The following is a 269195-nucleotide window of genomic DNA, read 5'->3' as shown; positions in this document are numbered from 1 at the left end:
CCCAAGGCAGGGGAAGGCTAGAGAATTACTGACAAGTGGTACCAAAAATACTATGAAATGGCATTTTTCCCAGGAAAGCCACAGCATGCTCCCAAAGTGGCATCTCTTTTCTTTTCCCCCCTCCTTTGCTTTTATACACACCCAGCTTCATTGACCTTCATGGTAATAGTCATGGCTTGCAGCTGGGTAAACGACAGAAGCATCAGCTGTGTAATTTGTCTTAATTTATTCCTCTTTTACACTCTTTCATAATCAATGTCAAGAACCTAGTTGTAGAACTTAGGCTCTGGGCTCCCAAGGGTGAGGCCCTGCAGAGCCACCCTCCAGCCCTGTCCCTCGGAGCTCCCCTCCCAGGACGTAAATCACAGAAACCAGGAGAAATGAAAGGAAAAAACGGGCCCGGTGTGACACAGCCCAGGAGCCTGGGAACAACCCAGATCCTTTGATTCCTGCGGTGCCTTAACCAGACTTTGAAAAATACCTCCAGAAAGTTGGAAAAGGTTCAGAGCCGTGAACGTTTCGGGGTGTGGAGAACCTGCCCGTGGCGCCAGACTAAAGCAGCGCCAGCTCTCCCACCAGCTAAAGGCAGTGCTGCGAGGAGGCGGCCTGGGGGGAGCTTTCTATACATGAAGGCTCTTTTATCTGATAAAAAAAAAAAGAAAGAAAAAGGTGAAGCTGGAGTCCACAGTGTGGACTGGAAGTCGGAAAAATTCTGGTTAGAATTAGGCCCTGTTTTTCCCTCGGGGGAGGATAATCAGAGTGTGAAACCACCCGGCTGGAGGCACGGTGCCTCCGCTGCTTGGCACAGTTAACTCGGAGCCAGGAGCCCTTCCCAAAGAGGCATCCAGGCCCCTCCAGAATTACAGTGCAGTCAAGGAAACTGCTGTGCAATGCAGGAGAGCAGATTACAATGCTTCTGGATCAATAAGTCACAATTTTGGCCAGTGCTCTGCTCCCTGGAGCCTGCTGCCCCCCTGCCCTGGGTGCTGGCATGGTGTGGGCAGGGGACGGCCGTGGTCCTGGGCTCTGCAGGAGGGCTGAGCTGGCAGCAACATCTGGAGGGGAAAAACACACATTTCCCTCTTCCAGTCTTGACTTGAGGCTGCTGAAACTGCCCCGGTGTCCCACTGAGCTCCTGCCTGCCCCTGGGAGCTGGGTTTGGGCTGCTTCGGTCCCTTTGCAGGCGTAGCAGAGCCATGTCCGTGGCTTTCTCTGCAGAGGGCTCTTCATTCGCGTGGCCTACTTCTCTCTGCCCTTTGCTGGGATCTGGATCTAAAGCACAGAACTTTCTATTTTCTCCTGAAAGAGCGGCGGTGTCCCTTGCTGTGAGCTTTCCTGGTCCTGCCATCTCCTCTCGCCTGCTGTTACGGCTCTTTTTAAAACCTCTCGTGCAGCCAAGTGCCTCTCGCACGCTAGGATCCGGCTTTTCCTCCCCGCTGGGATGAAGGCTATTCCAGGTGGGGTGAAAATAGCTTCTGCGATGCTTTGTTACCTACAGAACGGCACATTTCAGACAATTTTTTTCAAAAGACCTAATTTCACACTCATTTGTCACATCCCCTGTGTATATTCACTGAAGGCACCTCCCCATCTTTTTTTTTGGGCCCTTTCCCTTGAAATATTGGTGTCAGGAGTGCCAGGGGGAACGTTTAGTGCAGGTGTGGCTGCCAAAATGCTCCTTAAGGACAAGCCAGCTGCGTGCTGCTCCCTGAAAGGGCCTTTCCTGCAGAAAGTCACAGGGAAACGAATATTTTCCACACTGTGGGTGCCTGCTCCACACCTGCACATTTCTCTGTGTGGATACCAAGGGACATCCCGTGCAGAGGGGGGCTGCCCCAGGGTCACCAGCCTGGGGGGCTTTAGAGGATTCGCAAAACCAGGGTGGGGGGGGAAGAGCTCTGGTAGCCCTGATACAGCCAGAGGACAAAAGAAAGTGAACTCAGTGGAACAGGAGACATCTTCAGTTTGGGATGGTTTGGATGAAGCTCTGGAGACTCTCAGCAGCCCCAGGCTGGCTGTGATGGCCCCAGCAGCCTTTCACCCCTTGTCGTTATCTCCCCCCCGCCGTGTGTGTGACACCAAGGAGGGATGGAGAGCAATGAGCGATTCTGGGAGCAGCCACAAATAATTTGCACAGCCAAAATCCCCCTGAGGAGGAAGCAGGCCACCACGTTCACAGGACAGATGTAGTAGTAATGGCTCTAAGGGAGATGGCATGACTTGGATGGGCACCAGGCAGGGCCAGCTGCCCTTTCTCCCTGCAAATAAAGCAGGCAGGAGAGGCTGTGCTACCTGGTGATAAATACCCCCACTGAGCCATGCAATCAAACTACGCTCGACAACAGCTCCAAACGACACAAAACCCAAGGAGACTGCTCCACGGACACATTTAGGTAGGTACATTTGTAAAACATTCCCATCTCCTCTCCTGCTCACCACTCGCACCCTCAGGGAGTCTGGATTTTTCTTGTCCCTTCCCAAGGCTCTGGCTCGGCTGACGTTTTGTTGGTGGTCTACAAGGGCTGCCAGTGAGAAAATTGACTTCCAAAAGAGACCCGAAGTATCGATCCCTTTGTCAGAAAGCTGCCAGGGGATAGAGGAGAGATGCCTGGCACGAGCATCACTGTCATGGGGCTTCAGCATGTGTGACGGGTGGACTCGCTGCAAGGACCCCTCGGGGAGCACTCAGTCAGCAGGCAGTGAGGGCTCCGTAGCATCTGATACTCGAGGAGCAGGCAATCTATCCTCAGAGGAAATCATACACGTGTGATCCTCCTGAACAGCCCATTTCATGCAGACAAACTCAATGATGAACGCGGGATGTTTTCTTCTGGCAGCCGGGATGCCACCGTGACTGCCTGCGTGATGGATTTCTCCTCCTCTTCCCTTAGGAATTGCCTTGGGATCCCAGCTACACAGTCTGGGGGGGAATTTCTCTGGTGGTGTTTTTCACTGACATCAATAAAAAAGAAACAAAACCTGTTGTTTCTTGGAAAATTGGCCCTCTCTTGTAGGGGATGTTAATAAGGACAGTACAGGTGGAGATGCTGGATGAAGCTGTTCCATGCTGCGCATCCAGCCTGCCTGTGGCCACCTGCTGCCCTGTTCCTTCTTTTTACAAAGTTGAACCATCTGGGGGAAAATAACCCCCTTTTGCTGCAACTTTATACAGCATGTAGTCCAAAGTGACTCCGGGCCATGACCAGACAGTGCTGTGGTCCAAGCAGTAAACCTAAATTAACGCATTTCCTCCTGCTCCATCACCGCCTTCTGTGGTTTCCCTGGCGAGGGTGCTGGCTCAGCCGGGCTCCCTTTCTGTGGGGAGAGGCACCAGGAAAGACGGATGTGCTCCTTTAAGGCAGGGCTCCATGTACCTTGGGCAGAGCATCACCATAACGTGATGCGGCAGTTGCTAAGGTAACAGCACCAACATATTTTTTCATGAATAGCAAAGCAAATTGTCATGAAACAGTAAAACCCACATACATTGCCAGGATATATGTTCCATTGCCCCAGGGTTACAGGTATTTACAGGTTGTTTATTCTTTTTTTCCCCATCTTGAGAAATGATCCTACACGTGCCCATGTGCTACTGATGTCCAGAAACATCTTGCCTGCCCCTGTCCTTGTGTGCTGCCAACAGAGGCACCAAACTGATGCTGTGCATTCGGTTCGGTCAATGCATGGGAGGAGAATTCATCTGGGTCTTCCAAACCCCTCCTAGGTGTGAGTTTGCTCTTTGCTTCGCTCCTTGGCTGAACACATGTTCAAAAAGCGGCCCTGTAGTGCCTCCTGATTCTCCCTGGGAGGTTTTGCATTCAGACCCCAGGTGCAGAGCTGAGGGACCCCGATGAGCAGCAGCTGTACCCATTCCCAGCTCTTGGATGAGGACAGCTCTGGGGCCAGGCGCACGCCACCTTGCAGATCCAGCTGGGCTGTGCTGGGTCTGAGCTCTCGGGGGCTGGTTTTGGGGGCCCAGCTCCTCCTGGGATGTCCCCTCCTCACCTTCACCAGCTGAGAACAACCTGCTGCGGATGCACAGAGTGCACCGGTCATGAAGGAGACCTGGCAAAAGCAGTTGTTGAGCTCAGAGCCGTGATAACACCCCCAGGTCCCACATAGGCTCAGTCAGAAGGACCACGAACAGGAACAGGGCTCCTGCCTCCCCCTGTTGCAGCTGGAGATGTGAGGCTTCAGCAAAAGCCTTCCTGCATGCCCCACAGCCGCAGCCTGCTCACAGCACGGCTGCAAAGTGTGTGTCCACACTGACACTGGCAAAGCTGCCTTGGTATCTGCCCATACCCTGAAGTGCCGTAAGCAACCTTGGGCCAACTTCTGCTGGTTTCAGGCAAATAGCATGGATTTACCTCCTTCTCTGAGGACCTGATCTCGTGGGCTGCTGATCTGAGGTCAGGCAAGGCCACATCCCATGTCTTTTCACTTGTTGTCTCAGCACCAGCGATTCCAAATGCACCCAAAGGACAGAGGGGATAGGAAAGAAATGCCAGTTACGCATACGTATCTGAAAAAATGGCTTTCTTCTTCTTCTTCTTCTTCTTCTTCTTATTATTATTATTTTTATTTTATTTTATTTTTTTTTATTTTTTTTTTTTCAGGAAACAACTCTCATTCTGTGCAGCTCTTCACCTTCCTGCTCAGAAGCGGGTAGAGGAGCAGACACTGCCAGACTTCAATCCATCCACTAATGCTTCAGGGAGACCAGGCGAGAACAGGTCAGAAAGCAGCAGTGTGCATCAGGAATGGTAAGAACCAGCCTTTTACATCAGAGACAAGAAACAATCCAGCAGCTGAAGAACCGGGGAGGTGCAGGAGACAAAGAGTAGGAAGGGAAGTGGAAAAGAGCTCGGTGCTTGGTTGTACCGGGCACTTTCAGCAGCCAACCTAGCAGCAGGGAGGGTCTCGTGTGTCTGTGTGGGATCTGCCTCAGCCTGGGGGGCTTCCTAATTAAACTAATAACTATGATCTTCCTCAGCCCTACTCCTCCCATCTCGGTGAGGGGCCGACTCCTGTCCCCTTGCTGCACCAGGTCTCGGATGGTCCCGAGGCAAAGCCTGCTGCTGGCTGCATTGCCCCAGGCAGGATCAGGCTGGTTGCAGTCCTGTAATTGGTCCTGAATTCCCTTTTCCTGGTGCAAACTGCATGCAGATATTTCGCCTTTGTGGCCTGGTGGTTTCCTGGAGCTTTTACAGGTGTAGCCAAAGTTTCCAGGTGGTTGCACAGCTAGTTCCCTTAGAAGCACTGCCTTTTCCTTTGTTTTCCTTTACAGTTGTATTTTTTCCTCATCAGACAATTCGGTCCAAAGCTCACAGTTGGAAATTTTGTTTCACTGCTTTTCAAGAGTAGAGCAATGCCTCTCCCGGCCTCTTCATTATGGAAATAATTCAAGGACTTGAGCGAGGAAGATAAAACCCCATGGCAGGCAAAGCAGGCTCTGAAGGGCACAATTTTCTGAGCCAGCTGGCCACAACTGCTGGGCATCACCTTCCTTCCCAGCACCATAAAGGGCTTTGTGTTTTCTTCTTTTGTACCCAATACAATCTCGTGGAAAGAAAACAAAATCCATATTAGCAGCCTTTGAAGGGCTCGTGAGCTTCCCTGCAGCCTCGAACCCACACGAGGACCAGCACTTGGTGACAACAGACTTGTCTGCCATCCCAGCCAGGCCAAACCTCTGGTGTTCTTAGGGTTTCTGACACCTGGAGAGAATCAGCACTTTCTGCCCTGGTTTTGTATCAACAGGCAGGGTCAAGGAGGATAATAGCTGGCGTCAGAGGCTCGGTGAGCTCAATTCATACCGGGAAGATAGCCTCGTGCAGCTTAGCAGCCAGCTCACTTCTGAAATAGCACTAAATTGTGCGTGCTTTCTTGAGGAGCCACTTGCTCTCTGAGAGGCTCCTCTAAAAGGTGGCAGTGAAGTCATTTTGCAGTTTGGCTCTTTCCATTTATTGGTGACACACAGATAACAGATAACAGGCTGAGGACTTCATGGGGCTGGCAGGTGCATGCCCTCCTGCAGCTCCGTGGTGTCCTTGGGTGCAGCCCCCAGTCAGATGCTGCTGCTCAGGGCTCTGCTTGCTCAGGTAATTCACAGCTCCTGCAAAGCAGCAAGAAACCTCATGAAAGAAGCCCAGATGAATCAAATGGGGGAAAAAAAAAAACAAACAATGCACTCCTGAATTTCCAGAAGTGATATTGGCTCACTGGGAGGGAAGTGCAGACAACAGCTTATGTTGCTAAAAAAACAAGTTTGCACTGTTTTGGGTTCAGCGTTTTAGCCAACTGCTAAGAACTTTAGAGTAAATCTCAGCATTTCCCAGGGCCCAGATTGCATATTGGACCATATACCCTGAAATGTTTTTATTTAATTTGAGTCCACATTATGCTGCCTACATATGGTGACACACACATTTCATTTTATGTAGCAGATGCTGCTTTGCTATTGAGAATGTAATATACTGAGTACATTATAGTATCATTTGGTTTAGGGTAACTGCAGTGTTTTTCAACTCTGATTAGCCTTAATTTTAAACCTGATTTCCTAAGGAAATGAAGCTTATGAGATCCTGCTCTGTATGCATGCTCATGCGTGCCCATCATCCATCCACTTGTCCATCATTCCCCTGCTTCTTTGGAGCTCGCAGGCCAGTCTCAAAGCAGGACGGGAAAACCTGGTGAGCTCCCCCTAGCTCTGCACAAAATGACTTCACGTGGGAGATGAAGGTCACGATACAGGTTCACGAGTCCTGGGAAACGGAGCTGACACAGCGCTTTCCCCTGAATTGTAAGGACTTCTGAAAATTAGAGGGCTAAGGGTAATAAGGCCACTCTCCAATAGCATCCAGAAGGAGGTATCAGTCAGGCTGAACTGTGCAGCTCTGCACAGAGCCAAAAGCCCATCTCAATCTTCATTAGAAGCAGATTAAGTCTCCAAGCGATTTCCGCTTTGCTGACCTCCCTGCTGGACCCACGGGCCCTGAGTTTGAGCTGCAGAGACTGGATTCCCATTCTGGTGGCGATCGCATCGCATCAGGGCAGTCCCAGACACCAAGACAGGTGCTATATGGCCACAACTCTGGCTGGTCTGTTAATTGCATCCAACTCTTATTTGCAGATGTTTTCCTCACAATTAACACTTGGGTTTACTGAGAGCTTTTAAGAGGCAGCAGGGCACAGCTGTGATCGAAACGAACTGCAGCGTGAAAATGCAATATTTTTAATGGAGCTGACGTAGGCAGTGTTTTGCAATTCTCTGGCACTTTTCAGCAAAATATCATGTTTAGCATGTTGAGATAACACCCGTTTGCTGCACCTGCTGCAGCAGAAGTGCTGCATGGCCCTGCATGCGTGAACTCTGTCTTGTTACAGCACAGGCTCCACTGAATGTGGCCATAAACAGCACTTAGTGATGCATAATATATGAAAATGGCTCACGCTGAGCTTTTAGATACAGAAGGATTTTTTTTTATTTTTTTTTTTTACAATACTATTACAACATTCTCCTGCAGCCATGGAAGCAGTATCATAAATATTTAAAAGGAGGTTTAAAAGACCCAATCTGTGCAGACTGAATATTTACAGCCCCCAGAACCCTGACCTTTAGATTTAGGGTAAGGCACACATAAACCAGCCTTATTAAGCCGTACACTGTGGGTCAGCCCAGGGATCAGGTCAGAACTGAAAGCTCCTCCTGGGTACTTAGCATTTTTCAAGTTCCCAGTGGCAAACAAGCAGAGTGCAATGAAGAATGACTGTATTTGAAGCCTGACGAGGTGCCTGCTGTTGGGGAAGAGACGGGGCACACAAAGCCCAGCAGGGCACAGGGATACCTGGTGCCAGCCCAAGCTGTCCCAAGAGAGAATATAATTAGCGTTGGGGTAAATCAAAAAATATTGGCCATGGTGTTGGATGCAGAAAGAAAACGCAACACTGGCTGCTCCCAGAGGAATCGCTTGTAATTTCAGAGTTCGTCTGGACTTTTCTTTCTTGGATTTGTCCCTCTATAGCGCTAAATCCCCGGTTACACAGAGCCGGGTGTGTTCAGCTGAATGAGGACCTCTTTGCCTTCATTCAGGTTTTTCTAGCAGACCCGCTGCAGCTAAATACTTCAATCAGAGCCAATCAGAGATTTTCAAAACCACCATGCCTCCCAGCTGGCACATCTTTTTTTTTTTTCCTTCTTTTTTTGTTCTGTTTCTCGAGAATTATGACTCACGCTCCATGTTTTCAAGTTAAAGCCTTGCATTCCCTCTACACCCTCAGCCTGGTGCCTTCCTCCTGCAAATCCCTGCCTGAGATGGAGCCAAGTGGGGGGCAGGAGCTGCAGGCACGCAGGGTTTGGAGGGGGGTGCAGCCGAGGGAGCGCACAGCATCCCTGTGTTTTTTGGAGCCAGGCCTTCAGGAGCTCAAAGGCCCTTCAGATCTGTGCCTAGTCAGGAGTTTGAAATGCTCCTCTGATGTATTTGCATATTTAAAAATAAGGGAGAAGGCAAGAAGATAAAAGGGAAGAGTTTGCGCACGGCAGGCAGTGACCTGCTCACAGGGAACACAGAAAGCTGCTGAAAGCCCAGACAAGGTACTGGAAAACAAAAACTCCATGAATTTTATATCAATATTTTTTGTTTGTTCTCGGCCGGCTTCTTCCCTCTCCTTTTCCTGATTTTGTGCCCTTCCTCCCCTGGGAGATGCAGCCCACCTCTGGGGCAGCAATCTGCAGGCAGAGGGGCTGTGCTGCCTCAGGGATGGGCATGGGGGGCTGCAGGTACCCAGCAGAAGGCTGCGGTGGGCTGCCTGGGGTCCTGCCCTACAACCCCAAACTGCAAACCCACAGGGTCCAGAGCCCAGCGTGGGGTGTGCTGGGCAGCCCCGAACCAGCACTGGCTGTTGGCTCATGTGTACGTGGGGCCAAAAAGATGTGACCAACAGAGAGTCACCAGAAATTTGACATCCGTAATTCTCCTGGTGAGTCCATCGTGGCGGAGGTGAGGGAAAACTGGCCGAGGCAGCGGGAAGGATGCACAGGTTTCTGGCAGTTTGTGCTCCAGCTGGACCACGTGCAACGCAGCCCATGTGTTAAATAACCCAAGCCCAGCGTGGATGAGCAAGGAGCAAAGCTAAAGTGCCACTTAGAGCGTAATGGGGTTGGTAACAAGTGCTGGTTGCTCGGGTTGGACGGTCGCGTTTTGAACTCATTTGCAGCGCGATGCCAGATGAGCACCATTCAGGCACCACTTAGAGTCCTGCGGGAAGAGTTACTGCAGGGAGCGTTTGTGGCTGGGTTTTTATGTGCGCTGCCTTGTTTCCAAGCACAATTTTCCCCGTCTAGTCAGTGGCTGGTAATAATCAACAGGGCAAACATGCTCCTCTTGCTTTGCCGGTGACGGGCTTTTTGTGATTTGTGTTCATTTCTGCGAGACGTTCCTAGCCCTCTACCATATCACTGCATTAATCCTGCTGCTGCTAATAACCACCTACAAGGTGTACGCTACAAGTTCTCCACGGGAATTGCACATCATTTTTCTGATATTCCCAGATTTGTTAGCTGGAATTGATCCTGCTGCTCCATTAGCTGGAAAATAAACAAACCCTCAGCCAAGCTGGCTGCGTGCTTATTGCTAGGAACCTGCTAGAAAAGACGAAAGATCCAATATTGCGATTAATAGGTCCACAGGGGCATTTTGAGAAGAACTTCCATGTCCTCACTTCACTCTGAACCTTCACAAAGCCTTCTGTGCTTCCTTCCAGCCCGAGCCAAAAGCTGCTGCAGACAATCCCTGCACTCCCCAGGCTTGCTCCCCATGGGGACCCACCAGGATCTGCTTTTCTCCTCCTGTTAGTGTCCTCCCAGGACTGCTGACAGCTTGGAGAGTTGCAGGGGGAAGCGGGGACATCTCTCTGTCTCAGCTCCTTGCACAGACATCGGGTCAGAGAAGCCTTTCACCATCCCAGGCTCCAACCAGTCCCTTCATACTGGCAGCAAAGGAGCGAGCCTGGGGGCTTTAACATGGGTCTTTCTCTACCCAACCCATTATTGTTATTTTTTGCAATCCCAATGAAATATCCTTAAAATCTCTCTTCCTCTCCACCTCGGATGGTGCCAGAGATCCTGGGGGCGTTGCTGGCACAGAGGCTTCGGGGCTGCTTTGCCTGCTTCCCCAGGAAGCGCTGCCGCCTGCCAACCCGGCCAGAGATGGTTCCTGTAGCCTGGGGAGCCAGAAAGAGGAACTGCAATAATTCCTTTTGTATGTAAATACTTGGAAGGCGTTCAGCTGGGCAGAGCTGCGTGGAGCACAGAAGGCCTTGGCAGGTGTAGGAAGGATCCGTCAGTGGGGGCGGCCATCGGACGGGCAGAAAGGGGTGCTGGCTTTTGGGGGGTTCACTCCTGCTGGGGTCCAGCTCTCATCTGGTGTGGCAAAAGCAAGGATGAAATCTGCATCCCTGGAATCAGACCTGTTTGTGGTCCTGGGAGGATCTGTCCCCATCCTGTTGCCTTTGGAAGCCTCTTTGCAAAGGGAAAGGTTTTCTCACAGACATCCAGAGGGTACCCCAGGGAATTTTTGTCACCTGAGAATTCAGGAGCAGTCTCACTGCCTTGTTCCCTGGTGTGTTCAGCAAGCTTGTCTCCTGCTGGAGTTGTTCTCACAGGCTTCCTTTCACCACGGGTCACCTCTGAGCCTGGTGGTCCCAGTGGCAGGAGGGGACCTCAGGGACTTGCCTTGTCCCCAGAGGGCCCTCCTGGGCTTGTGCCCTCCGTGCTCCAGCTCCTGGGATTTCAGCACCTGCCTGGGAATGAGCAAGGAGCCGATGGAGTTAAGCCATTTGCAGAAGGCAGGAGGTTATATACATCAGCAGAGCAAACCTTTATGGGTGTTTGACTAGCAGCTCTTTGTAGGCACTCAGCACATTAGCAGGAACACTGCCATTTAGTGTGTAATCGTCAGCTTAAACCCTCTCCTTTTATTCCCCTCACTCTGCAATACCCAAAATAGAGCAATAAAAACCTCACCCAAGGGCGACCAATAATCACCGTTACCATTTGCCCCTGATCCTTATGTGTTTGCTGCTGGAAAACTAGCTGGGAGCACACCGAGGGCTTGTCTGTGCTGCCAGGGGGTGAGCAGCACAGGGACACCCCATATTGTCAGTGCCCCCATTTGGGATGGCAACACCCCAAGGGGGTAAAGGGGAAGGGGACTGTTTGGAGCAAACCCATCCAGGCCACCTGAAAAAAAACTTTCTGGTTTGAAACTGGTCCCTCTTTGCTTTTCTGTCTGCAGGGGTGAGGCAGAGGCTGTGAAGGGAGCTGGGCTGGTGCTGTCCCTGGCTCAAAGGCTCTCTCATAGCAGCGGTTTTTAAAAATTAAATGCTGGCATCCACTTGTATTTGCATTGTGTAACGTCCTTACCCGATGCAATCACTTCAAATCACTGTTCTTCAAATCCTCTGGGGCAGCTGCAGCGAGCAGAGGGCCCAGGTCAAGTATAAACCTTCTGGTTTATTTGGGAATGCCTGTGCCGGTGTTACCGCTGCATTAATGAGCTGTGTAAATCACGGCCAGTTGTTAAATAACGAGGGGGGGAGGAGGGGAAGGCAGGAGGGGCTCTGCACCTTTTGCAGGCAGAGCTTTGCAGCTGCAGGAACGAGCTGTGTCGGTGTTACAACTTGCCAGCTTGGAGGACATAAGTTTCCCATCCAAATATTGCTTCTTCAGAGGCTTTTGCTGCTCCCAAGGGATCCTGCAGAAATTTGTAAAGCCCGACTTCAGCATGTCCTTAGAAGGGTTTTACCGAAGGCTAATATGAATGCAAATTTTGGTTATTAATAACAAGGCAGGGGGAGGCAGGCTGCTTGTCTTCCTTTTGAGGCTCTCCGTGCAAGGCTGGGATGCAGAGGTTGGATGCCTGTCCCTGGCTCCCAGACACATCGCAACATTTCTGCTTTGCCCATCACCCTTTGGTCTGCACATGGAAAAAGCCCAGTCCTGAGAAGCATCTCTCACTTCTGCATAACACACTGTTATTGCTTTAATATTAAAGCGAAAGACAGGGGGGAAGTGGGAAAACAGACATATGGCTTGGCTGCAATCGCATTTCTTTTCTGGCTGCCTCCCTTCTGTCTCCGGCTGTCCCTAAAGCCAGCATCCTCTCCAACCTCAGAGCCTCACCAGAGTCCTGCAATGCAGACGGGCAGGATGGGTTTGCCACTGGATAGGATATTTTGGAAAGATATTTGGAAGAATAGGATGCTGTTTGCCAGCCGGGTGGCACAAAGTATTGCAGCCAGACCCACAGTGTAAACCTGGACCAGGAAACATCCACAAACACACACACCCCATGGTAAACAGCTGCTGGATGGATGGGGAGCATGGGGCTGGCACTCCGTTTTTGCCTAAGAGGCTGCTCATGACACCTGTAAATAGTTTATATTTCCTATCCATTTTATCAAGGAGACTTTATTTCCTCTGTGTTTTCCCTTGGCAAGATTGACATTCACATTTCTGGTGGAAGCGCTTCTTCACTTGCTGCAGATGTGCTGAAATCTTAATATAGCTTAAATCCTCTCCGCTCCCTTTCCTGAGAATACAAACCGGGATGCTATAAGGCAGAATTGTTATTTTAGTTACCACTCTCCTAAGTCACCTTCACAAATCCATCATAATATTCCTGCATACAGTTCGCATTGGATTACTGTTGGCAATGGTGTTTTGGGAGCTTTGAGTTTTGATGTGACAAATCAGGTGCGATAAAAAAAAATAGTTCATAACAACACCATCTATTGCAAAAACAACAATAATAATATATATAAATATGGTTTATTTCTATAATGAGCTTTAAGTATTTCAGTATTATGCAGATTACTGGAAAAAAGCTGGTACGTACCATCAGCTGCATCCCTCCTGCAGAACCTGACATCCTCACTTCCCTCCAGGCTGTGGACACAGCCTAACGAAGGCACTGGTAAATGAACACATCACGCTGGGAGACTGTTTGGTTATGGGTCTGGGTTGGCTGAACTCAAATATACTCAAAAAACTTCGGAAAAAATGGGGTCAAAAAGATGTGGGTCAGGCCCACTGCTGATAAAAGGGATCCAGGTGTGGCAGTGAATCATCCCAAGGTACAAACCTGGTTTATTGGTAACAAAACACCTGCTAGAGAGATGTCACCTGTGCATTGATCTGCAGCATTCCCCAGTCTGACCTGGAACACCCTGCTGAAAACAAGAAGAAAAATGTTAGGTGCACCCAGCAACACTGGGAGAGAGTTTTCCCTCTCTCCTTTTTCTCGGTGTCAGATCATTTGGATCATTCACCAGATCATTTAGATGGAGATGTGCTTGTTTGCACTTGGTCAGGTCCAGAATCAGTCATCCACAGGGTATAGAGTGACAACATTTCCTGCCCACATAGTCTGCCACGTGAAAGAAATGAAGCTTACGTGGTGCTTGGGCTGAGCTGATCTTTGTTTCCTGGAAAGATGCATTTCCTGAGCGCATCATAATTATTGACATGAAGGTTCAGAACCTTGTAGTGCAGCAGGGAGGGCTTCAAAGCAGCTACAAAGTGATGACCCTCCAGTTTATGGCTGTGCCAGGGTTATGGGGTGCGTGTTGATGATAAGGCAGGGATGTGGGTGGACGTATGGCCAAGGTGTGGCTGCTCAGTCAAAAAAGGGGTTGGGAAAATGCTGCTTACTCCAGACAGCTCAGAGCCAGGCAGGGAAAAGCAGCTGCAAATAAAAACCCTACCCAAGTGTTTTGCCCTAGTTCCTGACCAAACCAGCCTGCTGCTGCATCCCTGGATCCCTTTCCCCCAACAGCTCCCGAGCAAGGTAAATCAGTGTCTTGGGAAGGAGGGGGAAAGAAAACACAGGAACTGCAAAAGAAATTGGTTTCACCAGTTTGCCCCTTGATTACTTAACACTGCTCGCATGCCAAATTTCTGCAGAGAAGCCATCAGCACAAGAGCCGTGGGTTGTGCTCCCCTGATTGCCTCCATCACGCCTGCACCCAGAGCAGAGCCCCCACTTGTTTCACTTGGCAGCCCCCTGTGAAACCCAATCCATTTCCACCTCCGCTGGCCCACAGCCCCGCTGCACGTTTTCCTCCCTATTTCAAAGCTGACATTTGCAAATAGATGTATTTATACATAATCCCTTCTTCTGCTGAGTTTTTTTTTTTTTTTTTTTAAACAGGGCTAGAACGAGACAGACGCTCATTTTTTTATTTAATAGCGAGATTCCATCAATGCCTCGAGCTGCACATTTTGCACCCGCAGGAGCCGGGTGTTTACGTGCTGGCATAATGAACCATCAGCTGCGGGGCTGCGGAGTGATGGGGACGTTCTGTGTGTTACGGCCTTTAGTGAAAACAGTCCCCAGTCAATAACTACTGATTTTCTCAGGAGGAGAAGACCCTATTTGCAGTTGATATTTTCAGGGAAACCGTATACTCAGAGCAGGGCAGTGGCACGGGGTGTGATGTCGCTGTCGGAAATAGCCAACGATCAGGCATTGATCTTCACCTAGATGTGGCTGTGTGGGACCAAAAGAGCTGGAGAAACATAATAACAATGTGATTTTCTATTTTCTCTGCTGAGATGAGTAGCTTTGGAGCTCCATTATCGCACCCTTCATCTGTGATTTAGTTTTAGGGGGATTCGCAACGTTTGATGCCAAATGCTGCTCCAGATGCCCGGCAGGGAGCATCCTCAGCCCTGGAGCACACTGGTGGCAGAGGGACATCACCCTGAGGGCTCCCCTGCTCTGGACCCAACCTACCAGACATGAACAACATGTCTGGATGAGACCCAAAATCTTCACCATATGAGCAATCCCAACAACTGCAATGGAGCAACAGGAAGGGAACTTTCCCCAACCAAGCTGCTGATAACATTCTCCTCTGCTACCACCATCCTCGGGCAGCTCAGCCCCACATTTCAGTGGGAGCAGGGCCAGGCACTGAATTCGTTTGTACCAAAAAAACTGTATTTGCTGATGTGCTCTTCCCAGAAGCGCAGAGCAAAGTTCAGCGTAATGCAGGGCTTAAAAACTCCAGCAGCTGTAAGCAGGAGATGTTTTGAAGTGTTTGATAAAAAAACTAGTCCTTGCTTCCAGGCTGGCAAAGTTTCACTTTATATTTCTCCCTCTACGGAAGATTTTAGAGTAGTAAGGATTTTAAATACATCCACATAATGCAGCTTCAGACAGCAAACAGGATTAAAACCCGACTCCAGAAAAGGAAAGGAAGTCAGATTACTTGTCAAAATTAAATTTGCCTTTGGATGCCATTACTTTCTACATTAAAAAGCTCTGGGGATTAGGAGATAAAAGAGCTAAATCCAATCTGGAGACAGGCTCAGAGGAAAATGTCAGCCAGCCGGTAATCCAGGCTCTTTTCTTTAATAGGATCCTCCCGAAGTCAAAGAAAGTGAGAATAATTATTTAATTCCATTTGGAAGCCGGGCTTCCTTATCGACCTGGCTCAGCACCACCGTCCCCGTGGTGAATCACCCGGTGGCCCAGCCCTTGCTGCTCCACGTGGTGTTGGCTTCGCCCTCCGTGCAAAACGAGCCCTGCAGCTGCCCCGTGCCCTCAGCACCAGCTTCCCAGCAGGACAGGGCCACCCCTGGCAGGTTCCCCTTTGTGTTTTGAAGCACAGAGCCAACCCTACAGCCTGCCCCAGCCTTCCTCGCCCCCAAAAGACTGTAACCATGGTTGCAGAGTGATCTGCAGGCACGGATATCTGCATGGACACACGTGCACCGACACGGGGGATGATTTAATTCTTTGGTGGGGTACAAGAGCCACAAGGAGCCCCATGCCATCTGACGTGCTGGTAGATTCATGCCGAAGTTTTCTTTAATCCAAGCACCAGACAAAGCTCCTCGGCCACCACCATGGATGAAAATCAGCGATCAATAAACATCAAAATGCCTTAGGGCTTCGGGAGAGACCTGAGGCGAGCTGCGGCGGCGTGCTCCGGTTGCCAAAGCCGGGGAGAGCAGGAGATGAGCTGTGCTATGGGGGCTCATTTAATGAGGGCCCGGGTGACCCTGGGAGCTCAATAGGTGGGTGAGAAGCAAAAGCTTGCTATGAGAGTGCTATTTTTAATAGGAGAAGGAGAGCAGGAGTCTCTGGAGCTAGAGAGATCAGGCGCTGGAGTTCAGCTGGATGCGTGTCAAACTGCAGGTCAAGAATTGTTTATCCACAGACACTGGCTGCTCTGAAAAGGAAACAAAAAGCAGCCGTGGAAAGAGGCGGTGGGGCTCTACCAGCAAGTAGGGAGAACAAAGGCTCCACCAGCCCCTGGTGACTTTGGGTCTGGAAAATGCACCTGCTTGCACAGGGAGGGCAGCGGGGGGCTGCTGGGTGGTGCAGAGGGTACGAGACATCTACTGCTTCCTACTGGGATGTTGTAGGGTCTGTGCAGGAGTAGGGCTGAAAACTCCACCTCACCTCACTCACCAGCACAGCCAGACCCAGGGGACCCCCCCTCACCTCCCATCCAAAATTAAAGACTTGCCGCTAGCCTTCAGCTCATCAAAATCATGCCCATGCAAATGGAAAGGACAGCGGGGCCAACCACAGCATCTTCAGAGGTCATTTGCTTAAACCAACGCTCCCCCAGGCTCGAATAAAGGGGCAGTGAGGGAAAAAATGCAGCAAGGCTGGTCAAGTGGATGCACTGGAGGGGAACCAAGCTGTCAATGAGGGTTTAATAACACAGGGACTGGTTTGGGTGATGTGACCCCCCTGGGGTGTCACTGCCAGTTGTATCCGTGCCAGCCCTGCCTGTGCCACTTTTGACAAAGCAAACGTGGCCCGTCATGCCTGATGCCTTTTTTTTTTTTTTTTTAATTAAACTAGCTGTAGGGAAATATAACATTTTCCTTCAGTAATTCATCCCCACGGCTCCCCTATTTTGTCATTTTAATTAAAGCCAGCCCCAGCCACAGTTTGGATGTTTGCAGCGATTAGTATTAAATCAAGCTCAGGCCTCGGGGACTGGTCCCTCGTCTGCTTTTGGATGGGTTTTTACAGCAAAAACCACCAGGATCTGGGGCTGAGCACCTGAAAAGGGCAGCACAGCCACAAAGGCAGAGACCTAGAGCTCGGCTGGGGCAGGATTTTGCCCCGTTGGTGGTGCTGCCCCTGCCTCTGCTCACCATGGCCAGGCGCAACCGAGCTGGAGTTTCACCCCAGTACCCCAGCTGGATTCTCCTCTGGAGGAAGCACTCCGTTTTAATTGTTTCTCATTAAACACACCCTGACTGCTCACCTTGCATACACAGAGGGATAGAGAGTTGTTAGGGTTTAATATAAGGGAGGTGAAAGGGCTGGGAGCTTGGCTGCCACCCCAGCCCTGCCCATCCTTCCCTCCCCTGCAATCCCTGCCAGCACCTGCGCCTCTTTCAGCCGGAATTCTCCTTAATGCCCAGCCCAAACCTGCCTTTCCTTGAGGTTAAATAATTTGCCCCCAGCTGCTTTGATCACTGTTGCTCTGTTAATCGTGAGTTATACGATATTCAGAGATTTTGTTAAGCCCACAGCTTCAGGGAGAGGTAGGTACTCGGGTCTCACATATTTCACTTTTTTAAAAGCTCTCATGTTAGCCTTGGCGGTGTCAGAGCAAAGGTGGGGAAGCGTGACCCATGAATCAGCTAATGGCTCAGAAACAAAGAGAGGAACAAAAGAGTAAAACACCCAGCATGGATTTGTTAAATCTAATTTCTTCTTGATTGCTTTGCCTGGGCCCAGTTCAGAGGATTTCTGAGCAGCAGCATGGCAGTGCTCGGTGTTTTGGGTGACCAGCAGAGCCCAGGAATTGCTGTGCTGCCAGGGCACTGCTCCAGCACTGCCACAATCTGAGTTTCACCCCCACCAGGGAGCAGCTGCTGGAGGTGCCCAGGGACAGATTCAGGTGCAAGCCCCTCTGGCTGCTTTCTGACCCCCAGCAGATCCCCCTGTGGCCGGCACCCATCCCCACAACCCCTCAGGGGCTCAGCTCCTTTCAACAACCCAGCTGCTTGGGGGGAGAAGGCAGCTGAGCCCCACACCTGCCCCAGAGCCTGAAGCCAAAGGGGAACCCAGACTGGCAGCACACCGTTACCCCAGCAATAAAACCCTAAACAAACCCCAAATCCCTTGGCTGAAAGCATGTAGGGCTCTGTGTGTGTACAAAGGTGAGAAAACTCCCCCAGGACGTCGGGTACCTTTGCTTGACCTTGCAGATGGGCACAGGAGGACGCTCGGCGCTCGCTGCGGCACGGGGGTGAGCGGTGGCCAAGGGGGGAAGCAAAAGGCAGGCAGCGCTGCCAGCTCTGCCCAAGCACGAGCAGATGGAAGAAACAGGAGGAAGCATGGCAGAGTGAGTCAAGACTGTGATTTTGCACAAGGGAAAACTGTTCCTCCCCACAGCAAAAGAAAATTAAAAAAAAAAAATGGTTATCTTGTCAACAAGTCTTCAGGATTGTGCAGAACACGAGCGGGCGATGAGCCCTCGCAGGGACACCTGAAACAGCACCAGCTTTTTCTAGCTGGAATTACGCTGGTTTGGTAAAAACATACACAGAATTAAAAGCTATGGAAAGCAAGGGCTTCACAGCCAGAAGCAGGAGTAGTGCATTGGTTTCGCATCCCCTGTGCTGTCGGAGGAGGAGAGCAGCTGCTGCCGCCCCCTGCTTCCCCCCACGGCGCTCAGCACCACCAGCGAGCACCGACCCATCTTCCCTACCAGAGCCACATCCAGCACATCTGCCTCACCTTGACCCCTAGAAAATGAGATTGCGTGTACAAAGAAGTCAAAGTCTGGATACAGGGACCCCAGAGAAGTGGCAACCTTCTCTAAATGCCAAGCAAAAAATAAAAATACTTTGGTAACAACCCTAGCCTTAGAGGGGAAGGACCAAAATGCTTGCACTAACCTAAAGGTGCAGGAAGATCCTAAACCTCCTCTCTTCCACCAGACTTCTGCAGCCTCCTTGGTAATGACTTGGTACTTAATTAAGAGTGGTTAAAGTTATTCATCACACCTGACTCAGGCTTGTCTATGAGGAGAAAAGCTGCGGAGGCTTTGCACAGAGGAAGGTGGTTTAACCCCCTCCCTCCCCAGCATCTCCGAGCTGCTCCCTGGTCTCTTGGGGCTCTGCACATCATCAGCAGCCAGTTTCCAGGTGTTGGGAAGGCTGGGTCTGATCCAGGTCCCAGTCCATGTAGCACAAGCCAGATCAAAGGACTGCAAAGCAAAATGTTCATCCGCAGGAGTGCTGGGGCTGGGGAGCAGCAGATGCACCCCCAGACCTGGAGTGCAGAGCTGGGCACGTTGTGGGTTTGCAGTAAATACCCTGTAACCTGCTTACTGACCTCCCTGTCCTGGGGTTTTGGGGTGAAGGGATGTATTGCACACATCCACACAGCTTTATGTAAGTGCTACAGAGATGCTTAAGAATAAATTAAATGCATCCAACTCCCCTCAGAACGATGAATCAATCTCATTTGCATGTCTCACCCACAGCTCCCGAAGTGCTGATGCTGGGAGAAAGTTCCTCCAGTTTTCTTTTTTCTCCTTGTCTGTCCTCACACGCATTTCTCCAACCTCCCTCGTGTCTTGGACATGCCAACGCCACGCTGCGAGGATGAGATGAGTCAAACCCCCTGGACGAGGGTGGGCATCTGCCCACATTTTATCACTTTCCAGAGTGTGTTTTACAAGCCCACAGCATGCTCAGGCTCGTCTGCTCTGCTCATCCCTCCACGCTGCCATCCCCAGAGATTAAAGGCTCGTGGTTCTGGCTTGGGCTGCCCTGTGGGGTCATCCCCTTGCTGCTCCCCTCCCACCCCACTCTAGCCAAGAGCTCACAAATTTCCAGTGGGCAAAGTGGGTTCAGTGATAGCCAAAGAGCTCATGGTTGCTAAATGTGGGTGTTCTTGCAATGTCCTGAAGGAATCAGCAATCCTGGTTAAATTAGCACTGGGGCATCATTCCACTCTGGTGCTGCAGCCTGCAGCTACCTCCGACCAGAAAGGAGCTTCCATTGCCAGATATTTCACTGTCTTCCTACCTACCACATCGCCAGTGGGACCTGACCCCCCCATCAGCTACTAAAACAAATTCTGCAGAGATTTCAGGTGCAGAGACTCTGGGCTCCTGCGTTTTATCACAAAGGAATCAGTTTTGCATTACAAAGGCCAGCAAGGAAACCTTTCAGTGCTGGGTCTGCACTTCTCCTCTTGATGCTAAGACAAGCTATAAACTGAGCTCACTGAAAGCCTAAAATATTTACTGATCATCCTCCTTCTGCTGGCCACGTGGAAGTAATTGCCATGGAGTAAAACAGAGAAATGATCTCTTTATAGCTCTCAGGGAACATTTTTCCCTGAAGGAAGCTACCACCTCTCCCCCAGATGTATGAGTTTTGGTCTCCCAAAGTACACGTGACACTTTTATTCTCCTTATCTCTCCCCAAATCAGCACACCTGCTGGCAGCCAGGATGGAGGAGAAATGCTGAGGACCAGGAGGAGATGTGCATCGCAGGCACTGGTGAAGCTCTTGGGGTGATGTGGCTTTCCCCTTACCCACCGGTAGAAATCCAGAGGTGTAAATGTGTGCACCTAAGGAAGCAATGGGAAGGTAAAGCTGAGCCTTCTCTATTTAGGACAAGTACATCTCCAGGGTGGGATTCTCACCACTGAGCCTCAGCGAGCAGCCAAGATGCCCACTGGAGGCACAGAGTGAGGAGCTGCTTGTGCCTGCGTGTGCCAGCAAGGAAACTTGACACGAAGCCAACTGCTGGACGGGAAGGAGAGAAAAGAGTTATGGAAGGGATGCTGTCAGTGCTAATAGCCAGTTCAATGCAATTATAACCCTCGGGCATACAGCCTTTGGCCTACCAGGAGGTAGCGCATTTCTGGGATTTCATCCTAATCCCTAACGTTTATTATCACCCGCTTCCAAGCTGAGATCTGGGTATTGCAGGTGGTCCTCCTGGAGGGGCTGGCTGCACAGTAAGGGGGCTGTGACACGAGGTGGCAGCCCCCAGGGCTGTGTCCCTGCCCCATCAGAGCCCAAGTGGGGTCTGCCCGGGGCTCACATCGTGCTCGTCCATGGGCACAGCCCAGCACCCTACAACTCCACGGCTCTTTCCACAGAAAAACTGTTCACAGAGAGTGAATAAAAAAAAAGATGTAGTACCAGCTTTACAGGGTTGGTTTGCTGGCACAGAGTAGGAGGAAGCCTTCAAACCCCAGCACTCATTACGAGCCATACATCCGCGGCTGTTGTGCGTAATAGTCTGTTCCTAATGAAGCTTGAACTGGAGCCAGTGAAATCGTACAAATGTAAGGGAGAGGGGGGGAAAAAAACAGGCCTGGTGCTTTAAGTCTGCATTAAATCTTGCCTGCTAAATGGCTGTTAAATATTACAGGTCAGTTTGCACGTGTGGGTGATGAGAGGCAACAACGCTGCACCTGCCGCGTTTCATGGTCAGGCCCAGCACGCCGGGCATCTAAGAGGCACGGGCTGCAAAATATATATCTAGACGTGTTGTTAGACATGATCAGCACTGTATGAAATTCTTCAATGGTTTTGCACAGCCCGTTGAGCCCCTGTAATGAGGAGGAGGAGGAGGAGCATTTACACAAACCTGCAGTTTATGAATGTGCTGTTTGTACGCTAAACTTGCCTGCTATTTATTGGGCTGGATCTGGCAGCTCAGAGTGAGTTGGAAACAGCAAATCACTTAGTACATTGCCTCTGAAACTAAGCTAAATAAGACTCTAGGGAACAAGGCAGTCCATGGTCATTGCCTCCATCGTATTCTTTACTCTCAACATGTTTTTTCCCTTGGTTTACATTACAGTGGGGCTACAGAAACGTCTGCTCCAGACTTTAACTGTATCAGCTTCCTAACAGAGATGCTCCGGTTTTATTCTCTTTTAATTTTTCAAAATTTTCAAATCTCAAATTTTTCAAAATTTTAATTTTTCTTCTCTGAACATAAGTGGAAAGAAAGATGCAATGCTGTCAGAGGTTTGAGTGGAGAGAGAATATTTTATAGGGCTGCTCGCCTAGTCCTGTACAGGCTCTGCCTGCACAGCTTTTTCAGTGACTTTGTCAGGCACTTTATCCAACTCCCAGGTAATCAGTGGCCTTACTCTTAGTAATTACCAACCCTCATTAAGCACCACCTCACACTTGAAGGGTCTGGAGGGGGCTCAGAGAAATTCCCTGCAGTTGTACCCACAAACAGCAGAATTTGGGGGAACGGAGCTGCACGGGGTCTGCACTGCCATCAGCTTCTGATAACAGCAGCACTGTGAGGGTGAGGTGCACAAGCCCCGTGTTTGCTCACATCCGTGTGCTCATCAGGTGAGGAGCAGTGCAGTGCATAATCTTCTGTGACAAACAGATTTTCCCCAGGAATCTCATAAAGGACTTGGAAAGGACATTTATGGCTTCATAAAGCACTTTGCTAACGACTTGCTTTACCACTGCTAAATCAACTGAAATCATTTAGCACTGTCCTCTTGTAACTTTCCACATTTGGTCTACAGGGGAAAAAAAAAAAAAAAAGAAAAAAAAAGAGTGCTGACATTTGCAAAATACATCTCAACCCATATTAGATGGTGTTAATTAAAATGACTTGCCGGGTAATGAGCTACAAGGAAAAAAAAGAAATCAATCAGAGGCTTAGCACAATTAAAGCCAGCTAGCCCAGCTCTGTGCCGGTGTGGTAGCACCAGTGCTCCTGGCATGGGGCAGCTTGGAGCTGAGCCTGCACAGCTTCCTTCATCGTGGGCATCCCATCCAGAACTCCTGCATCCCTGCAGCACGATGGGCTACGATGGGGCTTGTCATGCAACTGAAAGCTCTGGTGGGTGCTCCCACCCATGCCAAGGGGCAGCAAAGGCTTCTGCAGCCCTCCCCTTCCAGCATTCCTCACCCTGTCCCCGAAAACAGAGCATTTCCATCGTTGCTGGAGACTGAACACCATGCACAGAGGCTGCACATGGTGCTGAGCCTGGTGCTGCCCTTCCTCACCTGCCTTCACCCACAGCCAGCGTCTCAAGACCTGCCTTCAATCAATAATACCAGTGGATAAGTCTAAGAACAAGAAAAAAGGCAAGGGGAATCGGGAGAAAAATCCAACAATATGAAGGAAATGGGCTATTTCTTCCTGAAAAAGGTGCCTTTCAGGTGGTTGGGTCATGGTGCAAATTAATAGTGTGCTGGGACATTGTTGCAGGCACTCTGTGTATTCGGAAACTGAATTACCAAATGAAATGTGACCTGTCCCCAAAGAGGGGAATTTCAGTGCTGTGCTGTGGAGGGAAGCTTCGCTGTATTGTCTCTAAGTATTTTGCAGCTTCTGCTCCCAAATTCACGTAAACATCTGCCTTAGCTTAAGTGCTTCCTTAACACCGGCGTTCGCAGAGCAGGGGCCGATTGCAGCAAGTTCAATACAAGGCTTCTGCTGCTACAGCTCTTATTAAGTGTCAGAACTAAATGGGCAAAACTTGTTCTTAAAAGGAGCCCAGCTGACAGCAGTGTGAAGAGTGCTTTTTATTCATCTTCCAAACAGGTACTTTCAGGCGAGCAGCAATAAAACCTCTCTGCTTGGCCCAGCCCAGGTGCTGCTGTCCTAGAGGATGATATGCCAAGACAGGGAGGAAGTTGAGTCCTGCAGGCGTGCCACCACGTCCATATAGCAAGCAATAAATAACCATTAAGGGCCCTCTTCACTGCTTCTCTCTTGAGGCTGTCACCCAAGTCACCAAACTGTGGAATTGCATTTACCATTTTAACCGTTTCTACAAGAAGTGAGGAAGGAGTTAAAATTGAACAGAAGAAGCAGTTTTCTCCCCTCTCTAGCTCTCCTCACCCCCTGTGTGTTCAGTCACAGCCCAGAACCATAAAATCACAGAATGGCTTGGGACGGGAGGAACCTTAGATATCCTCTACTTTCACCCCCCTGCCACGGACAGGAACCAACACATTTCCAATTTTTAAATAAAGAAGTTATCACTGCACAAGCGTCTGGGTACTTTCCTGCTCTTACCCCTTGTTCTATCCTCCCTGGTCATTTTTCACCCACACAATAGGAGCCAGGGCAGAGCAGACCTTGACCAGAGCAGGAGGAGCATCTTCTGCTGCAGGGCCAGAGCAGAGCTCTCCCATCTTGCTCCTGCTCCCATTACTCTGCCTCTAAAAATGAGGCACAGCTGGGATGGCTCTGCCAGAGGAGAAGCCCTGGGTGAGCCTTGATCAGGAAGCCTTTCTCCTGCTCACACACGTGGCAAAGGGGAGTAGAAAATTCCTACTTGTCACCAGCAGCAAGGAAGGCGCAATCAAGAGGAGCCAGGATTTCAGCTGTCAGCAACAAATGGCATCATGGCACAGATCCTTCGCTTCATAACCTGGACCCAGATAAATGGTAAGCACTGCCAGAAAGATCTGAGCAAAGGCTACTCTTTGGCCAGCCAGACCAGAAGAGAACTTTATTTATTCCAGCAAAGCCCCTGGTGACCATCAGAAGGACGGTCACATATGCACTTCAGATTTAATTTCCCTACATGATACATTGTTAGGAGGGATGGGAGCTGTGGAAGCGCTCTGGCAAGTCTGTTTGTAGTGATACACTGAAGGCAGCTCTGAGATGTCATAGCTGTGATACGGCACTTCAGAGGACAGGGCGGATCATCGATCCAGATTTAGACCCGTGTAAAAAGCAGATCATGTGCACGCAGTTATGAAAACCCCTCCACCTTCCTGCCAACAGCGATGAATTACCCTGCATGTCCCCAGCGAGGGACTGGAGTGCCAGCCATCACCCCAGGGAAGGCAGAGCCAGGGAGACAAGTTGGATACAGATCAGGGGCAAAGCAGAGGGGGTTGTATAAATCAAGGGGGATGTAGCTGAGCTGGGATGAATTGTTTAGATGAAGCTGAGTACCCCACAGGGCTGAGAGAGCACCAAGTGCCTCCATCACAGACAGCCCGGGAGGGATGCGCCCCCCCTGCAGCATCACAGTGCTGTGCTTGCTCTTCACACCTCGGGAAGACTGAAGCATCTCCCCCACACGTTCACAGCCAGCAAAAAATGTTCACATTCTCTTAAAGGAAGACTCCAAGCAAACAAATGGGAGTATAAGCGATTCATCACTGTCTGAAAATGATTCTCTTTGATTTGTGAAGCTCTCAAAGGGTAAAACACAGAAACAGGCATGCTTGGTCACACCTGAGGTGCCTTCAGAATAGCTCTCTCCTTGGGGATGTGTGTTCATTTTTAATTATCTGTGCTGAGAGGGTACATTTGGGTAACTGCAAGAGAGATGGGAGGATATATATAAACCCCTTCTTTTCAGAATGAATTTTTACAGAAACCGGGCCAAGTGCACACCATCACCCTTGTATCCAGACTTGAAAGACTCCAGATCCAGCACAGGGACATTTCCTAAGGGAAGATGGGAGCTCCTGGCTCACAGCAGCCACTGCAAGAGGCACCAGGCAGTCTCCATCATGGTCTCTTCCTCACCATCAACTAATTCTGTCCAGGAGGGCGATGCAGCTCTCCATCCCTCTGTAGCACTGGGCACCAGTGTTGGGAGCAGCATGCAACCAGCACTGCGAGAGGGGTGGAAAAAAAAAGAAATCATTTTCTTTTTTGTAAACTTAGCAGGACTCTCTTTAGGATAAAGTAAATATAAAATTGCCCATGTCATTAAAAAAAGATGTATGGCTTAAAGAAATCATCAGGGGTACAGACACCAGAGAAGCCTGTTGCCTTCTGAAAACACTTAACAGCATCTTTGTCAGAAGGAAACCTTTATTCTCTTCCTTGATAAACTACCATGGCTGATGGAATGCAGAAATAAATGATGAATGAAATGCCTTAATTAAATACAAACTGAGAGCAACTTGGGGCATTGTATTTTAATTCAGTCCTTTGACAGCATTTCATAAGCCTTAGGACAACATCTCATATTTAGTAATGCAGATGAGCTGCTGCACTGGCAACCTTCACTCCCCAACAGGAAAGATGGGAGAGCTGAAAGCTATGGAAAAAAACACTTCGTAGGGCCAAGTGGAATTAGCCTTTTTTTTTTTTTAATTGAAAAAAAAAAAAAAATACGTTGGGGTAAGCAGTTTCCCCAGGACTCAAGAGGCAAAGTCCTGCAAGCTGCGAGCACCCTGGGATTCCCAAGGAGCTGCTGGAGCAGCCCACTGAGACCATGGCAGAGGCAACTCCATCACCGTGGGAGGAAGCATTCCCATGGTCTGTGAGGAAAAAAAAACAAAACAAAAAACACTGCAGTGCATAAGGTGCTGCCAGAGGAGGGACTTGCCTGAGCATCACGGACCTGGCTGAAAGGCAGGAGTATGAGCAGAAAGATGTCACAAAGGCTTAGGGTGACAAAGCCCATTACAATTCTAGGAAGTGTCTTTTTAAACAATTTCAGAGCCTTGCTATGTTCCACCCCAAGCACCAAACCTGTACTTCTGGGATTAACTTGGAGAATAGCTTCTCAACCAGTGCTGGCATTGCCTACTATTAACACATAGGGGCCAATTAAATGATCGGTGCAGTCAGATTGCAAATGCCTCTCACAAAGCAATATTTCACCTTCAGTCCCCATCATCATACAGTGCAAAAAAAAAAAAAAAAAAAGAACAGAAAAAGCATTCCCTCTGTGGGCTTCTTCTTCTTTTCTCTCTCTGCTAGTCCTTCCAGATCTAATAAACAGGGCTAATAGACAGCTACATCCAAAGATTTACTGCATTTAAGCCCGACACGAGGATCCGGAGATGTAGCCCTTAAGCACTGATTTGTATTCAGCACAAGACGTTAGCTCAGGGAGCAGTGCCAAACTCAGTGCTGAAATTCCTGCTTTCACAGTGGAAGACTTAAAAGGCTACGAGCACAATGTCATCAGAGAAGGTTTGAACTCGTTCACGAGTTTTTTAATAAGACTCTCAAGCTCCCCATTTGGGTTACGGGAGGATTTATGGGTTTAGAGAAGAGTGCTTCTCAAGATGTTTTATCAGAAGTTCCAACAGGAAGGGAATAACTCCAGGGGAGACAAACGACAGCACCAGGGCTGGTGACAGGAGCTGGCTCCCACAGCTGGGTGTGCTCCCACCACAGTCCCCTCTGGGGGCCTGAACAAGACCCCTCTTTCCCAGAAAGGTTAAAGGATCAGGAGGCTTATCTACAACCCATGTTGTGTTCGTTTGCCTCCAATATTTCAAGCCTATAGGCACTACAAGGAGCCTAGAAACATTCCCAAGCCTTTTTTTCTCCTCGAAGATGTTTGGAAAAAGAGCCTCCAGGATCTCACTGATTTGGGGCTGATACAAAAAGCAGGATCTGATGCCCTGCAGAAGGGCAGATCCATTCACATCCTGATGTGAGCACATCTCCTGCATCCTCTGCGGAGGCATCGCTGTGCCCATCACTGTTGGCAGCCAGGGCAGCCTCACTGCTCATCTCTGGTGGACAAAATGACAGCTCCATTGTCACTATTAATCAGCTCGTTAATGAAGGCTTGGAAAACCAGTCCTGGAGATGGGGGGGAAGGGAAAGGCAGGGGGGGAAAAAAAGGGATGAGATCAGCAAAGTAATCCATCTTTAAGTTTTTTTTTTTTTTTAAAGCTTTTGACTATAGATTTCTTCCTTCCACAGAGTCTGCCAGAGCAGGGAGGGGGGACCTGTGCAGTTAAACAAATCAATTGATGAATTTTCTCCATGACATTCAAGGGCTGAGTCCTGGGCTAATCGTAAAAAGGCACTGCCAGAGGATTTTAATAAATCCCCTTAATTAAGTGATATGTTTTAGAATTAAATTATGATGAAAACTATAAATCCTTTCCCAATGAATGGAGCTCAGTGTGTACAGAAGGAGCAGGGCATCCCTCTTCTTTTATCTTCCTGTTTTCCCCCTCCTTAATACAACAGGATTCAAACAATTAATTATCAAACAATACAGGAAGCCATGTCATTTATCACCCTGCAATCCAGCCTTTTAAGAAGTGAGATTTAACCTTGCACTAACTAATCCTGCGCTGGCAGAACAGTTTAAGGCTTTTTTTTTCCCCTCCTTCCCTTCCTTGCTGAAGGACTCCAGGGCTAATGCCCTCAGCTTGCCAATGCCCCTTTGGGAATTTTGTCCCTGTGCTTCATCTGCAATGTGGTGCTCAGCCAGCCAGCCCCAAGGAGACGTAAGCAGAGGCAGAATTTTCTCCACTTGGTGCTCACAGAAAGCACAGGGAGCTGCCTTTGTGCATAAGGAGTTAATACAAGGAGAGCTACAATAAGATGGGATACAATAAGAAGGTACATGGGTCACTTGTCCCTGACCCCAAGGGACTGTGCCTGTACACCTCATTGATAGTCACAGCCAGCAATGGCACCAAGCCCAGCTCCAGCAGAACCAGCTTGGTGTCCTCCTGCCCTCGCAGGGACCCCTGGTCACACAGATGGTGCTTGCCTGCAGCTCTGCAGCACATGGCTTCAAAAAACGAGAAGCATCCCTGTGGGACTGAGCCCAGCATCTTGCAGCATCACACAGGGCAGGTGAGCTGCTGTTGGGCAGGAATGTGAAGGTAGAGCAAGAGAGATCCCAGTCTGACCCCCCTGATCAGGGCCAAGGCATTTATAGCTGTAGATTGGCATTAAGGGATAGGAGGATGCATTAAGAAGGGGCTGGTGGGCAGAGGAGAATTACAGCAGGACCCAGAGGAGGAAAGGGATGGTCACAGCACCCTCCCCATGCTTCTGTGCTGATGACTGCTGGGGCTGTTTCTTAAAAGCTGGTTTGTCTCCTGCACTGAGCACAACACTCATACAATTCAGTACAGGGACACCTTGACCCAGGACAGCTGGGAGCAGAGAAGAATAGAGAGAAGCAAAGGAAAACAGTTCTGGAGAGGGGAAAAAAGCACATATAGCACCAAGCACAAAGCTTTACCTGCACAATGGGTTGCTTTATCTGTAGCAGTTCTGTTATACAATGCAAGAGCTGCCATAATGCAGTGCAGGGAGAGTCAATATGAACTGGAGAGAAACTTAACAAGAGAGATTGCTCCCCAAGACACAGCCTTGTCACAGCTGATGCAAACAGAGGCTCTTTGTTAGCATATTTACCTTGCTCCACAATCATTTACTTGCTGCATAAATAGAACTGTTCATTTTCTTCTCCCAGCCAGCTCTTCTCCTCCGTGGGGATATCAGTGCAAATAGCTCAGGGTATCAGGCCAATGTAATATCCTTTTCCAACAAGGCTGCTGGTAATTGCAGGAAGAAAAGGAGAAGACAAAAAAAATCAGTTGTAATAACTGCTGAAAAGTTGCAATTAAAGCAAAGAAAATATGCAGAAAGAATAATACAGTGCTAAGGAAATAAAGTAACTAAAAATAGGAACTTCCTTGATATTAGCTTATCTGTGGGTGTAGTAGGAGCAGTGCCCTGCTGCTATTTCTGTAACCTACAGGAGCTACACCAAGAACAACAGCAGCACTCAGCACACAGCCATTGCTTTCTCTTTTCAATACTGCTCCATTGCTGAGCAATTTACCTCCAAACCAAGCAGCACAGCAGCCAGTTGAATTTTTGTGATTAATCTCCTTCAGAAAGAGAAATATCTCAGGGTCAATAAATTCACAACAGTTCTCCGCGTTCATCTGAAAATATCTGTTGTTCAATAAAAACCTGAATATCAACAGGATTTATCAGTTTCCAAATGCTACCAGCACTAAACCTTTTAGCTTACCTCTACTTCAAAGCATCCACAGAGAACTTCTCACCCCCTCAGTCTGCAAAGAATAAGGAGGGAGCAGCTGCTGGCATTTTATGGGGCAAAAGCAATCAGGAGCTTCACCTGGTGAAGGCCTTCATTTACTATCACCTGTCTCTGGATCTACCCTCTCAAATCCTGGTAAATACAGCAAGTCTGAGTACTTTCTACGGTCTCCTACCCTGAAAACATTTTCTGGGGGCTTTTCATTAACTTCGCCACAAACACCACAGGTTACAGAGCAGAGGTCCCATGCACAGGGACATTCAAAAGTGTCACCTTGAGTGGCATGCACACACATTACCTCTGCATTGCCAAGCACCCCTTTGGGCCCGTGTTTCTGGCAGATGCAAAAATCCCCTTTAATCATGAGAAATGTTAAAGTGAGAGAAAGAAGAACAATATCTGCTGTTCATCCATCCCCTAGCGAAACAGAGAATCAAAAATTTCCCGACTCAAACTCTCTTGAAAGATGGCAGCTGGTGAATTGTAACTTGCTGCTGGTAAAACACAATCATTTTCAATAATTAATACACAAGATGCCTTTAAGAAAAGCAGAGGTCTCGTGGAGTGGAAGGTGCAATTATGGTTTCATTAAAGATTGATTGCGTGTGTGGCCATTCATTTGAATAATGGCTCTGCTGACACCTTAAATGGAATGATAAATGAGGGTTGGTGTACTGCTGTGACTTGATACACAAGTTGGCTCATGGCTGCTGGTGAGGAACAGCAGCATCTCTCCAGCCCCAAAGGTCACCTGAAATATTAAAGAGCTGAAGATCAAGTAACAATGAATAAGGTTGAACAGAATGTTACGGTGACAGGAGTGGAATTAATTGGGTGATAATTGTCCTACATTTTGGCCTTTATTTTTAGTTTATTTTTCTTATGAAAAGAACCCAAAGGCACGGCCCCGCTTGGCAGCGAAAAGCAGCAAGCTCGCCACCAGCTGCAGCAGAACAGTTTCTCTGCTCAGGGGGAAAGCAAGGTGCCCCCGGCGAGTGGCAGGGGCCATCTGGGAGAGGGGCTTCCTAAATCCCAGCAGTGGGCTTGGTGGGATGCTCATCATTCCCATCCCAGCCCCAAAAGAAGCCTGGAGTGCAATGCTTGCTGAGAGTACCCCTACTGTCACCCATAGTGTTTGTGCTTGAGATAAGAGTGTGGTTCCCACGAAGTTTTTCTCCAGCTGCTTGGCTGGGGAGAGCAGAGGGGGTGGGAGTGTTCCCCTCTTTTCCTTGGCAGGGCAGGGGCAGACCGAGGCCACCGTCCCTCTGCAGGCAGCGATGCTTGCAGGGCAGGAGTTACAGGAAAAGCAAACACATGTTGGAAGCAAATGCCTTAATTATATTCATGATCGGTTTTGCCCTAGTCTGCAGCACTGAGGAGACCCCCTTCTATCAAAGTCAATTAAATGGATGCTATTCTACTAAAACCTAGCAATAAAACAAGGGCTGTACATATCCATTAAACTGCAGTACATATCCATTAAACTTGCTTTTGCTGCTGCAGTTCATTTACTGCCAGGTTTTGGACTTGATTCTGATCTCTTTTACGTGGGTTTTACCCTGGTGTAATAGCAGAGACTTCTCAAAGTCAGTCTGGCTGATTTACTCCAGCCTGGTAGAGATATTGACACAGTTACAAAGGGATGAGGCAGATACTTTCATTTCAAAGACCTGCAAATAATCTTTGAGCATCAATAAACCCCAGAGATTAATGGTCTGCTAAGCAGCCAGGTTGCCCTACACACACTCACAAACACACACACACATCTAAATGCAACTCCTAAAACAAATTTATCCTGGAGACAGGAAAGCTTTCTCCGTGACCATCCCAGCAGGATCTGTGCCAACGATGCCCGCTGACTTCATGTCCCTTCTGTCCCCTCGGGCCCTAGGGACAAAAGCAGGGGGCTGCCCTGGTGCTGGGTGGGCTCTGAGGGCCCAGCCAACCCAAAGCAGGTCGTGATTCCATGTTTCTAACCATTTTTTTTTTTTCTCTTTTATATGAAAAGTAGCTGGATGCCTGCTTGTGTCAGGGGGTGTAATGCCCTTATGGCCAGGACTGACTTTCTGTTTTAACAGACACCAAGAGCATCCTTGGATTTTAAACCCTGCTGTCATTTTCTATAAATTTATCTTTTATATTCTTGCTGGTCCTTTTAAAATAAACCTTCAGAGAAGCATCTTCAGCTCCTTCCCTTAAATCTCCGTCCACCCCGGCCTCTCGTGGTGCCCCTGCACAGGGATGATGTGCTCCTGTCTTATCCCCAGGACCCCTCACGCTGACAACACTGGGGGGGGGCACCTGCACCTCCGCCAGGCATAGCACTCTGCATCCAGAATAAAGCAGTGTGATCAGGGTGAAATTTAACATTTCATGGCCGCTTTTTGTATTTCAAAGAGCTTGCAGGCAATCTGCTCATGCAGTGCAGCCCAGAAGCTGAAGATGTGGTGGTGAAGTTATCAGCACTTTAAAGACACCTTTGCTTTCTTAAGGTTTCCTTAAGAAGTCTCATGGTCGTTTTCTTACAGGGGGCTGAAGATAACAGGGAAGTGGCAGCACGTGTAGAAAAAGGAAAGGAGAAATCTGTGTTTGCCTGTAGGCAGAGCAGCAGGGAGGTCAGGCAGGCAGGGTGGCTCCTTCGCAGACATCCACTCATGTTAAAAGCTTGAGTCCCGGTGACTTTAGCACAAAGTCAGGAAGATGCCTTTGAAAATACGAGGCACGCATCCCAGAGCATCAGCAGCTCTGTCCCCACCTGCCTTTAGCCTCTGTGGTTCTCACTGCCCTGCTCTGAGCAGCCAGAGATGCACAAAGGACATGCACAAAGGGAGACAGAAAACCAAGGACGTCCTGGTTTGGGATGAGGTGCTGGGTGCACCTTTGGGGTGACCCCCACTTATGGCTTTCATCTTGCCTTAGAAGCAGCTGCAAGCACAAAGCTATAAAGCTTCATGGCAATAAGCAGGGATGTAATGAACTTGACAAAAAAAAGGAAAAGGTCACCACGTCCTTGTCTATTAACGTGGCCCTGCAGAAAGACCCAGTGACTAATTAAAACTGTGGGCTTCGCAGCCAGGAATACTAATCTTTATATCTGCACCGGCCTTAATTATCTGCCTCTGCGTGCTTCTTCATGAAGAGGGAAAACAAGCCATATTCAATCTAATTGGCTTAATTTTTATAACTGTGTTCCCCCCTGAGATCCATTTCTAAAACAATTTGGACCATTCTTTCAATACCCTTTCCTTATCTCCTTATGATCGTCTCATTCACTCTAATTTGGAAAGAGGCCCATGAAAGACAGAAAGAAAAAAAAAAAAAAAAGCCCTTTTTGCTTTACAGAGTGCCCAATGTGAATTTTCTGACAGCAAAACTTTGAGTTACTTTGGGCTCTGTTAAAGACAAAAGGAAAATAAAGAAGGTGAGAGCTCTGAGATTTATGGCATCCAATGAAGGCTCTGCACATCGTGATTTACACAGCCACAGCAGTGGGTTGAGTCTGGAGAGAAAAATGTGTGGGACTCTATGATTTACGAACACCCACCTGGCATTTTCAAAACTCTCAGGCAGCAAACTATCAGGTCAATAATTCTATAAGCGATCAGCACTGGGCACTAGGTCAGCCACCAGACCCATTACAAACACCTTTGTGCCCATTTATTTGCTTGTTTAAACCTCCTTAACACCAGTACTCAGCGAGGACACGCTCCGGGCCATCAGCATCTGGATGCTCCTGCAGGTTTTCAGGCATGGCTTAAATCCTGCTGATGTGGCCAGCTGCACTGGGCCATCAGGCCAAGGCTTTATTTTGGTCCTTTCACCTTTTGGGGTTGAAGACTTCGTGGCCCCAGCCCTGGGATTCGCCAGGTGCCCCAGCGGGCACGAGGCAGGGATATAGATATGGATAAATAGCAGATAAACAGCAGAGGGAAAGAATAATTTGGTGTGCCAGGCATGGGAGCTGGGGAAGGTTCCCAGTGGTGGCAGGCAGTGGGGAGCTGATGAAGAGGAGCAGGGAGGAAGGCTGACTCAGATGATGGAGACAGGTGAGATGCTGAAGGACAGGGAGGGAGAAGAGCCTCTGGTGGCTGTTCCCCTCTGTTGTGGCTCTTGTGCAGCACTTGTTAGCACAAGTTTCCGGACTGTTAGCACACTAATGAAGTTTTTAGTAATGTGTTAACCTTTCCTCAGCCCTCCACTCTGGCAAATCACACCGCTTCTTTGGGTGGGTGGAAAGGGCTGCCCTGGGGCGATGCGGTGCTTCCAGCTGGTGCAGCCACACCTGCAGCAGAGGAAGGAGATTTGGCTCCAAAACCAAACCTGCCTGAACCCCCCCCGAGCTCCCCGCAGCTCCTGGCACCGCTCCCTCCGCAGGAGAATCTGCTTTGCTACTTGTGCTATTTTACGGCTGGCATTTATTTGTTGTTTGGCGGATTTGAGTTTTCCATAAGCAGTCATGGCTGCTTAGAAATTCAGCAGGGATAAGAGATGCCTCGTAGGTGCCAAAAAGGAAATATCAGCAGATGCTACGCACAGACTGAAGGTGCCACCGAGCTTCCTTTGGCTCCCGTGCTGCTCAGGAAGCACATCGCCTTCCCTCGCTCCCAAACTCTGTTTAGTGAATGAAACTCATTTTCTCGTACAATATTTCACAGAGCTTCCACCACTTACTGCCCGAGGATGGGCACTAAGACAAAAAACTCTCTCCCTCCATCTCTGGGAAAAATAGCTTTGGATAAAATTGATTCCTCCACTCCTCAAATTATTTCACTTTAATGTCACACAGGTGGCTCCTCCAGCCTCATCTGACACACCCTCAGTTCAGACACACAGAGCAGATGATTACATGTGATTTCCTCAATCCTGGTGTTGCTGCACCAATCCTGGTTTGGAGACATCTGCTGCAAAGGGCCGAGCTGCCACCTGAATGCTGGCCATGCTATGGGACCGGGGAATGCAGCAGTGGCCCTGGCTTGGTGCCTCTCCTAAGCTCCCCTAATTTCATTTTTCTTGCTGTGATTTATGACACGAGGAGAAAGGCGCTGCTCGAGCTATTTCTGAGGAAGGCACTGGGGGGTTGCCGGCAGCTTCGCACTTTGCACTGAGTGGAAAGAGAAAAGCAAAGCTGAAAGGGGAAAACGGCTGCAGCAAACGGAGAGCTCCACGGAAAGCATGGGCATGGAAACTTCGCACCCAGGGGCTGAGAGCTGTGGATGGCAAAGAAAGTGCTCCTCTTTCCCTGCCTGCCTGCCTGCCAGCCAAAATTATTCATCACAAACGAGCAGGCAGTCACAAGGCTGCGTTTCTTTGGTATTTAAGCATATGGGCAGAGGCTCCATCACATAAATGAACCTCAGCAGATTCAGGAGAACAGCTAAAGCCCAGGTCTGGACAGGGACAGGAAACTTCCCCATCTCTGGGGAGCCTGGAGCCCTCTCCCCTCTGCATGACCCACAGTGATGGGCATGAAGCAGAGCTCATCACACACAGGGGCACAGCCCGGGCTTGCTGCTGGCCCAGCTGAGGGATGCTGGGCACCACGGGGACCCGGCGTTCTGGACATCAGCAAAAGCATTCACAAGTAAAGCCGACACAAATTGAAAGAGATGTTTATCCCCTGTGGCATCCCACACAAGCCCCATCACAGCCAGGCCTCCTGAACATCCTCCTGATTGATGAATATCGACCAGGAGGTGATTCGCCTCCCAACGCTCTGATTTTTGAAGCCTGCCTCTAAAAACAGAGGGATGCACGTGCACGAGCCTGTGCTGCTTGCCTCCTCGTGCATCACCCGTGTCCCAGAGACGAGCCCGGTACAAAGGCAGTGCCAGAAATGGGGCTGATCCTGCACTCAGGATTCGAGCCTCGCCTGGTGCAATGGGACCCGGCACCGCAGCAGGCAGTAGGGCATCGGGGTTCTGCAGCAGCTGGGGAGAGGGCTCAGACTTTGGTTTTACTGAGTGCAGTCAAGAAAGCTTCTTCACGTGATCCTCTCTATAAATCATCCATACAGCACCTATAAATCTCATCAGTCAAAGGCGGCAATACTCGATGATTTATTTTTACAGCTGGCTGAAAAATTTCCTCCAAAGTACCCCTTCTAGGAGAAAATGGCTTTTTAACAACATGGAGATCTGCTGAAGTTTCTCACTTTGAAAAGTTTCCCATCCAGAAACGAGCAGTTTCTAGAGATTTCTGGAATTTTGAATGATGGAAGGGAAATTGAATATTTTGTTTTAGGTGTTCTGCCCCTTCCCTACAAGAAAAGGGATGAATATTTTTCAATCCTGTGTCAATTTACATTAGTGGTTCTATTTAGGCTCTACCATGTAGGGGATGCATTACAGGGCTTCTGTAGCTTTATGAGACACAGGAAGATCGCTGACCCGGGGAGAGTACAGCCAGGCCTGAAATAAAATGGATGAATTGGGAGAAAACGAGACAAAGGGAACAGGGTGCAAAAGCTGCAGACTTAGAGAGGGTGAAAGACTGGGACATGAACCTGTGCTGAGTCCCTTTACCCACCCGAACCTCCTTGTGCCCTTGACCCCATCACTTAACCCACGCTCTTTGCAGGTGCTGTGAGCAGAGTTAAGGCTGCTGCTCCCACCTGCCCCCAGTTCTTTTTTGCTCTTGTAGCTTTGGTTTTTGGCTCCTTGCCCCTGCCCTGGCCCCTGCCCTCAGCCAAACCTTTAGGGCTGCCGTGATGTACGATACCAGTCACCACATCACGAGATCGCTGCTGCTTCCCACCTTCATTTGATTTTCAGACTTGATTACCAAACTCATATTTCATCTAGAGAATTTACGGTGCCTTGGCTGCGAGCAAATGGGCAGTTTATTATCTGCAATTGGCCTTTGCAGCAGGGTGGTGTCTGTTCTTGTACCGCTGGGCTTAAGCTCGGGGCTTTTTACCTCGGAATGGTATTTCTAAGCCCTTTCCCAGGCGAGGCGAGATAGTGAGTTTGTTATTGATAGAATTTCCATTTAAATTGAGGACGTTGCTCAGCGCAACACGTGTACCAGTTAAACGAGACTCCTCCAGCAAAAAGCAGAAAATTATATGATGAGGAAAAAAAAATGTCAGGAAGGGGAGGGAGGAAGGGAGAAATCACAAAACCTAATGTGAAATCCAGCCGGATATATGCCTGCAATAAAGCATCTAGATCTTAATAAGGCTGTGGGCAAAGCTCGGATTACACTCCCAGCTCTCTATGCTATCTGCTAGTCAGCAGCTGCTTCTCTTGAAAGCTCCTTTCTCTGCTTGCCAATCCGATTAGCTCTCTAGAAAATTAGAAACAAAACAGCACAAAATCTTTCGCTTTTAGAAAATAAATAGAAAGGCAGCCATGAGAAGGGGGGTGGATCGGCCCCTGAAAAGTCTTTTCAAGTGGGTAATGACATGGGACAGACATTTCAGGTGGTTTTCTTTTTCATCTCAGATTTTAATTTACTCTGTAATTAAAGGGAGGGATGCAGGGAAGAAGAGGAAAATGCTTTCCAAGGGGCTCTGCCCGTCCTTTCCAGCCGCTTCCCCAGGCACCCAGGGCTGCAGCTCCTCCTGCATGGCCCCACAGCAGCAGCTCTGAGCCTCTTACCAGCAGGTTAGGGGGCTCCTGGTGCCCCTCACTTGGTCAGAGCCACAAGGGCTCTGCTCCTAAGCTAAAATGCACAAAGCCCTGGCTAACAGACGGGTTTCTAGCCAGGAGGACTGGGCATTTCCCTCTCTGATTGCTCTTCTCCCCCAGTCCTCAGCTGCTTTCTACCGCTAATCAGAAGAAAAATGCTGTGCAATGAACCCCTGCAAGCAGCATTAATCCCTGCAAAAAGGGGAAACCATCCTGCACTGGCTCAGGAAATGCACCCAGGCTCAGGCTCCATGCATGGTGCAGGCAAAGCTGTGCCCTCTCTGAGTGCTGGGGATGGAGAGGTGACACCGGGGCCGTAAGCTGCTCTCCAGGACTGATGTGCTGAGCCCTGCTCCTGGCTGCTCTGCTCCTCCCCGCAGCACAGGATCCACATGATGAGCTCCTTTTTTTTTTTTTTTTTTTTTTTTTTTGCCATTTGCAGGGTCACCTCCAAGTCTAAACCACAGGTGTGAAGTAATCAGCTCCATATTGTACGTTGGCGGTTGCTAAGGGGGAAGAAATGATTAATTTATCACCCATTCCAAGATCTGAAGAAAGAAAGATAGGAAGGGAAAGAGAGAAAGAAGGAAAAGAGAAAAAAAAAAAAAAAAAGAAACAGCCCCAAATAATTCTGCCTGAGCTGCACGGCAACATTATTTATGGTCCAAAACTTCTACAACACTCTGAATGTAAAGCAGGATCCCCAGCATTGATAAGATTGTGCCCTGATCGGAGGGAAGAGGCATCTGAGGGAGGGAAATAATGGCATATTTTCAAGTAGCCAGGAAGATTGCAAAAGGATTTTAATTCCAGAGATGCTGAACAAATTGCAGGTGAGACTCCATGAGAATAAATAGTGTCGGGTCATAGATCAGCACAACTTGATTTTCTCCCCCTTTTCGGCAAAGCGCTATCAATCTTTAGAGGGGAGGGAGGGAAAAAATCAAGGTGGCAAATGAATTATTCCTCAGACCTTTCTCCTCACGCGGGAGGAACGGGAAAACCTTGTGCTCTGCCACGTGTGACCCCGAGGAGATGGGGATGCTCCACGGCACAAACCCCGGGGCAGCAAACGGCTTCGTACAGCCACGTGGCGTGCCGGCTGGAAAGGGCGATGCTGCAGTGGGTGGTGTGTGTGGGCTCCCCGTTACCTCATCTACAGCACTTAACACAAATATTTTGTTCCCGGAGCGTCGTTGACCTTATTAACAAGATCTAATAGCAAATAGCTGGCTTTCAACCAAGGGTCTCAAATCCTTGTGGAAACATTTATTTAATTAGACACCACACCACGCAGCAATAAGGATGGCTGCGTGTTGCCATTCACCAAATGGAAAAATTAGAGGAAAAAGGGAGAAAAATCTGGGGAGGTGAGTTGTACACCTCCCTCGGTCGTACTTCTTGGAATTCTCCAGGCCCTGGGGAAACACTCATTAGTCCTTGGTGGGTTTCTATGTGGCAGGTGGAAGAAAGGCCGGGAGTGTTTCTGGACCCTTTTTTGACCTGTTTCAGGGTGTACATTTGAGCCCCATTTTTATTCCCCCAGCAAACCGGTGTCCCTTGCAGCAATCCAGCATCTCGGGGCAGGAGGTAGCAGCACCAGGGCTGTTCTGCATGGGCTCAGAGATGCCATCCATTACCCACAGGGGTTTCTGTAGGGCCGCTGTTGTGAGCAGGCGATGGGGAGCACCAGCAGAGCCATCTCAGGCCGATGTGACCCTGCGGGGGCCCTGCCTGGTGAAATCCCTCCTGGCACATAATAAACGTGGCAGTAGCGCTGCTGATAGAAGAGCGATTAGCTCAGCGTAAAACCCATAAGGATCGGAGATGAGAGAGGCTATTTGGGACTGAATGGCTTTTCCAAAGGCATATTTCATCCCCAGAGCACTGAGGCTGCGGGTTACATCGTGCATTTTCTTTGCTCCTCGGACATCAGCAAAGGGCGACCGTGAGGCTCCCAGAGCTCCGAAGCACCCGGGGCTGCAGGAGCAAGGGATGGGGGCTGCTGCAGCAGGCTGTGCTCGGGGACAGACCTTCCTGCTCAAAACCACATTAATGCTCATTAGCAATAATGGACTGATTAGCAGCTACGTTGTGCAAAACCGCTCGTGGTCCAGGTGTGCTGCTTTGCTGGGCAGGCAGGCTTCGGCAGGTGAAGCAGCCAAAATGTAGACCTGGAGAGAAGCAGGGAGGGAGGGGAAGAAGAGAGATTTACATACAACTTGCATTTGTCTCTCCTTGGTGTTTCCTCCTGAAGAAACTTGGAGCGGGGATTAAGTTTTACACATTCTGCCTGCTCTGCTAATGCCCTTCAGCAAGGTTAATCTTTGCACGGTGCAGGTTTGAAAATTAAATCCACGGCGGTGTACAAACTTCCCGGGTCGTTTGATTCAGTTTCTTTCATTTGCCACCAAAATGATCTATGTGTGTCGAATTCACAAACGCTTCCTTTCAGAGCAAATAATTCACAAACAGGCGCTCCCCTCCGTGCTTCTCCCCATCTCTCCCTGTTGTGTGTCTTAATTAATGCTGCAGGTCCGGCAACTTTTTGATTTCTGTTTCAACAGGGTCTCTGATCAGCCTGCCTGAAAGGCAAACCACAAGAGAGGACGTTTGGTTTTTGGGTGGCTGCTCCCACTTTCTCCTGAAACTCAGCGTCACCCCCATGGCGAGGATCTGTCCTGCAGACAGGGACTCTCCACCTCTCGGTCAGATGGGGCCTCAGGAGCAGCCCAGCACCTGGGACCATGACTTGGCCACTCTACGGGATGTCCCCATGGTCACACAGGCTGTTAGGACCAGCACAATGCTCGACCAGCACAGTTACACCATCACCCACCCTGGGGTGTTAGGGAAGGGTCCCCTCGGGTGCAGCCCCCGGCTTTGCCCCAGAGGAACAGAGACAACACAAAATCCACAGAGCCAAGGAGCAGCTGGAGAAAAAGCCCAGCCCAGTGCTGAAAATTTCCTGCGAAGAGGAACGTCTCATTGTCAAATTAACATACTAATAATTAGCCAGCACCAGAACGCAGTGTCCCAGCGCAGGGCCCGATGATGGCACATTTGCTCTCCGCTTTCGGCTGCGATGAGCCGTGATTCAGGGGTGCCTCTGAGTGTGACAGCCTGTGCTGTACAAGATGTAATTTTAGCGCTTCAGAGCCCTCTTAGTTATGCATCTCCTAAAAAAAAAAAAGAAAAAAGTGTGTTGGCTTCTCTCTGAATAAGAAAAAACAGCTCCTTCTTTGGGGTTTTCATGCGTTTGATTTCTTTGGGGTGTTTAGTTTTGCTCTGGGCTATTTGAGAAAACCCATTAAATACAAGCATATATTGCTAAGTTTTGTTTGCTGGGAAGGTAGAAGCGCACAGGGCCTGTCTGAACTATTGAGTTTGTGCCTCTGGAGAACATCACTTCACTGCCACAATGCCCCAGGATGAAAAAATCTGCAGCCAGAAGTTACGAGGAATAAATGAAACAGCGATAGGTGCCATAAATAAAACCACAGCGCATTAACACTCCCCCCACTTTGGGGATCAAAAGCAAAATAGCTCTCAGTGTTGTGACACGGGGAAAATCCAGCGAGAGCCCCAAACCCAGCAGCTTGATTACAAGCCCAGCAAAGGCACTGGTACTGGAGCTCTCCTTGCATTTACACACTTACAAGGGTTGTATTCAAGGGGGCTGCAATCCCCCCCAGCTGGAAGCACTGGTGGAGGGATGGGTCAAGAATAAATTCCTTCCAAGGCTGCTCTGTGGTCTCTAATGCCAGGAGTGCTTCCTGATTGGATTCAGACCTTGGATCAATCCTTGAAAGGCTCCAAAGCTCGGTTGTTTTGTGCCACTGTAACAGCAGGAGAGCAGCACCGGTGGAACAGCTGCTGCAGATGCTGAGAGCAGCAGCCCAGGCTGGCTTCAAAGGCTGCCAAGCAGTGAAGTCACTCGTGCCTTAAAGTAAGAAAAATAGATGGGAAGGACAGAAGAAAGGAAAACGAAGCAGAAGGCCCCACTGCAGTGATGATTTATGGATAGTTACACGTTGAGGCTCTGCTGCCCGCCTGCTGCTCCTGCACCACGTGGTGGGGCAGAAAGGAAGCAAAGTGGGAGCAGGAAAGGAGAGCAGAGGAGGTGGCTGTGCCTGAGGGGCTCAGCTCCAGCCCTCAGCACCAGCAGGGGGCTGAGGGGACAGATCCTGCCCTGCCACCAGCACAGCACCAGGCAGAGCAGAGGACGTGGTGCCACGAACGTGGAGGCACAGATTAAGGATAACCAATAACTGCTCCCTGATTCCAAGGCACAAAACTGTTGGAAAAAAAGTCTAGAGGACTTTCTGGACATCTGAAACCCCCAAGGGTCTGTCCTGCTCAGGTCACCTGCATGAAAACTAAGATAATTGGGAAGCTGCACGTCTGGTGGAGTGCTTGCTGGAAGGAAAACCAGCAGTGAGCTTGCAGCGGCACAGTTCCCATGCCAGGTGTGAAAGGGGAGGGCAGACCTTCAACCTGCACTGAATCGGCTTCGCTGGAGACTGCAGCTTAATTTACAGGTAGCAGAGAACTGCCAGGAGGCCTCTCCAGCTCTCTTGCCCCTTCTCACAGCAAGCCATGGAGAGACTTTTATATATATATATATATTATTATTATTATTATTTTTTCCCCTGGAGCTGTGAGTCAGATCAGTTCAATTCATTTGATTGAGATGTTAATAAAAAAGCAGCCAAACCAGGCCTAGCTGGGGAGAAGATGCTGGACAAAAAGCAGCTGAGCACTGAAAATAATCCTAGTTTGCCTTTTACAGCACTAAAGCCACACTCTAGCCAACACTTTGCATTCGCTTCGTGCTAGAGCTTATTCCTCTCTCCTTCTAGTGACTGCCTCCCACTTCCCTTGCTGTTTCGCTCTTTCCAGGAGAGCTTTAGTCGCACTAAGGAAGCCCAACACTTCGTATAAAGCACACATTCACAGGTTTTCTTCTGGGTTGGTTGCCCAAACTCACTCAGACCACAGGGAATAAATCCCCAGGATCTGCTCTCTAAATTTAACCCTAGCCAACGCTTCTGTTTTAGCCATTTTTATTTTTACCAGTCTCATGCAGACGTGGTATTTAGGGAGCTGGGAGGAGCATCGCTTCCAGAGATAATAATAGAGCATGGCACATTGCACCCAAAAGCTGTCACGTCGTGCAACGAGCAAATGGGCCGTGAGTATGGGGTGAACATGGAGTGAGCACGGCGTGTCCCAGCACCACGCAGACGGGACCGACACGAGCACCCGGTGTGCTGCAGCACCTGCCTCGTGCCACCACCCCCGTCCCTGTCCCCATCCCATTCACGCTTTACCTTAGGAAGCAGCCTGGGAGCAAACGCACACATCCTCGCTCCTGGGTCAGCCTGGGTAGCTGAAAGGGAAAGCTCTTCAGGTCTCACGCAGAGTTAAGCCCCAGCTCTCTGGGGACAGTGAGGGCACAAAGCAGCCCCCAGCAGTGCTGGTTTTTGTTTGCACTGATGGGATCAAATGTGCATAGCAGGGAGAGGAAAACCTAAGCACAGAGAAAAACTGAACTGTCTCAGTGTTCCAACAACCTGCTGCTTTCTGTTGCGGATTGTCCCAAAATTACCTCCATATTGCACTTGGCAGAGTTACTGCCCTGTAGCTCTCACTCCAAATCACGGGCTCTTTGTTGTAAGAAAAGAGGTGAAAACCTGCTGTGCCTTCCAGCACTGGCAGCTCCAGGAACAGTCAATCCTTCGCTCAGATCTCTGTTTTCTCCTAATAGCAGATCAAAGCTCCTCTCGGCAGCGAGACCCCAAGGCATTCATGAGAAATGTTTGCTGCAACCACAACAACCTGCTGCAAACCTCAACTAGCAATCAGACAAGGTGAGCGTCTCCTTGAAACACCATCAGGATTAAGTTAAATCTTTCTAGCCAGGTCTAAGCAATTCAAGCTCTTTTTTTTTTTTTTTTTTTTTTTTTTTTTTTTTTTTTTTATTATTATTACTTTTATTCATATATATTTTTTATATATTTACCCTAGCTGTGGTACCTCTGCATTTCTGGGGTCCGTTTGGATGGAGATTCGGCCGTAACATCCCAGGGTTACCCAGACTCCTACAAGCTAATTTACAGGTAGGATAAAGAACTGCTGCTTATCTGAGCAGCTCTCTTAATCTGAGATTCACCACTAATTACAGCCAAGGATGAAGGGGGGGGTGGCTGACAGGACACAGGTTGCCTGTGGGACACATTTCTCCTGTACGTACCTGCTGCACTGCAAACACCAAGCTTTTAAGGTGCTGTCTCCTGAACCTGAGAACCAGCAGTACCAGCAAATGGTGTCTGCAGGAAGCACTTGAGAAGCAGAGTAACACAAATCCAGAATCGTGGTGTTGACATATGGACATGCCATTTCTTACACTGGTTTCCAGAGGAGCCGTCATCTTCATGTGCATCCCAGGAGCGAAACGCGGAGAGGCAGGGCAAGGAGTGCCCCGTCCCATGTCCCCCAGCAGCACCTGGAGGTGGAGGCAGGAATTTGGGGTTGAGAAGCTCCCCAGAAAGCTGCAGAAGTGGGGTTTGTTTCCTGAATTAACCTCGATGCACAGTCAGGCTCCTTGGATGTTGCTCCTGGGGTGGAGAACTGAAGAGTGGTGGCCTGGGGCCCTCGTCCTGATCCCAGCAGCTGAAGTCCCTGGGTGATGTCTTTGCACAGCTGGGTTGATCCGAGTTTGTCACTGGGATATAGGATTCCTGGAAGGTCTCTCTCGGATGCCTTTGCTTTCATGTTTTATGGTGCGTAACCTTTAGGTGCTTTCACCGCTTCTCTGATGAACTCTTCACGTGCCACCGTGCAGAGGGGTCGTGGGGAAATCCCGCTGCAACCAACTCCAAGAAGACATTCACATCATGTTGGTTTAGGTGGAAACAGTAAACTTGATTTATTGAAAAAATCTATTACATTTATTCCTTTATTACACAGGTTTAAAATATTTAAAAATAGCTCTTATGGGCATTACACTTAAATTTTATGACACGTTTATTGGACTTTGAAGAAATGTACAATATGTCATTTGACAGTATATTTTAAAAAGGGCCTTATGTACTAAATTTTTTTTTTCCATAGGTTTTATTTTTCTTATCAACATTTGTTCAAGTCATATATTAAGGGAAGAGGGAAATAAAATTACACAAAAAGAATGTCTGCAAATACAAGTAGTAATTTTATTGCAATATACCGTAGCTAAGTGGTCTGGGGAAATCGGAACAGTTTGGAGCTCAGTACAATTACAACACTGTGGAATTCAACAGAGGATTTTTTTTTTCTTAAAGCAAGGAAATAAAAGGAAAAAAAAAAAAAAAAAGAAGAAAAAAGCTCCCTTGATGAAAATTCATCGTAACAGAATCACATGACCTAGACAGACGCACACGTGTGTACATACATTGATATATGGCTTATCTGTTGCAGAGAGGAACATGCAACCTTTCCTGACCTTCCCACTGTTCCCGGACAAGGCTCTCGCCAAGGTGAGCAGCTGAATTCTGCGATACACCATCATATGCTCAACTGCACTGCTTTGCTGCTGGAGTCTGCAGTTTTTAGGATAGCACCTTTTTCTTTTTTTTTTTTTTCCCCCCCAGCGGGAAAAAAAAAAATAGACAGAACACAACACAAGAAGGGAGACGGATGGACACGGCTCTTGCAGACCCAAAAGCACCACGCAGCGTCGCAGCTCCCGCCGCCGCCTCGAGCCAACACCATGGGCTCGGGTTCGGCATCGCTCCCTCCTCTGCTAGGGAAGGAGGGGGGAAAAGACATCATATATAGGCTCTTCTTCACAGTAAATGTGATGTCCTTTCCTTTACGGTGGCAGACCCCCCTTGGCTCAACCGTCGCTGTAATACTCCAGGCCAAATAATAATAATAATAATAATAAAAACCCTGCAACGTCTATTTGCCAGCCAAGAGATCTAAACAAGGAAATGGCCAGGGAGAAAACAAACAAACAAACGGAGAAGGAAGGTGGTGTCAGCTGGTTGCGATCCAAAAATGCTGCATGGAAAAAAAAAGAAAAAAGAAAAAAGAAAAAAAAAAAAGCCATCCTGGCAGCAACCACGGGCAGACAAAGAGAATTGCACACGCAGCTTCGTCCTCGCATCCGGACAGCAAACAAATACATAAATTAGCACCACAAACATTCAGCAACTGAGTACAATCTGGTGTGATTACCACCATATAAAATGCATGAATATTTTTTTTTTGGAAAAAAAAAAAGGCGTAAGCACATTTAATACTTTCTACATGGGCTGTAAAAGCTACTGTAATACAATTAGAGAGAGGAGCAGACCTTCTACATAACGAATACGAAGGTGGCATGCATTTATAATCAAAGACTGTAGCAAAAGCGTGCAGTCTGCGTTGGAAGTGGCTAAAGCAAAGGCCAGTGGGAGACTGGCCACTGGCAGGGTATAACCAGTGTTGTGTAAATGTTACTCGAATAGATAGCACCACAGAAAAACATTTAAAATAAAAAGCACCTTTTTTTTTTTCTCCTTTTTTTTGTGTGTTATGTTTTACACTTGGTATTCAGAGAGGACAAATGGATTTCCCCTGCCAGTGCAATCTGCCGCTGGGAATAGATTTTTTTTTTTTTAAACATTTTAAAAGAATGCTGAAGGAAAAAAGGAGGCGAGAAGAATTAACTTAAAACACGCACATTAAGGTAAGCAGGGGTATAAAAGGCAGAGATGCAAATGGGATTCTGCTTTTAGGTCGGCGTTTTGTAGGAATCTTAGCAAAAAGTGGCTTTATTTTCCTTATTTTGGAGCGAATCCTTCCAAAGGCAGCAGTGGCCGGGAGGCTTGGGGGGTCCTCACCCCACAGAGCCTCGTGCCTGGGCACAGCCCCTGGGCATGGGGCAGTGCCAGGGAGGGCGCGCGTGGCGGGGCTGTCATCGTACGGACAGGGTCACATGCATGTTATGAAGCCAGGAACGTTTAACCACTTAAAATAATATACAATACACATATTTACTTACAAACATACAAAAATATAAGCACCTTTAAGACACGGGGAAGAAGACGCCCGGCGTGGCTTTTAGCAACCGAATTGGGTGGGTGAAAATTTTGTAAAAAGTGGAATCAGGCGATTCAAGGGAGATAGTACGAATGCTGGAAACGGCCATTACATCTGCTTGCTAGACCCGATCCAAATCTCACAGAAGCCAACGAGATGACCATGAAGAACTTCAGCAGGGTTTGGATTAGAGCCAGGACTGCCCCGGTTTCAACGTCAAGCCGAACGCAGGAGTTTCAAGTTTGTTTTTTTCCCCATTATTATTATTTTTTTTTCTTAGAAACAAACGATAACCTCCAGCCAAGCTCTTGGTATCATCTCATGGCGAGAAGAAGTCTTTCATGTGTTTCCATCTCCGGACCCCCAGGTGGCTGTGCAGAGGTGGCTGCGGGAGGGAGGTGACACGGGGACAGGTCTTGGGGCCACGCGTGCGGCCTCAGGTCATGCGATTCTGGTCTGTCGCGGGAACGGTCCTCGCGGTTGGGTTCGTGTGGGTGCAGCGGCACAGAGGAACTCGGGCAAGACGAGGAACAAAACAAAAGGAAAAAAAAAAATAACCCATCGCTGTCCAGTTTCAGAACGTGCATGTGACAAGGAATTCTTTTTTTCTTTTTTTTTTCTTTTCTTTTCTTTTTTTCTTTTTAATTAATTAAATGGCGCAATGAGGTTACGAGGTTGCTCATTTGGAGACTAGTTTTCAGGTGGCTCTTAGCCCATGAAGCAAGCCGGTCCCACCTCGAATCCAAATTTCTGTGACGCTTCTCCGAAGTCATTGAACATGATGTCGACTATGGGTACTTGCTCGACCTTGGGCGTGTTGATTTCCAGGACAGTCTTCTGATAACCCTTCTTTGCCTGGAGGGGAAAAGGAGGAGAGAGAGGAGCTCTGGTGATGCCTCCAACCCCACACCAGCCAGTTATCATGAATGAGCATTCACTGGTCAGCTGGGAACATGGAGATGGTATCACCCAGGTATTTCCTGAGACAATTCAGAAGCATCCAGCACCAAAAAAAAACCCACAAACATTTATCCTGCAAACGCACTAGATATGCTCTCAAGCAGGATGGTTGGGGATCACTGAGCAAACCCTGAGGGGGACAAGTGGCCCGAGCACGGACTTTGGAGCAGAACAGCTGTTGCCATGCAGACAGCAAGCACAAATGCTGCCTTCAGCACATCTCAGAGCTGGAACGGGAGCCTGGTAAAACTGTTGTGGCTGTGCTATAGCTGTGTTGCCTCCCCGAGGACACGCATGGGTTGTTGAGCAAATGTGAGCGATTTAATTTGAATATATTAGTTTGACTATTATCCGAGCGCTACCGAAAAGCCCACGTTTAAAGTTTGATGGAATTCACAAGGTGATGTTGTCTTTTTATCGTGCCTGCTAGCCATACAGTTATTTCTGAAATATAAATAATTATTGGAGGAGCAGAAGTGCACCCGGGGGCATACAAAGCTGCACAAACAAGTGAATTTATGGAGCAGCTTTTGGCTCTACCTTACCCTCTGATTTGTGTGTCTCAAAAGAATAGGTTATAGCACAGCTACTGAGAAAGGGCTGTAAGATCAGGAAAAACACATCCAAATAATGGCCCAGACATTAGCCCTGGAGTTCCTCCAGTGTGGGCTGCGGCAACCTCAATCATGGTGAATGCACAGGTCCTGCCGGGACCTCTGGCAGTGCTGTGTTGGGTAGGCAGGCCTAATTTTTCACTTGGCAGGGCTCAATCTTATCAAATCTTGCCTGTGTTTCACGAAGGATGACCTGCTGAGGTCACGGAGATGGTGGAGGAGTGCAGGAGATGCAGAGCATCTTTCTACAAGGCTCTCTGAGCATCTCACGGGGACGTGGCTCTGCACTAAATTGATCCCTTAATGATGCAATGAGCTCCCCTGGCATTTTTTACCTCCTTTTCAGAGTCTGCAGGAACTTCTCCTGCAGAAGGGGGCAGGAAGGAAGGGGCTGAGACCCAGCAGCTCCAAAGTGATGCCCAAGGAGCCAGGACACAGCTCCATGCCCCCGGGGGCACCAACTCCAGGGCTCATCCAGCCTCCCACCACAGTCCTTGCTGCTCCCTGCCCAATTCTTGCCCCAGCCTTTGATTTTTGGAGACTGGTCATGCTGACAGCAACCTGTGCTACAGCCTTCATTGTGAAGCGACCAAGCGAATAAAACCAAAAGGAGCGGCAGACCTGTTTCCATGCAAATATCCCTCATTAGAGAACAGGGAGAGGAATGTAGGGCACCTGAGCGGCACCGCTTAAGCTGAAAGGATTTTCATCAGACACATCTGCCTTAAAATTTGCAACGTGTGATCTCGCAGCTTCCCCGAGTCTTAAGAAAGAAAAGGGAGGGGAAGGCTTTTTTTTTTTTTTTTTTTTTTTGCTGAGGACAAGATGTGTTAGCAGGAGACCTGAAGTACTTGAGGATAAACTTCCCCATGTGACTTCTGAGTGTTTTCAGCAGAGGGATGAATGCCCTTTCCCTCTCTGCGTGAGTGTCAAAAGAAGTGATTCTAATTTGATTTTCCTCATTGCTCCTACAGTAAAAAATGTGTGTGCGCCAGAACAGAATCACTTTCATCTCAAATTATGTGGAGGGCTTTTGCTGTCAAACATCTCTATCTTTCAGTCCCATGGGCTTCAAGCACTGCAGTTGCAGAGGGTGAGAATTATGCAGGCTTTTGCACCAGCAAACTGGATCTCAAAATAAATACAAGCGGCACCTGCTTTGCCAAATTTTCAGCTCCTGAGGGTAGATTGCTCAGAGCTCAGTCCCATATCAGGTGCCCAACAGGAGGAGGAAGAAGCAAAGGCAAGATGTTGGGCCCCTATGGAAGATCTGGCCGTTGCTCATTGCAAAGGCAAAGAGCACTGGGGGCTGCTTTGGCTCATCCTTCGCCAAGGGCACGGGCAGCTTTCATGTAGAGCAGGCACAGAGCAAACCAAGTGCTGTGCTGGACTCCTCTGGCAGCCCAGGGACACCCACCAGGAGCTGAGGAGCAGCTGCACCCAGCACAACCCAGAGCCTTCCTGAGGCTGCACTCAGCAGCGTGCCACCAGCAGCAGCACCACCACCCCAACATAATGCTTTGCCTCTAAGATTTCCTGAAAGCACTTGCAAAATTATTATCAAAGCCTGCAGAATTCCCCTGCACCTGGATGTCATCACTCACACCTCCCCTTGTGAGTCAACAGTAAGAGCAAAGGCAAGAGGGAACGTTTAAAAGCAAGCAGTGATTTTAGACAGGTCCCTTCTGTATGCAGAGCCAGCAACAGACCCAATAAATGCGGTTTCTAGAGGTGCTGCAGCTTCCCCTGGCCTTGAGCTGAGCTGTGGCACAGGGAATAGCAAGCTGGAGGTCTCCCACCCTGGGAATAACCCTCAAGGCCACCCCATGGCATGGAAAATTTGGAAGCGATTTGCTCAGAGATCCCTTCTGCGGGGGCTTCTCACGTACCGCGCAGCCGTCGAAGGCGGCTCGGATGTAGGGGTTGTTGTCGTAGGACATCTCCTCGTCGTTGGAGCCCAGGAAGCGGATGGCCTTGTCGTAGCTGTCGGTGGTGGCGTCGTGCCAGGCTACGGACTGGTAGCAGTTGTAGGTGATGTTCTGGTGGGCCGAGGCGCTCAGGAGCCGGAGGAAAGTCATCTGCACCACTCCGATGGGGTTCCCATCCGAATCCACGTAGGAGAGCTGTGGGAAGTGGAGAAGGGGAAACACTGGGCAGTGAGAGGCAAGGCAACCCGCCTGGGGGGCTCCAAGGACCACCAGTCTCACCCATCCTTATCCCCATGTTCACGGGCATCCTGCCCTCTGCTCCTGGACCTCCCCACCCCAGCGGGGCACGGATCCTGCTCCTGCCATGCTGCACGGCACAAGGATGTTCTGGTCCTTCTGCTGCCAGGGCAGGTTATTTCTTTTGCCGTTTGGGATCTGTTCATGAGCTGAACTAACAAGGCTAACACGGGGCAGGAGGAGAAAGGAAAGGGGATTTTGGCCCTGGTTGCAAAAGGGTGCAGTGCTGAACAAATCTGGGGATATATGTCCAATGGTTATTAAAGCCAATACTGAGCATATTTCTCCAGCTTTTGAAGAGAGAAGAATGAGAAGAAGAAGACTTACTGAGGAGCTTAGGGTTTTATTTTCCTGCCCCATTTGACACAAGTTTTGACCTCTGTAGGTATTTTGCTCTGCACACACAGGGGCATTTCCCATTCATCTTTCCTAGATACCAGTACAATGGCTTTTAAACAATCTTTGCAACCTTTATATAGAAATCCTGTTCCTGCCAACAGGGGCTGGAGAGGCTGCATCAGCCACGGGGAGCTCTGCTTGCTGCCCTTGGGGCATGGCGTGAAACACAGAGCCACACAGCTGTGCCTGCACAGGGATTTGCTCCGATCTGCACATCAGGCTCCTTTTCTCCCCCAAGGGAGAACAGCTTCTGGAAATACGTTTCTGCAAAACAAGTTACTGAAATCCCCTCCAGCCCCATAGGATTCGGGCCTTTCCAGGACTCTCTCTTGTGCCCCACCAAGGAAGCAAACGCTCAGTGGGCCAGCCAGACCACAAGTACAGACCGACTGTACTCAGGGTGGTGTCTCCAGCCATGGCCAAGCTGCCAGAGCTGCTGCTGGAAACTGTCTACAGGCAGCTGACTTCTTTAGTAACAACTGGGGGAAAAACACAGCACAGAAACAACGCAGAGTTCTTCAAGGTACCACGAAACATCAAATTATGGCGCGAGCTGCAAACAGTAGAACAAATTTGTAACCACATGACAAAATCACGAGTAAAAAGATCATAAAAGTAAAGAAATGTATACCAACCGGTTGTCAGGATACCGTTGCGCTGTCCTTCTGAGAGTTAAATATGACTGACCATGAGAGAGCCACGCATGCCAGGTGGAGAGAGACCAGAAAACCACCAGGACATGGAAGGAGAGGGACACAAAATGCCAGCTACTTGGCATGCACTCAACGTCTCAGCTACCCATCGACCTGCAAGATTTGTTTTTCCTTGCGCTCTTATTTCAAATCAGTGCTTGGCCTGGGAGCCTGGTTGCGTGCTAAGGGGTCTCAGTTGCTGTTCTGCCTCTGCAGGCTGCACGAGATTTGCAACTGGAGCCACTGGGAACCGGCTGCACGCACAAGGCTTGGCTGGTTCTGCAAAAATCAATCTTTTCCTTTTTTTCCTGTGTGACAGTATTTGCCTGTGGCAGATGCCATATGGCATTGAAGGATAACAGGATGGGATAGATGGCAGGTCTCGTTAGAGCTACTGGGAATTACGGGTGTGCATGAGTAATGCACACGGGAGGAAAGCAGAGTCCAAAAGAAAACATCTGCAACCCTCTTATCCCTCTAAATGCAGGTTGGCTGCCTCATGAGAAATCCTGGGAAATTAACTCCAGGTACTCTGTGTCATTGATTAATGACAGTGGGGAAGCATCAAAACGAGATGGTTTCTTTGTATTTCATGTTTACTCTGTCCATCTTACTTCAGGTGCTCTCAGAAGAAAGGCACAACTTGGCCTTGGCACAACTGCACGCCTTGTGTGAGCAGAGATTCCTTTGGGGTGCCCCATAAACAGTCCCATGGAAATCCTCCCCAAATTTGTGGGATCCCCTGGGTTCAGCCCCAGAAAGGCTGGGGCTGGGCTGGGCACAAAAGCTCTAGGGGTGAGCAGAGCACTCCAAGGGGCACTGACACCCATCCTGCCAGCCTGTACAGACTTCAATTGATCCAGGCAAACATCTTCCCCGTTTACTGATCTCATAGCTCCAAATACCAATTGGTGTGAAATGGAGCTACTTTTTTTGTTTTAAACAAACTCCATATTTATGGCCGGTGTGTTCAACAGTTCTGTGATTTGCTTAGGAATGTCTTCTATGTGCTGGTGGCTTTTTTCCAAATGGAAAACATGAAACAGGTAAAAAGCAAGAAAACGGCAACATGGAAAGATGGAACAAAGGGCTCCAAGTGGCACTGAAATTCCTATTTAGAAAAAGGGCCCTGAGCTCTAGACTGGCCATTCAGCCTCTAAAGTAGCTGACAAACAGACTGGAAAGAAATAAACAGAAGCAGAGAAAATGGAGAGATGAAGGCACTTGTAACATTAATTGATGAAGTGCTCTGTGACTAAGCTAGGAGCAGTTGCCCTCCAAGGAGCGATGAGGCTGAAGCCTTGGCTTTGCGGCCTTGCCGGATGGTGCAGAAAAGCTGCAGAAGCCATATCCTTCTTGTGGGCAGAATCAGAGCATACACGTTTAGTGGCGATGAAATGGGGCTTAGGAAAACAAGGCAGTGTTTTCCTTCGTTTGCTCTTTAAGGTGGAAGTTTGCACGTTCTGCAGGAAACCTCTGCCCTGGGCAGCAGGGCCATCAGCACCTCCACCTGCTTCTCTCTGCTGAGTATTTCCTCCTTCCCTAATCTTCCTGATTTGATTGAGCTCATTACATGCATCCTGCTAATCCTACAAGAATTGATACAGACGCGGGAGATTTCTGTTTCCGAAGGAGAGCTGGATCGTGCTAATCACTTGCTGATGGGCTCTGTGGGAGAGCAATCCATCCACCACAAACCTGCTACAGGACAAAACCCTTTTACGTGTTGCTGTCTTGGCTGCTTGCTGACATCAAGCATTGTTTGACCTCACAATAGCCACAATTAAGGATTTTTTTAAAGGAGAAAACAAAAAATCAGTAAAATTCCAAGCTACCAAGCTTGGCACACACTCACGGCTTGAAATCTTCGTTTGACTCAATGACTTCACCTCTCCCAGGCTCTGCTGGTGCTGTGGGAGCCCCCCTTTCTTCCCCTGGGGACAACCTGACCCAGTCCAGCCTGGAGCCACACAAGGGTTCTCTGAAGATAGAGCTACTCTCCCTGGGGACCGCAGCATGGGGACACCCAGTTTGCCCTTGTCACAGTGGGAATGGCTCAGGAGGCAGCAACACCCTCCTGCAGGGTACAGCCTGCTCGGGGCAAAACCCATATTGGGTTTTGCTTCTTTTTTGCTTCAATTATTCCACCTTAAATGTTTTAACTGCAGCTTGTGATGGCGATTAGTCCAGCATGCAGAGTGCAACAGGTCTGGCCATACCAAAGCAGGTAACGTGCTCTGATTCAGACGAGAGGGCCAGGGTTAGCCACTTACCAAAGACCCCCGCTTGTATTGACTATACCATGTGGAAGGCTGTTCTTTGGGCCAACGAGCCATTTTACTCTGTAAAATATGACACGGGTTAAAGAAAACAGAAAGCACTGAGATGCATCTTACCAGTTTACCGCGCTTGAATTCACTGAACCAGGAGCCTGGGTTTTCCTTTGGCCAAGAAGTAATTCTAGCCTAGTTTGCGGACGGCAAGGAGGGAAGAGAGAAAGAAAAGAAAAAAAAAAAGAAAGAAAAAAAGTTACATTCAGTTCCATGAGTAGAGTCTGCAAGTCTTATTGAAAATGTCCGACTTCTTTTAAAGAGAATGTTTCCTTAATCCTTATAAATCAGTAACAAGACCAGCCGGCAGAGCCCTAAGGTGCCAGCAGCCTCTCGAGCAGAAGGAGATGCCACTGCTTGGCACCAGCCTCCTTCACTAAGGGCTAATGATCACTAACTCCGGATACTTTGGATGCCAAACCGGCAGTGCAGTCTGTTGGCAGGAGAGCTGAAAGGAAAGACATAGGGGAAAAAAAAAGGAAATATGAATAGTAGAAGTGCTGGTAACAGACAAGGCTGCTGTCACTCCAATGTCAAATCCAGATGCTGTGGGGCTAGGAAAGGCAAAGAGCACGCTTAAGGAAAAGCGTCCATCTGCCTCCTGCAGTTGTACAGCAACAAGGGGCAGCACAGGCTGCACATCCTCCTCCATCGGTGCCGGGCCATTGCACGTGATGGAGCTCCAGCCACCTGGAGCAGTGCAGGGGGTGACCTTGACAAGAAACGTGCTGTCAGAGCATCCTTTATGGCTGACCATCCGAGCAGCTGAAGCACTTTTCGCAGTCAGAGCACAAGGAAGGAGTGCAGCTGCCGTGTGCTCTCCTGGTTTTCTGAAACCTCCCTCGCTTCTGCCGTAAATCTCTCCAAAAACAATGGGCAAACTTTATGCAGGTGTCTCAGGATTATCCCTTCCTTTCCAGTCTGTGAACCATAAAGCTGGTCAGTGTGCTGCCACTGTGCTAGGGGTGGACTGAAAGGGGAGATGTCAAGCCCTGCAAGGACTTACAGTAAAACCACTCAGCCAACACTTCATGCTTGTGTGGTAGCAGTTCTCATCCCTCTCCATGGAAAACCAGCAGGCTGAGCCTTTTTCTCATTACGGCATTACTGCAATAGTGTAGCACAGTTTGCATTTGGGGAGCATCACAGCCTGTGTCCAGAAGAGCAGTTGGCAGGGGATGAAGTGGGGCCCAACAGCCACTGGCCGAGCCAGTGGGGCATGAATCTGCTATAAGATCATGGGCAGAATCCACTTTTTTTTTTTGCTGTCAACACTTTGAGGAGATCCATGGCAAGGTAATGCAAAGGAGAATAAATCTATCTCCTATTTAAACAGCCCTAACAAAAAAATCAGGGAATATTTATGCTCTATGTTATTTGCCCTGCACTGGCACATATTTCTGGTGGATAAAATTCAGCAGGCGAACGGCTTCCACTGGAGTGAACAGCTTCATCTGCACCTCGTGCCAGCTGCAGCACAACTGTGACATTGGGAGCGCTCCCCCAGGCTGCTATACAAAGACTTTCAGCTTGGCCAGCGCTAGAGCTGGTCCCCAGGGAGCAGGGAGAGCTGCTCCACAGAATAAGGTGCATGGCTATGGGGCAAAAAACATGAGTATGGGTGAGCTAAGCACATCAGTACATGTTAACTTAATCAATCTTGTGTTTCAGTGCCTGGAACAGTGCTGAGACTGGCTGAAGCCATTTAGGAAACCAGATACCCCCGAGAAGCAGCAGGGAAAGTTACAGGAGGTGAACATTTATCTGCTCTGCCTGAAGGCACAGCCAGGACGGAGGAGGCAGTGGTGCTTGCGCACACCAGCGGCAGAGAGGCAGCCCCACTGCAGGAGGGAAGACAAGGAATGAATTAAATGTGGGGAGCCACAGCTCCTGCACCAACACAGTTCTGCCTTTGCAAAGGAAAAAAATAAGGTTTTAGCATTTATCATGCCTGAAAACATCTTCAAAGTTTAAAACTGACTTACTCAAAGAAATTCTCTTTGTAAACATATTCCTTAGTACTTTAAAAGCCAGCATTGTACAACAAAAGAACTGCTCTGGATTTTTACTTGCTACTGTTCAAATCACCTGATATGGATTCTCTGGGAATATTCGCATTAGGAAACAACCTCTTACCATCATGATATAGGAGAAAAATAAAGTTGTATGGACTTACTCCTTCAGACTTCTTATCCGGGAAGATGCAAGTCTCTCCACCAGCTGTGAAATTACAGTAAACTTTGAAAGAGTCCCTGGAACATCCTTGGTTAGGATCAACCCAGTATTCACCTGGATGCACGACAGGGCAGAGAGGGGAAGAAAGAATCAGCACTGTGGAGGGAGGACAATGGGCGCTTCAACCACCATCTTGGTAGGTACATTTCATCTCATTCACAGGCCACTATTACATGTATTTTTTGGAGATCTTTTGTTCTGATTCCAGGTGATAAAGTAGCACCTTTCAGGAATAGCTTTTTTTTTTTTTTTTTTTTTTTTTTTGCATCAGACATCCCCATTCTTCTCTGTGGGTAAGCTACAATCCTCATGGGACACAAGGGCCAGAAGTTCCCCAAATCTTTCCCCTTGACTATTCACTATTAGTGGGAAACCCACAGCATATTCCCTGTCCCTGCTCAGTTCCAGGACGCACCGTCTGGGAAATCCGGGTGACAGAGCTGCAGATCTTTGCAGGTGCGAGCTGGGTTATGTTGAGTGCCCAACGGATGCTTCATTTGCTCAATTTCCAGTTTCAAGGAATTCAGTGAGCCAAAAATTTCCTCCATGCCATCTGCATAGTCCATGTAGTTGTCAGCGTTTCCATCATCCACCAGCTGGCTGGCATCGATGTTTCGCCTGGTCCTCTTGGAGGCCTGGATGGGCAGCGGCTGGATGACTTCTCCAGGAGGACCCTGAGTTGAGGGGAAAGAAGGTAACTTCTCATTGCAAAGGGGGAAGAGACAGAAGAAATGGCCAAAGCAGCCACCAGCACTGACAAACAGTACCACAAGACAGGTAAAACACCCATGATGGTGCTAATGAAAACCCCAGTCACGAGGCATGAACATGGGTTTCATCTTCTCTTGTCCTCCTCCCATTACTAATTTCTCCCTTCGCCTCCTTTCTTCCCTGGCAGGACCCACAACATCCTAAATCTTTACCTGGATATCTACATTACAACACCTGTTAAATCAGAACCTCCTTTCACATTTCATGCGATGGGCTGTACTTACAGGAGGCCCTGGGGGCCCAGGAAGACCAGATTCACCCTTTGGACCTGTTGGACCCTAGGTGGAGAAACAATGGAAAAACATAAATCACTCAGAAAAAAAGAAAAAAAAAAAAAAAAAAACAACACTTGTTACTGATACTGCACTACATTATTTCTTTTAATAGTCTCTAGCAGCAAAAACTATCTTCCTATCCCTTTAGGGACACAAAGAGAGTCTCCTACCCCCTTACCCCCCAATAAACTGTTTATTTTGTTTACTCTCTGATGCTTGGTAAGAGAAAATGTCTGTCAAATGCTTGGTATTAAGCAGTCAAATTTTGCTCAAGCTTCTGCAGAAAAGGAAGGATATTTCAATGTATGAGGTCTCCAAATCAATTCAACAGGTTTATAAATCAAATAAAATCTTAAAAGTGATAAAATATTTAATTCTGCATGGAAAAAAAGACTTTAGGAAGTTGCACAGGAGGAATTTTTAGCTGCCTGAATAGATGATCTGTAGTACAAAGCCTGCTTTAGTGATGCATTTCTCACCTTCGCTTTTCAGCTTGCTACCTCCTGCTTCTATTTTTAATATCCTCTGCTTTACAATAGCGGGTTTTCTCCCAAGGACTATGCACTGGATTCCTCCTTATAATCTTTTCTACACTGACGTTCAATGAAGTACAATGCATGGAACAGAAACCTTCCCCAATTATAACTTCTGGGCTTGGACAACCTGAAAAGGCTGTATTTGCTACAGTCATCTTTGGCTAATTGCCTTAATGCTACTGATGGGGAGATGTCGCAGCAGGTTATGCACTTAATAAGAGATCCTCAGCCTCTTCATTTAACAAAGTCTATACTCACTGATGATCCTTTAGCACCTTTGGGACCAGGTGGACCCTGTGTAGAGAAGAATGAAGAAGGGAGTTAGTTTCTTTGTCAGCAGAGAATTCAGCCTCTCCTTACAGACACAGTACTGTTACACAAGGTTCTGCAATTTTAACATTCACTTCCCTTTTTGTGTATACTTTTCACATCCATTTGAGCTGGATGCTATTTTTATTTGCAAACAGACTAAAAACATTGGTGATGGACCAGCCTGCATCCCTCCCACAGGTCCATGCATGCCCTCTGACTTCCACCCACTGGGTACTCCTGTAACTCATTCAGGTGTTGTTAATGGGCTCAGCTGGGCAATCCTAATTCCCCACAGCATCCTCAAACAAGGTCAGGCCAGATGGGCCGAACTGGGTTATCTGGGAGCACCAAGGTGACCCCAGAAGGGCTGCAGAGCTCCCCAGGAATTCAAAGATAATTACTTGTCACATACCGGTAATCCTGGTGGCCCTGGGGGTCCAATTGGTCCAGAAGGACCTGTGATACCCTGAAAAATAAAAGCAGAACAACACTGATTTGCATGCAGTGATGCTGGCCTATTGCTATGCAATTAACATCTGCTCACAGTTGACCACCTGATTTTGGAGGACATTCAAATTTGAAAAATCAATTAATATTATTATTATTTTTTAAGTGTGTGCATCCAGAGAAGGTTATGAGTGGGAAATCTCATTTAGGCACACAGTTCTAAAAATCAGTCCTCCTGATGCATATTTAATGTTACCATCCCTCCAAGCCTATTCAACTCTTTTCATACAAGCCCTGAGAAACTGCTTTCCACTAAAATGGGTCATTGTGGAGCACCTCTACATTTCACATGTAGAATAAACCACATTAATATAGAAAACAGCAAACATTCCTCAAAATTTAGCAAGACTCCCTTGCTGAGCCTGACCATCTCTCCTATACCGCACTTGCTCAAAGGCAGCAACCCCTGCCCAGCTCAAAAACGTGTTTAATGAAGGTCTTATGGGACGTTTACCTGCTCTCCTTTGGGTCCTGCTGAGCCCTGGGGGCCTGGGAGACCTCTGTCGCCCTTTTCTCCCTGCTCACCTGGTGGCCCAATAAGACCAATTAAACCTGGATGACCCTAGGGGAAAATAGCAGATGTTAATTACGATCTCTCTCTGGAGGTAACCGAACGCCAAAGCTACCCATCAAAGACATCTCCAGGTACACAAACAAATATCTAAGCAAGGTGACAGGAGTTTGCAGCTACCCTTGACACCTGGAAGCGGCAGAGCAGTGAAAGGATGAGCTTTTTGCAACGGGAAATGCTACAAATGCAGAAACAGAACTGCTGCACCCAAGTGCCTGCTCGTTTTGTATGGGACATATACTTCATACCCTTCTGTGGGAAGGAGACTCCTGCCCTAAAGCAGATGGGTGTTTGCATCGCCTGGTGCAAACAGACACAGACATCAGCGAGGTCATGCACCGACTCTTACCTTTTCACCTTTAGGGCCAGAGTCTCCTTTAAGGCCAGGCAAACCAGGTGGGCCCTTTGGGAGACAGGAGGGAAAACAAAGGGGAGAATGAGATTATGGAAAATACGCTCTCCCGTTTCAAAACCTCGTCAGATGTGATGGTCCGGACATACCATTGGGCCTGGAGGACCGTCTGGGCCAGGTGATCCGGGGAGACCTTGTTCACCCTGTAAAACATCACAATTCCCTCAAAGCCATCGTTCATGACAACAGTGCTCCCAGCTGGGGTTACTCAGATTATTCATAAATCCTCATCCTGCCACTGTGCCAGGGAACATTTGCCCTGTTTTCTTAAAGGTGGTAAGGACAAATGTGTTTATACCCCCCTCGTGCTCCAATCTCCACTGGAAAAGGGGCTTTCAAGCTCCAGGAAATGTTGCCCCAGAGCAGACCCAGCACTCAGATAAAAGGTGCTGGGAGCTGGTATCCACCATCACGTTATTTCCACTAAGTGTGTTTTGCCTGCTGTCAGGCACTGCAGCACAGAAGCTCTCTGCCCACTTGCAGACAGCACGTTACACTGGGAACAAGCTGCCTTCCACAGCAAATGCCCCTAAAGCACAGCCCTGAGCAGAAATGTTCTCAGACTCTGCTCCTTTGGGGAATACTCACGACTGGACCAGGAATTCCTCGAAGACCATCAGGGCCGGGTTTCCCTGGAGCACCCTGGGGACCGATTGGGCCTGTCTTCCCAGGAGGTCCTTCCAAACCAGCTTCACCCTGTGTGGAAAGACAGCACAGTTTAATTTGCATCGGGCCATCAAGTGATCTTCTCAGAGATGCAGCAGTGGCTGGCAGGATGTCACCAAACAAACACAATTCCCTGCATAGCATGTAAAATTTTCCATTCGCTGATTTTCCTGCTGCTTCCCTATCCCTGATGTGCTGGGGACAAGTCTCCAAACAGCTTCACTTTTCAGCCTTGCCTATTTCTGCTGATTTACAGCAGGAACGGTTCTTTGCTGCGAGCCCTCCAGAGCGTGAAGCTTCCTTTGGTTCGGTCCTGAGAGATGTGCTAGCAGAGCACATCCTCCTCCACCAGCGTTCCTGTGCCTGCCACAACAATTAGATCTGTAATTTGCAATCCCACTTGCCGTTTCCCCACCACCCCTAATGAAACTGCCACGGTCCAATAATGCTGTGTTTGCCCTGGGATATGATGCACGGCTCTGCAGGCCGTATTATTCACAACACATTAAATTGCCAAATATGGCACTTTGTCATTTCGAAGCAACAAAAATATTCCCATGACCTTACCAAGCTCTAATCAACTCCACGGAGTTTGTTCAAAGATGAAACATACGCTTTAATTTGAGGCCAACAGCCCCAGATTCAGGCTATTTTGTTGTAGCGCAGCAAAATCAAATGACTGTCTTTCAATAACAATGTCAGAGGGTGAGAGCTTTGGCACATGAAGGATATGGTAGAAGACAAATCCCATTCAGCTCTCACCTTGGCTCCTTTCTCTCCTTGCCTTCCTTCGGGACCAGCTGGACCAGGAGGGCCCTAAAGAAAGCACAAAATAGATGCAAAACACAGTTAGATCACCCTGATCTGTAACAGCCTAGTGGAATTACCAAAACAGTGCTTCAGTCCCAGAGAAGAAGACAACATGGAGACAAATATCTCTGAAAGGCTTTATAAATTAGCTTCTTGATAAAAAAAAAATCTCTCGTCTCTACCAGGAGAGAGAAAGTAAAGGAGCACCTTAAATTTATGTTTTCTTTTGGGTGTTGGAATCTTTGAAAAAACAATGAGATTTAGTTGACAACTTCCCATTGATTTCCAATGGCTGTGGATGGCATGTCAATTTTTTTTTTATACATGCTACTGCCTGGCATTTACTTTAGACGGAGTCATAAAATCGGTTAAAAAAAAAAAATCAACACGAGTACATTCAGAAAAATATTTTTAAACAATCAGCTTACCCTTTTTCCTGGGGGTCCGGAGGGTCCTGGCTCTCCCGTGGGACCTGGGGAACCCTAAATGGAGAGTGGAGGAGAAGCCATTACTGCACCATGAGACATGGGAAGAAGAAGCAAGCGTGCAAAACTCCAGCTGAGATTTGGAGTTTGTGCTAAGTCGGGGTGTGGGCGGCCAGTACAACTCCCAGCACTTCCTTGGGGTGCAGGTGGTATCTTGTTTTATCCCTTCCCACCATGTAATACCATAAGGCATGGCGAGCTTAAAACGAAAGGCTAGATTTTGTGTTTTTTTTTTGTAAACTAAAGTTTTGCTTTTTGGATGTATTGCTGAGCAGCCTGGATGGATGGCAGTGGCCAGGCTGACACAGACAGGAAGGGATGGGACGGGGCAGGCGGCTGGGGAAGCTGTTGGGAATTTGTTGCTGTACATCTTTCTGTGCTAAAGCCCTTGGACCTGCACAGAGACACTGGGGACTGAACACAGAGCCCTTCCATCCAGTTACTCACAGTCTGACCAGGTTCGCCATCATCACCTTTGTCACCAGGGGGACCATCTTGACCCTAAAATGGAAGAAGGAAGAAAGCAGGAATATATAGGGTACAAATGGAGCTAAATAAAATGTCAGACCCAACAAGTGTGGTTCAGCATGTCTTAATGTCACCAGGAACCATCCCTTCCCATCTCTCGCTGGGAATGCCAGCATCAGCAAACCTCCCGTATCAAATACTGTGGACAGGAACTGCTACCACCCCAAAGGCTGCGGGGTGGGCAGAAGAACAGTCTTATGGTGGGACTTCCCACCCTTTCCCCAGGTAAAGACCAGAGGAGCTGCTGGTGAACGAACAGCACACAGTCATATTTCACAAAACCTAATTATCCCTCTATGGGACAAACACTTACGGCTGGACCAGGTTCTCCGGGAGGACCAGGGTCACCAGGGAAACCAACTGGACCCTGCGAAGGGAGAAGAGGGAGATCCCCAGGTAAGAGGTTGCACCTGGAGAGCTGCAGAGCACTGTACCTGTCACCCCACTGGCAACATGGGGAGATGCCCTGTGGAGCAAAATCCCAATTCCCTACCCTCAAACCCAGTCCCAGTTCACATCCCAGTTTTGTGTCTTCAGTAATTTCATCCTGTTACAGTTCTCTGCAGCTCTGCAGCCAGGCTATACAAAGCTTGAGTATCTACACAGGGAATTTCATCTAGTTTTTCACAAGTAGAGTAGACAAGTGACAGTGAAATCCTCTCAGCTTTGGAGAATGTGCAGATTAGAAGGTTTTGCTTTTCTTTACTACACGACGTGTAACATTTTTCACCTGAAGATCCTCTCAAAGCATTTAATGACTAAAACAACTCCACCACTCTCCTCCATATAATGCCTATTGTGCACTTCAAATGATTCTGAGAACAGCGCTCAGACACTAAGTTTGAACCGATAATGCACTCTCCCCAAACCCCATCTGTTAAGAGAGATGACTAACTCCCCTGCCTCCTTTGCTGTTTCATGCCATCTTTGTTTATCGCATGATGAATTTCTTCAGCCAACAAGCATCAAAGGAGCAGGCAAGACAAATACTGTACCATTGTCATCTGGTATAAATCAGTCCAGCTCTGCTGGCTTCCATAGAGCTACAGCAATTAGCATCAGCAGGGATCTGACCCCAGAGGTACTGCTCCCAGATTCACATAAATCTCCTCTCTGCTATCTTGGAAGCTTTGCTCTGGTACAGAGGACCCTTGCAATGCACAAGCTCAGATGCAAAGTAATCCTATTGCAGGCCCTTTCCATAAGTGTGTTTCCTGACAGCCTGCAAAAAGGACTAATGATTCAAGTAACGCTGCAAGATATTGTACAGTTGGGTCTTTTCCTCATTAGCACCCTAAAGGAATGGATTAATAACACATATTAATTAGAGGGGAAATTCTCTGGCTGGTAAACTACTTAGAATTTCCACAGTAATCCCTGGAAAACGTCTCTGCATGTGGAAATCTCCACAGGGCAAGACAAGGAAGCGCTATTTTGACAGCATGGGGTACTTACAGGGCTGCCTTTAGGCCCATCATCACCTGGTGGACCTTTGGGACCAGGTGGACCAGCAGCACCAGAGGGACCTGCTTCACCCTTTTCACCTCTTTCACCTTTAGGACCCTGTAAAGGAAAAAAGGATGTTTCTATGATCCAGTAAACCAACTTACCGATCCCTAATTATCCTTTAATCAATTCTGAACAGAACTCTCTATTTGTATCTCCAAGCACAAGGACGTGATTTAGCAGTCCCTTCCCACAAAGATTCGATGGTGTTCCTGTTGTTGTGGGCAGCATGCATCCCGTGACTAAACGCTCTCCTATAAATACCCCGTACCATGGCAATGCCTCTGCCTGACGCCCAAACCAAGAACCCAGCTGGTTCAGTCCCCATCCACATCCATCCCTCCCGAAAACCTCTTTCACCAGCTCCCTGGGGGTACCACAGACAAAAATCTTCTCTCCGCCACATCCCATAGCGTACTCACCGGCAGGCCAACCTCCCCGGGAAGACCAGGCTCACCAGATTCACCAGGTTCACCCTGCAGGGGAGAAAAAAAGAAGCCTACAGTTGTATTTCTGCAGGGTCCTGAGCTTTCTGCTGACGTGCTGAACCCCTCGGGCCTGCTGAGAGCTGTGAGCCCCAGCAAGGCACGGGCTGGGTGCTGCCACGCCACATGCTAGGGAGACCTCACTATTTTCTGTTCAGGCACATTTCCATCTTTTGGCTTATAATAACAAAAATACACAACATATATCTCTCTCAATAGATCTGTTTACTTAATTGAGGAGAAATCACTAGTATAAGTACCTCAAGGACTGCATTAAGCATGCTTCAGGTTGGGAGGAGCTGCCTCTTTTTAAATGGCACCTATTTATAGACCAGGTGGATGAACAAAATGCCCACAGCCATGAATTTACCCCCATCACCACCCCACTCACCTGGCCTAATCCTTACCTTATCACCTGAAAATACAGCTCAGGCTCCAAAACAAATTCTCTAATGAGCCCACCACAACTGTGGGAATTGGCACAGTCTGCAGAGCCACTCATCCACCTGAGCCCTCTCGAGGTCTCATTTCACATGAGCACATCAAGGATGATGCTCACATAATAGGAGCATTCAGCATCCAAGCTAGACCAGTAAGCAGACCTGGCGTATCTTCCTCAACAGGCTTTTTTATTTCCCTTTTCTATTTTAAATGATCACCCTGATACATCGATATCTTAACACAGAAGACCTCCTTATTAGCAAAGCCCCCAAACAAGTAGCAAACTTCTTGCAGGCTTCAGTTGAGTTTGGGCGGATGCTTTACCTTCTCTCCTACTGCGCCAGGATTTCCAATCCCCCCGGGAGAACCCTGGGGGCCGTCTGCTCCTGGTGGTCCAGACGGACCTCTGGGCCCAGGTGGGCCTGGCGGGCCCTGGGGAAAGGGGAGACAAACCTCAGATGTGTTCTTGGAGAAACACTTACATCAGTGATGAAAATAGAAGAAAAGCATCTTACCATTTGCCCAACATCACCTGTTTCTCCCTTCTCACCGGGTGGTCCAGGCAGGCCCTGAGGAGATGTAGGAAGGGATAATTTTTAGCCATGAACATCTCTGGTGGAGGCCCCAGCTTTCATCACCCCCAGCACTCCCTTGATGCTACAAATTACCTGCAGGCCCACAGGGCCAGGGGGACCAGGGAAACCTCGAGGTCCTTCATCACCTTTCTGACCAAAGAGGCCTTGCTGCCCTCTGGGACCTGGCTCTCCATCAGCTCCCTATGAGGAAAAAGTCTAACGTGGCTTAGCATGGGCACGAGGTGGGTGCACAGCCCCGTCCCCAGCACCTCCTGCTGCAGCCAGCAATGCTCATCCCCATGCACTGGGTATGAGCAGTGCCAGGCAGAAACTGCAACTCTTTACAGAGCTTCCCAAAATATATATATATATATTTTTTATGGTAAGAAGCAGGATTCCTGCTGACAATACTCACAGCTGGGCCTGGCTGACCAATTGGACCCTGGGGGCCAGTAGGACCTGGTGGACCCTGTCATGAAACAGAAGTGCAATGTCACATTTAGGAGCAGGAGGTGAAAAATCTCACCTGTAAAATAAGCACAGCATCCATTAAACCAGCATAAATCTCTGACAGAGGGCAGTGGGTGGACAGGGTCCCTGGTGCACCAGTGCTGGTGCAGCAGCGCTGTGCCCAAGGACGTGCTTAAACTCATTTTGCAAAACACTTTCTGGGGGCGGTGGAAGCTGGAAATCTTTCTGGAGAGAAGGAAGCCATCTGTGTGTTTCTGTGTAGCATAACATGTCTGACAGATCACCATTAACCTCCAGCATCCCCTCCTGGGGGGTGCAGCTACCTGCCTCCATGGCCGAGAAGCCAAAACCAGTGCAATCCAACTTCTTCCTTCGGTACATTTACAGGGGAACTTGGTTTTAGCCATCAGTCACGCATCTTTGCTCCAGCAAGGCAATATCACACCACTCAGTCCTCTCTAGATACACACGTGCAATTTATTTTCCATCCCTCAGCCTCTGAGCACACAAAGGATGCTTCAGTGTGCTATAAGCAACCAGAAAAGTAACCGCAGCCAAACACCCAGCTCTAACAGCACGGGCTGAAGAGAAAAACACTTCAAGCACTCACTCTTTTTTTTTTTACACCATGTGGGTATTTGATGAAGCAAAGGAGAAGAGGAAGGAGTGACAGGAAGAAGTTAAAACGATACCGTTTTGTTTCCAGCAAGCCACACAACATCACCACATGTTCCTCCAAAGAGCAGCTGCTGGCGATGCCCGGCGCACTCACCTGCTCCCCTTTGTCACCCTTGCTGCCCTTCTGGCCAGGTTCCCCGATCTCGCCCTGCCAGGAGCAAAGGGGCACAGTTAGCTTCCGTGTCCTCACCCAAAAGATGCTGATTCCCACAGAACCCCCCTAAAAATGCTGAAAAGGGCCAGTGATTTGGCTGTAACCAAACCCTTCTGCATCATTAAACTTTCCCAAGCCACCGCACGATGCAGGACCCAACATCCTGCAGGCCTCGTTAGCGGTGATGAGCGATACACCCCAGCTAACGCTTTCTAAGAATCCTCCAGTCCTAGAGGGGCTTAATGAGAGAGTGGGAAAGGTAATTAATTTGGAAAGGCCAAGCGCCTGAGGGCAGGCCACCTGCTACAGGCTCGGGGAAGGCTAACTGGATTTCAGCGAGTGGTTTGGCTGGCAAATTTGGCCTGATTCTCTCCCAGACCTGACTCTGCTCGAATTGCAGGACTGTGAGCACCACAAAACATCCCTGTTTTAGCAGACGGCACGGTGGCACTGGGGCAGGCGGCCCCATTCCCCCCCAGTGACCCCATACAGCAGGAGGACTTCTCCCACCTTGTCTCCGTCCTCGCCAGGGGGCCCGACAGGACCTGCTGGGCCTGGCAGTCCCACCGGGCCCTGGATGCCGTCCCGACCCGCTGGGCCTTGAGGACCTTTCTCGCCCTGGAAGCAAAAAGAGCAGACAGGTCAGGCAGAGCTCACCTCCACCCTCCAACCGACCCATTGCAGTCCATTAACATTTTATGCAGCTGAAAACGACCCCAACTGCATGGACACGTAGAGCAAGACATGTTTCCAGATGATATTTCCTGGATCTCCCTCTCTCTCTCTCTCTCTCTCTCTCTCTGTGCTCGCTCTCTGAACAAGACAAAAATTCTATCTCCAGAGATAAAGAACAAACAAACCTAAACGGCGAATACCCAGATCACAGCTGCAATTTCGCTGCTGTAGCAATACAATTAGATTTAATCTGAACCCTCTGCCATCTCTCTCTGAATGACAAACAAGTCTCCAACTAATTTTTATTCCCACAGACCAGTTCTTACTGATGCTGGTCCTGACTGCCCCAGCTCCATCCCTGACTAATCCCTAAATAATGGCCCTGAGCTCTCTCCTGAGCCTCTGGACAAAAGAAAATACATGAAGCAAATAAAGCAATCTCTGCTGGCCTCCTGCTTAAACATCTTCTTGTATTCCTCAAGCCTGGAGCCTTTACTCAAATTTGTTTGTTTATAGGAACTGAACAGTGGATATTTTTCAGTTTCCTTGTACATAATTTAATTGCATCTGAATCCTGGATGCTCTCTTCTGAATAATTAGATGCCACATAAATTGCCTATTCATCTATCCAATAACACATCATATAGATACTTGGCAGGACAGATGTTCATAAAGCTGATTCACCAAGAAATTCTTGCCTCTGGACTAGCTGTTGGAGTTCCAAATAAGCCAGCAAATGTGGAATACACTGCCTGATAAACGCTTCTGATAACAACAATCAATCAGTGCAAGTGTCCTCGTGCAGTCTGAAATCCCTGATGCCAGCATTTGCTCATTTTGCTGGATCTGAGGCTGAGCCTGGGCATGAACCAAAGCAACCCAGACGTCAGAGATGGTTCCAGCAACGCTCCTGGGGCACAGATTCGTGGCACAGCCTTCCCCCTTGGGACTGCCATGGCACTGGGCTCCTTGGGGACAAGCAGAGGCATCCTGCCCACTCCCTGCTGCCTGCAGGTGACATCTCATGTGTGAGCCGAGGGACTGAAAGATGTGAGAGTGTGCACGGCTGCTCTCAGCATCTTTGCGCGGGCTCCAGCAGACGACTGGCATGCTCACACCACAGGAACACACAGCATTTGTTTCTTGTTTCCTTTTTTACACCCAGTCTGGGGACTATCTCCATGCTCAGCTCTAGTTCTACGTGACCCACAGCTGTTAATTGGTGTACTGGTACTTACTGGGGCTCCCTTTTCACCTGCAGGTCCCGGAGGTCCCTGGGGGCCAGGTCGCCCTGGCAAGCCGATGGGGCCGGCTGAGCCCGCGGGGCCTCGCTCGCCAGGAGAGCCCTGTTTGGAGAAGGAAGGAGCAAGCATTACTGGGTTATCGAGCATTATCTATATGCAGAAAGAAAGAAATGCAGCAGTAGGACGCTGCAAATGCATGAACTTAGTAAATGAGCACGTCTAAAGGGGGTGAGTTCCATGCGGTGGCTTGGCACCATCAGCCCAAGGGGTTCTGCAGATCTTAATTAAAATCCTTGAAACTGCTGAGTTCTCCCCTGGCTGGTACAGCGAGCTCAGTTCCTGGGGGCACATTATCAGCTTGGAACATGCGTGTGACCACTTCATGGTTAACGCAGCCGGGAGGGTTCGATGATGAGTATTTTCTTCCAGAAGGGCTGCACGGAGCACACATCTTAAGTGGGAACAACTTTCAGAAGAAAAGCTGGTGACTTAAAAGCAAAATTCTGGATGTCCTGGATCATCCCAGTTCCCCCAGCTTGTCACGTATGTTCATAGCTAACCCCATAAAATAACTGAGCTATTACATGTGTGTCTTGTAAAATAAAGCAATATCCAGAAAGCCATTAGTTAGCACAGTAACGGAGGAGGCACTGCGCTGACTAACCCTCTGTTTTGGCTTGCCAAGCTTGTAAAAGTGTTAGGTGGTGCCTGGGAGGGCAACGATACTCACTGCTGGACCGGGGGGGCCTGGGGGACCTTCATTGCCTTTTAGTCCTGGAGCACCCTGGAGGGAAGAAGATGGGAAAATGGAGTCATTTGGGGAGCTGTGTGCTGCGCTGCTGGGGTGTCCTTCTTGCTGGAAGGACAGAAACTTACGATGGGGCCGGGGAGACCTCGCTCTCCAGGGAAGCCTCGCAAGCCTGGGGGTCCATCCTTCCCGGGGAGGCCGGCGGGACCAGGGTCCCCCTGTAACAACAAGGACAAAGAGCTAAGGAGCTGCAGATGCCATGGGGGCACAGCTCCTCTCTCTGTGCCAGAGCCTTGACAAAGCCCTGTGAAACATCATTTCTTTACTGGATCATCCCTCTCCACCTCTGCAAGAGGGGCAGCTGTCCAGGAGTGGAAGGAGGGGAAGCCAGCAGGCTGCTCATCCCTACCTTGGTCCCTTCCTTTCCAGTGAGGCCAGGGAGACCTTGTTCACCCGGGGGACCTGGAGGACCTGGGTGTCCCCGCTCACCCATGGGACCCGTCTCACCAGTCGGACCCTGAGGACAGAGAGCAGGGAGAAGGCGGTGGGTGTCAGCAGAGCAAATAGAGGAGGAAGGGCATCAGTTTGCTCCTTTAGGCTGCTACAGGATGGAAGATGCTTCTTCCCTCATCCGTCCCCTGCAGTGTCACCAGGAATCCCCACAGAGATGCCTCCTTTGGCACCTAAAGGATCTCTGGTGCGGAAGAGGACAAAACTGCACTGAACAGACAGGAGGTATTGGAAAGAAAGCGTTCACATAAATGAGATCATCACTCAAATTATTACGCTTAGTTGTCTTTTTAACTGAAAAATTCCTAAGTATTCTACAATCATGCTGATTTGCCCTAATATGGGGAATAAATAATGGATGAGGCTTGTACTACACGGCGGTTGCTGCCTGCCGCTGTGCCATACACGGGCACTGATGGTGACGAGTGTGCCACGAGGCCCGGAGCAGAAGGTTCCCCAGTGGCCTGTTTTGGAGGAGGACACAAGCCGTGAGCACAATGCTACCACAACCCTGCACGTCGGGGTCCGCTGGGACCGTGGTTGTGATTCGTGTCACGCTGCAGGGTGCCACTTAGCCTAAGCAGAAGGAGAACGCCGCGATCGCTCGGCAGCCACACATCAGACTAACTACACGCTGCCGAGCCAAAGGAAATTGCCACGGAACCTAATTTGCACTTGAGAAGACAGACACAGTCGGGGAATTGCCCCTAATCATGGAACTTACAAATCAGAGAATTTACACTATCATTAAAGAGGACAAATTAATTGCTTTGTAATTAAAGAGCAACCTCCCTGGCAATTCAGGGAAGAAGACAACCAAACCCCAGTCCTTCTCAGCCTAGGACTCCACCTACACAACCGATGCACGAGCCCTGCATGCTTGTATTTAAGGGGTACAAATTCTGGTCGCGTAGTTATTATTTCCAGATTGCACTGAGTTCATTGCAACTGAAATAAAATCAAAAAAAAAAAAAAGGCACAATTCCGACAGAATCTGGCAGCACTTCATGTCAAACAGGGATGCATTTCTTCCTAACGAAATGTCACACCACTCTTGCATCATGCTCCTACTGCTCCGATTGCCCAGTAGGTTGCACAGCCCTTCTGAATCACATCAAACTCTTTGGTCCTTCTGTCAGGCTGCACACAGCTGGTCTGTGTCTCCCATCCTGCATCTGTTTTACACCAGAGCAGCTCTGTTAAGTTTACAGGAGCCACCTCATCTCCGGCAGGGCTCACACACCTTGTCTAAGCGCCATCCTGTTCTCTCCTACCCTACCTGCATGCTGTACCCAGGAAAATGAGCCACAAGGGGCTGATGCAAGCACCAATATTTGTTCCTTACCTGAGGGCCTACAACGCCAGGGGGGCCGGGGGGGCCAGTCTTGCCTTGGAAACCCTGTTAGAAAAAGGGAGAAGACAAAAAGGTGACGATTCTGCCATGGAGTGCTCCCGTGAGGCTCATGGCCAGCTGCTGCCTGCTCCTCCCCGGCAGAGCTGCTGACCGTGAGCGATGGGCACCCGAAGGCAGAAGGAAGGAGAAATCAAACAGAAGGTGTAAAATGTCTATCTGTACATTTATGGGAGCAAGAGAATGGTAGAAAAAGGAACTATCAAAGCCTTTCAGCTCCAGTGGAGGGTTCTGGGTGCTGCCTTAGGGATGAGTGGGTGTGTTGTTGGATGGCCATCAGATCTTCAGCTCAGCTCTGCTGGTTTGGTGGAGCTACTGTGGTTTGGCTGAAGGACTGGCCATATAAAAAAATAATAATAATTGCTACACTCATAAAACCTACAGAGGAAATGGCTATTAATGGCTATTGCTCTTAATGCTGAGCAATTCTTCATCACCATTTCCCTTCTCCTGCTCCCAGTTCCAGAGCGGTTCCCAGTTCGAGCTTCACTCCTAGGGAGCCCTGAGGCTGGGTGACCACAGGCAGTGCCAGTCCCCAGCCCTGCAGTTTTATTTCCTTCCTCAACGTCTGCTGAAATAAATCACAGACGTGTTTCTCTCTGGATGGTCAAATGATGAGTAACGAAGTCTCCACGACAGCTACTTATAATGACATTTAAAGAGTGGCAATAATGAACTATCACCACTGCAATTGTTTAGTTCTCCTAAGCCACTCTTTAAAAAGCACATTAATTATCATTCTGACTGTAGCATGCTGACAAGCTTGAGAAATGTCAGTTAGGGCATACAGGCTATTTCTCACTGCCACAAAAGATGAGCAGATAAGTCCCAAGCCAACGGTACCATGTCATGCTAAGAAACTACTCAAAGCTACTCTAACTGTCTGCAGATCACAGAAAATATCGTGTCATTGATGAGGAAATGGCAAGCCATCATTAGGAAAAGAATGTACAATTTAAGCTCTTATCTTAGAAAAATACTTCAAGTGCCTCCATGCGGGACTTTTCTTTTTAATCTGAAGAAAGGAGTTTCCTTTTATCCTGTCTGAACCATGGGCACAGAGCTTTTAGTTGTTGTTTTTTTTTTTTTTTTTTTTTTTTTTTCTCTTGTCTTTTAGAGATTCCATCTTAATATATCTAATACGGCCAAATATGTTGGCGTCTTCAGCATGACTGTTTGCTCCTAAATGAAAAGCAAAATAAAGGGAGCTATTTGACACACAGACTTGATTCAGTCTTCTGGTGTTAGGTTTTCTTGCATGAAGGTACAGGGTGCGCTAACAAGCTTACCGATGTGGAAAACACATCTAATTTGTTTTTATGTTCACCTCCTCTTTTTGGCACTGTGCAAGGCAGGAGGACAAAACAGTGACTTCTGCTACCTGGGTCTCTGCGTGTGTCTGCATGCATCCCAAGAGGATTCAGGGGAAAGTGATCTTTGCTTGTTCGTGGTGAAGATTAACAGGTTTTAGAAAGGCAAGTTACTCCCGAAGGCAGCTATCAGGGAATGCTTTCAGACCCAAAATGATTGAAAGCCCATTCTTCACTCATATTCATGCAGACTTGAGAATTTGGTCTTTTATTCTGGTCTCAGAAGTTGATAACAGCAGATTTAAGTAAAATTTCTACAGCCTTTTCTGATTTCAGCTTAGGTGTCCTGGATGTTAGAGATAACTCAATGAAGGAAGACTAAATGTCACAATCAGACTCTGGCAGGTGAAAGCTCTTCTCTCCATCTTTAAGTTAATCCTGACCTGAGGTCTGTGCGCTCAAAATACCACAACCATCACCATAAAGTCTGACAGAGCATAAATAACTGGCGTGGCACTGAGCAGTGTTTGCATTGCCTTGCTTAGCAAATGCCAGGCAAGTTAATTAAACTGTTGTGTGATAAGTTGAGGGGGAAAAACGCACAATGTGCAAAGCCTTCTCAATGCTGTTTTGCTAGGAAAGGTGGTGAAGAAAAACGTGAAGCTGAGTGGAGAAAGTTGGGTTTCCTTCCCATAAAATAAACGCAGAACAAGGAGTCTATTTGCTAACATGCAGCATGCAGTCTGGGGAGAGGCACGTACCAACAGCAAATGAACTGGATTGTAAACAGCCGAGGAAAAAGAATCAGCATCTCCAGAAGCGCCAAACAGAGAGGTACTAATTACTGCATGCAGAAAAATACGCGGCAGAACAGTCATTTTTGCTTAGGGTATCCTTCGAGCAAAAAGGTGCAGAGAACAGACCACCAGAGACGTAAGACAGCCATCATACCTTCCACATGCCTCATCATTCTCCTTTGGTGAGAAACACTGATTACATCTGTGCAACAAAACCTTTTAAAATTGACAAAGCAGTATGCGCACGACGCGGTAAGGTACCTGAACGGCCAGAAGCTGCTCCGTGGGTTGCAGCAAGGGACATTTGCCTGGGGAGAGGCCTTAAGCAAAACTTGGCGAGATCCTTGTGATTAGTTTTGGCTAAAAGGCAGCGCAGCAGAGATGCTCTGACTGGTGTGCTAAGGCAGGGCTGAGAGGTGAGCGTGCTGCAGTAACTGGCGTGGACAGACAAGCTAGAGCAAAACCATTGCACCACAGATCTTGGCCAGGAGTTGCCTTCCTCCTGAAAGAAGCACTGCCAAAACGGGGCTGTAACTCTTTTCTACTGTGCAACAGTTCTTGGTGGTGGCCTCATGGTGCATGAAGAAGGCAAAAGTGTTTATTTCTACCCATGGCGGGCTCCAGAGACAGTAAAACTGCCCCTGACCTAAGGCAGCTGCATGCAGAGAGCTGAGCGCTGCCTAGCTGAGGAGCGAGCCTGTCTCGCACAAAAGATCTCTGTTATCGCAGACCTAGAGTTGTGAGACCTAAAACCTGCACTTTTCCAATGGGAGGAGTGGGGAAGAAAGCACAGATTCACCCACAGTGCTCCTACAAGTTGGGTAGAGGCACAGCCTTCCCCTCCGTCCTCCTCGGAGCACAAAGGGACCAGTGCTCTGGTGAGTCCTTGGGGTGCACAACATGCGTGGAAATCACCCCCAGCTCCTTCTCCATTTCAGAAAGTAAGTACCACGCTGAGTCCTGGGGTGCTGACCCAGCCAGCATCCTCCCACCTAGCCAGGAACTGCCCCTGCAACACGCAGAAAGCCAGCTGCTCCGGCACTGCTCGCTGCTTCTCTGCTCAAATCCACTTCGTGTATGACCCACGTGCCCCCCACAATCGACTATGGGGCCAGAAAGAGGGCTTGGTGCACGGCCTTCACCCCAATCATCATTAGCCCGAGCCATCCTGCTCAGAAGAGGGTTGCTTCCTGTAGACCACCCCACGCAGCTGGGGACACGCAGACCTCTGGGGGAAACAAACGGGCGGCCCCATTTCCCCAGCTGCACGGAGGGGTTTAGAGAAACCAGCCAGCAAGACGAGGCTCGGGACTAATGATCTGCCCAGGATTTTTGGCTACTTACAGTTTCTCCTCTCTGTCCGGGGTGACCAGGCAATCCATCCTTCCCAGGAGGACCCTATGGCAGAAAACCAGGGTGAGAAGGACCAGAACCGGGTGCTCAGTAGTAAAAATAAGATAAAGGACTGTATCAAACCTGCTTGCATCCTTGCATTAATTCCTACCCATTTTACAGTGAAATGGGGGTGCTCAGAACCCTAAAAGATATGTCCTTTTCCCACACATCCCCCCCAAAATCTTACAGGTTTATATTACAGATCCAGACATTGAGCGAGCTGTCACCACAGGGAAAGAAATCACTCCAAAAACTTTTCTGCGGCTCCCCACCAGTGTACAATAATTGCAGAGACAGACGTGTTACTCTGTTGTGCTGTCATCCCAGTGTACAGAGGAAAAATAAAGAACAGAGCAACCGTGAAAGATCCTAGTGATATTGAGTCATTAGGAAATGAACATTTATAATCAGCTGTAATTTACTTGCCTATTTAAAATCTTAAACCGCCGGGTTATTATCATGATGGCTCAGTAATGCCTTTTATTGGGCATGTCACCACTTGTCAGAGAAGCAGCTAAGACTGAGATGGCACAGGCAATTACAGCTGGCTGAAAAAAATCTTTATGTACGTTTTTGTATGTTCTGGAAAGAGAGTTACTCACAGGGGGGCCTTTTGGTCCAGGAAATCCAGTTGGTCCTTGAGGCCCTGGTGGTCCCTGGACATAAAACAAGGCAGAGAGCACATGGTTAAGGAACGTATATGCTTTACTATGAAATACCAGCTCTGTGTGAACAGTAGATGATCACAAAGAAATGGAAAACTGGCTCGTTCTGCCACAAAGAAATGCTATTGAAGTGCAAGGCACAACTGCATGGGGCCATCCCTCAAAAAAAAAAACCTTGGAGAAGTAAGAACCACAGGGCATATGTAGCCAAGCATGCTGGCCAGCTGGGCAAAGAGGGTCATCCACCTCTTAGTGCCACCTTTCCCTCCCAAAGCTATGAAAAATAGGTCTTCTCCCATCCCAGCTCAGCTGAGGGCTTCAGGAGCTACCAGCTCATGCAGGGATGGGAAGGAGCCTGGCTCTTTTGGGGCTGGTGCTGCAGGCACCCTCTGCCCTTCGCAATGCTGCAGTGTCATCAGCAACTGCCCCTTCACCCAAAACCATCAAAATGTGCAAAGCGCAAGGCCAATTCCATGTTTCCTGCCTGGGAAATTTCATACAGAATTTAGAGACAAAAGAAAAATTTTTAAAAATTGCAGATATTGAGACTACAGTCACAAAAGTCCCATTGCTTCACTGTTTTCCACCGAGCACGCTGTAGGCTGGAGAAAGCAGAAGAGGTCCTGGTGGATCCAACTCCTCCAGAAACCAGGCTCTGGCCGTCAGCACAGACAGAGTGGGGGGCTTTTCCCTTTTCCCATGGAGCACCGTTGGCACAGGACACCCAAAGGCCCACTTGAGCCTCACTTGGAGAGCTCAGAAGCGCCATGAGGGCTGTGTGTGACTTGTGAGACCTCTCTCCACACCAATAATTTTCACCTGTTTTTTTTTTCTAAGCACTTTCTTAGCCCGTATCCTGGCTGCAGGGAGCTCCCCAGCCCTCTCTGCTTCATGAGACACTTGTAGGGTGCTTACTGCAGGAAAATCCCCTTGCTGTGAACCCCCCACTTCTGCTGGGTTACACCAGCAGAGGTTATAGGTCCCTGCCCCAGCCCCACGGCGCTGCCTTACCCTTTCGCCAGGAGGACCAGGGGGGCCGTCACCACCAGAGTTGCCCTTTTAAGGATAAACAAAAAAAAAACAAACACAACAAAACACCATTAAAAATACATGCATCACCACTTCAGCTGCTTTGCACAAAGATTTCAAATGGCATCGACCCCAGGGTGAGAGCACACCCCCCAGCCCCTCTCTATCAATAATTCTCCATCAGGGACAGCATCCAGCGAAAAAACGAGCAGCTGCTCATTCCCCCCACACTGCTTAATAAAAACACAGGGAAGATAACATCAGCGGGCTCGGGACATCTCCACCAGCTAACAGCCTCCCTCGGAGAGATAAATGCCGCAGCAAAGCCGAGGTATTTATCAAAAATTCATGCCGATACAAAGCCGAGGCATTTATTTTTAACGCCGGCAGCGCGGCGGTGACAGCGCCTCATTATGGCAGCTTTGCTTCCATCACGCCCAGCAATTGATGGTCACTTCATCCATTTCTGCAGCAGGTGCTAGAGCTGAGAATGCCTCTGGGTTGGCTGGCAGAACAATGTCTATTGTGTCTGATGGCCAATTGCTGGCCGGCAGTTTGCATGCAAAGCGGCTGAGCACGGTGCAAGGGTGTGCAGGGCTCGAGGGAAGCGTCAGTGGAGTTCAGGGTTGGGGTGGTCCCTGGTATGGGGTGACCCCTGGGTGAAACGGGGCCTCAGGTCAGGCTTTGTGCCGAAACAAAGCCATTGCATTTTTAGGACCTGTGCACAGACTTCTCAGTTGGGTTACAAGGCATTTGGCTGGGTAATGCAGATCAGGAGGGCTCAGCTTCCAAAATACAATGGAAAAAGGAGAGAAGGGAAACGGAGGGCAATGAAGCAGATGGTCTCTAATGCTGACACTTTTTAGGACGTAGTTCTCTTCCTAATTACCATCATAGGCTCTCCCAAACCTTACCTTTGGGCCAGGTTTCCCAGTGCTTCCCCTAGGGCCTCTTTCCCCACGTGGACCCTTGGAAAGACACAAAAGATGACGGTTTAGTGCTCTGGGTAGCAAGAAGAACTGCACTGCGATAGGCAAAGAGCTCAAGCACCTGAGCTGCACGAGGACAAAGAGCAGTCCCACCAGCAGCACCAGGATGCCAGGAGCCTTCGGCAGTGCTGGCTGAACATCCCATTTTGTTATGGCTCCAAACCAGAACCACTGGTGAGCCCCAGCCCCAAAGTAGTGCCCTCTCTGCTTGGCTTTAAGGCTGAAGGCCAGAAAAAGGGCCAGATCCTGCCCAGGTAGGACATGAATCAGAGCACACCTCGTCTGGTATTAACAAGCTTTCAAAATGCACAAGAAGTGATAAAAAAAGATAAAAAATGATTACCGTTGGACCGCGCTGCCCCCTTGGACCTGGTTTGCCAGGTGTCCCCTGCAAGGAGAAGGAACACAGGTGAGTCACGGGCCAGCAGCAGCCACAGGCTGAGCTCGCAGCAGGGGAATGCACAACGGAGACCTATCACATGCAAACTGCCCCCAAATCTCCTCAGTTCTCATTTGCAATCAAAAAGACAATAGCAGTTTTACTCATAGCTCTTGGTTATTGCGTTTGTTGTCTTTTGTAATGTTTGGACACATCTGAACAGCAACCCCAGTGCCCAGATGGCATCTAACACCTGAGGGACGGTCTCCTAAAAGTACCCAAAAAACACCCCAAGGATGAGGCCACCTCCTTGGACCACGCAGGCTCCTAAAAAGCCAGCAAACACACCAGGGGCAGCCAAAAGCTCTTCTGCTCTGCCACCCCAAAATCCACAACCCCCTTTCCTGCTGATCTTCGCCCTCCCCTTCTCCCAGCTCACGCAGAGCATGTGCTGATGCACACGCACACTGCAAGACCTGCGTTAAATATGTGCAGAATGACAGCAGCAGAGCAGGCACCCTAACCCAAGCAGTTATTTTACGCTACACAAGCCAATTAAGCTGCCCCACATATTTACAAATCTTTCCTCATCTTTGTGAACTTTGTGCTAAACAAGTAATTTAAGACATTGCTTTGCAGCAGCGACAAAACAGCAGGCTTATGAGCTCTGACAGATGCAGTCAGTTCCCCGTAATGGGGGACTGTGATTAATTCTGACAGAAGAAAGACAAAGACGGCTGGGTTCTAAATCTGGCATTATGCTAAGCTCCATTACCATGTGCCTAAAAGAAAAGTAAAAGCCCAGATCTTGCTACCTGAGGACGCTGTTTTGGCTACTGTCATTATCAAAAAAAAAAAAAAAAAGCCAATAGGTTTGACTTTCTTCCTTTGGACCAGCAGCCTACTATTTTTTACCAATCACCTGTTAAAGGAAGGAAGAAAAGGATTTTCTATGTAAGGAACACAGATGCTTAAAATATCATTTGCCATTTTCTGCCCCAAATCCATCATCTAAAAATCTTGCCTTTTCGTATTTGGCACTCATTAAACGGGCAAAAATAAAACAAGAGCTGGAAAAGTTTTAAATCAACTTTCTTCCAGCTGCTAAAATTAGCCCTGCTGAATCTTCCTCGTTCTGCGGTTCCATTTAATAAACACTACTGGCATACTTTTTTAATTAATTACAAAAAAATCATTTTGAAGCACTCCATCTGTTTTTCCTTTCCCTACAAGAGACTGAATTTGGATCAGGTGGTGCAGAGTGCAGCCTCCCTGCAGGTAGCCCCCCACACTCCCTTCCTTCTTTCTCAATTCTATTTTTAAGCAAAATTTTTCCCCTGCTTATTGCTGTCATTAATCATGCATACAGCGCTGTGTACTGCTGCTAAGAATTTATATAGCACTGTAAATGCACACAGGCCTACATTTTTCAAACAGGGATATCGAAGGAAAGGCATCTAAATTCAGATTATTTTTTAGGCACCCAAATAAATGGCCTGGATTTTGGCTCCCCCCCTGCACACCCTCCAGGCTCTGTCAGACAGGGCGTGCAGGGAGATCTATTATCCCATGCTAATGGCTGGGGATTATTAGCTCTAAAAATAAAGATCACTTACTCACATTTCCAACTATCGATTTCATGATCAGTTTGTGAAAGCGCCCGAGCCAGCCCACCCAAACTCGCATCAGGCCGCTGGGTGAAGCCGGGCACTGGGGAGCTGCTTGCCAAAACTACCAGGATATTTTGCAGGGCACTCCTTTCCAAAGACATCAAAGACACCCTTTTCTTCCTAATTCTTAACTTTGCCAGCCCCTGTGTGCAGCCAAAAGCTGTGGTTTCAGCTTTGGGGAGCTTTTGCACTGCCAGCACCAAAATTCAGCTGCTGGTGCTGGCCTTGCTGCTGATTCTGCTTGGGCTTCCTTATTTTCACCTTTTTTTGTATTATTACTATTTTAGGGGGAGAATAACTATCCATGTTGTTGAAATAATGAGATGGAAAGCTTATTTCAATGCCTAGATGATGACAACTGTAGGAAAAACCTGTGATTCTTATTATTCTGGACACGTAAACAACCGTGTGGAGTATCATAATAGTAATACCTTGTAAAAAGAAAAGACAAACAGAAATGATTTTTGGTTGTTTCAGCTGCAAATTGGGTTACCCCACAATGCACTGGAGAAGCAAATCTTACAAACTCTCTTTCTTGACTGCATGTGGACATGCTCATAAAGTAGCAAATTTACTGGTCTCGGGAGAAGCAGAGTGTAATTTATCAAGTCTAACTCAACGAGGCTTAAATTCAGTTGATGGTCTCCATTTGGTTCGTGCAGTGTGATCCTAGCTCAGTCTATTGTTCTCTATATAATCGCTTTCACTTATTTCAAATCAGATACTTGGGAGGAAAAAAAAGAAGAATACCAAAACAGTCATTGAAAATCTGTATTTCTGCTACCCTTATAAATTTTTCAAGCTGAGCTCCTTTTACTAAAAGGAGAGATTTGTCCATGGAAGTGTTTCTCTCTCCCACGCAGACAAACATAGCAATAAAACAAGGGCGAGCTGCTGGACTAGGTGCAGAGTGGTGTAAATGGTCCAAGCGAACACTGGAGAGAATTAGAATTAATCCAGCTTAATCCTTGATTATTTTTTCTCATTCTTACAGACAACCAGCTCCCACTGTGCTCCCGAAGAAGCCTGCTGTCCGAGCGGGCTGGCTCCACATCCCACCAGATGCAGCCAGATGAAGCAGGAGGGGTGAGGATGCTCAGGGGGTGCACAGCAGCATGTTTCCCTATCACTGCAGTGCCCATGCCCTGGTTTATGTCACCCAGAAATGCACCCCGAGGATTTTTTTTTTTGCATATTGGATAAGGCGGGTGGTAATTATACAGCTACAGTAAATTTGAGGCTGCTTTGGCAGCTGCCTCCCTTCTCCTGCCTGGCTGGGAGTGGAGGGAAGGGGATTTGTAGTTCAGAATGAGATGAAAATTACTCAGTGGGAAAAAAAAAAAAAAAAAGAGAGGGATATAAACCAAATTTCGGTGGCACAATATTAATGCAGTGCAAAGTGATTTGTATTTTCTGTGCTCCTATCAAACACGTCTGTTAGAAGTCATTTGTATTTAAATGAGAGTAAAATGGAAACTAATTCCACTTACTCTCCTTACTCCCCCTATTTTTTCCCTGGGACCAGAGCTCACGAAGAAAATGACTGCATTTGTACTTTCCATCCCCTAACTCAACCTTGTCATCCTCAAAATAAAATAATACAAAATAAAATAAAAGATCACTGGTGTATTTAGACAATTCCCTGCTATTCAAGCACAAAGCTGAGCAGGGGGTGAGAGGTAGAGGTGAGTTCAGGGGATGGAGCCCCTACATTTTGAGGCTGTTTAGGAATTTAAAACAGCTCCACTTATTAAAAGGAGAAACATGTTAAGTGTGTTTTCACCTACGTATTTTGAATCTCAAGTTAGGTTAAGATGGTTCTGGCTGCTTCTGAATAGATTCACCCATTTCTAACAATTACCATTAATTAAAAAGCTCTTCATGCCCCGAGCAAAGTCTGGCAGCAAGGAGAGGATTCAGGTCCAGAGAAATCTCTTGAAATATCTTGAGGGAAAGCTTTCTGCTGTGTAATAGGCGTGCACTGTGCTGTCACTTGTGCCCACCATGGGCATCAGCAGCATCCTGCCCTGGGGACCGGGAGGTGACAGCTGCCAGCAAGGGATTTTACCACCATCAGTCCTGCCCAAGGGCTGCTCTCTGGAGGGAAAAATCAACGAAGCAGCCAGCCAAAGCAGCTCTTACCCGTGTGCCCTTCTCGCCGTTGGCTCCTGGGAATCCTGGGAATCCGATTGAGCCCTTTTGGGGGAGAGAAAAGAGACGGATGGGTTCAGGACACTGGACGGGGTGGCTCTGTCTGGCTGTGCCAGGCGCCCGCTAGCCTGAAATAACCCTGGCCGAACTCGCTGACGTCTGCAGCTCCTGGTGCTTTTTTTTTTTTTTAAACCTTCCTCTAACAAAAACAAAATCGAAGACAGACCCGAAATGACCTCAGAAGCCAAATTTTCTCCAAAAATAACAAACCAAAATAAAAAGGTCCATGCCTCATTAGAAGTCGCTGCAAAGGCCCAAGCCCACGCTCGCACCAGGTGCCTGGGGAACAGCAGGCTTTTGTGTTTAGCTCCTAAGTCACTATGTTGCACATGAAAATTTAACTCCTGGCTTGTTCCTTTCTGATGTAATTGCCTGGAGAATAGCTGCTGCTGCTTTTAAAATATGAATTAGCTGAAAAAATGCAAAAAAAAAAAAATTACCCCAGAAAAAAAAAGGCAAATTAAAAAAAAAACAAACCATCAACACCACAACCAGAAAACAATCTCTTGCAGTTAATTATGTCTCCAGTGTTAAACAAGACTGTTTTTTTTTTTTTAAGCAATGAACATGAATAATAAAATATGATTCTAAAAAGAAAAAAAAAAAAAAAGTTAACAAAAACATAAGTTCCCAAAGCCTCCAGGGCATGTAAAAGCTGGGCTGTAGCCTCAGTCTATGGGGTGGAATTTGCAGCTTTAATTTAAAAAGGGCATTTGAAAATGGCCCATATGAAGGTGGGCGTGCAGGTAGGATATAAAGGATGTTTGCAAATCTGTAAATAGCAGTTCTATTTTAATTTCAGGGAGATCCTGATTCATTAGCTATTCTTCTTAATTAATTAAAGTAGCTCAAAGCTTTGAAGATACAAGGCCCAGTACCGGGAGAAGCACCTTTATGCCTATTGCTAGCACGAAAGCTCCCACAGAGCCCTTATCTGCTGCCTTAGTGGTCCTGCATGCCCTGGAGGGGGCTGCTGTGCACACTGTGCAGCCCCCATCGCTGTGCATCTCCTCCCATCACGTTACAGCACCCCCCCATTACCTTTGGGCCCTGCCTGCCCGGGTAGCCGGGCAGTCCTGGCACGCCAAGTTTTCCCTGAAACACAAAAAGAAAGTGGGTCAGTGGGGGCAACGGAGGCCTTGAGAGCAGCTGCGGGTTTGCACCAGCTAAAAGGGGAGAAGTTAAGCATGTAGAAGTCAAGAGCCAAGGTTGCTTAGGTGGCTTCCCTCCCTGGTCTTTTTTTTTTTCTTTTTTTTTTTTTTTACCAAGACTTTGCACCCAAGCAGATAATCCCAAAGAGACCAACACCTCGATGCACCCAACTCACATCACTGCAGTAACTCCATCTCCTCTGGGACCCCTCTGGTACTCACATTGAACTGCACACACCAGCCTTCACACACAGCTCCTGCCCCTCTTCTTCATCCCTCTGCCCCAAAACCACCCCTTATGCCCCATGCTGGGTGCCACTCTGTCCACACACCACAAAAAAGCCCCAAAGCAACGTGTTTTGCTGTAAAACCCACTTGGGTGTCTCCATCCCAAAGACTCACCTTCTCTCCAGCAGGACCAAGAGGACCGGGATCTCCATTAGGGCCAGAGCGACCTTTGGGGCCTTCGGGACCATCCTCACCCCGTGGACCAGGAGGCCCAATCTCCCCCTGTAAATGACAAGATGGGCACTGACACAGCGATACACGCCATCAGATACTCCCTGGAGCTGCTGAGACAACTCTTGGAGAAAGTGGCTCAGCTGAGACCGTCCTCGAGTAAATTGCAGAGCGTTATCAGAGCACCAAGCTCTCACTCATATGGCTTGGCTATTATTTCTGACTACAGCCGTCTTATCTGGTGGCCCAATTATCCCATCTACATGAAGCATTTCTCCACCGAAACAGCCTTCATTAGCTCTGATTGCAACGCACCCTTCCCGGCTCCCAAATCGTGGTTTGATGTGCAAGCAGGCCCCGGGAAGTGTTTAATTGAGGCCTGAGCCACGGGCAACTGGAGAATAGAGATCGGGCTGGAGCTTTTGTGCTGAAAATCATTAGGAAATCTGAACACGGGCAGACGGAGCCATTAACATGAATTGTTACAGCACTGCGGGCTGCAGCACACACAACAACAGTAGTCATTTTGTCAGTGGGCAGCAGGAGATGTCTCCATGCTGTGAATATGGGCTGTGGCCTTCTCGCTCACCAGGTGAGCCACAGATCTTTATGTGAAGCTTTTGGGTGCCTTTGTCCTTTCAGAGCTCGCTGTAGATCACACAGATCATCATAAAACAGAGTTTGATGGTGGGAGCTGGAGCTGTGGGCTCCAGGTGAGGACAGCCATCCCCTCCCCAGCAGGCCACCTTGAGGTCTGCTGAAGCCTGTGGAAGCACCAGCTCCAAGGTGACACGTGGAGTGTGAACCAGGAACCCCACCAATTACACGTTTAAATGCTGGGATTTAAACGGAAGATTTGATTTGTACTTTTACTTCACGCAAGGCATTCATTTTTCCTTTAAGCATGGGGAGAAATGAGCACAGAGCTCTCCCTCAGCTGGGGGGACACCAAGCCCCAAGCAATGCAACCACTTGAAGAGATGGGACAAGAAAAACCCCTTGTCCCCAATAGCTGGATGCTAAGGACGGACAAACACACTGCAAAGCCCTGTGCTACAGCTGCTGCTCACATCCAAGCATGATCTGGGGTTTCTGGCAGTGTGTGTGTGTTCCTCTGTCTTTAAAAGCCCTGAAGCCAGACAATGAGCTCTGCTGCTACAGATAAGAGTCTGATGTAAACCTGCACCCCTGGCAGCTTGCGCCGCACTGCTCTGGGTTCTGTTAAAGTGTGTTCCCAGTAACTTTACAACCCATGCTGATGGCATGGAGACGCATCAGGTGCAGCAAATAAAGATGCCTACCAGACCCGAGATGCAGTACTATGGGAGAAAAGAGAAAATGGAAATAAATGTGACACAGCTAGATTGTGCAGGATTCTTAGCTGTCAAAGCAGCAAGACTTGGCCCTCTTTTACTAATCAGTTTTAGTTTACCATCAAGATGGGACTCCAAATTTAGGAATTTATAACCCCTGTGCTTGATGTGAACATGAAATTCCTGCCTGGAGATCAGATGTGCCAGAAAGACCCTGACCAGAGCCTGCCCTGCTGCCCTAGTGCCACGTCTGCAGGGCTTGAAGGAGCACTACGAGACCTCGTCGGTCACAAGCTCTTACCCGGTCTCCCTTGATGCCCATGTCACCTTTAAAGCCAGGGAAGCCATCTTCACCCTAAAAAACAGAGAGGGTAAAAAACAGACAAAGTGTATAAATGAAAAAAAAAAAAAAAAAAATTCCCTGGTCTTGCTGTGGGCCCCCTGCACAAGGAGAACAATGTCAGGTCCTTGGCTTCTGTAAGCCCTGGGTGCACACAAGCAGACACGAGGACACACACATGGAAGCCCAAGCAGGCTGCAGCTGTCAAGATCCCAGAGGCATCCCAAGGAAGTATTCCTTCACATCCCGCACTGGCTGCCAGTCAGGATATCACAAATCTGGCTCGATATGAGTAACAACACCTTGCCAGTACTGGGAACCAATTATTTCTTAAGTACAACTGGCTTTATTTTCATCGAGGATGTTTTACACCATGCTTCAAGGGAACCTCTAGGACAGTGGCAATATTTCTTTCAGCCAAGAAGGTTTAATTGCAGAACTCAAATCAATAATGTATTTCATCCTCCAGCAAATCTTTCATAGGCAATGAGGACACCATTCCCAGAAAGACCTTTCGAGTCCTGAAGGTCCCTGCCAGGACTCCCTAGCTAAAATGCCTAGATTTGCTGATTTTTTTTTTTTTTGGAGCAGGAATGAAGGAATACAGAGCTGTTTAGGGCTGGAACCAGGCAAGATTTTTCTCTGCTTCCTTTGGGAAAACCCAATTCCATCTTTGACATACAAACAGACAGACTGTGTCCTCGTTCATACTGACTTGGGTCTCACAAGCTGCTCTAATGACCAGGCTGGGTAGCACATCCCATGTGCTGTCCTCCCTGGGTCCAGCAGTTCCCCAGCTGCCACATGCTACGAAACTTCATCTCCGTGGAATTGTGCCCAGAAAACTCAAGCTGCTAATTTTGTCAGGCGGAAATCATCCCAAAGCTGAACCTGAGCTATCTGTAACAGCTACCTGCAGCAGACAGCCCCGGCCCCAAGCAGGTCGTGGGGGCTGCACTGCTCCCAAGTGCAAATAAAACAAAATTCTAGCAAAATTCCCCTCATGCAAGAGAATTTCACAGACAGCACATTGTGCAGGATGGGTCTTGCAGAAACACTAAGAGGCTATAGAAGATTGATCCAAACACAGGGTGTTAACTCACCTTTTCACCTTTGGTGCCTTTCAACCCGCGAACACCATCTGCTCCCTTGGAGAAGACAAAACGAGATGTTACATGGTATGTGTAAGCTTAAGAATCATTAACAATGGTGATTTTTGCTTCCAACATTGACGATGGCATCTTGCAAACTGTGATAGTCTGAAATGCATTGCTAGTTAAACATCACCTGCTAATTTCCAGCTGTGAGTGCTTGGAGACTGAAACCTCTTAGTGGGACGGGTGGGGTTGGTGGTCTCTGCCTCTTCCAAGCCTAACCCCTGGAACCATGTTCCCAGGGATAAAACTCATGATGGAAAGTTTGTTTTCTGCATATATTTTACCCCAAAAAACATTTCCTGAGTGCTGAGTACACTTGTGCATTCAGAGGAAGGCGGTGCAGGAGCTGGGCAGGGACACCTGGGCTGGGAATTCAGTCTGAGCACACCGAGGAGATTTCCCTGTGGCTCTGCAGCGCCCTGTCTAGCACCCACAAAGGTTTAGCTTGGTTCTTTCTTTTTTCACCACGGTTCTCACCTCCGTGCACACACTGTTTTATTTTATTTTTAAAGCATCCTGCTGTCAGCTGAAACCCTGGCGCTCCTCAGATCAACGGCAAAGCCTGGATTTCATTCCTCCTGCCTGACGGGACCCCTTTTGCAGAGCAAGTAAACACATTTGAGGCTGCTCCTGAAGCACCCATTCAGCTTCTGCTTGCCCTGCAAGGCTTCTGCTTGGCCTGCAAGGGTAGCCCCAGAGAGGGCTCCACCTTGGCTGGAATTCATCTCTGGAAGATGGACATGGAGCTCTGCAAGGGCTGGGAAAAGCTCACAGGATCACCTGCTTGGGGCACAGCTCGCTCCCGAGCTACCACTGGTGACAAAGGACGTGCCCAAACAGGATTTTCACGCCCTGAGAAATTTCACCAGGTTATAAATCAGACACGGTGATGCTGAATAAAACCCCAAACAATGAAAAAAAAAAAGAGGTAAAAAAAAAGAAAAGAAAAAAAAAAGATGACAACAAGCATGCCTGAAGCAAACTGCTGACTGAAAGGAGATTCAGTTTCTCCTGGAGGCATTTGCACAAACATGATTGCTGACCAGAAGCAGAGATGCTGCAGCACAGACGATGCCTGGCACAGAAGCCTTGCTTGGCACACCGTGTCCTCAGCCTGCAGCCAGCTCTGCATGCTCCCTGGCCATCAGAGGGAAAAATCACCTTTCAGTGTGGTTTTTGCTTAGAAAAATCATTTAGGCACTGAAAGGAGAAAAGAAACAAAACAAAACTAATGTGACTGGTGCAGGCATATGTGACATTGTGCAGATGTGGTGCAGAAACCATCCAGGGCTTCACTAAGGCGATCAGTCCATGGAGGTGCTGAGTGTGGTCAGGATCTGGCCCCTGCTCTGCCACCAGCCCTAACCTCGCCAGCCTCCAGGCTCCTCATCTATCCTGCCTCTCGGGATAAAATGCCACCCTAAGGTATCCACACCAGCTGAGCAATGCAACTCCTGAAATAAAAATGCCGAAGATATTTTTCTTAAAGGAATATTTTGTGCAGGGCATTTTAACTTTTTTTTTTTTTTTTTTGTCTCCCTTAGGCATGTCAAGAGAAAGTATAATTAAAAGTACATCAAAATTTGTGCAGTAGAACAGGGCTCTGGTAAGTGAGGCGAGATCTAAAAATTATTTATAGCTGCAAACCCAATGAGACGCATTTTTCTCAGAACTGGAGATTCATTCATTTAATAGGATGCTGCTTGTAGGAAGCAAAACCCCTTCTGTACGCACTATGGATTTGGTGCATGACATACTTTCTGTAGATCACTGTAATGTGGAACAGTTCCACTTTAGCGGTAAACACAACAGCAAACCATTCCCTAATGGACCACTATGTCTCAATCTGCAACCTTGCAAGAACCGAGATGAAAGCTTGCTTTGGTTAAATACATTCAGCTTAAATTTTGAAGGCAGAACGGCAAATGGGTTTGTGCTACTGAAAAAATATACAAGGGGCTTTAAGAGAGTTTAAATTCACCTTTCGTCACCAATCTAGCACAGATCCCTGCGGATTCATTGGAGCTTTGGGAAGCAAGATGCAACTGCACCTGAATTAATACATCTTGATGGGGCATAATAGCCGGAGCTGAATCGGGAAAAATACCCAGCACCTTCTTACTGGTGTGCAAGCGCTGCAGGCAGCAGGGAAGAGCTGGAATTCAATCTACTGAAAGAGCACATTACTGAGACCTACAAGCGCCGTCTGACAAGGTTTTGGATCAGGAGCATGAAAAGCTTGCTTTGTTTTAGTAATAGGCTATTTTGTTTTATTAACAAGCCTTGTTAAAGTCTTCACATTCTGGCTGAGATTTGCTTTGGCTGTAAACTGGAAACGACTGGAATGGGACTGAGCCATGCTCACAGAGAATTAAAAGAGAAATCTCTCCAAAGCACTGAAGGATGCTAGAAGGTGTTGTTGCAGAGCAGGGCACCTGCAATCCTCGTGGCCTGTGGGAAGACACAAGACTGAGGCTGAATCAAGCAGCAAACAGGGTGTCACCAAGGTGGCCCTAAGCACCTGTGCCCACCAGCAATGCTTCCTTTGCAGGTAAAAGCTTCTGGACCTGCCAGAAGGATTTGTTTCCTCCACAGTGGGCTGGAAGCTCTGCAGGTTTCCCTGAGGCACTGCTACAGGGCAGGTAATGTGTTACCCATGGGGGTTCGAGATTGTGCCCCAAAAGCATGCTCTCCTACCGTCCCTCACCGTCCGTATGGCTGCAGGACCAGAGCATGCAGAGGACCCTTCCTCAGGGTGCTTGGTGTGACTGAGAGGGCCTTGTCCATCTCCAGCATGAGGCAGAGATGTCTTAAGCTTCTTCTTAAGGAGTTTTAAGCAAGCAAAAGGGCGGACACTGTTTTGGCATCCTCCTTACCTTGACTCCACGTGGTCCTGGATAACCAACGGGGCCCTGAGGACCTGGTGGACCCTGGGGTGAAAAAAAGGCAAAGAAAAACACATCAAGTCAATGCGAAGGTGCAGCAGTAAGGAGATTGTGTGGAAAACAAATATCCCAGCCATCTGGCTGCTTCAGACTGGGCGGAAATGGCAGTGACCATCTGAAAACAGCTCAAAATAGCACCGAGTGCTACAGCAACATCACTTGGAGCAGGTGCACTCAGCTCAGCCAACAGCAAAGATCCACACAATGGGAAAGGATGAAGGAAAGGCAGAGCAACAACTCGGTACAAAGGGATTTATACATAAGATCAGTGACTTGTGTTTTGGATTGAAAAAAAAAACAAGTCTGAGAGAGAAGAACATGCTCTTCTGCTGCCTCCCCGCTCCCAAACCATCCTGGTTTCGCAGTAACGCTCCAGCCTAGATTGGGCATGACACGGCTCAGGGCGATGATCACCAGATCAGAGGAGTTATTGCTCGAGGCACACGCCTTGGATGCTGTCCTTTGGCCTTGGCGACATGGCAGGGAGGTGCTCACAAAACTCCTTCCTGCTACCAAAAGCTGTCGACCACCAGTGCTGCTGTGAGTGCCGCCACCACAGCACCCACCAGGTGCCCTGCGGGTGCTCCATCACCACCCCACCACCACGCTGTCCTGCCTGCCAATAAATCACGCTCTTTATCAAGCCCAGTTGGGTCTTATTCTCCTCAATCAGCCAGCTAAACAACTATTCTCTCACTTCCTCCAGCCTGAGACAGGCACTTTTTCCAGCCTGACAGCCCAGCGGAGCCCAGACCCCGCACAAACATCAAGCCCTGCCCGAAGATCACGGCTGCTGGAGAAATAACTCAAGCAACAAGCCGTGTGCCGGCCCTGCACCTCCACCTGCTGACTCCCTGACGTTTGCTAAATGTCCCCCCCCCCACCACCACTGCCTGGCTTCTCATGCAGCGGCGAGGGTTTTGATTTCTCAGCCATGAGGGATGGCAGCAGGACAAGGGGCACAGCCAGGGCTGCGGCCGCTGCTCTGCACGGGGCTGGGGGACTTCGAGGCAGCCGGGCTGTGCTCCGGTAAAACACTTTTGACAAATGCAATGTTTTTCAACCGAATGGGACGCAGAGGGAACGCAGGCGGTAAATCTCCCAGACAGACAGACACCCGTATAATTCAAGGGCTCTAGCCCGCGGCAATATTCTCAAATATATTGTTAGAGAGGGACTTCAACCAAGGGGAGGGGAAGAAAATGGAAGGCCAGGAATACAAAAAGAGTTATTTTCTGCATTCCCCTGTGCCACAAAGGGTATTTATTTATGTCTGCTTAGGCTTCCCTGCACAGTTTCAGCTTTCACATCAGCTGGGCGCTGCTTGCCAGGAAGGAGGGCAGAAGGGACGGTGTTGTGCTGGATTTCAGGAGCAACAACTGCTGCATCACCAGGAAAATTGCAACTGCCCCCTCTCCTCTCCTGCCACCAAAGCACCGGAGAGAAAAAGCTTCAACAAAACCACTACAAACACCTTAATGGAGATCTGAGGGCTGAATAAGCTGCAAATCTTACAACACCCCCCTGAACCTGGGGCATTTTTGGGGTTGTCACAGATGCTGAAAGAGCGCTTCGCTATTTCTGCACCTCCCTTTCCCTGACCTCGTGGAGAAAGCTGAGTAAAAAACAGCACAACGGAGAGACCCAAGCAGACAAGCTGGGCTCAGCTTCTGGTGTTGTTTCAGTGGGGTTTGCTTGTCCCCGATCCATGCCTTGGCAGCTCGGTCCCCCCGGCATATCCCTGCAGAGCCAACCCCATGCAGCACACGGACTCGTCCCCAGCTTGCACCCCGCTCCTGCCCGGCCTTGGCAGCGTTGCTGTGTTGGCCAAGAATGCGAAACTGCTCAACGCAGCTCTGCTAGCACAAGTTCTAGTGCTGGCAAACGTCTTCTTGACAACAGTTTGTTTTATTTTGGGAAGAACCATGACCCGTAACAGCGAAATCTCACCCTCCTACAAGCAGCAGCTCCAGCAGCTAGCTGGCTGCAGCGCTTTCGTGGCGCCCTGGCAATGGATCTTCACTTTTAAGGCTAATATGAAATTCTTAATTTGTATTTTGTGATACTTAACAGTAATGAGGATCTTGTTGACACCTACCTGACTCCCCTTCTCTCCAGGAGGACCTTCCTTGCCAGGATGACCCTATTAATACAAGAGACAAACAGAAGAGAAAAATGGGTTTGGTGCATGCTGAACGCTTTGGAAGCCAACAAGCTCGCTCAGGCAGCTATGATTTATTTGCAAGACAACAGTTGCTCTCCAGGAAGCTCTTACTGATACAAAAAGCCCTCTGAAGCCAGCATTTCCCAAAAGAAAGAGGACTGCATTTGGTCTGTGTTGCTGTTCTTGGATGTTTAAACCTTCTTACCCTTTACCTCCTTTCGGCAGACAAGCACAAACCATTCTGCAATATTTTTCTCATATTTGAACATCTCAGTGCATTCAGCAGCAAGCAGCACACACATTTTGCAGACAGAAAAAAAAAAGATAAAATTACCTCTGTATTTACCAAACTTGTGAAGATCACAAGATGCCCAGACTGGTCAGAGTCCCTCGCATTAATTTCCTAATTCCTGGGGTCGGTTACAAGATCTCATGACAAAGCCCCAGCTAACCTGCATCCCTGTCAGACGCTGGCTGGCTGGCTGCTGGCCAGCATTCCCCTGGGGATTTGATGCTGAATAACCCAACAGCCAAGAGCCTCCACCACATTCTCATTCACAGCCTTTAGGAGCCTTTTGCTGGGATTTCAATCAGCAGAAAAAAAGATGGTGCGAATTGCCTCAGGTATAACAGGAAGGATTAGTGAGAAACTGGGGAAATCCTTGAGAGAAGTTTTGAGTGGTGATTTTTCTACTGCAGGAACCGAGATGGAGCCGGGTCAGAAGATGAATTTTTGTCTGGCAATGCAAACAAAAGCAATAAGCCCTCCGTGAGGGCACTCGCTGCACTCCCCAGGACTTTCTTTTTTCTCCCATTTTTTTTTTTTTTTTTTTTAAAGAAGATGAGAGCACATCCAACTGCTCTAAGGCCACTAAGACCTTCTTCACTCGGTAGTTTCTTTACATACGAAGTCTCCTCTAATACTCAAAATAGAGCAATGTAACAAGTAAAATCACAAGACTATTTTCCATAATCAGTCTTCATAACAGCAATGTCAGACAAGCAGGAATTCATAAAACAAGCTGGTTTAATAAAGAAACAACATGACAGCTGTCAGCTATGCGTCAATAACATGCAGAGAAAATACAATCTGAATTGGCCCTGTGATTTTAAACGGCACCAACAGCATCAGTGCACAAAGGGGGAGCGCATAAGCGCTTGCCTTCGGCTCCTGACATCTGCCTGCAGCCCGGGGGAAGCAAAATGGAAGTGCAACAAGACTTCAGAAGCACCCGTCCACTCCACACTAAATCATCACCGTTTGCAAAATGCCCGTCTCCATTACTGTTACTGAGATCAAAAAATTGATGAGCAACTTGGTTGGCTCTTGCAGCGAGATGCTTCAGGCCCTCGGGGATTTGCAGACGCCTTTCAAGACCAATTTCTATAAAAGGCACACAGGCAGGTTTTGTCCTTGGGAAGAGCAACCCTTATGCTTGCAAACCTACACCCTGCTCGCAAACGACGTGGCTACCAGTGGCAAAGGGCCAGCGTCTGGGCACAGCCGTGCACGCTCAGCCTGCTGATCTCACACAGCCTTCAGCCTGCACAGAAACAGACCCAGCGCCTTCTCCAGCTGAAGCTCCCTAGAGGCTGCTGCAGGAATTTCACATCGAAAGCTACAGCCTTGGAGATGTTCTGGGCTTTGCTTTAGCTGCTCTATTGACTCAGCTAACAATTGTAAGGATGTTTGAAATGCCCCTCATAGTAACGATAATCCCAGGGTGGGAAATGGATTTTTTTTTTTTTTTTTGGCCATGCTTTGCATTTGCATCAGTGGGATGTAACTATTTCATATTTGTCACTTGTAAAATCAGGTGTCTCTGAGGTGTGCAAAAACGAGATCAATTTTAAAGGCCAGAGATTTTAGCACCAACTTCTAGAGGAATGAGCAAAAGCTGTTTAAAGAAGGATTAGGAGGAAGCTGCAAGAATATCGTGCTGATATACCATTTCAGCCTCTTATCAGCGTTCTGCAGCAGTGCCCAGTGGTCCTGAGCGAGATGAGGACCACCGTGTGCTAGCACTGCAGTACACACACACACACACGAGACCATCCTTACCTCGGTGAGCTGCCAGCCTACATAAAACATAAACGAGAAGCAGGAGGAGGGGAAAAAGAAGCCCAAAAAGACGGCAAGAATTGCCCTGTGCTACACTGTGAGGCTGAGCAAAGCTCAAAGCAGGGCCAACTCAAACCCCTCAGCCCAGGTGAAACGTGGGCAGGCTGCAGGCTCACAGACTTCACAAGCCCACGGTGCACCCAGGAAGGATGGGTGGGTGCAGGATCACCCCTGCAGTCCCTGTGCCAAGGAAAGATCTGGGAGAGGATGACTTACCGGAGGACCGTCTGCACCAGGCATGCCAGGAAGACCGGGTTTGCCCAGAGGCCCCTAAAAACAAACAGAAAAATCATCAGCTGCAATAGCCAGAGCCCCCAGAGCACCAGTTTTGCTTGCTTTAGTCGTGAAAGGCTGCAGGGAGGTGGGTTTATTGGGAAAGCTGCCATGACTTGCAAGGAGTCTGAAAGGAATCTGGGATTCCAGCATCCCAGGAAGATGTGGCAGTAGTGCCAGCACCTTACCCAGGCCTGGCAGAGCTCAGAGGGAGACGTTTGGGCACGAGGCTGGGAACAGAGCCCAGGGCTGGGAGCAAGTGGCTGCCCTGAGAAAGGCACCATGCGTAAGCATAGGTGGGAGCAAGTAAAAGCATGGGGCTTGCTAGGCTAGGAAATACCCACCCTTTGGTGACAAGTGCAGGAAGATTAATAGGCAAAGGGAGAAAATCAGGCGTGGAGCTGCCCCCATTGACTGCACCTTGCTGCTTTAACGTGGGGAAGTGGTCGCTTCGGTAATTAAGCAGCCCCCTGATTTCTCACGCTATCGAGGAGCGCCACTGCTGCTGCAAGTGCGTGACTCAGCACTAAACCCGAGAGCCCTTTATCTGCTGGAATTGCTAATGTGCTCCTTCACTCTTCCCCTGCTGATCGATAATTTCAGCACGCTGCGGGCTGCCAACACGAGCAGGGAGCTCTCCCGCACGCGTGCTGGATGGATCCCCTGCCTGTGGGAGCTGAACGAGCACCCAGCAATAGCTGCTTTGTCATCTGCATGGGCAAAAACGATGCCCTTGCTTAAACTCTGATGGTCCCAGCACTGCTGGGGGAATGAGGACAGCAGCAACTCCACGTCGACAGCGATGGGAAATCAGAGAGAGCTGGCATGGGTTGGGAGCGGGGAGGAGGCAGCACGAGGAGACCTCGGCAGAGCGATCCAACCCCCAGCTCCTCCCATTACCATCCCCATCAGACTTCCAGGCACTTAGCCCGCAGAAAGAGACAATTTTCAGCCCTCTGCTAATGTTTTGCCATCGGCTGCCTTCAGAATGTTTCTGTTAAAATAGGAAATGAATGCAAATATTATGAATTCGAGGTAAACTGCATTTTCTTGTCTCTCTTCTGTCTGGAATGAGACACATTAGACTTTCATGGACACGGCTGCAAACAGATGTTGCATATGGGGCAAAGGAGCAGCTGAAGCAGCAAATGCATATTAATGGCAACAGTTGTCTTAAGTCAGAGCTGTGGCATTTTAACCTACTTTCTCTCCTGGGGGACCGATGGGGCCTTGTGGACCTGGAAGACCCTGCGAAAAGAAAAACCTAGGGTCATTAAGGAACGAGTTATTCATTCCAAATGCATTTTGGCAATGTCTCAGCCAAGCATCATTCTAGTGCCTGCGACGGCTGGGGATTTCCCCGGCTCCATTCATTCTCAAAACGCCTTGCACCAGCTGATAAAACCTCATTTTTGTAATTTCATTTTCTCCCCCGGGGAGCCATCCCGCCTCGCGGTGTGCAGCCAGGTTCATCCCCACGATGGGAGCGGAGCCGTGCCGAAGGCTGACAGCAGGACTCGGACATCTGCGTTACCCTTCTGGCTCCCAACATCTGGATGGGGGATGCTGAAAGTCAGACAGGAGCCACAACATGTGGCTCGGCTGATGAGACTGCTTGGACCTGGGCTTGGCTTTGTACCGTGGCAGCGAGAGCCAGGTGAGAACAGGAGGGATCTGAAACTGGGAGCGTTTTCAGGAAGATTTTGGGCCAGCAACGTACATGGAGCCAATTCCCAGCAAATCTCCTTATTGCTGGTCCATCTATTTCTTACAAACCAGCATTCCTGGTTTTTGATTCCAGTTTTTTCCCTCTTACCTGAGCACCTGGGTTGCCCTGCTGGCCTGGGGGGCCCGGCTCACCTTGAGGACCCTGTGAGGAGGCAAAGGCAGAGCTGAGAGCAGGAAAACAGCAAGCGGAGCTGGACGCCTGAACAGCATCATCCCTCTTGCATCTCGAACCCTTCTCTAACTGTTGGCAACCAGGAGCTCCTGGGCATTGAACACAGCTTCACTCCATGGTGGGGCAGGAGGAGTGAAGTTATTTCACTGCACACACACTTCTGTGCGTGGCCATGCTGCCCAAACAAGCTGTGAGGGGCTTTAGTGCTGCCTAGCTCTGATCAGGTTGTTCTGCAGGAGTCCCTTCAGCCTGGTAGAGCCAACGAGGAGGCATACAAAGATTTTTTTCCCCCTCAGTTAAACTACAGTGCTCCGATGTTCATTAGAACAGCACACGTCTTGATGAGAATGTTTGATCTTTCACGGGGAAATAATGTGCAATTCCATCAGAAATTATAATAAATTAACAGCCATTTGCTGGTTTGCTGTAGGAAGATACTCTCGGTGGTTTTCACAGGCCCTGATAGGAATCTAGACCAGGCTAAAAAGCAATTAGCAAATCTAATTTAATGGAGTACATTTTACACTTCACATATGCTCTCTCTATATAATATCTGAACCGTCTGTAAAACTTGCAGTGAAAACTTACCACATTCCCCTTGGGACCTGTTTGTCCATCCATACCAGCCACACCCTGGGAAAGGATTGAAAAAACAGCATTAAGAAAATATCTGCATATTTCGCACCACAAAAGCAGGGAAAATGCAATAAAAATAAGAAAACATCAGGAGGCCCTTTAGACCATGTGGAAATGGAGCAATTTTCTAAAGGTGTTTTGTTAAGCAGCCAATTCTATGAATCCAGCAAAAATTAACACTTTAAAGAGTCATTTTGGTATTTTCCCACTGGTTTAACCTGCCTGAAAAAGCAGAATCAGCACCAGATGAAGAAATCCTGGCTACGTACTGCAGCCGGATTGCTTCCGACAGCGAGCAGACTGGTAGTAGCTCGTGAGAAGGAACAACTGGACACAGACCTCGCTCGGGACAGGAATGCATTGTTCAGGTGAAGCCAACAAGGCTGTGCCAAAACGAGGATTTGACCCAGATTGTTCTTAACAGAGTTATGGACAAAGCAAAGCCTCCAAGGCTGAGGTTTCCTCAATAACAAAACAGAGCCTGTGCCAACAAAATAATCCCCCTTGTACCAGAGGGCCACAAAAAAAGGCAGCCAGGGTCATGTCTGCCCTGATCGTCTTCAGTGAGGGTGTAATGTGGTAGATGGTCAATGCAAACCTCCTGCTGGGGCTTCTGCGTTCACCCATTTGCTCTAGGGCACATTAGGTTATCCATTTTTAACAGCTTTGGAGCAGATCCTGAAGCCTCATTTAATTTCAGCAGACTAGGAGTTCAAAGTGAGGATGTCTCCACATCCCACGAGGGGTTAAGGACCTCACCACGCTCACCATTAAAACCCTGACCCCCTCAGCTCTAGCAGCAGTCCAGGGTCCTGTTTTTAAATCCTGGGACCTCAGTGAGCTGCAGTGCTTTGCAGAAGGAGCCCTTACATCAGCACTTCCCTGGCCAGCAGTGCACGACAAATAGGGTGGCTGCCTCCTGCATAAAAACTGCACATTCTTGCCTTGGCTTTTGCCTGAAACCTGAACAAACTGCTTTGAAGGTTCAACACCCTATAGGAAAAAGTTAATAGCAAAGCCACCACGTTAATAGCTCTCATTCTGCCCTCCCAGGCTGAGCTAGGCATTAACTTCTACTCGGGTGAGCCAAATTTTGGGCTGCCACATGCAGAGGTGACAGCACTGAAAACAGGGCAGAATACAGCCTTTGAGCAGCAACTTTTATGAACATGTCTTCTTGTGGCACAGACATATAGAATTGTGCAGATGCATCATCTGCTTGAACGACTAATTGGGGCAGGGTGCTTTGGCTGAGATGACCCAGGAAGGCAGCAGCCCTGGGAACTTACCGGTGGCCCTGGTGGTCCTGGTGGCCCCTTCGGTCCCAGCAGTCCTCGGGGTCCCTGTTGGAGCAAACAAGCAGGGTTAGTGCATCCTGTGCTCCGCCATGGGTGCCAGGCACTGCTCTGCCCAGCACAGCATCGGGGCTGGCCACGACCCTACTGGTTTTGCAGTAACAGCAGCTGTCTGGGTTAAAAAATCAGTAAGAGAAATCCTGTGTGCATGCACCCTTGAAATGCTTTTTGTCGAGGTAATATCCATGCATACAGTTATCCCTTGGATTGGAAGAAGGCCCACTTCATACACTTTTTTTTTAATTTTTAAATAATTTAATCATATTCCTGGATTACCCTGTAATGCACACAATGATGCAAAACGTGTCACAGCCAAGTCATTCCAGCCGGAGAGCGCCATGAAGAACGAGCTTATTCCACTAATGGATCATTAAGGTTAGCATTTCTGAATCTCTCCAGACTTAATTCTGGTCATTGACAATCTGTGCAATGAAGTAAGGCTGGAAAAGGTTTTATGCCTGCAGCATAACAGTGCATTTTCAAAGGCATTTGGTTCTTAAACCACACCTTGCCATTCCTAGCTTTCTCACCAGATGAAACCTAGCATCATCTTCAGGGAAATCGGGGAGATTTGAGTATTGCATTGATGTGTCAGGAGAACTGTATCCATGTGAGAGAGTGAGTCTGACAGCTAATGCTTCAATGTACTTTCCCTGACTTTGCAAACCCCGCTCCAGCAGCCCCTCTACCTGGTGGGTTTGCAGCAAAAGGAAAGAGAGGGGGCCTTGTGTGCCCACCTGAGCGCTCAGATGCAAAGCTCATCCTTTAAATTCAGGCCCTTTCTTCAATTAGAGATGGTAAAAGGACCCTGGACATTTACAAGGCTGGTGTTCATTCACTGTCACGGAGGAAAACTGTTCTTGACTGATGGGCAGTTTTATCTGTCTGCCCAAATATTGCACATCTCTTTTTATGACGCAGAGGAATTAAAATGAAATGTTAGAGGACAGAAGAGCAGACATTATGAAAGGCTCTGATCTCAGAGGCCACGGGGATTTTGTTCCTGCAGAAAAGCAGTTTGCAGGGCCAACGGGATGCATGGGCACGGGGCCCTTCCCAGCCACTGGGGTCCTGCAGGGGCTGGGGCCTTTGTACCCTAAGCCCCAGGAGAGCAGCTCCTTGGCTGATGCTTGTATAAACCAGCTATGGAAGGAAATGAGGCAGGATGAAGAGGAACGAATTTCTAAGTCACACCACTAGTATCAGTTACGATTAAATTTGGTAAGACCCTATTTTGGCTCAGGGCAGGTAAAAACATGCAGATTTGGGACATGTATTTATGACCAGAAGTTTCCTGTGATGCAATTTAAGCCTTTCCTCTGGCAACCACTGATATTTTTTCTTGTATGGCTGCTATAAAAATAAGCTTCCCTGCATGCACGATCATCATTTAAGTTCCTCTTTTGTTACTCTGTTACCTGAGCATATAAATGCTTTTAAGAAGTTAATAACCCATAAGTTATTGCTTAGACATGTGCTGAGGAGATAGCTGGGTTGATTAATCTTTCCCAGAAGTTAATCAGACATCTCGTCTATAATTTAGTTCCAACGAGTCCGTAAATGCCAAGCCTTCCCTTTCTCATGTGAAGTGTGTCCAACAGTTCTCATCAATTACTCTCGGGCCACCATGCTGGGCCGCTCAACAACAAAATAAGACATTTTGAAAGCAAAGCTGATGGCCAATGATAGATAGTTAATGTTCTTTTTATAACAAAGGAAGTGCGTTTGGGATACTATGAGCAGCCAATGACTGTACTACACTCAGAAATCTACGGTCAGCCAGAAACAGAGTTCATCGTTGCCAACAAAATCAGAAATCGTTGGTGCTGGGGACAGAAAATGCCTTCAGAGTCTTGATTTGAAAACCCAGCTGTTTCTTTTTGGTGGGGCGCTCCCCCAAAACACTTGTCGGGATTGTTCAGGAGGTTTTTGTTCAAATCATGAGCATCTCCTTTTCACCTTACTGTTGATAGGAACTGTCCCCTTCGCTAGCCCTGGCCTGGCTGCTCCAGCATTAGCAACAGCATATGGAGCTGCAGGCCCAGACGCTGACAAACTCTGCAGATTTATAAAGTTCTGTGTGCTGTGAACAGAACACCAGCCCCGCTGAGGTCATGGCAAACGTCCCCTTGTGTTCAGTCCTGCTAGGACTGCATCCTAAGATTTAGATGGGATCACTCACACTGCACTAAACTAGGGGTGCAGGTGATGAGCCGCATGGCTGATTGCTGCCATTGCCCCTGCAATAGCAGACAAAACCATTCCTCACTGCTGTTTGCTACTAACACTCACAAAACTCACATTTCACTTACACTCAGCATGCACACTTCACACCCCAGCCCACTTACCTGACTCCTAAACAGTCCAGATGGAGGATGCATGCAGGAAAAACGAGAGACCAGCCTAAGCTAAGCTTTACCTTTAAAATGACAGGGTTTAAATTTCAAATATTAGCCACTGAGCAAATAGAATCACCGAGAAGTTTGCTCATCAGTAATACAAGATCAGAAAGCATCTTCTCTCCTCAGTAGGCATCTTGGTGAAAAAAGTAGACGAGAGCTGTTAAGGCAAAGAGACTCCCAACCATTCACTTGGATCTTCAAGCAGGAGAAGCTGTTCCCTGCAAGAACTCGGGGGTCTTGATTAGCACCACAGGAGCTGCCCCATGGGACACCTAAAGCACCCTGATCATGTCCAGCCCCTGACCAAAGCGGTGCTGCTGCACGCCGAGCCCCAGGAGGTACTCACAGGCTCTCCAGGCAGCCCTCGGGGTCCAACTTCTCCATCATCTCCCTGCTCGGCAGCGAAGGCACAGAGGGAAGCAGCAAAAGAGACAGAGCAAAGCAGTTATATTTCAGTCACATCACAGGTGTTTCATTCTTGTTAAATAATAATCACACCGAAAAGCAGCTTCCCTGGAGTAATAAAAGGGTAGCCGTGCATAAGGAAGACCTCGTAAGCCGCGAGACTAATACTGCGTGTGCAGAATTTACCGAGGATTAGAAATGCTGTATGGATACTTCATAATTCATGTCAGTGTTTATAAAGATGGATTTTGCTAATAGCCAAGATACTGTAGGAACAATTCGGGCCATGTGAGTCAATAACCACAAGATTTAGTGCCTACTGAAGGGGAGCATGGGAGCGCTGCCCGGGGAATTTGATTTAGCCAGATTAACCCACTGGCTCCTCAGATAAACCAGAGGCATCAAAGGGGTAATTCTTCATCCCTCCACACCCACCTCTTGTTGATGCCCACCAATGGTGCTTCCTCCAAGTCATTTTTAAACCACCTAACACATGAGGCTCCCCCAGGGACACCGTATCACAACCCAGCACGCCCACACCCAGGAAATCAATCCTAGCAGCCAGCCCATGCAAACCCTCCTCTGCTGCTGATAAAATGCATTCTCTTCCCCTCAGCTATGCCCTCTCTTCCCCTTACATGGTTTCTCTTTCTCTTTAGGATTAAAGTTCTCCAGAAATTTGTTCTTTCCCCCAAAGATGCAAGTTAGGTCTTTTCGACTTAAAAGCCCTTTATATCCACGACTAATTAATCCTCACAACTTTGTGGTCAGGAAGGCATTATTATCTGTGCTTTACAGATAGCCAAAGGTGGAAAGAGAACATTGTGGAGGGGGATTAGAGCCTGGGAAATCCATACTCCTCCAACTGAACCGCACACTTCCCAGAACTACACATTCAGCATTTGCAATCTCTTCTCTTAAACCATCTCTTCTAGGCCTGTATCGCTTAGTTTGAGCTTTGCTAAAGGCCTTGCGATTATCGACTGCTGCATGGTGTTGAACTGAACAATTTAATCTTTGATTCCCATGTCCATCTGGACTCCCTATTCCCCAAGTCGTGCTGCAATTTGCCGTATCTTAGAAAACAAGCAGCGCACATCATCAATGACATGATTTTTCATAACAAAAACAGAGTTTTTTGACCAGATACTTAAAATCCTCATCACTTTTCTTCCTCCCATCTTGCTCTGTCTGCCCCATGTCACTCTCATCCCGTGGCACCACGCTGCAGGGACGAGCTGCTGCTGCTGCTGCTGCTGCAGGGGATGGCAGCAGGCAACGTGCGCCCGGTGCTGCCATCACATCTGCTTCTCGTTTACAGGGCTCAGTTATGAATTCAAAGGACTGCTGCAGACACAGACAAACTTACCCTCTCCCCATCTTCTCCGGGAGCCCCTGGGGGTCCATGGGGGCCTGGCTCGCCCTGTGAAGGAAAGGCAGAAAATCCTCAGAGAAGGTGGACAGTCTGGCAATGGAAAACATCGGGTAATAGCGAGAAACCTAGCAACAGGCTTGCCTTTTCTGTCTGCACCATGTGCTGAGGATGCTCGTATCCTCACTTTCCTGTGCATGAGGCACAGGATTTACTCATGACATCTCACTAGGGGTCTGCGAAACAAGCAGATACTGTGGCTCCTTCAAGAAAAGGGGACTCGGGCTCTGCACACAGATATTCCTTCACCCAAGGCATCCCACTATCTCACATCTCGCCAATTAAGCATCTCTCTCAGGCACTGTCTTGCCTTTCCTCTGTAGCTTGTAATCATAATGCGATCTCTGCGTCTCAAGAACTCCCCAGCTTTACAAACTAATGGTTTAACTGGGGAGACAGTGGCTCTCTCTAGGGAGAGGAGGCAGCCTACCAAAATAACTAGCTTCTTGCTTTTTTCCCCATTGTTTAATTATAAGCCAAAGCGAACTATCCCATTGTGTTTTTGGCAGTTCCCATCCAGATCTGCACTAAAAGCAGGTTTTGCTTCTAATTTTTCAGTCTGCATTTTATTAAAGTGATCCCCCCCCTCCACTTTCAAGCAATCCCAGAAGGATTTTGCAGCTTCCCAGGATGTGAGTGCTGTGCCTGGGAGCAATGCTGTGACATCCCACATTATCCTTCAGGACACTCTTGTTCTCGTTGCACTGTTCTGGCTCATCCCCAGCAATAGCTGCCCTCCTCCCAGCCATGTCGTCCTGCCAAGGTTTCATTACAGACTGCAGCCAGGAAACAAGTGGAATATAACTTACTCTATTTCCCTTCTCACCAGGCAAACCAGCCAAGCCATCAAACCCTCGGTCACCCTAAAAGAAAAGCCAGGTTAGTACACGCTTCCACCTGCTGTTGAATATCTTTCCAATTTGTTTCCTTTCTGTGTCAAGGAGGGATTGATTTTCTCCCTCAGACATTCAGCCTTCACCTCCCATCAGACCAGTGATGATTTCAAAGTTATAGACTAAAAAAAAAAAAAAGAAAAATGCTCAAATAAAGCCATTTTACCTCCTCCCTTTTCCTGCAGCACCTACAGACTTATTATTTTTCCATGTGAATTCCGGAGTCCCATCATCTAAAGCATCTCAATTCTGGACAGGTTATTCTAGTGCAATTTATTTCATTTTATTCCACAGAATTACAAATGATGACCCAATGGTAGCCAGCTGGGCACCAGTATTCCTGCCAACAGGTCCCCAGACACCACCTTGGCCTCCACCACAACCCATCCCATACACACCCCTCTAATCCTGGCCAAACAGGGCTTTGGCTGTCCTGGGGAGCACGATGCCAAGCCCAAAATAAGGAGCTGTGCTAGGAGGGCGGGCGTGTTGCTCTGTGCTTGGCACCACGCTGGGAAAACAGAAGTCGTGCGGACACACTGAGCACACAGCTGCTCGCTCCTCACGTCCCCTGCCCAGCTCTGCAGATGTTCCCAAAGGAAACGGGCAACTCTTTGGGAAGCTGAAGTGTGAGGAGGAAAAATTAAAACCCCAGTAGTTCAGAGAGCTTCCTGGGGCTCAGACCAGCATGGGTCCCCCAGCGCTGGGATGCAGCCAGGTCCTGGTGAAACCCAGCAAAGCACAGCAGGGCTTCTCCTCTGCACAGCTGCTTTTCCTCACTGAATTTGTGCCCTGTTCCAATTCCCTGTATTCTGGGGGGAAATAGGGGCAGGAATGCACTGAGACAGACTGTCTGTGGAAGCCTCAGCTCTTCAGAAAAGGGAAGTCCCAAAGGCACCTGCAAACTGCGGGTGATGTTGTCACACAACACCTGGCACAGATAAAAAAGGAAAGTCCCATTTTCTTTGTATAGTGAGGAACCCCTGGTCAAAAGGCACAGCACACACTAGTGGTAAGTGGGATGAGCACCACTCCTTCCTCCCACAAACCTTTTACCTACGAACGAAGAAGTTGGTTACAACAGAGCATTTTGGAGGATAAATCGACCTGGCCAAGGCTGACGGAGATGCACCAGGGTAACTGATGGCTCCTTCGTTTTTGTCAGCTCATGGGGCGTTGCTCTGGCTCTGCTCACAGCAGATTTAGCTCGTTTCCAGAGCTGCTCATTATTCTGTTTTCCCTTCTTCCCTGGCATACACTCCTTGGAGGGCAGTTGATGCTCATTAAAGCACTTTACTGGATAAATGATTTGCAGCCTCCTGTCTCTGTATCAAAACCCCCCATCTTTTCCAGCTTTAAGTATCTACATAATAAAGTACTTAAAACCTTTAATACATGATTCCCTGAGCAAACTTTCTTTGCATTCAATTTCAGTGGAACAGCTCCTTCCTTGCTTGATAATACCTGCAGATCACAGCTGAATGAAAGGATTTTGTCTCAAAGATAAATACAAGGCATTAAAATTCCTCACCATGCCTTCTACATTTCCTCACCCACTTAATAGGTATTTTTTGGTAGTTATATTTCAGGATATTTCCAACTGCTCATTCATGTTTGTTTTTTGTAATTAGGATTCTGAAGTATTTGTTCTACAACTGCAGCCAAGGGAGCATGTTTCATTCTTAAGGGGATCCAGCAATTTAATAAAGTTGCACCAAAAAAAAAAAAAAAAAAAAGGAAAGAAAAGAAAATACAATCTCTTGCTGTTCTGCCTTCTAGGTGTGTGTTTAATTTCCCTCAGCTCTCAAATGTGGAGCCCACATCTTCACAGGAGTCGCTGGACCATTTCAGCCACCTCGTCCAAGCAAAGAGGGCTTCTCCTGCAAGGGTCCTCCCGTTCCTGCTTGCTAACCAGCTGATGCAAATTCCAAAAACACACGAAGATGTGACGCTACCTTTGGTCCTGTCTGGCCTGGCATTCCCCGGGCACCGTCACTGCCAGCTCGTCCCTGCAGCAGAGAGAAGCAAAGTCAGACACAAGGGGTAAAGTAGGACTGCGGAGACATCTGCTCTTTGGTCTGTGGCTAAGCAAAGCTTTATTGAAGCTAAAGCTTGCCAGCTGGGCAGCAACTTCCCTGGGCAAAGGGAAAATGTTGCTCTGTTCTTGCAGCACCATCCTGGGTCAGCCTGGTGGGCTGGAGTATGGCAAACAGCAGGGAAGCTGGTTCACAGCATGGACATTGGGATACAGTCATCAATTTGAAAAAATAACCTTCCATTACACTTTAAGATATGCTATGTTGATGTTCACAAATTGAAATGAGATAAAAGTTTATGAAAGCCGGATGTGAGTCACACAAAAAACTTCTTAATTTCTTCCTCTGGTAAGCTTACACAAAGAGCTGGAGGACTCCGTAAAATAAAAATCAGCATTTGTGCAATGGGAATGTCAACAGAGCAAGTGAGCACTGCTTCTGCCAGCTCAGATACCCCCAGGGACCAGGTCCTCGCATGCTGCAAAGACCAGGACTGCCCGAAGCAGCCCAGGGTGCTCCTGCAGCTCCCACCCCAGCACCATGGAGCAAAAATCTGGGAACTAAAACATGGGAAGCATGGACATGCAGCTCTTCCCATCCTCCCTCCTCCCTACCCCAAGCTCTTATCCCCGCGTGTGTCTGCCCAGCTGGACCGAGAAGGCCTGGACCAGCCCCTGGCTGGCCGCCAGCCCACGCTTGTGCAATGCTCTCAGCGCTCAGGAATTGCTTTGGCCACGGGACGAAGCGCTCCCGGGACACTCACCCTGCGGCCTGGCTTCCCTGCCGGGCCGGGAGGGCCCTGGATGCCTCGTGGACCCTGTGATGCAACGAGGAGAGAGAAAGAAACGCCGTCAGCCAGCAGCATTACAGACGGACCCTGTGCAGCTGGCCGGAGCAGCGGCCCCACAGGCATCCCCAGCCAGGCCCCATTGGGGTGGTGAGGGTCAGAGGGGTGACAAAACGGGGTGACAAAATGGGGGGTGAACCCCTCAAGCAGAGCCCGGGGTTCAAAACACACAGGGTAGATGCAGGATTGAGCATGTCTGGATGGGAGTTGCATGCGTAGACCCAAATGTAAGCCTTCACCCTGTGAGCAGCCCTGCGCTTGTCACAGGCTCAGGGTGGTGGAGACAAATCCCTGCCCCCCATTAGAAAATTTCCCTTTGATGCAGGATTTACGACTCCGGAGGACAATTTTGTGAGCAATAAGGAACTCCCCACACTCCAACATTTCTCATATTTACAAGGCCACCCACACCACATCTCTTTTCCAACGTTTGTGGCCAGGGAATGGCTGGGGCCATGGGGAAGGCAAGAGGCTGGCGCACCAAGGAGCCCCCTGCCCCTCAGCAGCCTGCGGGACCCCCCCTCACATCATGCCTCTGGGGTGCTCACAGAGGGACCTGGGGGTATTGAGGGCCTTCAGGACCCCTCTGTGGATGCCTTTGCAGGAAAGGAGAACCACCTGCAGAATTTTACGCTGCTGGCTTGGAATTATGCCTTGAATCTGCACTTGGATACTTGAAGGGACATTTATACGTGGAACAGATGTTCCCACACCTTCCTGGTTTCAGTTTGCATTTGTAGGCTCTGAGCTGCTCCCCCACAGCAGCCCCTGAAGCAAGGCTGGCTGCTCCACACCTGCATTTCCCCAAAGCCCCCGCAGCCCCCCGATCTTGCCATACACACCTGAGGCCCCATTTCTCCAGCTTCGCCCTTCAGTCCTCCACTGCCCGGGGGTCCCTGTGGGCAGAGAATGGGATTCACTGCATTTTGCCACAACAGAACCAGAGGGAAGAGCCAAAGGGCGTTAAGGAGAAGGCATTCATGCAGGTAACCAAGAGCAGGTGCTGAACCAGTGCCAGCTTCGTTCTCTCCTTGCTTCTTTACTCACCATGGGGCCGGGCCGCCCGGTCAGACCCATTGGGCCCGCGGGTCCTCGCAGTGCCAGCTGAAACAGAAAGAGAGATGCTGCTTTAGTTGTGTCCCTGTGTCACTGCCTCAATGGGACATGGCCACACTGGACCACGAGCTGCATGTTCCCTGCATGCTCTGAGAACCAGGAATCCTTGCAGCTATTTCCATAATCTCAATAAATTTGATCAACTGATCAACTTCTTCTTGCTTCCACAAATGGGCCAAACCCCTGGTTGGTGGCGGTCTGCTGAGGGAATGTACGGACCTACAGCCCAGCTGCCTGCAGCCCCATACAGGTAGATACCTATAAACACCCCGCTTGAGACCCATGGCAGATAGAGAGCACAGATTTTCCTGCATTTGAACCCTTTTCCAAAAATACACACAAACAGAATACAACGGGCACTTTTAACAATAATCTACTGAAGGTAAATGACAAAACTTTACCCAAACATGCTACAGGGGTTTGCTCACATCCTGGTTTAGGAGGGCTTTTTCTTTATGAAACTAGCAGTTTAATTTTGGAGGATTTTTTCCTTTTTTTTTTTTTTTTTTTAATTACTACTTAGCATCTTCCAAATAGAACAATTCAATTTGCAATGGGGGGCGTTTAGCTCAGTAATTAAGGAGTCATGTAACCATGCATCAAGTCGGTAATTTCTGTGGAGGGTAATGGGGCCGTCCACAGTTCATAACATCACTTGGACAATTTGTTCCCTCGTGACAATTCGACACTTTAAAAGAGTTGTAATTATCTGTGTATAACAGGAATTAAAACCTATCCGTGACTGAACTTGGAATTGTGTAAATATTGCACAAATGCTGGATTATGTGGCATCTTTTTACAACTCCCCACTAAAAGGGAGCTGCTCCGGAACACTGCTGGCTGGGACAGTGTCTACTTTCAGTGTCTACTGAAAGCCAAATTTTAAGGGAATAAGTCAACCTAATAATGCAATTAACAACACCACCCAAAAAAAAAAAAAAAAAAAAAAAAAAAGAGAGAAAAAGAAGCACTTCCCTCTGCAGGACTCTTTTTTCATTCCTGCCACATCCCATAACTTCTCCACAGAAAAAAAATTATCTCCCTGTCCACTTCAGTATCAGGGTTTTCAGCTGAAATTGCCTGATGATAGGTTGATGTTTGTAAAGAAATGGATCTTTCTGTTTATGGAAATTATCAAATTTTCATCCACAGCCCAAAAGTTGCCCAGGATTTATTATTTTTTAAATTTTTTCCCAACATTTTACTGAAAATTAAACAAACAAAACACACACACACAAAAACAAAACAGAAAAGAGAATTTTCTTGGGGGGGGGATACTTTGTTTTTTCAAATCAGTCACTATTTTTGACAGGCAGAAGAAAACAACAACAACAACAACAAAAAAGGTCTGAGAAAGCAGATGCTTCTCATGAAACGTTCATCTGGTCAAGAAAAGCAATTTCCCAGCAAAATAAATGCTAATGGAAAAACTGTAGGCAGCCTGGAAATTAAGACTGACGAGGTAACACAAGAATCATAATCCACCAATATCATTCTCAGAGTAAGGTTAATGGATAGGAAAATGCAGTGGCTGGTGGCATCAGGGCCCTGTGCTCTGCCTGAACATGAGAAAAATTGAACTCCTTAGTTAAAGGAGAGCTGGATGGAAAGCAAAATAGTCCCAGCTGAGCCAAAGCCCTCATTATAAACCCAAAAGGGCATGTGTCACCCAGCTGGGTGGAGATCCTAAAGGACTTTATTTCACTCAAGGGTGAAAGGAATTGCTTTTTAGCCCATCAACAGCATCTGAGCTACGAGACCCAGCTGCCGGCAGACGTGGGCTTTGGATGCTGGGAAGCACAGCTAAGCTATGTCCTTTGATGGCTGCATTTGGCTGGAAGAGAACCAAAGCGCCCCAAAGCCATCCCCTTTCATTTTTGGCCTTGCTAAACCATCTTGTATTTTCCCCTTTACTGCTCAAAGCCAGGATCTGGTCCTTCCTGGACAAGACTGGGGCAAATAAATCAGAAATGCACTCAAGGGGTCCTCACGTTTTCCCTTCTGATATAATTGTGCCTGCTGCTTTTCTGCTTTCAACGTGCTAATGATCAAATGTAACCTCAGACAAGCACTCATGGAAGGGAAAATTCAAAGCTGTCCTGCCTGGAAATGAAGTCTTATTTTGAACAGCTGAGGATGGAGCCTTATACACTGACATACTCATCCAGCTAGGGAACAGGAATTGTACTGGGAACGTGCATGGCCCATCTTGTTTCACCAGTGAGCCTAAATAATAAACACGGCTGGGGATTATGTGATCACTAATCAATAAGGTCATTTGACAAAATAAAACAAAACAAAAAAAGGTGTAGATATTCATCATGTATTTTCAATAAATATATTAAAGGAAATTGCAGGCTGCCTGCTGAGATTCATGGAGCTGGGAACAGCTTACATCTGTGACATACATTTAATTATTGAGTGAGATTTGCTGGAAAAAATGAAAGAAAGAAAGAAATCCCCTACAGCATATGCCACGACTTTTCATATAGATTCTCAAAACTGTCAGCATAAACAGCAGAACGCTGCAGCAGGTTTATGTCTACTTCCATCAGCAGAAGGCCATCTCCAAGGTCCGTAGGTAATTTAAAACTGAGTTTTTAGAGCCTGGCCTGTTGCTGGTGCTCAATAAAATGCCAAGTCATCCAGGTGTCATCACCTCAAGCCACGCAGCAATCCCACCTCAGACCTAGGTCAAGAGACTGTTACCAGCATGGATGGTGCAAACATGGAGACATCTCCTCTGAGAAGTTTAATCTTGTCTTCCTCATCAACACAGACCTGCTGCAAGAGACACCCCGCTCCCCTTCACTTACCCTGGCCTGCTGCAGGATGGCTTGGGCTTGGGCCTCCTGGGCTGAAACGAGTGGTCCTTTCGAGCCAGCATCTCCTCCTCCGCTAAAGCGGAACTGATGGGAACAAGACAGAGAAAGCAGGTCACGGGGTTGCTGTGTCTCCATACTCACGCTAGCCTGGTTCCTAAATAGCTCTGTTCAGCATGACTGCCCCAGGCCCATCGGTGTCCTTCCAGACCACCCCATTAAGCAGCGTGCTTTTGGGTTGCACAGCTCGCCAGCGAACACGGACTGTTTCCCATGGACATAACAGCACAGCAAACGCTGCCAGGCCAAAGCATGCACAATAGGAGGCCTTGCAGGCTTTGAACTGTAAGGACCTCATGCACCACTGCTCAAAACTAACGCCGAAGTTCTCACAGGCCTGAGAGCCCCCGTGCAGATGCTGGTGGAGATGGGGTTGTATCAGGTTATTGGGCTGGAGCTGTCTCGTGGCCATGGGACCGAGGCTGCCTTTCCCAAGCATGGCAGCATACTTCAGGGAAACTCATCCTAATGTTTAAGCCATGATCCTTACACGCAAAGGATTCAAAAAAATAATGATTATTTTTAATTTTCCTGAACTTGAAAGGGAAGGAATTGTTTAATGTTTTCTTCTGTCTCTTCCATCTCCAATTCCTTAATTGCACGTGTTTTGGGGTTTTGCAAGAGGAATTCGGCAGAGTGCAGAACCTACTTGGAAGGCTCTTTCACCTCGACTTCACCTCTGCGTCTTGCTTGGTTGGCTCTAGGTATACGACCACACGAACTTGGCAAGCAGATCCAAAGAAACAATTTATAGGCCTACGGTTGGTTTCTGTAGGGGCCAACAAATGTATTGTAATGGCCAGCTAAGCTCCGTGTTGAGCACTTGGCCCAGGCTCTCCTCGGCACCCTGCCAGTAACCTACACACATATCACCCTGCGATTTGGAGCCCGTACAAGAGTGCTGCGGTTTTTCACTAAAGCCTCTTTCCCTTTGGTACCTAACCACTCATTTTCAACAGCTGGTTTCCTGAGGGCTTTTTCTCACATCAAAGGAGACACAAAATATAATCACTCGCTTAGTGTCCCGGGATCAAGAAGACTGACTTGGTACTTGCTAGCTTCATGTAAAGGAAAAAGACAGTGCAAAGTAACCACTGGTCGTCAAAAGGGACCAGATACTAAAACCGTAAGAACCTGGATGAACTGCTATGAACAGCCATTAGAGGTTCCTCACCTTAAGAAGCAGGGTAATGCCCAAAATTTGGCCCTTGGAGATGTCTTTAGTTGCTTCCTCATGACTTTCACCCTCCACCACTTAACTCCAAGGAGCCCAAGTCATTTAAATGCCTTTTTGGGGGCTATATTTGTACTTACAGGCAACATAAGCATTGTCCCTGGTGGTCCTGGTAAACCATCTGCTCCTGGAAGACCTGGACGGCCAGGTGGTCCCTATAAGAAAGAGAAATAAAAATAAAGTTCTGTAACACCATCTTAGTTATGGTTGTAAAGGCGTGTTGTGACACAAAAGGCTCCCTATCTTGACAGCTCATGTTGAGCACGCTGGCATCCTGACGGTCTGGCAAATTTTGTGGAAGCACATCTGTAAGCGCACATGGTTTTTCTTAGTAATTCCCTCTCCTTACATCCTGGCCCCTATATTTTCAGTGTCTGCCATAAGCAATATTTGAGTGAACAATAAAACCCTCTGCGTTGTTCCAAGTCAATGGAATCAATGTTTAGTAGAGTCTCTTAAAATCTATTAAAAAGGTATATGAAACTTCATAACTCAGGTCAGCGAAATAGAAATGTGGAAAGATAAATACATTTCCGTGCATGTTCAGTCATCTGGGTCATTCCATTTTTCTCTCTTCAGTCTTTTTTTTCTTTTTTTTTTTTTTTTGTCCTGTGAGGCTACTTCTGTCTACAACGAAGTGATCCTGTCAGCAGCTGTAAATCAGCCAAACTCCGAGGATCTCAACAGAGCTGTGCTGATTAACATCAGCTGAGTATCTTTAACTTACACTAAAGAAACAAGTACGTAATAAAAGATGTATTGATGAAGCCATAAATAATCGAATATGGCCAATTTCCATAAGACAGCCCACAAATTATTCACACTCACAGTTGTGGACTCGGCAATAAGTTTAAGTTAACCCAACTTTTCACAACCATCCAGCAAGCCTACATACAAACGAGGATGACATCCAACCACTCAGTGAGCATGCAGAATTGCAATTTTCACACCAGCTTAAAGGGCTGAGAGTGGCTTGATCTTGACCCAGGAGCTCTGGTGCTCTCTTCATGGCAAGGCAGACAGAACTGCCTGGCCAGAAGCTCAGGTTTGAGGACTTGGACACTCCCCTGGTCAGTAAATGCCAACAATAAAGTCATCTGTGGAGGACCAAAGCCCTTAGGAGGGCAAGCGATAAACATCCACATTAGTTTGTATTCTCTCCCACTTGTCTGAAGCTCTCAAACCCATCCAGACACCAAACAAAAGGGAAAATAAAATCCTGCCACAATCCCAGACTGCTATGGACACAGAAGAGCCAGCCCTTGTCCTGAGAAGATGTGTGCTCACCACACAATGCAAAGGAAGGGGGGTGAAGCTGGGAGAGGGAGGAGGAAAAGACAAAAGGGTACAAAGTCCCTAAAGCAGAAGATTTAGAAAAGGTAGTTGAAGTGTTTCCCTTGCCCCATTGTCTTGCTTTCAGATCTGGGTGCTCGTTGGGTCTATTTCTACAAAGGGGGCATCTATAAACATCCTTCAGATCTGCCTTGGTTTGGGCTGAAGGTCTCAGGCCATACTGGAACTGACGTTTTCTTCCCCCACATCTTGTCTCAGCCGTGCACCTTCCCATTTCTGCAGGAGCACCGGACTCAGCTTCACCTCACACCTCTTTCCTCCCTCCCTTACCCTCCCTGCCTTCCTTAACCTACCATCTCCTTCCTCGTCTCCCTCTTAAAAAGGAACATAAAGCATTCGAGCCAAAGTTCCGAGCCCTAAATTAGAGCCCAGCCCTGGGGAACGACAGCCACCATCACCCCACCCCGCGGGGCTGTTCCCCTGCCCTGCACCACAATCACAGGGCAGCGCGGTGCCGTGGGCCAGGCGCCCAGCTCCGCACTGCAACCGGCCCGGAATAACAACGCTGCTCCCAGCGCTGCAGCGAGCCAGAGCTGCAGCCCCTGATTTATCATCAAAACCACCCAACGGCTCCCTCAGCGCCGAAGGAAGGCTGCGCGACACGCCAGCCCATCCATTTCTCAAGACAAGCTCATGATGTTACATTCCTGGTGTTTACTTAGTCTGGCCGACACCGGAGTCCCTGGCTCTGCTGGCGAGGTGCAGAGGGCAGCCCCATCTGCCGCACCAGCAGCATGATAAATAATTTAGGCCAGGCTCGTCTTTATATAATAAACTTTCTTCCCTCTCTTCCCTCTCCTTTAGCTCTGGTCCCCCGTATGACGGATCAGGAATGAGCTTGTTTATCTCTTGTTGTGTACTCTGCCCGACAAATGTTGGCGGGGTGTTTTTCTACAAAAACGCCTCGTTATGTTTCAGGTTGGGTGCGTGAGGTCTTTTCCTTGCGGGGTGGAGCAGTGGGGGGCAGTGACACGGAGGAAAAATCCAAACCACAAAGCACTTTGTAAATTTAAATTGAGGCTGGGTTGCAGAAACCTCTGAATGCCTTTAAGAAATGCAGCACGTCAGACCCTCCGTTGGTGTAAATCTGTGTCACTCTCATTATGTAAACAGAGATCTGCTGATATACAGCAACCAGGGATGGGAACTTCAACTTCCATTTGGTGCAGTGCTCCAAGATGCCACGCTGAGCACAAACACTAATGCAATATTTCAAGGGAACGCTTAACCTCACATCTGTGTTAGTTCTCATGATCATCACATAGCAGACAGTGATGGACAGACACACGGTGGGTGTTGAGAACAGTGCCCAGCAGCAGGCACACAGACCCACCCACCAGCCTGCAGTTTTGAGCTTCAAGTCAAGGATTATTTTTCTACCCTGGCCATAGAATTTCATGAGAAAAGATCTTTCTCACAGCATTTAGGGTTTTCTGTGTAAGGCACCGCTTGCAGTCTGATGGAAGAAAGGGTACCCTGAAAGCTTCGAGCCTTTCAGAACCGCAGGAAGGATTTTAGGGATCCTATTAAACTCTGGAGATGAAAAACTATTCTCAGTGGAAATAAGGCCATGGAGACATTAGGACTGCATGAGGTTGGGAAATGTAATGATGGCTTTGAGACCAGCTTTTGCTCAGAGCTGGAGGGAAGCTGAGCAGAAGCCCAGCAGCACCAAGGCACCCACATTTATTTCCCAACACACAATAGGGTCAGCGACCAGGGTGAGATTTGTTATACTGCTACAGACCATCTCGTTTAAAATTAAAGATATTAATAAAAATCTCCCCTTTTCTTCATTCCATTCTGGAGTACCCACAAAACAGCTCTCTGGCCTCCTAAGTGCCATATTTCCTTCTTCCCACCACTTGAAAGAAACTCCCCATCAGCCCTCTGCTACCTCCCACAAACAGGCTGCTCTGCAGCTTTGCTGGTGATGTGAGCTCCTCTGTGCTTTGTAAAGTAACTGGGATAAATGAACAAACTGACATGATGAATAAAACAGAGCTAAATGAGTGTTGGCCAATATTAACATAGCTGAATATTGTTGGTATATTAATTCAGTGCACCTGCCTGATTGCAAATAAGTCCTTATCAGATGCTGGCATAAGAAATGTTCCTCACTGTACACATATAAATGCCATGTAAATTCATGAGCTATGCGCAGGGTTAATAATAAACAAATTAAAGAGGAGCTGCTCTAATTGAAAAGAGTGTTTTAATACAGTTTCAGTTCCTGGCTCTGCAAGTTCATCACTTCTCCATGCACAATATGTTGGATTACATTCTGTTCTGGACACTCTGTAAAAGCAGGATGTGCTGTCTGGGCTAGAATGCAAATGAAGCCTTTAATTTCAGGGTGTGTAATGACAACATCAGGGACAGTGTGTCTGCTGCTGGTTGGCTTTGCACGGCCATTCAGGAGGAGCCCGGCCAGCAAACATCTGCGTGGACAAGCAGCAGAAGCGCTACCTCCCTCCTCATCAGGGTCAGCACCCATCCTGGCACACAAATAATTGTTAAAAGCAGGGAAGAGCATCAAGGGGAGTAGAAGAGCAAGCTGGACAACATGTAGGACCCATGGAGGCTGAACTTGAGGGCAAATGAAGACTACCAAGGGCTGTGTTGACTAATCCTAGGCTGCTGCAAGATTTGTGCTGCACAAACATTGCTGGGACCTTGCCCGGATGAACTGTGGATGGTCCCCTACAAACTCCAACACTGAAGGATGCAAAGCCTTGCCAGGGCAGTGCAGGAAGACCCAGATCTGTGGTGGCTTGAGGGTTAAGCAAGCCTTGGAGCGGTGGCCCTGGCACCCAGCCGCGGGCTCGTGGCTGCGTATTGACTTTCTGAGCTCGCAGACACCGATCGATGGAGCTCAGGCAGGGCCTCTCGTTCTCAATCATGTCACAACCACAAGAAATGTTATTACTGTTCCATCAAAAAAAAACAACAATAAATACACCAGGAGTGTAAATGAAGCGAGGGTCTTTACAGAAGGGCTCCGGGGGGTTGTGACAGCACGGCAGCCAGCGAGCTCCAGCCAAGGCCCTTGGGACCAGCAAGGCAACCAAGAGCCTTAATTAAAAATATGGGGCCCGAGCCAGGTTGACTGCCACACGACCCCAACACCTAAGCAATCTCCTCAAATACACCTGAAAACCACACCAGACACCTTCCAGTGCAGGCCAGCAATGGTTTTATTTCTCCCAACACTTGCATTTTGCAACACGCACGTCCTCAGGCTGGGAGGTGAGCAAGGAAGGTTTGGAGCCAGCTGGTTGCCTCATCCTCCAGCAGGCAGGAAAGGTGGCAGTGCAGCTGGTCCTGCTGTGCCCCAAGGATGGCAGCCAGGCCACGGGGGACATCCCACAACAACGGGGTGTTGCTTTCAGTGAGCACCAAAATGCAGTTTCCCATCTCTTGCTTTTTTTTTCCTGGTGAATGGGCGGGCTGGAGAACCACCTTGATGGGTGGGAGAGGAAGGGTACAAGGGGAGGACAACAGCTCAGGGGGATGTGAGGCATAAAAGAGACCCAGGAGTGTTGTTCCAGAGTGACCCCAAGCCTTTCCTGCAAGGGATGACAGCTTTTAAAAGCTGAGGGTAGGAGAGACTGGTGAAAACCAGCTCAGCCCCTACTTAATGCAGAAAGCCTGGCTACAGAGGATTTAGGGAAGAACATTTAGCTGTTCTAGCTGGAGTTTTCACATCGTGCTTCATCCCATCCTAGGGTGGAAATGTGCTCAGCCCTTTCCTGAGGGGCTGCCACTGGTGCTGCCTGCCTGCAAGGGTAAGGAGGAATAAAGCCCAGGGGATGCGATGCAGACCTGATAGTTACTGCAGAGGCAGCCATGCAAACCTCCAGCATCGCTTAAGCATTACAAACAAAGCTACACTGAGCTCCTTTGTAGCACAGAAATCTCGTTCTGATTCTCTGCAACGGAACAAATCCTCCCTCGTGTTCATTCTGGGTCTTAGGTTATGCAACTGAAATAGAAAATAAAGTGGAAAAAAGACAAACAGCAATGCTACAACATGAATCCTTAACAGGAGTCGCAGCAATTAGCTGTGCTAAGATGTGCATCAGAACAGCACAACACCCTTGTCGGCATGGACCTTCCCATTTGAGCCTGAGCAGCTTCTCCCATCCTGTACAGACAAAATCCAAGAAACTCAGCCAGCAGAGCAGGAAACCCTGCAGATGCAGAGGGTCTGGGTCTCTCTATCCTATCCCTGATGCAGCCCAGGGACAGATAGGACAATTCCCCACTCAGAAAGCAGCTGCTAAAACAGCTGAGGACGCCGTGGTGTGTCAGACCCTGCTACGTTATCTGCCAGGAAAAGCTGCTGAGGCCCTGGCCATCAGATTGAGGAGTGTTTGCTGATAAGCACTCCCTCCATCGCCGAGGCATTCTGCATTCACCGGGTGACAGCACTGACAGCTGCGGGACGCGGTGCATCCAGGCACATCTCCTGCCATCAGCATCACTGCTGCTCTCCTCCCGCCCCCGCTTTCCCAGAGAAAGGCTGGAAAAATAGACCTCCAGCCAGCCTGCCTTCAAAGAGCCATCTGTAGGCATGCTTTCTGCCCTTTTGGTCACTTAGACTGTGTGCCTCAGGCCACAAAGTGCCCTGTCCTTAGGGCCGCTTTTATTTTTAGGTGGACTTCTAGCGCCCGCTAAAATTGCTCCCAGCAGCAGCCCTCGAGCCTGACGTGGCCCTGGACACTTGCCTTGGTGCAACTGCCTGGCCCCATTACAGCTCGTTTTGTTCAGAGAGGACAAGCCAAGCTTTTCCTGCATGCCTAATGCTTGCACACCTCTTGCTGAGCTGAGGCTTGAGTTCAGCAGCCCCTAAAATAGGGGTGAAAAACACAGTGGGATGGTGGTGCGACACCAGGGGCTGTGCTGGATGCAGCCAAAACCAACCCCTCTGCTGCAGGACCCGCACCACCAGCTGAAATGAGGATTCAGAATCACAATGAGCTCCGTTTTTCTGTGCTCATGGCTGTTTTGTGTGCTGGCTCACCCTGTTCTCCCAGTGCCCAGCTCCCATGCCCTAATGACTAATAACATGCCAAAGGGTGCAGGCAGAGAGGAGAGGGTTTGTCAGCTTTAGTCTTGGTTTTAGCCTGGAGAAAAGTGCTTAGTGCTGCTCACTACCGTGGTTAGTCCCCAGCCACTTGTCCCTGGGTGCAAAGGTCTGCCCTTTACCCTGGCACAAGCATCTTTTAGGGCTGACATCCTCTTCACCCAGCTCTGAGGTGTTAAGACCAAGGACTCAGAGAGGGAACACCATCAAACGCCTCGTGCAACCAGCAGAATTTAGGGTTCCAATAAGGCACCACAGTCCCGCTTTGAAGACAAAAAATGACAAAAGGCTTCTAAGAGGAGAAAAACAGGGGTACTCACTCTCTCCCCAGGGTCTCCCATTTGGCCCACGGGTCCAGTTGGTCCTGGAGGTCCTGGAAGACCCTAGGAGAGAAAAAAATAATAAAAATAAGCCACTGAATGAAAATGTGCATTATTTGTAACGTTCATAGAAAGCACAGGAAAAGAATTAGAGCTTTCTGTTTATTTTTGCTCCAGAAAACAGACTCCAAAGCGCTCCGTACACATGCATGGCACATGGAAGCAACACATCCCAGGCACAGATGGGCGCTGAGCCCTCTGCTCAGCTCCCTGCAATGCACACATCCAGCACCACGCACCCTCCAGTGAGGTGTAAACAAAGTGCCACTTACTGCCGGGCCTTCGGGACCTGGGGGGCCCTCCACAAGCATTCCCTAAATAAGAAGGAGGAAAAAAAAACAGTGATTAGCAGAGCACATCCTCCAAGTCACGTCAACATCAGGGCTGGGAGCCCAGAGCTTTGTCTGTCCTTAAGTATTTCACGCCTTGCTGCTGGGTCTGGGCATCCCAGAAGCTGAGCAGTTCCCATTCTCCCCCAGTGACACCCCCTGCGCATTGAAAAGCCAAATGCCATTTTTCTGGACCGTGCAGGGTTTGGCAGAACAGCCCTTTCCCCCAGCACCAAGCCTCACCACAGCACAGGGGCATCTTCCATAAAAAAAACCTTTTCCCTGAGCTCAAGGACAGGCAAACCCAGGGCGCACACAAACCTCGGCTGTGCTGCAGGGGGAGAAGGGCTCGTTGTCAGGAAGAAGCTGTCTCTGAGCCCAAGCAGCTTTAAAAAAAAGTTAATAATCAAACTGCAAGGTGCTTTTTTCTTTTTTTTTTTTTTTTGAAATTACTTTTCTAGCAGGCTGCACACCGTGATTTACTCTGTGTACCTAGGAAATCACTGTGTGGGCAAAATGGTAGAATAATGTTATTTCATTCCTTTTAATCTAAATATTTTGTCATAACTTTAAATCAGATCTATCATGCACTCAGTAGAATTGAGAGGTGGGTTTTTTTTCATTTTCCCCTCATTGGTATGTAAGAGGCAGGGAAAAAACCTCCCAATAAGCCAGGCAAACGTTTTCCAGCAGGCATCAGGATGCCGTGCTGGGCAGAGCCCCACAGCCAGCGCTGCCTTTTTATCTCGGGACCAGTGACCACGCACCCAGTGGGCACCTCACTCGAGCCAAAGCGCTTTCAGCCCTTGCCAGCTCCTCTGTGGAACTGGGGAAATCGCTCCCAGGGGATGCAAGCAGCCTAGGAAAGCCTGCAGATCCCCACGGGCTTGCCTGGAAGAAGCCTGGGGGAAGCAAGCGCTTGGTCTTGGGCAACCCTTGGCTGGGCTCTGGTGCTAAAAGCATCGGCTGAGCCCACGGCAGCCACGGGAGCAGACAGGGCTGAGCTGAACGGGTCTGAAATGGGGAGAAGAAAACCCAGGCCTGCCCCCAAAGCCACAGTGCCTAACCCCAGAGGAGCAAAAATTAGACCAAACATGCTGGCAGGAGCCAGCCTTGCTTCCATTAGTGCTGTTTCGGCACCATTAATGCAGGGCCAGCGTTATTTTCTGTCCCTCCCCACACCCGTACTCTCCATTACCACGTCATTTAAATCCGCTTTCCGCAGATTTGGGTGCATTTGGGAGATGTCCTACTAGCACCTGTGTTGTTCTTTGCGGGTAAAGAGAACAGCTCCTGGCCTTTGCTCCATCCCCATTCTGAGAGCAGTGTCACTGACCGCCACGGAGCCACAGCTCTCTTTTGGGTGTAAATTAGGGGGAAACCTTACACAGCACTGCCCCAACCCTCACTAAGTGAGCTATTTGCTGTTGTGGGCTAGCAAGATGTGGCAAGCTAAGCCGATAAAGAAGGCTCTCCCCGCAGGAATGACATCTGCTAAGCACCAGCTCCTTTTCAGTCCCCAACGAGGACGTTGCTCAGAAAACCCCAAAGCTCCCAGCAAGCCCACAGGGGCACCCTCAGACCCATCCCTGGTGACACCGAGACCAACGATGGCACATTTTGGTGTGGCAGGCTCCAAAACACAAACCGATGCCAACCCTTCCCTTCACCAGGCTAGTAAATATCTCCAGCCTGGTGCTGAGAGCCACAGCCCACCTCTGTCCCCCCCCCCAGGGCTTTTTTTTGGAGCTGCTGGGTGCCAGCATCATCACGGCCTGATCACACACAGCACCAGGGCTTTCCATGGCTGGCTGCAGGATGCTCCCCGGCACGGCGGGGTCTGGGCTAAGGAACCAATTCACAACGCAAACATCCTTGGCATCTCCCCGTATTTATCTGTCGGTTTACGTTGAGCCCTAGCTTTAGGGACATCTGGAGAGTCTCCTCGGCAAGGGATCTCAGCTGTTTACACAACGGGCTCAGCAACACGAGGGGCAGAAACACGAGGAGGCTCTGGGAGCAGCCAGGCAGGGCAGGACACCCCATAGCTGGGACACGAGGGGGGTCCCAACATCCCCGTGCCCCTAAGCAGGACCATCCTCACCCCACTCCTGTGCTGCCCTGCTGCCTCCAGCGAGCGTCAGCACCGAGCAAGGATTGAGGGCCGGGCGGCGTGAATGAAAAGCTGAGAAAATTCAGCAGAACCCGCCTTCCCTGCTTGGTTTTTATTTCCCCTGTTCTGCTGCAGCCCCGATCAAAACGGAGATAAAGAGCACGGCGAATGTGAATTTCTCTCTCCGCCGCGGAGGAACCGAGCAGAGAGGAGCGAGGCAGCATTTGGTCTTGTTTACTTTCTGGCAAAAAGCTATACGTGGCTCCAGTGTTTTGAAATAGCAAAGGCGGCCAAATTCTTTCTGGATGATTAAACTTAACTATTTTGCTCGCTCTGTAACGTTTCGGATTGGTGCTGGCCGAGGGCAGGCTGCTGGGGCTGCCTTTCCCCGCGTCTTTCTGCTCGCCCCCCACCCTCCCCGCGCTGCGGTTCAGCGCATCGCTCGCTCCCTGCCCTTTGTTTGCAGCCCGAGAGCGGGACCCAGAAGGGAAACGGAGGAAGGAAGGCTCAGAGATGCTTTTATCAAGCATGCGGGGAGGCTTGCAGAGCCCTGCTGCTGCCCCCCTGGCTCCTCCATGGCCCCACCGGCACCGGCAAGGTCTCCTCGAGAGGGAAAGGGAGGAAAAATGCAAAGGAAAATGAGGGGCTGGGGGCGATGGGAAGTGCTGCTGCCACACTGGGCACTGCACGGGCCCTCTGCCAAGGGAAATTAGGTTAATTGAGCTGCTGGTGTGCAGCGAGCCTGTGCTTGGCCCTTCAGGGACGCTGCTGATGGGGTGACTGCAGGGATGCAAAGCCCCTGGTTGCTGTCCAGGGGCACCGTGGTGCCCAGCGAGGGGCAGACACACATTAACTGCCCAAACTGAGCCAAAAGTGGCTGTCCCAGCACGAGCAGGGCTGGGGACTGCAGAGCCTCCAGCCCTGTGCACACCTACAGAGGGATGCTCACTTGGAAACCCACATTTTCTGCAGACTGCAAAGGGCACAGGCAGTTTTTATTGTTCTTCAGAAAGAAAAAAACACCTCGGGAGTGGGCCAGGGCAGAATTGTAACGAAGGAAAGTGTTGAGTTTCCCTCCTGGGACAGCACAGGGCTCCTCTGGAAGTGCAAGCCTCTCTGCTCAGCTCCCACCCCGTGTGCAGTGGGAACCCTTTTATTTCCACAGAGCCGACCCCATTAGCTGCACCATTAAAGGTGGCCCTGAGCTGTAGGTTCAGGTCAGGATGGGACCTGGCCACCAGCTGCAGAGGTCCTCAAAATCCCACAGAGCTGGGGACGGCCTCTGCCAGGCACTTCCATTTTACACGGCCTGGGTTGTTACGGCGAATGAGAGATGTCATGGGAAATTTTGCACTTCCTTCCTAATTTAGGCTGCTTTGTGAAATTAAAAAAAAAAAAAAAAAGAAAAGAAAAAAGATTACAGGATTTTATATTAAAATGAACCAAGTAATTATTTCATGGGAAGATTTCCTCCGAGCTACACAGCAGAATACAGAGCACCAAATCACACAGAGCACACCCCTTATGCCTTTTTCCTTGGGAGATAAAAAGAAAAAAGAACAGAGATCGTCCTTACCGGCTCAATAATCGCAGGCTCCCCCTTCTGTCCTTTCTCACCCCGCGGACCCCCAATCTGCAGCACGGGACAGAAGAAGAAGGGTAAAGAGTTGATGAGAACATCGCTCACACCACCAACATGGCCCCACGCAGGACCTGGGGATGTTTCTGCCACCAGAGGACTGCAGGATTTTGTAGGGCAGAAATGGGGCACCTCCACCTAACCAGGACATGGAGCCATCTCCCGTGCAGCAAGCACGTCCATCAAGGTGGATGAACCCAAATGGGATAGGACCACTGCCTTTTGCAGTGCTCATCTCTGTGATATCACTGTGGGAACATTCAATAACATTAAATAAAAATGTTTTGAACTACATTTACATCCAATGGAAGAAGCACTCACCCCTTCGTAGATGGTGTCCTGGTTCGCAGGCATCCCCGGCCCAATGTCAGGAGACACGGTTCTGTCGTAGTAGTTGTAGTAATTCCCATCGTATTCTTTTATTGTTTCCTCGGTGAAATCTTTATCCAGGTCGTCTCCTTCTTGAGGGTTCTGAAAGCAAGAGGAGGAACACGTCAGGATGCAAACTTCTATAGGATGCACATGCTGAAAACCTCAGGGTAGACAGTAGGTTTGGGGAAGTGAAGCAGCTTTATAATAATAGTTGCAAATAAAAAGCAGGAAAGTTGAAATCTGGAGTTTTAAGGTCTCCAGTGATCTGCAAGACTCTTACTCTGATGGCAGGATGTTCACATCGATGTGTACCCTGGCCTTCCCTGGGATTTCTCCATCAATCCCAGACATAACCCTGGGTGTAACAGCCTGGGCAGCAAAGCAGCACGGAGCAAGAGCTCCTGCCAGGACAACCCCACAAGCTCCAGAGGATTGAAGAAACATGGAAGCGAAGTTTCCAACTCCAGGCCCTGCTCATCTCTCTCAGCCTGAATGTTGGAGTTGCTGGATTATTAAGCACACACAAAAAAAAAAAAATCACATCCAGTCTCATTCTAAAAAGTCATGTCAAAAACGCAACGTGTCATTATGAGAATCTAATTACAGGAGGAAATGTGGAAAAATCCAAGCTTGCTTATACAAAAACCTCCTGTTTGTTTTGTCTGGGATCCAAGACAGTTGTGCTTTTCCAAAGAGCGGTAGCAGAAATTTTTACAAATTTGATTCATTAATCCCTAAATCCTGTCTGAATCTTCACAGCAACAGATACTATGGTCTATAAACAAGGATATTAAATAAATATCAGAATTTCCTTGCTTATGTCCATCTCCTTGCCCTTTCTGTAGCTTTGCAGGCAACTGTCTCTGGCACCCTTCAGTTTGAAGAGCACCATAAAGAAGAACATGTGCTGATAATCATTTTGTTTCTTCCCCATCCAGGTAATAATCAAAATGGTCCAGAAATTTAATTATTTCCAGTGCTTCCCAGAGAAATCATCTCCTCACTGCTATGAATTCAGAACTACTTAAATGCCACCACCGCTTCCAGACCTTGTTTCTGTGCCCAAACTGCTCAGAATCCATAAGCATGAGCATCTGTACCTAAATGTAAGAGGGTTTAAAGAATAAGCCTGGTGCTAAGGCAAACATAAAGAGATTTCGGCTCTTTCGTATCACTTCCTAGCCCTGCCCACTTTATCATTTAATTAGCAGGGAAAAAATCATGACAAATCATCCTGTCTCATATTTTCTTGGATCAGAGCATTGAAAAACTGGGAACAGAGGTAAAATCCAAAAGGACACCACAGAATTTCATAGTTCTGGCCCTGCTAGAAAATAATGCGCTCTCAACACCCTGTCCCTCTCCCCATCTTTTTTCTGTATCATTGCCAACTTCTCAGAGCCATTTGGAAACTGATTTTGCCTGATTCTAACATTAGTGAATTATCCGTTCATGGTATAGAGTAGAAAACTTTAAAAGCAAATTTCTTTGCCAACATTTAACACGAAAACTTCGGTTACGGTTCTCAATCCAAAGTCTGGGCAAGGCCAAAAGTTGGCTGCAGGTTCTTTTATAAAATTTTTGACACATTTCCTAAGCACTAAACACTTTTGAAAATGGTTTTTGATAGCATCACTGATAGACTTGAGTTGCTTCTAGATCAATTTTTTGACATAGCAAAAATTTGCACCTTATGTTTATGGACTTTTTTTTTTTTTTAACAACCTGATAGTGACTCTTGCTTAGAAAACTTGGAAAAATGAGCATTACTTTTCCTTTGTACCATGCAAATGGATCTAGTGCTATCACACCTCTTATCCTGTTAAAAATCTTTTATCTGGGTTTGCACTTTGAAACCTCAAAACCTGTTTATCTTTCTATAAAGCTCTTAGAGATAATACAGCAAGTTTTTTTTCAAATTGCATTTCCTGACATTAACATCAAAAAAGTCTGTTTTGATACTCTGATATCCCCAAATCAATTTGCATGGAAAGAGGTAATATTCTGAATAACTGCAGAGCAGAAGGAAAGTTCTCTGTGCTGAGATTTCGCAGATTTTTTTGGGAAAAAATAAAAATAATCTCCCTTAACAATCAGAACACAGCCCAAAAAAAGAAAACAAGAGGTCAAAAAATCACTGTGCACAATACTGCGATTCTTTGCTGATAACAGCTTCTTGTAAATCACCTTTTAGCCTTCCCTTTTAAGAAGGTGATGCAGATAGGAAGCCTTTGGTATATGCATCTAGACAAGCAAAGTAAACTGCTTGATGAATTGCGGGCAATGAACAAAATATATCTGTCCCCTGCTCCTTTTGTTCACAGGAGTATTGCCTACTCAATCTCAGAACTGCTCACTGGCATTTATCACGGCGTTATTAGCCATAATGAAGCTCAAGCCCAGGAGAGTTAATAGACTGCACCTGCCTCCAAAACCTCACACATCACCCCCTGAAAGGTCCACTCGTGTAAGACAGAGTCGCCTTGTAAATTCAGATGGAGGAACTGCTCTCTTCCCAAATCTCTTGCAGGTGAACTCCGGTGCCAGACATCCCCCCTTCCACACTGCTCGTGGGCAGCTTGCTTGGCTACTGGGTTAAAGGGTTCTGTTTCTGTTCCCTCGAGAGTTCACAGCTGCAGGTAGGGCCCTGACCTTCCCCTTCAAGGTGTGAACCTGAAACCCACATCCTCTGCTGGGATCCCTGCACCTCAGGCTGCCACTTTTGGGGAGCCTGCGCCATCTCACGCTGCATTAGCCTTTGCCTTGGTGCATGGAAATCTCCCTCAGCTGGGGAAGTTGCGTCCCTTTCTCTGCTCATCACTGAGCGATTCGGTGGAGCAACTGGGTGAACTGGAGCAGGCTCCCACCCTGGAGTACTCCTGGAGCCTTCCCCTTTCACACGCCACCTCTTCTGGAGTTTCTGGGGACAAGATATGGGGACAAGGCATCTTGCACGCCCTCACCTGCAAGCTGCTGTGCTGAGAGCAGGCTCAGTTTTCACAAAAGAAAGCTTTGCAGTGGGTTTCCCTGACCTATCCTCCTCTTTTATTTCCTTTTCCTAAAGGAAAAAGTGCTAACGTGGCCCTTGAGCCTCTTATTTCCTCTCTCAATTTTTTTTAAGGTCACCCTATCCAATCTTCAATTCTTCTTTATTAGAAAGTTCAATGTTAGCCAGAGATTTCTGGCTGTTTGTCAGGAAACTAAAACAATGTTTCCCATCCTTTGGTTCCCTCAGGTTGGTGCTCACTTCCCTCAGACGTGCTGGAGGCTTTTTCTGTTTCTGCGTATCGCTTTGGGCCGCCCAGCTGCCTCCTCCGTGGCAGCTCCATCCCCAGCTGCTGGGCTCGATCCCATCGCCCCACCGGCCCTCACCTCCTGCCGTGCTCCAGCTGCTTGGCTCTTACAGACATTTTCCCCCCAATGCCTCTGAATTCAAGTTTTTGGGTCCAGCTCCAGTTGTTTTGGCCTCTTTTGCCACCTTTCAGCATCTCACAGGAAGCCTTGAGTGCTGCAGTCCCATTCCTCTCCACTCAAGGAGGAATCACAAAACTCTGCCAGGTCCTAACAAATCCACCCCAAAACATTATCCCACTATTAGCTCCCCTTGCTGATGCTCCTGGATCATCTAAGGATGAGACCAATGTTGGACTACCCAAACTCCTACATAAAAACAAAAACTGGGCAAGACTTCAGGGTACAACAGTCTCAAGCATGACATATTTCAGTTGAAGCATATTAAATAACTAAACATGCAGTTACTCCAGAGAATATCAGCTCTAGGATCCAGACTGATCCCATTTTTAGTAGATCTGTATTCAAAATAGAGGTCAATCTATGGACAACTGTAAGAGTTTAAAATCCAGAGCAGATTCTTCCAGGATAATTGTCCCCAATCAAATCCTAAATATCTGTTTTCCACACCCTGGAATATCTCAAGTAAGAGTATCTCTTTTAAAATGTCCTCTTCCAAGAGGCCAAGCCACCTACAGATTTACCATATGGATTATCACATCTCCTTTGCTTAGGGCTATGAAATATCAGAAGTAATAAAAAACAAAGCGAAGGGAAAGAGCATTCATTAAACTTACATCGGTCTCGTTGTAGGTGACGACGGTGCTTGTGGGGAGCTCAGCTTCCACGGCGTTCTCGGTGAGTCCACCCTGGGGGTCTACTTCTTCGTTGTAGTTGACGTCTTCATAGGGGAGAGGCGTGAAGTACTCCTCGTTGATGGTCTCGTAGTTGTACTCGTCCACGAGGGGGTCATCCACCGCAGCGTCCCCTTTCGTCCGCCCCGTGGGGTTCCCTGTGTCAGGTGATGGTGTGGGGGCAGGATAGTCCTGTGGGAGAAACACAGCTAAAATGCCAGAACCAGAGAAATAGAAGGGGTGTTCTGCACCATCCTCCACCCCCCAGCTCATCTCTTGATACCGGTGCTGTTTTTACCAACCACCCCATTGCCAGGACCCCGCGTCGGTACCTGCTTGGTCTCAGGTCGCTCTCCAGCAGCCACTTCGGGGGGTGCAGGTTTGGTGGTGGGTGCCTCAGGCTTTACAGCTTCATCGACGTCTTCGTAGTAGGGGTACTCGTAGTAGTAGGTGTCACCTTCTCCCTCCCCATCGGTGTACTGCAAAGAGAAACCACGAAGCAGGAAATAAGCTGGTGGCACCCAGCGCACTCCTGGCAGCCCTTTCTAGGTTTTATTTCACATCAGCAGGCCATGCCATGGTGCAGACCAGTGCAGCGTCATTTTCCCCTTCCTATTGTTCATCAACTTCTACAACACCTTCACCAAGAGCCTGCCTTTGGGCTGATTGCTTTGATAATTGCTGTCATTTCAGCTTCCCAACAATCTCTCAGCTGTGGGGCATCTTCCACCTTAGCAGAGAGAATCGAAGCCACCTTGATAGCATAATCATAGTCACCCATGATAGCATAATCAAACAAAAAAGTGATTTTTTATTATATGTCCAATTGCTGAGCTCACTCGGGTCACATCCCAGACACACAGAAGAAGATGAATGCACACTTTGAGAAGCAGGGCAGCAATTTTCACTCCTCTGATTGCACTAACGGTGTGCGTGTGATTTCCTATCTGCCGTGACCCGCAGGCGGAAGGGCTTCAAAACCAAGATATTTTCAGGGTTTTCCACAAGGCGTCAGTCATTCTTCAAAATGAAATACAAACCAAACGTTTGGTTACAGCCAGGCATGGCAAATCTCTTTGCCAGTCCATCGCTCTTGCTGGCAGCAGACGCCGGCACATGGAGGAGTTATTCTTACACAGGGCCTTACGACAAGCCAGCTCTTGCTGCATCGCTGGCTCCAAAAGCAGAGCTTTATTTTTTTCCTACTACCATATATTTTGACCATAGAGTCTATTTTGTTTTGCTTTTTTGTTTCTCCAGCAGCACTGGTGGCACAGTTACAGCACGTCGCTGCCGTGCTCTGCCGCACGCTGCTGCAAGCCCTGCGCTGCTCCCCAGAGCAGATTTTTAACCTAAACCCAAGCTGGAGCAGGACGATGGCATCGCAGCTCAGTGGGGATGTGGCAGGAGCCTGCAGCTCCGAGACCAGCTGAAAGAGAGCATGCAAACGAGCACCTACAGATCAGGCAGAAGCAGCAGCCAAGGAACTGAGAAGCAGCTGAGGGTGCCAGACACTTTAATTGCTGTGAGCTGGGCTCAAGACCTCTCCTAAATGTGTAAAATTCAGGTGATGGTCGTCTGGAAATCAGCCACATCCAGGCATTTCCAACTGAGCAGCAGAAATAAAGAGGCATGCTATCAGTGTTTTTGTTTGTTTGTTTTGTTGTTGTTTTTTCCATTTCTTTCCATGAAGAAATAAATCTGACTGTAGAAAAAAAAACTAGCTAGCACAGCAGCATGTACAGGAGAAATCATTACAGATCAGCTGGGAACATTTCTGCCAAAATGAAATTCAAATGGCAAATGCACAGGCAAAAAAATAAAATAAAATCACTTCTCCTGCCCTTGCCACCTGTTTCAAGAAAGTGCTAATAAAAAAAAAGTGCTTAATCTCTTTTCAAGTTTAACAGTAAAAATTGGAATTTAGGAACAGGTGCATGTTTTGGACAGGATTCGACCTGCCTGGGAAGGTCGGTGCTTCGGAGTCAGCTCAGGCTCTCTCTGCTGCGAGCTTTGAGCTCAAAGCAACTATTCATTGCTGGAAACAGGAGGAGTGCAGAAAGGAAGGGAAACTCCTGGGGGGAAGAGCCAAGCAGGCAGAGGCCAGGAGTGGTGGATCCTAAAAACAAAGCTCTGTCTGGGCCGCTGCCTTGTGCTGGAGCTGTAGGGCAAATGGGATGAAGGAGCTGAGCGTGGCATGGAGCTTGATGCCGCTGCCCCCAAAGCATCCCCATCCCATCTTCCCCAGGGGTCTCCCCAGGCTTCGTGTCCCTCCACTCACGTATTCGTCCTGGTTGGGGTCCTGGGACTGGGGCGAGTCGGGGATGGCAGTGTCGCAGTCGGGGCTGTAGTGCTCGCAGTAATCGTGGGCTGCTCGGGGGTCCGCCACGATCAGGAGCTGCTGGATGTCACCCTGTGAGGAAGAAAACACAGCATCAGGGTGTGCACAGAGCCTGCAGGTGAGAGGATGAAACACCACAGTGAAACAAAAAGCACAAGCCCCAGTGCTGGGCTGCTTCCCCAGCTGCTCGTTAGCCTCAACACTCCTGTTTTTCCCACCCCATCACCTTGTCTCATAAAAGAGATCAGCTCCTCACCAGCTCCTGCCTCACCTCAATTTTCCACCTGCAGCAGTGGCAGATGCAGAGAGATTAGAAGTACACCTGATAATCAGAAACAAAAATAAAATAAAAATAGAGGGAGTTTGCAGAGGCTGCTCGAAAGCCAGGTGCACTGCAAGCTCCCCAGACACCAGGCCTGCACAGCAAACCCTGCACAGCCAAAGGTCAGAGCAGAAATTGCTCTTAAATTTCCTAAAAAATCACGGCACTGTTTATCCATAACACCAAAAACACAGCTTATTCAGTAGACTGTTACATAAGACAAGACCTTACTACTTGGATTTTTAGAGCTGATGCTTTAATTAGGGGGAAAAGCCTGGTTTAATAATAGAAAAATATCGCTGAGGATAAAAAAGGAGCATGACAGCAGAACTGAGAGGACAACTCGGGCACGTAATAGGAACCAGAAGCTCAGACCGGAGCCTGGCCAGAACATCTCAGAGCCCTGTGGAAAACCAAAGGATGTTTTTGAAGCACGAGGCCAGGGCTGCCCTCACGCATACGAGCTGGGCTTGCTCCAGGTGCAGGAACCAGCGGGTCCATGGTGGGGGACAGCCCCCCAGTGGCACAGTGCCACCCGAACACCACCTTCAGACCTCACCAAAACTGTGCTGTTTGCATTTCTGGCAGTGATCTGCAAGGAAAGCAGGTTTGCAAGAGTTCACAGCCTTCATCTCTGGATACTACACCTCCCTGTAGTACCTGCACACCCCTCAAATGCTATGCGAGTTATCCTAAAATTCAGCCGTGGTTTAAGCTTGTTAGCCATTGCTTCCTCCGAATAACCTTTAGAAAATTAACAGAGATGTCTGCAAAGTGGTCTTCAATTACCATTAAATACATACATATATATATATATAAAATTTTTTTTTTAAGTAATTCCATGGAGTTCAGTGTTGTCATTGTTGCTTTGGCTTTTTTTTTCACAGCGTGACCACAAAAAAAGGGGGATGCAGGACAAGGAAAATGGAAAATACGTTTTTGTCTCAAGGACCATCTCCCATTTCCAGCCAGCCCTGGCCACCGCCTGCAGGGTGACCTGCTGAGGGGTTGGGGTTTCTCACCCCACGGAGCATCATCCCAGCCTCCCCACGCAGCTCAGAGCAGCCTGCCCCTTTGGGTGTACCTCCAGAGCATGCCCAACCTGGGCAAGACAATTTGCTTGAAGCTCATGATGTGAATGTCCTTGCAACTGCTATTTCTGAGTGCAGGACCCCAACCATCCCTGCCCTCGCACAGGACCAAGTTAAGCCATTTATGTCCTTCTCCATTAGGCAAAGCTCCCCCATTTGCATGTGTGGAGTATCTGCTGCTGTTGGAATAAGCTGAAATAAAACAGTCGCAGAAGCAGACTCAGTGCTTGTCTCTGAGAGGCAAGGAAGGAAGCCTGAAAGCTTTTTCTTCCTGATAAGCCTGGATTTACACCTCAAGGAGAGCTGATAGCCTGTATCCTATAAGTGACCAGAACTAAACTGGTGTATTCACGAGGAACAGATAAAGCAAGGAAAGGCACGTTGGATAAACACAGCACAAAAGATTAAGCAGGAGAGAATTTGCTACAGCTGAGTTCACTTTTAGTCTCAGCTGACGGCAGCTCCTGAGCTATGCATGGGAAGAAATCCTGGCCCAATCCTGCCCTGCTTCCCAGCAGCAGAACAGGAGCAGCGCATCCTCTGGCAGCTCCTCTGAGTACACAGGACATCGCTGCAAGTCCCAGCACCTCCAGGGTCAGGCTTTGCAGCCACAGCAGACACCCCAAACTCACCCAAAGCAACACACCGAGGGATGGCATCAGCCCAGTAAGCAGGGGAGGAAGAACAAAGCTCCCTCTGCTAGCTCTGGGTTGAGAACTTGAAGTCAGTGTGTATCTGAATAAATCTGGCTTGGAAAGGGTGCCAGGAGAAGGCGTGAGCTGCATCAGACAGCTCCTTCAGAGCTCACCACGCTCCATGAGCATCACCCAACACGATTCCTATTCTCCCACTTCCTTTTCAAACCCCATCGCCCCGCAGAGCAAAGCCCATCCTTCTCTTGTTCCAGCATGCAAAACCAGAAGGAAAACCAGGGCACCAGAATTTGGAAGAATGAGCCCCAGGAAGCATCCGAGCTCAGTGCCCTGCCATGGGTCGAGCAGCTCAACGGTAGGGCAGGAGGAGAGCTCGGGGGCTGCCAGATTCTTCCTCTTGGTTTCATTAACAGCAAGTGCACAGCGCTGGTGGGCATCCCTGTTAACACTCGTAAAAAGCAGACAGGAGTGAAACCTTGTTAGCAAAATTCCCCATCAACTGACCTCATCCCTCAGTGCAAAACAATAAAACGGGCTAATTTAGCCTGTAATAAAAAGCCCCGCTATCTGAGCTGCACAAAAGATGCACAAAGCTCCGCTGTCAAGAGCCCCATTTCTTTGATTTAAAAAGCCGACTTTAAATGGAGCAAGCCGTGCTGGGAGGTTCGCGAGCCTTTTGTGTCCTTTCAAGTGTGTTGCTGCTAATAAATTTCGCCCAGAGATAGCTGCCTCCAGCCCCACTGCTGGCCAAAAGAGGCACGGCCAGCCCCGCTCCACTACAGGTCTATTTGTCTCACTGTTACGGTCTCACAAAGCACCCTGGCCCCTCTCCTTCCTATTTCAGCATCTTTTTTTCTCAGTGAGAGCCGCGATACCGAAGATACCGTTAAGTCACCCCCCCCTTCACGCCACCCCGCAGCAGCCACAGATTTTCCATGAAGCCTTTGCAGAGGAGAGGGCTTCCCGTGACACCGCCTGGCTCCAAGATTTTACCTGCCAGCTTATTTAGGTTTCAAACGAAGAGGTATCTCAGCTGGGGAGCAAGTCAGTAATGCATTGGCATTGCTTTGTAAAAAATCGTGAGCCTCGCAAACTCCAGCCCCCCCCAGCACACCTGGGGCACCTCTGGACACAGATGCCCAAAAAAGCCCGTCCAGGCACGCTGTAATCCAAGACCTGCATCACTTGACCACTTATTACTCCCATAAAAATCTCTTCTTTTGTCTGAAGATAACCCATATTTCATCCGCCAGAAGAGCTACTTTTAAAAAAAGGCAAATAAATCAAACGTTGACCTTTATTCCTAGAACTTCCTGGGAAGAGGCAGAGGCAGAACAGCGCATTTATGAAAACGATGGTGAATTGTGAGGCTTTTTTTTTTGCTCCACCAAACAGATGTAAGTGCTAACTGTCACGGCCAGTATGAATTTGTTTGACATTTATGGTAAAGCCATTTATGCCTGATGACTCATTTGCTTTATGGATTAAGTTCCATCAAGCCAGTTTAACTCAACTCCCCAGCCAGCTCCCAGACACGACTGGAAAAGCTCTTCTGGAGCATTTTTTAACACTTATTCTATATGTGTGCAAAAATGTCACATCACTTCCAATGACATCAACTTCAGTAACTTGGAGAAATTGCTGTGGTTCAACAAAACAAACAGCTGGCGAGGATAATCGGAGTGACTTCATCTGGCATTGGCAGCAGCTCCATAAATACTGGGATTCTTCAGGGCTCCCACTGCAACGCACTGATAATTAACCGGGCTGTTGTTTTAGTGCACCACCACAGAAGTCTTAGGGACACTGCACTATAGAAGAATAACGGCTACTTGATGAGCCTTTTAAAATTCCCACTTCTAAACTGGAAAGCCACAAACCCAGGATGTGTATCTTGAAAAAATCTTAATTATCAGAAGCAATTGGGATGTTACTGAGTCAAACTTGCCACTTTCATAAATGCAAACCCCATCAGATGGCTTAAGAGTGGCAGAAGATCAGCGGGGCCCTACAGTGAAGTGAAAGCTTTGAGATCCCAGCAGCAAGTTTCTAAAAAACCTAATCCCTGTCTCGGAGATGGCCTGCCAGCCTCAGATGTTCCACTTGATAAAAGCTGTCATTAGCACTTGTCCGTGGACAGAGGTTTCCTGCTAAGGATACCACGGCTGCCCCGTGCAGGACTCCATGTGTGCAGAGAAGTGATGGTAGAGAGGTTGGTGACAAAGAGAAACAATAAATGACCCAAAATTCACCATGGCCCCTTGCTGGTACAGCAGGAAACCCAGCTGGACACACGGTGACTGCTCGGTGTCAGTGCATCCTCCGTGGTATTGGCATCACCCAAGGATTTGTCCTTTAAACACAGCTGCTGCAGAGGAGAACCCAAACAGCAGCAATGGGGTCAAGCAAAGCCTCGTCCCCCCTGTTCCTGCATCCTGACCTGCTCTCGCTGGGCGAGCCTGAGTGACTGGCACCCGAAGGGCATCCTCCAGGCCCCCAAAGATGTTGCGCTACAAAATTGGATTGTTAAAGTTTACAAAATTGGAAGCAAGCAGTTGGAGATCTGGCTCAGTAAAAAATAAATAAAATTAAAAAAGGGAAGGGCTCGGTTCGCACACAGCCATGAGTCAGCTGCGAATATTTGGTGGTTTGGATGCAGACAACCCGGATGTTTCCTTCCCCGTCCTGCACAAAGGGGGCTGCAGGAATGGACAGACGGTTTTGCTGCGAGACCTCTGCTATTTCCCCTCCTGGGCTCGAGTCACCACAAGAATGGCTCCCTCCTGGCTTTTGGCACTCAGATAAGAGCCTCTTCTGAGTCCTTTTTAGTAAAAAAACAAGTTCAATTTTGCAGAAAAGGGATAGAAGTTTCACCAAAACCAAGTACAGCTTCAAGTAAAAACCTTTCTCAAGGGCTGATGATAGTTCTTCTTTCTCACTGCAGCTCTGCATTGGAAAGGAGGTACCCCAGGACACCCAGCCCTCACCACGTCCAGCCCAGTTCTGCATCCCCACCTCAAAGAGAAGCTGCTAGCGTTCCCCACGTTAAACTCTGAAAACAAACGATCTACAAACAAGAGCTACAGAAATTATTAACAGCCTGTGTGCCTCCCTCCCTGACCACAGCAACAAGAAAATAAGCCCTTTAGCTCTAAGGTAGTTAACCTGCTTAGGAATTTCAATTTTTCATATTTTGTAGTTCCAAGAGGAGCCCGATTTCCCATCGCAGGGGGATGCAGGGACTTGCTGCTCTCATCAAAAGGGTGGGCAGGGGAACACCAGTGCACGCTCAGGTCAGCCCTCTCCAGGTCGGTTCTTAGAAATGTTTTTTTTCATAGCAAGAGGATGCATCATGGACACAGTTTAGTGGGTGACAGTGGCAGTAGGGTGATGGTTGGACCAGATGATCTTGGAGGGCTTTTCCAACCATAACGATTCTGTGATTTCTTGTGTGCTTGCACAGGCCACAGCACGACACAGCGTTGGTTATGACAGATCTCAGCCTAACACAGCAATACAAATCACAAGCAGCTTAGCAACAGCTCCTTAGCAGAAGACAAGGACAAGCGATTCTCCAAGAGCTCAAAAGCCAGATGGCTTTCCTAATTCTGGAAAGCTCCCCCAAATAAACCGTCACTCTGCCAAAACCCAAATACCAGTCAAGGACCCAAGTCATTAACAGAGGGGGAGACACTACAGGAAGCTTAATTTTTGAGTGGCTACTATTCTTTTCCCCCCGACCTCAGCTCCAATAGCCAGGCAATGTAAATAACGTCCCGAGCTAATGTAAGCACTCCTCAGCCAGCGCCTGCAGCCCCAGGCTCAGCGCCGAGCACCCGCAGCAGTCACCGAAGCAAACGCAGAGCCCGAGCTTGTGCCAAAGTCCATTTTTGCTTAAGTGACAGCGCGGAGCTAATTCCCAAAGACAACATACACAGCATTAATCAGCACTATGGATTATTTACACAACAGTGCTCTACAGGCAACGGACAGAGCCGTCCGCTATTTCGGAGAGTTTCCTACTCGTAATGGGCGAAAGATTTTCTTGCCTTTCCAAATGGCTGAGTTTGTCATGGCCATTAATCATCCCCAATTTCTTCCTGAGACATCCGTGGAATCCTCCCCAAACTCCGGCAGCCCAGAGCCTTTCCCTTTCCCGTCCCATCCCTCTACCAGTAGCCTTCCAGTCACCCTCCCCTCGCCCACCCAACTCCATAGCTCTCACGTCCCACCCATAGAGCATCCCCTGTAGGGACAGTCAACACCCCAAAGAGAATGGGATGAGAAGGATAAAGCCTGGCGATGCTCAAAGAGCCATTTAACAACAGGCAAGAGCCCAAGTCGAGCTCCGGCCTTCCCACGCCAGCACCAATTCATCCCCCGGCACGGCGCCTAATTGAAACCCTCATTCTTTCAGAAGGGATGTCTAATCACCAGCTTAAAGGTCCCAAAAAGCAGCAATTGTACGTAACCTTACTCAACCTTGAGCCCAGCTGCCTGTGAAGGGGCTGTGGTGGTCAGATGGAGCACTACGTGCGCATCGCACGTGCTGTTACCCCGTGGCTTGCCCTATAAGCCAAAAATGAGCATTGCTTCCAGAGTGCGACGTGCCTTCCCCAGCTAAAAGCCAATGCCCAGACCTTGTAGAAGAGTTTTTACCCAAAAATCCACCAAATGGGTGGAAAATCCCAGAGAAGGCAGATTAGCAACCTACCGCTCAACTAAGATCCAGGAATTTAAGGGACATCAGGATTGTTTTCCTCTCCACCCCAAAAAACAGGCAGCTTGGAGAGCAGGGGGCACCGGCAGCATCACAGACAGCACCAAACCCACAAAGCGTTCACTGCAAGGCTCCTGCAGCACCGCAGTGCTCACTGGTTTTGGTTCTGAGGCAGAGAAACCCCGTCCAAACCCAGAGAGCCAGGCTGCCCCAGAGGCACGGCTGCTGGCAGCAGTGGGCTTTTTTCCAGAAAAAAAAAATAAGCTGGAGGTTAAAAAAAATAAAGATGACCACGGCAGCTGAGAGGCTCCCGTAGGAGCATCCCAGGTCGGGAGGCAGCAGCAGCCCCATGCACGTAGCAGGGACACGTCCAGCTTTCCCTTGACTCATGTCTGGTGCCGCGAGCTGCCAGACAGCGGCTGCACCACAAAGCTGACGAGGACTTTTAATAACTCTTAGGGCTAATTGCACCAGGGAGCCAGACCCACCCAGAGGAAGCCGCGCTGAGAAACGGCTCCTCGGATGCTGGCTCTTCTCACGCCCCATGCAGGCGGCCCTACAGCAGCTGCTGCGAGCGTGGTAGCATCACCATCGTGTGCTGAAGTCCTCAGAGAGGGAATATCTGCAGGCTTTGGTTTTTCTCTCCCTTTTCAAGCTCCCTGCCCTCCTGCTAACCCAGGTCCATCTCAGAACCGCTGGGATGGGGTGGCGTGGGCAGGGCGAAGCAGCCGCCAAGCAGTAGGGACTGCAGGAAAGGAAAAGGCAGCCAAGCTGACTTGAAAAAAATAAAGCAAATACAAAGGCTGCTAGAACACCAAAAAAACAAAGACAAAAAAAAAAAGAAAGATATCCTTAAATCAACAGCCACCGCGCCCAGATACTCCGCTCCTTTTGCTATTTTTGTGCGTTTTATGTCTTTTAAACAAACTGCCATCTATTTGCTAGGATTTTTGGGCGTGAAACAAGCAGTTAGGGACACGGAAAGCGCATTGCTATCAAACAGCTTCCTCAAACTGTGCAGCCCCAGCCTGGAAGGAAGGAGGGACGGGGAGAGTGGTGTTACAAAAGGCTGCTTTATACTCACTCCTTCTCTAAAGCCTGGCCAAGCACCGTGGTAACACAGGCAGAAATAATATGAGATGTGTCTGTAGCTATTTCACAAAGAAGGGAAAAATAATAGCAGAGCTCAGGTTTTTAATGGTGAAAAAGAAAAAAAGAAAAGCCCTGACAGTCCCAACCTCTCTCTGCCCCAATAAAGAGGATATTACTCTCAAATTTTATTTTCTTATTGTTAGGTCAGTCTTTATATTTGCAAAGTGAGCGTTTTTCAGCTTTTTCTGGGGTAAATTGTATGTTCTCAGCAGATGTCAGAACAACCCCCCCTCAGCAGATTAGAAACATATGGGAAGAATGAGGAATCCAAACCACACGTTTTTATTAAACTGCATGACTCCTAGTTCAAGTTTCATCACACCGAAGTAAATATTTTCTCCCTGAAGTAGCAGCTGCAGGTTAAGTTATCCATAATAGATATTTCATATATGTCCGTTCATATATGTATGCATAAATGCAGGTGCCCCTATGTGCACATCTCATCATTGCTAAAAAAATCTTGAGATGTCAATGTGAGCCCACAAGGCTAAAGTTGATTTTGCTTTTTTTTTTTTTTTTTTTATTAAATAACCTGCTTGTGAACATGCACTTTTTTTTTTTTTTTTTTTAAAAAAAAAAGCTGCCAAGACTCCAAAAACTTTAGAAGTACCAGATTTAAAGTTGTATATGCAACCCTAAATCTATCACTCCGTATAGACATTTTAACTAATGGTCTAATTACCCTGCAACATAAGACTTTGAGACTTTTCCAGGCTATTTCCACTTCAGTCAGCGTACAAGTGATGAGAAAGCTTTTTCCATCGCCCCCCTGCTTGCCTCTCTAAGCCTGGATCTGCAGCCACTATCACACAACTGTGCTGTGCACCTAAGCACATGCACTTAAAGTAGGTATCTCTGGATGCAGATGTTAAGCCCTGCTGACTTGAAAGAGCTCCTCCACTGATAGAGGAGTTTTCCAGGAAAGATTTGGATACTTGGAAGATGCTGACTTCCTAGGGAATTAGCTTCCACTTGAAGCACGGGGCATGCACCCTGCTAAAGCCAAGCCTGAGGCGTTCCTAGAGGTTTTTCTGGGGACAGGGCTTAATCCTCATCGCCAGCCTCTTCCTGTGAAAGCTGCGACTTGGCAGGCAGGGTTCCTGAGGGGTGTTTGAGGAGCACCTGGGCATTTCCCCGGAGCAGAGAACACGCTGCTTGCTGCAGCACCTAGCATACAACACCCCCAGGGACAGACCTGATCCAGGGAAAAGGCATGGATCCTACCTGGGGGCACCCTGCACCTCTCCGCCAGCCTTGAACCCTGTCCCTAAAGCACTGACCCAGGCCAGAGTGAAGCCAGTTGAGTATGTGCCATTTATCCCCCTTCACCAGTCACCCAAATCAGGCAATAACAATCTTTACAAGACTTCCACCTGCAGCAGATGCAAAGCCAAGCCCCACAACCTGCTCCTGTTCCCCTCCAGTGCCCCCATTTCAGCCCCAGCAGTGCAGGTAGCCAACACCCTCGGTGCCATAGCTCCATGGAGACTTTGGGGCTGGGGGATGAAGAACTGCATCCATCTCCTCCACAAGCAGCCTGGTGTAGCTCTCCTGGCCAGCTGCCACCTCTCTCTTTTAAGAAGCCCTTGCAGGTCTCCTGCAGTTTAACGCCTTCCCGAGGAGAGAAAATTGACGGCAGCCAGAGCCCCTTGGGTTGCTGGGGCTGTCACCAAAGCCCCAACAAGTTCTCGTAGTTTTGGGATAGAAACCTTGCAGTGTGATCCGTTCTAGACCATGGTACAATCCTGGTTGGAAGAAATAAATCCTTTGCTGGCTTCTTTTTTGAGCTGCTGGCTGGGCAAAGGTGTTCTTTCTATTTCTGGGGCAGGGTAAGAAAAAAAAAAATAGAGAAGATAAAAAGCTGACTGCAGAGAGCGCTTCCAAGTTGACTCAGTTTTCTTTGGCTGCCCCAAAACTCCCATAACGTGGTAAATAGCCTGAATCTCTTTTCCCCCTCTCTAGTTTTGACTGAAAAGTAGGAAACCTGATTCTGAGAAGAGCTGGAACGAGGGAGAAGCAGCTTCAGCCTCCCTGTGTGCAGGGCCAGCTTGGCAGAGGGACTTGGCACACGCATGCCATCACCTAGAGAATGTGAGATGTTAAGGTCAGACCTGGTGGAGGTCCTTGGCAGACTTGCTGTGTGTGTACTCCTTGTGTGGGATCTTATACCTTGCCTCCCAGCATCCAGTGCTTGCGTTTCTGCCAGCACAAGGAGCAGAAGTGTCTGTTTTAATAGGGTTTCTACCTAGAGGAAGCGTTTGGAGCACACCTCCTGCATGTACAGCAGAGAAACACCTTCAAAGAAATGACCCAGCCTCCTGGCCACCTCTGGAATTACATCGCTAACAACTACTCATCCTCTTGTGTACACCACAAACCCCGCTGAGTTATTTAACCTGAAGGTTTAAACTCTAACACATGAGGAAGCATTCCCCTCTAATGAATTCGTTAGGACAGCAGAGCATTTTTTTTTTTTTTGGCTGTTTTCCCCTGAAAGCAAGCCACATGTGATCTCTGCGCAGCTACAGGTGTGTCTGTCTATCTCAATAACTCTCCAATCTAATGGCTGATTTCAATCACATCTGACAGAGGAAAAAGGCTCAAGATAATTAAATTCCTATAAACGTCATGGAAACGGGCAGCCAGGTAAAAGAAAGGCATCGTACAAGCTCACTGTCTGAAGGGGGGCTGTGCAGCACGAGCCCACTTCTGATCAGCGATAGGGGCGTTCAGAACAAGACATCTCTGATGTTCCTGCCATAGGAAAAGCTTGAAGCGACCACGAGACAAATTAGAAGGACTGCAGACTTGACTCATCTCACAGCATCTGACGGTCCCAATTGTAGCAGCAACTAGAAAAAGATGAGCTGAAGCACCACAAAATAAGCAGTTCTTGTGTTTCTGCCTATACATAGCAGACACCCTCTCCTCCTCAATTTTCCAGATCCAAGAGGAGTGGAGGAGAAAGCCGAGCATCTCCTGGTCTCAGCTAGCTGGGTCCCCTGGCAGCTCAGAGGGGTGGCACAGGACAGAGCCCAAGGGTTTGTTGGACCTGTCATCAGGCACTGGTCACGTTCAGGCTGGCACTGCCACCGAGGTGACCTCGGCTGAGCCTTCGCTCGGTGATTTATCCATCTGCACAACAGGCTTGTAATCATCACTGGCTCACCAGCAAACACACTAAGAGCAAACCACGGAGCTATTTTTTTCCCCTCCCTCTATCTGACCACACGGCAGCTGGCTGCTCTGTGATTTCTCCTTTCAAACTCTTCATTTGGTAACTTCAAATCAACATGTCACGCTCCGTGCGGACAAATTACACCACTGATCCCTAAAAATAGACGTCCCACAATCACCATGTGCTCCGTTGCCACTGTTTTTACTCCTAGCCCAGACACAACCCTCATGGCAGAGCCACTATGGGGTGTGGGTTTATTCCAGATTACAAACGTTTAGCTATAAATAGCACAAATCTATAGGATAACTTTCAAAGGAACGCTTTAAAAACTGCTCACAAATTGCACCGAGTTCACAGGTATTCTTTTTAATAGCTGCAACCACTGCTCCTCTGCAATATCAACACCAGCTGAGAGTGACTTCATGGCAGTAGATTATTCACAGAATCACAGAATCACAGAATTTCCTAGGTTGGAAGAGACCTCAAGGTCATCGAGTCCAACCTCCAACCTAACGCTAACAGCCCTCCACTAAACCATATCCCTAAGCTCTACATCTAAACGTCTTTTGAAGACTTCCAGGGATGGTGACTCCACCACTTCCCTGGGCAGCCTGTTCCAATGCCTCACAACCCTTTCAGTGAAGAAGTTCTTCCTAACATCTAGCCTAAAACTCCCCTGGCTCAACTTAAACCCATTCCCCCTCGTCCTGTCACCAGGCACGTGGGAGAACAGGCCAACCCCCACCTCGCTACAGCCTCCCTTGAGGTACCTAAAAAGAGCGATAAGGTCGCCCCTGAGCCTCCTCTTCTCCAGGCTGAACAAGCCCAGCTCCCTCAGCCGCTCCTCGTAGGACTTGTTCTCCAGGCCCCTCACCAGCTTCGTCGCCCTTCTCTGCACCCACTCAAGCACCTCCATGTCCTTCTTGTAGCGAGGGGCCCAAAACTGAACACAGTACTCGAGGTGCGGCCTCACCAGAGCTGAGTACAGGGGGACGATCACCTCCCTAGCCCTGCTGGTCACGCTGTTCCTAATACAAGCCAGGATGCCGTTGGCCTTCTTGGCCACCTGAGCACACTGCTGGCTCATATTCATATTCGAGAGATGGGATCTCATTTTAACACATCTATACAGAATTCAGACATTTGTTTTTGAAGTCAGTAGCTATTCCAAACTGCTCACAAAATAATGCATGAGTAAGTGCACAGCACAAGTTTCTCAAGCAGTTCCTCCCAGCGGTTTTCAAACAGGAGCCGATTTGGCTGAGGCGCGCTGCAGCCTTGTTCCCTAATTGGAGCATCAAGTCAGATTACGCTCCTGAACACTTTCAAGCAGCAAATTGGACGATTCAAAAAATTTCTCTCAATAGTCACAAAACTTCACGGTGCATCGGCAGGGCTCGGAGCCCACCAAAACCAACTGCTGGGACAAACTGGGATGCAACTGGAACCGGGGAAGTTTGGCTTCATGTCAGGGACTGCTGCAAGAAATGAGAGATTTTCATGAACGCTGCCTCTGTGGTGCTCGAGGCTGGGTGCAGGTTGGCACTGCCAGGATGGCAGCCCCACAGGCAACATCCCCCAGAACTGGCAATCCAGGCCACTGGAGAAGTGACAGCTGACAGCCTGCGCATTGTGGGAGGCATTTCCATCACGGGAGGACAGTGCCAGCCTGGCCTTCCACTGTCCAGCATGGAAATTAAGGGGAGAAGGGGAGAAAAAAAAAAAAGAAAAGGAAAAGACCAGGCCAGGCCTCTGAGAAATGAATAGGGCAAAATGAATGGATGCCATTGTCTGTCATGATCTGCCAGCCCTTTAAACAGCCCTTAATAAAGCTGAGAGATGAAACAATCAGCAGTTTTGCAATAACACCCTCATTTTGAAACCCGTGTATTCCAGATAAGTCTTTCTGAAGCGTACGTGTTCAGGCTCAGGGGGACTGCATTTTGCTTGGAGGATGACCTTTGGTGAGAGAGACCCATGCACACCGTTCTCATGTGCTGCTGGATTACCTTAACCCATGCTTACTGGATCTAAAAGCATGACTCCACATGCCCATAAAGCCAGTTTTTAAGCTTAAAAAGTGGATCAGGACCCCTGAAAGAAACTCAAGCTCCCCATGTCCCTTGCCCTGCATGGCTCCTCGAGCACTTCACCCCCCTCTCCTGCCAACCCACCCACCCTCCAGGTCCCATTTCCATTCTCCAGATCCCATTTCTCATCACGCATGGGTCCCTCCCTCACAGCAGGCACCCTCATGCCCCAGCTGATGTCCCTGTCCCCCGCAGCCTGAGGGGTCAGCACTGGGCAGTGCCCTTTGATCCAAGCTACATTTCTGCATGCAGCCTCTGAAAACTCCACTTAAACCCAAATTAGAGAGAGAAGAGGCCGCCGAAGGCTGCCCAGCCTTCAAATTTCTTCTTGTGGTCTCGCAGCCCTGACCACATACTCAAGCTCCCTATTTTCTTTCCCGTTCCATTTCATGCTGCATTTCCCCCATCCAACTCCATCTCCTGATGTCACCGGGTTACCAAGTGCTGATCCCGCTGTTCCAACTTTCCCCTCTCCATCCAACCCAAATAATCCACTAATAACCGAGCGAGGGGCTGGCTTTTTCCTATAGAAGTTATTTTTCAATGACATATGTGTGAACCATAAGGGATAGTTTAAAAACAGATTCTCCCTCATTACAGGCTGCAGCCCGGCACATCGCGGCGCTGCTCTTTTGTGTCTTCTCCCCCCCTCCCCGTGCTGAGCGGTGCTGTTTCCTGGCTCCGGTTTCACATTGATTTATTTCCCTTTCGTCTATGGAAAATGAGGAATGGGATCAGCTCCTGCTTGCTGCGCCGCCCACACCAAGCTGGATATGCGAGCGTTGCGCGGGGCACTCGCACGGTGGAAAATGTGTCGTGGAGGAGCAGAGCTGCTGGCCCGAGCTACGTGTTTGAGAAGTCGCTGTTGGAGCCACAATGAGCTGGAGTAGGGGTAGTTGCTTCATTTCTGCTTAGCCCTACCTGAGCAGGGTGGCAGTATTGCCCTGGGAGGTGCTGAGCCCAGGATCTGCACCCAGGATCACCTCCGCTTTGTCTCCATCCCTACCCACGGTGGGAGAGGCAAAGGGAAGGTGGCGAAGAGTCTGCACCTTGGTTGAGAACAAAAAGAGTCAAAAGACCAAGCCATAGTCACCAGCAAGCACCCAGTCAGGGCCATCCACGAAGGTCCAAGCGCACAGGACTTTTGGCAGCTCCACTGCACAATTCTCAACTTTGCTACAGGGGCAGAAAGAGCAACCAGGTGCAGCCCCTTGACGCTCCTTCCTGGATTTCCCATCCTCTCCCCTCCCCACTCCGACTGCTTCCAAGCTCCAGCACAAAACCCCAGGCAAGCTCCAAAGCTTTGGAAAGCTCCAGCTTCCCCTGGGCTCACTTCCATCACCGAAGGGGGGCTTTGCTTCCAGCAGCACATCAGGGCTTCCTGCTCCCATCCCACACCAGCTGGAGCTCTTCTGAGCACGGAGGTACCTGAGCTGCACGCCCCTTGCTTCCATCCCTTTTTTTTTCCCCCCCTCATACTTGGATTAACCTGGAAGCTGAGCTGCCATTCTCAGCTCTGCCAAAGGGTTTTCCATTCACACACTGCCACAACCCCAAGATCCACCCTGGGGTTTTAGCCGAGCCCTCCGCACCGAGGTGGCTCAGGATCAAGGGTTTTGTGTACACAGAGGCTTTTAATCAGGACTTGGAATGTTTTCTGCCCCAGGAGGTAAATACAGAATCCAGGTTTTATGGATTAAAGGGAATGGGGGGAAAATAGACCTGGTTGCCAAAGCTATCTCAGGATGTAAGTGGGATTACGCACTTAGCCGTGGGGATATCTGCTGACACACTCAGAATTCAACTTAACACCAAATTTTGGTTGGGAAAGTGTTCTGCATTTGGCAAGCAGCGATCACCAAACCATGGAGCAGGGAGGGCAGGATGCATCTGCTGGGACCACCCCAGAAGGAAATGTCGGTGCAGGTTCCTATTGCTGCTTCCCAACATTTCTGCACATTTGGGCATTACAGCAATGTCTAGGAAAGTAATGCTTAGGAAAGAGCTGAAAATGGGTAGTGGAGCTAACACGCACAGGTCTGTGCAATACCTCTTGTCCATACACCATTCCTCCTCCCTCTTTCCCCAGAAGACTCAATTACTTGTCCTTCCTCAGCTGTTCATGCACCTCTTCTCCATATTCCCAACCTTTGGCAATTATGTTTGAACAGTGTTGACTGCCCTCAAGAGATGTTTTTTTCTCCTGCAAGAGACCCTCTTTGCAGCATCTCCCATCCCAAAAAGCCTCGTGCTGAAACAATCTTGCTCAGCTCCCGTAACAAAGTTCTTTGCCACTACCCAAGCTTTTCACCCCAAGAGCTGGGTTTGGGCACCCTATGGCCCGAAGAGCAGATGTGAAGCTCAGCCCAGGAATGTGGTTATCCGAACAAACCCTGTTACAGACCAGGAGTGGACGCGGCATGCCAAGCGTGGCCAGCAGTAGCTGAGCATCACAGCTCGCATCTCAGTATTCCAAGCAGCAAGCTGGAAAAGGGTAAACATCATTTGCAGATAAAATTTGCTTATGCGAGGCATCAAAGCCCCAGGAAAACCTTCCTGTGTTTGCAGACATTCCAGAGCAGAGAACAGTGCATGAATGTAATATTCACCACCAATTCTCTCGTCTCCCCACACATTTCACTCCAGTGGCCAGAGCACTGTTTGTTCAAACAGGCCTGACCTCCTGAACCGGGGCCAGCATGCGGCTACGTGTGGAGAACAATGAGCCCACGGTGAGAGACTTTTTTCCGTGTTCTTGGAGGGAATAGAAAACACACACACACACAAATACACAGACCCCATCCAATATTCTGCACAACTCATTAGGAATACCCTCTTCCAGCTCCCGTCCCCGGGGTGATGTATTTATTGCGAACATATACATTCGATCCCGCTTGGCTCTGTCGAAGTAAGTAGTACACCTGCACACTGGGGATGTCTGGAGTGGGCTAGGATTTTCCTCTGGGCTTTGGCACGCAGCCCAGACTGCCTCAAAAAAAAAAATAAAATAAAATAAAAAGGCCTCACCATGTGTAAGGAACATGTGTTTCATTTGTTCGTACCTCAATGACAAGGGAATGGGTTGAACGCAAAGTCAGCTAATAGAAGCTTCTAGTTAGGACGGGCTCATCTACGCTGGGTTTACTATGTAAAAATCTGACTTAGAGAAGTCACAGATATAAAGCAGGGTCCTGCAAGGCGGGACAACAGCAATCAAGTCCCAAATTACAAAGAAACCTCATTTTGAGCAGTGCCAGGTCACCCAGGACACAAGCCCGCTGCCTGCCTGCCCTGCACACCAGAGCTCAGTGCCCATGGCCCTGCTCCTCAGTGCAGGGGCTCATCCCCAAGCTTGGCTCAGTCAAGCCCGTGCTTCCTATAACAATTTGCTGCAACCATGCAAATCGGGCTTTTTGTATGTGGAAGGAAATGCGCTCCCATCCAACAGGCTTCTGCTCCAGAAATTTGCTTTTATGCAAATAAAACTAATTGGTGTGACCTCCCACACACAGAACGAGGTTTCCAAATTAGCAGGAAAGGGGAAACATGCCCTGATTCGGGCTGGTGGCACAGCCACTGCTCTTGCTGCTCTCGGTAATCGCTTTTACATATTGCGCAGCAGCGCTGCCAGTAAAGCTCAGCTGGAAACTTCTCCCCAATAGCACAACTATTTGGCTTCTCCCCCTCGCTCAAGCTGCAGAAAGTAATCTCTCCCAAACTCCCCAATGCATCCCGGTTGCTCTCTTCTCCAGCACCTCGCACACACCGGGTCCCTTCGCAGCGCCTCCTCTGCTCCCCGAGCCCCGTCCCCCTGCCTGCTCCCAGGGGACGTCCTTGTCCACAACGCCACCATACGCCTTGGCATGTCGTCACCGGAGGGGAGCAGGTTTCCAGCATTACCTCACCCTGTCTGGGCTCTGCAACCAGCCCTCTACACCTCAGAGTTTCCATGGAAGAAACCAAGCCCCCTTTCTCCTCCCTCCCGCTATCCAGCAGGGGAAGGGAGCTGCAGCCGAAGCCATGGGCTGGAGGAGTAATGACAGCGCACCAAGCTGCATCCATCACGTGTAACAGGCCTGCCTCTGGTGCTGCCTGCCAGTATTTGAGCACAAAACACTGCCAAGTGAGTGCCAGGAACAGCCAGACAGCTCTGTTCCCCAAACCCCACAATCCCTGCAGTGGATGGACTACTCTGAAGGATGGGCTTCGCCTTCAAGAGGCCTCTCAGCTTTCCGTGTCAGCTGTTTGAACTGGTCACTGCTCCCTGCAGGAGGTTCTTTAGGCCAGGGAAACTTGGGCAACAGCCTGCCTGTCCTCTCCAGGCCAAACCAGGCTGTTGTGCCAAGGCCCAGGAGAGCAGCAGGGATGGGGAGCCCTTGTGGCACTGCTCAGCATCCTTCCCACTGACCATTCTCCCCTGCTCCCACCTGGCATCCTTGCTGATACCTTCCAAAACAGCAAAACCTCAAAAACAATTAGCCTGCAGCAGTTGCTAATAAGGAAACTAGCCTCTAAGCCTCTTGTTAGAACTGTAATAATAATAAAATTGTGTCATGCTGCTGCTACTGCAGCCACCGCCCAGGAGCAGGCAAGGAAGCCAAGCAGTCCCCCAGCCCAGGGTCCTGTTTCCTTCACCGACCACTTACAGAGGGTATTTATTACTAGATTTTAACGACTGCTAATTACTCCATATCTTCTTCATTCGCCACGCTTTTCAGACAAATAACAAAGAGGGAGCCCTCACAAAATTGCTCCTGAGTGGGTATCTTTCCCCATCTGCAGGTGACCATCCTGTTTCTGCATTTAGGTACATGACAGCAAACTGCAGCTACCTCAGCATGGGCCAGTCCAACCAGCACAACCATTAATCAACCAGTAAGAGAAAGGTGTTACCTTGAAGCTGGCATTAACAGAGAATTAACAGTCCCAAGAACAAACCTGTGCTATCAGGACTCTGCTGCTCTGTCTGCAGAGCCGGGGCTTGGCTCCAGGCAAACGGCAAGCAGCGAAGCCATACAGCTTCCTGGGCCCGGTGCGTAGCTTGGCCATATTAAAAGATAAACGATGCACTGCATAACTTCAGCATCAATAAAAGCACTTTTATGGCCTGTTTGAACAATGAAACACGTCTCTCCCCTTGCACTGGATGCGACCATCGGCCAGAAGGCATTCGATAGCAGCAAGCTCCAGTAATTACCTACACAAGCCAAGCAGTTTCTTTTTACAGCTTATGAAATGGAATTCATCACTAACAAACAACAAAAAGATGAAAAAAACATTAAATATTTGTATTTTGTAATTATGACTAATAAAGCTACATCATTACAGGCAACCCTGACCCAGTCACAAAGCTTGACTGCGCTCCAGACGTCTGAGCTGCCAATTACCCAGCAAGTCTAAGTGAAAAACAAGAAGTTTGAGCAAAGTGCATGCAAACAATTAATCCAATGTTTCCACCCAAATCTTTACTCTTCTTACAGGAACCTGTCAGACAGGGATTGTATGACACGGTGTCACTTTCGGATCAAGATGAAGCTATCTGAAGCACAGGTTAACTTTTACAAGCTGTTTTGCAATTCTGCTTCTGGACAGGGCTCTGTCCCTCCCTCCGCTCAAGCACGCATTTGCAGACACGCTGATAAAACCAGATGACATCCCTGGGCACCTGTGTAAGACGATCTCGAGTGCAAGCCCTTGCCAACTGGAGCCAAATATCACATTTGGGTTTTGATTAGACTGACTGCATTGCTTGGCCTCTGGCACTAAAATCTCACCATTAATTGCAAAGCCATCCAGAGGCATAATCTTCAGCAATTGAAGACATTTTCTAGGCAGCATTGCTGTTCTGGAAGAACCTCACTCTGTGATTTAATCCATATGTCTTAAGTGCACCATCTCACTAAAGAGGATCCCTTTGAAAAAACAAAAGCAGAAGAAAATGACGAGAAAACCAGCAACTAAATGGAGAATTATTGGGAGACTGGGGAAAGCTATAGACATCTTCAATAAAGAACCCAAACGCTGGCTCAGGACATTTTATTTTCCATCATCTCACACCACAGTATATGCTGGTGGTGTAAAACATCAACTCTTTGCACTCCCTGAAAGGCTCTACAGCAAAAGAGGTGAAATCAGATTTGGCAGGGCTAGGAAAGCAGGCAGCCAGGACTGTAAATTAGCTTCTTTCAGCAGTCTGCCGAGGTAGGGGAAAATACACAGGAGCATGTGTCTGTGGTGCATCTCGACAGAGAAATTCAGGTTAGTATAAAACCCTAATTAATTTTCGAAGTGTTTTTCGAAGGTCAACTAACCTAAGCACAAGCTCCGGCCAGTTCCTTCCTGCCCCTCCGGACTAAACCCAGATCTTGCAGAGGATGGGCCCGACACGATGCTCACGAGAAGCCCCCCTGAGCTCCACATAGCCACTAAGATGTATTTGGTTTGAGGAGATTGGGGAGCTTCTTGCTTCTCCTGTAAAGAAGTAAATGTTTCCATGTGCTCCAACGCCTTGCCACTGCTGTTTACGCTCACACAAGAGGATCTAGGCATGAATCAGATTCAGAGCTGAGGCTCCCACAGTAGGTTTTTCCCCCACAAGATAAAGCCTGCAAATTTTGCAGTACCACCAATCCAGCTTTCCCCAAAGCCCATTGTATTAGTAGTGCAGTTATCCTCCTGCAAGAGCTGATCAAGGCTATTTGACTTGTTAACAGCAGATCTGCCTGCAAAAGTAGAGCCCTAAATCTGTCCTCAAACACCAAAAACTACAGCAAGGTGCACTTTCATTGATAGGAAGCCTATTTTCAGTTGTATACCTTTTGCTAGAACAAAATTTATTGATCCAATCTTGTAACCTTGGAGCTGTCTGGAAAAAAATAATGTGCAGAAATGTAAAAGCTATGAACTTTTTCCAGAGCTGGAAATGCTAAAAGCCAAGAGCACGGGGAGGCAGGGAGGGAGAAAGCCATGATGATAGCAAAACGAAATCTGGGATTATCAGACCCAGTGATAATTGTTTTTAAGTGTAAACAAGGCAGGAGATGAAAAGGGAGCTAGCATTTCAGCCCAAAAGCAACAGAGCACCTGAACGGCACCAATGTTTCAGCTAAGAGCACTGGAGCGTCAATTCTGCTTTCTCTTGTTGCGCCTTGAAACGTTCCCCGGCCCTAAGAGCACCTCTGGCACCTCGCCCAGCCTTTCTGGCTCACCCTGGCACAAATTGCTTTCCTTCTATTTCCGATATCTTGATTTTGCTAGCGGTCTTCAAAAAACCACAAAGGAAGAGAGCGAACAGGGAGTGCCATCCTTTTCGCATCACCCAGCCCCGTGCAGCACACCACGTCTCATCCCAGGGCAACGTTTGGCTCACGCCGCCAGCAAACCCTCCTGTCTGCTCTTGGTTTCACTGCCTTGGCACAAGGGCACGCACAGGTGTCTGAGACCCTCTCGCTTTGCACCTCGCTTGGCAGGATCCGAAGAAACCACTTGGTTTTTACAGGACCAACCAGACCAATGACACAGTGACAAATTAGCTCCTCCTGTTTCCAGAGCAGCCAGGTGTAAAAAGCAATGTTATGCACTGAACTTTTCCACTCATGGGAAAAACAATTTCTTCTACACCAACATCAGACGAGACCCCAACATTGCTTTTAGAGGGTCAAAATGCCACTTAGCTGGTGGAACAGGCCTATAAATTTTTGAAACAGCTGAAGCAAGAATAATCAACATGAAATGTCCTCAGTTGTTACAAGGGCATCCTCAATTTTACTTTTTTTTTTTTTTTTTTTTTTAAAAAAAAAAAAAGGTATCTGTATTTGCAGCACAGTTTTAAACAATGCCAATTCCAGCTCTGCCAGCTAGGTGCTGTACAGTTTTTTGTTTTTTGTTTTTTGTTTTTTTTTTTTCATAGGCACTGCAGCCTCACACAGTTTTCTTCCTGCAGATCTGGAAAAACACAAATCTGGAGCTTCCAGCAGAAATATGGACAACAGTGCACATTTGGGACTTCGGCACGGTCTAGACAAATTTCTTTTTTGTTCATCAGCCCGTCGCTGTGAAGTGAGGGTCTACAGAGGAAGGCTGAGCAGTAAAACAGGGCTGGGCCTCATGCTGTTGCAGAAACCAAGCTTCTGGGGGATTATTCTGGGGGATTACCAAGATTCTCCAGAACAGCATCGCAGAGGGGTTAAGTTCACCTCACCCAGCACAGATGGGATGTGTACCCGCCCCAGACGTTATGCAGCACTTTCCATTCATAAAGACCCTCCAAGCTGCAGGTTATGGGATTTCTTTCTTCACTGCTCTAACAGCCATTTCTGGGACAAACACAGCACCAGCGACCTTCCTGAGCCAGGACCTGAACTGTGTTTCAACCCACGCCTGCGAAACCAGAATGATTTCTGCAGGCAAGAGCTGTCTGAGCTGCTTTTTCCCCAGGACCACCACCACCACGGCTGGCTGGAAGAGCCAGCCCCCGGGGAGATGCTGTCCCACACAGCGCTTGGGGGGGGGCTTAGGGGGCTGCACACTGCTTTTACTAAACACAAAGCCTCGCCAGGCTCTGCATTGAGGTGGGCAATATTCAAGCCACGTTGCTCAACCTGCTAGGAAGGAGCGAGGCTCAGCAATGAGTTGTGCATGGAGCGGTCACAAGTGCCTCCCATGGGAGCCCACAAAGCACCCCAAAAAGCTGCAGCTGTGGTTGATGACCTCTTAAAAGAAGAGCATGGAGCCACCACCCAGCACATCTCAGGGTTGATTTCTTTGGAAAGTTCCCCCTGACTTTAGTGCTCAGCCTTCTGGGCAAGTCCCCTTCCCAACCTTCATTCTCCTTTTATTTCTCTGCGTAACAAATAGACTGCTAGAAATTGCTTCCTAATACGTAAATGTTGCAAAAGAAATGGTCATTCCCTCTAAAAATGAGATACTTTCACATGCCTTCTGACTTCCTCCCAATGTTGCTGTAGCCGCAGGAACTCTGCTTACCACAGCCTGCAGGAGGAGAGAAAAGTGTTTGTCTTGCACCACGGGCTGGTCTTTTCTCTCTCGTGCTCTGCAAAAGGCCCTTTGCTGCCTCACAACAGCGTCCTCTCAGCCACAGCTTGAAGCCAGCCGCCGCTGCCCGAGCTCGTCCTGACATTTGTAAACTTGTGTTCCGAACAAGAGCTCAGCACAAAACTCAACTTGTACAACCTAGGCTCTCGGCTTGGCCCCTCTTCAAACCGACCCGGCGTTCCCAGAGCCGCACAGAGATCCACACAGCCTCCCAGCTAATTGAATTTTAATGAGAGGAAGTCGTTTTTCCACTGGAAGAATGTCGCGCTAGAGAAATATTTTGAAACTCCTCGAACTTTTCCTGCTGGGCTTTTTCTGCAGCAGGGCATGAGCAGAGAAGTCACCGTCCGTGCGCCCAAGCTACAAATGCAGCAGAGCCGCTTCCCTGTGACCCCAGCTAGACCTGGAGTTTAAATAATTCTGACTTTCAAAACAAAAAGTGTTTGGGGTTGTATTTAGTTCCAATCCTGATGAGAGTCCAAGCAAGGAGGTTGGGAATTCCCCCTACTTAGGGATCTTGTTGATCCCAGCTGAGACAAAACCTAAGCCCCCGCGGCCGCTGCCTCCCATCTCACCCACACTTAACGGGGCTGGAGGAGCTCTCAGCAGCAGGGACAGGCACGCAACACCCAGGCAGCTCCATGGTCACAGAAGACTTCAAAACTTCATCATCACCACGTTAACTAGCTGAGGTTCACAGGGCATAGCTCCTGGACTGACTGTGGGAGAGCTGCGTGTGCCTGGAAATCCCACTGCTGACACCTTCCCCATCATCCTCAGCCACAATTTGCTCTACACAGTTTCTGCTTAGGCTTGCAGATTGCAGAAAATAAAGGAGGGGCTAAAGGAAATTAAGTTGCCGAGATATGAAGGAAATTAGGATATAGTCCACTGCCTTCATGAAACCTATTCATTACATTCGGTTTAAAGCTGCTGGTATCTTGATTAGTGTGCATGAGAGTGTATGTTGAAAAACCTCTTTGTTTGATGAGAACAACAAAAGAGAAGAGGATAAATACCAGAACGGAAGAGGTTGCTTTTTTAAAAAAAATGTACTGATAGTTTACAACACGCAGGAGAAAGCTGTAGGAAAAAAACTTGTTAATTGTCGAGTTCTGGTAGAATAACCACAGTGAGTTTCTCAGGAAGTGCCTGCAATGATCTCGGAGCTGTGTTTTGTACCCAGAGCTGACGACAAGGCAACAGCCTCCAGTGCAGGGGAACAATTGCTCTATTTTATGCCACCTCCCAGGATCTAAGAGGTTTCACAAGTCCCCTGAGCTTATACTCCTAGATAAATTATTTCCAACAAGGCCAGGAGGCTTTGTTCTCTATAAAGCAGAAGACTCTGCTCACCAAGTGGCAGCAAAATGAAGTAGCCTAAATTAGCTTCCGTACTCAGATTGGATGCAACGATTTCTTTAAGGAGATCTACTAGATCCCTAGGTCCAATGGTTCAGAAAAATTGCTCAGAAAAGCTCATCACTTTACACAATGGCTTCATTTAAAATACAGCAACGAATGCAATTGCTCAGTTTTCCACAGAATATCCAATACTTGCAAGATATGCTCCAGTGCCCATTAAACCCAGCTTTTACTTTCCATTTTAATTGTTAGACTTCCCAGGGAATGTCTATTAATGCAATTTCAAAATCCGGTTCGAACTTTCTAACTGGGATTTTGGCAGCAGTGCTTAGTCCATGCATTCTTGCTGTGTTTACAGTGCGCCAGCTCCCAGATGTTGGTAACGTTAAACAGACTGGAACTTTCCTTTTCCCAGTGACAGCGAAGTGCAGACAAAGGCTGGCTTCGCTACAGCCCTAATTATCCACCACTGATAGATGTTCCCCATCCCTGTACTGGGTTAGGAGGCCCATGAGATACAGCACTTCCTCCGTGCAAACGCAATAAATACAGAGATAGAGAAGTCAATAGGTCTTCATTTACACTCCATTGCACTGGCGCTGATTTCGGGGAAGCAATTCTAGCTTGCAAGCAAGATCAGGGACAAGATTATTGTGCACAAAAGCCTCAGAAGTACAGCAGACCACAGAAGTTGAAATTGCTAGTGAAATGCATATATTAAGCTATCTGTTGAGCTACAGGAAAAGCTCTTCTACCATATGTACTTGGTCTATAAATAATTCTCTATCTCTTTGCTTAAATCACAAGAGCTCATGGGAACATTCCGCCCATCACGATTTTGGTTTGCTTTTGAAAAAGCAGGCACTGTGTGGGAGGTGACAGGGCTGCCAAAGAATCTGTCAAGGAGACTCATGTCATGGTGCAAGAACCCAAGAATCAATGACCAGGGCACAGGAAAAGAGCAAGTTCTGAGAACCCCACAGAGTACCACGAGTTGTAAGGGAGATGCCTTCATCTGTTCACTGCCCTTCAAGTATGATTTAAATTGTAATACAGGGATGAATGAAATCCTGTTACTTCCCGAAGTTGGAGCCCTTCCCATGCTAACCGAGCTGAGAGACAAGAGGCACAGACCTACAAGGTTTGTGTAGGGGCTGGTCTAAAACCCCAGCGAGGGTGTGAAACCAGAGAACCAGGGGAGTTAACTCCAACAGTTATGCAGCCCACTAAATAGTGCAGAAAGCATTTGCCTAGTCAGAATGAAGTCTTTAAAGATTAAGTAACAAATTACAGAGTTCTTCTATGCAAAAATCCAAGACAAGTCCCAAAAAATGAGCTGTAAGTCCCCCAGCCAGAGCCTTCCTCATCAGCTCTGTGGAATGCTGCCAGAGCTGCTCGTTGTCTTGACTTACCTCAAAGACTTCCTCATCTAATATCCTCGTTCCAAATACAATGATGCCATTGACGTCAATGATGGGATGGTCACTTCGGTCTAAGAACTTGGTTATTTTCTTTTTACAGTCCAATATCAAAGTGACATTTTTCTTCTGCACACTGATAGCTACTCTGTGCCACCTACAAAAACAATTCACAGATGTTAAACAGAGCCTCGGACTTCCGAGAACAAGCCAACAATTGTAGTAACAATGAATCCTTCATAAAATGTTCCTGGAAGCCTTCATGACCGCTATTGCCTGCAAACTGATGAAAATCAGCCTTGGGCAGACCCTAGACTTATTTGAAATAGAAGTGACAGTGCTGGCAGATGTTTCATTTTCACCCTCCAAATCAGGCAGAACACCTTTTCTTGCTTCACCTAGAGGCAGAGGAACCACCCTAATAACTTGCTAACTTCCCTCTTCCACCCTCCTCAGGTCCTGCAAGGGACTCAATGTGTTTTTTTTCTTGACCAAGTTGATTCTTAGTACCCTTTGTAACAATCAGTGCTCCTGTCCCTATAAACACCAGACAGTCTGCACAGACTAGTATGTGATTCACCCTTTTTTTTATGCAGTGTTTATTTGCCAAAAGGGTACGGTTCAGGAAGAGGACTTTTAGCAGCAGTCAAAGCTGTCTACATACATTATATATGACCCCTATTTTACATCATGTTCAACGCATGCTGGTATTGATATAAACAATGTACTGTTTTTCCCCTTTGTGCACAAAATTTCACTTACTTGCCATCTGCTAGGTTAATGCCTCTAAAGAGAGGATAGTCTTCTGGGCCTGGCTTTCCTGTATGGTCTTCATACAGGAATACAGGAGATCTACCCATCTCCACACCAATTTGCTGGATCCCTTGCTCATTGTAAATTGAGATCAAGAAGGACTGACCTCCTTTCTTCGCTTTTACAGTGGTTAGAATGGAGAAGTCCTCTGGGAATGGGGAAGCTGGAGTGGAAAAGCAGAGAGGTTAGTCAGGTTTCCTTGAAAACAATTCCCTACAGAAACAGTGCTGTCTAATGACCTATGGGGAGAACACCGATTACTGTTTACCCCTCCAGATGTGTGCACCCTAAAAATGTATGTTGGGAAGCATTTAGTTGCCAGCTGAAGATCCATCTTTTCCTCCAAAGCCTACTGATACTAGGTTAGGACATGCTGCAACCCAAAGTATATTGCACAAGCAAAGCCAAAGCAGGGCAGTGCCTCTCAAGGGCCACCTACCCAAAAGGCATATTGAGCATCCAGACACAGACCTGGGCATCGCTGGGGATCTTCCCATTAATGATCAGAAAGCCTTTTTCCAGTCCTCATTGCAATATACCACAGATATAAAAGTCACACCACATTTGAACTTCCAAGCAAATCACAAGTGAGGAATCTACTGTTCTGGGATGGGAACATGATGCTGAGAAAGCAGAGGTTCTAAAAGAGCTGTTGGTTTGAATCTATTCACACCAAACCCTTCCTTCGTGTATTCTGGAGCATTTAGGAGAGAAGGCAAGAACTTTCTCTATTTCATTTATCACACAATCTCCAAATTAACTTAATATGTCCAGAGGACAGAGGAAATGAAGCATTCCATGCCAGGCAAATAAATCCCTTCAATATTGTGTGTAAGGGAGTATGGGAATTGCATCGGGTTTCATCTCTTCTAGACCAGAACAGAGCACTCTGTGGCTTTGGCTTACAGGGTTGGTACAGGAAAAAATATCTGCTAAGTCTGGCAAACAGTAGAAGATGCTATTTTGTCTGCATATTAAGCAGCTAACAACTTTCCTAGCTTTCTCTCCACTCAGGAAAGCAGACCCATCTCTATTTTTGCAAGGTTTGCAGAGTTTTGCACTGGCATGAAGATCACTAAGTCACGCTCTGTTCAGGATACAGCTCCTTGGGTTTTACTTTTTTTTTTTTTTTCTGCCATTCATGCAGAAGCATTAAAAACCAAAAAGCCTGGATGCACATCCAAAACAGGTCTTTAATAATACCAGGAGCATTGCTAAAGGATCTTCCTTGATCAAATTATTACCGGAGACAGGACCTGTTGGAAATGAGGGTACCTACAGGGCATAACCTGCTCACATGCTGCATTTCAGCAGCTTGAGACTTGCGAAGTATTTCTCCTCCAAGGTCCAGACTTTCAAAAACAAGGATTGCATTGTACCACTGGGTATCTGCTTGGGAATTCTTACAGCAAGGCACAGCAGAGCAAAGTGGGGTGGCCCAACCACAGGCAGTGTGGTGCGTGTGCTGTGACCATCTACACATGTGGCAGCTGGCAGCATACGGGGAAAGGAGCAACACATTTTTTAAACTGCAGATCTGCAGCCATATAAACTATAAAAAAAAAAAAAAAGTCAAGCTCAATGCCCAAAAGCTTCAAATAGGTTTCCTCTGCCCCATAGGCTTTTCTTTGGTGGCATCCCAGAGCTGCCTAGGGGATTTTGCCATGAGTACAGGACCCAGGGCATGAGTTTCTCTGACCACAGCAAAGCTAGGAAGTCTAGGAAGTTCACAAATCACCCTCTTCTGCCTGGGAGTTGCTCAAACTTTATTAACTGGTGCTTTAAATGCATTAAGCTTTCCAGCACAGGATGACAGAGCAGGGCAGAGGAGGAGGCAGGAGAAAGCCTGCTGAGCAGCAGGCTCAGCTAACAAGCACTGCTACAGACAGCACTGCAAACAGCACCCGAACAGGGCACCTGTGGATGCCTATGGAGACACTGCATTTACACCCAGTTAACATCCCTCACCCTCATTAAATAGCATTTGGAAAGAAGCATAAAGCATATTCTGAATGGAGGACTCTGTCAATAATTAAGTACTGTGATTATAGCCTGATTTCCCCCCTAGGACAAAGGGCCAGATATTTGGCAAAGGCAGGCATCTGATTTTCGTGCCTCCCATAGGATGAGCTGAGCTTTATCTCCCTCCTGCTGTATACAAATCCTCCTGTAGCACTGAATCAAGACCATACGCCTTCCTGGTTCTAATTACAGGCTACAGTTTTGGGCCTTTTATGTAGAATAGTTCATGTCCAAAATTTCATTATGAATCCACAATACAGTACCTTTCAACTTGAACAAGCTGCCAACTCATTAAAAAGCTGCTTTTAATTTTTTTCATTATTATTAAGATGTCTCCATGGTGACGTGAGTTTCTCAACCCAAATAACCATAACGGATGAATTATAGCTGACATTACTGTTACTGCTCTGCTGTCCTGGCAAAATAACAATGCCTTCACTGTCACAGGAGTGACCCAGGCTATTGAACAACGTATGAAAACAAATCCACATACACAAGGACATATACATGACAATGACCATATGAAGCACGTGGAAACCGGCCCAAATCCCCTTAAAGACAAGGGAGTCACTCCCAACAACAGGTTTGGGATTAAGCCTTCGTTTTCAATCCATTTTAAGCAAGCTTGTTCTGAGATGCTGTGCATCCACCTCTTTACTTAACAGCACCACACCAATGCTGAATTTGGCTCAGTGCTTCTTTACCCCATGGCCAAGTCCTTTTAAATTCATTATGCTGCTTTGCAGGAGGGTGCATAAAGGGAAGGGCAGGAAAGTTTTTGCTGTGCAATAAAAGTGAGCAAGAACAGTGAGCTGATCCAGCTCCCGATACAAACACAACACAGATCTGCTCTGCAAGACGGTGTCATTTCCATAGCCAGTTCTCAAAGGAAAACAACTCTTCAGTGTCACCAAGTTCTGGCCCTTTTCTTCATCTGAGAAAGCTTCCAATTTTGGAATGGCTCCTTTTCTTCAGAGATAACTGTCCAAGCTATAATAGAGATTTCTGAGCCCTTAAATACATACAGAATATATATGCAGACACCCACAGACAGTGCAGAGAATACAGAATTTGCTAAAGGAATGCACATGACATTTTGCTGGCTGCCACTGAAATTTTGCCTTTCTTGCCTCTGCTGGAAGAGCACAGTTTTGCTGGAAAGCAGAACTTAGAGAGCAAGGACAAAGAGCATCTCAGCAGATTTTCTCACTCTTGTGGGTTTGAAAAACAGACAGGCTTTATATATATAGATATATCTTGCTTTGTTGGCTGCGGCTGCAGAAGCAGAATGCAAAGCCAATAAAATTACCATCTTAGAAAAACACCAATTTCTAATTAGCACAAAATACTGTGTACAGTGTACATTTGCCTAGGGTGCTTGATAGCAGAGAGGGCAAGTTATCCTACAGCCATCCCACCTGTTAACGTGGAGTATTAAAACCACATGTCCCCAACACACTGCCCTACAATTACTTTGTCTTTACCTCCCCACTCACTCATTTGGTGGTGGTGAGCTACAGTCATATCTAGTTAGAGATGTGCTGAAAAAGCCTCTGTGGATTTGATGGAAAGCACCAGTGCTTCTTCCCTCTGCTCTTCCCTTCCTAGCTCCTGTCAAGCAGCAAGGCAGAATGTTTTGGAAGACTCAATAGGGACAGAGCTACTCCAGCTACTCCAGTTGTCCAGGTGAATTGATTGAAAAGTTGCTTGATGACACCACAGAAACACCATCCAGATCTTCTCACCCATGAAAGACCATAGGTGCAAGCCAAGAACTCGAAGAGGATGTACAAGTATTAAGGTGGGTCAAAAGCAAGAGCATCTCCTACAGCAGGGTTCTTTGACCCCAATTCAGTTCTGCATGCTCCTGGGTCAACCTGTCTGAGGTGGCAGCATACAGTCTTGGCTGTTAAGCAAGGCTGGAGTCTCTTGGCTAATTTTTTTTTTTTTTATTCTGGGGTCACCATTGTTGCTGCTTTCCACACCACAAAGGCCCTTAGACCAGATTTCACAGCTACAACCACTGAAAAGCTCTTAAGCCAACTCTGGTTGTATACTCCAAACTGGAAGAGATTCCTCAAGCAGTTCTGAGCTTGAGCACATCAGGCCAAGCCTGGGAATGCTTCCAGATCCAGAGTGCATGACAGCAGGCACATGCGTGCTGGCTACATTGAGCTGATCCTGCCTTGGGACAAGATCATTGACACAGGGGCTGCTGCAGGGCCCTTGCAGCCCATCCCTGGGATGACTGCTCCCCATCCGTATCCATGGGATGTTCCTCTGGGACAAAGGCACAACCTGGCCGAGGGGTGCCATCAGGCACGTGATAGATATAGCAGACACTAAAACAGGGCTTGATACAAAAATGAGCAGCTCCTCCACTAGTGCTGACCCTGCCACGAGCTGTCAGCCCGCAGCCCAGGCACACCACACCGAGCTCCATGCCACCCTCCTCTTTGTGTCAGGCTCTCAGATCTTAAACAAAAGATGCTGGAAGGGTGAACGGTGCACTCCTGCTCACCACAGAATATAATTCACCTGCTTACTGTCAAAACAAGCCAATAATGAAGTCTGAAAATAACCTCAGCGATAATGCATGCAGTGAGGGAGATACGTAACTAGAGGCTGCAAACACATTTGCAGTCCAGCCTTAGAGTCCTCATTGAGGCCACCGACAGACTGGCTCTGATAGATGCAGCACGTTAATTAAAAAACATTAGTAGTGGCATGCCACATTACCTCTGATTTAGCTAATGGATTTTGTACCATTAATTCTCTCAAACACCAAAGGAGCGTGTGCATGTGTCTGTCTGCTCTGCTTCAGTCATCTGCTGCTTCACAAATGAGGTACATCTTTGTGCCTTGTTGCTAAACCTTCAAAGGCACGTTCCCTACCGAACCTAGGAAGCCCTCCAACACCTGCTCTCAGTACCTGCACCCTTATTTTTATACCATGGAGATACAGCAGCACTCCTGGAAGGAGAGCTTCCATGGTGGCCGTGTGTTTGAGACTGAAGCTGTCATGCAGTGAGTAATTCTCCATGTCTGCTGATATGCCCAGTCTTAAAACCACATTTCACATTAATCACCCTTGGCTTGAAAAATTAAGTCTCCAGCACATCCCAAGCAACAAGCAGAACAGTCCTTAGCCCACATGGCCTCCAATGGCGTTGTAAACTCCTGCATCTCTGTGGCTTGCTCTGATGAACCTCCAATTTCCTTCAAACAACTTTTCTTGGGACATCTGTTCTTGTGGGGGCAGTCTATTACTTTTATATGGTGATTATTTGTGTTATGAGACACCACAGCCGCAGAATAAGACCCTACTGTGCTTGGCACTCTACAAACAGAGCAAAACACGGTCTGCATTCCTTCGTGTCTTCCAAGTCTCTCTCCCCAGCTGGGTGCCACTGTGTGATAATGAGACAGTAGAAAGTTTCTAATATAGGAAGGAACAGATGTAGGCAGTGGCCACATCTCCCTCGGTGAAACCTGCCCCCATATTCAAATGCATCAACAAAAGAACTTACTCTGGTGTTATTTGATGGTTGAAAGCTTACATTCTCCCAAAATAGCAGAGTCACTCCCTGCCAAGGGAGCATACATGCACAAAAAATGAAGGAACCAGGCCCTGTATGTGCCTGGAGAAACACTGAGAAAATGATCAGGCAGTTCCACATAACAAAAAAAAAAAAAAAAAAAAAAAAGCTGCATACTCACCAGGATACAGCTGCTTTGTCGGTGCACTAAGCTGAGCATCTTTTGTTACTCTATAAGCAACATCTGCTTCTTTTGAAGATCTTCTGCTTGTGCAAAACCCTGTTGTTTTTGTTATACCATCAGGTAAATTATGAAAATCTAGGACCTTCAAGAGGTCTGCAGGTTCAGCTGCAAAAAAGAAAAAAGAAAATAAGAATTAACAGGCAACAGGACTGGCACTTCACATCCAAATCATTAGCCTACATCACAAATCATTCCACCCCTTAAATAACAGATGACAGAAGTTTTCAATACATCTGCAAATACAATGTTAATATCAGCTTCAAAGCTAGGATGCTGTATTGTTGGTCAAAGACACTAATTCAACGCAGAGAACAGTTGATCAGTTGTCTGCACTAGGGGAGAAGGGAGAATATACTATCTTATTAGCTGGAGTAGTTATATATTTTCTGGATGTCTTTGCCCAATCCCCATCACACAAGCACATCCACGAAGATTAAGTATCACAGAGGAAATTCATGATCTCAGGGAAAGGCTTTAAATCAGGAAGTTGCCAGAAATTTGCTGATGCAAATGTTTCCATTCTTAAATTGGTTGATACACAAGAAAATGTGAGAGCAAGTATCCTTAAGGATTGCACGCTTGTACCATGCAAAACAAGGGCATGGTGATGCACCGCAGCTAGAGTATCAAGTAAACCCACAGCCATGCTTCAGGTTACAAGTGAGCTATGTCAGAGAGCCACACCAGCGTGATGTTTCAGTGCTCAGGTGGTTCCTGCTGCCTGCAGGCTCATTCACACCCTCGGAGGGTTTTGTGCACAGCATCTAACCTGCCCAGGGCAAAGCAAGCAGATTTAGGGCAGGAACACAGCACAACTCCACCACCAGCAGCCGAGTGCCTGCCCTGCCACTGCACCCAAGCCCAGATGAGGGCTGTCAAATAATTCCCCCCTTCGGCAGGTATTCCCCTATGAATTCCCACAACCAGCAATGCACATGAGTGCAGTTGCACTTGCCAACAAAACACAAGCTTTACAGGAGAAAAAAAAAAAAAAAAACACAGTTACTCCCCAGCTTGAAAAAAGAAAAGCTTATCCAGGTTTGTGGCCTCATGCAGTGTGCTACCTCTGCCAGGAACTTGCCAGGGCAGAGCACAGCCACTGCAGCCCACCATGACCACATCCCATCAGGCTCCCATCCTTACTGAGGTGTGCAGCAGCAAAAGCCTCCAGTTAAAAGCTAACGGAGCTGCTCACACCCCATGCTCCCGTGCCAGCAGAGCCAGGGCTGTCACCTCCAGGCAGTTCGGTCTCTCCAGCAGCAATTAAATAGCGCGAGCCATCTCATTAGTTTCCTAATCTGGTCTTGCTCATGTCAGAAGAGATGGCATCACCAGAAGTGGAGTAACCAGATCCGACTTTAAACGCTTAAAAATAAATTGTTTTGAGTTTCGACCCGATACTCGCAGCGAAGCGCTGTCAGGAAGACAAACCAGCCAACTCAGCAAACCCCTGGCAGTGCCCAAAGCCAGCGCCTGCACAACAGCTTCATTTAGCCTCGCCTGGACAATACATCACAGCTGTGTTCTTTTGCCACACGATCCATTATTTTCCCTGAAGAGTGATATTCCTCAGATCCTCAAGGACAAGCACGCATCAGGTGCTCTGATGTTTGCAACAGCCCAGACAAGCCCTGGGCTGGCTGCCCCAGCTTCCATCTGTGTCCCAGGACATCTCGCCACGCCGATGGCCAAGGGTGCAAAGCTCATTGCCAGCTGCTAATAGAGGGTTTGCAAGAGGGTCTTCCAAAAGCCTGTGCCAGACAACACTGCCTTCACCCACAGGGATGGACTACGATATATACGTTAGCATTGAACACAAAAAGGCCAGCACTGGAAAGAAATAAGAACAGATCTTTTTAAAAAAATGAAGTTTTGGTTACCAAGAAGATCTGCCTAATATTTGCATGGAAAACTCACGTACATTGTTAGGCAGCTTTAAAAAGTTTCCACAATCCTGAGAAATTGGGTCCTCAATGAGAGATTGCAAACATATGGCAAATCCAAGTCAACACAGCAGATAATAAACCAGCTGAGAGAGTCGGGGCCAAGAAGCATACAGCTGTGATATTTCCTCATTTCTCATTCTTGTTAGACAGAATATGGATGACATTTGTCTAAGCAGTCTTTGCAGCTTGGATCTTCCCACTGCCTTTAACCATGCTTTATTTCATGCAGAAATTCCTACGTACTCAGAGCCCAAGCTGCCTATAAGCAACAAAAGTGATTATAGTGTAAGTCCAGCTCTGTTTCCAGCTCCCTCCCTCTGCTCCGGGAGATTCAGCTCAGCCAGAACCGAGCTGCCTCCAAAATTTATTTACAGAGAAGAGGGGAAAAAGGCAGTGAGGCAGGGGGAGGGGATGTGAATTCCAGACTCCTGACATCAGCCGTGCTCCCCAGGCGCAGGCTGCAGGGGATTTGGAGCCTCTCTCGCAGCGCTGCACGCAGCCGTCCCGCAGCGGGGCTGAGCTGGCTGCAGGAACAGAAACTGCTGCAGAAGAATCCACCACTCAAAATCCCATCTCCTAAAATCCCATCTGCTGGGGTGACCAGAACTGGGCAAACACTCCCAGCAAAGCAGCCCCGGAGCACTAGAGCCAGTTGTGGGCATCTTGCATTAGTGTACAGTGCTGGATGGGGTAAGTGCTGCTTGCTGCAGCTGTGCAGTGCACGGAGGGGAAGTGCAGCACAAAGACAAAAAAAAAAAAAAGGCAGATTTTGCCAGCTCTATGCATTAACTGAATTATACCACTTTCAAGTCAGAAGGCTGCTGCTTGCTAAAAGTTCCTGCAGCAGTTACAGCAAGGCAGTGAGTTCAGAGCTGGAGCTCCTCCAGCAGCCACCAGCAGGTTGCAGGCTCTGCTCTCCAGCCCCTGCTCACAGCCCTCCGACCGCCCTCACCCAGCACCACAGCACCCAGCACCCTGTGCAGGATGGTTCAAGCATCTGCCTGCCAGCCTCTGCTGCTCTCCGTCTCCTAACACAACGCGCAATTCATCTTCGTTTTGAAGATCCTCTACGCCTCTAACTGTGATGGATTAGCTCAACACAAGAAATTAAAGTAAAACAACAGTGTGGGCACCACTCAGAGTAGGAAACAGACTGCAGACTGCGCAGGTGAACAGCAGGAGAGGAGAGCTTCTGTTAGAGACATGCACGAACATCACCTCTGCTTACTCCTAAGGAGCTCAGGAGCCAGCTTGGATCCTTTGCTGCGTGCTCCAGCACTAAGAGCTCTGGTCTGAGTGGGATTTGAGTAGGATTTAAGCAGCATGAAAGCCTCCAGCTCTTTCTAGAAAGATGCAATTCACACAGGAGCAGCTCTTATTCATGCCCAGTTAACCAGTTTATTTCCCCTTCATTTTTTTTCAGCCAAATTTAAACCCAGCAATCTCCTGTTAGGAGCTGCGACGGAAGCCGCAGAAGGACAGAGACCAGCCTGACCAAGGCCAGGCCCTGCAGGGTATTTCTTACAAGCTTGCACCGGGCTTGGCCCGCATCCAAGAGCTGAATTAGTTGTTGCTATATGAAAGCTCCATTTTTTTTTTTTTTTTTTTTTTTTTTGCTATTTTATGAATAACATTACTATGCAACATTACACACTGGGTCATTCTTTTGCTTGAGATGCACAGAGCTGCCTGAGGAGACCAGCAGCTCCTTCCCTGCTGCACCAGAGGATGGCAATAAACCCAGTAGGCGAAGAAGCAAACCATAAATAGGTAAAATCAGACCAAAATCAGGGCTATCTTGGGCCAGAGGCTGCCCCAAAAGCCTGCCCCCAGTAGTGGGAAGCCCTTGAGTGAGACAGAGCACCATTCCCCACCTTTAACAGAGCCGAGATGAATGACACATTGAGCCCGCAGTGGCAAAAGCTGGAATTAAACCCTTAATTCCTCCATGTCTAACAAGAGCTTTAACCACAAAACCAATCTGTGTTAATTGGGTTCCTAATTTTTTAATTACCTGTTAAAACCTGGCTAGAGGCTGCAGGTTTTAGCTTTATCTCCACCCTCCGGGCAGCAGTGGCCAGCTGCCTTTCTCCTCTCACACATCACAAGGAGGCAAATCAAGTAGCAGTCACTGAAATAAGCCCACTGGCTTCAGGCTGCACACAGGCTCCAGCTCAGCCCTGCCACACTCAAATGCAGCCAAACAAACTGGTCAGGCTCAGCTGTGTGACACAGAAGCATGGCAGAAGTCTTGAATCAAGTCAAGGACACCAGAGCATCCCTGACATCTGAAGGTGCACACTGCAGTGCACCAAGCACTTGTGACCATGGGCAAGCCCCATTCCTAACACGACTGGGATGTTCATTCTCACCTTTCCCTGTTATTTAAATTAAATTACAAGAGGGGAAGAGGTCTTAAACCATACTGAGCCTTCAGGACACATGCAACAATAAACAAGGATTATTTAATGCCATTACACTTGCATAGAGCAGAAAGGTGGAGAACCAGACTTTTAGACACTTCACTGAAGGCCAGTTAAAGACTTTCCATGCACCACATAAAGGTTATACGAAGGTTAAACAGTTTAATTTAGCAAGTTTAACAAAAATCCTAGTAAGAATAAGATTGCAATCAGGTTCAGGCCTCATGGCTACTGCCTGCTCTATCGCAGAATAAAGGAGCTACCTACTCTTGCTGGAAGCTTCCCATACATTCTTTGCAGACACCTTTGCTGGAAATTTTTGGGGAGAACAGCCTTTCCCATAGACTTTCTGCCTGCATGGCACAATACCCAAGCTCAGCCAGAGCCCATTGGGCCTATGGAAAGGAAAGGGAAGGAAATTCCCTGAGGACAGGATCTCCAAAGGGATTCAGCCCAAATGGAACAAGCAGTCAGATCTGATTCCACCACGTTGACTGAACTGCAGCGAGCTCTTCTGAAACTGGGCTGCTTTTTCCACCAGGCTTGATACCAAACCCAAACCCTCCTAAAATAACATTTTCTGGCCAAGGCACTTTGTTCCTTTCTCACCTGCAGAAGATAAATTCCTCACTATTTCTTCACTCCTACAAGAGCAAAGAGGTGCCAGCCCAGAGAAGCGCACACTGCACTGGTTCCCTGCTCCTCTCCTTTTACCACTCACTTGGTAGTTCGCCAGCTTAATGTTCTTGAAAGCACGATGGATCACCAGGAAAATAAGACATTATATCCTACCTCCAAAGAAAACAACCCATGGAAATGGTGCTGCTGAAGCTCAGTGCAAGATCAACTTGCAGCTTCTAGAAACCACTCTGAAAATCTGAGCAGATGCAGCCTTCGCCAGAAGTCATTAATCTAAGCCATATTTATGCCTGTAATAATAACAACAACACCTGAAGCAATGCTCCTGAATGGGCCCCAAACCATTTTACCAAGTGTCAGGATACATGAGTAGCTTACAATATTACCTGGGGGGGTATCTGCAATTCCGGTGTCTGAAGGATTACCAAATTACAAATAACAAGCCTTGAAACAATTCTCCCCCATCATTTTTCAAGGCATTTAAGTAAATCCCCAAGGAAATCTGTAGTATTTAAAACTGCCACTGAGCTGAAGAGTGAAGCTATTGCAGCCTGGCACAACTGGTGACAGGCATTATCCACGGCCTCCCTGCTTCATGGAGGGCACTCAGCTGCAGCTTCTCCAGCCCTGCCACGCTGAGCAGCACCAACAGGCACTAGGCAGAAGGAAAAAAAAGGTGGTTGACAAGAGCATGGAATGGATTCCACTAAATTATAAAGTCTAAATGTTTTTTTTTTTTTTTCCAAGTATATAAAGGAGGATAAGTCCTTTTTATTTAAAGTGGCCTTTTAATTATGTATAGGAAATTTTATAGATCTTGTAAATTGCCTTCTAGTTTTTCCAGTGTGATGTTCAAGCTTTTCCAGCTACCACTCAGGATCATTTGTTAAAATAAAGCTATAACATGACTCCAGCAGCAGAGACCTTCAGATAGAAAACAAGAGAACTCCGCCAGGTATCGAGATCCCTCATGCAAATCCCAGCAAGTTGCAGTGCTGCAACACTGCATCTCACCTGCAAGTTTACAACAGGGCGCACCTGGCACAAGAATCAGATTCCATGTCATTGCAATCCGTGCTGTACCTGCAGCACTCAGTTCACCCCTTGTAAGCTAGCTCCTAAATCAACCACTTCTTTTCATAGATCTCTATGCATTTTCTAGTAAAGCTGCAGGGGATGCTATAGAAAAATATGGCATTGCTGAAAATACATTTGCTTTTCCAAAAGACCTCAATGGAGAAGTTGAAAAGGGCTTTAGCAGCAGTTTCGTACTGTGCAGTGCAGTACGTGTACAGCAAACATATGGCAAAAATACACGCAGCTGTGCCCAAAACTAGGTTTAAGAAAGCCTTCCCCTTTCACTTAATACATCTTGGGGTACTTATGGAGCTTTTTCAGTGATATCTAACATCTTGCATGTCTTCAGCATCTTCACTATGTTCCTAGAGTTTAGGAGCCAAAAAAATCCCCCTTTCTCCAACTCTTTACCTTGTAATACCCTTCAAAGTGAAGATATCCCCACCTGTATCTGAAACTCCTGAAACATACTTTTTTTTTTGTGCACAGGCAATGTATTTTTGCATTCGTGTAACAACTGCAATGTTTGAATGTCTGGACAAGAGGTCACCACCCTGTAACAGTGAAGAACCGTTCTTCTATATCTGGTTTCATAACAGTTGAAGGGCATCCAAAGACTTTCAGGACTTCATGACACAGCACTTAGTCATACTACAGCTTACGTGCAATTATTGCCAAAGATCTGAGATCACAAGGTGAAGAATGAATAAGCATTTCTGTTCCCAACTCACTCCAGGTGCCCTCTGCAGCTTTAGCATTTAATACAGAACCCAGTCTGGGCATCTGTACTCGAGTGTCATCACTAAAGAACCAGGCTTCCTAGGAAGGGGAGCCTTCCCATATGAACAGGCTATCTCAGCCCTCAGCAAGTAGTGACAGCAAACAAGGTGAATAAGGATTACTTCAGAAAAGTGCCTCCTTGAAGATTACCTTGAATCCTAAAGAAAAGGAGGAACAGTTTTACTGGAAAAATGGAAGAGGTGCACTGCAGTTCCCCTGCCCACAACTGTCCAGGATTAACCAGCTACCTTAGGTTGCCTCCTTTATCTTGTACAAATTCAGAGATGTATTCAGAGATGTAAACGTTGCCCCTGGGTTCTCACCACTAACACCAAGAGCAGAACACAGCCCTGAGCATGGACAGATCCAGCTCCTGGACCCAGACAAGTCACTGGTTCACCTGTACAGCCTTGGCTGAGCCATTAGTGCCAGGTGACGTGACAGACACAGGGTGGATGGATACTCGGCTCCCTGGCTTTAGCGAAGCCAGAGAACCCATGCCTTCATATTCCCATATTTTGTCGTCTTTAAGCTAGAAAATCACCAGCATCTGTGTTTTGAGATTACGAGACATTTTATAAGGATTTACAGGTACTCAGATGACAAGCATGACATTATTACCGAATTTCCCCCAGTTAATAGAGTCAATATATCCTGCACAAACAGCATCAAGCAGAGCACCAGTGTCTCACTTATCTTCCCAAACAGGGAAGGAGGGCTCTGCAGGGCTGCCTGAACACACAGTAAAAATGCCCTCCTGGGAAGAGATGGAGGAGAGATTACAGCTTATTTTTAAAAAGAAAAAGTGATTTCCAACAGAAGCCCAAAAAGTCCCTGAGCTGCGAGAGGACGGAGCTGCTGGCACAGCATCACTGGAGCGACCAGGGACAGGAAGAGCCCGCTGTGACCCAGCAGCAGTGTGCTTTAATCCTGACCCAGGAAACCCAGCCAAGGTCCAGGTCCCTCTGAGAGAGCTGAACCTCAGCACCAGAGCAGCACGCTGGGCACCTTGCTGCCCAGTGTGGAAGCCAGCTGGGGAAAAACACAAACAAACCCTTTGTCTTCCATCTTCACCAGTTTGGCTTTTCCCCCACCCAGTGCTTTTCCAAAATTGTTTGTTAGCACTAAAACACTTAATTATTTCCTAGCCCGAGCCAAGGGGCTGCCCTTACAGGCACAGGGAGCAGCAGCACCAAAGCCAGACCTGCTCAGGGGGATGGGTGCCTGTTCCACCATGTTCAGGGTTTCTCTTGTTCCCAAGCCCCTGCCCAGAGGTTTAAATATCCATGATTATAGCAGGAATGATTCAAGCACCAAAAGGTAAATGCTCCTGTACTGATATCTATACCAGACAGCTAAATGCAGATGAGAACGAAGCTGCTTCACTTAGCAACATCCGCTTCGTGCCTGCAGAATTTCAACAATTTTTGCTCCTTATCTATATGCTTTTCACCACTGTTGGACTTGGGCTCCAGCCCTCAGATAATTAACTATCCAAACAAGATGGCAGAGGCTAAGACAACAAAAAAAAATAACCTTAAGCTCCAGTTGCCATTGTTCGAGCACCCTTTGGATTGAATTAGTAGCCCCTTGAATTCTTCAGCATGCTAGCAGCCCAATAAAACAAAATGACATTTGGACAAAGGAAAGGCATTTTAAGAAGGATAATCAGGGAGTCTGAACTGCAGGATTGAAGCTCTGGAAGTTCGTTCCCTAGGAAGGGGCACGCTACAGCAAAAAATGCTGACTACGTCCAGGGTCAGATCCTCATCTGGTACACATCAGCTCAGATCCAATAGCTGCAACAAATCTGTCAATTCACATTGCTCTAGATAACTGAATATTTCACCAATGACTCATGTCGTCCCCTTATGGGGTTTTTTAAAGGCCCAAGTAGTCCCAACTGTGAACAAAGGAAACCATTATACAGAACCAGATTCAAAAGATCATATACATAATCCCAAAAGGGATAGAAAGAAACCCAGAACCGATATCAGAGCAGCTCTGCAAGACTACATTAAAACCCGAGGATCAAATAATCTTTGTTCCTTTCAGCATAAATCATTTTTTTAAAAAAAAATCAATCATTTGGGTTTCTAACAAAGCTGTGGTGTTAGCAGCCAGCAGCAGAGAGCAGGCCTTCCCTCCACAGAATATAATTAAACCACGCAAATAATCTCCGCTGCAAATGCCACGCAGAGAACTTCAGGACAATTCAGAGCAAACAGGCGAGCATTTAAGACTTCAGGGAAACTCCCAGCCCCATTCAAGACGAGGAGCAAATATCCCATTCATTTTGAAGAACGAAGGATTTCAGATTCTGCTCTAGAGGAAGAAAAAACACAGCTTTGCAGGGTTGGCTCCATGAGCAGAGGTATTTGAAGCACGAAGGGTACTGAAGGGGTCTGGGATGCTGACAAGCCATCTCCTGACAGGGGAAGCTCTGGCCAGGGCAATTCCTGGGAGCCCAGCACCACCACCAGTAGTGCAGCCCAGTGATACCCATCATAGGGATGCTGGGGGCAGCTGCTGCTGCACGCTGACAGCACGTCAAGGGAACATCCTACAGGAGGGATTTCTGCACCCTCTGAGGAGCTGCTGATCCCAATTCCCACAAATCCTGGGAAAAGAGGAGCACAGGAGAAAGGCGGTGGTGGCCTCCCCAGAAGGGCAGCCCCATGGGGCACCAAGCCAGCGCGTACAATCCCAATCCCAGCTCCCACCCATCCCTGCAGAAATCACTAGGATTTACATTTTATTTATTTTTTATTTATTATTTATTTTTTAAACTATATGCCCCCAAAGAGGAGGCCGCTGAAGCAAAACACTCCAAAAAAAAAAAATTACCAATCCTTTTAAGGCAGAGCACAAGGATGAGCCCAGCCACCCCCACCCCCGGGCCACGTCAGGGCCCCCAGCACCACTGTTCAGTGTCCAAGCCTTTTTACGGGTCTGTCCTGACAGCAGGGCCAAGGGAAAGAGGTGAATCACCGGCCTCGCCATCCCGGCCTCTGCTCGCACGCCTGGGCTGTGGATGCCACGCATTCCGGCCTGCCCACGGCCCCATCAGGCCCAGCCCCGCTCCCCAGGGCAAGGGGAAGCTCTCCCCTTCCCCACCACTTCCCTCCAGTGTTTCTGGGTCACGGTGACATCTCGGGAAGCTTTCCAGCAGGATTTTGGTTACTGGCAAGAGCCTTGCCCTTTACACGCAGTAAGGGCGGGCGGACTCGAGCTCTCCGAGTTGTTAGAGCTGCATTATTAGGGCCACAAGCATGCACTCAGCAGATCTGCAAACGGGAACTGTGATGGGGCATGACTTCATCTTCCGAATGATTAACGGGGAGGCCCAAGAGCTCGGTTTTAGGAGCAGTTTCTCAATGCCAACCATGAATGGATGCAAGTTCAGTGCAGATGAACCCGCACCCTTCTTAAATTCCCCATTTTTTTTTTTTTTAATAAAGAAACAAAGGAAAACACTTAGATCCTCACAAGGCTCTAGACCGCCACACATGCAGACATACCAGAGAGAAGTCACATTGAAGCGGCTGTCACCTGCCTGAGCACAGCCTCACCACAGCCTTTTAGAAATCAGCTCCACAGGCACAGCACTGAGCTTTTCTGGGTTGAGGGTGAGCAGAAATACTGATAGAGATGTCCCCAGCTGCCCAGCACCTCGTGCTTTTCTGCAGGAAACAAGGAAGAACCAGCAGGCACCTGATTGTGGGAGCACACAGCCCAGCTCCACAGCAGGAGGGCTGCAGGCAGCATGTCTCCCACACCAAGCTGTCCCAACAAGCACGAGCTCTGTGTCAGCACAGGACCACACGTGCAGAATAGGATGCTTCAGGGGCTGGGGACATCAGCATCCCCTGGGGACCCAAAGTCACACTCCATCATAACCATTCTGCACAGCCCAGGACAACCCAACCAGGCTGCAGGTCTCACCTGAGGCAAAAGAAGGTTTTAAGAAAAAAAAAAAACACAAAAAACTTTCCTGCTTTTCTCAGTGATCATTTTCTGGCTGGGGCTTAGGGGACAGACACTGACTTCCCTGCACTGCCCGCGGCTCAGCAGGGAGGGCTCTGCGCAGCTCTCTGGAGCAAAGCCCCATGGCAGGTGTATTTTAAGGGGAAAGGCAAGTTCACCATTTTGTCTCCACTCCAAGGAGCCCAATGTGTTGCCAGACACTCTGGCACTTGGACAACATTTGCATTTTCAAAGTACTTTGTAATGATCAACTAATTAATGCTCTTTACAGCCTGCAATTAGGGCCTGATCCAACAGTGCATTCAAGTCAGACAGTTTGCAACCAGTTTTAGTGCAGTGCAGAGAGGTCACTCCTGCACTGAACACAAGTTGACATGCTCACCTCCCAGAATGGGGAGGGAGAAGAACATAAAGCTGCTGTAACACCATCAGAGCAGGCGTGAGATCCTGCATCAGCTGCCACAGCACACTGCCAGGGCTGCCCAGCCATTCCAGGATGCTAGAGCACATCACTGAGCACCTTGCTTCCTCTCTTTGCCATCCAAAGCTACCTGGAAGTTAACCAGGAACAAGGGCATCGCCTTGCTCAAAGTCAGGCAGATGTGGATCAAGGCCATGACCTCCCTCTGCGTGACTTCTCACTCAGAACTCCCCAAATACAAAGTTTTCCTGCTAAAGTAATGCTTGGTAGCCCTCTGGATTATTTCATGTTGGCTAACTGTCCCTCAACCCATCTGTATTCTGGATGCTTATGAGGATTATAAGGACTCAGTGTATAGGCACAGGGAAAAGGATCTACTCCACGCAATGGTCCGTGACATAGCTAGAAAGCAAGCCCAAGTCAAACACAACTCGTGCAATGTCTCACCTTCCATGCATAAGATCATACAGAGTTGGTCAGCTAATCCACGTTGCAGTCAGCCCTGGTGGCTGCAGATCTGCCAGGACAGTTTAGGAACAGCACAAGCCATGGGCAGGGCTTCTCCCCCTCCTCTCCCACACTAGTGGCTGCAAGCAGTTAAACCAGGATGAACATAAGCAGCCTACATCTGCATAGAATGGCAAAAAACACATCTCTCCTGGGATCTTCATGGTCAGAAAAAGCTCACTGGACACTTTCTAAACAGGAATCTGTACCAAGAGAAATGGGACCACACTGACACTCTTTGCAAGTGCAGTGCAAAGAATTCTGCTCCCTCCCAGCGCTTTCCTGGGGTACCTGGGGAAAACAGGAGATGCTAAAGAGGTACCAGGGAGCAGGCTGTCCAGTAGCCATGGCAGAGCTGCTGTTGCACAAGGACACAAGGGACAAGAGGTACAGAGGGACAGCATTCTGATAGATCACAGAACATCACACATTGGGATGGACCCACAGGAACAGAGTCCAGCTCCTTGCTCCCCAAAGACGGATCAACACAGCTTGGAGGGAGCAGACAAAATGGACAAGATTTGGGGGAACATCCACCATTCTGGAATGTTCTCTATATAGCCTTCTTGTAGCCATGCCCAGCCCTTTAATTCCGTTAGCACAGCAAGCAGACTGCCCATCCAGGAGCACTGACACAAGCAACCACATAATTACAATTATTTCCACCATGGTAAACACCGCAGCTACAGCTGGGGCTGGCAACCAGCATCAACTCACCAGTGCATCACCTCACCACTTAAACAGGGAACAAAACCACACAAGGGTTTGCTGCAGGGCACCGCCCCACGCCCTGCACAGGTAGCCCAGCTGGGATGCTTCCACAGCAAACATTTCAGAGCTAAAAGCTCATTTTCATGCACTGTGGGTGTTTTGCTGTCCACAGAGTTTATGGGACTGAGCATAAGCAATTTTAATTTTCAAATGTCTTATTGAATTTTTAAGGAGCCCACTGAATTATTTCCAGCACTACTGAATACGTAGATATTTTTGAAACAAATGTGAAACCAATTATTCTTTTTAGATGTTTAAATCAATAAACTGTTAGCATTTCCTTTATATCTATATCTGATTTTCCTCCTCAGAAATGTATAGCTGGAAGACGAATTTCAAAACTCTGCTTCACTTGATGAAAAAGGTTTTTAAAGCCTTTTTTTTTTTTCTTTTTTTCTTTAAACCATGAACCCAGAGCCAAAAGTTTCATCAGTTCTCAAACACCACAAAACATCTTTGATGCCCACAAAGTAACTACGCAGGCAGGAGAAATTCACTTACATTGCTAGCCCCTGATGATTTTTCTCTCTTCCAACCCATATTCATTCAGCTGATCTTATTCCTGATTAGGTGGTTAAATGAATTTGTTACTGTCAGTAGGGAAAGGAACAACATTTTACGTTAAGCCAACTGAGTTTTTAGGGACTAGTTAGAATAATATATAATCTGCTGATGGCCAACCATGCACAAAAAGAGGCTCATCCAAATAAAACACTCCGGCTCCCATTCCTTTATAATCTCAGCACAAAAAAAAAAAAAAAAAAAAAAAAAAAAAAAAAAAAAACAAGTAGGCTATATATTTCCCTTCCACCTGAATTAAGGAGATGCACACAATGAGGCTTTGCAGTCATAGCACTGTGAGATGAGCAGGATGCCCCCACCCCACACCCCCAAAGGCTGGAAGGGGCATTTGGGGTTTTTAACCCCCAGGAGCTGAGCTAAGGAAGCAGCATTAGTGCAACACCACGAAATTAGTGTGCAGCCTTGACTGACCTTTCTGATCTCTGACCCTGGGTCAGGAGGTGAGAAAGGCAAGCCATCAGCCCCCTCGTTAACTCAGAGCAGCCTCTCCATTACACAGCTATCAGGAGCCAAATAGGAGCTAATTACCCTACAAAAGCCTCCTCCCTCCCTGCACCACCCTACCTGGAGCAGGAGACAGAAATCCCACTTCAGGAGCCAGTTCAAAAGTGAGGGGGTTTTGATCATGGAGCATTATTCCTATAAAATCACGGCTTTTTGCTTAAAACCCACAGCTGCCATCAGGGCATATTGTGGCAGTGACCAAGAGGGACAAGAATTGATTTTTAGAAAGCTCAGGTCACCGGATCACTCATCGCTGCACAATCATTTTTCCCCTTTCAGATATTTTCCATTAAATTGCTTGCAATGATTTCTGCATGATTTTCTGTTCTTGGAAGTGCGCTGCATTTAGCAACTGAAATGTCATTTCGGGTCTTCCATTATACACGAAGGAGAACTCAAACCCAAAGATAGCAGCTAAATTGAAATATGCTACTATAAAAGCTAACAAGAAATATCCAAGAAAACCATCCAAAAAGCTTTCCCAGGACTCTAACACTGGCCCAGACAAATATTTACATAATTATTCACATCGGTTTGTTTTAAAGAAGGCCTTTTGTTATTGCTCCTTTGGCATTAGCCATCTAATTAGAGGCCAATGGCAGTTACAGAACTCGCTGCGGTCCTCCAGCAGCACCGACAAGGAGTGCTGCTTCAGTCACCTCCTGCTTGCTGGGGGAGCCCAGGGGAGGGAAGCGTCAAAAGGGAATAATATCTAGGGCATAACATCTTCCTGCAGACACCAGGGGATGAAGGAGCTAAAACTTCCGTGGCTGGCTGCGTGCTGGGAAAGCAGAAGACGGAGGGGCAAAGGGTAAGAGGTCTCCTGGCAGAAATACCCACAAATGCCAAATTTTCTCAGCTCTATTACCAGCACTACGCTATGACCCTGGAGGAGTCACTTCTGTGTACATCTCTGCCTTACATCCTAGCTTTTGGGATTAGTCTTCCCCTGAATGCATGCAGACTGCCCAGCATAGCTCCAGCACACGAGCTTGATGTGGCCAGAAGCAAGGCACCACTTAGCACAGCAGCTTGAGATAAACGCGTGCCAAGGCACTCGTGGTGGTCTTCAAGAAGAAAATGTGCACAAGCCAGTTTTAAGGCAAAGCTCCAAGCACACTGATGAAGTGGATGATAAGAACACCCCTTCTTGGTGCCACAAGACTGAGTCCTTCCCATGCCTGCTCCCCCTGCCACGCAGCTGATGCCCCAGGACCCATGCACATGCAGGCTCCTCTCAATCCTGTTATTAGAAAACTTTTCCACACCATCCCTTTTCCTGTAGCCTGGCTCAGACACCCATTTCCCAGATTCTAATAGTCGAGCTCAGCACCCAAACCCCTTCATGCTCTTGAACCCCTGCAAAGGAGGTGACTCTGAGTCCCTGCAATCCCAGCCCCCAGCCTGGCCACCCCTCCAGCTATCATTCCCCAGCTTTTCCACGTTTTCTAAGAAAGGAGGTGAGAAGAGAACATCCCCATCACAGCCTCTCCTGCAGCGTGCTGGAGGGAGCCATGGCCAGACCCAGAGCAAAGCCTGTTTCTGTACAGGGAGCTCACAGCTTTGCCCTCAGCCCCTGCTCCCTACTGCTACATCATGCCACCAAGCTGATGGCTGATGAATGTAATTCACATCCTGAATATCTTTTCTCTGCTTTTCTCAGGTTTACTGTGCTCCTGAGGCCTGTAAAGCTGGGATTCAAGGTACTGAAAGCAAGACAATCCATCAGAGCACAGCAAAGAAGGAACAGAAACAAAGCTACCTAGGGCCATAAAGCTAAGCTGGAACAGTAAAAGGAGATTTCCCCCCCTTCCTGTTGATCTTCCCACCCCTAGGATAGATGTGAAGAGAGGAAAGACCCCAAAGCCAGCCTGTGTTTTATTTGGAAGCTGCCACCCCCACAGAAGGAGGTGGTGCTGGGACCAGCACCCATTGCTGGTGGCTCATCCAAACAAACATCCACGTGAGATGCTTCTGGGGAGCCCAGGGAAAGGAGACCCTCGGTATCTGCAAGGAGAGCTCTGCTCACCACGAGCCCATTTAACTTGAGCAAGAAAGCAATCAGTGTTCCCTCCTAGTAAAACTGCAGACAAATACTACGTAACCTTCCTGTGAACCAGTCCCAAGGCTCCAATAAAACCCTCGAGTCAAACACTTCTGTGTAAATTAGACGATACTTGAAGCTTCGGATTCCAAAGTGATTTCTTCAAAAACAGAAGAATTATTTTGTGACTGCTGAAGATATGATGGGCTTCCTCTAGCTTCCACACAGCACTGCTCGAAAGCCCCTACGTTTGAGGGGTTAAAGAAAGCACAAGGACTTCCTTTCACATCACAAGCAACAGGGTACAAAATAAGTTCTGCAGCTGAAAAGATTCTTCTCCTCATTTCTTCCCAGCTACCGAAAGCAGCTGATGATTTCCTTGCATAGTACTCAGCTAGCACGGTGACTGGTGCTGCATAAAGGCTTTCTGTAGGTAAGAGAAGGGCTTTGGCCCCTCAGTGTAGCTTTGTCTGCAGGACATCCTTTTTACATCTGTAAAGAAAAACATTTTTCCCCCTCAGCATCTGGGGGAGAGTTCTAGTGCTGAGCTTATTCTCGTTTGCTTGGAATTGGTTCATGGCATGATCCCTTAATCATACTCAGAGGTTTTAAGAGCTCAATCACAACTTTGATCAGTCAGGCCTGTAATATTTGCAGACACTGTAACAATGCTTTTTCGTATCCCAATACACGTATCCCCCAAGTGGTTTCAGGAAATGCTTCTGGCATCTGGCAGCTCTTTGGCAGGAGAAAAGCACCAAACTGAGGGGGCAACATAAAGGCAGGCACAAGCACGCTCCTGGCAGAGGACAACAGAGGGATTGGTGTCTTCCACAGAGCAGCTGGGGCCACCCTTTGCACATTTAGAAGCAATTTTACTGCATTGCATCCTTTGAATCACTGTCCTTGGACTGGCAGAGGAAAGCACAGCAAGGCAGGGACCCATTCAAAGCAAGTTTTCCCTCATGTGTTATTGGCAAATAACTTGCTTTTCAGGTCGTAGTTACCGTGGTGCATAAAGCATAAGCAAACAATAAAGTTATACACAGATTACACACAGAAAATGATGATTCATCCAAATCTGAGCTGTTCCAGAGGTCTACCAAGAACCAGACAATGACAAACTCGTAGCGCTCTTGGTGCTGCCTTAGGAAAAGATCAAAGATGAAGAAAATTGAGTCTCATTGCCAGCAGCAGTGAAAAGCTATTTTAATTCCAAACATACTCTTCCCCACATTTGAGACAAAAAATAGCAAGTTAAAGAGATGCTAAAAGATTAAGCTCACTGCAGGCCACTTTTCTGCTGTGCCCCCCAGCCTGAAATGGTGCCAAAAAGGCTCCTAGAATTGGTCTGAGTTCCAAGGACCAAGAAAAACCCACAGCTATATGGGAAAAACTCCATTTGAAGCCAATAAACCACAGAAGAGCAACACTTGATGGGCTGGCCATTAAAACCCAGGCTTTGCCTTGTTTGATATTTGGTAGCACTAAAGGACCAATTTTCTATCAGACAACTGAATTCTCCAAAGGGAAACAACTGCAGCTTTGTAAATAAATGGCTTAGCAGAGCTAAGGTTTGATGCAGAAGCCTAGCACAGCCATATGTTCCCCACAACTCTTCCAGGCCCTATTCCCACCGAGGAAAGTGTATTACATTGCTTTCAAACAATCCCAATATGTTCAGTGGCAATTTACTTAATAAGGCGAGGTGATAAGGCTGGCGGAGGCTGTCCCTAAGAGGGGGGTAATCAGAAAGCAAATTTGTATAGGAGCACAACACAACAAGCATCATTTGCATGATGCTCAGAAATGCAATCACAGCATATTGAGAGCCCCAAGAAAGATCTAGTAATGCTCCTCAGATACCTAACAGCAGCATCAGTGCCCTGAGCTCTACAAGCAATGAGACCCAGCTTCTGCACCAAGCTCTGAAGCCCCTGGAAGCACTGGGCTTCCAAATACTGATCCAAGACAGCTCATCTAAAGGCAGCTTGGTACTGATGTGCACCCTACCCGACTACAGTACAAGCACAGCCCACACCGCTATGTTACAGCAGGTAAAAACCAGATAAGTAAGAAGCAGCAGAGAAATCAATGCCCTGACACGTTAGCCTCGTTTTAAATGTTTTTCTCTGCTGTATAATACATTTACCTTGACATCGCCTTTTATTTGTTTTAAGGGCTTACAATACTTGTTTTCTTTACCAAAAGCAGGATAACACAAGTGAACAAGGAGCAAGGTCACAGGAATCAGTGATGAATCAAGACAGTCCATCTGCAGCTCCACACATCAGACATTACCAACTTGACCATCCAATAAACTTCTCCTTTATCACCTAAATTAGGCACTAAATGTTAATTAAGCATGTGCTTTAGAGGCCTTAAACTGGATTTTTTTTTTTTATTTTTATTTTTTACCACTGCTATTTAGTCAAACTTTAGCAAAGTGACAGACTTGGATGCTCCAGAAAGATATCCAGCTCCCAAAGATACATTTGGAAATATTGCTAGCCTTAATCGCACCCACCCTTTGTAGTGGCAGCCAGCACAGGTAACTCCTCCAAGCAGCAGCACAGCCTGCTGAAAAAGTTAAAGGCAGAGGGAAAAAGTCAGTAAGCTTGGCAGGGGGTGAGGCTGGACCCAGAGAGATTTATCAGCATGCTGACAGAGCCAGCAGCAGCACAGCTGGGACAAGGAAGGCAGGCAGGTGGCCAGGGGATGCTGCTCCAGCCTTACACTTCCAGGGTGGTCACCGAAAACCAAGCTGGAAATGTTATCCCAGACAATGCCGTGCCTGTGCAAAGGCCAAAGCTTCGATCAGCACCAGGAACAGGACTTTGATTAACGAGATATTGATGAGGTGGGAAAACAGCTTTGCTATGCATCAGGGAGGTACCACAGGGCAGATCCCCACATGGTGTAAAACAGCACATTTCTGGTCAGACTTCAGCAGTCAATGCTATTTCTTGCAGAAGAAGATCCTTCTCCTACACTCAGAGGAACCACAGCCTCCACACAGGACAATTTGTGCATGAGAAGAGTTTCCAGGTCCTTCTTTGTCTGGATGTGACACTTGAAAAGCAACCAGACAGAGTGGGTGGAGATGCCACCGAGCAGGAATATTTGAAATTCAATCACACCAGCATTAAAATACCCAGAGACAAGTATCTGGGGGAGTCACACAAATAGCCACCAGCTTTAGGAAAAAACAGATGGAAGAATACTCTGAACGAACTACAAGTGTGCAGTCCCATCCCGGGGGAGCCTTACAACACACAACTGGGAAATATTTAGGAAAGTTTGGAGCCTTGCAATTAAACTTCCAGCTCAGCCCAAAGAGGAGCCTGTGAGCCAGCACAGCTGGGTACCCGCAGGTAGAAAGGGAGCCAAAGGGCTTTTCGGAAACATACTGCAGTAAAAAGAGAAGGGTCAAGGGAAAAAATACAGGCAGGATCAAGTCTAATTAAAAGAGCAAAAATAAGTGACAGCTACAAAAAGGCAGGGGCTATTTTCATACCGAGCTAAGGGTCGCTGGCACATTTGCAAAGCCACAACACCCAGAACTCCGGGAGAAAAGAGGTCCTTTGTGAGAGGGATGGGGAGGCATGGGAACCGAGGAGCCCCGGGGTAGCTTGGAGGCATTACTGTACTTAACACAAAGGAGAGAGACAATAGAGGGCAAGAGGAGCCAGGGCTGTTTATTTCTCTGGGTACCAGAGGTAAGGGAGCCTTCACAGATAGCGTTGGGAGAGACTGGGAAAAGTGGCCACTAAGGCAGTGTCAGGCCGGGATAAGAGGCTGGAGAGGTATGGAGACCTCAAGGGTGTGAATTCCAAGTTAACCACCATTAGAAATTCTCTGATAACAGCTATTTCCTCAAAGTAAACGGCAGACCAGTGCTTCCCTTCCAGAAATACTGCAGGGCATGATCTAAAAGAAACCGTGGTGTTTTAGAGGTGCAATGGATTATTAGAGGGAATCATCTCGAAAATCCCTTACAAGACTTTAAGACAATAAGACAAAGTACAGGGTGGAAACAAAACACTCCAAACAAATGCATGGTGTTGTTTCCAAGGATCTGGATGAGGATGAAGCCTCCTGGGTCTGCACCTGGGCCAGTGCCTGCATGCAATGCCAAACACCGGAGCTCTGCCCACTTCTCCCAGAAGCAGGACAGCTGTGATGCCAGCCACGATGCCCACCAACCACAGGAGTGAGACAACAGCCACCAGGAACTAACACAGTTACTGATTTCTATAGATTTTCATAGATTTGATTTCTATGGGACTGCCTCGAGACTCATCCGGCCTGGTTTCCAGAGGTCAGAAGAGCTCCTGGCATCCTCTCAGAGCTGCTAAGCTGGAATTCAGTCCTTTACTGCCCTAACTTGGGCACCAAACCCAGCACCCATCCCTGAAACTTCAACATCTGACAAGAACAATTTCTCTACAGCCCTGCCCAGCTTAGGTAGTTTCAAAACTGCTACCCCTGAGAAGCCTGCAAACTTCAAAGCACACGAAGTGGGGAAAAAAAGGCATCCTCTGGCAGACAAGCAGAAAAACAAAAGATTAAGGGTAGAGCTAGAGCTTACTATAGTGCAGCAAGAGATATCACAGCAAGCTCCAGGATGCTGGCACTGCAACCACAAACAGGACAAGAGCAACAGAAGGGCCTGGAGTCAGCCTAGAGACTGCATTTTAACTCCTGAAGGCTGTTGCTTCTTTACAGCATGCAACTTCACCCCACGCTGGGGGAACTGAGACACGAATCACTATCACTTCAGTTCAAGTCTGGTAGTAATTAATTTTATTGAGTTTGACATTTGAAGTAAATGAAGGAACATGCTTCTACCATCTGGAAAAGTGCATGCTGACACTTCCAATCACTTGTGCATCCATTCGTGAACGTGTGTAAGGAATGTTTGCTATTTTTACATATATACAGAGCAAGGCAGCAAGCGATGCATCGAGGCACCAACCCATGCAGATAAGTACAGCAGCCCAGCACCACTCATCATACAAATGAGCAAAAGTGTGTTGAGCAATAGCAGCAGCCAAATGACATAAAGTATTTGGGAAACCAGAGACGAGACAAATGCCAGAAAGAGTTATCAGCGTATTTTGGGAAGACTGATCTATATGTGGAACACGCTTGATGTTTTCTCCATCAGGAAAACAAGCTATGAATGAAGTACCTTGCATTGGGTATATTCAACAGCTTAAAAGCAATCTGTGTACGTTTTATGTGCCATCATCTATGGCTCAGAGGAAGGGCAGATTTTTCATAACTACGGGAAAACAAATTGCATCCTTACAGAAGAGCAAAGATGCACTACATTCTTCCCTTCAAAAATACATGAAGATGTTTTCCAGAGCAAGCAAGGGAAAAACCATTCACTTTGACATGAAGACAGCCATTCTACAAAATACCAGCTATGTACAAGACTCAAACCCATGAGATCTTGGAAGGAACTCTCCCCTTTGCCAGTGCCATCCTGGCTTCTCTTATCCTTCTGCCCATTTCAGCCAAAAGCCACCAGGACCAATGCAGGTAAGTTCCAGGTGAAGAGCATAGCTACATGCACACAGTAGAACAAAATTTCATACTAAAACCCAGGATATTATGGGTCAAGCTAACCCATATCCATTCCAAGCAACCATAAAACTCTGCTGTTTTCACAAGCATTTAGAAAAATCAGCCAGACCTCAGCGGAGCAGCAGCCCCTCCAGCGACCACTGGCTCCTCACCCCTTTTCTCCAAGGGGCACAGACGATTTTGCCTTACAGAGCAGCTCCCTGCCCACATCCTCCCTTCCATTCACTCAGGGATACTTCACGCTCGACAAAACATCTGAGTGCAGTCAGAGAGCTGCTTCCTCAGCACCGCGGGATGTTCTCAGACCTGCGAGCCTCACCCGTGCCAAGTATGCCACTTCCTCCCAGGCTGCTGATCCATCATTTGGATGGCTTCCAGGGGCACAGATGAGGACTGCTGCTTGTCTCGAGCAGGTTATTTCACCTCCCGAGCTCTCCAGTGATTATTTCTCACCGTGCTTCGCTTCCTAGAAGAATTTTCCACATGCCTTATTTAATCCTGCGTCGATTGACATTGCACAGACATGACATACCTGCCTGCTCTGACACCCCGCCACTGCTCTTCATTGCTCACTGAAGTGGAAATAAAGGTATTGAGACAGAACTGCTCCCCCAAATATTGCTTGTGGCACATCTGCAGGTTTGGTCCTCAGCATAGGAAAACTCATTTCACAGATCCTCAGGAGCTGGGATTTCCAAGTGACCCTAAGGCCACAGACCTGCAATCCTAAAGCTGACGCTTAACCCTGTAGCTGGGGAATGAGGGGAGCTTGCAACATGAACCAGAGCCTTTCCTAGAGGGACAGAAACACAGTGGTCCTTCAGGAGAAGGAAAAAAAATAAATGCACTTCCCTCTCTCCCCTCGCCTTTCCGCTTTGGGGCATAGACATATGGCCATGGCCCACCGAGGAAGGCAGTAATCTGTTTCTGAGAAGTCGTGCATGCATACCAGATTATCCCTTCACATCCTAAATTAGCAACATGCAGATGAAGAGCTTTGTCCCAAAGGAGGTTAAAGTAATTTCTGCTTCACAGTACTGAAGCAGGGATCTTTAAGGGCATGGAGGCCCCTCTGCAATAGGATACAGAGGGTCCTGTGAACTGCAAAGAGCCCCAAGCTGGTTCATTTAATCAGTCCAGGGATATTCTCCTAATCTGAAGTTTCCTAGAAGCTCTCATCTCCCACATATTTTAGCCCTTCCACCATTGACGGAGACTTACTATATTTGCACTTCACCACCATCAGCAAACAACCACTAACCACCCAAGTCACAGCAAGAGGGGCAGGTACATCGGGCCCCAAACCCCACCCCGGTTCCATTCCTTACAGCCCACTACCTGGAATAATGTGGCAAAATCCACCCACCCCACCCCTGCAAAACAGATGTTTCTGCTTCATCCTTGGAAAAAAAAAATAAATAGACACACACCCTGAAGTGGCCAGCTTTGCTCAGGCAGACTCAGCTATTTCTAGGCTGCTAGAATCGTGCCCATTTTAGCAGCCAGTCTGTTCTCACTTGGATGTGTCCCCAATGCTAGTAGGGCCCTAGACCATCTGGCCAAGGCCTAATGATGCCCTCTAAGTCACTGCCTTAATTTCCCAGGTCAGCAGCAGCTATGTCCCTAAGGGTCCCAGCGGTCCCCAAGGGTCCCAGTCCCACATGGGCAGATGCCCGCAGCAGCACAGCATGCTGCAAGAGCAGGACTTGCAGCCAAGCACCAAAATCCTGCTTCTGCCCAGCAAAACTCAGCGTGCGGACACCAAAAGGTCAGAGTGAGATCCTAGCTGGCACGCGGGGGTGACTTCAACCCTCAAAGTAAACCCCTGCAGGCTGCGTGCAGAGGTCAGGTACGGCACAGCACATCCACGACCCCCCAGGGCAAGGCACCACTGTTTGCCAGCAGCTGTGGAGCTCCTTGGTTGTGAGGTCCCATGTGAAGAGCAAAGGGCTGATCCTGCCTGGCCCTTAACTCTCAGCTCTGCTCCCAGCAAGCATCTCCCAGTCAGACCCTGCTGGGCGAGCACCTGTGGTTTGAGGAGAAAAAAGGAAAAACAGTTGTTGAGACCCTGCAGAAGCCTTAACCCTCTGGATGGGCTCTGGCAGAAGGGTTGAGCATGCCTGCTGCCTTCTTCCTATACTTCTTGTAGGACTATAATCTCCAGTGCATGAAGGATTCCCTGCTTCCTGTTATATCTCTCGTAATTACAAGAGCACAGGGAAAATCTGTGTTTCCAGAGCAGATATGGGACTTATTGTTTTCTGTTTTGTGTCCTGCAGGGAATCAGAAGTGAAGTTTTTAGAAAAGCCAGAGCCAGTTAGAAGCACTGGGGGCTGGACGCTCCTCCTCCTGGTCCCAGCTCCTGAGGTCAGGAGGGAAAGCATCCAACAGTGGCAGAAAGACAGATTGTTGTAATTTAAACATTTGAGAGAGGGACTTTCTCCCCAAGCGTACACGACGTGATGGTATGCCTCTCCTGATCCCTGCAAACCCTTGCAAGAGAACATTCCGAGCAGTTTTCCTATATGAGCACTCTCCCACGTGTGCCAAAAGGCAGTGACAAGGATGAAAGCTGCTTCCTCCTCCCACCCTCACGTCGCTTTTGGATCACAGAAACGACAAGGGGATTCTTTGTGATCTGCCCTCCCTGTTACAAAAAGCAGAAGACCCAAAGGGATCAAGAGAAAAACAACACCAGCCTCATTAAGAGAAGCATCTGCAGCCACAGGGCTCCAGGCAAGCACTCCTTATCCTTCAAGGAATCGACAGCTTTCCAAGGCGAGACACTGAGCAGCACACGGCCAGGGAACAGATGCTGTAACTGGAGGATGGACAGCCTCACATCTTTTAGGGAAAATCATCCGACGGGCACGTCCAGCACGGGTCCTGCCCTGCAGCACACTTCTCCCGCATGGCAGCTCCAGCAGGGTCACAGCAGGGAGTGCAGAGCAGCTCTGCCAGCCCTACAAGCTGTGTCCTACCTGTCAGCAGCCAAACACCCCTACACCCACCTCATCCACCTCCAGAGGTCCGCTGCCACGCGATATCAACACATCAGAGCCAAGGCTTCAATGCACAAACCAGGCACCATCCCATGCAAGAGCTGTGAGCCATCAACTCCTCCCTGCCTTACTACACCTGTAGGTCAAATCACATCATTAGGGGAAGAGCCCACATTCCCCGTCATTTGATATCAAATGGAATGTATATTGAATTTTCAGCTAGCTTGGACAAAATCCTTTAGAAGTTGCTTGTGGAAATCATCTCACATTAGACAGGCAAGTGGTTGGCTTAGTTTCCTACTAACGCTATGCTTTGAGGGGGGAGGACAAATCGAGGGCTTTCGTTATTTTTCTGAAGGAATATCGGTTTTTACACCAGAGAAATGATTTCACAGCAGAAAAATCCAATGGCTAGAAATCAAAAATGTAAACATTTCTACGTAGCCTCTCAGGATTCGCGTTCTGCCAAAACACCAGAGCAGCACCAGACGACACGCAGGGTGCGTGCCCCAGCACCACTGCCCCCACACCACACGTCCTTCCTTTCCAGGACAGCAAAAAGCAATTAGCCCAAGTGCTGATGATCCCCAAGGAGAGTATTTCAGCCACGTGAAAAGCGAAACCCATAGGTACAAGAGCCTGGGACTTAAATTCTATCCCCCTAAAATGAGCATTAACAGCTGCTGAACCAGCTTCTGTTTTCTGGCCTCCTAGGCACCGCTGCTCCTTTACTGAAATTGCCCCAGCAGTATCAATTAGAGGAAAACTGGCCAACTCCCCATCGTATCCCACCCACTTGGCATTAACCCATGCACAGCCCACCACTCCCCCCTCCACAAGTGCAACCCCAAGCCACATTTCTATTTTCAGTGCTCTGCCAGTGTGGTTAACCCGCTGCCTGGGGCTTACCGAGTCAATCTGTTGGGCAGGAAATTAAAAAAGCTTAATTTATAACAGGGCATTTACTAAGGCCAGGAAAGGGGGGATGGGGGCAAACTATAGGGTGTGCCCACGCTGATTTCCAGGCACCCTATGGACTCACACATCCCACCACCCCGCTCTAATGCTGCAGCTCCTTCCCTCCAGGATGGTGCAGCAACCAAGCCAGGACCCACTGCTTGAAGTCCATGCCTTTTCTTGCCAGCTTTTCAAGAGATATTGTCCCAGGACAGCATCTTAACACTGCTAGCCTTGCTAAGTGTTGGAGGAAAGCATCCTGAGTATTAGGAGTTACCACATTAATTTAGAAGTGGCAAGAAAGAAGAGGAGCTTACTAACAAGCTCCAGCTTTGTTTTTGCAAAGCCACTGAAGCAGTACAGCAGCAACAAGCCTGCTTCCAGAATATTATCCAGGTTTTTCTGTGTACAGCCTACATCAGCAGTTGGTTTCTGAGCCCCTGGCAACTACAATTGCCAAACCCCTGCTCCAGACCCTTGCTAACATTTAGGTGCCCGAACATTTCAGATTTCAGCTGAGATTTCATCTCGTAACTCTCAAAATACAGTGAAACAGAGCTGTCTGGCACCAGCTGAAGCACCTGGCTTGGAAGCTCCTTTTTTTTCCATTTCTTCTGAGCAGAATGACACTTGTGTTCAGCGTGACTCATCTCCTTGACCTTTCTATTCACTTTTAATGGTGCAAGCTGGAAATAAGGGCATACAAACAATGCGCTCATTATTCAGCTGGTGAACTGCAGCCCTCGGACCAGCTCTCTACCCTGCAGCAGACAAGGGCACACAGCGTGTGCATCTCATTCCAGCACATCCAGGATGAGCCCCTCCAAGACCATGCAACCCCACTGCTTATTTCACAGCAGAGGGGTGCAGCCCAAGGAGCTCGTACCCTACTGGCAGAAGTCCATATAAAACGGTGCACAAGTGCAAGAGATCCTGGGAAACTGGCAGTGTCACCTCCAGGAATTCAGCTGCAAGGAATTCTTACCGAGGTATTGTCCTGGAAACTGAAAAGGGGGTGGAGGGAGGAAGGGAAGAGGAAAAGGGGCCGGCGAGGCTCTCAGCCGAAGCACGGCTTTCCTGCATGTCCACACAGAAAATAGAAACCCCAGCTGACGCATGAATGAAACTAAATCCAGCCACTAAAACTTCCTGAGAGTCCCTCCAAGCAGGGGCTGCAGCAAACCCCTCAGTGACCTCTCCTCTCCAGGAGTTTCCCCTCATTGACTTGGTGCAGCGTTTCCAACAGAGCCGCAGCTTCCCCCACCCTCCGCAAGCTGCAGCAAAGCAGAGCACGAAGAAAAGGGCTTTCAACAGTTTGCTTAAAAGCTGAGCCAGGAAAAAAAAAATTATTACTTTATTTACTCTGAAAGAATTAGCATCTCCCTGGCTGCAGAGGCACAGCATGATGCAGGCAGGGATGGCACGCAGGGTCAGCCTGAGCCAACAGACCCAGATGCACTGAAGCCCCACAGGTCACCCAGATCCTCAGCAAGACACAGCTTCCTAAGGGGAGCACAGCCCCTGAAACACACCCCATCCCTTGCCAGGAAAATAGGGTGCCTGGGTTCCTTAGGTGAAAGCCAGACCCTGTTCAGATAGATGGGAAGTTGGCCCTGAGCCTCATGAGTTGAGCATCACAAGGAATACAGCATCAGGCATGGGGGACTTCACAAGAAATCAAACCAGACTCATTAGGGACAAATGCACTCAGCCCAGGGCCTGTATGAGGGTGGGATATTCGGTAACAACACACTGGAATTGCTTTCTTATAGCACCAAGAGCCGAACATCTCCAGCTCCGAGGCAGTGCCAGACTGACATCCACTCACCTTACAGCCCAGGGTTAGCACACAACACCCACAGGGTGCCCCAGCCTCACTATCCAGCACCCTGCTTCCATTTCCATCCCTCCAGCTTCCAGAAGCTTTTCTTCCCAGTAAACTAAAGCATGTGTGGATGCCTAACAGACCCTCCACCGCCTTCAGATTTCACTTACAGACAATTCTTCAGAGTATCGAGAGCAGCAGATGTAAGGGCATGGTGCTCTGTGTTACTCCCCATCATCTAAACTGTAAGAACAATCTGTTCAAAGTCTGAAGACAAAAACCCAAACCTTTTTGGATTTGCAGCGTGTGATGCACTAGTAGTGTTGCTAGACAGGAAGAGACCAGCCCACAGAGGAAAAGCATTTTTCAAGCAGACAACTCAGACCACAACTGAGAACATAACCTGAGGCACGGGGATGAAAAAGGGCTCAGAATATTTCAGTGCTTGAAAACAAATGCATCTTGCTGGCATATCAGCATCCAGCCTTACTTCTGTGTTACAGCAGTGACTCGAGGCCAGGTTCTGTGCAGGGAGAGAGGATCAGGCCCCAGGGCATCAGAAATGCAAGGGACTTGCCCAGGGGCTGAAAAGCTGCAGCAGAGCTTGGGAACGAGCACTGGTGTAGCTCACTCCACTCATTCAGTCCCCAAGCCATCCTTTTTCCTTCCAGCTCCTTATCCAACCTTGAAGAAAAGCTTCTGCATTGTAAATACATTACTATCATTTTCCTAATTTCAGAAGTGACATCTTGACATTGTGAAAGCTTCCAGATGATGCAAAGAATCCTGCTGGCTTCTGGAGAGAAGAGTCCAGACTCAGAGCAACCAACCTCAAAAATGCCTTTTGTGTAGTTCATTTATTTTAGTTCCAAAGATTTTCCAGACGTGTCCGCAGAGAAACCACGGCATCATTTGGATGGTTCACTCCGCGCTAGGCTTCATTTCAAGAGCCTTGAAATCTGCCGACAGTAACCCAATGGCTAATTACACCCCATTGCCAACCTAAGTTTTTTCCACATAACATGAGATTGTTACAATTTTTCCATTCTTTCATGTCTCAACTTTTTTTCCGGTTTTAGTCATTCTTCCCATATTGGGTTTTTCTTGATTTGTTTGTTTCACACAAAGGTCTCAATTTTAAGGAAAACTGCCAGTTTGCAAACTCAGCACATATCCGCGTGAGCTTCAGCAGAGCTACCAAGGATAAAAAAAAAAAAAAAAAAAAGCTTTGATATACACCAAAGCCAGGCTGCAGCTGGAAAAGGGTCCCAGCAACTTCTCTCAAGCAAGCCAGGAGGGCAAAGGAAGGGTGCATTGCCTAAACAGCTGAAGGAAAAAAGCAGGTAACACCAGAAGGTAGAAATCTTAAGGGTCTGAGGACAGCACCCTGCTTACCTTGGTCAGAGGTTTGCACCCGCAGCCGGTGAGGCTAACTCAGGACACTGCTACGTGTCCTGCTGATGCTCAAAGTCTAGCCACTTTCAGAGGTTTGGTTCATTGCCACTGGTCCAAGGAGCCTGCAGTTTGCAGAAGGCTTTAACTCTTACCAGCAGAATACTTTTATGCAGTAGCCCCACTCCCTCATTCTCCAATATCTACTCTGCAGTCTTGATGTCTTGGTCATCGGGGTAATTTTCTGCTAAAGGATGGGTATCAGGAGGCTTAAAACCCTGAGCAAATCACGCCAGCAATTCTGCTCCTCAGGCACAAAGCAGCTCCTGACAGAAGCTAACTCTGCACAAGGGGCAGAGCTTTCCCCAGGGCCAAACCAAGCCCCACAAACACACTTGAGCTCCCCCTGGTTTGCCACAGGGCACCGCACCACATCCTGCTGTGGATGTGGGGCTCGCTGCTTTCTCCAGAAGGCACAGCAGTGTTCATCTGGAAGGTTTCCCTGTCCTGAAGTCTCCTAAAACCTCTCCAGAAAGTCACCCTCCCAAAAGCAAGGAATAAAAGCAGTGCTATTCCTGACAGCTCTGTAATGATAAGGTGGGGGGTCATAATCAGAGAAATCCAAGTAAAAAAGAGCCAAGAACAGCACTAAGCAGCCCTTACCCAGACGAACACAACCAAGTCCACATCTCAGCACAAATCAAGTTCGGGATCAGCAGGCACAGCAGGAGCAGTGCCTTTTGTGGCACGGGTCCTCCCTTGGGGTGCCCCCAGCCACCACTGATCCAAGGGGGACCCCCACATTGGGACAGGCAGGGGGTCCCAGCACAGCTCCACTTCCAGGCCCTGCTGCTCGTACAGGACAGACCTGCCATGAATCCAGGTCAGATGGTTGCCTTCCATATGGCAACTCTATTCCAAAGCAGCTCAAAGTGTCAATAGCTCGGGGAACCCTGCAGATCATCAGGCTGAGCTGCGGAAGCACAATTGTGCACGCATGCCTTTGTGGTGACACTGACACTCACTGTTGGGCAAATAGTGAAGATATTTAACTTGACCCAGTTCCAGCGGATGACTGAAAGGCCTCAGCATTCCCAGAGTGTCCTCAATCACTGCATCAGACCTGCAGAGTAAGGGCTTTCGTACAGGCGTAAGGGGAAGCCTACACTGGAAAGAGTCTTCCTCCACATGAATGTAGTTTGAGGTGTAACTTGTGGTTCATTTCTAGTGTATTTCCTAAATAATGATCTTGTTTTAAACTGGAATTTCCATTCTCCTGTTTTCACACAGGGGAAGTAATCATGTTTTCAACCAAAACCCAAATTTAATGTTTCCTTAGTTTTATAGAATAGCTGCTTCCTAAGGATAAGGTTCCTGCTAAGCAAACTGGGTGAGCATATACATTGCCACATGGATACAAATATAAATCTGGCACTTCATCACATGCAATGCAGCAGGGATTTCTACAGCCATAGGGACCGCTACACCTCAAAGTCAATTCACCCTGCAACAGAACAGGAGCTCAAAATGCACTTGTTCTTCCCAATTCACTTGGACCAGGCATCTCTACCCAAAAACCAGCGTATACAGACCATCCTAACCATCTCTAACACAGGTGCCAAGCAGCAAGCCAGCAAACAAGCTCAACCCTTTGAAAGCCCTTCAAGGCCAAGAGCCACCCCTACACCTGCAGTGTCTGCTGCTGTCCAACAGCCCCGGGCTCAGCTCCTTGCCCCCAGCCCTTCCTAGGTCCCTCCGTCCTCCAGCTACATCCACAGCAGCACCATGCTGATACCTCACACCCTACCTACACCAGCTCCTCTGTTCCCCTTTCCCCAATTCCCCCATATAAGGTTTGTCAGCCCAAAAAGCACATGATCTTCAACCTGCTTCCGTGAAAGCACTCCCAGTATTGCTATAACACACTTCTTTGAAGTTTGGGAATCGCATGTTTGCACAGTACAGCTGGCCATGCAGCTCCCACCTGCTCCAAGAGCAGCCCCGCAATGCGCTCCCCACACCACACTGCAGTCCCAGCACCCAAATAGCAGCCTGAAGGATCAGGGCATAAGACAAAAGTAGAAAACGTAACTTAAAATCATTTGCTGATTTGTTTTACTGCTACAGACAAAGAAAAATTCAGACGGAGGAGTGGTTTCCTGGAAAGCATTCCCTGATTTATTTCAGAAGTCCAGACAAAACTCACATTACCTAAAAATGCATCTATAAATGGTACTTCCCCAAACGCCTCTGCATTAGCGATATGTGCCACGGCAGTGCCTTCTGCTTTTTTAGCATCTGCTGCAATAGTTTGTCTTGGCTTAAAGAACAGATCTAATTCAAAGCAGTTATGAGAACATACTCTGAAACCATGCCCTGAAGCCGGGCTGCGGGACAGATGGGGAGCTTTGAGGCACAAACAGCACCAGGACCTCACTCCATCGCCCCTGGCAGAGGAAAAGCAGTCCGGGACACACTGCTGGTTGATAGGACATCCTGCCATTAACAGGCTGGGCTGACAGCGGCAAATATTTTTGTGTTGGAGCTCTGAGGGAATTAAACGGTACTTTAAAATTAGAGCTGCTGTGCTGAGCATCACAGACAGCACTGCTGCCACACAGACAGCAACAGCACTTCAACAGGTTCCCTTGGGAGCTGCCAACAGCCAGCCCAGGCACTAAGCAGACCACGGTGATCAAGCTGGAGACAGACTTAAGAACATGTAATATACACCAAACTTAATCACCTTCCAATTGTCTCATGGAGTTTTTACACCAGATTGAGCTCGCTCCCAGGCTCACACCTCTACCCGCACATCACTGTCCTGCTGCAGAGGAGGCAGAGTTCAGAGCAGGAACCACAGCACTGCATCACCCCCAAAGGTGGGACAGGCATCACCACAGCCCACAACACATCATGCAGCTACAGGTAACCACGAGACACTGGGGAATCCTATTCTGCATGGTAAGAACCTGAGAAATCCATCCCCATTCAGCAACAAAAAGTGAGAAGCAGGGGTCAGTACCCATTTAAAAGGATGCACATCCTTTTTGCAGTCCCCCCCTATTTGTTCTAGGGCAGAACATCTGCATGCACTAGGAACACCACCAGTTTTATTGGCTTACTCTTGCTTTTACAGGACATTTTACATGCCAGGATCCAGTAGTGGAGCTCTGACACAGCAACGCCAGCAGGCAGGAGGTCCACGCTATCATTGCTTTTTGCACATGAGAAAGGATCGGTAATCTCCAACAGACTTTGCCTTAGAGAGCTACAACCTAAAAAGCAGGGATGAAAAGGGACCCAATCCCTAAAGAATCATGGCCCAAGCAATGCAGCTGTGCTTTGGACCACAGAGCCAACACTCCCATTAGCTCTGCTGGGAGCCAGCTCCTCGATCATGGGTTGGGAACCAGCTCCTGCATCCAGCCCTGCAGGGAGGCGAGCGCCAGAGCAGCCTTCAAAAACTGCCTCTAAGGGAAGGGCCTGCAGAGGGATTTCATCCTGACCCCAGCTTACATGGAAGAATAATAAATTACCTAAGCCAAATGCCTGCACCCCGTCCCCTGGACGGAGCATGGCTGACAGCTGGGCTGCTTTTAACTGAAAGTCCTGTTCCAAGCTGGCAATGCACTGACAGCATAATCCAGGTTTTACACTGGAAATCAGAGTCGCCATCAATTCCAAGCTTAAAGTCATATTTCTTCTTGTAAAACAGTATCAACGCTTTCAATTGGCAAAATATGAAACAAAAGGACTTCTAACTGGCTGGATAAGGATTATTCTTTAGCTCATTCTGGATGACTGGGGAAGAGCCAAGGGGAGAAGCAACAGATGGTAACTGGATACTTCATAATTTCCAGCATTTTTATTTCTTCTGAAGAGCATGCCATGTATTATTACACTTCTCTACCACTAAAGGAAACTGCTGCTTCCAGAAGTTTTCACCCAAAAAAACAATCCAATTTTATAGGCATTTGTAAAAGTATAGACAGGCTCCAACTTTGCGGGTTGGATTTGTGTGACATCATCTGTTAAAATATGGGAAAATGTGAGCTGGAAGGGCAGTGTTCAGAGGCAGTTCAGTTCGTGCCATTCCTGACACTGGGATTTCTCTATTTTCCCTGGAAGCCTTCTGTCCTGGGTTCTTCTCCCTTTCTTTGGGGACACCTGATGGATCTGCTGCTGAGGATGAGCACAGAAGTGCTTCACCTCTCCACACACAGAAACCAACTGAACTGAAACTGAAACAATCCTGGCTGAAATAAAACCCAAGAAAACTTGGAAAGATTAAAAGGCTATAAAAAGCATTAGTCAATGCCATCACCAGTCCAAATCTGACTCCTCCCTCATTTAAATTATTTGATGCCCTATTAGGAGGCTCATTAAGAAAACTCAAAGCTTTCACTACAAGAGCCATTACTTGGAGCAACGGGCTGGCCCTACAACAGCTCACCAGCCACCCATCACCTCGTTAGCTCCAGCCAGAGCACAGCTCTGCTTCCTGCAGCTGCCGCCCAGGGCTGGACCCAGTACTGCCAGAAAAGTTACCTGCTAACTTGAAAAGGAGCTAGGTCCTATGCTGAAGCTGTCTGAAGGATACACAGTGACAGGCAATACACCTAGGGATGCTCTGAAACCACTGAAACATCAGTACAGCCACAGACAAAAGAAAAAAGAGAACTTGATAAAGTTTCCTTTGAAATAGTTGAGACTGAAGGTAGTCCAGTTTTCAACTAACACAAAGTCAGGGTGGCCAGACAAGCTGGCTGCACAAAAAGGGAATCAAGAGCTAATATCACCCCAGTATTCTCAGAGAGAACTGCTCTAGCAGCCCAACACAGACTCTAGCAGTAGGTCCCACTGCTGTTAACTTTTTCTGGCAGCGATTTTTATTCATTGACCAGCACTTATTTTCCCCATCTTGCTCAAACTCTGCAAGCAAACCAGCAATGAAAGCATTCCTCATATGCCACCTTTCTTAAGGAAGTTTTAGGAACTCAGAAACTATAGTCTGCAACCACACTGCTACACACAGAGTCCCACAAGTGTTCACCCTGCTAAGAACCAGCCCCGCAATCCCCACTGCCTGGGCTGCTCAGGGAAGACAGCAAGCACGCAAATATCGAGCATGAATGCTGAATCCCAGACATCTCAGCTCTTTGCTCTTCAGAGCACTACTCCATTTCTCAAGTTACCCTGCACGACTCCAACTTTTCACATTTCAGAAGCAGCCTTGCCAACAAGCTAGCCGTCCCCTCGCAGGACTGCTCAAAAAGAGCTCGGTGCACCAATACCAAGTGCCCACTGCAGCCTCAGCGAACACCCTGAGAACACACAAAACTTTTAGAGCAGCTCCACAAGTCTCCATCCAGCCTGCTCTGGCATTTCACATCCACCCTGGGGACGGCAGACATTTGGAAAGCAGAGCTCTGGAAACGCGCTCTGCAAAACCAGAGCGCTCGCCTGGTGAAACCGAGCGCTCAGCCCCGCTTCTGCCTGGCTGTCCAAGTGACATTCCAGGCTCTCGCTGCACGCCCAGTGCTGCTCCACATCTGGTGCTTCTCTGCACTTCCTCCTGCCCCGCTCAGGAGCCACGATTTTAAGGAGAAACCCGGAAAATTCGGGCTGGCGAGGCGAGAGGGCAGAGCGCGTCTTGAGGAGCCGAGCAGGAACTTCTGCACAGCTTTTTTTTGTGTGTGTGAGATCTGGGCTTTGATGTACGGCGAGGAGAGCAGATTACTTGTGGACAAAAGTTTCTGCTCCTCGGGGAGGAGAGCTGTGCAAGAAGAGAGGCTCGGTTAAACACATCCCCACGCCCGGCCATATAAAGAGCTGCAGCCTCCGCCAACACGTCCCAGCTTTTTGCTGCAGGACACAAAAAAGCAACAGGCAGACTCTTTAAGAAAGACGAATAAACTATTGTTTTAAGGGTGTTTTTTTTTTTTCTTCCTCCCCTTTTACGGGCCCCCTGACAAATGGCATTCAGACCCGAGCAGCTGAAGGGTTTTTTTTTCCCGGAATGCAGCCCAGGAGCGCTTCGCCCCGCACAAAAGCCCCGCTCGCAGGGCGCAGCGGCCCCGGCTCGCTTCTGGCACCCACCAAAGCCTAAAGAAGAGGGTCCCGGGGGGGTCCCCCTGCCTCTTACCTGCCCGGCCGAGGGACACGGCACCCAGCAGCAGCAGCAGGCAGCTCCGTATCCAACTGCGCCTTTTCCACCGCGTGTGCGTATCCATGGTCCAGAAAAAACGGGGTACCAGCTCGGGACAATTCAGGGAGAAAAAAAAATGCAAAAAAAAAAAGAAAACACGCCAGAAAAAAAAAAAAAAAAAGCAGCTCGGACCCCCCCCCGCCAACCCACCCCCCCCGGAGAGCAGCCGCCCTATAAAGCCATGGGATGGGCGAAAAGCTCTCGGGGGCTCTGCCGCGCTCGCTCCACCGCGCTGGCCCCCGGCCCCTGCCTCGCTCCTGCGGCGCAAAACTTTCTTTTCTCTTTTCCCCCCCCCTCCCCTCCTTCCCTTTTCTTCTTTTAAACCCAAGGCAAGAGTTTGTCAATCTGGGAGCCGAGCAGCAAATCAGGGCCGGGCGGAGCAGCCCCCCCGCCCGGGTCGGCCCGGCCCCCCCGCCCGCCCCCCAGCCCGGCCCGGCCCCAGTCCGGGACATTGAGGGGAGGGGGGGGTTCAGCACGGCTGGGTGGCTCCTAGCAGCACCCCCAGCCCTGGGGTTTCTCGGGGAGAGGGGTTTGGAAGGGGCAAAATGCAAGGATTTGGTGAAAAGGAGGCTGGCGCTGCAAGGAGGGCGGTGGAGAGGCAGCGGGGCTGCTCGCCCCCCGGTCCCAGCACTGCTCTGCTCCTCTTGGTCTTTTTGTGGAGCTACCGAGCACTGCTCGCTTGGGATAAACACCAAGGGACGGTGCAAGGGACATGCACCATCAGCAACGCCGAAGGACAGTGCGTGGCCCTTGCACCAGCGACAAGCGCTGAGGGATGGTGCAAGGGACGTGCACCATGAAGTGACAAACACCAAGGGATGCGCACCACTAAGTGACACCCCAGCACCCAGGCAGACTTTGCATCCACCCCTCAGGCCCCAGGGTCCTGGCAGAGGCTGAACCTTGCACTGTAGGGCCAGGGGCACACAGCGCTGCAGCCCCCAGCAAGCCCCAGATCAGAGCAGGCAGGGAAAAACAACCAGGCGCAGCCTTCCCCTTAAGGTGCTTCCTAGCACCGATACCTGCTGACCTGAACGATGCCCACTGCTAGCACGCACCCAGCTGAAAAGTCCCTAGTCCTGTGACTTGAGTATCTGGGGTCACCAGATTTCAAGGCGCAGCGATTTCTCCTACAGACTCATGCCCTAAGCCCCACCGAAGCATCCCAGCCCCTGCAGAGCAGCACCTTGAGGCCCTTTATTGTCCATAGGGGAAATAACCATGGCTGGCACCTGCACTCAGCACCCTGCCTCCTCATCCAAGGGTTTGGCACTCAGCACTGCAAGAGCCAGGATAGCCACTGGCTGTTCCTGCTTATCATCAATAATTAGAGGGACAACACATGATTTGGGGTCACTCATCCTGTCCCTGCTTTGGGGGACATCCACTGGAAGGCTTGGTACAACAGGGGTTACACTGAGCTATTTGCTCAGCATTGATCTTTGAGCTGCCAGAAGCTCCTTGTGCAGGTAATTGCTCTCAGCTGGCACATCAAAAACCCAAAAACACAGGAGGCCAAATCCCACCAGATCCATACAAGGGAGCAAAGGAAAAACAGGTGCTGCCTGTGTGCTCAGCATGGAGCCTAAAGAGGCTATCTCACAGTTCCAAGGAAAGAGATGCAGGAAGCATTTCCCTTTACCTAGACCTCTTGGGATGTCCTCCCCTCCCACCAGCCTCCATACAAACCTGGAAAGGCCCCAGCCCGAGCTACACACGGGAGGCTGTTTGCTGATGGAGCTGCTCACCAGAGGCAGGGGAGGCACACGCTGGCTGCACGCCCGAGCCAGGAGCTGGAGGAGGCACGCAGCTCGCACGTGCTGGCTGCAGCCCTGCGCAGGGTGAGTACGGTGCCAGTGGCACTCCCGGGCACGTCTTAGATGAAAGCCTCTTCCAGTACCCACCTTTCATTAGGAACCAGATGACTGGAGGCTGGCGAGACAAATTAAGTTGGGCTCTGTACCCAGGAGGAGCCTGGAGGCGAGTTCTTTCGGTACGAGTAACACCTGTGCTTCCCTGCAAACACCAGGGCAGCATCCATCACCACTGCACCTCCTGCTCCAACATCCCCAACTACTCACAGACAGTCCTTCCCACAGGCTCACAGGTGCCTCTGGCATGGAGCAGAGCAGCTACTCCACAAGTCAAACAGCACATCACAGAGGGAGATGTTCGCTCTCCCCTTCGGTCACGTGGAGAGAACCTCAGGAGTACAGACGAGGACCTATGACGGCTAGAAGGACCAGCAAACCCTGAAGATTGCAGAGACCTCTCCCCAATAACACTTGTTGTGGCAGCAAAACAATGCAATTTCATCCACAATATTTCTATGGATGTCTCATCCCTGCCCAGAAGCTGGAGAGCCCTCTCAAGGCACTGGCAGCCTCAGTGACAGAGGTGGGGTTTGATTTCAGCCTCAGCCACATAAGCACCAGGACCTTTCATCTGCTCACCCCAGATGTTGCTGGCATTTCTGACCACACAAGCAGCTCATTGTTTTGGGATGAGACCCTTTTTTTTCCAGCTGCAAGTAAAAATCCCATTGCCACCTAAAATCTCAAAGAGTTGAAGTCACCTTCACTTTCAGAGGCATACAGCAATAGGAGGGGGATATCTAGTGCATTGAAAGCACAGCAAATGAGGAAATAAAAGCAGGTCAGAGCAGCACAGTGCTCATTTACCACCCATACTTCAAGGGCTCCCAAAGCAAAAGCCAGAACACCCAAACCTAGACCTTCACCAGATGTGAAGCCACTTTGCTTTACGCAGCAGCTGAGAGCCTGGCCTAGGGAGTTGTGCCGAGCAGTCCAAGTCAGTCTCCAGTTGCTTTCCAGGTGATTTAGAAGCTTGCACAGACCTGTTTGCCCCTCCTCAACAATAGCAGAGAAACACAGAATTAAGCTTGTAAGAGCAAACTGGAAAATTCCAGCATTTGCATGCCAAGTTTCAAGAGCCAGCCTCTGAGCTGGAGCAGGCTGGATCATCTATCTGCTGCTGCGGGCTCTGAGTAGGCTTACACAAGTTGGGGTGGTTCATGCCAACTCCAAATCCCTCCAGCAGCCAGTTGGGGTAACATCTCTATAGCCAACAGAATGGATTGCAGCAGGGGCAGGTGGCCAGAGATCTTTAAGGAACAGGAGATATTTTTATATGAGTATTTAAGACTAAATGCATTTTGAGCTCAGCTACCATTTATAGGATGGGAGACGCTGGTGAGCTTTAAAAGACACAAGGTATATGGATAACAGAAATTGGCAATCATTTATATACTATGAAACTAGTCAAACACGAGCATTCAGCCAAAAAACTCAAAGGCATTCTGTAGTTTGAAAGTAAATACTGGGATAGTCAGAAAAACACTAGATTTTACTGATAACCAGTTAAACCCTGTGAACACCTGATGAGAACAGATTGAAAAATGGCTTTCTTAGAATTGCTTGAGCTGTTGCATAAATAATCAGGGAAGACAACTGCTATCAGCAATGACTGCAAATGTTATTCATGAAGAGCACAATCTGTAAAAAGTTTTCCTCTATTCCTAATCTTATAACCTGCCTTTAACACATCCCTACCCCAACCCAACCTTTATGAATTGCTTTATGCTGAAGTCATAATCCTGAACTATGATCTCACACCTGCTGCCATGGAAATGATTCCTTAAATGTAATTTAAGACTTAAGAAAAAAAATACAAGTTTAGTGCTGAGACATTTTGAATTAAGAGATTTGAAAAAAAACTATCCATCTACAAACAGGTGAAACACCATTCAGAAAAGCTTTATGGTCCAATAGCAGCTACAAAATTAATTAAATCAGGTTAATGTGAATTCTTCCTACAGTTAAATCTCATCTCAGAACAAAAATAAAAACATGGCTCTGGTGGTTAAACACCTGTTTTGGCTTTGGGGGCCAATTCCTTTACAAAACAGCTCCAGCACTCGGAGCTGGACAGACGGCTTGTCCAAGCTTCAGCTGCTCTGGTGGAAATTAAATCTGATTTTTGCCATGAGGTGGCACCAGGACAAGCCCCATCAGTGAAAAGAGCAGCCAGCACAAGGTGGGGCTTGTTTTTTTGTATGTTTCAATGCTTCATAGTCAAAGAGGTTTGTTTAATAGAGGAAATAGCATTATAAGAAGAACAGACTTTCCACTCCTCCTCTTTTTCCAGTGTTGTTGCCTTCTCCTGAGTTTGGTGTTAACTCCAAGCCTTGTATGTTTGAAATGCATTGATATTAAACACAGAAGGGCAGAAATCACACCGCTGTGCCTGTTGAGAAGGATGAACTCAGTTCACCTTCACCTTTCAGTCTGGTTCCTCTCTCCATGCCCAGTGCCAGGCTGGAAGGCCAGCAGGAGAGCTGCTATTCACTTTCCATATCTGTTTTATTTCTAAATGCCCCTATGATCTGTGGTCAACAGCCCAGGCTAAACCCTATATAATCTGTCTAGACTGCAGGCAGATAATCCTTGGTGCTACAGAAAGTGTTGCGTTAAGCCCTGAGGCTGCACAAGGACCTATGAGTTACCCTGTGATCTTCACAAGGGTCAAAAAAATGAAGATACTCCTCAATTACTCACTCTCACTGACCCCAAAGAAGGCTTTGCTGAAGACAGGACTGCAGAGTTAATTTCTGAGCTCTAGTTCACCCATCATAATCATGCCTGAAGATTAAAGGTGAGCCCTAACCGCAAGGCTTCCCCGCGGGTCCAGAATTCCCATGACATTTGGCTTCAGGGGCCAGGCTCGTGTGCCTGCTAGGAATATTCCCATCTAGGCCACTGTGGGGTTTCTTTTCAAGCCTGTCCATAAGAAAGGCTTTAGAATTTCCCCGGGGATAAAAAGGGATTGACAGGAATCAAGCGAGCAGGTGACAGCTCGCATTCCATGCACCTCCACTTCTTGCACTCTGTGGTCACAAGTTTGCCTTACCCACCACCTGTCAGGGTCACTTCTCCCAGCAATTGTTGGGTTTCTCATTGCTATTCCAGGAATGCAGGTGAGCAGTTTTGCTGGTACAGCCCATTTTCTAGAAGCGAGGTGCTTCCCCTCCTTGCTACCTCAGATTACCTGTGATGCCAATCAGGGCAGATGTCAACTGTGATCACATCACATCCTCCCTCATTACCTGCTTCTTCGTGTGTTCAACCATGCTATTTTTGTCCGTGCAGTTATTTGATATCGCTAAATACCAGAACTGAGGGTTTCTAAGTACAAGCAAGCTTTCATGTTGCATAGAGGAGAAGTTTGCATTTCATTTTCCCCTACCACAGCTACCAACAGTAAGATTCTTCGAGATGAACTCTCCCCTAAAGATGTGCTGGAATCCTACCCAGGAAAGTCCTGAACCTGAAATGAATTGCTGGAAATTTGGGGATATCAAACTGCCTAAGAAATTGGAAGTTGTAAATTTTAACCTACAGTATGTGGAATAGATTTTGTAAGCATGGCAATCCATGCTCACAGCTCTGCTCTGCAGACATCCTTAAAGCTATCTTTTTTTCTGTATTACAGCAGTTCCAGAGCTCTGTAATCCCCCAAATTGGTAGGGTTCTCAGTCTGCACCACCTGAGTGTACTCCTTGTGCATATGGGAGGGCACAACACCAACCAGGTACAGTTCATGGTTTAAATGAGATTACTGGATGGAAATTAAGTACCATAAAATTCAGTCTAAGATACCAGGAAAATAATCCTTACATCAAGGTCTCCTCAGCCATAGAAGTAGCTTTTTTGCCCAAAGGAAGTGGCAAAAAATCTGAATGCCTGAGTCACATCAAATCAGTCTGGACAAAGCTATACATGGCTGGGAACGACCCTGCTCTGCCATGAGTGGGTTGGATGACCAGAGATCTTTTCCGCTGATGGTTTCTGTGTTCTGGTAATCCTGAAAATATTTGCGTGAATTTCACAAGAACGTGTGGTCACAGCACTGAGAATCCGTGCTCCTGCTCCCACCATGGGGCAAGCTGGTTCAGCCTTCCCCTGCCTCAGACACTGACCTTTGCTGGCAAGCACCAGGCAGCACAGCAGGCCCTCCTGTTCATGTTAAGCATGCTCTCCTTAGGACAAACAATGGCATTTGCTAGGTTTATTCCCCACACATGAGCTGGTGAAAAAAATCACAGGTAGGTTTTAGTCCCTATGACCAGTAGCAATATGAAAAGTGAACATTTTTGTGTGCCCAAGTGCACCCCAAACTGGTATCATTTATGAATTACTCTATCCACATCTAGAACTGACATAAGCATCCCAGCACGTTTTGTTTGCACCAGCTGATGGTCCTTTCTTTAGTCCTTCCACTGAAATCGAGCAGCTTCAAACCTGGAGACTTCCATCCAAAGCTTTTTCCCCAGTATTTCTATCAATTAACTCTGACACAATTTACAGGCAGCCATTTCCATTTGTAATTTTATTGCATTAAAGACACAAGGCAACATTCCCTGGATTCCCCTTTGATTTCTCAAGATTACAGGTTCATTCCTCTGAGGGCTTCTGGAGTGACAAAGCCCTCAATTTTGTCCTCTTTTCCCCCCCTTGCTGAAGCAGTGGTTTAGAAATTATGAGAATACGAGGATGCTATGCGCACCACCCAGCTATCAAAAAGCAATTCAGACAACGGGCCACAGTCTCGGTAAGTCTAAGCTACTTTCTAAATAGAGAGGGGAAATAAAACGTCAGGCAAAGCAGTCATTTTTGTGGATGAATCACTCAAGGAATCCTATCCAGCTACCAAGTGGTCTCTAACATGACTAATTTTTACTTCTGTCTGTTCAGTGTTTCCAGTAAGTCACCTTTTCAGACACATCAGCACCTTTCCACAAGTCCCTGCTGTATTTTACTCCCTCTTCGCACTGATGATTTTTCCAGTTTGGGCAGCACTGGGGCAAGCCAGACAGCCTGGCCTGAGGTGCAGACCCCTCACTTCTGCTGGGCTCCAGGGTGCAGCACCCACAAGTCCCTCTATTCCCTACTGCAGACCCTCAGTGGTTTGAGGGATGGGATTTTCCAGGGCTGGTGTCTTTCTGTAGCATCCACAAGCTGCTGGATTTGTTACCAACCCTCGCAGCCATCTGAAACTTCAGGTTGGCTGGTCTCTTCCTCAGACACCTTTCTGCACAAGTCCAAGGTGTTTTGGCCACATTTTCAAGAGGTACAAAATACTCCATTAGCATTTCACCTCCCTTCAAGCATCTGACGCAGAAAAAAAGACCACAGCAGAGTATCAACCCTAATTGCTCTTTCCTCAGGCATTAAAACTATTCTCACAAAACCATGTCAGGGTACAGGAAGCAGGCAGGCTGTGGTCTGCTGTGCTTTGTATCTGAGCTACAACTAACCCATAACTAACCCATAACTTTTACAAAACAAGCTAGCAAGCCATGCACATACACACCATCGGCTCTCACTTGCAGCACTGTCCCTAAACAACCCAGATCTCTAGGAACCCTGATATTTGCCCTACAGTTTGTAACTGAGTTAGAAGTTGGGTACGGTGACACAGCAAATACTTCAGGATGCAATCCGCTCCGTCACTCCCCGTGGTTTTGCCAGCCCTGGGAAGCAGCACTGTGCTTTCTGGGGGCTCTGCAGACACGCACGGAGCCCCCAGCACACGCAGGCATCCAACGCACATGGGCAACAACTGCACATCAGCACATCGGTATCTGTATAATTAACACTGGGGGAGGAGATTCAGCCAGCACAGAAATTTGTGGTCCTGATGAGGACCAGATGTTTTGTCTTTTTTAGTGCTGCTCACAACAGGAATTTGGCAGGATGCTTCAGAAACAGGAGGGGAGGCTGGAAGATGCTGGGCCCTGCCCTGATCGCTGCTCACCTGGTGCAGCCCCACCTCCGAACACCACCAAACCACCTCAGTGCCACTAGGGATTTTTTCTCCTTCCAGTTCTGTCCACATTTGTGGAAAACAAAAAGCACAAGGCTGTAGAGACCCTAGTCCAACCCCTCTGCTAAAGGGCACCTACTCCAAACCATCCTCAGCTGCTCCCCTCCACAGGATTAAATCCCCCCAGGAGGGCAGGGCACTTTTGCAGCTCATGACACCCCCTGGCTGTGCCATCTCTGCACGGATGGGTTTCTAACACCTACCTGCTCCGATGCCTTTATTTTTTCCATACAGCTTGTTTTCTTCCAGCGAGACTTCCCCCCAGCTTTGTATTCATAAATCATGAGGCCAGAGGGGATCAAGTTTCAGAGGCCATGGGGCTTCGCTGAATTAAGTCTTGTTTGAACTGAAGTATCTTCTTTAGTAAACCAAACAAACTTCTTGACCTGACTTGTACTACAGCAAAATGAGCCCAGAAAACTCCTGGCTGCAGCGGGAAGGTATTTTGCTTGTAAAGTCAAGTATAACAGCTTCATGGCACTGCTGAGGAAATGGAAGATCTGAGAAACCCTCATCCAGACATTCCACTGGGCCTGAGGCTGGCCAAAGTCAGGGCTCTCCATAGCCCTTGGGTACCACAAGGAGCCCTTGCCCCATTCCCTTGCAGCTGGTGGTGCTGCGGGGGCCAGGACAGGACCAGCCTGGGACATCTTCTCCTGGTTTGGGACATCACCCTTTTTTCCTCCGTCTCCTACAGATGCTCATCGTGGGGTCATGTTTGGCCCCACAGAGCAGTTTTTCCTCCCCCCAGCAGCAGAAATGCCATCTAGATCATCTAAATTGACATAGCTCCTTCAAAAGCAATGGAGCTTCACACATTTACACTCACAGCATTTCTACCCCATACCTTCCTTTAAATAAAGTCAACTACTTAATCACTAAGCTTGACAGTGGTTTAATTTCCAGGGTGACATTAACTCCTGTCCCAAGCTGGACTCTCATTCTACAGTCTTCCAAGTCCCACAGAAAATCCAGTCCTTTTCCAGCAATGCATTTCCATTTAGACAACTTCTGCCTCATGCCTGTTATAGAGAAGCCTACAAGCACTTTGATTCATTTGATGGGCAACATAAAGTAGCCAAGCTACAGAAGTGGGGTGCCATGGTTTACCTCTACACCAAACCAAAAATCAGGAATTCCAGGACTATTTGCCCCAGTCCCATGCTCTAAGCCAGCTACTCACTTTAGGGACGTTTTTTCATAGACTCTGCTTTTAAGCATCTGTATGTTTAAAAAGACAGCAGAGACTTCTGATGGAGGATTCAATTGACAAAGGTCACCAGCAAACATGACTAATCCATTACGCTGTTAAACAACTCAACATGCAGGGGTTAATCAATGCTAGCCCTCGGCTTAATCCCCCTCTCTGCTAAATAACTCACTGAAAACAAACTCTGCCTGCTAATGTTCTGCAAGGGAAGATAAATGCATACGAGGCTTGAGGAGGTTCAGTTTTCAGAGCTCTCAGCTCCTATACAGCCTGACCACTGTCAGCCTGGCCAGATGTTATTTCCATCCTCGCAAGGATGGGGATTAGGGGAAGGTTGGCTGGCTCTGATCCAGCTTACAAGAGTCAGAGCACCGGGCTCCTTACCCTGGGTTAGCAGGGCTATCCTGGGCAGACAAAGCAAGAGCCACTATTCCCTCGGGGCTCCTGCACATATTCCAGACCCCTATTTATAGCCATGATTTGTGCTTTTACAAGATGGTAATTTTATGCCGCTCATAAATCTCTCCCTGAAAACTGGTATTTGTAGGTCAGCAAGGAGAGGAAGCCAGCGACCAAAATTACTGAACTTCTGCAGAAACTGTACAATTGGACCACAAACACTGAAAGGCAATTAGGAGGAATCAAAGGACCCTGTGTTGTCTCTCCTGCTGGAAGGGGACATGTTTGTTCCATGAGGATCGGCGGCTGCTGCCTACACATTAAGGAGGTTGTTTGGGATCTGGGAAGAGGGTGACACCATTTGCTTACCTACTGGATACAGCTTACTGCATCGATATGCCAGCCAAGTTTGGACTGGCAAGGCACATCCCTCACATTATGTCATGGAAGCATTCACCTCTTGTTTTCTTCGCATTTCTTACACTTCTGGGACCACATTTTCCCCTCAAAAGGGAATAGATACTCAGATTTCTTTTGACATTTAAAGATACTGAGAAGAAGCTAACAGTAGTAAAGACACCACAGCATCAGAAAATCCACAAATTGCTGCCCTGTCCTTACAACCCTTCTGCATCCCACTGATTCTGGAGCAGCATTGCAGAAGTCCAGTCCCCTGGAATAAATGGCTACAGATACTGCATGTCATACTAACTCCTGCATTCATTAGTGTACACTGCATCACTGAAAGATAATACCTTTTACTCCAAATGCTCTATTTTTTACATACTAAGTCTTTATAATTAAGACAGATGTGTCCAATTCACAGAGAAAAATGATGAAAGCAAACTATTTGTGTTCAAATGAAAGGGCATTCCAACTTCCAAGTAACTTCACTTTTCATTGCAACAGTTTTTCCTGCCTCTGTTTAGCAATAAACGACTTGGAGGATGTTTGCTGCTTGGCCAGGCACCTAAAACACTTGCTGCTTTTCTAAGCTGATTTTTTTTTTGATATGCCACTGGAAATCGCAAGGTTCACGGAAGAGTTCCTTAATGAATTTTCAAGCTGCTTTTCCTCTCAACTCTCCAAGAACATCTATAATATGACAGACGCTCAATCAAAAGAACACAGTCCAACTTTAAAACTTACAAAAAGAATAAAATTATTTCTTAAAGCTCCTGCACCTGACCTCTGCCTAGTTACACCCAGGCACATCAGAAGAACTACTTACAGACAAAGAAATCCCATTGCCCTGTGGAGTTTATTTCTTTGCTTCACCATTTTTTCTGCACAATAAGGTGCTGAGATTGGTATTTGAATAAAGACAGCCAGTCACAGAAAGCCTGAGTTGTGCTCCTGTACACGGGCTCCCTCGTGCCTCCCTGCACAGCATCACAGCCCCCAGTCCCCAGCACTGGAGGGGCTCTGCTGGGCAGCCCCCATGGGCTTGGGTCCCTGCACAGCAGCTCTGACCCACACTGAGCAGGCAGCAAATGTGGAAAGCAGATGGGAGAGGAGGAAATCAGGTTCCCAGGAGACAAGGAAAGGAAACAGAGCAGCCAGCAGGAGCAGCACCTGTCCCACCAAGGCCAGTTGCGTGCTCCTCATAAAGTGCCTCCGCAGAAGAGGCAGGCCCATTGAGCCACCCTCTGCTAATTTGTCCCAAGGCAGCAGGAAGCAGTCTAGCCTCTAACAGGTACTAGGAGACATCAGCAGGGACCAGGCTGAGGACTTCCAGCAGCAAGACATTGCTCCCGTGGGCTGGTAGCCCACCACGACAGCTAAAGGAAAGCACCTCTCAACTGAATTGTTGGCCTGGGAAAGAAGCCTATATTATTCCCCAGCCCTAGCACTGGCTCTTTGGTGGATCAGTCACTTCCTCTGAGAAAACCAACGTTAGATATTTGTTTTGAGACCTGCTGCCTACCTGTTCTGGAGCACAGATTTAAACCTGGCTTCCCCAGCTGCAGAAGGTAAATAGTAAACATCCACGAGTTTTAGTCCTAGAGATTCAAAGCTTGCCAACAGCAAAACAAGCAAACATAATTCTCAGGAAGCTCTGAATAACATCCTTCAAGTGACTTTTCACTTCATCTACTTTGAGGCAGGACAAGGGAGAAAGTTAGAAGTGGCTCTTTTCAGATGAGACATACTTTGGTTTAATTCAATAGTAATTCCAGGGAACAGGCATGTGTCAATTATGGGTGCCTGTGCAGTATGATACTGAAAGCTACTCAGTAACATCACAGAAAGTTTAGATTTTAACATACTTTATAATAGCTGAAGTGTGTCCTAATATTAGAAACCTCCCAGATGTGCTACTTATATCATTTCCTAATCAAGCCATATGCTGGCCTCTTCAGCACCTGCATTTTTGCATCCCCAGAGGAACACCTAAATACCTGACTATTTTTCAGAGTCTGTAGATTACACATGGACCATTGAGCAAGTTCTTCAGACAGGCTGGAAACGCTTTTGTCTGTAGTGTTGCAGCAACTCTGACACACGGAGTTTGGTAGGCTGTGAATGCTGCTTTTCCTGCTCTGGCTTTTCATTTACTGGAGTCCCACAAGCACAGAAGGAATCCGATCTTGCAATTCACAGTTCAGCTTTCGGGGACGGTGAGCATCTCAGCTCACAGAAGACATGCAGCTTGTGGCAGCCCAGGTATCATTTAATAGCAGAAGGGAGATCCACATTTGCTTGTCAAAAAGCAAAGCATAACAGCAGTTAATTCACACGCAGATCCTCTCGGATGGCAATTCCCACACAAAACACACACATACAACAGAACAGAGGTAGCGTTTTCCTAACATCAGTGGCATCACAGCAAAAAATCAAGAGAAAGTTGGGGCCATTTGCACAAAAACCCTGCAGAGATTAGATGCAGAATTTGTCCCAGCAACTCTGAAGGCGTGCAATGAGAGCACTGCCATTTGAAGACAAAGCCTTGAAGAACAGAGGGCTGTCACTCAGTGATTTACCTCCTTGCAGGCAGTCCTGGGAGAGGCAAGGAGAACAAACAAGAGTGCTCTGGCCATCGTAGTATCCTCTCCTCCCAGCAAGGACGCCTTCCCTCCCAAGGCTCCATTTAACCCTCCCCAGCAGCAGGTGGGAACATCACCACTCCTCTCGCAGGCACACTGGAGGCTCCACGATAAAGCAGCACATTTTCAGCATTGTGCTGAAGCTGAAAAGGATTTAGCTCCATGGGGTTATTCATCCCTTCGCTGGCCATGCAGTTATCATCATTAGGTTAAACAGGGGCCCCCTTGTTCCCTGCATGCTAGGCTGGCATCGATAGCCCTGGGGATGAGGAGAACTACAGCCATCACTCCTGTCTCTTTTAAAGCACAGCAATGTGAACAGGAGATGATCTGTGGGCATTGTTAGCAAACAGGCAGCAAAAATCCAGCTTTGTGGCTTTTGAGAAGTCGCTGAACATCCCAGCCACAGTTTCCACCATCATGTCTAGTTTATGCATGGTTACACTGCAGCCAACCTGCACACACTGGAACTAGAATGGAAAACCTCAGTATTTAGAGGTGACAGACAAGACTGCTGCTACGCTTCAGGGAAAGGCAGAAAGAAGAGGAAAGTGCCATCACAAATGCTTGTTCTCCACAGCCTACTTCGATCCTGTAAGCAAATTTGGAAGTGCAAGCAGTTCTAGTGAGCCGGCAGAGTGCCTCAACGTGTGCGCAAACAGAAGTATTTCTTCCACGTCCAGAAAAGAGTTCAACAGGAGAATTTTGAGGCTATCTGGTAAGAAAATAAATCTCCCGCAAGAAAAAGAATGTCGCAGTATATCAGCTGCCTCCTAGGAGCTGAATTGCTTTTGGCAGTGCTATGTTCATCCCTGATCCTGTCCAGAGGTTAGACAGCAGTGCAGCTCCAGCTGACAACCCACGCTGCACGAGGAGCCGCAGCCAAGGCGCAACCCCACTCCGTGGGACACGGGCCATGATCTCCGCCGCTGCCTTCCCGAATTAGCCGAGCTATTTGCATTTCTCATACATACCATGGCTTTCTCTTGACGCAAGAGAAAGAGGGATTTCTTCTTGCCAAACATCTCGCAGCTCAAAGACATCATAATGAGTCTAGCAGAGCTTTAATGCATGGGAAGGTATCGTATGGAAAAAGCTACAGTCTGGGAGACTGTTGGACAAATCTGGCTTTTTCCCTCCTTGTTAGACCTGAGGTGGACACGAGGAACAGCTGGGATGTTGTTTTTAAAACAAGAGCAACCAATTTAATGAAATGTGAAATTTATGAGCTGGTCAGCCTTAGGAATAATTGCCTTCAGGGACCCTCTGGGGTCCAGAGGCTCTCAGTAATGGAAAGTCAGCTGTCTTGCTATAGAATCTATAGGCTGCAAGGAAGAAACCTGTAACCCCTCCGTATAGCTCCGGGACTGCCGTACACCAACTGGCATCCCGAGACAGAAGTGAAATCACAGTTGTGACCTGGAACAGCAGACTCCCGGCACTTCTACTACAATACACAGCTGGCTTTTTCATTTCTTCTGGGCTTTTATTTTCTTAACTGACTCCGGTGACGTGAGCCTGGAATTTTGTGAATCGAAGCTGCGGCGGGAGCTCCGAGTCAGATTTCGGCTCAAAGAATGTAAATGCACTGGCAAGATAGCGTGTGCGTGGAGGCACGGGCTGGGGAGCCAAGGAGGGAAAGGCCAGAGCCTGCATTTGGGGTGAGAGGAATGCAGGAAGACAAACCCTGCTTCCTTTGTACTCCTCTCAGTGTAGCACTTGGGTTTGTTCATTTTTCACAGGGCAGAGATACAGCACTGCACCATGGGCAGACAGATATACAGCATCAAGTGTCAGAACCTCCCTGAGTACTCCTCCACAGCTAAACAGCAAAGCAAAACCATAGCTGTAACAAACACAGCAGCCTCCAGAAGGTGTGGATTTAGCCAGTCCCCAGAAGGTACAGATTTAGCCAGTCCCAGATAATAAGATGTGTCTGGTGCTCACAGCGCTGTCCTCTTCACTTACCCACCACAACATCAGATGGCAGAGTGCAAAACTCATTGCCTATAACCCATTTGTTGCTGCACATTGTTCAACAGCCTCAGCACAGGGCAGCTCCAGCCCTCCTGGGAGGTTTCCAGCACAGCTCCCCCAGGACACGAGCACCTTGCTGGGTCCCACTGCTCCTGAACCAGCTTCCACAACAATGACAGAAGCAGCTGCGTTTCTGCATGCCCAAATGCACGGCAATGCAAACAACATTTTGCAGGAGCAATCACACAATTACTGCTGAAAACAAAGCAAAACTGGAAACCAAAATGGCAGCTTAAGCTGAGGTTGTCCCAGCAGTTCCTTGTCCAAACCTGACTCCCTGAAACATGGACCAGCCATCAGGCCCTGCAAATTGAGGTGAATACAGTGGATGCAGTCGCTCCAGCCCCACAGCAGGGTCTATTTGCCTGGCCTGACACTACAGTGATGGGGTCGAGCCCTTCCCCATCAGGCTGGGAACACCAGCAGCCCTGGGGCAAGGGCGATCAGGGCAGCCCAGCTGCAGCCTGCCCCTTGTGCAGAAACTGCCTGCAGCTCCAGCAGCGCTCTCCTCCCTCAAATGCATCCATGGTCCAAGAGCAGCATTACCACGCTGCTGTCACCACAGGAGGAAAGGTTTTTATTCTCCCCTTCCCCTTCAGAAGGGTTCACAAAATTCTTTAAGAAATAAATCACATGGTACCTTTGAGAAAGCTTAATACCTGGCATTAATAAGCAGCTGCCAAGCCACTCTTAGTTTTGAGACAGAAAACAGTCTTCTCAGAAATCCCAGTGTAGTAAATTAATCCCAGGAGGGAGCAGACTGAGCTTTTGCTACTGTAAATAGACTTTTTCATTATTCTGGAGCATTTTGAGGCCAAAAGACTGTCCCAACATATTGGAAAGTGTAAGTAACTGTCTCACTTCTCTGCAGAAGAGGAACATTAAACAAGCAGAGCAGGACAGATTGATTAGTTCTTCCATTTAGCTGGCAGGGGCTAAAGAGTGACTTTTGTTGCTGCTCTTGCTGGAGGAGGAGGACTCGCATCCCAGGCCCCCCCACACGATGGAAAGAGCTGATGCAGCGAGAGCCCAGCTCCAAGACTGCGAGCACACGGGGCTGTTCGCCACCAGCACGGCTCCGGAGCTGCCCCAGGTTTTGGGCTGACAGCTACAGACAGTTGTCTCCTGGCTAGACACTGCGAGGTGACACTTATGCAAGCTGCAGTGGGAGCTATAAATGGGTTTTCAAAGCCTTGCTCGTACTTTTTCCCTTTTTTATATAAAAAAGACGGTGTATGTGGCTCCTGCCTTACAGCAGCGTGATGGCACAGTTTGTCATAGGCAGGGAATGACTGGGGGAGCTTTAAGCCCTCTCTGCTCCATTGAATCCTGCATAACATGCAGCAAAACATCCTCACATCTTGGCTCTGAAATGAATGTATCAGTCTGATCTCTTGTGCAGCAAGCGTGCATTTGGACAGCTTGCTGCAGTGAGATGAACTGCATCGTGTTTCTATACCATCTTCTGTGCCTCCCCCATCCCTTTCTTAAATTATGGCATTGCAATGCCAGACTTACTGAAAGGTACAGAAAGCTCAGATAATGCCAGAATAAAGAATTATTTCCGCATGAAATCAGAGTAAGAAGCTAAGGAAGAGTGGTAATGGTCAATGATGATTTAGTGTGAAGCAGCTCAATAGGAAAGTATGAGCTCAGGAGCCACGAGGCTATAAGCTATCTATAAAGTGAAGAGGGAAGGGAACACCACAGGAGAGTAGACAAGCCCAGCTGGGCTGTATGGTGTAACCTCAAGTATGTCTTACGGGACCAGGCCTGAACCCAAAGGCTTTGTTTGAAAGAAAATGATTGCCCCAAAAAAAAAGAAAATAAAAATCCTTGTTCCTATTTTACAGGGAATCGGGGGTAGAGACAAAAAGGATAAGATCACACCCCAAACAGGATTTGGGATGGAAAGCAGCTCTTCCTTTGTCCCTCCCTGCTCCTGGATGAGGACCCCTGAGCAGAGGTCAGCACCACACACCCCAGGGCCTGCCAAGCAGCAGCTGCACCCCATAAGAGCTCAATTCTCACCTTTTCAGCAGTATTTCAAAGTGCTTTTAATTGCATATTTTCCACCAGCTTCAGACTATCCCCCCAACTTCCCAGGTTTATTTCCCAGGCTTTTAGCTCCATTTTCAGGGGCCTGTTTGGCAAATGATGTCACATAGACTGCAAGTAGTGCCATCCTTCTTCCTTTTTACCCCAGCACACACCAGTGCCAGCCCCACACCCCCAGCTCTCTGGCTCTCCAGCAGACACCCACCACCTCCCCATTCCATCTCTGGGTCTAGGGACACTGCCCAGAAGTCAGAGATGCTATCCCATCTTTTTTCCATATCTTTCTTCCAAGTCTGCTTTGACTCAATCTGCAAATGGGTGACAGCTGAGAACCAGCAGGTAAAAGATTAGTTCCTGCTGAGATCTGGATGAAGAGGAAAAATGCTCATGGTAAGCTCAAAATTTAAGCACACAGCTGCAAAAAATTAGATCAGACCAAACATTTCTGCATTAGTGCTCCTCTACATGCACTTAGAAATAGCATGAAATAATGAAAGTTTCTCACCTGCACGTAAACAGAAGGACATGGAAACACCTAAAAAGCATTTTTGGATAAACTCATAACTACCAGCTCTGCAGTACTCAGCTCATCTTCATGTGGAAGCTGGCAATTATTGCTAATAGCTGGAACTAATTCAACGTGGATTAAGAACACAAAACACTTGAGAAGAAAGAAAACCAACCCTCTGAGCATCTCAGCACCAGCAGAACTGCAAAACAACATCCTGATACCATGGGCACCCCAACTCATCTCCTCAATAACTCAGAATTACACATCTTAATTGTTCATAAAGATATTTACTCCTAGTGGCACTGCGAGGGGATGCTGGTTCACATTGTCCTGGGACTTGAGGAATTTTTCAGCTTCAAACACTGCATCATGTTAGAGCTCCTAAGCCCTTCTCTGCAAGTAATTAAAGACAGTAATTTTGGATTATCTTTAATTAATGAGAAAGAAGACATGGTGCCTCTAGTCCCTGGAATGCTATTCTGTGGTTATGTCAAATTACTTTTTAATTATCTAGGCTGAAAACAGTCTCCACTCCTCAATGAACACGCCCACAGCAGCTCAGCCTGGACCTAAGCAACCTGCATCAGCTTCCAGGCTGAGGCTTCAGATGAGTTTTCATCATTTCAGGTCCCCGTGCACACACACACAAAGCTTACAAGCACAGACACTGAATATACACTTTGACTGGAAACTTGATTTTGCCACCAGCAGCTAATGGGAGCTTTCCCACTGACAAAGGTATAAAACCACTTTCCCCATCAGCTTCAGTGGGAAGCGTGCATAGCTCCACAGCTTCCCTTCCCAGGGATCCCAGCCAGCTGTCATTTGGTTTCAATTTAAGTGGATTCACACCCCTTGACTTTAATGTGGCTTGGAAATTCAGGTTCAAGTGAATCAAACTAAGCTGCGAGCAATAAATATCACAACCCAAGATACCATGCCGCCTTTGCTATCAGTAGGAAGGAGAACATAAAGCCCAGCCATTGGAAAGCTCATTAATGTATTTGCAAAGCTGCTTCTCACCCCTGAGAAGGCTGTCCTTTAAATCAAGCCCCACTCCAGCAGAAGTTAATGTTTTCCAGTTCAGCAGCCTGTGCTCCCAGAGCAAGAAACCTCCCAAAAAGCAGGGGGGCCCAGGGAGCATCCTCCCCATGGGTCACAAGGGAGAGCCTTTTAGGTTCAGAGCTTTTCATCCTATACAAAATATTGTACCAGCCTGTTACTAGGGCACGACAGCACTACAAATATTCTACATTCTAGGTGTACTGAAATGAATGCCTCTCTATCATACCAGGCTCACACACATAAATAGCACTTATTTTTTTTAAGCTCCCTTCTCTCAGTCTCTCCATAGACGTGCAGGGGTATGTCTGTAATTTCTAGATCACCCAGTAGCAGACTTGGTCTTATTCAAGCTATAATATTCAGCCAGCTGTTCCTACAGAGCTATTTAGGGACTTTAGCCTGTCATTACCCATGATATCCAGCCTAGCCCACATCAAAACCATACAGGCTTTTTTTTTTTTTTTTTTTTTTTTTTTTTTTTTTAAGACGAGCACACAAAGAAAAGATGAAATCTCTGTAAGAAAACATTCCCTGTGCCTTCACTCCTAGCTGGGGGGTCCTCCCCAGGCAGCTGTACCCACAGCCTCCTGCACACCAGGACAGGTCCCCTGGATCCCCCAAACCAGGCCAAATTTTATATGGAGCTCTCAGAGCATTTCCCACCTTCATTGCCTGCTGAGGAAAGGCCTCCTGAAGGGTGTTTCTTGGGTCAGCACACACAGAAGACAAGCAATGCCCTCCAGAAGCAGGATCCAGAGGAATCCCTCTCTTGGTGTTCATCCTCCAGCTCAGCTGTGGCCCAGCATCACCCCAGGAAAACAAAGAGAAGGGTTCCTGCCTTCAGCTCCTAATAAAACCCGCTCCTGCCTTGCTCAATCACCCAGAACTGGGCTCAGCTGGTACCTCAGCCCTTCGTAATGTGAAACTTCATCTGCCTGCTACTTGTTTTCTTTTTTTTTTTTTTTTCTTTCCCCTCCTTTCTCCCCCCTGAGCTTGGTTCTTCCACGGTGTTTCCTGCAAACCTTCCCTTCCTGTCCTACCGGCCCCATCTTGGTAGAGTTCAGAGCCGTGCCAGAGTAGAGATAATCTCTGCCAGCATGACGGGACAACACAGAGCAGGGGCTGCCCCGACTGCCCTGGTGCAGGCAAGCAGGCATTCTGCTGCAGGGCTCCTGGTGGGGCATAAAAGTGACTGATCCCACAAAGATCCCCTGTCAGTGAGAGCAATGGGGTCAGTCGGTGGCTAATTCCCACATAAAGTCTCTCTGCGGTGCAAGTGAATGTGGAATTGGGTTTTATTTCCAGCCAAATGCTGGTAATACATATACATAGAGAGCCTATACCTCCTCCATCATACATATAAATCATCCTACAGTGCCATTTCAGAGCCTAACAGCCCTGCGGTGCTGCCACATCACAGCTTTGCAGCTCCAGCAGTGTCTGTCCATTGCATCCCCTGTCCCTTCCCGCTGCCATTTTCAGCCATTTCGCTGTTTGCCATTAAACCCCCGCTGCACCTCGGCCCGCAGATGGCTGCAGTGCCAAGCCATCCCGTTACGTAGGCAGCCCGTAGCTCTTGTGGAGCAGCGAAATGCTGGGGGAAAGGCACCGCTGTAAATCAGCATCCAGCTGGAGATCCGCGTGGCGATTACAAAACCAGGTCCCAAGTTAATGGATGAAGCGCTGCACGGACTAACGAACCCACAGATTGCAGACTTTGCAATTTTCCTTGTGTGTTTACAGCCGTGGGATGTCCCTTGGCATCAGTGCTCACACCAGGACAGAAACCAGAGCCGTGCCTAGAGCAGGCCGCTTTATTTACGTCCTGCCCCGATGGACCCTTGCCCAGGTGTAAGACGATAACATCTGCACAGATCTGCCGTGCTCGGGGGCCAGCCCCTCTTTCTGTGTGTCAGCATGTTTCACTCACCACCCCAATGAATTTGGGGGTTTATTAACCCTCCTGAGCCCCCCTCTGTTGCACAAGCAGCCCATAGAGCCAGCGACGTTAGCCTCCTCTCCTGCACAGGTGATGCTGCGCCGGGCTGCAACCATGAGCGGGATGGAGCAGGCAATGCTTCGTGTCACCTCCCATACAGGAGAATGGATGAGATCTTGTTTTCCAAGAGATTTTTTAATTATTATTATTTTTTTTTTTTGGAGGGGGACACCCTTAGAATAATAGCTGGCCACTGACACCAGGCCTTGCCTTGCTTCTTGCCAACTTTGGCTTCACTGAGGGGATGGATCGGATTTACCTTTGGAGACACGGCACGGGACATACTGCAGGGGGTCTCTGTCACAAAGAGAACCTTGCTGGTGTTTGGCAAGGAACCCAGGGACCTTGCTGCCTTGCACATACCAGGCTTGAAATATTCTGTGGGTCTGCACTGAAGAAATCCCACCCCTGAGAGATGCTGGGAGCACTCACCAGCATGCACGGGGAGAGGGTGCCCCACCGTGGAGCGCCCGCAGCCCAACGGCAGGAGCGGCTGTGCCATGCCATGAGCAGGGAGGAGGAGAAGGCTTCTTTTCTGTAAAAACATCCATCACACCTTCCAGCTGCTCTGGCGAGTGCCAAGCAAAGGATCTGGTTGCTGGTACCCCAGCTCTGGAGACAGACGTGAACACAAACAAGCCGATGTTTGTACTTGTTTCACTCTGCCGCTCTTGGAGCCAAATCCACTGCATCTCCCAAGCACAATACTTTATTATTAATTTATTAAAAAAAAAAAAATCGAGAGAAAATAACACTCCGGGGAGAGGTAGAAACTTTAATTTAGCAGCTAAATGCTTGGCTGCGCCAGCTGGAAATTCCTGGCGTTATGAAGATGAGGTAATTCTGACGTAGGTGAGACGTGAAGGTGGAGCATGTCCTCGGAGAAGGGTTCAGCGCCGCCCTGGCACATCGGGCTGTGCCTCCCACTCTGCCACAACCACACCAATGCTGCCATGGTCATTCTGCCCACGTTCCCCCATGGGATGGAGATGGGCTCCTTCCTGCTGGAGCTCAGCCCTCCTGCCTGCAGAGCCCAGAGATCCCCTGGAAGAGGGAGACCAGCCCCAAGCCTGTCTCCGCTCAGTGCTCTCCGGACTGGAGCATGAAGGTCGCCCATCCACTCTACAATTTCATTTGGGAACAGGACAAAGCTGGGGAGCTGCTGTTGCTTGTGCTGTAGCAGCTCTCACAGGAGAGGCAGCCCCGTGGTTAATGCTCAGATCTGGGTTTCAATCTCAGCCCTGCCACATGTTCTTCGTATGACCTTTTTCAAGCTGTTTAATTGCTCTGTGCTTGGGCGGTTTGGCTGCAAAATGGGTGAATGTCTTTTTTCTACCACTCCTTATCTTGCTTGCCTAATTCCCAACAAATTTTACTCCAGCATCTCTCTCTGACCGTGTGTATGCAGCACTGAGGGTCCACAAGGAGTCCTCCCATTTTCCTTAATGAAGAAGATGAACAGATAACTCACCTGCAGATGAAGAGCTTCCCTTGCTAAAGCAGCTCAGCTTGTTTAGTCCAGCAAGGCAGAGCAGAGGAGGCACAGCTGGGGAACAGGAATGGGTTGCAGGGTAAATCCTACATGGGGAGAAGAGCTATTCAGGATCCAAGTCAATGCTGGAGTGAAAAGAAAATGAGTTTAGAAGGGACACAAACAAAAGCTTACAACATCAGCCACTGGAGATAGCCTTTGTGGCTAGTTGGGCCTCTTCTGGCACAGTTTCCATGCTGTCCTCCTGGCCCTGAACACAAGCACTGGGATGATCTCAGGGACTCGCCCTGACGTTACTTACAATGAACCCTTGCAGTCAGTGCTGAAATCTAAGCTGGGGTGCTGTGGGTACTTGCTGAAGGGAGCAGAGACACACATGTGCCTCGTGGGAATGCATGGTGGAGAAGGCTGGCACCTTCGGAGCAGTAGGGGCAAACTGGGTACATTTTAGTTTTATTAATTGAGATCTTTCTCCAGTGATCTAGCAGCAAAGATCACAGAGTTTATACATTCTGGCCAAAAAACCTGCATGGACATATATTTGTATACATATTTGTACAGGGTGGTGCACTCAGCAGCATGGGATCATTCGAGAGAGGTTCAAGAGGGGCTGACGGGTCACAAGGGGCCTGTAGCAGGATCCTGGCCTCGGAGGCCTCCAGCTGCTGATCCAGAGCTGTAACATTCCCAGCCCTGCATCATCGCTTGGCACCATGGAGGCAGCAGCTGATCTTCCAAATCCACCCCGGGACCTCGGCCTTGCGGTGCTCTGCAAGCACGCAGCCTGCTCCCTTGCAGTTAGAATCATCAGAACGTTTGCTACAGCTTCCCCGTCTCTCTGCTGAGCTGCACTTTCCATTTACGTCAAAAAACGTCTTTTCTTTTTTAACTTTAATGTAATATTTTCAAGAACACTGTTTTAGACTGGTTTCAGCATTTGAAGGGAACCTTGAGGTACTGTCCGTTTTAATCAGAGTTTTGGTAATGACTTTTTTCTTTCCCCAACTGTTCCCTTGTCAAACTGCAGCTTCTCCACTTACCAAACCACAGCAGGTTCTTGTTAATAAATGCTTCAGGTGAGCCTGTCTGTGTTCCCCTCCCATGAAAAACCACACGGTTTAAATTTGCCAGATCTACACAGGGATGCACAACAACAGGAGAGTTATACGGACTCCTTATCCATTCAGAATTGCCACTCAGCTTTAGAAAATCTGAGTTTGTAAGCAGGATTTTTCTGTCTTCCATGATAACAAAAAAAAAAGCCACTCTCCCCATAGAAATCCTCCCCGAAGCTCTTGCCCAGGTTACGCCGCAGCTCAGAGCACGCAGATGGAGCTGGAGCTTGTCTGGCCTTTCCTCGGCAAAGAGGAGATTTTCATTTCATACTTCAACAAGCAAACGCCATCCCTGCTCATTTCAGCTGGAGAGCTCAAGTGAGGATAATTGCTGGCCAGCAAACCCAGGAAGCAGAGCTTGCGGCAGACGGGGCCTTTATAAACCAAGTCCCCTCTCACACAGACCCCGGTTCCTCACACCCACTCAAGGCTATTACAGGACCATTCCACATCAACATGCAACTTTCAGCCAGTTTTTTTGTAAAACTTCCCTAACAGAAGGCCCAAGTGCACCCTGTGGGATCTGCAGACCTTTAAGGCAAGGCTGGTGCTGGACGTCCCGCGGGCTCCCCGAGCACCTGCACTGCTGCTGAAGGCAGAGAGCAGGCACTGCTCAGCACCAGGACGCAGGATTTTGTCCAGGGCCTGATCCAGAAAGCTCTGGTGACAAGGGGAGCTGGTCCTTTGGCTTTGCTGAGCTCTGGATCAGGCCCCCTGATATGAAGCTGAGGATGCAGCTGGCCCGATCCAGGCTTCACTTTTGCAAGCGGACAGAGGGAGCAGAGCATCCAATTCTCAAGGAAATCAAAAGCAAGCAGAGCTCAAACAACGGCTTTGGGTCCAGGCTGGTTTTGTGTGTTTTTTTTTTTGATTTTTTTTTTTGACTCCAAGAATACCTACTGGCTTTCAGAGCAACCTGGCAGCTTTCCTTCTCTGTATAACACGCAGCCTGGGAGATGACAGCAGCGATAACACGGGATTCCTCGGCAGGCAGCAAGTGCCAGCGCGAGCAGCATCCAGCCCTGCGACAGCTCGCGGGGTGAGCGGGACGAATGCAAATCACATCCAGTTTCATGGCTGCGACTCTGGCGTCGTCTGCCAGCCAGAGCTGGCATCGTGCTGTAATCTGTTGAGCAAAGAGCCTCCGACAGCAGCAGATCAGGACTCGGCATGGGTGAATCATTTCTGAAGGAAGTTATCCTCGTTGCGTTAGCCTCGCTTGTTCATGGCCAGCTTAAGGAAGAGAGCTGCCTGAAATTAGATATGGCAAAGGAACACCAGCTCCCCTGCTTCGCTTTGCTGCAGGAAATGTGGCTGCTTTTTAGACTGGAGGGAGGCTAAAAGAGAAAGGCAGCTGGTGCTGATGTAAGCCCCATCAGAAGACTGTGGTTGGAAAGAACTCACCAGTCACAGGATCTGCAGTGGATCTGAAAGGATTGGGTCCTGCTGTACCTCCTGCAGGGTTGTCCCCATCAGAGGTGCCTGACTGAGGATTTGGGACCTGCAGGAGTGTCATTTTTCCAGGGTGCCATTTATCCAGCACGCTCAGTGCAAAGCAGCCCTGGTGAGATGCTGGCATTGGAAGAAGGGTGCTTGTTTGGCTGCGTTTTGGAGGTGTCTCAAACACACAGTGTTCAGAGAGCACCTTTCAGTCACCAAAACAAATAAATTATTATTTAGGGCAGCTGCCCAAGCACCAAATCCACAGCACCAACCCATAATAAGAGACAATCCTCACCCCAGCAAAATGCTTCCTAAACAACCAGGAGTCACTAAACAGCACCAAGTCAGAATGGGAATGGGTGCAGAAAGGAGTGTGCCCAGCCTAAAGCTCAGGACAGGACAAGGAGGTCCCCTGAGCACCAACCCGAGTCCTTTGGTGCCAGGCTCTTCATGAAAGCACGGTTAGGAACTGATATAGTGATGAGCTAGGGGATGGGAAGCAGGAGAGGACGCTGCCCAGGCACAAAACCTGTGTGTGACTGAGCTGTTATTTACCCCTGGGTGAGTGGGGGAGCCCAGCTCTCCCATGCGTGGATTCCTGTGCCTTTCAGGTCCCTGGGGACTCCCATTTTGCAATACACCAACTGTGCCTGAAAGGCACAGCTTCGCACACCTCGCCACTGAAGCAGACGGCGCCGTTCCAGCTACAGCCCCTGCGAAGTCAGAGGCATCTGATTCCCTTCACTGTGAGAGCTCGAGGAGGCATGGTATATGCTATAAAAATCCATCTTCTGCTCCATAACCCATGTCACCGCAAGAGCTAATTGCCTCTCAATATGCCAGGTTTTTATAAGGCAATTCATTCTTCTGCACTCGAAGGAGTACGCTGGGGAAGAAGAAAATCAGCCAGTTTCTTTGTTTTCTAGCTTGTTTTAAGCTTTTCCCCAATCAGTGTTTGCTTGTTACCCATATTTTTAACACATCCCTCGGTCCGTGTGGCATCCAGGTATGATGCTGAGTACTTAAGGAAGACTGGTGAAGGCTGAAGGCAGATGAGAAATGTGGCTGTCCTGTGTCTGAGGGCTAGTGCTAAAGAAACCAGGGGCAAATTAGAAAAGTAGCAACTGTGTTTCTTCGGAGAAAAACGAGGATTTTATATGTGCTCAAGTGCAACAGCACAAGCAAGCAGAACTACATTCTGATTTTGATTAATAGTTGGCTAGAGATAATCTTACACTATTGGGGATTAGGGAAACAGTCCTCCAACATTGAAATCTTGGAAGGAAAAACCTGTCTGTGAGCCAAAAAGCTCAAGCACCAGCTTAGAAACAAAATAAAGCAAAATTGCTGTGGACAGAGTCTCAGCTGGTGACAGCAGTACTGAAACCTGTGGAGCTGTGCGATGTCCACCGGGTGCAGCACATTCAGCTCGGAAAGTCTGCGAGCCAATGTCCTGGGACCTTGCAGCAGGGAAAATCACTGGGTGTTTTCTCCCTCTGTTATAAAATAGGGATTAGGAGTGAATATACTTACAGCAACAGCCCAATAACAGCTGGAGACAAAACGATGTTGCAAACTAGCAACGTGCTAGAGAGAAACCCGTCTCAGCAGCTGGACCAGGGCTATCTATTTGAACCAAACCCCAAGTGACTCAGTGTTGCCCCACTGCAGAGGAAAGCTGGAGCTGCTGTGAGCAGCGCTGCGGCCCCAAAGCAGCACGAGACTCCCCAAAGAGCCCAGGGTTTGCTGACCTCTACCCATGGAGTCTCAATTGCTCGGCCCCATAAATCATCCCAGTCAAAGCTGAACTCAGAGCAGCTGCATCCAGTGGTGCCCCGTGAGCTGTCAAATCCATGGCCAGAGCTGGTCTGGAGACCCCAAATCCTGGTGGTGGCTCCCAGGAGCCCAGCCCGCAGCAGGCAGCTGGCTCCGAGCTCAGCCTCTGTCTTAACATAAATTCTCCAAGCGACTGAGGATGTGTTATATCCCTGGGGAATCTGTTCTGTGGCTTAATTGGACTCACTGTAAGTCGTGGATGCCCTATTTTCCGTGTTTATTTTCTGTATATGCTGCAGGGTGGTGCAGTGAGGAGGAAGAGGGAACATGGTCAAAGCGTTTTGAAGATCATTAGGGATGTACGCACACAGCCAAGGCCCGTTTATTCCCTCTTACATGGAAATAGTTCCTTGAGTAACGCTGAAGGGCTCTGCTCAGATCCCCGAGAGCAGGACTGACTTCAGCTGATTGCGTTCTCAGACAAAAATCTCTGGAAAACCACGTGTCTTCCTCACCGAGAATATGGACAATTATTTCCCCACTGGAGAAAAGGCAGTGGTGTGCCTCCGTACACATAAATCAGCAGGCGAGCGCAACTCTGCACAAGCACATCCGCATACAGCCTCATAAATACCTCTGCGACGACAACAGCGGCAGCAGCAGTGACAGGTAGTTTCCCAATTTCAGTTTTATGAAAGAATATAATCACCGGGAATCAGGAGCAGGACTGGCTTTCAGACTGTCTGAGCACTCCCTGAGACACCCTATCCATTTTTTCTTTGTCTGCAATTCTTCTCGGAGATGCAGACATCTCACCCAGTTGATCCTTCTCCTGTCTTGTGAAATCTCAAATTGTTTCGAGGGAAATTCCTTTATTTGTCTTTATTTCTTAACCAGGTCCCATTATGAAGTTGCAACCAGTAGGGCTGAAAAAAAATTTCATTAGTGTGTGTTTCGTGACAGTTGATAATTGTGATTATGACTACACACATTCACATTTAAGAAGAGATCTCCCATATTACTTTCCTTTGCTTCAGATATTGAAGACATCTGCTTTTGAGCATGCGATAAGTGCCCTATAATAAAGGAAGGACTAGCTCTAGTAGCGTAGGTTTTATTCATTTCTTAAAAATACTCGCCAATTATTGGAAACATACTTGCTGAAACCTAGCAAATCTGAAAGGGGTCTATACCTACAGCACAGCTAATCCTCCGGACATTTATTTAATAACCCACTGACACACATTGATCCTACCAGAGCTGTGCTGGAGGCCGGCAGCCAGCATGGGTGGCTGCAGGGCGGGCAGGAGCCGAGCACACAGATCTCACCCACACCCCCAGGGGTCTGTCGCTGGCTCTTCTGTCTGTCTGTCCTTCCAGGGCTTTCAGGTGCCAACGGGGTGCTGAGTTCCTCTGCACGAGGTGCAATACACACCTTGCCCAGGACAGGCAGTACTCCAGCGTTTGCAGGGGACCTGTTCTCGCAGGTCACCACATCACCTCAAAGTGTTCCCCAGCGCCTAGGGGAGAAGAGATTTTCCTCATCACTCCCAGCTGCCAAGACCAAGTCACCTGCTCAGCCTCCTGTTGGGATTTTGGGGAGGTATGTGCCCATCTGAACCTCCAGCATCACACTCAGTCCTACCACTCAGGGTGCACACAAATGTGGAATTTTGGCACCAAAAGGGGCACCAGCTGTGCCTTCTCCTCCCCAGAATACAGCATCAGGGACCTCCCTGAGGGCCCTGCACCCCCAGGTGCCTCCCCAAGGCAGTGCCTGGCCCGGATCCAAACCCCACAGCTCGCCAGCTTTCCCTCCATATCCCCAGAGCTGTTTTGCCTCGGTGGAAAAGACAGACAAAACAAATGAAGCAGCATCTGTGCAAGGCAAAGGACACGAGCTGCTGCTTGCTGCGGGCTGGCTGCTGGGTAAATCCCACTGCTCCTCTTCCTCCCTCTGCCAGCTCCGAGCTCCAGCACGTGCTCCTGGCTTCTCCCAGCTGAAATCTCCCCCGCGTTTAAACTCCTCTCTTGGTTTTCTCCACCCCAGTACCAGGTCTTGGGGTTCTTAGAGGCCGGTGCCCGGCAGCCAGCGCTCGGTTTGCAGTGAGGGCTCCTGGTGAAGGAGGGCAGTGCCCAGCTGTGCCCAGGGCAACTCGGACACGTCGAGCAGAGCCGGGGCGGTGGCTGCTCCAGGCATTTCTCCCCCTGAGCCCAGCACTGCAGAATGGGCTGAAATTCCTGCGGTGCTCACAGATTTACGTTGGCCTGGTCAACGCGAGCGGCAAGGGCCAAGGCAAACAAAAGGGGAGAAGTGATTCTAATTATTTGATGCATTAAAGGCGGTGACATTTCCAGGAAAAACACAAGGTGAGATGAGGGTTTTTTTTCTCTCCTGTGCTACAGCACACTTCTTTTTTTTTTTCCTCTCTCCTGTACAAAGCATCACTTGTGAGCTCTGCCTGAAGATGCAGAGGATAAAAGGCAGCAACAGCCACATGAATGCCACCTCCAGGCAAGGGGTGAGGAGGGGATTTGTGGGGACCCCACTGTATTGACAGAGGAAACATTGGCCCACGGTGCTGGGGGAAGAGCTTTGAGCAGTGCTGCTACAGAGTGCCCATTTATTGTGCTTCAGCAGCGTTCAGCTGAGCTGGAAGCTTCCCAAACGCAAGGGGCGATCTTCACCTGCAGCAGCGCCGCCAGCCACGGCTCTCTGCTGGGGCTTCAGACCCCTTTTTCTGCTTTTCTTTGGAAGTTTTAGCAAGCTGTTTTGGCAGTCTGGGGTCCGCCAAGGTGCCACAGCCCTCTGCCAGTCTGGGAACACCCCCACAGGCAGAGGCAGGGTCCTCAAAAGAAACCGTGACAAAACTGCAGTGTGGAGCACGCAACAAAACCCAAAAAAACCTGGAGAGGAGCCAGCCTGGGCAGAATTAAGCCCATCAGCCTTTTCCTGCTGTCCCTGTTTGCGAAGGTGCGTTTTGTTTTTCGGTTATCAAAGGATGTGGCCAGCAGGCAAGTGGGAAGGCCAGGATCCCTACTGAGCCCCCAGAAAGGCAGCACTACGAGCCAAGAGCCTGATGTCCATTTGGCCAAAGCCTCATCCCACATACATGACTGAGCATCTTTACCAAGGACCTGATGTCTGGCATCCCCCTCTCGTTAACCCCTGAGCCACCTTCCCCAAGGCAGCCCCTCTGAGCACAAGAGCTGCGTGAGCACAAGCCTCCAGCCTTATCCTGCTAAAAAACATTCATCTCCCCCACTGTCTTGCAACGCCCTGTTTCCAGTTCATTTGCATTGCCCAAGAGGATCTAATGCTGGAGCAATTACTTAGCAAAAAAAGGATACTAATTAAAAGGCTCATTAATAGAGTAACCAGAGAACCACTTAACCAGGGATCTTCCTTTGATGCATTAACTACAGAAGGAACAGGAAAGAGGTCTGAGATCACCTAGGTTGTCCCTGACCCTGTGGGTACCTCAGGGGAAGGGGCTGTGCAGTGGGACTTCCCAAATGAGCTTTGGGAGCCCCCACAAATGCTGCTGACCCAGGGGGCGAAGTGGAAATGGCTACAAAATTCAATTACAGCCCCAAGTAGGGAGCTGAATGCAAATCTTTAGTGCTGGATGTTGGTGCCCTGGTCATTAAAATCAGCATACACTGCCGTGGGCTGGGGCAGAAAGCATCGATTTGGGTCAGGAGCGGTACTGGGGTTAGCTCCAGCCTGAATTAGACCTTCGCCAGCCAAGCAAGCAGAAGCTGCTGCGAGAGACATGCACGGATCACCACGTGAAAATGTGGGGAAATGGGGCACAACGTGAAAAAAACTTCAAGCTTTTCTGGAAGAAGGAAGAAGGAAAATAAGGAAAAGGAGAACGCCGAGTTCTGCTGCATGCCGGTTGCTGCAGTGGGAAGCTGGGGGGTGGCCAGCTGGCCCCAGACCCCCGGGGTCTGGGTCCCAGGTCCCCTCGTTGCAACCCCATCGGTGAAGGCAATGCATCGGGCAAGGAGGGAGGAGGCTGTGAAGTGCTCCTAGGGACTCAGCTGGCAAGCCACCGGGCCGTGGATGCCGACACAGCTCATTTTCCATGCAAAACAGCCAGAATCCACTGGCCAGACAGCCCTGCCTGTGAAGATCTGGGCACGGACTAGAAAATATGGCCCGAAGTTCACGAGGAGGTCAGGTTTCTGGCGCGTTGTTTGGCATGGGCTGTCCGGTGGTGCCTCCATGGGAGCCAGGAACACGTATACTAGAGTCAGAGCAGAGGAGACAAATGCTTGTCCTTCCACAGGCTGCAAAAAAACACTGGGATCTGGAGGCACGCACTTACAAAACCCCTGGAGAGGTTTTTCACTTCTGTTTGGGCCACCGCGGGCCAACCTTTTCTTGCGATTTTTCAAGCTTTGTTAGCAGGGGAGCGTGGGAGATGGAAAGGATGAAAAGGACTAAAACTGAAAAAGAGGGAAAAAATATTTCTGACCGTTCCCAAACGACTTTTTCCAGGTTGCTTCGTTAAGTGTGATTGTTGTTTTATTGTTTGCATGGCTTCGGATTGCTTTCTCATTCATGAAAAACATGTGCTCCGTCCTCAGTTCAAAGAGCACTGGAAGCAATGGGAGAAACCTGCCAGCCCTCCACTAACAGCCCGTGCTGGCAGCAGAGGGGAAATGGGAAGAGGGATCCAAGGGGAATGGGATGAGGATGGGCAGAGAGGAGGGGAGAGAGGGGCGATGGGGCTGGAGGAAGGGCAGGAGGAGCAGCAGCTTCCCTCATGCTGGAGGAGGAGGTTCAATAGCAGGCTGATGGGGAACAGAGAGCCTTAATCACAGAGGAATCTGAGTCTCATTTAGTGTTAATTCAGCCCTGGGAGCAGGAAAAGCATGTCAGGAAAATGAAGGCGGCTTCTTGACACGTGCCCTGGAGGGAGGGCTCGGGTGCCGGGGGTGTGCGAGTGCAGGGACCTGGCTCCTGCCTGAGCTGCGTGGTGGGGTGAGGGATGGGCACCTCGAGCTGCTCTGGTCCACGGCAGCTGGCAGGGGAGAGCAGCGGGTCCTGGCCGTCCCCAGAGCATCTGCAGGGGATTTGGAGAGCGCTGGGCTTTGTGCACGTTCAGCTGCTGCGGTCCGGAAAGTCCTCCTGCCGGCGGGCAGGGCGCTCAAATCCCCTCTGCACAGATCACGGTCATTTTCCAGCGAATCTTCCTGTACGCTCTGCACCTGCACGTCCAGACATGCCAAACCCCAAGTGCCTTGGGGAAAAAGAAAAAAAAAAAAAAAAAAGAGAGGAAAAAACAAAAAAGAAATAGAAAGAGCTCACGAGGTCACCAAGCCCTGTTAGGGGGAGAGTGAGGCACCCTCTTCATCTGCAGGATCAGCCCCAGCACAGTTAAATTAGGTCTCTAAATAAGCTTAATTCTGTGTCATCTGAACGCAACTTGTGCTCAGCTGAAGCTGTATCTGGGTCAGGCCTCCCCGGTTCTGCCCATAGGGAAATGCAGAGCGTAACAAAACGTCCTGCCATGGTGGAGACCACCCAGAGAGCTGCCATTGCCCTGGCTCCTGTGCTCTTCCAGCAGCCAGCGCTGCTGGCCCAGCTGCCCTTTGTGGGCAGAGCTTCAAATCCCAGCACCACGAACAACAGGCACGGCCCTAAAACTCGCTGCAATGTCCTTGCCTGGTTGCCCATGGGCTTCTTGCAGGAGGAAGCAGGAGTGGGAGCAAGGCATACGCAGAGCTAAGCGATGGGCAAGGCAGAGCCAGGCTGTGGTGGTGTGTCCATGCTGTGAGCAGTCCTGTCTTTATAGGATCCTTTCCATCTTTATAAGGGACTAAGAGCTTATCTGCACTGTTTTCCAGCATGGGGAAGAAACCTGGACTTCCTCTGGGTTCACCCTGAGAATGGCAAGGCACAGAGGTGCCCACATACTGGGAAGCCAGGCAGGGATTTGTACCTTTAGCTTTCCCCAGCTTTCACCCAGTGGTACCTGCAGGCAGGGGCAGTAGCTGTGCTGGATCCTCACTTGGACGTGCAGAGGGCTGTGACTGTGCAAGGACTTTTTCATGTCTGGCCAAAGCCTCGCCACGGGCTGGACTCTCTTCAAAGGTCAGCGGTGACTCAAGGCAGCGACTTCTCCTCCCTTCCACTCCCACGCCCACAAGAAGCACAGCGAGACTCTGGGGCGGCTTCTTGGCCTTTTGTCTTGCCTCTGCTAAAGGCAGAAATTCTGCAAAAAAAAATACATTGTTCTCCCACAGACTCTTCATGGGCAGGCAGTGGGAATGCCCTCTCGCCAGTCTGCAGCTTGTGTACCAAATCCACGCCCCACTTTTGTCCAGACACCAACTAACACAAAGCTCACACCCAGCAGCTCTCCCGGGAGCACCTGGAAGAAGGAGAAGCCCCCATGGATGGGGCAGGTTACCCAAAGGAGAGCCCAGGCCTCCCCAGCCCCTTGCTGGGACCAGGTTCAAGATTGGTGTGCCTGGCCCGAGGACAGGCTGGGATGTGGTTTGGCTGGACAGCATCGTGCCAGTGTGCCCTGCTCCCACCGCACACCCCTTCTTCCCAGTGCAAGGAAAGGGAAAGGGGGGGGAGAGAAGGAGAGGGGAAAACTGCTTTAGTTGGTGACTGAGAAAAATGTTCTCTAGGTGTTTGTGAGAGCAAATAAATTCTGTAAAATACAATACGATAAAATAAAATAAAATAAAATAAAATAAAATAAAATAAAATAAAATAAAATAAAATAAAATAAAATAAAATAAAATAAAACTTAAAAATAAAATAAATAATAAAATAAGATAAAACTTAAAAATAAATAAATTAAACAAACAAACAAACACATAGCTGCTGTTTCTGCCATCTGGGCCCCAAGCCCCCAGCTTGAAGGATGTACTACAGCAGAGGGGCTGCCCCGTGGAGCCTGCCCATGGAGCCAAAGCCCCACACTTGTTCTCTGCTAGCAAACCCCAGGGAAAGCAGAAGGGTTCCCCTTGCCGTGGCACCACGCCGGGGACAGGCTGAGGAGCCCGGGAGCAGGGGCTCGCTGCCTGCCTGCGGGGTGAAGCACAGCCCCGGGCAGTCACAGGGATTTTGGAGGACCCTGGGTCAGGCCCAAGGCAAAGAGGGTGAGCTGCGGGTAGGAAATCAGACCCACAGATCGAAGGGCAGCTCTCTGAATCCAGCTCTCTGAGAGCATTGGGAGGAAAAAGTCACAAAATGTGTTTTGACACAAACATTGCCTCTGCCTGACTGTTTCACCTTCATGCTTTATTGATTCACCAAAACTTTCTAAATGCTGTTAATTGCTTTTTAAAGTGTTTATATTTGCAGTGCTTATGTTTATTAAGGAAAGGCTTCTTTTTAATTTTGGCCTTAGCTTTTTTCTTCAGCTGGCAAGCAACCCCCAGAAGGTCGTACAGATTCTGATCAAATGTCTAAAACTTTCCACACAGGATGCCAAATGAGCATCTCTGGCTGTAGAAGTGGCTGTGGACAAATGTGTGTATATCTAGGAAAAACAAATGCTACAGAGAGGATACACAGAGCTGTGTGTGCAGGGCAAACACCGCCACTTCTCCACTCGAGCTTTGCAGAAATGGGAAATGGAGGGAGCAGGGAGCAGGCGGGTGAGGTGGGAAGGGAAGGATCCAGCCCTGCCCTCACTGCCCAAGTGCCCCAGTCTAGGTCTCAGTAATTACTGTTGTGTCCAGGAGCCCAATTCCTCTTCCTCTCACACTAACGTTGCTGGCTGGTGAATCAGGAGCTGATAAAACTGATGCACACCTGGGGAACATTGCTCACCCAAAGCTGGGCACCTACAGAAGGATATCTCATGGGAACGTGGAAGCCATAAAGGAGGGTAATTCCTGCATGCAGAGAGAAGACAATTCAGCTGCAGGCTTACAAACACCTTTGCTGAAGATGCTTTCTCAGCTCTCACATTCTCCAGAAAGAAAAAACCTCCTGCTCCTGCAGAAAGCATTCAGCCCAACCCATGAAACCTTCCCCAACCTGCTTATTCCATACCTAAAAGCTGGTGTTGCTGATGATGCCTGCCTCTGCCTAATTCCCTGTCCAGTAATGGTCCCACAAAATCCCACCAAACATCCTCAGCCCTCCTGCCAGCAGGATGTGGCCCACGACCACACACCCATGGGACCGCTAGTGCCACGTCCCTGCCATGTCACCAGGGCTCATTTTGCAGGGCAGCCGCGTGTCGACGAGCAGGTCTGAGCTCCCATGTGGCACCCGCCAGCCCAGAGAGTACCAAAGACCAAGCTTCAAAGCAAACTCTGCATCCTTTTTCCTTCTGAGCAGCATATGGTCCAGGGCAGAGGCAAATTCCGCAGGCGAGGTTGCCATCTGGGCTCTGTCCATCTGCACTGAAGTATTCAGCTGCAGCTGATGAAACATGAGGGCTGGAGCTGAATTTTCCAATATCTCATAAATGTTTAGCAAAACTATCCACTCGGTGTTGTGCATTTAATAAAGTGGTTTTTTTTCTTCTTCTTCTTCTTTTTTTTCATTGTTATGTTCTGTATTCGGCATACCGTTTGACAAGGCATAGGAACAAGTTCTGCTTTGAGTTATTCTGGATTTCTAGAGGCCATACGCCATGTTTCTGCTCATGTAAGTATGAAGAGAAGATGGCCTGTAATTTTAATTGCAATTTAAAGTGCCTGCAAGTGAAAGTGGGCTTTGTGTCTGGTTGGTAAGCTGAGCTACTGGCAGGTGTTTCCAAATGCCTCATTATAAATGCAAACAAGCGGAGTTTTTGTGCTCACAAATGTGCCAGGGGATGCAGAAGAAAGCAATGAAGCCCTGTTTGGTGGCTCACGGGTCATCCTCCTTGGAGAATAAAAAAAAACACATATATGTACCATCTGGTGCTATAGGGTGTCTTCCAAAATCAGCCAAATCCACCCCTTTTTCCTCAGAAATATCTTCACCAGACAGGGACAGTGGCATCTTTGTGGGCATCCAGAGCAGTGCTGAACTGCACCGGAGTAATGAAGCTCTCCTTTCCCCTCTGCATTCCGGTGCCAGTTTATGCCAATTATGTAAATGTTATTTTTAATTTCTCCTGCGACAAGATTTACACAGGGATGAGCAAAAGGGCTTGTCGCATGGCTGGTGATCCGAGCTTTGCCTGCAGTTATTCCGTGGCTGCTGGGGGAAATCCGATGCTTCCCTCTCACAGGCACAGAGGTGAGCTCCTCCAGCCTGTGATTTCCTTTCCTGCAGAGAAATGCTCACTCGTAAATAAATGAGATATCTGCCCGGTCCTGTCCAGGCCAGGAGAGCACCGACCCTGAGCAGGGCCCCGGCGCCGCGGTGGCAGCAGCAGATGTTCTGCAGAGCAGCGTGTCGGGGCAGCCCCCAGGGATGTGCATGGTGCAGGGCTGCAGTGATCCTGATCCACCCGGACAGGATGCCCCTCGCTGCAGGGACAGCTTCGCTCCATCCTCTGACTCCAGTCCAAATTCAAGCTGAAGGCTGGAAGTGGGCAGAGCTGCCTCGGAGAGCAGGGCCTGGGTGAAAACAAACCTCTGCCAAACTGCTTTCAACCTTGGCCCCTGGGGGGATACTTCTCCAAAGGCAGTGATTAGTCTGGAGAAGGCTGTTCACCCTGGGTTACCCCAGGAATTAGAGGGAGCTCTGGTCTCCCCAGGCCATGGAATCTGCTTTTTGTGTTTGCTACCTCCTGTTGCAAACCACAGTCCGTGTCCACCAGGTGCACCTCCTGCTGTAATACAGCCAGAGGACCCCACTACAGGGCAAAACCTGGGAATGACCGGCCATAAAGCCACGCTGCTGTCCTGCAGCCCCCTTGACATGGAGCCTTCTCCTCCCTGAGCCAGCCCTTGCACTTTCCAAAGCACCCAGACAGCATTCCTCTGCCCCGGGGATGAATGAACCAGGCTTTTCCAGCAGCTGTCTGCAGCCCAGATGCATGCAGGGGACAACTGGGCTCCTCTTTCCAGGAGAGCCTTTGATCTCTCCCCAAAAACGGACATAGCATTATTATTTTTTTTTTTTTCCAATATGCGTTGCCATCTATGGGAGATGCAAAAGACATAGGACATTTGGTTATCATAACACGATGGTTTCAATTAGCTCACCCCCCTGCCCTATTTTAAATCAACAGGCCTGCTTATCAAAGATGCCGTGATGGCATCTGGGGCACATCTTGTGACTCTGAAGCCGGAGAGGTTCTTGTGAGCCTCTTCTTCCCTTTTGGTGCTGGGACCGTTCACGGAAAACATACTGCTTCAATATATCCCAAATTAAAATGTCATTCAATCAAAGGCCTGATCGTTATGGATGCCAGGATTTTTTGTAAGCAGAGGCCAGAGGAGGGTCACAGAAAACTCTGTTGTTATGTATTGGTTCTCTTTTTTTTTAAAAAACTTTTTTTTTTTTTTTTACTTTCTTTTTCCTTTACTACTGGTTTCACACCAAATAGAAGCTGGAAGCTGGTTCACAAAGGCTCCAAAAATGGACAAAACCACAAGATATTGGAGCTGGCCGCACAAAACAGCTATGCCTGAGGTCCTGAGCGCGGCACCAGAGAGTGCACAGGGCCCAGGGCTGCACTGGGATGCCAAGGTCAGGATATTGGGATGCTGGGATGTTAGGATATTGGGATACTGGGATGTGCTTCATGCCAGGACCTTGGACCACCACCCAAGTGCCCATCCCCAGCTCCTGGCCAGCAGTTCAGTGCCTCTCTCCACCGTGCAGTTTTTCTTGCAGAATCTGCCTTCTTTTCCCTGTGTTTGACTTGGCACCCTGGAATTTCCCTTCCCTGCCCAGGCCCAGTGCTCCCCCTGAGCAAACACCCGTATCAGCTATCCACAAGGCAATTTCCTCTCTGCACACTGCTCGCTGGAGGGGAAGGCCACGCTGCCATGCGCTACCTCCAGATGTTTGCTCCTCTCCTTTCCCTTCTCTTTTATTCTCCTCAACAGCAGCAAAGGCACTCGGGAGCTGAACCAAGCCTCTTTGATCCCAGTTCCAGTTACCCTTTTGCTGCTAAGACGAGCAGCAGTGGAAGCACAGGCAGCAAGGAGCGTTGCTTGTTCCTCGAGATGCCCTTTCAGCATCCTCCAGCCCCCTGCTGTACAGCATCATGCTGCAGGGAGGCACGGGTGGGGAGAGGAGGTTCCCCGAGTGGTGCTTGCTTTGCAGCACCTACGTGATGCAACCACAGCCATTCCACAAGCACATTTTTAGACTGTGAGTCAAGTTTCGCGGAGGTTTTGCAATCATCCCAGAAGCGTGTTTGATTTATGGTTACTTTCCACCAGCACACATGGAAGGACACTCCAGCCCTGTTAATAATATCTGGAAACAGAGGCATTATGCAGCGAGGGATTCTCACAACATAAATTAAACACAACGTCCACATCTCATGCCTACTGCTTTCTGGAAATTGGAAGAAGTGGTGCACACTGTGTTTTCCTTGTTGCTTCAATCAAAGAGCCCTCAGACTCTAATTAGCATTCAGAACAAAATTGGAGGTAGATGGATCCAGCCCTTAAATTTAACTCCAGACTGCTCAGAATGCAAACTGCCTTTATTGGTATGTTTCCCTGAATTCAGGCACGTGAGCTTTGCTCTAATTGCACATGTTCCGTCTTTATTTCTGGGGAAAAAAAGATGAAGATCTATAAAAAGTAATGTTTCGTGCTTGCAGCAGGAGAGTAAAATACATCAGAATGCTCATCTCTGCTTGGATGTAATCAAAGACTTCCAAAAAATTTTAGAATAAAATAGAAATATGATCCTAACTTACTCTCCATTCCCTCCAATTCTAATTAAATGGATCCTAGAGAGTAATGAGTGGAGCTTGTGCTGTTCTCTGCTTATTGCACTACCTGGAAAATCACTCACCTCTGGTGCCAGGTGAAGGCTACTTTCTGGTGAGCCGTAAGGCACCGTGCCCTCCCAAAATGTTGATGGAAGGAGGAAGGCAAGGAAATGTGGGACAGGTTTTTGCAACACAGATGATGGAGAGATAGTCTGGACACAAGCAAAGGTCCAGGCAGAGTCAGGCCATGATCTACACCTTGAGAATTCATTTTTGCACTTCCTCTTCCAAGAAGCCATAATCCTTTCTGTCCATGCCCTCATTTATCCCTTCCTTTAGGATTGCATCAGCAAATCCCGAGCCTCAGGGATGCTCCACATGTAACTGGCACAGAGACAAATACTGCGGACAAATTACTTCTGAAGACTTTGTGTTAATTACAAATTTTTGGGGCCAGTGGAATCGCCCTCTCCCTTGACACTCACCTCTGCAATCACTGATGGAAGTTGTCAGGGCTGCAGATTGATCACAGCCCATCGCAGGAGCAGGGAGCAAAGGCACAGCACCAGCACCAACTGCTCGCCCTGCATGACTCGATCAAGAGTTCAGAGCTGCGATGGTCGTGTATGTGTGCAGGGGGGGGCTCTGCACTGGAACTCCCAATTAACTCTTATATTTGGCTTTGCTTTGAAATTGATAGCCCAGAGACTGAGAATCTCAACGCACACACACAAGAAGTGGAGAATCGCTAAGTAAATGCTCTTTCTGGATATGATGGGCTGGATCGGAGACATAAACAGGTAGGGAAAGTCCAAATTTACTGGACAAGCTCTTAAAACTCAACCAAAAATGTAAGTTAATGGCTGTGAGAAATCTCTCTTCACCACGAGGAGAACTGCTAAAGTGAGAAAGCAAGAAATGCAGGCGGCAGCAAGGCACAGTCATGACATTTGCTCTCCATCTGCCCTGCCGTAAGGGCTGGGCTCTCGGTGGCCTTTCTGTGGGAGCACGGGAGCGAGCCGGGGCTCAGCACTCAGCTTCCAGTTCTGCCAGGCCCAGGGGCTCTGCTCTGCCCCTTCTGTCTCTTTTGGGGCCAAGCTGGACGGCCCTCTTAGCAGAATTTTTCCCCCAGACAGACATATTTTCTTGGAAAAATTTGCATTTTACAGATGCAGGCTATTTTGTAAAAGCAATCATTTTCGACTGAGTTTACTGCTGAATCTGAAATTTCAGCAGACTGCTCAGGGCAACCCCTAACCCCGGGGACTGAGGCCAATTCCTGGCCATCACAACCCAGCAAGGCTTTCTCTTAACACCTCCCACCGTAAAATTTAAACTCAGAGTTTTAATTCTGTGGGAAATAAGGAACTGTTGTAGCTTTGGGCTCAATTAAGGGTGGATTTGAATATCAGGCTGTAACAACCCATGCTAATTTGGCTTTTTGGCAATCTAGACATTGTTGGAAAACAATCAGACTTTGTTTTGAATACCTCCTCCTCCCCAGCTGGAATACATCTGCCTGGCTTTGAACAGAGCATCCAGGTTCGATTCCAAGCTTCACTTTATTTGTTCTTTTTAAGAAAATATCCTAACCTAAGAGATCTGATATTTTCAGCCTATCCTATACATCTGCTCGCTGTTTCTATGGATATATATATCTAGAGCTTGTTTCTACCAACTTGCTGTTTCAAAACGACTTTTAAAGTTTACTTTTTCCTAAGTGATGAAGAAGGTAGGCTCAATACCCGCTTTCAAAGCAGTCTGGCATCTTTGAACCTGCATTTTCCCGTAGAAAAGGCTTTGTGAGAAAGTGTCACCTATCTCTAGTAACAATTCAAACAAATAAAAAGCTAGAAATAAACACTCTGATGGGCGTGTGTGCTGCATATAATTAGCTGCGCATACAGGATGTACTGGGAATGTTTTCATAGCTGGAGAAGGAGATGGCTGCTTCTAGGAAATCATCTCCTCAAGGCACAGACTATATGAAGCACTGCTGACTGCGAGGCTTTCTGACGTGGACAACACCGACTTGAAAGCAGAGGGAGAAGGAATGATGGTGCTTTTATGGACCAGCGAGGTCCTGAGCAGCATCCCGGGCTTCCAGAGCAAGCGAGGGAAATGCCGCGTCCTTCCCCTCGCAGCAAAAGAGGTGGGAGAGCAGAAGGAGATGATGTGTTTACAGAAGCATCCCCAAGCCTGGATCATTTCCAGCGCATTACTCGGTGCGATGGAATGCACTAAATAGCTTTTTGAAAATGTACATTGAAGCACACAGCTCCATATGTCCTTTGTCATCGGCCCTCTGCTACGCCGCGTGGCCGGGGTCCCAGGTCCGAACGGCAGGGCCGGGCTGGTGATGTGCCCGTCTCTGATCCTGCCCAGTGCTGAGCACCCACAGCCTCATGAAGCCTCTCCTGGGTGAAATTCTGTCCCAAAAGGTCTGATTTTGGCAAAGTCCAAATGCAAACCCGACTGTAATTCTTGCTGAGATCTTCATCATTGAATGGCTGGGAGCTGCCTGCTCTCCTGAGCAGGAAATCATACAGCTACCAACTTTGCCCTAATCCTGCTACAACAATGCAGGACAATAAATTCAAGCTATAAAGCCAGAGAAGAAATGCAAGCTAAAAAGCTGAAGCTAAGAAGCAGCAATGCCCTGAAGCCACCCAAGCAAGCAGCAGAGGGGACCAGAGCTGCCAAGCGCCATCCCAGGGCTGCAGCGCACCCAAATTGCCCTTCCCCTCCCCAATGCCCATGGCCGCTTTGTTTTGGGGTTGAAACACATTAACTATCAACCTTTTGCCTTCGTGGCCTCTCTGCTTCATTAATTCCAGGTACTGGCTGGGTCAGCTCAGGCCAGGCAAGTGGTGCTGGTTAAACACTGGCAGGGGCTGAGCAGCCGGAGCATCACGCGCCAGCACCAGGTGCTGGAGGGGACAGGACCTGCTCACCCTGCTGTGCTCCAGGGAACCTCAGCACGGTGTCATTTTATTTTCATCCATCAGGGCTTCTCTTTATACTTTGAGCCGAGGTCCCCTGAAGAGGTAGGGAAGCACAGACCCTTGAAAACAGCAGGTCCTGGGGGTCTCCCCCCAGTTCTCCCACGTGGGATGGGGCTGCTCTGGGGAGAGGGGTCCCCTGCCAGGCAGCCAGCCTTTCATCCCAAATCCTGGGGCAAACTTGGACCCAGGGCTGCTGCTCTCCCTTCCTGTTATTTAAACAACAGCCTCACGCTGAGATTGCACCGATAAAGTCAAGGCGATGCTTTCCCAAACAGCGAGATAAAAATCCCTTCTGAACTTGCAGCGTCTTAAGTTATCTGCGGCTGCTTCAGAGCTAGAAGCAACTTCAAATAGATGGAATTACAGTGCGCCTTTACAAGTTATTTCGCTGTTTCTTCACTGCAGAAATAAATCCCTTTGTTCTGTCAGATAAAAATGTGCAAGAAAAGCCAGTCCTTAATACAAACTCCATGCCTGGTTGTTGCTTAAAGTAAACAAACAAAAAGATGTTAAGAAAATATTTCTTTTGATTTTATATTTCATCTCTGTGCACACAACTCCTATCGATGTCAATATCCTGTTGGGGTTTTGGTTTTTTTTTAAGGATATATATGAATGTGCTGCCTTCCAGGTGTCAGGCAGCTGGCAGTCAGGGTGATGTCCCCTTGGGGTACAGTCTTGGATGGGGCTGAGGCTGGGGTGCCCGAGCCATTTGGCTGCTCAGTCCCCAGAAATGGATTTGGGGGTTGATTTCCCAATGTGAGCTTTGCTTCTGCAAGGGTGGCTTCATCCAGGCCCAGCGCCCTGACCCAACTGCTGGGAATACACCAGGGGTGTCTGCTGGGGCTGCCCAAGGGTCAGAGGCTGTGACATGAAAGCTGCCAGGAATTTTCCATCAGGAACTTCTTTTAGCACTTTTTAACAATTTCTCACCCCTAAAAATCCTGACAGATTGTTTTGCCCTGCATCTTCTCTCTCTTTCCCCTTTGTCATCCTTTTCTTGCCTTGTCACTGGAACAGACAGAGAGGAAAAGAACAACAGAAAAATTATGGTGAGAGGAAGACAAAGTAAACTGCTTCCCCCCAGCTGACTTGTTAGATCCACAGCAGTGATTAATGAGAACTGACAATTTCCAAGGAGCCCATGGCATTGCATGCCTACCTTTCCAAGGAATTTGGGAGTCGAATTCCCCCCAGATTCCAGAGAAAGGAGCAGCCCAGGTGCCCAGGTAAGAACGAGCAGCCCTGAGCCTCAGCAGCTCTCCTGCCCTCCCTGCCTGCAGCAGATCTGCTTGTGGGTTAACGGCATCCTTAACTTCTATCAGCCGGATTGCCACTTAATTTTACATTTCATCTCCATTCACAGAACTCCTATTGATGTCAATATCCTGTTAGTTGTGTTTTTTTCCCCCTTTTGATGTTTGATTTTCTCCTGCTGTCTGCGTGCATGTACACGGAGGCTGATCACAGTGTATGACATTTATTTCAACAAGAGAGGAGAGGGAATGGGATGTTTTGTCTTTCCCGACATCCCCTGCCTCGTGAGATGAGGTAGCTGTCACAGGACCTCATGCATTTCACATATGGAGCGTGCAGTTACTTGGCTGACGATAGCCGAGCTGTTAATTGATGAGCATGAAGCCTGCAAGGGCTGCGGAAGGAATTAAAGCCCTGAAATCCCTACACAGGCTAAGGAGGGGTTGGGGGTCAGCGATCCAGTGCTGGGAGGTGGGACGTGTTCCCAGCGTGGCAGACACCAGGACACGGTGCTGGCTGTCCCTGCGGCACAGCTCTGCCACGTTCCCTGGCTGTCTGCCTGCGGCAGGGCTCTGCAGGCTGAAATCCTCCACCCCAGGGCCACGATGGGCACTCAGGGATCAGGATGACACTAACCAGCTGTGTGCCATCCAAGCTTCATTTTGATGGATTTTCCTAAGATGAGGATGAGGAGTTGGATTTTGTACATCTTTCTGCTATAGACACAACATCAAGTTCATTCTTGGTAAAGTAATGCCTTTTTTTTCTGTAGCTTAGACCTTGTGAAGCACCATAAAATTCTTTCACGAAATAGGTATTGTTGTTGGCATGAATGGCACGAGTTGTATCCAGGGAGAAAAAAAAAAAATGGCCATGAAAAACTTCCCTCTTTTTGTCAGATTTCTCGATGCAAATATTGCCAGCTTCAGAGTTTGGAATTCAAACTTTGGGTCCAGATTTCCTTTGGCAGGGAGCTCTTCAGCTTGGGACGGGCTGACACAAGTGGTGAATGAAGGCTCGTGTTGAAGTCTGAAAGATTTTGGACTCTGCTCAGAATCCACAAGTTCATCTCTTTGCAAATGATTTCTTCTCAGACTTCATCTCAAGCTGGGGGGGAAGAAGTGTCGGTGGCTGGGGAGATGTGAGACCGGGCACGTTGTAAGGGTGTTGGGCTGGCTAGGAGCTTGTGCAACCAGTGGATGTTTGGTTTGGTCCTGGAGGGGGCAAAGACAACCTTCCCACTGGTAGCTAAGCTAATAATAATTTAACAATGTGCAACTGCTCTGTTTATGGTAAAAACGCTGACCACATCGTGTACGACGGTTTTCCGTGCGCTGTACCTCACTAGGAAAAAATGCAGAAGCCACGAAGAACAACTGAAGTCTGCAGTTTTCCCAGTCCCCAAATCATTTTCCCCAGTAGCTGGAATGCTTCTGATGTGGCATTTCCTACTGTCCTGCTCACGGGCCAGGAGCAGGGCTCAGGGCTTTGCTCGGAGGAGCAGGGATGGAGCAGACTCCAGCCCTCGTGGGCTTTCCCCACCCACTGCAGGTGGGAAATGGTCCTTGGGACAGAAATGGGGGACACAGCCACAGCCTCCCAGTAGCAGGCTGGAAAACAGATCTGCTGTCTTCTTCATTCTGCCAGAGCTTGTTTTTCTCAATTACCAGTGTCATCATTCAGTGTAAAATCTCTTCCTTGCTAAAATCACACGCTACAACCAGCAAGTCAGCCTGGCTGCAAGGCTTCAGGACACGCCTCATGTGCAAGACAATGCACAGAAATAATAATCAGAGCGCTCTGAGACCAGGAACCTTCCCCTCCCGATCACCAAAGAACACATTATCTTTCTACACTCGGCTGACATGAAGGAAAATATGACCCTTTAAATAATAATAATAATAGTAATGTTTGCAATGGGTAATATGAGAAATTGCTATGCAAATCTGCCAGCCATCAGGAAAGCATTTTACCGGCCCCTTTCCATATTATGGGTTTTAATTAATGTGATATATGGACAAACATGTATTTTATTTCCAGAATGGGAGTTGTAATTTCCTGAGGCTTGGAAACCCAGATGGTTTTGAGTTTAGAATATATAAGGATTTGTTTTTAAAGAGTATTTCAGTAAAGGTTGGGAGGGGGTCTCTCTTTATTTAGTTCAGAGTTTAATTTGTGTGCTTTCGGATGACAGAGCTTCGGATCAGATGCTCTCTGGGAGCAGGGACAGTGAAGGGCAGAAATATGCAGACAGCCACGGGACAATAGCTGTGGGAAGCCTCGTCTGCCTGCAAAATGAGCTCCCATCCCATCCTAGAACAAGGGAGTCCCGAGCTGGAAGAGGCTTAGGGTACTGATGGGAGCAGGGATCGTGGCCCTCGAAAGTGAGACCCAGATCCAAAAATAAACCTCGCCCCATGGCACAGACTGGGAGGGCTTTGGTACTGGTTTTCAATGATACCCTTGTGATGACACAGCTGGAAAGCTCCCGGTGTTAGTCATCTGCAGACGTAATAAGGACCCAGCTCATGCTTTCCCCTGGGTTCTTCTGCCTTGTAAGGGTCAGAATAGTGACTCACGTCTTAAGTACATCCAACCTCCTAATGGGCCGTGGATGGAGAAGTCATTAAGGAGTCAACAACACCCCTAGCTCAAAAATCAGTGCACACTGACTCGGTAGATGTTCCTGTGATCTGGATGCAAACCACTTTGCTGTATCTCTAACCCATTTTCCCACCCACCTTTTGCAAGCTTGTGTTTCTCATTAAGTCCCCCCACCTCCACAGGGCTGTCATAAAGCATTATTCCAGATGTGCAATGCCATCCTCATCTAGGTCCCGGTGACACACTCATAGGATGAAGTCCCTCTTAAGGAGAAAGAGCCATTAAGGGTAACAGGATGGAGAATGTGAAAAGGCACAGAAGTCTCCATTTTTCTTATCCTGTCATCTTTTTAATACTGCTGGTCATGGCAGCGACTGCAAATCAGGTCCTCTGCCAGGACCAAAAAAGATCCTCTGATTTTCTCCTTAAGGCCCTATTAGGAGTTCATTTAAACTTAATTTTCTCCCTTACTTTGTTCAGTTCCCAGAGCAGAGAGCCCCAGTTGCTGGGAAAGCTGCTTACTGCAGCGCTCAGCATGCTGCCCTGCCCAGCAGCAGCGCCTCGTGGGGTCAGGTCCTTCTGCAGGACAAATGGATCTTGGCAGAAGCAATTTGGTGCCCAAACAGTCCACAACCTGTTTGCTCTAGATCTCTGCAAAATACACCTGAACATCCCTTTTTTGTTCTTAGCTGAGTCTGAGGAGTTTCAATTCCTTTTTCCCAACAAAATTAACCCCGGCTGCTGGCTGTGTCTGCATTCAAGAGGCCAGGGGCTGTGCAGTCCTTCAATCAAGCTGCATCTAACAGTGAGTTTCCACCGCCACGAGTCCTTGTGACCAAACACGAGGCTGAGTGGTACAAGTGCTAAAAACACGTTGTCAGACCTGAGTTGGTGGCTGGAAGCTGCAGGCTCAACTTTTGGTCTGTTCAAGTTTTCCTGATAGGGCTCTTGGGGAACTTGATTTCCAAATCCATCTGAGTGCCAGCGGTAATTGCAGTGGAGTAAATGTGCACCCAGTGGCTCCACTGATCGGGGGGCTTTGTGCTGTGACGGGTGTGTTAACAGCTACCTGGAACGGGGCTGATTGGGATCCTGATGGATTTCCTACAGGCAGAGTAAATTGCTCTTGGTTTCAGCCTGCTGGTGCTGCTGGAAAACGTGTCCTGCTGGTGGCAGCTCACAGCCTGCAGCAAACGTGCTGTAACCTCAGGACGCCGCCAGCACGGCTGGGATTGGAACAAGCTGGTCGCCAAATGGAAAGGCTTCGTTGCCACATCCAGTCCCCTGGGGCGGTCATTCCTGCATGCAGCCTCTCCTTCCAGAGGCTTTGCTGGATGCTGGATCCCGGACTCAGGAGTGGGAATTTTAAATGACACAAAGCCATGAATCTTCTCCATAGATATAGCCACCCCAAGCCTTCAAAAGTCATGAAATGGCCCAGAATATCCCACTTAGTATCAGTTTTGTCTCACTTCCCTCTTCACCCCACACTTCAACCATTACTGGTCTCATTTGCTTTAGGTCATTAAGGATGACAACTTCCCCTCATTACAGAAAAGGAAGCCGCTGCTCTTCCACAGCCACATATGTCCAGGGCTAGGGACACCAAATGTCCTGAGACTGCAGAAAAAAAATGAGGGCTGGTTATGACAACTGCCCTACAACCATCAGAAAGAGCAGAACGGGTTTTGGAAATGATGTAAATCCCTTCTTACCTACGTCCTTTAAATTAGGACTCAAAAATGCAGAAGGCTGTCTAGACACATTTTAATCAAGAGCTCATTCTTCTCCTGCCTGCTATTTAGCGTGCAAGCACCATGGCTGAAATCATCCCCCAAACTCGGAGGCTGTACAGAATTGCAGGGAGGATCTGCCACCGTATCATTACAGTCCTGGCTAAAAATACTCTGCATCCCCACGCGGGCTGCAGTGCCGAGAGGGGCAGCAGCTTCCAGATAGAGCCACCAGCAGGAAGGGATGGTAATGAGGCAGAGGCAGCCAGCTAGGGAACTGTTTTTCCATCTTTGTTTCGTATTCCCTGAGCAAATTGTGCATCGGTGAGGGCGTCCGGGCTGGGAGGCATTGAGACTTGGGCTTCTGGTTTCTGGTCAAGGGAAGCAACATAGCACCCACAGGTGTTTGGGCAAAGAATCAGATGAATTTTAAAGTTTCCCAGGCTATTTTGCACTAAAACTGCCCCCAGTTCACAGCTGGGGACGTGCAACTCCCAAACCTTTGCGTTGGGTACAAGCAGCAGCCATAAAGCACCCACCACGTGGGAAGCAGGGGGGGTAAAGGATGTGCTTTTGGTGGCTGCCGTGTGAGTGCTCATGCCCTGAAAGAGTTTCCTGCTCCTTCAAAGTGTCAAAGAGAAACAGGATGGTAAACAGCTCTATTTCTGCTTCTATTTCAAGCCAATGTCAGCTTGCTTCTGCTTATGTTCAGCTCTGGAGCCTCAGACCATGAGCTAATTTGGCTTCCCGGAGCAGAGGCAGAAGCCAAACAGAAAGAGCGTAAAATGAAAAAAAAAAAATAAAGCAAACAAGCTCCCCGTTTTCCAAGGCAAAGGGCTGTGATGGCACCAGCCTGCTCTTTCCACCCCCTCCCATAGCAACATAATCCTGCATTTTCTGTGATCGTTCCCTGCTCTGACTCCTGCGTGTGTCTGACAAGGGGCTGGAGCAGTCGCTCGTGGCTAACCACAGGCAAGACGGAGTTTTCATGTGGCCTCGGTCCCCTCTGAAGGATACAACGCTCAGGAATGAGAAGATCACAGCCTCCGTGAGCCACTGCCTCCCCTCCCTCTGGAGGAACGTTGCGTTTTGGTGAGGTGGGAGCGCCTGGTGCGACGTCCCCCTGGCACCACATCCAGGAGGCGTGCAAAAGCATCATGAAAGTCCCCTCCTGCAGCAGTCCCAGGGCACGAACGTGGCCCACCCTGTGTCTGCCACCAGGCTGAGGAAGGGCAGGCACCCACTGGGAGCTGCTGGCTGCTGCCTGGGGAAAGACACGATTTCCAATGAGGGAATCTCCCAGGAGAACTAGCTTTTCCCATTGCTTCTCTCCAGGCTCCTCTGCACCCTAGCATAAAGGCAATTTTCCCGTAAAAAAAAATCAAACTTGCAAAAGCCATCCTCAAGGATGGCTCAAAGGCTTGCGTATCTGTTTAACGGATCAATACGGGAGTCATCTGGCCTCACTGCAGGCCATCAGGACACGATGACTTCCAACATTTGGAGCAGAAGGGATGTTTAATTCTCTTTGAGTTGTGCCATGGGACAACTGTGTTAAAAAACAGGGCTGGGAAAAAATAATCAGGCATGATAAAGGCACCAGCTATGCCAGGAGAAGCTCCCAGTGAATCCCTGGACCTGCACTGAGCCCCACCAGCCTCAGTTCTCCCTCCACAGGCTGCAGCAGATGGGCAGAATGTAAAATCAAGGCAGGGTAAGGAGAGAGAAAGGGAAAAAAAATAGAATTGGATACTTGTGCAGGGACCGGTTGGGCATCTGGAAATAAGACTCCAAAACGCTTTCTTCTTCTGAAAACAAGGGACATCAGAGGTGTTTATTGGGCACTGTTCACCTTCCCAGCTTCTCATGGGGAGCACACAGCAGAAATGCAACTTGCCCTGCCACCAAACAACTGGCTGAAAGCACCTTTGCTTGTGCTTGCAGCAAGCAGCTCAGATCCTCCCATCTCCCCACATAAATCCAGACTCAGCCTTTTGCCCTGAAGGGTTTCATTAACCAACAGCCAAGATCTTTGCAAATTCTCATTAGTTCTGCAAATTCAAGTACTGTCAGTTCCCAACACTGGGAAAACATCAGGCTCTTGCGGGCTTAACGTGGCTCTTTGTTGTGAGAGCTTTGGCCAGCTAATGGCCATTCATGAACTCTGAGTGTTGCAACATGATCTCTTTTTTCTTTCTTTTTTTTTTTTTTTCTTTTTCTTTTTTTTTCCAGGATGATTTTAGAAAAAGAGGAGAAGAAAGAGGAAAGTCTTTTAGCAAAGACATTTCAATGATTCCTTTAATGGCTATACAAACAGGAACAAAATCAAACAGCAATTAGCTGTAATTACGCTTTAGCCTAAAAAATCCCACACATGTGAAATGATTACCATAGCAATTACCAAGGACTTCTGTGCACATTTGGCTGGCACAATTATACCGAGGAGCATGCCCTTCAGGAGAGAGCAAACCCCTTCCCTTGTGGCTGCTGGGCTTCCCTCCTCCCTCCGGACCTGCCATTGTCGGTGATGGCATTTTCAGGATTTGGACCTCAGCAAGCAGAGTGGCAATGGCAGCAGGGCTGAAACACTGCTCCTGGGGTCAGAAGATCAGAAAAAGGAAAAAAAAGGAAACAGAAACAAGTAATTTGCTGCCCCTCACGGGCGCATGATGGCCAAGGGCTCACAGTGCCACGTTTGCACTCGTGTTTGGCTGAGTGTGGCCAGAGCTGGGCAAGGGGGAGGTGATCATGGGCTTCACCCTGTTTGGTCTGCAGCTGCTGCAGGACCTCGGCCATATGAGCTGAAGGCAGCAGAAGCTTGAGGAGGCCACTGATTTATTTATTTATTTTTTTTAAAGAAAACTGCATTTATTAAAAACAGGCTTCCAAAAAGTGGATGTCAGAAGAGACCATGGCACTACTCTGCCCAGGAGACTGGGGGTGCCCTCGCTTTCCTGCCCTTGTGTCAGCTCCTTTATCCCGTGAGAAGTCAGGTACCAAAATTCGGTGTGGGATCAGGGCTGACAAGTGCTTCTTGCAACAGCTGTAGCAGTGCTGAGAGCAGGGACAGCATGAATGACAACTCCACTTGTCCCTCTGGAAACATATTCTCAAGTCAGGTCAGAGCCGTTCTCTGCTGCAGGGCAAATCAGGATGAGGCTCCTTCTTCCTCCAAAAGCAGCAGAACAGCCTGCAGGCTTATTCTGATTTGGACCAGCACCGCTTTTTAATCTTGACTTATGGAGGAAACATATGGAATGTATTGAAAAAATATTGCTGTATTCTCTGCAGCTCCTCTCCTTGGAGCGGGGAGCAGAAGTATTAAACATCTGCGACTCTTTAGCTCGGGCTGACTTGGGGCAAGCTCTCACCCCCTGGACCACTGCTCAGTCCATCCGGCAGAAACAGAGGGACGTGGCATGAGCTCTGCTGGGATCAGCCCTGCACCCAGACACACGGCGCTGGTATCACGAAAGCAGAAGCTTTGGCAGGGATTTGGATGCTCTTCCCGAGCCATCCATGGCCAGACGTGGGAAGGAAACGCAGTCTTCTTCCTCAGGACGTGTGTTTTGCAGGCGGAGCAGAGACCGTAGTGACCTCCATCCCACCCCGAGGCATTCGGCTGTCAGGGCTGGCCAAGCAAAGCCAGAGGTGCTGCCAGCCTAGGGAAGTCATCGTGGGCAGACTGGTGCCGTGGTCTCCTCTGATACCCAGGTTTTGGAAGCCTGTCTTTAATAAAAGCAGCTTTCTTTAAATAAAAAAAAATTAAAAAAAAAAAATAAATAAAATAAATAAAAGCTGCTTCCCAACCTGTTTTTGGTGACCAGCTGCTGCTGTAACAAATTGAGTCACAGCAGGCTGCTCGGCCGGACTGACACCAGCCCTGCGGTAGGAGCACACCCCATCGCGAGGATATTAAAGGGATTTTGGTGCTGTGCACAACTTTGCTCTGCCCAGCGTGAGGCCAAACGCTGCCCAGTGCCTTGGAGCGTGCTCTCGGAGTTGTGGGGACCACCAGCTGCCCTATGCAGAGCTCATCCTGTGGGCAATTCACACCTGGGAGCCTGGAGGGGACATGCTTTGGCCAGCTGCTGGAAAAAAAGGCTGCTTGGAAGGGCTGGAGAGCCAAGCCCCAGGGAGACACATCCCTCTCCTGTCCTGCAGGGAGCCAGAAGGCAGCAGCGGAGACGAAGCCCACAGCTCACAGCAGCTGCCCTGGGAAGGAAGCCTGCAGCCTGTACCAACAGCTCCGCAGGCTGCGACAGCAAACATCCTGCCCTCGTCCCTCCTGGAGAAGCAGCAAGATGCAGAGCTCAGCACTATCGCCCTTTTCACCCGGCAGATTTATGACTTCAGCATAAAATCTCCCGTTTCTTGAATTCACCCAGCAGATCTTATGTCAACTTAACATTCTTTCTAAAGTGCCTGCAGTGTTTATTCAGTCCGGCCACTGGTTTATTCTAGTTAAATATCTGTTTCAATTTAAAGCAAGTTCATTGCAGGTTCCTATTTCCCCACTGCAGAGCTTTAGGATAAAAAAACCCACTTGACAGTTGAGTAAATGGCACCGATAAAGAGCTCCAGTTGGCCCATGAAGGGGCTGAGAGATAAGGAGCAGAAATCTAAAAGAAATCGAAAGATTTAAAGACGTGCAGCCTTGTGTTTGTTGGTGCTGCCCTGATGGGTGCCCTGGGCCTCCGCTTTCCTATGGCTTAAACCAAGTGCCAGCCTGGCAGCTCATAAATAAATAAATAAATAAATAAAATTAAATAAAAGTCCTAATCATTGCTGGGACCACTGCTGTGGAAAGTGGCTCGTTGACTTCTGAGGGCTCAGTATGAGCTGCACGACCCCTGAGATGTTTCAAATGGAAAACCTATCTGTGTTGCCTCCCAAAATGGGGATGGGTAAACTGTCAAGGCTGAAAACACCAGGCTCTTTTTGTGGCCCAGAAAGTTACTTCGTGATGTGATTGATTCTTCTGCACGGACATTTCTAGATATTTTTTCTGGCTTTTAATTTAAGGAAGAAAAAAGACACCAAACTCAGTGTCCAGGGAGGATTTTAAATTAGCACGGACCTTCCTATGTGTGCTGCCTGGGGTTCCTCCTGAGAGGTAAAACCCCACGGCTTGTGTGCAGGAAAAGGATGGCAAAACAACTCTAAGGACTTTGGGGAAGGTTTGGTTTCCTTCTTGTGAGCATGGGGCCACTTGTAACAGAGCTCTATGGGCGTGGATGTGTGCGCTTGGGTCTGAGCCAACCGCGCTCGGTGGGAGTCCTTTGAAAGCCCTCTTGTATGCCCTGAGCAGGCCTTGGACTCGGCTTGGGCTGGGAATATTCATGGGGAAGGATTTACTTGAAGGAATGCTTTGCGGAAGGAGCAGATTTCCAGAGCGTGTTGATAGAAAGTGATTACCAACCTCATAAATAAGAGCGTTTGCACTGGCAGGAGAGAATTAAGTGAAGAGTGCATTAGGAGCACAGGTCATCCGAAGCCAAAACCCGAGGACAAGTCTTTTAACTCCAGAAACTTGCTCAAATGCTCCCTGTCCTCCCAGATACTCCAACCTTCAGCTGCGCTGCGTGGCCGAGCTGCTTGTGGCACGGCGTGATGTGGCAGCGGGGAGCGGGGTGCCAGGAGCTGCAAACACCATAAACACATCAGCAATCTCCCGCACAGGAGCAAATGTTAAAGCCGTGTAGGTGCTGGAAGAGTGGGAGCAGAGGGGGAAGCCCCCGGTTCAGCCCAGGAGGTGGGGGGACAGTGACAGCCCCCACCCCAAGCCAGGGCCCTTCTGCTGCACGGGGTTGCTTGAGCTGCTCACGCCGCTCGATTGCTTTCCTGGCCTTCCCCTTGCATCAGCTGTGCCAAACCTTGAGTGGAACCATCTGATAAAAGCTGGACGTGTATCAAAGATGTGCTGTGAACGCAGTAACTCAGCCCTCATCTGCAGTCCAGAACCAGCATCTGCTCAACGTGTCCTGCCCCGGTTCTTTACCAGGCGGGGACGGTGCGGAGCGTCCCCCTGCTCCATCTTCCACCCCACTTATAAAACAAGCCCAGAAACCCATTTCCCCATCGCCCTGCTGTAAACCTCTGGACTTTTATTGATGTTGGGAGAGGAGAAGTGAAGGAGTTGCACAGCTCGTGGAAATTTCCAAAACTGGTCAGGGCCCCAGCGGGGTTGATTTATGGGGTAGGATTAGAGCCTGGATGTATAGCTTGGCTTGGAGAGGTGAGTTAGAGAAGTGGACATGATAGCAGCCTGGAAAGGTTTCAAGGGTGTGGACACAAAGGATTGAGATGAAATATGCTGGATGGTACAAGGAGGTATGACTAGGAACAAAGGAATGATATGGATGAGGGGAAGCCGATGCGTGATGAGGTGAGAGGGATTAGCTCATGGCCAGCCCCATGGGAGGGCTTGGGAGACAGAGATTATCCAGCATCAGAGCTGGTAGGCAGCCTCCTCCTACTGCTGCTTGTGGTCCTGCTTTTGCCCTAAAATACAGCCCACAGGCATCGCTCCACCTCCTGCATCCCTGCCCCCTGGGGAGCTTCCCAGCTCTTCCAGTCCCTGGAGCAAAGGGGAGAGGAAATGAGGGACAGAAAGAGAAAATAAGGTGAGGGAGGTAGAGTTTTCATCCTAAAAACAGAAAAATCAGGAATTTCACATTGTTCCCGTGAGAAACTGAACAATGTGGATTTTTAATTTAACCGGTTGCTTCATTTATTCTGTTGCAATGTCATTAGACACGACCGTTTGTTGCCAGATGGACTTTGGGCTTTCAGAACAATCACAGCCCCGCACGTGGGTGTACGGGGCAGGTTTTGGGCTCTATCCCTCTGCACAGCGTCATGCACTGTTCTGGGAGCCTGGGGGTCCTCGCTCAGTAAGAGCAAACACAGGTATTAAAACAGGGCAAATGCAAGATTTTTTTTTCATTTTTTTTTTCCTACAGTAAGCTGGGAACAAGACAGGATCCAGAATTTTAGTCTTCAGCCTCTGGTGGGATCTCTTGTATTTTTCATCTTAGACTACACAAATCTCTATTGGCATATAAAAAGAACTATCCGAGACAATCTGAGAATGGCCATATTTCATCCTAGCCAAGTTATTCATTAAAAAAAAAAAAAAACTCTGCATATTCTTACGTCATGCATTAGGAAGCTATTACTAATTAGGGACAGATGAATCAATTCAGATAAAATTAAATCCTGTTTCAACTTTTGCCCCAGTTTCCAAATGACTCCTTTCCTGCAGTTTGCCTGGAGTGCTTGCCTTGCGCCTCTTGTGGCTTGCGCTGCGTGCTGGTGGCTCTGGCTCGTGGGATGAGGCCTCAGCCTCCTCAGAAGGATAGGATCTGGGATGCTCTGTCCTGCTTAAATGGAAGCAAAAAGAAGAGCTGCGTGCATGCTTCTCAGCAAGGAAACCTCAGACTGACTAAGCCTCTAGGGGACATGAATATAAACCAAAGTTTTAGTTTGCTGAAGAAAGAAAAAAAAAAAAAAAGGAATTTACATTAATCAAAAACCTCTTAAGAGATTCTTAACCCAGATTCACAGACTCGAGGAGCTCTGCAGACAGGATTCCCACTGGCTGGGTCTCGGCTGGGTCGCAGGCTCTGCTGGCATCTCTCTTTGCCTCGGCAGTCGGTCTGAGCATCTCCGGCCAAAAAGCAGCGCGGCGTTAATCGAAGAGGATTGCCCACCAACACCTGCCAAAGCAAAGAAAACCCCGGGGTTTCTTCATCAGATCGAGTCACCTGGGGCCGAAGGAGCGTGTGCCTACGGAACGGCATCCAGGGCAATCCTGGCGTGTCAGCATAAGCACATTTACTGCTGATTTATAATCAGGCACGCGAGCGGAAAATTGGGTTTGCAGAGCTGGGATAGACACCGGCAGTATTCCCCCTCACCAAGCTGAACCCCCGAGCTTTCTGAAGGTTATTTATCATTGGGATCACAACCCCCTGGGAACGGCTCCGCAGCAATGCTGTGTTCCACAAAATTTCCTCATTGGTGACTAAATGCAGGGAAAGCTTCTCCAGCCACATCCCAGCCCAGGATTTGCTCTTCCCCAAATACAACCTGTCACTAAGATATTAACAGCGATCTTTCCTGCTGGGCAGAGAGCTGAGGAGTCCCCGTTAACAGTGGGCACAGGTGACAGTCCCATGACAAGTCAGTGTTTGAGTCAGGCTCCGCATTTTACAAGCTGGTTTCCAACACAGTTTCTAACAAGAAAAACTTGATATTTTTCCCAGAAAAAAACATATGCAAATCTCATTTCTCTGTTTCTTGCTAAAAGTTTTTGGGTTTTTGTTTTTTTTTTGCTGTGTCATCTTCCTCAGAGTGTTAGCAGCTTGGATGTCTTCAGGGGTGAAAAGGTAAAGGGAAAGATTCAAAAGAAAGGTGGATCTGGGTATACGTCCTGATGCACTCGTTAGCCAGATTTATGAGCGTGTGTTCACCACCGAGGTGACTCACAGACTCCTATGGGCACCGTATTTCCTATAAGGCATCAGCCCTGCCTGCTCTCAGGGGGACAGCCTCTCTGGATGGAACACTTTTGGGGGAATTTCCACTGTTTGTGGCTGAGGTTTCCAACCAAGCTGGTGCTTGGGGACGTGGTTTAGTGGGTGACATTGGTAGTAGGGTGATGGTTGGACCAGATGAGCTATAATTCTATGATTCTCTGTTAAATCCTCAGTTTCCACCAGCGCAAACCTCAGCTCGTAACAGAGCCCCAGGGCTGGGGCTGCTGAGCTGCTCTGGACTGCAGCAGCCCTGGGGGATGTTCCTCACTAGCTTTCAGGAGCCCATCAACCCCTTTCTGCTGTAAATCCTGAGAAGCCCACCCTTTTACACCCCATTTTCCAGCCACGTCATGCCTGGGTGCATTAACACAAGAAGGAAGAGCGGCAGGGTCAGGGGCAGCGTTAGAGGGACTGCAAATGTTTTTTGGTGTGGAGGAGCCCCCAGGCATCCCTGCAGACCTGCACGGCGCTGCCCAGGGCTGTTGGAAACAAAACCAACAGTGTACAAACGTATTTTGGAAGCCTCTTTGCGAACATGCAAAGAACAAACCACAGGAGGCTGCTGGGTTCGTCCTTGCAACATTTGCAGCTCAGCCTCGACACGGCAAAGGGAAAGCAGTTGTGCTGTAGATGAGCGGGGAAGGGGCCAGAGATGTTTCAGGCAGTTTTCCACTTCCCAGCTCATTTGCAACGTATGCTGCTTGGGTCTGACTCCAGCGCTGGAGCTCTCCTTCCCCTCCAACCAGGCTCTGTTTTTCGTAGGAACAGCGAGAAGGTTTCCAGCCACCATGAGCCCATGCCAAGTCTCCAAACAAATCTGTTTGAAGGTTCCCGGTCTGGGAGTGATTAGTCCAAGATGGGGGGAAAAAGAGACAGAGAAAGGGGGAAAAAATAATCAAGATAAGAAAACCTTTCCTGCAGGAATATTGTATTGCAATTATTTTGTTGGTTTTTTTTTGTTTTGTTTTGTTTTTATGAACTCTCTGGGCTCTTGCTGCTTGTTCATCTCCAATTTGCCTGCGGTAAACAACATGCCTTTCAATGAGGCAGGAAGAAACTGAAGCTTGGTTCAGGCCATCGCCAAAGCTTTCGTTCCTGTGCGTGGCCTTCACAGCCAGCAGCAAACACACTGCCTGGGCACGGCGCCGCAGCCCAGGGGGCAGCGGCTGGAGGTCACTTCAGCCACCCCTGGGCACAGAGAAGAAACACCTTCCTGGGCCAACCAGCGGCTGGAAGGGCTCTGGCCATGGATTAAATCGCTTAAAGCGTTTTCAAAACCACCCCTACATGATATCTTGGCTTCCAAGAGGAGCACGTGGGAATGTGGCCACTACGGCGGCACTCCATTCGTTCTGCTGATGCTCTTTTTGCATGAGAAGACTCCCATGCACCAAGAGTGCAACAAGCTGGGATTATTCACAGGCTTGATTCCTGGCATGGCAGTTAACAGCTCTTTACGCAGGGAAGAAATCCAGCCTCCAGGTTTGTGGTTCAGGGAGAGGCACCGCAAGAGCTCCTTACCTGCGCCGTGCAGTGAGCCAGTTTCCTGCCCCCAAACCAGGGCCATCTCCACCACCTGCGTGCCCTCCAGAGTGTGCATTCATAAAAAAAAGGAGCTTTTCATCTCCTCCATCACTGCCCACAATGATGGAGAGCCCATAGGATTTTACAGAGACATGGGGAATATGTAGGGTTAAAAGCAGCCCTGGCTCCGTTGAAAGTGATTGCAAAATCCCCTTTGGCTCGGTGGAGCAATTTTCCCACCACCATCACCCATTCTTTCTTCCCAGAAAGGTACAGGACATGACGGGAAGTTACAGCCAGAGCTGGGCAAAAAGTACAGATGTTTTATTATGAATACGTGCTGGTATTTCTGTAGCAAACTCAGTCCTGTGGCCATGCCTTTCAGCTTTGTTTTTGCGAATGCTCCAGGGAGCTAATTTAAAAAGCAGGTGTGCTCACCAAAACATGACCCCGGTGCCAGTCCCGTCAGCAGGGAAGGGGAAGGTAACTTTTGAGGAAGGCACAGACCCATCGAGCCCCAGCAAAGCTATCATTCTTTGCAACAGAGCCAGGACTTTACCTCTGGACTCGCTTCGAGCTCTCCCCTGACACGCTCCCAAGAAGCCAGTTGTCCTATTTTTGGTCGAGGCTGCAGGCTGCCCTGCAAACGTGGGCTCTGGAATTTACACACAGCGCACTGGAAGCCGTCCTGCAGGTGGCAAGGAGAAAAGGTAATAAACTCATCGTGGCTCTCCAGCAGAGAGCCAGACACAGATCCTACGGCAGCCACGGTTTGGGAGGTTTCTTGCTAAAAACGTTGCAGGACAGAGGTGTTTGCAGAACCTTCCTGAATCATTTAAACAGTTAAGAAATTACAGTAATTCTGGTCTTTCCTAGGAAAACCTCCAAATACATCCATAAGCTAATAGGAGCTTGGAAAGGGCTGTTTAATCATTGCTGTGATCATCTCTGCACTGATAACAGCTTCTGCTGAGCTGTTCATTCCAGGGTCACTGGGAAAATCAGGGGTAGTGCTGATGGGAAGATGCCACTGAGGAGGGAATGAGGGTGTAGGGGGATGGCTCTGGGCAGCTAATGAATTTATTCAGGATGAATAAGCCCCTTGTGGTAAGCAGAGCTCCCTAATCTCCCTCTCTCGTGGTGTAACTGCTCCGATGGTATCAGATCTCTGCTCTAACTGGCAATTTTTCCTACCAATTACCCACCGGTTACAGTCCATCTCCCTCTGAAATAACAGGCAGGTCATTAAACTCAAATTCCAATAGGATGATAAGGGAATTTATTGCCGAGATGATCACTGAAGCCATGGTGATGAATGGGCTCAGAAGGATTTTAGGGCATTATTTCCCAGAGCTCACCAGCCAGTTATCCTCCACTCGGCACTTTGTGTCTGTAGCTTGGAGGCTGTCTCCTCGATGGCTTTTCAGTTATCTTTTGGGGGTTATTTCTGTATGGGGGTGTGCGTGTAACTCCAGGCTCTATTTTTCTTTTCAGGCTTCTATTTACCTTGCAGCTCTTCTTGTTCAGGAAACAAGGCAACGACAATTAGCCCCGTGATAGGGATGCTGCTTTTGACTGGATTTGTTGTACTTGGCTCCCTGTCAGCAGACAGGTTTGGGATGAAAAAGGTGCACGTTTACGGCCCTTTAATCATTCCTGGAGTGCAGCGCCGTGCAATAAAAGGAGCTCCTTTGCTTCTGAAGCTGGTGAGAAGATGCAGTTTTAAGATCAGCTCCCCACTGCTGCTCAGCTCCAAGATTTAGGTTGTTCGGCTTCCCCTCCTAGAGGTGAGCCTGGCGGCTTTATCAGAAGCTGTTTAATAGCAGAGGTGGATCAAAGAGAAAGATTCCCAGCTGCGGCCCAATAAATTCTGGCACAGGCTGCTGGTAAAGCAGGCCATCATCTGAAGGGCTGGCCCTGTCCATGGCACAGTTTGGGCTTTTTAATGATCCCAGCCTTCAGGAGCAGAAAAAATTGTGTTCACTCTCCTTCAGCCAGCCCAGTTCAGACCAGTGGCCAGCACCAAGCAACGCAGAATGAAGGAAATCACTAAAGTGCTATTTCTGGTGAGGAGAAGGAAGAATTGGACTGCTTTTAGCAGCCCTGGGAGGCACGAAAACCTACCAGAAAGCCCCAGCAACTTCTGCAGATGAAGTTTTTCTCTCCAAGACAAATTCTTCAGTGTCCTTTTTTCATTAAGTGTCTTCTGGTAGATCACTCTGCAGGAGCCATGGGATGGCCAAAGCAGTCACCGCTGCCTTGTAGCAGCCCTAGCACAACAGCCAGCCTGCTAACAGCGCCTGCATGCCATGGGAAAATGGCAGAAAAATCTGAATATAACTGAGGGCACGGGTTTATGAATCGTCTTGGCAAAAACACGACCTTAAAATTTGCAACCGTACCCTGACAATGTCCCGACAAGGAAGGGCAGGGGGCACTTCCCAGGGATTATAACCAGCTGGAAGATTTAACCCCGGCTGTTTTTCTCATTCGCGGCAATACGATCAGGGTTAACATGCCTTTTTGTTATTATAGCCCGTGTGGATTTCTCTTCTGGGGCACAGAAAGACAATTTCCTAATGGAAAGTGCTGCCCCTTCCCCTAGCTCTGCCTTTGCCCCAGCAGGGCACAGCCCTTGGGTGCAGCTCCTCATGCCAGCACGGCCAAGCCTGGCAGCTGTGCTGGAGCACGAGCTGGTTTTACAGAATTGCTCCCAAGTTCTACTGTTTTATGGTGGGAAGGAACAGGAATTACACACGGCGTTTATTTTTAGCTATATTTTTGCTTTATTTTAGCTGCTTTTTGGTTTTGCCTCTGCAGATGGGTAAGGAAGAGATAGGGCAAGCCACCTGCACTGAATACCCCCCCACCACCACGTTTGTCTGCATCAAAATAATTCAGAAAAAAAAAAAAAAAAAAGTCACTGTGGAAAATCATTTCTAAAAGAGCCCAAACCTTTCTATTCCCTTTAAGACTGGGACAGCAATTGCACCTCTGGGAATCTCCCTGTGTTACAAGGAGCAAATGCAAGGAGCTGGCACCTCAACAGCTCTCCCATCAGAAACCCACCCCAGTGGCTGCTCCCCCCCCAGCTGGCTACTGGGAGATGTTTCAGCAGCCGGCTCGTCCTTGGTGCTCGTGTCTTCCCCCCATAAAGAGGGCAGATCTGGACCTGCTGTGGCTCTGCTCTGCTGCTGTTGGGAGATCATTAGTCTGATTGAGCAGGGCCTCAGCTACAGCATCTCATGGCGAGAAAGGTCCAAGGGGTTTAGAAGCAGGAGCCCTTGCTAAATTTATCCTGTGCTTAAAATTGACCAGAGGGTGAACGTTTGATCTGTGTTCAGCCTTTCCCCACTTTCCGAAGATAGTCACATTTGCGGATCTGAAGTCTGGATCTAATATATAGCACAGTATTAATAGATGTTGGAAAGGGTTGCTACAAGCTATTACTGAGGCAAAGTAAAAGAAATCAGATGTTTATATACAATTATGCTATTGTGCAGAGCAGTGGCCAGGAGAAAGCAGAGACAGCAAGAAGGAAAAGTGCCTTTCTGCCTCTTGGGATGGCGTCGAGATGGACAGATAGTGAGAGGAAGGCATGAGAGGGGCTCGGATTTCGCTGCCATCTCTCTTGCAGAGCTGTGCAGGGGAGGAATGAGGCCCAGACCCGTGGAGGGGTTACCCCTGTTTGCTGTGCCCCCCCTGCGTGGCACCAAGCCTTCCCCCTGCCCGTGGTGCCAGCAGCGCCCAGCTGACAGCACAGACAGCGCCCAGAGGGGCTGCTCTGCTCTAAGCCAAAAAAGCAATTTTCAGAGATTTTGCTCCAATCCTGCAATCAGCTGGCCCTACAACCCACCCCGCAGACATCAGCAATTCCAGCAAATCAAAGGCGCTTCACCTGCACCTTCACCTTGAGGGTGGCCACGTTTCCCTCTGAAACACACACACCTGCCAATCAGCTCCACGCCGCTAAAAACCCTCTAACCTCCTCCCAAACCCCCTAACAGAGGGCTCCCCAGGCAGCTGTGGTGCTGAGCCAGCCTGCAGTGGTGCTGGCTACTCTGCGGCAGTGCCTCGGGGCACCCCTGAGCCTTTTGGGGACGGCGGGGCTGCAGTGACACCCAGCAGGCAGGCGGACACCACATCCCACCCGGAGCTCGCTCCTCACCGCAGGCACGGGTTGCATGCAAAGAAAAAAATCCTCCAGCATCCCCGGGATGTTCCCATCGCAGCTCCCCGGCCGTCCACGCAGCCCATGGGAGGATGAAGGCAGCAAGAGGGGGAAGAGAGATAAACAATTTCCTACGGAGTCATGGCTCAAGCCCATCTTACAAGAAACACATGGTCCCTGACACAATATTTAGCTCTACTGTAACATGGTCCATTTGGAGGCTGGTGGCTGTGTGGAGAGCTGTAGTAAAACATTCTTTGCTAGTAACAGAGAGAGAGAGAGAGAGAAAAACCCACCCTTAATAATAATAATTGTGGTTAACTCCATAAAGGCTGGAGAACAGGATGGCAGCAGAGCTGCTCCTGGAGCAGGGACCTGCTTTGGCATGGAGCAAAGCCCCCAGCTCTGCCAGCCTGAAACGCGTTTCCCAGCGGGTGTTGACCCCTTGGCTTCGCCCTGTTAGACCCAGAGGAGCGGAGCCAGCATCTTTTGGGGCTGGATTTTTTCCTTCAGTGTGCTGTTCCTCTGCTCAGAACAGTCCCGGGGAGGGTCATGATGTTAAGCCAAAGAAAAAGCCTCTTTTTTTTTTTTTTTAATTTTTATTCAACTTTTCTGCTCGTTAGCTCAGGAACTTACAGTTGGAGTTGTCACTAGGCTCCTCCTGCCAACATATTGCAGGGCTTCGCAGGAGTTACATCATTTGGCCTCGGCGGACCAGCTAAGTGGAAACACATTTGCATTCGCTCGCCTTGCTCGGGCTCCTTCTCGTTTCTCCCCGGCTCCACAGCGCAGAGCATGAGGTCAGGCAGCTCTCGGTGCCTGTGGGGCCCTGTGCCGGGGCACCCTGCAGCTTGTGTCCCATGGGTGCCTCCTTGGGACCATCCCAAATCCCCCTGCAACATGTCCAGCCCCATGGATCGCCCCTGCCCTGGATGAAAGTCTGGGTATTTAGCTCATCCCGGCACCCTGGCTAACCCCAGCAGGGAGTAATCCCTTCTGCCTCCGTACGTAGAGCCTCTCCTTCCCCTCCCAGCACAGCCCTGTGGTCAGCACTCTCTGCCTTTCTTGCTCCTTTATTTTCTGCTCTTCAGTGGAAGCCCTGCTTTGCCCCAGAAGGCATTGTCTTTTTTTATTTTTTCCTGCCATTTATCCAGAAATCAGCTGCCGGGCTCTTCCCCGGGAAGGGCTGCAATTGGCATCAGTGAGGGAACGGCACAGTCCGTCACTCGGGTCCTTGTTATCAAGAGTGGAGGGAGGGGAAAAAAGGAGCTAGATCGTCATAAAAACTATTTGTTTCTTTTAATTTCCAACATTAAAGTGTTTCGTAGAATTACCAAAGACAGGGAAGTTCAGAGAGGTTCTTTGCATCTCCCCTTCCCCTTTCACAGCCGGAAAGTTCAAGCGGAGGATTTTCATTTACAATTAACACTGGTACATCTTTCATCTCACAGCCTCAGGGCAGAAAATGATGTGCTTCTCAGCTCTCAGGGTCCCTGCTGGTGGGAGCAGGTGAATTATCAGGATGTCAGTCACCAGGAAGAGCAATATATACCTGTACCTCTCCAGAATAGGTGGCTGGAGTTAGCAGTGGCCAGGAAAACAGGGCACGGACAGCCCCGGCTGCAGGAGCAGCCTGCCAGCACCATGGGTGAATTTCTCCCCAAACCAGGCATCCCGATTCCCAGAGTTTCCCTCCTTGACACCACACAGGACCAGGAAAAGGACAGGTCTGGGCCCATTGTAAGGTTTGGCCCTGTCTCAGAGCAGGACACCCCAGGGCCAAACCCAGCACCACGTGTGGCTACAGAAGGCCACACTTAGCTTGGGAGTGCTGGAGCTTGGGCACCCAGACTGTGCTCTCACTCCTTTACTTTACATCAGGTCATTAAAAACTGAACTTAATGCCTTTCCATTATAAGTCAATCAATCAATCAATCAAAATTTTCTCTAAAGAGCTGAAAAGGCAACCAACGCCAGCCCGACCCCGTTACACCCAAGGGCAAATAAGATGCCGCAGAAATAAATACAAATAATGATGCAGATGAAATATTTTGGACGGTGACGGAGCTGTGCTGCGTTAGCATTACCTGCAATCATTTTGTTAGCTCCTCCATTAACAAAACGACAAGGGTGGCTGGCAGCCAGCCATGCCTACAAGGACTCAGCACCCTGGTGCTCCCGGCAAGGAGAAGGGACCCGTGGAAAGCAAGAGCCCGTTTGGAGCTTCACCGCTGGGCTGCATCCCAGCCACTCCTCTCCCGGCTGCCACCAGGCTGCTAACAATTACTAAAACAATCATTTGTAATAAAAAAGCAATTAATAAAGTATTCTTTGTGATAATAAAGCCAAGGAGCTGTCCTTTTGGAGGCCACCCGTGGGAGCTCCCAAGGTTGATTGCTTGCCTCGGGAAACCCGGGGAGAGGAGGCGCCTTGGCGCAGACCCACCCTGCACAAGCCACCACTTTCCCTGCATCTGCACCACAACGTGACATCGACACCAGACTTTCCTCCGGGCTGGGGAGCCACTGACAATTTTTAAGTAAATTTGTGGTCTTCGTTCATTTATTCTCGATGCTGACATTTAGTCATGAGAAAGCAATTTCTTCAGAGAATGTCCCGAGCCTCTCCTGCTTCGGCGTGGGTTTTGTCTGGAGGATGTGGTGCTGGGATGGCTGCGATGACTCACGGCCATGCGAGCCCCACAGGAGGCAGAGGAGACCAGGGAGAGGAGCCCTGGCACGTGGCCTGACGGTGCACGTCGTCCCTGGCACGGGGAAAGCAGCCGCTGGGTCCTCCTCCTCCTCCCTGCCTCCCCTCTGCCTTTGAACGCGCTGAGAAGAGAGGCTCTTTTGATTAAAAATGTCAGGGGCTTATTTGCTCAACCTGATACGATCGGATCCTAAAATCAGGACGTTAATTACTCCCTTGTGCCTGATCAAACAGCCGGAGCTGCTCACCTAGCTAGAGGTAACCTTCAGCAGCAAGGCAGGTGGTGCCCATGGCTCCCCACACGGCGAGCACTGCAGGAGTGTTTCTCATCCCAAATGGGATCTGATGGCTGCACAAAAGACAGCCAGTCTTAGCCTGGGTTTGCTCTGGTCTCTCTCTGTGGTCTCTCTTTTGTGTTTCTGGCTCCTTTTACATGTATCTTCACAGTAAGGGCAAGCCAGGTGGTGATGGCAGTGTTTGCACCATGCGTGGTGTGAGGATCCGTTGGAGCCGTGACCCGGAAAGCCGGGGTTTCTCACAAAAACGACAGAGGCTCTAGGCTCCCTTGGGAGCTCTCACACAGCCCTTCGGGCTCAGAAGTCATTCCTGTGACTGAGTCAACGGTGCTCTGGAGGGTTTGCTTGCAGGGGAGGGTGGGAGCGAGTGGGAAGGAAAAGCAGAGAATTCAGCAAACTGAAGCTGGGCTTCGGTTCTGCCACGGGCACTGTGCCACCTCTTTCCTTCCAAGCAGGGCTCTCTGGAGACCTGAAATATCCATAGCACTGATGCCCCTCTTGCTCAACTCCACAAGAATTATATTTAAATACGTTTTTCTGCTACAATCTCTCCATCCCTACAGAAGCTGGAAACCCTTTGGGTGCCAGGCCGGGTACGGGCTGCTCCCGGGCTCTCTCCCCATGGAAGAATTCCTGCCCTTGCCCGAACATCCCAGCTGCTTTCTGCACCCGGGGCTGCAGCACCCTTGGGCTGGTGCTGATCCCATCCTGGGAATGCCCACGGCCTTGGATGATGCTGCAGGAAAGACACTGCTAATTGTGTCCTCCCCAGCTGGGAATTCACCCCCCTGCTCAGCACCCTCCAGGTGAGCCAGCCCCATGTTCCAGGCACTGCTTTCCCCCAAGGGCTGCAGAGCAGCTCAGTCCTGGAGCTCAGCCCCACGAGATGCTGAGCACCTGGTGAGCAGCACAAGACATTCCCAGACACATTTGTTTAGTGTCTGGCTGGGGCTGCTTATCAGCATTGAGTCAGCTGTGTGGGTGAGCTCTTCTTCCTCCTTGTGCTCCAGCACCTCCCCAGGGCCGTTCCTGCAGTCAGAAGCAGTAAAAGCAGCCACTTGTAGCTCAGGCTGTGCCTCACCAGCGAGGCATTTGGAGCAGGGCTCCCAAAAGCCAGCGGCCCTTGCACCAGCAGGTCCCCATCCCACAAAACCCCATCTGCCTGTCCAGTTCCACCAGTGATAGGATGTGGAAAAGCCGTACCCCGGCACAGGGGGGGCACAGGGGTGTGTGGTCCCGGCTCATTACCAGCATGAGGAGCACGGAGCGAGGATTGCAGCCTCTTGCCCCTACTTTGGGGCAATTCCCTTGGATTCCACCAACCCCTGCCTGGGTAGGGTTTGAGTCGGTGCAGCGAGGGAATGCGATGCCACGAGGGAATGTGATCCCTCAAAGAGAGCACCCTCTTTTTGCACCCTCAAAGAGAGCAGCGGCACGAAGGGCAGGTTCCCATTATTAACCCTGCAGGGACTCATCCTGCCACACGCTGAGCCCAAGCCCTTTCCCTGGGAAAACCACAGCCAAGCAGAGAGCAGGGAACTGCCCCGATTCCCAGCCGGGACTCCACTGGGAATTCACCCGGCTTGGCAGAGAGGTGCCCCAGCACCCCCAGCACCCCCAGGGGCTCAGGAGGGACCCAGAGCATCGCTCCCCGGGGTGCCCCAGCTGCTGGGTGCCCGCTGCCCGGGCTGGGGAAAAGGCAAGCGTTAGCACCATCTAGTGATGCTGGCTGCGGGGCTGGCGGGCAGGCTTTGGTGCTCAGGGTGTCCCGTCCCAAGGACAGGGTGAGGGGACACTGTCAGAGGCAGGGAACTGGGGTAATCCCACCCCAGGGGTAGGTGTGGGGTGGTGGGAATGCTCTGGGCTGTGCTCACCGAGCACCCCACAGCTCAGGCTGGGACACCGGGACCCTGCCCTGAAGGTGCAGAGGATGCTGATGGCAGCAGGATCCTGCCTGGGCTCCCGGGACGTGGTGGCATTTACTAGCAAGGGTCTTGGGGGAGCAGGTAATTATCTCCAGGACCCATTCCCCAGAACTATGTGAATTTACCAGTCTCAGCTTTCATTTGAAAGCGCTTACTGGAAATGTTAGGGAAATATGAGTGAAAGGAGTGGCAGGACTTCAAAGGTGAAAAGCCAAGTGAAGGATGCACTAGATACTGAATTTTAGACATGAGCCGTAAAAAGACAGCTTTACTTAATGAAAAATTTCACAATATCAAGGGTAAATGTGGCCTGTTTCATACTAAAAGCAGAATTGTTAAAAGTCACAAGATTTGCCCAGAAAATCATCCCTGCCCATGATGTGCACCTCTGAGACTGGGGCATCTCCAGGCTGGTTTTGTAAAACTGCACTTTGAGCACTGAAGTGGCACCAAAAGCCTGCTCTGCTCTCACACTTTTGGAGGGCAGTTGATTTTATTTTAAAGTCACAGCTTTCAAGATAAACCTCATGGTTTCTGGTACCAGACTGGGATCAGAAATGATGCACTTTGCTAATAAATCTTATCCTGGCAGCCACTGGACTCCTAACACCACATATTCATCATATTCCAGTGTTTTGCCCAATTGCAACTGAATTCCCAAGCACCTTGTCCCCGAAAGAGCTGGTACCTAAAACACAACTAGGAACAGCCAGGCAATTTGAGGATTTTGGCAAAAGCATGGATAAATGCAGTTATTATAATAGCAGCGAGCATTAGGGAAAGGATTTCCAGCCTCACTCTTCAGGGTTTAGGTTGATCTGTCGTTATTGAAGACCAGGACGAGACTTAATATCAGCAGGCACATGGCTCTGCCTGCTCCCAGAGCAGTGCATTTGGCTGCTGTAAGAGCTGCAGGTGGGTTTCAAGACCCATTTAACCTGGGATTTCCCGTGTCCTCCCCGAACAAGGTCTGACCATATCACCCGCAGAGCATCACCTTGCTTTAGGCTGCACCTGACGCTGTCTGCACCTCCCCTGTGTCGACGCCTCTGTGAGAGCTGAACATTTTGTCCCTCTGAGCAGGAAGGCAGCTGCCCAGCCCACAGATTCCCACTCCCCATCAGTTTGGGACCCGCAGCAGTGCTGTGCTCGGCGGGGATTTGCTCTGCTCACAGCCCAGCCCATGAAGGCGAGAGCCCGAGCACAGGGCTGCTGCCCACGCCTCCAAAATCAAGCCCGAGCTCTTGCTGCCAGCTCCACGCCGTCTCTCCGTTTGGAAAGGAATCCACAGCGTGTCCCTCGGCTGACAAGCAGTCCCCCCCCGTGTCCAGGGGCCCACTGGCCCTTTCCTAGGTGAGCTAAGCAAGCACAAACGTCCTGCCTAAACAGCACCGGAGAGGAGGCAGCTGGAGCTGAACGCGCGGTTCTTGTGCAGGCTCCCTTTCCAGTGAGTCATAAAAGTTCCTTGGCAGCTGCCTCTGTGTATCTAATTGGGATCAGGTTAGGGGCAATGTGGATAGCTGAGGATGGAAAATATGTGTCGGATTTACTCCTCTGTCCCCCCACTGATCTGAGGGCTTGGGAACTCTGCTGCTGGAGCCCTGCGCTACTCACCAGCTCCTTTCTCTCCGTGCAGAGCCGTGCAGGGTCCAGGGGCTTGTTCTGCTCCTCATTCCCTGCCAGAGGCTGTCCTTTGCCCTTCTCCACGTGCCCCTTCACATCCCCCTTTTAACCCAAGGCAGAAGCATTGCCTTGCCACGTTGGCCGGGCAAAGAGGCGGCCACAGAGCTGGGGGAGCTGGGCACAGCAGGAAGCAGCCTCGGGTGCCGCAGGCACTCGGCATGACTCACATTACCCAGGCCACAAAAGAGGCGTGAGGACCGAGCCTTTTCCATCTCCTTTTTGTCTGGGAGCAGCGGCACTGGCAGTCCCTTCCCCTCTCAGCAGGCAGATGGGGAGCAGCAGCATCCTCCTGCCCCTCTCGCTGTGTTTTGCTAGCTAGCAGAGACACGGCAGAGCTCTTGTTCATGAAAAACACAGTAATTCCCCCAAAACATCCCTCTGGTGCAAACCCATCAGAGTCTCTGCGCAGCCCATCTCCTCCTCCATCCAGGGGTCTTGTGGCCACCCCACAGTCCCCCCTCCACATGGGCCTGAGCTTCTGGGACCCACAGCGAAGGGAAGAAGGCACAAAGCTCTTGGAAAGAGATTCCCAGGAAATGGAGACACTAAATAGCCCCTGAAATCCCGACAGAGATGGAGCTCTTGGCAAAGTGCGGAGCCATGCTTTATAATAGATCTATATTTGGTTGAGAGAAAGAAAAGCCCCTCTAAGGAGCCTCTGCTTTCAAGGCAGAAACGAACACCCTGCTTTGAACAGAGCCTGAACAGAAAAAAAAAGAAAAAAAAAAAGAAAAAAAAAAAAGAAAAAAAAAAAAGGGGGGGGGGGGGATTCTACAGAAAACTCCTAAGAGGCTGCAAACTTCTGCCCTTCTCCTGTGTACAAAAGAAACCCACCAGGCTCTGCCCATCAGCTCACCATCAGCACCCAGGAGACAGATCCTCACCAGGCCTGTGGCCAAAGGGCAGAGCCGATTGCTCTTTTCACAGCAATTTCTCTGCCTGAAGTGGACACTTCTAGAGAAAAAAAGGGAAGTGAGCAGAGCCCATACAGTCTCATGGGGCCAGATGCGGGACATCTCCCTGCCAAACTCCCGGCTCGCATCTTCCCCCCGTGTCCCCTTCTTGGCAGACACCTCCAGGGGCTCCTCGAGGTGGAGCATGTCTCACTTTCTCCTTTTTCCCTACAAGGGTGTTGAAGACCCTAGGAAAAGCACGGATTTGGCTTTAGTGCTCCCACACTGGCAATCCTGAGCTGCCAACACAGCATCTTAAAAGATCTTCTCACCCGGCTTAGCCAAGGAGGATCGGTGCTGGGGCTGCTCCGTGCCATACGGGGCTCGCTTGGTGATTTCCCTGCTGCTCAATGGGGCAGTTCCCCACGGGGCTGGGAACTGGGAGCAACAGCACCATCCCAATCCAACCTCATCACAGCCACTGGAGTCCATATGGGACCAGTTCCCACACCAGCCTCCAAATCTCTAGGGCTGCAGAGGGATGGCCAGGAGGGAAGAATTATTTCGGGCAGAGGGGAAGGTGCAAGCAAGGCTCATCCCAGCAGGGAGGATGCTCCGGGGGCTGTTTTTAGAGCTCATTGCTGGATGTTCCTGGCTGCCAGCCCGGCAGCGAGCCCCTGCCCGCGGTGAGGACGTGCCCGTGGAGCATCTGCCCTTTGGTTGGGATGTGCTCGCTCCTCTGCTGTTGTTTTTGTAAGCTTCTTCCCAATGGCTCGTGGCGTGATCGCCAAAGGAACTTTGCCCTCTCTCGGCTCGCACTTTTGGTAAGAAAATCAGCTTGGGTTTTTGCCAAAAAGCAAAATGTGAAAAAAAAATTAAAAAAATCCCGTGTTTCAAATTTAAAATCTGCACTATTTGGGTGTTTGTAAAGGACAATCCCAATTTTAAAATATCTCTACAAAAATCCTAAAGCATTATTTTGACCAAAAAATATAAATAAAAATAAAAATAAATAAATTGAAGAACTGTTTCAGCAGAAAAGCTGCTCCTAAACACTGTGGCACTTGCAGCCACCAGGGACTCACAGGGCTCGAGCAGATGCTCAGCTTTTATCTGGAGAGAGACAGAGCACCCACGTACAACAAGGGCTGAAACAAGCGCAGGAAGGAGCCGCAGCCCTCCCGTTTCAGGACACGAAGCTCTGAGGGATGGGAACTTCTGGGAGGTCACCGCTGGGGTAGGATGTTGAGCAACGAGGACCATCGGTTTGGTGTCTGATCCGCTCAGCGATCGTGCTCATCCTAAATTCCTGACGTTTCGCAGGGTTTTAGGTTGACATCCAAGAGGGGAACCGTTGGCTCCAGGTCCTGGCTCCGTGCAGGACCAGGAGCACGAAGCCCCGACTCATCCCAGCGGGCCAGCAGTGCCGGAGCCGGGCTCTCTGCTCCTCTTTGGGAGCTATTTAGAAATGATGGAAGTCAATAAATCTTTGAAGTTATTTTGGGCTGGAACCCAAAGATGTTTAATCGGAAGCAGATGCCGGTGGAGGTCTTTCCTGGAAGGCTGGTGTGCGGGGCTTTAAAATGGAGAGAAAATTTTATTCTTGTTGCTAGATGTTAACAACCATGACTTAAAAAATATTTCAGCCCTCTTCCTGGATGTGTCATGGGGTGCCTTGCGCCGACGACAGGCCACGATTAAACATTTCAGAGCAGTTCAAAACCAGATGAGAACTGGGCTTTGGTGGATCCCCCTGCCTCATTCGATTTGTTTAGGCTACGTGCTCCTGCAAAGTCTGCCGGACTGGGTGGGCGCCGGGGATGGGCAGACAGCTGGGGGATCAGCAGTGGTCTTCTCCATCCCCGGTGCCCTTGGGCTGCTTTGCCTTGGGAGAAAAACACAGTGCCTTTTGGATTGCCTCCAAATCTACAGAACGGAGCTGAATATCTCTAAAACCGCTGCTTTCTGCAAGGGAACAATCTGCCAAGGCCCGGCGCTGGGAAGCTGCCCTGCAGACGAGGTTTGCCGCCGTGTTCCAGCCCCAGCAGCCTGGGATCCCCATGCCACAGCCTCACCCCAGCCCTGCCCGGGGCTCCCAGCCTCTGCCCTGAGCCCCCTGCAAGGCAAAAGATGCCCCTGGCTCCCCAAACTGCATCTGAAGCCCTCAGCATCACATCAAAGGCAAGGGGCAGGAGCCAGTTCCTATTATTTTTCCTACCCCGTAACAAGCAAAAGGTGAGAAGAGTGCTAGCACCCTGCAGCCACACACTTTGCTGTAAGGAGCCACAAGAGGGCATTAGCTTTATATTTTTCCCCACCCAGACAAATCCAAGACAATTTCTGGCTAATGGTCCATTTTCCCGTGCCCAAGTACAACTGTGGGAATATTATCTTGTGAATCCTAACGCTGTAAGAAGATGGGTTGGCTAATAACGGCGAGCCTGACTTTCTTCTCATTCTTCTAATTTGGCTTTTTAGTCCCCTCCACGGAATAAGAGAAAGGCAGGGAGCATTCCCTCTATGTGGGAAAAGGAGAACATTTCGAAAATTTAAAAAAAAAAAAGAAAAAAAGAAAGAAAAACAACAAAGGAACCCAAGCCACAACACTGTCAGAGCCCGAAGAGATGGAATCAGAATTAACAACCAAATTTTTGAGAATGCTGCAAAACCCTGTACTCCCCGTGTGCCGACAATTTTTTTAGGTAACGAAAGTAGGTTCGCTGTGCCTGCTGGCAGCCAGCGCTTCCTCTCGAGTTTGATGAAGGAGATATTTCCTACCCCGACAGCATCTGTGCTCATGCGTGCCTGGTGTCACTCCAAGGCATCCCGCTGTCCTTAGCTGAGTTCATTGCCTCCGGTATAATTAGGCTTGCTGGATGAGGGCCGGGTGCTGTGAGTACCCTGTGAGTGTGCGGGGATATTTTTTAACCAAAGTGCTGTTTAGACCGCCCCCCTTAATGAAAAGATCATGCAAACCTGATTAATGTCATCAGGCTGAAGCAGAAAACAAACGAGCAGCGGAGTGCCCCTTCATCCCTGAAATAGCTTAAGTTTTTCAGCAATATCAGTGATGAAACAGAAACAGGTGGAGAAATCAATACAGACCACAGCACAGGAAAACAAGACCGCTAGGCCGGTATGTAGAAAGGGAAAGTGCTGTTAAAAAACGTTACAGCTGCTGTGTCCACCCAGCAGTGAAAAGCAACATTTGGCCTGCAAGAAGTTGTGAAGCTGAACGTAAAAAAAGAGGAAAACCTCGAAGCAATTTGATGATTTATTTCCCCTTTGTTTCTCACTGCCCTGCACCGCAGTCACTGCCCCGGCTGTCCCTTGGCCAGGGCGAGTCACCCTCAGCAGGACAGATCTGTTTTCCCAAGCTAAGATGAAGTCCTGGCATCAGAAGGGAGCCCAAATCCTTTTTTGTCCCTCTTTAAGCTTCCTCCTCGGCAGAGCACAGCCAAAGGGTGTGTTTTGGCAGATGGGTAAAGTTAGGAGAGGAATTGGGACTGCAGATGGGCGCCGTGCACTCGGGAGCATGGAGCAGTCTGTGCGTGGAGCTGGCTGTTCAGCAAGGACACTTCATCCCCACCTCTCCCTGGTTCACACACCCCCAGGAGCAGGGGAGGACGGTCCCTGCCTCTCCCTCATTCCCCCATCCCATCATCTCCTCCTCCTCCCCATAATTTATCACCCATTTCTGTGCTCCTGCGGTGGCACCAAGTGCATTGCCACGTCCAGAGCGATGTGTGTTGGAAGGGGATGGGTTCCCCGTCCCAAGGATGCCACATATTTAAAGGAGGAAAGAAAGAAAAGGAATAATGAGGGGAGCAGCACGTGCACAGCCAGCTCTCAAGGGATGGGGCTGCTCGTCCTTGCTCCGGCTCTCAGGAAGGGTTTGCTGCAGGTGTCATCCCCAGCTCGGGTCCAGCGAGGACTTGCTAAGGTCCTGCACTGCCTCCCTCCCCGCTGCTGCCTTTCCCAGGGCACTCCTGGCCTCCTACGGATCTCTGCCTTCCTCCTTTTCCTATCATCCTGTGCCAAGTTTGATTAATACGTCGCCGATCCCTGCCAGCTCATGAGACAGAGGGAGAAGAGAGGAAGGAAAACAAAAAACAACAAAAAAAAAACAGCCGGTTGTCTCTCTCCTGCCTTCCCAGACTTTGCTAAGGCCGTATGAGGTCTTGTCTGGGACGCAGCTGGGAGCAGCAGACACCCCTGCACCCTCCTGCGGCAGCGCTGGGCTCCAGCACGATGCTCACCCCCTGGGACATCAGCCCCCTGCCTGCTCCCCTTCAGCCCCCTGCAGTGAAAAGGGGGCTCCCAGGATGGTGCAGGGGCAGCCCCGTGGTCCTGTGTCTGCCTGCATCCCTGGGGGCTTCCCGGTGACATCCCCAGGGGGGAAACAAGCCAAGAAATGGAGGGGAAGGTTTAAGCCTGGCCAGCCCCCAGAGGTTTCTGGCAGCACTGTGGGGAGGGATGCCCACCGCCTCCTGAGAGGGGGGAAAACAGAAAGACACGGTCAGAGGGCTCCCATTCTCTCCCACTGACCCCATAAAATGAAGGGGTGGAAATGCTGGCCGATCTTACTTACTTAAGGTAATTAAGGATGGACTAATGAGGCTGCATGGACACAGACCCATGACAGCTGTGATTTTCCCCACGTTTACACTCTGCAATTGAATATTCATGGAAAGACCCTTAAAAATATAAAAATAAAAATAAAAATAAAAATAATAAAAAAGTACTCTTATTTGAGGGCTAACTTGGAAACCAAGGTATGATTTCACTGAGGTCGCAGCCCTTTGACCCATGAGCTTTTCAGCTCATCTGAGTTTGGGGCTTGTCTACGTAGCAAAGGCTGATGTTTTGGGGTTTGGGTTCATTTGTATTATAAAGCTTTTAGAGGCTGTGGGTGTCTTTGCTGTCATGAAAGAGCCTTGCAATGGGCCCAAAGCATCAGGAATGCATGGTTTTTCCCTTTTTTTCCTCATTTTGTCCCTCCCTCCTTCCCTGCGCAGAGAAAAGGGACCAGCTCAGGGCACTCCAAGGCCACATCTTCCCCCGCTACCACAAACGACCCCGCTGAACCGCGAGCAGCTGGGGATCCTCGGCACCACCCTAGGACTGCTCAAACCTGATTAAATCTCAGCAACTCCCTTAATCCCCAGGCCTGGGGGTGCAGAGGGGTGGGATGTTCGGCCCTTTGGCCCCGAGGAGCTCAGCTGCCAGCATCGCACGCCCATGTGCACGCACACGCCCGAGTGTGTCCGCAGGTGTCGGGGATCTGAGCGGCTCCGAGTCCTCGCCAGGAGAGCCCTGCAGTCAGTGGGGGAGGGCTGGGATCTCTGCCTCTCTTCCTTGGGGGATTTGATGTACTTCCAAGCGATCCGGAGGCTGCCAGGTTCCCCAGCTCGAGGGGAAACAACACCGCCGCACGTTAATCAGATGAATTTCGGGCTCCTGCTGCCAGCACGTGGCTGTGGCACACTCGCTTCCCGAGCTGGCGCCTGCCGTCGTGCAAAGAGGGGTGGGTGCCAGCCCCCCGTGCTGCAGCAAAAAAATACCTACAGCAACCATCCCTCCCCAGGAGGAGTCAGCTGCACATCGCGAGGGGGAAAACTCAGCCTGGTCCCTGCAGGAAGCAAATCCTGGGGGGAAGACACGTCTCTGGGTCTGCCTGGCTGCCTCTCCACGTGCAGAGCCACCCCTACCCCTCAGGCTGCCCTTTCCACCACCTCCCTCCATCCGTCCTGGGGGCTGAGCCCGTTCGGAGCTAAATCCTAGGAAATATCCCACCAGCCCCATCGCCTGGGGCAGTGACATCCCTGGTGTCCTCTGAATTCCTCCGAGTTGCCTTCTCCTCCTTAATATGATGTATTTCAAAGGGCAGATAATAAGGCCATTAATTCTTTGGCTCACGCTGTGAACTATTTAATGGAACATGACAAGAAAACAGTGTTTCTTTCCTGGGAGTAATTATTGTTTGACTTCAAGTCTTTACCTACGGCAATAGCTGTAAGGAGAACAGTTCCATTAAAGGCAGGTGGGGACTCTAAATCCTTAGAAATGAGGACAGTTTTTTAACCTGAAAGACATCATAAATGACCAGAGCTGGGCCAGTTAATTTATATCTCGTTTCAGAACATTTAATGGTGCTTCTTTTCATCGCTGAACCAGGCACTCGGTGGCTCTAACAGTTGGTGATTTTCTATGCAGCACCTGAAGCCAGTGAGCAAACTATCCCTCATTACGGGGACATTCCCGAGGGCTGCCCTATTTTTCTCGTCCTCCTTGGAAAGCCGAAGACCTTTGGGATGTTTTACCCACGACAGCAGCGGCTGCACCCCATGAGACAGCCCCATAACTGAGAGGGATTAAGCATCAGGGTGAAATCCATGTGTGCACTGTGCCCTGGGCAGGGTGGCACGTGGGCCAGCAAGAACCCAGGAGCTTTCCCATCTGCAGTCACCCAGAGGAAACAGGGTGCCGTGTAAGCACACTCAGGATCCGTCCCTTTAGCCAAAGGACCTTGTTCTGGAAACCCGGGCTCTGGAACCAATTCTCCCTCAACGAGCCCTTCCCAGATCCTCTGACGTATCCCAAACCCTGCTGGAAAATCCTCATCAAACGCGATTGCTCTATATGGGTTAGCT

At 48.8% G+C, this 269195-nt stretch overlaps 1 protein-coding gene across 2 annotated transcripts; it reads right to left on the bottom strand.

Moving 5' to 3' along the window:
- Positions 1-45971: 45971 nt before the first annotated feature.
- COL5A1 (collagen type V alpha 1 chain) lies at positions 45972-194424 on the bottom strand. 2 transcript variants are annotated; one of them, XM_032200398.1, is made up of 66 exons: positions 194264-194424; positions 159601-159768; positions 153808-154021; positions 153040-153202; positions 127943-128074; positions 125994-126140; positions 125605-125853; positions 121466-121615; positions 121082-121138; positions 117336-117377; positions 117004-117066; positions 110322-110396; positions 108942-109034; positions 106057-106113; positions 105852-105905; positions 104926-104979; positions 104082-104135; positions 102043-102096; positions 101171-101224; positions 99743-99787; positions 96929-96982; positions 95592-95636; positions 94920-94973; positions 94307-94351; positions 93047-93100; positions 90643-90687; positions 88476-88529; positions 85546-85590; positions 84404-84457; positions 82733-82840; positions 82221-82274; positions 81111-81164; positions 77263-77307; positions 76845-76898; positions 75913-75957; positions 74839-74892; positions 74186-74239; positions 70669-70722; positions 69223-69330; positions 68942-69031; positions 68796-68849; positions 68060-68167; positions 66657-66764; positions 66087-66140; positions 65259-65312; positions 64937-65044; positions 64784-64837; positions 64593-64700; positions 63765-63818; positions 63292-63399; positions 62150-62203; positions 61756-61809; positions 61252-61305; positions 60776-60829; positions 59936-60043; positions 59437-59490; positions 59285-59338; positions 58819-58926; positions 58270-58323; positions 57804-57839; positions 56959-57012; positions 56379-56637; positions 55905-56017; positions 53795-53863; positions 49972-50205; positions 45972-47363 (listed from the first exon to the last, which is right to left on the bottom strand). In XM_032200398.1, the coding sequence occupies exons 1-66, from the start codon at positions 194349-194351 to the stop codon at positions 47217-47219; spliced, it is 5499 nt and encodes a 1832-aa protein (XP_032056289.1). In that variant the 5' UTR covers positions 194352-194424; the 3' UTR covers positions 45972-47216. The 2 variants fall into 2 exon arrangements, with proteins under 2 accessions (XP_032056289.1, XP_032056290.1); XM_032200399.1 differs by lacking the exon at positions 53795-53863 and adding an exon at positions 53672-53740.
- Between the last annotated feature and the right edge of the window lie 74771 nt (positions 194425-269195).

The sequence above is a fragment of the Aythya fuligula genome, chromosome 19 (assembly GCF_009819795.1).
Source record: "Aythya fuligula isolate bAytFul2 chromosome 19, bAytFul2.pri, whole genome shotgun sequence".
Classification (NCBI taxonomy): Eukaryota; Metazoa; Chordata; class Aves; order Anseriformes; family Anatidae; genus Aythya; species Aythya fuligula.
Note: the sequence above shows the minus strand (reverse complement) of the source record. Positions and strands in the feature narration are given on the sequence as shown.

Bases quoted from the DNA above. Each gene is read 5' to 3' on its own strand.
- COL5A1 (XM_032200398.1), bottom strand. From the start codon at position 194,351: ATGGATACGCACACGCGGTGGAAAAGGCGCAGTTGGATACGGAGCTGC. The intron at 88,530-90,642 runs GTAGGTGTCAAC...TTTTCACCCCAG, and splicing joins CTGGAGAGAAGGGGAGTCAG to GGTCCACCAGGTCCTCAGGG. The intron at 58,927-59,284 runs GTAAGAGTCGGT...ATTTTCCCCTAG, and splicing joins CTGGCCCTAAAGGTGAAAAG to GGTCATCCAGGTTTAATTGG.